This window comes from Phoenix dactylifera, chromosome 12 (assembly GCF_051530095.1).
Source record: "Phoenix dactylifera cultivar Ajwa chromosome 12, Ajwa_hap1_PhDact_Kaust_v1.1, whole genome shotgun sequence".
Classification (NCBI taxonomy): domain Eukaryota; kingdom Viridiplantae; phylum Streptophyta; class Magnoliopsida; order Arecales; family Arecaceae; genus Phoenix; species Phoenix dactylifera.
Window position 1 is genome coordinate 7,230,401 of NC_143201.1, and position 288,358 is coordinate 7,518,758.

General features: G+C 41.3%; 14 protein-coding genes, 1 long non-coding RNA gene, 6 other non-coding genes and 1 pseudogene across 31 annotated transcripts; 11 read left to right on the forward strand and 11 right to left on the reverse strand.

Moving 5' to 3' along the window:
- Window positions 1-10,845: 10,845 nt before the first annotated feature.
- Window positions 10,846-10,954, reverse strand: LOC120107991 (small nucleolar RNA R71). Its single transcript, XR_005509549.3, has one exon. It is a non-coding gene; the product is annotated as a small nucleolar RNA R71 (small nucleolar RNA).
- A 14,792-nt stretch (window positions 10,955-25,746) lies between these two features.
- Window positions 25,747-27,803, reverse strand: LOC120109077 (NAC domain-containing protein 90). The gene is made up of 3 exons (XM_039122812.3): window positions 27,370-27,803; window positions 26,772-27,067; window positions 25,747-26,691 (listed from the first exon to the last, which is right to left on the reverse strand). The coding sequence occupies exons 1-3, from the start codon at window positions 27,521-27,523 to the stop codon at window positions 26,416-26,418; spliced, it is 726 nt and encodes a 241-aa protein (XP_038978740.3). The 5' UTR covers window positions 27,524-27,803; the 3' UTR covers window positions 25,747-26,415.
- A 1,984-nt stretch (window positions 27,804-29,787) lies between these two features.
- Window positions 29,788-31,185, reverse strand: LOC103718883 (transcription factor DIVARICATA-like). Its single transcript, XM_008807883.6, has 2 exons — window positions 30,796-31,185; window positions 29,788-30,231 (listed from the first exon to the last, which is right to left on the reverse strand). The coding sequence occupies exons 1-2, from the start codon at window positions 31,149-31,151 to the stop codon at window positions 30,045-30,047; spliced, it is 543 nt and encodes a 180-aa protein (XP_008806105.4). The 5' UTR covers window positions 31,152-31,185; the 3' UTR covers window positions 29,788-30,044.
- Window positions 31,186-36,164: 4,979 nt separating this feature from the next.
- Window positions 36,165-37,406, forward strand: LOC149751522 (uncharacterized). Its single transcript, XM_089926609.1, has one exon. The coding sequence runs from the start codon at window positions 36,165-36,167 to the stop codon at window positions 37,404-37,406; it is 1,242 nt and encodes a 413-aa protein (XP_089782735.1).
- Window positions 37,407-55,711: 18,305 nt separating this feature from the next.
- Window positions 55,712-55,820, reverse strand: LOC120110729 (small nucleolar RNA R71). Its single transcript, XR_005511863.3, has one exon. It is a non-coding gene; the product is annotated as a small nucleolar RNA R71 (small nucleolar RNA).
- A 14,423-nt stretch (window positions 55,821-70,243) lies between these two features.
- Window positions 70,244-72,557, reverse strand: LOC149751523 (NAC domain-containing protein 90-like). Its single transcript, XM_089926734.1, has 3 exons — window positions 72,244-72,557; window positions 71,646-71,941; window positions 70,244-71,565 (listed from the first exon to the last, which is right to left on the reverse strand). Exons 1-3 carry the CDS (start codon window positions 72,395-72,397, stop codon window positions 71,290-71,292), a joined length of 726 nt encoding a protein of 241 aa, XP_089782860.1. The 5' UTR covers window positions 72,398-72,557; the 3' UTR covers window positions 70,244-71,289.
- A 26,316-nt stretch (window positions 72,558-98,873) lies between these two features.
- LOC103718881 (protein S40-7-like) lies at window positions 98,874-99,773 on the reverse strand. The gene has a single exon (XM_088708271.2). The coding sequence runs from the start codon at window positions 99,680-99,682 to the stop codon at window positions 98,984-98,986; it is 699 nt and encodes a 232-aa protein (XP_088564397.1). The 5' UTR covers window positions 99,683-99,773; the 3' UTR covers window positions 98,874-98,983.
- Window positions 99,774-110,781: 11,008 nt separating this feature from the next.
- SNX1 (sorting nexin 1) lies at window positions 110,782-120,493 on the forward strand. 2 transcript variants are annotated; one of them, XM_008807879.6, is made up of 11 exons: window positions 110,782-110,936; window positions 111,041-111,178; window positions 115,983-116,118; window positions 116,351-116,484; window positions 117,339-117,413; window positions 117,804-117,963; window positions 118,988-119,121; window positions 119,210-119,278; window positions 119,507-119,586; window positions 119,931-119,991; window positions 120,077-120,493. In XM_008807879.6, exons 1-11 carry the CDS (start codon window positions 110,925-110,927, stop codon window positions 120,293-120,295), a joined length of 1,218 nt encoding a protein of 405 aa, XP_008806101.1. In that variant the 5' UTR covers window positions 110,782-110,924; the 3' UTR covers window positions 120,296-120,493. The 2 variants fall into 2 exon arrangements, with proteins under 2 accessions (XP_008806101.1, XP_008806102.1); XM_008807880.6 differs by having other exon boundaries at window positions 110,826-110,936; window positions 111,044-111,178.
- A 3,343-nt stretch (window positions 120,494-123,836) lies between these two features.
- Window positions 123,837-125,508, forward strand: LOC103718878 (uncharacterized). The gene is made up of 3 exons (XM_008807878.6): window positions 123,837-124,265; window positions 124,356-124,409; window positions 125,188-125,508. Exons 1-3 carry the CDS (start codon window positions 123,894-123,896, stop codon window positions 125,419-125,421), a joined length of 660 nt encoding a protein of 219 aa, XP_008806100.5. The 5' UTR covers window positions 123,837-123,893; the 3' UTR covers window positions 125,422-125,508.
- A 14,953-nt stretch (window positions 125,509-140,461) lies between these two features.
- On the forward strand, window positions 140,462-145,202 carry LOC103718877 (ubiquitin-ribosomal protein eL40 fusion protein). The gene is made up of 5 exons (XM_008807877.6): window positions 140,462-140,633; window positions 140,783-140,869; window positions 140,969-141,071; window positions 144,146-144,212; window positions 145,004-145,202. The coding sequence occupies exons 1-5, from the start codon at window positions 140,531-140,533 to the stop codon at window positions 145,028-145,030; spliced, it is 387 nt and encodes a 128-aa protein (XP_008806099.1). The 5' UTR covers window positions 140,462-140,530; the 3' UTR covers window positions 145,031-145,202.
- LOC113463512 (small nucleolar RNA Z266) lies at window positions 142,569-142,657 on the forward strand. The gene has a single exon (XR_003387854.3). It is a non-coding gene; the product is annotated as a small nucleolar RNA Z266 (small nucleolar RNA).
- On the forward strand, window positions 142,818-142,903 carry LOC113463513 (small nucleolar RNA Z266). Its single transcript, XR_003387855.1, has one exon. It is a non-coding gene; the product is annotated as a small nucleolar RNA Z266 (small nucleolar RNA).
- On the forward strand, window positions 143,058-143,144 carry LOC113463514 (small nucleolar RNA Z266). Its single transcript, XR_003387856.1, has one exon. It is a non-coding gene; the product is annotated as a small nucleolar RNA Z266 (small nucleolar RNA).
- Window positions 145,203-148,873: 3,671 nt separating the features above from the next.
- Window positions 148,874-158,596, reverse strand: LOC103718892 (pentatricopeptide repeat-containing protein At3g26782, mitochondrial pseudogene; annotated as a pseudogene). Of its 4 annotated transcripts, none has more exons than XR_016397978.1 (3): window positions 156,298-158,596; window positions 151,936-152,339; window positions 148,874-151,261 (listed from the first exon to the last, which is right to left on the reverse strand). The product of XR_016397978.1 is annotated as a pentatricopeptide repeat-containing protein At3g26782, mitochondrial pseudogene, transcript variant X3 (transcript). The 4 variants fall into 4 exon arrangements; XR_016397979.1 differs by having other exon boundaries at window positions 148,875-151,187; XR_016397977.1 differs by having other exon boundaries at window positions 148,875-151,256.
- Window positions 158,597-158,884: 288 nt separating this feature from the next.
- LOC149751524 (uncharacterized) lies at window positions 158,885-163,575 on the forward strand. The gene is made up of 2 exons (XR_016397980.1): window positions 158,885-163,003; window positions 163,143-163,575. It is a non-coding gene; the product is annotated as an uncharacterized LOC149751524 (long non-coding RNA).
- A 5,710-nt stretch (window positions 163,576-169,285) lies between these two features.
- Window positions 169,286-171,883, forward strand: LOC103718874 (Late embryogenesis abundant (LEA) hydroxyproline-rich glycoprotein family). The gene has a single exon (XM_088708166.2). The coding sequence runs from the start codon at window positions 169,393-169,395 to the stop codon at window positions 169,942-169,944; it is 552 nt and encodes a 183-aa protein (XP_088564292.1). The 5' UTR covers window positions 169,286-169,392; the 3' UTR covers window positions 169,945-171,883.
- LOC103718875 (P-loop containing nucleoside triphosphate hydrolases superfamily protein) lies at window positions 170,022-179,796 on the reverse strand. 2 transcript variants are annotated; one of them, XM_008807875.4, is made up of 23 exons: window positions 179,624-179,796; window positions 179,308-179,437; window positions 176,578-176,736; window positions 176,084-176,433; window positions 175,863-176,001; window positions 175,606-175,703; window positions 175,342-175,498; window positions 173,982-174,051; window positions 173,831-173,907; window positions 173,310-173,363; window positions 173,128-173,208; window positions 172,913-173,024; window positions 172,752-172,838; window positions 172,463-172,638; window positions 172,183-172,344; window positions 171,988-172,095; window positions 171,728-171,886; window positions 171,563-171,646; window positions 171,272-171,477; window positions 171,085-171,186; window positions 170,892-171,001; window positions 170,614-170,765; window positions 170,022-170,452 (listed from the first exon to the last, which is right to left on the reverse strand). In XM_008807875.4, exons 1-23 carry the CDS (start codon window positions 179,680-179,682, stop codon window positions 170,264-170,266), a joined length of 3,021 nt encoding a protein of 1,006 aa, XP_008806097.4. In that variant the 5' UTR covers window positions 179,683-179,796; the 3' UTR covers window positions 170,022-170,263. The 2 variants fall into 2 exon arrangements, with proteins under 2 accessions (XP_008806097.4, XP_017701147.4); XM_017845658.4 differs by having other exon boundaries at window positions 171,563-171,886; window positions 179,624-179,794.
- Window positions 179,797-196,622: 16,826 nt separating this feature from the next.
- Window positions 196,623-201,061, forward strand: LOC103718873 (GATA zinc finger protein). The gene is made up of 3 exons (XM_008807873.6): window positions 196,623-197,576; window positions 198,861-199,029; window positions 200,386-201,061. The coding sequence occupies exons 1-3, from the start codon at window positions 196,830-196,832 to the stop codon at window positions 200,871-200,873; spliced, it is 1,404 nt and encodes a 467-aa protein (XP_008806095.1). The 5' UTR covers window positions 196,623-196,829; the 3' UTR covers window positions 200,874-201,061.
- Window positions 201,062-202,285: 1,224 nt separating this feature from the next.
- Window positions 202,286-205,258, reverse strand: LOC103718891 (hemerythrin HHE cation-binding domain protein). Its single transcript, XM_008807892.6, has 3 exons — window positions 204,319-205,258; window positions 203,750-203,904; window positions 202,286-202,620 (listed from the first exon to the last, which is right to left on the reverse strand). Exons 1-3 carry the CDS (start codon window positions 204,836-204,838, stop codon window positions 202,294-202,296), a joined length of 1,002 nt encoding a protein of 333 aa, XP_008806114.4. The 5' UTR covers window positions 204,839-205,258; the 3' UTR covers window positions 202,286-202,293.
- On the forward strand, window positions 204,010-204,081 carry TRNAP-CGG (transfer RNA proline (anticodon CGG)). The gene has a single exon. It is a non-coding gene; the product is annotated as a tRNA-Pro (tRNA).
- A 9,410-nt stretch (window positions 205,259-214,668) lies between the features above and the next one.
- On the reverse strand, window positions 214,669-231,585 carry NLP1 (nitrilase-like protein 1). 2 transcript variants are annotated; one of them, XM_008807872.6, is made up of 9 exons: window positions 231,396-231,585; window positions 217,844-217,892; window positions 216,222-216,313; window positions 215,941-216,092; window positions 215,806-215,852; window positions 215,614-215,647; window positions 215,309-215,475; window positions 215,096-215,192; window positions 214,669-214,976 (listed from the first exon to the last, which is right to left on the reverse strand). In XM_008807872.6, the coding sequence occupies exons 1-9, from the start codon at window positions 231,479-231,481 to the stop codon at window positions 214,801-214,803; spliced, it is 900 nt and encodes a 299-aa protein (XP_008806094.4). In that variant the 5' UTR covers window positions 231,482-231,585; the 3' UTR covers window positions 214,669-214,800. The 2 variants fall into 2 exon arrangements, with proteins under 2 accessions (XP_008806094.4, XP_088564332.2); XM_088708206.2 differs by lacking the exon at window positions 231,396-231,585 and adding an exon at window positions 227,436-227,684.
- A 3,221-nt stretch (window positions 231,586-234,806) lies between these two features.
- LOC103718871 (vesicle-associated membrane protein 727) lies at window positions 234,807-242,622 on the reverse strand. Of its 4 annotated transcripts, none has more exons than XR_015971863.1 (6): window positions 242,487-242,622; window positions 241,774-242,039; window positions 241,490-241,685; window positions 241,287-241,407; window positions 235,238-237,290; window positions 234,807-235,108 (listed from the first exon to the last, which is right to left on the reverse strand). XR_015971863.1 is itself a non-coding variant. In XM_088708261.1 (6 exons), exons 2-6 carry the CDS (start codon window positions 241,961-241,963, stop codon window positions 234,965-234,967), a joined length of 714 nt encoding a protein of 237 aa, XP_088564387.1. In that variant the 5' UTR covers window positions 241,964-242,039; window positions 242,487-242,622; the 3' UTR covers window positions 234,807-234,964. The 4 variants fall into 4 exon arrangements, 2 of the variants coding, with proteins under 2 accessions (XP_088564387.1, XP_088564388.1); XR_015971864.2 differs by lacking the exon at window positions 242,487-242,622 and adding an exon at window positions 242,132-242,464; XM_088708261.1 differs by having other exon boundaries at window positions 235,238-235,300.
- Between the last annotated feature and the right edge of the window lie 45,736 nt (window positions 242,623-288,358).

The following is a 288,358-nucleotide window of genomic DNA, read 5'->3' on the forward strand; positions in this document are numbered from 1 at the left end:
GCCAATGACTACAACCATACTTAACCATTGCAGCATAGGTCATACGACCATATTTAACCCTTGTGGCATAGATCTATAATTATCAGATTTCGGAATAGTGACTGTTGGGGGAAAAACCCCAAGTCATACCGTCACGGAGGCGCTCGGCCAACGGGCGCCGACCAGAAAGGCGCTCGGCCAAAGAGTGCCAACCGGAAAGGCGCTCGACCGAAGAGTGCCGACCAGCAGGGTGCTCGGCCAGAGAGCACCGACCAGAGAGAGCGCCAAGAAGAGGCGCCCAACCAAAATGACCAAGTAGGGATGCTCGGCCAGAAAGGCGCTCGACCGAAGAGTGCCGATCAGCAGGGTGCCCGGCTAGAAAACGCCGACCAGAGAAAGCGCTTGCCTAAAGAGCGCCGACCAGGAAACCAACCAAAGAGCGCAAGTAAAGACGCTCACCCAAAGGGCGCCGAGCAGAAGTACTATGAAGCAACCCCGCCACAGGGCACCCCATTGGGCGACCAGCTCGGCTCGGCACCCCTGCCGAGCCGATTGCCTTGGACCAAATGTTCAACTTCCGCCTAACCCTCTAAGCCTGAGGGACCTGACAACTCCACTACAACCTGCCGCTATCTCCAAGCCATCAAGGCATAAGATCTCCGCAGGTATTCGGCACGACCTGCCATTAATGCATGAGACCCCCTCGAGTCTCCGATACACTCAGTCATTTAATGAACACGGCTCAAGGCGATCTCCGGATCACTGAACCATCAAAGCGTATGGCTCTCCCTGACCGCCGGTTCACTCGGTAATAAATGCACTTACCATCCACGGACCCCAGGCCTACCACGGCCGGCGGTTCAACCACCCCAACAGGTCCGATCGACCGTGACAACTCTCTGGTTCCGGTCTGATTCGACCTTATTTTCCACCACGCCATTAATGGGCCAAATCGCGCCCAATTATTACAAAACAGGACAAACCTCCTGTCACCTCCCAGGTAACAAAAATCCTCCTATAAAAGGAAACCTGGAGGGGAAAAGGGGGGAGGACCAAAAAAACAGGAGAAAAACCTGAAGCTGGAGAGAATCCTCCTGGACTGGGTGGAGAGAAGTAAACAACACAGACAATTGAGGAAACGGATCCTCTGGACCTTATCCAAATATTCTCTCTGTCTTCTCCACATACTCTCTTCCCTGCTCTCTCCACATATTTGCCCCCTCTGACTTAAGCATCGGAGGGCCGGCGCCGGGGAGCCCGGCCACCGGTTTTCTTGCAGGACTTACGCCCCCCAGGAGGACGCCACCCGCCGGCACGCCATCGACCACCGCTCCTACGGCGGACTTGCACCCCTCCAGGAGGACGCCACCAGCCGGCGCACGGTCATCCACCGTCCCTGCGGCGGAGCCCCTCCTTCCCCTGGCTTCGTGACGGCCCCCGGGTCCAATTTCCAGCAACAGTTGGCGCTAGAGGAAGGGCCCGAGTTCGCTGCCATGAAGCTAAGAAGCAAAGGGGCTTCCAACGCCTCTCGACGTCCTCCACCAAGTCCAGAACGTTCCGTTCGGAACTCACCACCTCCGGCCGAGTCAGCGCCTCAAGTTCGACCGGAGCAGTTTGATGCTCTGGCGCAGCAAGTGCAGGCGTTGGCTACCGCCGTCCAAAGCTTGCAACCCAGGGGCATTCCAGCGGCACCGCCTCCTCCGGCTCCAGTTCAACCAGAGCCTCCTACAAGCGGACTTCCCCTTCGAGGTCAGGACTCCCAAGTCCGGGCCTCCCTCTGGAGAGAGCACCCAGCCAGGGGCCACGGAGGCTGGCCACAGCCTTCAGAAGCTGAGTCGGTTCCAGGGCAACCTGCGCTCGAACGAACCGCTGCAGCAATCCTCCAGAATGATGAACTCGACAAGAAGGTCGAGAAGTTGGAGCGCCAAATCCAGGCACTCCATGGAAGGAAGTCGGGGCGTGATGGTGATTTTGAGTTTACTACGAAGTCGCCCTTCTCCCCGGAGATTGAAGATGAACCGGTTCCGCTACGGTTCAAGATGCCCCAGGTGGAGCCCTACAACGGCAAGGCTGATCCCCTTGACCACCTGGAAAGTTACCGGGTCTTAATGGCCCTACAAGGAGCCTCGGAGGCCATGATGTGCAAAGCTTTTCCGGCGACACTCCGAGGGCCAGCCCGACTTTGGTTTACCGGGCTGAAGCCGAGTACTGTCTTTTCCTTCGAGCAGCTTGGCAGACAATTTGCTGGCAACTTTGCCGCCAGCCAACCCCAGCGGCGGACGTCCGACTCCCTCCTAGACATTAAACAAAAGGAGGGAGAATCCTTCAAGGAGTACTTGGACCGGTTCACCGCCGCAACATGGGAGGTCCGGGAGCTTGACCAGTCCATCGCCATGTCAGCACTGAAGACTGGAGCCCGGTCTTACAGATTCCTCTTCTCGATTGAGAAGAATTTCCCCGCGGACCTCACTGAAATGTTCGCTCGGGCGCGGAAATACGCCAAGGCGGAAGAAGCCGTGGCAGCTAGGCGGGGCGGAACCGAGCAGAACTCCAAGAAGAGACGCCGCGAGGAGCGCGGCCAGCACAGAAGCCCGTCTCCACGGCGAGCTAAGAATCCGCCCCGCCCAAAGAGTCCACCCCGGTTGAGGGGACCGCCACAGCAGAGGTCACCCCTCCGCCCGAAGTTCCCACTGCAGGCCCGTGCACCTGAAGGGAGGTATGAAAGATACACTCCCCTCAACGCTCCTCGGGCTGAAATCCTCATGGAGATTGAGAGTCGGGATCACATCCGGCTCCCACCTCCGAAGCCAGACACCAGAATCCGGCGTGATCCCTGGAAGTATTGCCGCTTTCACCGGGATCACGGACATGATACCGAGGAGTGTTACCAGCTCCGAAATGAGATCGAAGCACTCATCCGCCGAGGGGTGCTCGATCGATTCGTGCAAGGCCGGCGTGAAGAGAAGCGGCCAGCCGAAGGAGCAGCACAGCCTGAAGGCTCGAATGCCAACAGGCCCATCGCCGGCGTCATCAACACTATCCGAGGCGGGGCCTCGGCTGGAGAAGCTTCAGAGGAAGAAACCTCCTCAAAGCGCCTGCGCGCCTCTGAAGCCATCTCCTTTTCAGACGACGACCTAGAGGAAGTCGAAACTCCCCACGATGATGCCGTGGTCATCTCCATGATTATAAATAGATTCGATGTAAAACGCATCTTAGTTGATAATGGAAGCTCGGCGAACGTTTTGTACTTTGGTGCATATTGTAAAATGGGGATGACCAAAGAACAGCTGCGGAGGATGAATGCCCCGTTAGTTGGATTTACTGGGGATTCAGTGCCAGTAGAGGGCGAGATCGACCTTTTGGTCACAGCCGGGCTCGCCCCCCGCGAAAGTACTGTGGGGATGAGCTTCCTCGTGATACGCCTTCCCTCGGTCTACAATGCCATCCTCGGAAGGCCAGGCCTCAACGCCCTCCGAGCGGTGGTCTCAACTCGCCACTTGCTTATGCGATTCCCCACCAGCCAGGGAGTCGGCGAAGTTCGAGGGGACCAAATGGTGGCAAGGCGATGCTACCTGGCGACCTACGAGGCAAGACGATCAGCCGAGGTGCCTGCCTCAACAACTGACCAGCCCACAACTGAGGTTATGGAGGCACGGGTCAACCCCCAGAAAGAGCGGGTAGAGCCTGGTGAGTTACTGATCCAAGTTCCCTTACGAGAGAACTTTCCCGAGCTAACCGTGCAGGTCGGCTCCGGCCTCGACGAGCACGAGAGGGGTCGCCTCGTCAACTTCCTGCGAGACAACATGGATGTTTTCGCGTGGGCGCCTGCAGACATGCCGGGGATAGATCCCGAGATTATGGTCCACCGGCTCCAAGTAAAGCCAACCAGCAAGCCCGTGCGGCAGAAGAAGCGAGGCGCTGCCCCTGAACGACAGCAAGCAGCAGCCGAGGAGGTCAGCAAACTCCTTGAGGCCGGCTTCATCCGGGAGATAGCCTACCCGGAGTGGCTCGCCAATGTGGTCCTCGTCAAGAAAGCTAGCGGGAAGTGGCGTATGTGCGTGGACTACACCGACCTGAATAAAGCCTGCCCGAAGGACAGCTTCCCACTTCCCAGCATCGACCAGCTCGTGGACTCCACCTCGGGTCACGAGCTGCTGGCATTCATGGATGCCTTTTCCGGATACAACCAGATCCGCATGGCGCCAGAAGATGAGGAGAAGACAGCCTTCATCACCGACGGGGGAACCTACTGCTACAAGGTGATGCCATTCGGCTTAAAAAATGCCGGGGCAACTTATCAAAGACTGGTCAGCCGGATCTTCAAAGACCAAATAGGCCGAAACATGGAGGTCTACGTGGATGACATGCTGGTGAAAAGCAAGGTGGCGCAAGACCATATAGCCGACCTCAGGGAAGCATTCTCCACACTCCGAAAGTACCGGATGAAGCTTAATCCAGCAAAATGTGCATTCGGGGTCACCTCCGGCAAATTCCTCGGCTTCATCATTACACAACGAGGAATTGAGGCCAATCCAGAGAAGATTCGAGCCCTCCAAGGGATGACGCCTCCTAGGACGGTCAAGGAGGTACAGCGGCTCACGGGCCGAGTGGCAGCCCTCGGGAGATTCATCTCCCGCTCGGCCGAGCGCTGCCTTCCATTTTTTGCAGCCCTCAAGAAGCCAAAGAACTTCTTGTGGTCGGACGAGTGCCAGCAATCTTTTGAAGAGCTCAAGCGCCTACTGGCTTCCCCTCCCCTGCTCACGAAGCCTCAACGGGGTGAGCTCCTCTACTTATATCTAGCTGTCTCCCCTGTTGCAGTAAGCTCGGTCCTGGTCTGAGAGGAGGGCAAGCTCCAGAAGCCAGTATATTATATCAGCCGGGTCTTGAGGGACGCCGAGACCCGATACTCCAAGCTTGAGAAGACTGTCTATGCTTTGGTCATCTCGGCTCGGAGGCTCCGACCCTACTTCCAAGCTCATACAGTGGCTGTGCTGACCGACCAGCCGGTCAAGCAAATCCTACAGAAATCAGATCGTGTGGGTCGGATTACCAAATGGGCCATCGAGCTCGGGGAATTCGACATCAAGTACCGACCCAGACCGGCGATCAAAGCACAAGCGCTCGCGGACTTTATTGTCGAGTGCACTATACCAGATGAAGCCAAGCCCGAGCCCGAGCCCGAGCCACCTACGGAGCAGACCCCGAGTTTGACATGGACTCTGCATGTCGATGGCTCTTCAAACTCGGGGGGTAGCGGAGCAGGATTCATCCTCACCAGCCCAGAGGGGGTGGTCGCCGAGCAAGCCTTGCGCCTCGAGTTTCCCGCTTCAAATAATATAGTGGAGTATGAGGCACTTGTCGCCGGGCTCAAGCTAGCCAAAGAGCTAGGAATAAAGGACTTGAAGGCCTTCAGTGATTCTCAGCTCGTCGTCAACCAAATTGTGGGCGACTTCGAAGCCAGAGACCTGACCATGCAGAAGTATCTTCAGAAGGTACGGGATCTCGCCTCGACCTTGGAATCCTTTCATATTCAACATATTGCCAGGTCGGAGAATCTTAGGGCTGACCAGCTATCAAAGCTGGCGTCCTCTCGCATGAGCGAGCTTCCCAAAGAGGCGGTACTGGAATATCTCCAAAAGCCCAGTACAGACGAGCCCAAGCAGACCCTCTGCACCGAGTTCGAGCCAAGCTGGATGGACGAGCTCACTAGCTACCTGCAAGATGAAGTCCTCCCCACTGATGAACAAGAGGCTCGCCGAATCAAGCACCTCGCCACCCGGTACATACTGTACGAGGGAAAGCTCTATCGGAGGTCCTTCACCTCTCCCCTCCTCAGATGCCTCCGCCCAACGGAGGCTGATTACGCCATGCGCGAAGTCCACGAAGGAATCTGCGGAAACCATCTAGGAGGGCGAGCATTGGCCCACAAAATTCTGCGCCAAGGATATTATTGGCCGACACTCCAGAAGGATGCTATGGACTTCGTCCAAAGATGTGACCGGTGCCAAAGGAACGCCAATGTTCAACGCCGGCCCTCGGCTCCTTTGACTTCTATCAGCTCCCCTTGGCCTTTTGCCCAATGGGGAATTGACATTCTCGGGCCATTTCCACTGGCCACCGGACAAAGAAAGTTCCTGGTCGTCTCCATCGACTACTTCACTAAGTGGGTAGAAGCCGAGCCCCTTGTCCGGATCACCGAGCAGAAGATGCGGGATTTCGTCTGGAAGTCCATTATCTGCAGATTCGGGCTCCCCGCATCCTTATCTCTGACAACGGTCGCCAGTTCGACAACATCCATTTCAGAGAGTTCTGCTCCGAGCTTGGCATCGACCATCGCTTCACCTCGGTCGCGCACCCTCAGACGAACGGAGAAACCGAGGTAACAAATCGTACTATTTTGCAGGGTCTCAAAGCCAGGCTCGACAAATCCAAAGGGCAATGGGTCGAAGACCTATACAATGTCCTGTGGGCGTACCAGACTACGTTCCGCGTCCCCACCGGCGAGACTCCCTTCAACTTGACCTATGGGACGGAGGCCGTCATTCCACTGGAGATTGGACTTCCCTCTCCAAGAGTCGAGCACCACGATGCCAGCTCCAACTCTTCGCAGCTCAGAAACAACCTCGATCTGATCGAGAAAACAAGGGAGGTCGCCCGAGTTCGTATGGCGAGGTACCAGCAAAAGACAGCTCAGTACTACAACGCGAGGGTCAAAGTCAAATCTTTCAGACCAGGGGAGCTTGTCCTCAGAAGAGCTGAAGCCTCCCGACCAAATGAGCAAGGGAAGCTGGCCCCGAACTGGGAAGGACCATACCGAGTCACGCGCATCCGCCGACCCGGGACTTATCAGCTAGAGTCCCTAGACGGGACTCTCATTCCGCGGAGCTGGAGCTCTGAAAATCTCCGCGTGTACCATCAGTAGAACCCCAAGGGGTTCCTCATTATTCGATTTCATTCTATGGATTTCATTTCATAATTAATTTATGATTTCCGAGCTCACCGATTCTCCTGATTATCTCATGGTGTCAGGTTTATCTCTCCTTCCCTGACCACGGTCGGGATGCCCTACCACAACGGGATGCCTCGGTTACCGGGATGGCCTGAGACGTCGGGGTGCGGTCTTAGGTGACCAGACGAGCTCGGCTCGTTCTCCATCGGCTTCCACCGTCGAGCTCGACTCGTGCTCCCCGACTATGAGTTGCGGTCCTCTCTGACCAGACGAGCTCGGCTCGTTCGCCTACCCTGACCACGGTCAGGATGCCCCGAGACGTCGGGATGCCCCGATTCATCGGAATGCCCTGAGACGTCAGGATGCCCCAATATATTGGGATGCCCTGCCACAACGGGATGCCCCGATCCGTCGGGATAGCCCGAGACGTCGGGGTGCGGTCTTAGGTGACCAGACGAGCTCGGCTCGTTCTCCATCGGCTTCCACCGTCGAGCTCGGCTCGTGCTCCCCGACTATGAGTTGCGGTCCTCTCTGACCAGACGAGCCCGGCTCGTTCGCCTACTGATGAGAGCACAAAAGTGCGATCTACACGCAGCTTAAATTAATATTATTTCCAACAAATAATGATAAAAGAGCTGCATTAATTTCATATTTTTTAATTGGCACAGATCAGAGTTTAAATGCGCATTGGGTCTATAAAGATGCATCGCCGCAGGTCAATAGCTGAGCACATAGGGTCAGCCCCATTTGCATACCAGAAGGAGCATCAGCAGACCAAATCCAGTCTAATGGAACAGCAACCAAAGGAGTTAGATTCATTATCCGGGAGGATCCAACGGTCCGTGCAGCTCATAGTAGCATGCCTACCATCCCACACATCCATCTATTCTTCATCATCCCAGCTTTCAGATTAGGCGTGCTACAACTCCCTTCCACTTTTATCCTTCAATTTCCGGATTAGGAATCAACCCCTCAGCATCCCGTCTCCACCGTGTCACACATCTCCCACATCCAATTTCTCCAAAATCCTCCCAGCATTCGTGTGCAGCCTATCATCCCGCGATCATCTCCCACGCAGCCATCCGCCTCCTCCACTGATTCTTCCATGATCCTAGCTCCCGTATCCAGCGCCCTAGCCCCATCCACGGCGTCCGATCCTCTTCTCCCAAGCATCCGCCTCCTCCACAGCGGTCCACGATCACCTCCGGCATCCGTCAGCAGTCCGCGATCAGCGCCTCCCAGCCGTTCAATCCGCATCTCGGCAACCTCCCAGCAGTCCTCGATCAGCCCCGATCCCGTGAAGCGCCGCAGCAGCCAAGATCACCGCCCAGCCATCCGCCTCCTCCATCGCGTCCGTTCTAGGCACCGGATCCGGCCGAGATCAGCTCCTCCAACGCTTCAGCCTCACGGGCCCGAGATCCAGCCGTTTGCCTCTAAAGCATTGATCTCCAGCGCATTCCGAAGATCCTTGGAGGGAGAGATTATAAAAGGCTCAGATCGGAGGAAGAACGGGAGCTCTCATCGGGAAAATAGAGGAGTTGTGTGGCGGCAGAGGAAAGAAAAGAGAAGAAGGAAACAGGGTATGCCCTGTTTCCGAAAAGAAAAAAAAGAAAAAAAAAGAGGAGAGGAAGAGTTTAATGTTTTAATGGAGGGCTGATTTCCTAGGTGAAGGGTGATGGAGGAACCTTTGATGTATTGCTTTCTTTGAAGTAAATTCTAAACCTTTATTCTTACAGATTTACATTTTCAATATATCATGGATTCTTGCATAATTATTTTGTAGATGGTTCTTTAATGGTTTATGTTGATCGACATATGAACTGCTTTAATATTTGATTTATCGTTGATGTAATAGGCACGATGAATGCTTAGAAATAGAGTTCACATGACCATAAAATATATTCCATGCTTTGATCTATTCTACTTTTACATCTTTAATCAAGAACCAAAGAATTTATTTCTTGAATGCAAAATTATCAAAGGGGATTCCAGATCCCTACACCACCTTAATCTATCCAAACTTTGATTCTCTATTTACTGATTGATTTTCTATTTGCAAAATAGCATCTTAATCCACAAATTTTATTGAATCAAATAATCTGAAATTAAGCTAATAACCCAAAGATCGTTCCCTGAGGAATCGACCTCGGACTTCCGAGTTATACTACTTGTGCGATTCTCCTGCACTTGGGAGAACAGTTTTATTTTTGCACCAAGTTTTTGGCGCCGTTGCCGGGGAACGGCTGAGTTATTAGTATAAATTTAGATTTAATTTTTACTTTAGTAGTTAGTATTTTTCTTTTGAAAAAAAAAAAATTTGCATCTTTACTACTATTTTTAATTCCTTGCATAGTTTGCATCAAACTCTGATATCATATAAATTAGCTGTCTGATTTGACTCAAATTTGGTCAGCTAGTGCAAGACACATTGCTAGATAATCTGAACGGTCTGATTGACATTCTGATATTTTTAAGACCATCAGATTAATACGAAACCTTGCTGCTTTCTACTTTAAATTTTCTGCATTTATTTTTTTTTTAGAATCAAAATTTTATTGTTATCATATCTCATTAACCCTTGTTGCTAATTGAAAATTTTAAAAAAAAAAACTTTAAGAAAAGATCAAGGGTGATTATTTAATAAAAAAAAAGAGAGGGAAAACCTAAAATTTTAAATTTCAAATTTCAGAATTCAAATTTCAAATTTCAGACTTCAACTCATAAAATTTTTAAAAAAAAGAAAGAAATAATTTGCTTGATCACCTATTCAATGAAATTTAATGTCATGCCATAAAATATTTAAAAAAAAAAAATCTCTTGATTGTTGCATATAGTGTAAGGCATCAACATAAAATATTCTAAGGGCTGAACCTATTTAAAAAGATAAGGTCGGAATTTCATCACTCGTCCTTAGCCCAAAAATCATCCCAGTGCATAAATGTCCCAAGCTTAACTAAAATCAACTAGACGTTGGCCCCTAAGGACATTCGAGCTCAATAGGACGAAGACCACTGAAAGTTGCACCAATTTCGCTCTGTGGCTTAGTTGATGTCTAGGCAAGCTTTGTCCCTATAAGAGAGACAGTTCATCTGTTCGAGGCAAGTGGGTTTTAAGTGGGACCTTTGCGAACGCATCGTGACCCCTCCACTTACCTGGGAGCTTACCTGGTCAACTAGGTTCATTAGACCGGATTGGAGGCTTAGGTGTCCTCTTCAAACCAGTTAGGAGCTGTCTAGAAATTTAAGAAAAATATTAGAAATTGAGGTGTAATGTTTTGTTGCATGTTTGATTGTGAATAGGATTTTTTGCTTTAGGATGTCGTTTTAGAGTATCTTTAGTTGGTACTTATATTTATTTATTTTTTTTTTTAAAAAAAAAAAAGAGGGAAATATTTTGCATGCTAAAGTGGAATAGGGACGATACCGGTCGATTAAGTCGTACAACTTTAGATCATCCCTTAGGACATACTTCTGAAATTCCTTCGCAATATCTCACACCTTGTGAGATGGCTGATCTAAATGAAGATGCGGGAAGTCACCACAATCGAGAACGAGAACCCCATGTTATGACTCTAAGACAATACCTACAACTGGCTAGGACTAGTCAGCCTTCATGCATAATTTTTCCTGATAATGTAGGTCATTTTGACATCAAACCAGGGGTAATCCAATTGCTGCCCAAGTTTCATGGGTTAGAGTCCGAGAGTCCGTATCTTCATTTAAAGGATTTTGAAGAATTGAGCATTACATTTAAAGTGCCAAATGTCACCGAGGATGTCCTCAAGTTGACATTGTTTCCTTTCTCTCTAAAGGATAAGGCCAAAACATGGCTAAACTCTTTGCGACCTAGATCAATAAGAAATTGGCAAGATATGCAGAGAGAATTTTTAAAGAAGTTCTTCCCCACACAAAGGACCAACTTTTTAAAAAGACATATTAGCAATTTCCAACAAAAAGATAATGAAACATTTTATGAATGTTGGGAAAGATTTAAAAACCTTCTTCTCTCATGCCCTCATCACGGATTCGAAACTTGGAGAACCATTAGCTTCTTTTATGAAGGTTTATCTTCACAGTTAAAACAATTTGTAGAGACCATGTGCAATGGTAGATTTTTAGAAAAACACCCTGATGAGGCATGGGAGTATTTGGATTCCCTTGCTGAGACTGCCCAACTTTGGGATAACGGGGATAGAAACAACAAGTCTTTGCCTAAGCCTACTAGCTCTGTACAGGGAGGCCTTTACATCCTCAGAACTGAGGATGATCTTCATGCTAAAATGGCAGCCCTCACTAGGAAGGTAGAAGAAATTGAGCTTAGGAAGATTGAGCCTGTCAAGACTATAGAACTTAGAAATGAGTGTTGTGGTATCTGCGATATGTCGGGTCATACTACTACAGATTGTCCCACCATACCGGCATTCAAAGAAGTCTTGCACGATCAAGCAAATGCTATGAACTCCTACCAAAAGCCTTATAACGATCCATACTCGAATACCTATAACCCTGGTTGGAAGAATCATCCAAACTTTAGGTGGAGAAATGATCATCCTCAACAGTCACACCATTCAGCTCCTTCACCTGCACATCCTACTTTTGCATCACCACCCTCTCAAAAGCCAAATATCGAGGATACCTTGCAATCCATACAAACTTTTCTACAAGGTCAAGCTAATATCAATGCTCAAAATACTCGAAATTTTGAAGACATAAGGAACCAATTGTCAATGTTGACTACCGTCCTAAGTACCCAAGAGAAGGATAAGCTTCCAGCTCAACCCCAACCTAACCCACAAATGCACGGTAGTAATAATACGGCTCCTTCTAGTTCGCATACAGAGCATGCAAAGAGCATCATGACTTTGCGTAATGGAAAAGTCATTGATCAAACCGTCCCATTGAGACCGCAGGTCACTTCTAATTCTGATGCTCCTAAAGTTGATAAAAGGGATAAAGATGAAGTTGAGGTCCCAACTTCTACCGAGAAAGTTGAATGCCCTTTTCCTCCACCTTTTCCACAACGATTAAAGCCGTTGCAAAAGCTCGAACCTAATTCTGAAATTCTTGAGCTTTTTAAGCAAGTAAAAATCAACATACCTCTTCTTGATGCAATCAAACAAGTACCTTCATATGCCAAATTTTTGAAGGACTTGTGTACTGTCAAGCGTCGATTAAATGTTAAGAAGAAGGCATTTTTAACTGAAAATGTGAGTGCTATTTTGCAGCACAACATTCTCCCTAAATATAAAGATCCAGGTTGCCCAACCATCTCATGCATCATAGGCGACTTTAGGATAGAGCGAGCATTGTTAGATTTAGGGGCGAGTGTGAATTTGTTGCCATATTCTATATATGAGCAACTTGGTTTAGGTGAGTTGAAGCCAACCTCCGTCACTTTGCAATTAGCTGACCGGTCAGTTAAAATTCCAAGGGGGATTGTCGAGGATGTATTAGTCCAAGTAGACAAGTTCTACTTTCCTGTCGATTTTATCGTATTGGACACACATCCGGCTTCGAACTCACAGTCTCAGATTCCGGTCATTTTAGGACGTCCATTCCTTGCGACTTCTAATGCATTAATTAATTGTAGGAATGGCGTCATGAAGCTTTCTTTTGGTAACATGACCTTAGAACTGAACATTTTTAATGTGTGCAAACAACCTAATGATCCCGAAGAGAGTAAGGAGGTTGATTGGGTTGAAACTATCGCGGAGGAATATTTGTTAGCTGAAGCATTTAACGATCCATCCGGCGATAGTTTAATTGATTGGTGTTCTAATGGCACCAATAAAGATGATTTATTGGTCAAACCTAGTATGAATTTTTCGAACGCCATGATGATCAATGGGTGGAGACCAAAAGTAGAAAAATTTGAACAATTGTCGCCTCGAGAGGTGAAAATAGTACCATCCCATGAGCAAGCACCCAAGCTCGAATTGAAACCCTTACCAAAGGAACTTAAGTATACTTTTCTTGGACCCGAAGATACTTTTCCTGTAATCATCTCGTCTGGACTTGATCATACCCAAGAAAGAAAATTAATTAATGTTTTAAAGAATCATAAAGGAGCCTTAGGGTGGTCTATTGCCGATTTGAAGGAAATTAGCCCCTTAATTTGCACGCACCGGATATATTTGGAGGACAATGCCAAAACCACAAGGCAAATGCAACGAAGGTTGAATCCTACGATGAGAGATGTGGTTAAGGCAGAAGTCCTCAAGTTGCTTGATGTGGGTATTATTTACCCAATTTCCGATAGCAAGTGGGTAAGCCCTACTCAAGTTGTTCCTAAGAAGTCGGGTTTGACGGTAGTAGAAAATGAACAAGGTGAACTAGTTCCAACTCGTATCCCGACGAGTTGGCGCATGTGTGTTGACTACCGAAAGCTTAATTTGGTCACACGAAAGGATCACTTTCCTCTACCCTTCCTAGACCAAGTATTGGAGAGAGTTGCAGGACATGCTTTCTATTGTTTTCTTGATGGCTATTCGGGATATTATCAAATTGAAATTACACCAGAAGATCAAGAGAAGACTACTTTCACTTGTCCTTTTGGCACATTTGCTTTCCGACGAATGCCATTCGGGTTGTGTAATGCACCTGCAACATTCCAAAGATGCATGCTCAGCATCTTTGAAGACATGAACGAGAATTTTTTGGAAGTGTTCATGGACGATTTCTCCATTTTTGGCGACTCATTTGATGATTGCCTGTCACATTTACAAGCAGTCTTAGCTCGATGTATAGAAAAGAATTTGATACTGAATTGGGAGAAATGTCACTTCATGGTGCCAAAGGGAATTGTCCTAGGACACATTGTTTCATCGAAAGGAATGGAAGTAGATAGAGCTAAGACTGATTTAATTGCTAAGATACTTGCACCCAATACGGTTAGAGATGTTAGATCATTTTTGGGTCACGCCGGATTTTAGATTCATCAAGGACTTTAGTGTCATATCTCGACCATTATGTAACCTCCTATCCCTTGATTCACCGTTCAATTGGACTGAAACCTGTCAGGAGGCATTTGAAAAGTTGAAGTCTATGCTTAGCACTGCACCCATCGTGCGACCACCCGATTGGTCATTACCGTTTGAGATTATGTGCGACGCTAGCGACTATGCGATAGGAGCTGTCCTAGGACAACGCAAGGATAATAAGCCATATGTTATTTACTATGCAAGCAAAACCTTAAACGATGCTCAAATGAATTACACCACCACCGAGAAGGAATTGCTTGCAGTAGTATTTGCCTTAGATAAATTTCGCTCTTATATCCTTGGTGCTCCTATTGTTATCTTCACGGACCATGCGGCACTAAAATATTTGTTGGATAAGAAAGAGGCCAAACCACGCTTAATACGATGGATACTTCTACTCCAAAAATTTGACATCACTATCAAAGATAAAAAAGGAGTAGAAAATGTGGTTGCTGACCATTTATCACGATTAGTTTTTCATGATTCAGTGCCACAGTTTTCCATCAAGGACTCATTCCCTGAAGAGCAGTTGTTTGCACTTTCTAGTATACCATGGTATGCAGATATTGTAAATTTTCTTGTTACAAACCGGATGCCAGAGCATTGGGGGTCGACAGATAGAAAAATTTTCTTGCGCGAAGTAAAAAATTATTACTATGACGATCTCTATTTATTTAAATATTGCAACGATCAAATCCTTAGACGATGCATACCGGATCATGATATACAAAGCATACTTTCTTTCTGCCACACTGATGCTTGCGGTGGACACTTTGCCTCTAAGAAAACTGTTGCAAAGGTCTTGCAATGTGGTTTCTATTGGCCTACTATGTTCAAAGATGCCCACGAGTTCTGCAGGACATGTGATCCATGTCCTGCAAATGATGCCTCTTCAACCCATTACTATTATCGAAATTTTCGATTGTTGGGGCATCGATTTTATGGGCCCATTCCCACCATCTTTTGGATATGAGTACATTTTAGTCGGTGTCGAATATGTGTCCAAATGGGTAGAAGCTGTTGCTTGTAAGACCAATGATCACAAACCCGTTCTGAAGTTTTTAAAAGAAAATATTTTTTCACGATTTGGGATGCCTAAAATCATAATTAGTGACGGTGGAAAACACTTTTGTAATAAGCCTTTCGAAACCTTATTGAAAAAATATGGTGTCACCCATAGAATTGCTACCCCATATCATCCGCAAACCAGTGGCCAGGTAGAGTTAGCCAATCGAGAGATCAAGCGTATTTTAGAGAAAACGGTGAACCCATCACGAAAGGATTGGTCCTTGAAACTATCAGATGCATTATGGGCTTACCGTACTGCATACAAAACCATTCTTGGCATGTCTCCCTACCGGCTAGTCTACGAAAAAGCGTGTCATCTGCCTGTAGAAATAGAACATAAATCGTATTGGGCAATTAGAAAATTGAATTTTGATTTACAAGATGCCGGTCTAGCTAGAAAATTGCAATTAAACGAGCTTAATGAGATTCGCAGAGATGCTTATGACAATGCTAAAATTTGCAAAGAACGAATGAAGATCTTACATGATAAATCAATTTTAAAAAAATCTTTTGAACCATTGCAAAAAGTTCTTTTATATGATTCCCGCTTACATCTGTTTTCTGGTAAGTTGCGATCGAGATGGACAGGTCCTTATATTATAAAAACTGTTTTTCCACATGGGGCGGTTGAGATTGAGAATCCACGGGATGGTAAAATTTTTAAGGTAAATGGACACAGGTTAAAACCTTTTCTTGAGAATTTTGCAGATGAAGAGGACTCCTTTTCCTTGGGAGAGTCTTCTTATGACTAAATATGAAGGCAAAGGTATGTGTATATTCATTAGAATTTTTTTTTCCTAGTTTTGTAGGTCTTATTTTCTGGATATCAACAGCTCAAGGTATTCATCTTCTCTCCAATATTATTTTCTCTACTGTCTCTCATATAAATGTTTCTTGTATCTATTACATTGAGGACAATGCAATGTTTAAGTTGGGGGGAGGGTAATACTTTGCCAAAAAAAAAAAAACTTGTTTTTGCATTTGATTTATTACCAATGCATATGTATTTTCATATTGAGTTTGTGCAACTATTAAGGCAAGGAATACATGCGTACTATGACTGATTAGAGACCTATTATTAGATCCCCGCACATGTATTTAATGATTATAGGAAGGCCTCAGAAGTTCACATTTGTTTAATGCATTTTTATTAAGCCATATCTGTAAAAGAAGTACGAGTATCCTTGTCCGTACTATAAGGTTCTTGATTTGGTTTTCACATAAAGATAGAGGTTGAATACCCCGGCTAGATCATCTAAGTGCCTTATGTTCCGATCTTGGTTGACCTATAGTCACGTTGCAGTCACATTATATGGTTCAGTTTACCTTCTCTATTTTGAAAAAAAAAAATAAAAAAAAAATTAAATAAATAAATAAATGAGGAGATGACAAGTCTAACCTCGTGGCGTAGTTTGGTTCGAGTAATTAAGCCCGAGGGGTGTTTTCACCTAATGCCTTGAGCCAACTGGATCAAGAGTCATTGGCCGAAAACTCGCTACATGGACCTTGCTAGAGCCTAAGGGGGTTGGACTATTGTAATCACCATATGTGTTTTTAAAAAAAAAAAAAAAAAAAAAAAAACATGAATAGGGTTGGTCGGGCTGAACCCAGTGACATGTGGTAATGGCTGGTTTGACTCCATTGTATTGGACCTTTGTGTACTTTGGATACTTAGTTGGGATTGATAGCTCTTTCTTTACATACGAACCATTCTTGACGAATGTAGACAACATGTGATATTCTGAAAATTTGATAGATCAGGTTCTAATAAACTGTAGTAAACACTTGCGAACATGAGTAGTGCACCTAAAATTCAAGCGGTACCATGTTGTGGTGGAGGTATTAGTGCTCTAAGAAAGTCATTCTGTTTATGCATACTACACTTTAGTATTCCCCTTGCTTTGATAGTTGCTAAGCTTGAAAAAAAAAAAAAAAAAACATATATCACATGTGTATTGACTTAGATTTCATTGTATATCATTTTATGAATGATGTTTGTGGGTAACATCCCTGAAAATCCTCACGAGACAATACTCGTCCACTAGGGTAACCTAGGGGTTTAACGGCTTGTTGCACGTGCTAAGTGCAGTCGTGATGCCCTACGAAAGTGGGTACATATCTTAGTTTTATATCTTTAGCTTTAATAAAAAGTCAAAGGATTGACCAACATCTTTTGTACTCTCATGTTATCATTTGCTCATTAATTGCAAGGGACTAGCAATAAGCTAGTTGGGGGGTGTGATGAGAGCACAAAAGTGCGATCTACACGCAGCTTAAATTAATATTATTTCCAACAAATAATGATAAAAGAGCTGCATTAATTTCATATTTTTTATTTGGCACAGATCAGAGTTTAAATGCGCATTGGGTCTATAAAGATGCATCGCCGCAGGTCAATAGCTGAGCACATAGGGTCAGCCCCATTTGCATACCAGAAGGAGCATCAGCAGACCAAATCCAGTCTAATGGAACAGCAACCAAAGGAGTTAGATTCATTATCCGGGAGGATCCAACGGTCCGTGCAGCTCATAGTAGCATGCCTACCATCCCACACATCCATCTATTCTTCATCATCCCAGCTTTCAGATTAGGCGTGCTACAACTCCCTTCCACTTTTATCCTTCAATTTCCGGATTAGGAATCAACCCCTCAGCATCCCGTCTCCACCGTGTCACGCATCTCCCACATCCAATTTCTCCAAAATCCTCCCAGCATTCGTGTGCAGCCTATCATCCCACGATCATCTCCCACGCAGCCATCCGCCTCCTCCACTGATTCTTCCATGATCCTAGCTCCCGTATCCAGCGCCCTAGCCCCATCCACGGCGTCCGATCCTCTTCTCCCAAGCATCCGCCTCCTCCACAGCGGTCCACGATCACCTCCGGCATCCGTCAGCAGTCCGCGATCAGCGCCTCCCAGCCGTTCAATCCGCATCTCGGCAACCTCCCAGCAGTCCTCGATCAGCCCCGATCCCGTGAAGCGCCGCAGCAGCCAAGATCACCGCCCAACCATCCGCCTCCTCCATCGCGTCCGTTCTAGGCACCGGATCCGGCCGAGATCAGCTCCTCCAACGCTTCAGCCTCACGGGCCCGAGATCCAGCCGTTTGCCTCTAAAGCATTGATCTCCAGCGCATTCCGAAGATCCTTGGAGGGAGAGATTATAAAAGGCTCAGATCGGAGGAAGAACGGGAGCTCTCATCGGGAAAACAGAGGAGTTGTGTGGCGGCAGAGGAAAGAAAAGAGAAGAAGGAAACAGGGTATGCCCTGTTTCCGAAAAGAAAAAAAAGAAAAAAAAAGAGGAGAGGAAGAGTTTAATGTTTTAATGGAGGGCTGATTTCCTAGGTGAAGGGTGATGGAGGAACCTTTGATGTATTGCTTTCTTTGAAGTAAATTCTAAACCTTTATTCTTACAGATTTACATTTTCAATATATCATGGATTCTTGCATAATTATTTTGTAGATGGTTCTTTAATGGTTTATGTTGATCGACATATGAACTGCTTTAATATTTGATTTATCGTTGATGTAATAGGCACGATGAATGCTTAGAAATAGAGTTCACATGACCATAAAATATATTCCATGCTTTGATCTATTCTACTTTTACATCTTTAATCAAGAACCAAAGAATTTATTTCTTGAATGCAAAATTATCAAAGGGGATTCCAGATCCCTACACCACCTTAATCTATCCAAACTTTGATTCTCTATTTACTGATTGATTTTCTATTTGCAAAATAGCATCTTAATCCACAAATTTTATTGAATCAAATAATCTGAAATTAAGCTAATAACCCAAAGATCGTTCCCTGAGGAATCGACCTCGGACTTCCGAGTTATACTACTTGTGCGATTCTCCTGCACTTGGGAGAACAGTTTTATTTTTACACCACCTACCCTGACCACGGTCAGGATGCCCCGAGACGTCGGGATGCCCCGATCCGTCGGGATGCCCCGAGACGTCGGGATGCCCCGGCTAAAGGGATGCTCGAGACGTCGAGATGAGTTGCGGTCCTCTCTGACCAGACGAGCTCGGCTCGTTCTCCATCGGCTTCCACCGTCGAGCTCGGCTCGTGCTCCCTTACTATGAGTTGCGGTCCTCTCTGACCAGACGAGCTCGGCTCGTTCGCCTACCCTGACCACGGTCAAGATGACCCTGGACAGGATGCCCCGAGACGTCGGGATGCCCCGGTTACCGGGATGGCCCGAGACGTCGGGGTGCGGTCTTAGGTGACCAGACGAGCTCGGCTCGTTCTCCATCGGCTTCCACCGTCGAGCTCGGCTCGTGCTCCCCGACTATGAGTTGCGGTCCTCTCTGACCAGACGAGCTCGGCTCGTTCGCCTACCCTGACCACGGTCAAGATGACCCTGGACAGGATGCCCCGAGACGTCGGGATGCCCCGGTTACCGGGATGGCCCGAGACGTCGGGGTGCGGTCTTAGGTGACCAGACGAGCTCGGCTCGTTCTCCATCAGCTTCCACCGTCGAGCTCGGCTCGTGCTCCCCGACTATGAGTTGCGGTCCTCTCTGACCAGACGAGCTCGGCTCGTTCGCCTACCTTGACCACGGTCAGGATGCCCCGAGACGTCGGGATGCCCCGGTTACCGGGATGCCCCAATACGTTGGGACGTGGTCTTCATTGACCAAACGAGCTCGGCTCGCTCTCCACCGACTTCAACCCACGAGCTCGGCTCGTTCTCTCTGCCGACGTCCTCGAGGAACGGATCCGAGCAGAGGAGCGTCTTCGGTCGCCTCGGCGCAAGGACGCACTTGGTACCAGGTACCCATTCATTTAATGTCTTCACATTATTTTATTCTTGGACTTCTCTCTGCCGACGTCCTTGAAGAACAGACCCCGAGCAGAGGAGCGTCTTCGGTCGCCTCGGCGCAAGGACGCACTTGGTACCAGGTACCCATTTATTTAATGTCTTCACATTATTTTATCCTTGGATTTCTCTCTGCCGACGTCCTCGAGGAACGAACCCCGAGCAGAGGAGCGTCTTCGGTCGCCTCGGCGCAAGGACGCACTTGGTACCAGGTACCCATTTATTTAATGTCTTCACATTATTTTATTCTTGGACTTCTCTCTGCCGACGTCCTTGAAGAACGGACCCCGAGCAGAGGAGCGTCTTCGGTCGCCTCGGCGCAAGGACGCACTTGGTACTAGGTACCCATTTATTTAATATCTTCACATTATTTTATTCTTGGACTTCTCTCTGCCGACGTCCTTGAAGAACGGACCCCGAGCAGAGGAGCGTCTTCAGTCGCCTCGGCGCGAGGACGCACACGGTACAAGGTACCCATTTATGCTTTTACATTAATGTTTTTACATTATCTATTGCCCTCGGATCTCTGCCGACGTCCTCAAAAAATGGACTCCGAGCAGAAGAGCATTTTCAATCGCCTCGGCGAAAGAATGCTCACGACACCAAACTACTATACTATGGTGAATCCTTGTCACGAGCTGACGAGTATTCAACCCAATTGGTGGGAAAGAATCTGGTCCGCACTGGTAACTCGAGGCTCGGACCCAAAGTTCACTAACTTCGTTAAAATTTAAGTCCCAGAGGCCGCCTTAGGGCTTGGTCGAATTCTGGACTAAGCTCGGAAAGACTCTCCGAGACCAAATCCCTTTGGCATAAGCGTTGAAAGACCGAACAGCGGAGCTCGGCAAGCCGAACCTAAAATCCCTGTGGCGGGTAAAAGCTGAGGCCCTAGAGCCCACATCCTCGGAACCTAAAACGGATCCAAGCAGAGAAACTTGGACTACAATAGGCGAGTTTCCGAAAAAGATATTCATTCCAAAAAGCCCGTAGGCTAAGTACGAAAATTCGGGTTTGGCCCTTACAAGTATGGGGGGCCATCCCGACTTAAACAAAATAAAGCAAAAATTACACTAAGATTCGAGCTCGACCACTTCGGCTTCAGCAGTGCCAGGAGTGGTTGGCTCAGCAGCCGGGACCCCCTCAGTGGCCTCGGCAGCGATAGGAGTAGCCTCGGAGGCGACCTCGGTCACTTCGGGGACGGCTACGGCCGCTTCGGTCCCCGGAGTTTCTGCCTCCGCTGCCGGCCTTTCGACCCCTGCTCCCGGCTGGAGCAGGTTTACATCAAAATCCGGGAGGAGCTGCCGCAGTTGGTTGCGGAAATCCCGGAAGCCCTGGATTAGCCCATTCACGCCCTCCTCTTCTAGAAGGTCGCGAAACTCCGCCGATTCGCGGAAGAGCCTCACCGCGTTCTGAGCCTGCCCTCGAGCCTCGAGCTCCCGGGCTTCATGATAGGCGGCCTTCCGCTCAAGGTCCCTTAGCCCCCGCTCGAGCTCTAAGTGGCGGCCGCGGGCATTCTCCACCTCCTGCCCGCGGGCGGCCAGCGCCTGCTCGGCCTTGGCCAGGCGGCTTTCTGCGGCGCGCAGCTCGGACCTCGTCAATGCGTGCGCGCCCTTCTCCTCCTCAAGCTCTGCGGTCAGAGCTCGGACTCCCTCCTCGGATGCTCCGACTTTTCCTTGGAGCACCTGACGTTCGGCCTCGGCGGCTTGGTACTTCGCCTCGGCGGCTAGGTACCTCGCCTGGGCCTCGTCGTAACTGCGCTGGCACCTCCGGGCCTTCTCCCAGTATTCTTGGACTAGGTGCATCAGCATCTCCGTCTCGTGCAAACGCTATAAAAGAGACGAAAAGAAAAACGTAAGGCGCCACTAGTAAAAAATCTATACAGATTACACAGGAGGAAAATTTTACTTACCCGAACGGCGTTGCAGCGAGTAATGTCCATGAAAGCATTGTAGCTCATGGACTGCATCGCGGCCCGGTCAGCCGGGAGCAGCGCGAGCCGAAATACTTCGCGCGCTACTCGAGGATCTTCGAGGGCTGAATCGCCCTCGAACACCGACCAGGTGGGTGCAAAAGGCACCCGCTCTTCCGAGCCCGACGAACCCGGGAGGCCAGCGTCGGCTGGCCTAGGTGGAGCCAACCCCAAAGCTCCCTGACTGCTCCCTGGTTCGGAGCTAGGGGGCTGGGGTCGGACGAGCGGCCGATCTGACCGCCGCACGACTATAGCGGGCCGTGCAAGCACGGGACTCGCGGATCTCCTCCCCTGATCGGCAACTGAAGCATCCTGCCGACCAGGAACTTGCGCTAAAGGCGCCGGGCACGGGGGCGCCCCTGAGGCTCCCCTGGAGCCCGAGCCCCCGGAATCCGCGCCGTCCCCCCGACCAGCATCGGGACGCGCGGGGCGAGAAGGGCCCGCCTCGGGATATGCGGGACGAGAGGGGCCCGCCTCGGGATGCGCGGGGCGGGAAGGACCCGCCTCGGCTACTGCCGCCGCCGAGGGAGTCGAGGTTGCCGAGACCTTTTGCTTCTTCCTCGGCTCGGTGGGCTCACCCGAGAGCTCGGCTGCCCTCTTCTGGTAGCGGGCGTAGAGGACCTCGCTCTTGGTCACCATCTTGGCGATGTCTGCAAAGACGAACAAAATTAGAACATTAGAACAATTAAGGAAATGAAAGAGGCATTGCTATTATCCTTACCCTGAGGACGTGCCGAGCTCAGCCCCACGTTCACCAGAGCGTCCTCGCTAATGAGGCCGTTCAGCAAGATCCCGTCCCCAAGGCCGCGGATGGTGTCGAGGGTCTCCTACTCACGCGGAGAAAGCTGGGGGGGCCTGTTGATGGACTTAAGATGGGTAGGCCCCCACCTGGGGTCAAACCCCCAGGACCGTTCAGAGCCAAGGAAGAAGAACTTCTCCTTCCAGCCATGAATGGACGAAGGGGCACCATGGAAGAGTGGCCGACCCGCCCGAAGGGCGATGTAAAGCCACTCCCCGTCTCCCGGATTCGACTTAAAGACAAAAAGTCGCCGGAAAACGTTAACAGAGGTCGGAATCCCCTGCAGCAAACCCAGTGACAGGAAACCCATCACTGTCCTCCAAGCATTCGGAGTGAGTTGCGCCGGGACCAACCGGCATACTGTCAGCAACTCATTCACAAAGCTGTGAAGAGGAAATCGGAGGCCGGCCCAGAGTGACTCCTGGTGCACTCCGATCCGGCCTACCGGAGGATCAGTTATTCGATCCCTTCGCCTGGCGGGTTCCAAACGGAACCCCTGAAGAGGGAAAAACCACTCTTCGGTCATTTCGACCTCCAGGACGCTCATGGTGGATACGACTTCACTGGGGAGAGAACCCATTATAGGGAAAGAAAAGGATTAAAAAAGCAAAAAGGACAACCTGGGGAAGATGCCGGAGAAAAGGGACTTCGGTCTGAGGAAGACTGGAAGAATAGAAAGCTGGAAGCAGAAAATAATAGGAAGAGGACAGAGGGCCAGGGGAGAGTTTAAATAGACCTCCCCAATGGCCCGGATCAGCGAGAAAAACGCTGTATCCTGTTTAGATGACGACGCGTGTCAGTCCAAAAGACAGAACGACGCATTTAATTAGGGCTAGCGCTTCGGACGCCGAAGCGCCCCATCGGATCGTGCGGCCCCATCATGAGCCCACGACGCGAGGACGCTTCGCAAAAAGCGTCCCAATAATGAGACTTTTCGGGAAGGAAGAGACGCCGCCTATTAAAGACACCTCGAAGCGCTTGATAATTCAAAATGCGCAATAAATTAGGATTTTCGGAATCTGTAATGACCCAACTGGAGCTACTTCCCACGTTCCAGCTGGTAGCCAACTGGAACTCGGAAGTCGGGGGGTAGTGTTGGGGGAAAAACCCCAAGTCATACCGTCACGGAGGCGCTCGGCCAACGGGCGCCGGCCAGAAAGGCGCTCGGCCAAAGAGTGCCAACCGAAAAGGCGCTCGACCGAAGAGTGCCGACCAGCAGGGTGCTCGGCCAGAGAGCACCGACCAGAGAGAGCGCCAAGAAGAGGCGCCCAACCAAAATGACCAAGTAGGGATGCTCGGCCAGAAAGGCGCTCGACCGAAGAGTGCCGATCAGCAGGGTGCCCGGTTAGAGAACGCCGACCAGAGAAAGCGCTTGCCTAAAGAGCGCCGACCAGGAAACCAACCAAAGAGCGCAAATAAAGACGCTCACCCAAAGGGCGCCGAGCAGAAGTACTATGAAGCAACCCCGCCACAGGGCGCCCCATTGGGCGACCAGCTCGGCTCGGCACCCCTGCCGAGCCGATTGCCTTGGACCAAATGTTCAACTTCCGCCTAACCCTCTAAGCTTGAGGGACCTGACAACTCCACTACAACCTGCCGCTATCTCCAAGCCATCAAGGCATAAGATCTCCGCAGGTATTCGGCACGACCAGCCATTAATGCATGAGACCCCCTCGAGTCTCCGATGCACTCAGTCATTTAATGAACACGGCTCAAGGCGATCTCCGGATCACTGAACCATCAAAGCGTATGGCTCTCCCTGACCGCCGGTTCACTCGGTAATAAATGCACTTACCATCCACGGACCCCAGGCCTACCACGGCCGGCGGTTCAACCACCCCAACAGGTCCGATCGACCGTGACAACTCCCTGGTTCCGGTCTGATTCGACCTTATTTTCCACCACGCCATTAATGGGCCAAATCGCGCCCAATTATTACAAAACAGGACAAACCTCCTGTCACCTCCCAGGTAACAAAAATCCTCCTATAAAAGGAAACCTGGAGGGAAAAAGGGGAGAGGACCAAAAAACAGAAGGAAAAACCCGAAGCTGGAGAGAATCCTCCTGGACCGGGTGGAGAGAAGTAAACAACACAGACAATTGAGGAAACGGATCCTCTGGACCTTATCCAAATATTCTCTCTGTCTTCTCCACATACTCTCTTCCCTGCTCTCTCCACATATTTGCCCCCTCTGACTTAAGCATCGGAGGGCCGGCGCCGGGGAGCCCGGCCACCGATTTTCTTGCAGGACTTACGCCCCCCAGGAGGACGCCACCCGCCGGCACGCCATCGACCACCGCTCCTACGGCGGACTTGCACCCCTCCAGGAGGACGCCACCAGCCGGCGCACGGTCATCCACCGTCCCTGCGGCGGAGCCCCTCCTTCCCCTGGCTTCGTGACGGCCCCCGGGTCCAATTTCCAGCAACAGTGACCACAAGGCCGCACTAGCCCCTGCGGTTGAGGGCATGCAGCCACATTTAACCCCTATAGCGTAAGTCATGGGTCACATTTAATCCTGTGGTATAGGTCATGTAATCAAATCCCGGATCTATAATATAGTCAAGTTGAGAGCTAGATGATATATACATATGTATGTGTACACACACACACACACACATAAGCCAAACATTCTTTTCTTTCATGGTACCACTCTGAATTTTACTGCTTGATCCAATAATATAAATACAATACAATTTATACATAATGAGTGAGAAATCATGCAGTTAACTGACAATAATGCAATCATAAATCAAATTCATATAATTACAGAAATTTTGCATACAACTAAATTTGGAATCATACTAAAAATTTGCATAACATTGAATATAGAATATTTTACAAATAATTTCAATAAATACTACAAAGTGTAACATATTACTCATTTTGTAGATACCCACAATTAGGTCATCTAATCGCTTTATATACAAGGATGCTTTAGCATCTAAAACCCCCCAAAGTTGAATACATGAATTGAAAGAAGCATAATTTACATTCTTGACAAAATAACAATCAGCAAAGTTTCAACAAATTAGAGCTACGTTAACATTTGAAAATAATTTCCAAAAGTTCTCCAAAGTTTTGAAAAATCAAATTATTAAAATAACAGTCTGATACATGAATTTACTGCTGTTCTAACAGGCTACTGCTCTTGCTCTGTTCTCCTCCATAGCCTCCCCCCCCCCCCCTGGGGCTTAGCTTTAAGAGAGAGGAGAGAGAGTAAGTGAAATAGTGTGTGGCTTTATGATAAACTGTTCAAGCTCTTTGGGCCGGGGTTTCCCAAAATCCTTATAGACTTTGGTTGAGCTCTTGGGGCCCGATTTGCTCCTGCGAGTCCAAATCATAAACTGTTCAAGCCCAAGGCTTGCATGACCCCAGTTGCTCATGGCTCATTCACCCACTTGAAACGAGCTTTTGTCTCGCCACCCTGTGTGATGTACCACTTGACGAGGTGGAATTTTACTCCATGAGATCCATACAAATAGGTGAAAGCAACTTGACACTTTGAAACGCGTCATGGGTGACGATTGACTGATGACGATGAGATGAACGCGGTGCCGAATAATTCCACCATTAGTCAATAGAAGAAAACTAATCAAACCCAAGTTTGGCCTGTCGGCCATACGACTAGAGTTGCTCTAAGCATTATATATCTCTCCTCTTCAAACTTTTTTTTTCCTTCTCTTTTTCATATTCTTTTTTCCTACCCTTTCTCTCCTTATAATTAGTGATGCCAAGTTATAAGAAATCAATATCTATTTTTTGAATTAATCAATAAAAAAATAAATTAATTATGGAGGGAGAGAGAGAGAGAGAGAGAGAGAGCTTGAACTCTCTCTCTCTCTCTTCAAGCCCAATCCAACAAGTCCCAATCATTGTCCTCAATTCCGTTGGGATCATTGGTTCTTCGATGATGCATCGGGCGGCTGCAGACATCGTCTTCGCGCGAGGAGCTACCCTCAGACCTGGCTCTCTTGGCCATGAATCTTGTCTCCATGGAGGGCAACGCTTCAGGCGTTCTTCGACTCTCGCTTGCTGTAATCGCGACGGGAGGACGCCGATCGAATGCTCTGATGATCTCCGATCTTGTATAGACTCGACACAAGCTAAATTCGCCTCGTTGCTACACAATCAAACAATACAAGATCGCTATAAAAAGAAGCAGATGATAAACTAAAGGTTTCAAAGAGTCGGAATTATTACCTTTGATATTTCAGTTGACATAGTGGTGGCTGCATCTTCTTTAAATGCCCGATACTCGTTCATCTTCCATATGGTTTTGGTTCCTGTGGGAGCTCTTCCTTGGTAAAAGACCATGGTCTTCTTCACACCGATGACACGGTTGGCGGAGGAGTAGACGAGGCTAGGGGAGCCGGTGGCCTTCCAGTACCCGGAAGGTGTGGTTCGAGTCGGTCTACCCCCATGAGCTTCCCTCTCTTGCCTTGGGCAGAAGAAGAACCATTGCTCGGAGTCTCGAATGCATGGCTCTCCTGAAATCTCTGCATGCAGTGATTATTTATTGGAAGTCAGTTTATGATTCAGATATGATAATAGTGTTGGAAAGTACTTCAAAGAGCTAGAGACTTGATGTGAAGGTGAAGGAGAAAGAAATTAAGCATATACATAGATTCACAAATTATTAAAATTAAAGCAACCGACTGAAGATCAAGGTGACGAGTCGGATATAGAACTACCCAAGGATGTGAATATTTTTATTCTTGGTTTCTCTGCTAAAAGCGAATAAGGCTGAAATAGAAAAAAGAGTGAGAAGAAAATGAACTAGTACAAAATGAGTGCTTACGAGGGAGCTGCCATGGATCGAAGCAGTACACATCGGCGACGGGGATGACTCGTTCCATGTCCTCTCTCCTGCTGTTGAGCTTGTTGCGAAGGTAAAAACTCAATAATTCTTCTTCTGTTGGGTAGAAACGATAGCCTGGTGCAAGATTATTCATTTCCCTGCTTCTTTTCCTTATCTATCAACCTTTTTGGATCTTGGAAGATGTTGCTGATTGCCCCCCTCTCTCTATGGAGCTTCTATTTAGTTGTGGAAGCTTGCAAGTTGAAGGAAAGGTGTGCTTCTATATGTGTAAGTTGGTGTAAAGTGCATATATATATATATATATATATATATATATATATATAGCAAGGCTTTAGATTGGGGGGAGAGAAAAGAGCAGTGGGGTGGTGTGGGGCTGATTGAGACTGCTTCTGTGGAAATTTCCAAGAGCGTGGTGGGACTTGTGGAAAACTAGGGGAAAGGAGGACTCAGTCATTCCCCGCTCCGTTCCCTTTCACATAAAACGATTAGCTAGAAAAAAAATACTGTTCCTGGACTGGTGACCAAAGGCAAGACTCAAGCCACCAAGGTAGTAGCCTGGTGGTAAGGGGGCGATAATTCCGCCCAAGTTGCCCGGGTTCGAAACGCACGGGCGTCGATTAAATTAGGGGACCGGATGCCCCACGCTCGGCTGGCTTGTTGGCGGTTATGCTTTCCTTCTACTTGTACCAAGGTGGCACTGGGGTGACGTACCCACACGTGAGGCGGTGAACCCAGTGGGGTGAGCCCACGGGTCGGGGAAGGCACGCGAAACCTGCGACCTGTATCGAACATTCCTTAGTGGAAGGGGGGCTCAGTAATGGGGCTGCTACGCGGGTGGGCTGGTCCCTCCTCCTCCCCTCCTATTCTTTTACCAAAAAAAAAAAAAAAAAAAAGGCAAGACTCAACCCTTACCACAGATCTTGTACCCTGCTCCCCTGATCCATGCCAGAATAGGCAACATGGATGGCTGCAGCCTCAATACGAGTCAAGAATGACAAACGAAGAGAAATTTTTGCATGAGAGTTCAATCAAAATTGATGCAATCAAGGGTATAGTTGGTTGGGAAGAGTTAAGACTCTGAAATGCAAATGAAAATGAGTGACTTTTGCTCCAGCCATTTGGTTGGAGAGAGTTTCATTTCCATTCTGATTCTAAAGGAGAGTGGATATACCCCAATCCTCTAAAATCAAATTTCTTCTCTTTCCGAGTATTCAAATTACATTCCGATTTTGATTGCGGTTACGAACCAAATATGCCAGAGGATATAGCTATTTCGATTCCCACCAATTTATTTCGATTCCGATTTTCGTTGCGAACCAAACACGTGCATATATTAAATATTCTCCTAAATTAAGATATAAGGATGACAATCAAACATCTGATCAAAAAAGTCATACCCCGCACCCAGCACCCGGATCTGGCATGCGACACAGCCACACACTCCCTAAAAAAGAGTTCTAAAGAATATGTAAGGCCTACAAATATATTATAACCTCAATATCATTGAACAATAATAATCTCACTTCATACCAAACAACTAAGTTGGTCCAATTACCAAAATTTGATTATCCAATCGGTATCAGTGATGCTCTATCTAATCATTCCCTCCACCTGTGATCTCAACTTTAGCCATGTACTATACAACCTGCAATTCTGAAAAAAAACAGAAGTAATATCTGGGTGCTTGGATTGATTGGATCTAGTTAGTCTAACAAGTCAACTCAAGAGTCAGGCTGCACTATAGTATAGATACCTCAATAAAGATTGTAATTCAAACGTGCTCAGTAATTGCTGTGATGGGGGCTGACACGCCGCCTGATGACTATGGACTGGAGCCTTTCACCAGAGCCGACCAAAAGTCATTGAAAGACGCCCTTATCTAGTCCAACAATTCTAGAGAGAGACAATCCAAGTAGAGAGAGAAACAAGAGAGTGAAGAGAGAGAAAAGTAGAGAGAGAGAGAGAGGAGAGAAAGCCTTTTTCCTCTTCTCAACATAGGGGAGACTCTCCCTCCCCCTCTTCTTCTCAAACAAAGCCATGGAAGAGTCGATGGACAGTGGCCTACAACAGCCTCAGGCGGTTGGCAGCAGCGGCAGCTGCAACGGCCTAATGTCCAGCCTCCAGTATATTTAAGTATATTTTTGTTTAAGATAAGATTTTGTATTTAAGTATATTTTTGTTTAGATAAATATCGATTATAAAATTCTAAGAACTTAAAAATTTAAATTAAATATTCTAAACCAACAATATTTACATGCGCTGGAACCGATCGGCGTCTCAACTTCCATGCATGTCTCCATTCATCTCGCTGATGTGAACATGGCGAAGTAAAAATATGTCAGCATTTCATAGCAGGAACATATGGTACAGCAGTGAACAGTGACCAACCAGAAGTTAGGAGAACCCATCGCAAATATCATACCACAATAATCAAAATGTAGCACAAGAAACAGGCTTCATTGCCAAAACCAATCCATTAAGGTTCCACTAGAAGGGAATCACATGCAGAAATAAGATAAATCCTATGATACTGGATGGATGTTATTCTTTCAAGCTATATATATATATATATATATATAGCGAGAGAATATAGCTAAGCCTTAAAAATAAAAAAAAAGAGAGAATGAAAGAGATTGGCTTGCTATATGATCTTTTCAAGGATTCGTGATGTCATGGATGCTCTTTCTCTTAGACTCTTTATTGCTAGCATTAGGGCCCTGGCGGATGAAGTATTTCTGAGCATGGCTGGCCACTTGAGTTGGCGTTCTTGTTTTCACCGCCCACCTCGAAATGTTCCTCCAATCACCCCTCCCAAACTTGGCCAGCCCGTCCAAAAACAACCTGCAAGAGCCAACCAAATAAACCCAAAACATTGTACCAAAAAAAAAAAAAAAAAACCCCAAACAAAACAAATGAAATAAACCAAAGAGAAAACAAATCAGAGTCCCTGTCACAATCTCCGCAACCCAGCTCCCTCCCATGAATCCTATGGGAACGGACCATGGTCCCAATACCGCCCGGTGTTCCCAACTTCCCACCGTTTGCGGTCAAAACCGATGTAACAAATCAGTTGGCGGCGACGGTATTGCGACCGAGGACGGTTCCAATCCCGTACCACAAAATTTCTCAACCCGAAGTACGGTTCCAGTCCAGCTCCGAGAACCAGCGGATATTTCGCCGCCGCCGACGCCCGGCATGGTTGAACGTAACCCCTTCAGGAGTCGTGTTCCCCTGCATCACCTACCCCCACCCCTCCCCAGAACCGAAATTACACCCAAAAAAACGAGCACCCAGGTCAACACCCTCTCACAAACCCTCGGGGGTCGACGAATTTGGGGCCTACGTGGCACTCGTGCGGGTGCGCTAAAATTGAGAAGAAAAGTGATTGAAGTTTGGAATTCTCACCGGTGCTCCTCTTCCGTCCAGGGGATCCCCCGGCGGCGCTCCTCGCCGCGGCCCCGGCCGAAGGAGGTCTGGCGACGGCGGCCGTCGGAGGTCCCAGGGGCGTCGGAGCTCTCGCCCGCGTCGTCGTCGTCGGCGTCGGCGTCGTCCCATTGCGAGGGCGTCTCCACCTCCCCGCGCTCGATCATCTCGAGATCGTTTACCAGCAGCCGGTAGCGTTCCCACACCTCCCCCGGGCTCCTCCCGGGAACCTGCGCCGCGATCAGCAACCACCGATTCGGTGCTCCCTCCGGAATCGCCACCAGCGCCCTCTCGAATGCCTTGTCCTCCTCCCGCGTCCACCGGCGGAAGAACTCCATCACATCAAAGGCAAATCCAAATCCTCCGTTGAGAGAGAGATTTAAAGATGCGGCGTAATTAAAAAAAAGTGCAATGAACCCCCCCTCCCAACCACGTTTAACACCTTTCCCGACACGTTGGACCAGATAAGCACCACCCACGGCGGCACACGTGTCCACAATACAATCGGGCGGTTGGGAGTGTATCTAAGAGGGGATTTATTCGGATTCGGGGATTGATACATGGGCGTATTAAGTATAGACTCATAGTCTCAGCTACATTATACCTTCTCCTCTCAGCTACATTATACCTTCTCCTCTTTGTGTTTGCTTCTTGGGTGCCCCCACCCCCCGGCTATCTCAAGGTGAGTTTTGATGGTAGTGTAGCATTAGAGGGCAGGTCCGGCGGGGTTGGATTTGTCATCAGAGATCATCTTGGACGGCTGGTAGTGGCGGGTGGCCGATATACGCCTGGACTCACAGTAGTGGGAGCTGAGCTACGGGCAGCTTGGGAGGGTGTGTCCTATGCGAGGCGGGTGCTTGGCGCTAGGCGGGTGCACCTCGAGGGGGATTCCTCTATAGTGATCGACTGGATTCAGGGTGCGGACAGATATGGTGATGGACATCCTCTCATTCGGGAGACCCGCAGGATGGCCCTGGAGATGGACGACTTCGAGGCAGTACATGTGTTCCGGGAGGCGAACAGTATGGCAGACTGGGTCGCCTCTTACGTTGCACGACATTCAGGGGACTTTTGTTGGACTTCCACGGCAGGGCTCCCGCCCCCACTGTATTTTTTGCTTTCTTCTGATATGGCAAGGTGTACTCACGTTAGAGTTATATGAAATTGCCGTTTTCACCAAAAAAAAAAAAAAAAAGTCTTTGAAAGTTAAGACACTAGAACTTACACTATCAGTCCTTCGCCTTATCTTTTTTCCAGCTATTAGATGCTAGTGGCATGCTTGTGCACAAGCAAAAACCTATTAGGGGACGCCCACACCATCCATATCCTTGCAGTAGGGGATTTCCCAGCCAACAATGAGGTAAAGAGATTTTTTAGGACAAATCTTGTGTTTTCTAGAAAGTTCCAAATTTTTTTATATGGTCTAAATATCTTAGCATATAGGGATTTCTAGATATACGATACCTAATGAGTGGGACGCCGATATATATTTGGCATAAACTTGGTAAGTAATATTTTTTTTTTTACGAACCAAATGAGTTCTTAGTGATCTTTCATTTTTTGCTTCCAACTCCCTACGTGTCCTTTGCCCCTCACTTTTCTTTATCCTTCTGCTTTTTTCTCCTACCAACCCTTGCTAATGATGTTAACTGACATCTAATCCTCTACATAATATGTATATATATATGAGCCTCCTTATTGGGCTAATGTGTACCTAATAGTTTGTAGGTGCACACCTATTATCTTGTTAATATACATCTTTTGATTTATTAATGTGCACATCAATCAGAAGTAATACATAGTTTTATCTTAGTAATATGCAATAAATGACTAAGTAATACACACTAAGCTTCTTTGAGATATCATCAGTGGCAATTTAATATTGGATATCTCCTTGAGGACTCCAACAAGTTCAACTAGTTAGCAATAGCACCATCATTGCAGGATGAGGATAATGATGCTAAGATCTGGGCCGGATTTGGATGGGCTCTTAGAAAATGCAAGATGGATGGACCAATATGCCTAATTCTTAACAGAATTTTCAGTCTACTTCTATAGGAATATCTAAACAAGCCCTTAAAATCCTAGAAATACCATCCCATAGAAAAAGCAAGTGTCCAGGTGATGATTTAGCACAATACAAGGATTAAAGGCTATTCCTTATCTTTTTTTGGATGAGAAAGACCAAGACTTTTCATACATGAAAATTATGCTTTTGAGATGGTCTCATCTATAGACCATATATATTATGTGTATCTTGTAATGTCCGGGCCCAATACAGACTGGGCCCAATACTGTAGGGCCCAGTTTGAGGGTATTGGGCCAGGGTGGAGGGTTAGCAGGCCCAGAAAGAACAGGCTCCCATCTTCCCCGAGGGCTGAAAAGACAGGATCACAGATGGCCAACGGAAAGACCCCCACAGGCATGCACCACGCGAGAACCCGCCACCTCCCTCCTCCTCGGCAGCTGGGCCTTGAGCTGGCCTGAGGAGAAGGGGCAGCTGGTGGCTCCCGGAGCAGTGAGGAAGGAGAGAACGCCACCTCTCCTTTGGGGTCAAGTCATAAGCCCTGTATTTAAAACCCCTAAGATTTGCTAACCCGAATTGAATGTACCCTCCCTAAACCTCTAACCCTCTGGATCTACTGCACCAGAGAGCCAAGCCTTGGAGCTGGAGGCGGAAGGGACCCTGCAGCCCTAGGAGAGGAAGGAGGGAGTTTGCCGAGAAGGAATTACTGCCCAACTCCAGTCAACCGAATCAAGGTAAGGCTCTGTAAGTAGGTCTCTAGGCAAGGACAGGGTGGAGATACCCCTCTGTGGGGTATTCTCCCCTCTGTTTTACTAATGAAACAGAGGGGAGGAGACTGGCACAGAGAGGAGGAGACCGGCACGGGAGAGAAAAAATAGGAGGAGGGCCACGGGACGGACCCATGGACTGCGGGCCGGACCAACAGGCCGCGGGCCGGCCTGAGAAAGGCCCAAGCCCAGGCCCAACTGCCACCCGGGCCGAGCCCAACCGGACTCGGCCTGCGGGTGACAGTCGCGGCCGCCGCCGCCCTGGGCTGAGGGGCAGCCTAGGGGGGGCGCCGGGTCTGGCCGTGCCGGCGACAGACGCGGCCCCAAGGCCGTCAGCCTCAGCCCCCGCCTCTCCGCCGGCGAAGAGATGGCGGCGCGGCTCCCACACACGCACAAAAAAAAAAAAGAGAGAGAGGGATAAGTACTTACCTCGGACCACGGCCTTACCTCGCCGTGGTCGGAGCCGGTAAAGACCCCGGAGGAAATCCGGCGTCGGTCCCTCTCGGCTTTTCCCCTCTTCTCCGGCGTCACTTCGGAGAAGGGGAGAAAGGGGACCGGCCTCCCCCGCCGTTGCCCCGAGAAGGGAGCACCACTCCGGCCGGTCGGAGGGCGCTTCATCTCCCCCGGCCGCCTGCAAAAAAAAAAAAACGGGAGAAGACGGGAGGCGGAAGGGAACCGGAGGAAGGGGAAGATGGAGAGGCACGGGCGAAGAAGGGAGGGGAGGCCGAAGCCTCTGGAAGCTCCCAGAAAGGAGAAAGAAGAAAAAAAAAAAAGGGGGGGGGGGGGGGAGGGCCTTAACGGGTCTGCCAAGCGGGTCGGATCCGAGTCCGGATCCGAAATCTGTTAGGCCCAGATAATTTAAATGAGCTGGGTTAAATCCAAGTGGACCCAAATTCTAAATTGGGCTAACCTTAATTTAGGTTAAGCACAAGTTCAGTTGGATCCGCATCCAATTCAAATTAAATTAATTTACTGGACTCGGGCTGGCCTTAGACCGAACCCAAAGCTGGACCCACTCTAATTAAGCTAAGTGCAGAGGACCTAATTGGTCCCTGCAGGCCAATTAAACTGGAATATAAGCCCAGTTAAATTGGGCTAAGTCTGGACAGGCCCAAACTGCAAATTGGGTCAAATCCGAACTGGATTAAGCCTAGATAGACTTGGGTCCGAACCCAATTAAGCTGGGTTAGTTCCAACAGACCCAATTGAGTATAGATCAGGCCCAATTTAAGCCCAATTACATTGGCAGAAAGCCAAATTGGCTAGAAAAAGGGTGGACCTAACCACAAACCCGACCCAACCCTTTCATAAAAGGCCCAATTAGGCTTTGTAAACCCAAAATTTGCTTTAATTAAACCCAAAAGCTTCAAGTTGGGTGAATTGAACTGGGCTAAAATCCTTGGTTGGGATACAAACTAGTCCATAGTAAGATGAACGAAATTTATGTTAATCAGAGGATAATGTGGGCCTTGCAATGTGATTTAGGAATCAAGGACCCGTCGTCCGGACCCAAGGAATTGGAATACTACTTATAGTAAGTAACCTGTTCTAATCTTGTTATGGATCATGTCATGTTATTAATGTTTCCTAAGCATTTATTTCATGCATGATATGTTACAATGCATAAGTAACTTACATGATCTCAGAAGCTATGGCTATGTATCCAACATGATGATGCTGATATTTTAATCGTGCATGTAAGTTTATAAAGTCTTAGCTAGCCAAGAGGCATTATAATGGGCTCAAAGATGCTACTGATCGAATGCAACTGAGCTGGCCTTGCTAGTGGCCGAGAATAACTTCGCTGGCCTTGCTAGTGGCCGAGAATGACTAGCTGGCCCCGCCAGTGGCCGAATGGACTTCGCAGTAGCATCCGAGAGAATGGACCACGGCATGCCGGGGGCACGGTTTCATATGCATATATTATGAAAATTTTGTGATTTGCACTACTGCTTTGTTTAAATTGCATACATATTATGCCATGATGATTATTAGATAAACATGCATGTCAGCTTCTCAAACCCTGATTTACATGTTTAGCCTACTGGTTGATCCGGTAGGATTATGCAGGATTACTTACTGAGCCGTGTAGCTCACATCTGTTTATGCTTCGTTTTCTTTCAGATCCTCACCAGTGATCGCCATCAGATATGTTTTTATTTTGTTACAGAGCTTCGTTATTTTTGGAGAAGCTTATATGCTTTTGTACATTTGAATAGCATAGAAGTTCTGTATTTTTGGTTTCAAACTTGAAGGTTGTACTGCAAAACTTTTAATATATATATAAGTTTGAATCCTTTTGGCTACCTGTTACCCCTGTATGAGGCTGCGTGCTACTGTGGGCGATAGTCGGCAATAGCACGGCCGTGTCACGGATCCGGATCCGGGGCGTGACATCTAGTGGTATCAGAGCCTTAGGTTAAACAATAGAATAACCATAAAATGCCTGAGGAAAGGGGTAGTTAAGAATGTCACCGTCATGGAAAATATTATAATATGCTAGTCTATCATAATCTCACTTTAAAAATTTTTGACTGCTAGGCGATCATTAGAGAGGCATGGACGACGACCGGAGACCACCCTCCCCGGAGCCCAGCGAGCGGTCAGCTTCCCCGGATACTCCACAGTCTGCAGCGGGTCAGGTAGGCCTAGCCGGAGTATATCAGCTCATGGCACAAGTGCTGCAACAACAACAGATGATGCAGCTGGCCGCTATGCCATCAGCAGACTCCTGCTATGAGAGGTTCCGCCGATTGAACCCCCCGACCTTTGAGGGTGAGTCTGACCCCATGGCGGCAGAAACATGGATCCGGGAGATGGAGAAGATGTTCCGAGCCCTCCACTTTCCTGATGAGGTGACAGTCCGACTGGCGACCTCTATGCTGACAGGAAACGCTGAATACTGGTGGACGGCCATGGAGACGGCTTATGCCATTGACGGACTCACCTGGAGGGACTTTAAGAGGATGTTTTACAACCAATACTTTCCGGACTCAGTCCACCAGGCGAAGCTGAATGAATTGTTGACGCTGACCCAGACTGACCAGATGTCCGTTCTGGAGTACGCCAATAAATTTAACGAGCTGGGACGATTTTGCCCCCAGTTCATGGAGGAGGAGAGGAGCAAGGTAAACCGGTTTGAGCAAGGATTGAGGTACGGGATTCGGTCCCGAATATCCTCCCATCTGTTCTCAAGTTACAAGGATGTACTGGACCGAGCCTTGAAGGTTGAGGCTGACCTGATACGGTCCGGGAGAGAGAGGGAGGACCTGAAGAGGACTCGGTCGTCAGGAGCACCGAGTAGTGGGTCCAGGGGCAACAAGGGATCTGTACCCAAGAAGAAACCGAGCAGAAGTTGCCCCACTTGTGGCAAAAACCACAGCGGTACCTGCCTGAGGAAGACCGGGGCTTGTTATTCTTGCGGGCAGACAGGACACATCGCCCGCGACTGCCCTAGCCGAAAAAGGGATGAGCCCAGGCATACTGCACCGGAGGACCAGAGATCGAGGGGTAACCCTCGGGTTTTCGCACTGACCCATCAGGATGCCAGTGCTAGCGATCAGGTGGTGACAGGTACACTTCCAGTCAACTCAGCCCCTGCCCTCATTCTATTTGATTCTGGTTCTATGCATTCTTTCGTGTCAGTTAACTTTTCCAGACAATTACATAGCATACCTGAGAAATTAGTGGAACCATGGCATGTTGCTACACCCCTTCAAGAAACCAAAATTGTTGACACTATATATAGAGATTGCATAATTCAGATAGGGGAAAAAGAATTGGAGACAAATCTTCTATAGCTTGACATGCAAGACTTTGATATTATCTTGGGCATGGCCTGGATGTCACAGTATCCCGCCCACATTGATTGTTACCATAAAAGAGTGGTATTTCGGATACCTGGGAAGCAAGAATTCTTCTTTCAGGGTGACATACCCCTTCAAGGTGCTCCTACACTGCACTTCATTTCCGCTTTGAAAGCTGGAAAGGCTCTGAAAAAGGGGTGTATGGCTTATCTGGCCTGTGTAAAGAATGCTCAGAAAGAGACCAAACTGGAAGACATTCCAGTAGTTAGAGAATATCCGGATGTCTTTTCGGAGGAATTACCGGAATTACCCCCAGACCGAGAGATCGAATTTGCTATCGACCTCGCACCAGGAGAGGGGCCAGTTTCCAAGGCTCCTTATCGGATGGCCCCTGCTGAGTTAAAGAAATTGAAGATACAACTGCAAGAACTCCTGGACAAAAAGTTTATCCAGCCTAGTGCGTCGCCATGGGGAGCTCCTGTCCTGTTTGTGAAAAAGAAAGACGGGAGTATGCGGCTATGCATCGATTACCGGGAATTGAACAAGATAACCATAAAGAACAAATATCCCCTACCCCGGATCGATGACTTGTTCGACCAGCTGCAGGGCGCCCAAGTCTTCTCCAAGATAGATTTGCGGTCAGGTTACCATCAGTTGAAAATTAAAGCTGATGATGTGCCAAAAACGGCATTTCGAACCAGGTATGGGCACTATGAATTTCTGGTTATGCCTTTTGGACTGACCAATGCCCCGGCTGCATTTATGGACTTGATGAATAGAGTCTTTAGACAATATTTGGATCAGTTTGTGATAGTTTTATCGACGACATTCTAATCTACTCAAGGAGCAGAAAGGAGCATGAAGACCATTTGAGGATGGTGCTACAAACCCTTCGAGAGAAAAGGCTGTACGCCAAGCTGAACAAATGTGAGTTCTGGTTGGACAGTGTGGCGTTTCTCGGCCACGTGGTCTCCAAGGAAGGAGTGTCAGTGGACCCCAAGAAGATAGAAGCGGTGGTGGATTGGCCTCGTCCTACCAACGCCAAAGAAATTAGAAGCTTTTTGGGATTAGCCGGGTATTACCGACGATTTGTAGAAGGATTCTCCAAAATAGCTACTCCCTTGACCCATTTGACTAAGAAACGGGCCAAGTTTATCTGGGACGACAAGTGTGAGAGAAGCTTTCAGGAGCTCAAACAAAGGTTAGTTTCTGCCCCAATTTTAACATTGCCGTCCTTAACTGGAGAATTTACCATCTACAGTGATGCTTCCAAGAACGGGCTAGGCTGTGTGCTGATGCAAGATGGCAAGGTGGTAGCCTATGCCTCGAGACAGCTGAAACTCTATGAACAGAATTACCCGACACATGACCTGGAGCTGGCCGCGTTGGTGTTCGCCTTGAAACTTTGGAGACATTATTTGTATGGCGAACACTGTGAGGTGTACACCGACCACAAGAGCCTAAAGTATATATTCACCCAGAAGGAATTGAATATAAGACAAAGAAGGTGGTTGGAACTCCTGAAGGATTATGACTTGAGCATTAAGTACCACCCAGGGAAGCCCAACGTGGTGGCTGATGCCCTAAGCAGGAAATCAGTAGTGGGCTCCGCCGCATTACTCACCACTCAACCACAGATTCAGGGGGATCTCGATAAACTACAGGTTGAGGTGGTTACCCGAACTACAAGAAGTTTGCTGGCCATTTTGAGTATACAACCAACCTTGATCGACAGAATAAAGGTTGCCCAGCAGTCTGATGAGCGCATCTGCCAGCTCAAGGATGAAGTGGAGAAAGGGTTGCGACCCGAGCTCCAAATGCACCCAGATGGCACTCTAAGGTTTGGCCACCGACTGTGTGTACCGGCAAATATTGACCTAAAAAGGAAAATCATGGAAGAGGCCCACCAATCCCGTTTCTCTATTCACCCGGGTAGTACTAAGATGTACCGGGACCTTCGGGAACATTACTGGTGGAAGGGGATGAAGAGAGAGATAGCTGAGTTTGTGGCCCGATGTTTGACCTGTCAGCTAGTAAAAGCAGAGCACCAGAGGCCGGCAGGGTTGCTGGAACCAATAGAAATTCCTGAATGGAAGTGGGAGCACAGCACGATGGATTTTGTTACAGGACTCCCTAGAACAGTAAGGAAGAATGATGCGGTATGGGTGATAGTTGACCGTCTCACCAAGTCGGCCCACTTTCTACCATTCAGAATTGGTACTCCTTTAGACAAGCTAGCCCAATTATACATCGACGAGATTGTACGCCTGCACGGAGTACCAGTGAGCATCATTTCTGATCGTGACCCCCCGATTCGTGTCCAGATTCTGGGGAAGCTTTCAGAAGGCCATGGGTACCGGACTGAGGCTCAGTACAGCATACCACCCCCAGACTGACGGCCAGTCAGAGCGGACAATCCAAACTCTAGAAGACATGTTGAGGGCTTGCACTGTGGACCTAGGTGGAAATTGGGATAGTCATATACCACTGGTGGAATTTGCTTATAACAATAGTTACCATTCCAATATCCAGATGGCCCCATACGAAGCTCTCTATGGGAGAAAATGCCGATCCCCCTTACACTGGGATGATGTCGGGGAGCGGAAAATGCTAGGCCCCGAACTGGTCCAGCACACTAGAGACAAGGTACTACTAATTAAGCAAAGGCTTCAGGCTGCCCAGGATAGACAGAAAAGATGGGCTGACAGAGGAAGAAGGGCCTTGGAATTTTTGGAGGGGAACTTTGTATTCCTAAAAATTTCTCCATCAAAGGGTATTACCCGATTCGGAAGACACGACAAGTTAAGTCCTCGCTACATTGGCCCATTCGAGGTTCTTGCTAGAATAGGCAAGGTTGCCTACAAATTGGCCCTACCTTCAGAGCTATCAGGCGTACACAACGTCTTCCACGTCTCCTTGTTACGGAGGTACGTTCCGGATCCCAGCCATGTGTTGCCACACGAGCCTCTGCAATTGAATAAAGACTTAACCTATGAGGAAGCTCCCCTGCGCATCATAGACAGAAAAGAACAAATCCTACGAAGGCGCACCATTCCCTACGTTAAAGTTCAGTGGACCAATCACACCGAAAGGGAAGCTACTTGGGAGCTGGAGGATGAGATGCGCCAAAGTTACCCTCAACTCTTCGAGAACCAAGGTATGTTTAATTTCGGGGACGAAATTTATTTAAGGGGGAAAGGATGTAATGTCCGGGCCCAATACAGACTGGGCCCAATACTGTAGGGCCTAGTTTGAGGGTATTGGGCCAGGGTGGAGGGTTAGCAGGCCCAGAAAGAACAGGCTCCCATCTTCCCCGAGGGCTGAAAAGACAGGATCACAGATGGCCAACAGAAAGACCCCCACAGGCATGCACCACGCGAGAGCCCGCCACCTCCCTCCTCCTCGGCAGCTGGGCCTTGAGCTGGCCTGAGGAGGAGGGGCAGCTGGTGGCTCCCGGAGCAGTGAGGAAGGAGAGAACGTCACCTCTCCTTTGGGGTCAAGTCATAAGCCCTGTATTTAAAACCCCTAAGATTTGCTAATCCGAATTGAATGTACCCTCCCTAAACCTCTAACCCTCTGGATCTACTGCACCAGAGAGCCAAGCCTTGGAGCTGGAGGCGGAAGGGACCCTGCAGCCCTAGGAGAGGAAGGAGGGAGTTCGCCGAGAAGGAGATACTGCCCAACTCCAGTCAACCGAATCAAGGTAAGGCTCTGTAAGTAGGTCTTTAGGCAAGGACAGGGTGGAGATACCCCTCTGTGGGGTATTCTTCCCTCTGTTTCACTAATGAAACAGAGGGGAGGAGACTGGCACAGAGAGGAGGAGACCGGCACGGGAGAGAAAAAACAGGAGGAGGGCCGCGGGCCGGACCCACGGACTGCGGGCCGGACCTGCGGGCCGGACCAACAGGCCGCGGGCCGGCCTGAGAAAGGCCCAAGCCCAGGCCCAACTGCCACCCGGGCCGAGCCCAACCGGACTTGGCCTGCGGGTGACAGTCGCGGCCGCCGCCGCCCTGGGGCTGAGGGGCAGCCTAGGGGGGGCGCCGGGTCTGGCCGTGCCGGCGACAGACGCGGCCCCAAGGCCGCCAGCCTTAGCCCCCGCCTCTCCGCCGGCGAAGAGATGGCGGCGCGGCTCCCACACACGCACAAAAAAAAAAAAGAGAGAGAGGGATAAGTACTTACCTCGGACCACGGCCTTACCTCGCCGTGGTCGGAGCCGGTAAAGACCCCGGAGGAAATCCGGCGTCGGTCCCTCTCGGCTTTTCCCCTCTTCTTCGGCGTCACTTCGGAGAAGGGGAGAAAGGGGACCGGCCTCCCCCGCCGCTGCCCCGAGAAGGGAGCACCACTCCGGCCGGTTGGAGGGCGCTTCATCTCCCCCGGCCGCCTGCAAAAAAAAAAAAAAACGGGAGAAGACGGGAGGCGGAAGGGAACCGGAGGAAGGGGAAGATGGAGAGGCACGGGCGAAGAAGGGAGGGGAGGCCGAAGCCTCTGGAAGCTCCCAGAAAGGAGAAAGAAGAAAAAAAAAAAAGGGGGGGGGGAGGGCCTTAACGGGTCTGCCAAGCGGGTCGGATCCGAGTCCGGATCCGAAATCCGTTAGGCCCAGATAATTTAAATGAGCTGGGTTAAATCCAAGTGGACCCAAATTCTAAATTGGGCTAACCTTAATTTAGGTTAAGCACAAGTTCAGTTGGATCCGCATCCAATTCAAATTAAATTAATTTACTGGACTCGGGCTGGCCTTAGACCGAACCCAAAGCTGGACCCACTCTAATTAAGCTAAGTGCAGAGGACCTAATTGGTCCCTACAGGCCAATTAAACTAGAATATAAGCCCAGTTAAATTGGGCTAAGTCTGGACAGGCCCAAACTGCAAATTGGGTCAAATTCGAACTGGATTAAGCCTAGATAGACTTGGGTCCGAACCCAATTAAGCTGGGTTAGTTCCAACAGACCCAATTGAGTATAGATCAGGCCCAATTTAAGCCCAATTACATTGGCAGAAAGCCAAATTGGCTAGAAAAAGGGTGGACCTAACCACAAACCCGACCCAACCCTTTCATAAAAGGCCCAATTAGGCTTTGTAAACCCAAAATTTGCTTTAATTAAACCCAAAAGCTTCAAGTTGGGTGAATTGAACTGGGCTAAAATCCTTGGTTGGGATACAAACTAGTCCATAGTAAGATGAACAAAATTTATGTTAATCAGAGGATAATGTGGGCCTTGCAATGTGATTTAGGAATCAAGGACCCGTCGTCCGGACCCAAGGAATTGGAATACTACTTATAGTAAGTAACCTGTTCTAATCTTGTTATGGATCATGTCATGTTATTAATGTTTCCTAAGCATTTATTTCATGCATGATATGTTACAATGCATAAGTAACTTACATGATCTCAGAAGCTATGGCTATGTATGCAACATGATGATGCTGATATTTTAATCATGCATGTAAGTTTATAAAGTCTTAGCTAGCCAAGAGGCACTATAATGGGCTCAAAGATGCTACTGATCGAATGCAACTGAGCTGGCCTTGCTAGTGGCCGAGAATAACTTTGCTGGCCTTGCTAGTGGCCGAGAATGACTAGCTGGCCCCGCCAGTGGCCGAATGGACTTCGCAGTAGCATCCGAGAGAATGGACCACAGCATGCCGGGGGCACGGTTTCATATGCATATATTATGAAAATTTTGTGATTTGCACTACTGCTTTGTTTAAATTGCATACATATTATGCCATGATGATTATTAGATAAACATGCATGTCAGCTTCTTAAACCCTGATTTACATGTTTAGCCTACTGGTTGATCCGGTAGGATTATGCAGGATTACTTACTGAGCCGTGTAGCTCACATCTGTTTATGCTTCGTTTTCTTTCAGATCCTCACCAGTGATCACCATCAGATATGTTTTTATTTTGTTACAGAACTTCGTTATTTTTGGAGAAGCTTATATACTTTTGTACATTTGAATAGTATAGAAGTTCTGTATTTTTGGTTTCAAACTTGAAGGTTGTACTGCAAAACTTTTAATATATATATATAAGTTTGAATCCTTTTGGCTACCTGTTACCCCTGTATGAGGCTGCGTGCTACTGTGGGCGATAGTCGGCAATAGCACGGCCGTGTCACGGATCCGGATCCGGGGCGTGACATATCTGATAGATAATACACTAAATGTTTGCATATTTAACTTCAGAGAAACTTTTGCTACTTACCTCCAGACTTTGGGCATATGAAACTTAAGATTCCACTTCAAATGTTCCATATCATTCTTTGATATATTCTTTTCCACTGGTTTTTTGAAATGATAATATTCTCATTTGACGACCGTTTAGCCTTTCTTTAGACAATAATGTAGTTTATTGCGTCGTATGGCTGGAGTAGTAGATGAGTGTAGCAAGTTTGTAATTTGGCTTAATCTAAGTTTGATTTAGATGACCTTCTGATTTTCAAGATTTAGACTTAGGGCTTGTTTGGAAAAATGAAGCCAAATCTGGTGGGATTTGACAGGATTTTTCTAAACAACCTCCTAAACTTAGCTTCATGGTAGACATCCTTTAGATGATCACCTACAGCTCCAAAAAATCTCAAGTTAGTGTTAAAAAAGTTTTCGTATTAACATTCTGAGGTCTTCAAAAAGAAAGAAATTTTCTTTCACTATTGAATGATTGGTCTTTTTTGTGTAATCAAAACCAAATAATTGGTTTCTCTAAATTTTGGGAGAGTGTGGGATCATTCTTTCACAAATTGGGTGGTTCTACCTACCTTCTAATTAAACAATGATCTGGACTTAGATCCGATCCATTCGCTTAATAGCTGCAGGAAATTTTAAGATCTAAACCTATCACACTCCCGATCTCTAAATTATAATTAGAGGGTATGACAACCACCGCATAGTCACAAGGATTGGCCCTATATGTGTGCAAGGCTTTCCACCTATCACTGAATTTAACATTATTTTGTAATCATATAATTTATATGTACGTTGTGGTGATTATTAGAACAACTAAACTATTTAACAAAATATCATATATATATTCGTATACATTTCCACAAGTTATAAACAGTTTTCTTCTAAATTTACAACTCAAAACTTTTACTATTTAAGTTATTTATACATAATTCTCAAGCAAAACATTAATATACTCAACGATCAAAAGTAAGACTAGTTTAACTACAGAATTGATCTTGCTTCTATTGGTTCTCCTTAATAGTCTTTTGTCCTTGAATTTGAAAAAGATGCAAGCAAAAAATAATAAATCTCACAGCTTAAAAATCACTTTAAAGAATTAGATCAAGTTGTATTAAATAATTTAAATAATACATTTTTACACATAAAGTTCATAATATTTACTTGCAATAATATCCATAAAATAAAATATCTATTTTTATATTCAATGATACTAATTACATTCACATATTCAAATTCGGATATCAAGTTTTTATATCTATTTCAACTCTACAGCCAATGACTACAACCATACTTAACCCTTGCAGCATAGGTCATACGACCATATTTAACCCTTGTGGCATAGATCTATAATTATCAGATTTCGGAATAGTGACTGTTGGGGGAAAAACCCCAAGTCATACCGTCACGGAGGCGCTCGGCCAACGGGCGCCGGCCAGAAAGGCGCTCGGCCAAAGAGTGCCAACCGGAAAGGCGCTCGACCGAAGAGTGCCGACCAGCAGGGTGCTCGGCCAGAGAGCACCGACCAGAGAGAGCGCCAAGAAGAGGCGCCCAACCAAAATGACCAAGTAGGGATGCTCGGCCAGAAAGGCGCTCGACCGAAGAGTGCCGATCAGCAGGGTGCCCGGCTAGAAAACGCCGACCAGAGAAAGCGCTTGCCTAAAGAGCGCCGACCAGGAAACCAACCAAAGAGTGCAAGTAAAGACGCTCACCCAAAGGGCGCCGAGCAGAAGTACTATGAAGCAACCCCGCCACAGGGCGCCCCATTGGGCGACCAGCTCGGCTCGGCACCCCTGCCGAGCCGATTGCCTTGGACCAAATGTTCAACTTCCGCCTAACCCTCTAAGCCTGAGGGACCTGACAACTCCACTACAACCTGCCGCTATCTCCAAGCCATCAAGGCATAAGATCTCCGCAGGTATTCGGCACGACCTGCCATTAATGCATGAGACCCCCTCGAGTCTCCGATACACTCAGTCATTTAATGAACACGGCTCAAGGCGATCTCCGGATCACTGAACCATCAAAGCGTATGGCTCTCCCTGACCGCCGGTTCACTCGGTAATAAATGCACTTACCATCCACGGACCCCAGGCCTACCACGGCCGGCGGTTCAACCACCCCAACAGGTCCGATCGACCGTGACAACTCTCTGGTTCCGGTCTGATTCGACCTTATTTTCCACCACGCCATTAATGGGCCAAATCGCGCCCAATTATTACAAAACAGGACAAACCTCCTGTCACCTCCCAGGTAACAAAAATCCTCCTATAAAAGGAAACCTGGAGGGGAAAAGGGGGGAGGACCAAAAAAACAGGAGAAAAACCCGAAGCTGGAGAGAATCCTCCTGGACTGGGTGGAGAGAAGTAAACAACACAGACAATTGAGGAAACGGATCCTCTGGACCTTATCCAAATATTCTCTCTGTCTTCTCCACATACTCTCTTCCCTGCTCTCTCCACATATTTGCCCCCTCTGACTTAAGCATCGGAGGGCCGGCGCCGGGGAGCCCGGCCACCGGTTTTCTTGCAGGACTTACGCCCCCCAGGAGGACGCCACCCACCGGCACGCCATCGACCACCGCTCCTACGACGGACTTGCACCCCTCCAGGAGGACGCCACCAGCCGGCGCACGGTCATCCACCGTCCCTGCGGCGGAGCCCCTCCTTCCCCTGGCTTCGTGACGGCCCCCGGGTCCAATTTCCAGCAACAGTTGGCGCTAGAGGAAGGGCCCGAGTTCGCTGCCATGAAGCTAAGAAGCAAAGGGGCTTCCAACGCCTCTCGACGTCCTCCACCAAGTCCAGAACGTTCCGTTCGGAACTCACCACCTCCGGCCGAGTCAGCGCCTCAAGTTCGACCGGAGCAGTTTGATGCTCTGGCGCAGCAAGTGCAGGCGTTGGCTACCGCCGTCCAAAGCTTGCAACCCAGGGGCATTCCAGCGGCACCGCCTCCTCCGGCTCCAGTTCAACCAGAGCCTCCTACAAGCGGACTTCCCCTTCGAGGTCAGGACTCCCAAGTCCGGGCCTCCCTCTGGAGAGAGCACCCAGCCAGGGGCCACGGAGGCTGGCCACAGCCTTCAGAAGCTGAGTCGGTTCCAGGGCAACCTGCGCTCGAACGAACCGCTGCAGCAATCCTCCAGAATGATGAACTCGACAAGAAGGTCGAGAAGTTGGAGCGCCAAATCCAGGCACTCCACGGAAGGAAGTCGGGGCGTGATGGTGATTTTGAGTTTACTACGAAGTCGCCCTTCTCCCCGGAGATTGAAGATGAACCGGTTCCGCTACGGTTCAAGATGCCCCAGGTGGAGCCCTACAACGGCAAGGCTGATCCCCTTGACCACCTGGAAAGTTACCGGGTCTTAATGGCCCTACAAGGAGCCTCGGAGGCCATGATGTGCAAAGCTTTTCCGGCGACACTCCGAGGGCCAGCCCGACTTTGGTTTACCGGGCTGAAGCCGAGTACTGTCTTTTCCTTCGAGCAGCTTGGCAGACAATTTGCTGGCAACTTTGCCGCCAGCCAACCCCAGCGGCGGACGTCCGACTCCCTCCTAGACATTAAACAAAAGGAGGGAGAATCCTTCAAGGAGTACTTGGACCGGTTCACCGCCGCAACATGGGAGGTCCGGGAGCTTGACCAGTCCATCGCCATGTCAGCACTGAAGACTGGAGCCCGGTCTTACAGATTCCTCTTCTCGATTGAGAAGAATTTCCCCGCGGACCTCACTGAAATGTTCGCTCGGGCGCGGAAATACGCCAAGGCGGAAGAAGCCGTGGCAGCTAGGCGGGGCGGAACCGAGCAGAACTCCAAGAAGAGACGCCGCGAGGAGCGCGGCCAGCACAGAAGCCCGTCTCCACGGCGAGCTAAGAATCCGCCCCGCCCAAAGAGTCCACCCCGGTTGAGGGGACCGCCACAGCAGAGGTCACCCCTCCGCCCGAAGTTCCCACTGCAGGCCCGTGCACCTGAAGGGAGGTATGAAAGATACACTCCCCTCAACGCTCCTCGGGCTGAAATCCTCATGGAGATTGAGAGTCGGGATCACATCCGGCTCCCACCTCCGAAGCCAGACACCAGAATCCGGCGTGATCCCTGGAAGTATTGCCGCTTTCACCGGGATCACGGACATGATACCGAGGAGTGTTACCAGCTCCGAAATGAGATCGAAGCACTCATCCGCCGAGGGGTGCTCGATCGATTCGTGCAAGGCCGGCGTGAAGAGAAGCGGCCAGCCGAAGGAGCAGCACAGCCTGAAGGCTCGAATGCCAACAGGCCCATCGCCGGCGTCATCAACACTATCCGAGGCGGGGCCTCGGCTGGAGAAGCTTCGGAGGAAGAAACCTCCTCAAAGCGCCTGCGCGCCTCTGAAGCCATCTCCTTTTCAGACGACGACCTAGAGGAAGTCGAAACTCCCCACGATGATGCCGTGGTCATCTCCATGATTATAAATAGATTCGATGTAAAACGCATCTTAGTTGATAATGGAAGCTCGGCGAACGTTTTGTACTTTGGTGCATATTGTAAAATGGGGATGACCAAAGAACAGCTGCGGAGGATGAATGCCCCGTTAGTTGGATTTACTGGGGATTCAGTCCCAGTAGAGGGCGAGATCGACCTTTTGGTCACAGCCGGGCTCGCCCCCCGCGAAAGTACTGTGGGGATGAGCTTCCTCGTGATACGCCTTCCCTCGGTCTACAATGCCATCCTCGGAAGGCCAGGCCTCAACGCCCTCCGAGCGGTGGTCTCAACTCGCCACTTGCTTATGCGATTCCCCACCAGCCAGGGAGTCGGCGAAGTTCGAGGGGACCAAATGGTGGCAAGGCGATGCTACCTGGCGACCTACGAGGCAAGACGATCAGCCGAGGTGCCTGCCTCAACAACTGACCAGCCCACAACTGAGGTTATGGAGGCACGGGTCAACCCCCAGAAAGAGCGGGTAGAGCCTGGTGAGTTACTGATCCAAGTTCCCTTACGAGAGAACTTTCCCGAGCTAACCGTGCAGGTCGGCTCCGGCCTCGACGAGCACGAGAGGGGTCGCCTCGTCAACTTCCTGCGAGACAACATGGATGTTTTCGCATGGGCGCCTGCAGACATGCCGGGGATAGATCCCGAGATCATGGTCCACCGGCTCCAAGTAAAGCCAACCAGCAAGCCCGTGCGGCAGAAGAAGCGAGGCGCTGCCCCTGAACGACAGCAAGCAGCAGCCGAGGAGGTCAGCAAACTCCTTGAGGCCGGCTTCATCCGGGAGATAGCCTACCCGGAGTGGCTCGCCAATGTGGTCCTCGTCAAGAAAGCCAGCGGGAAGTGGCGTATGTGCGTGGACTACACCGACCTGAATAAAGCCTGCCCGAAGGACAGCTTCCCACTTCCCAGCATCGACCAGCTCGTGGACTCCACCTCGGGTCACGAGCTGCTGGCATTCATGGATGCCTTTTCCGGATACAACCAGATCCGCATGGCGCCAGAAGATGAGGAGAAGACAGCCTTCATCACCGACGGGGGAACCTACTGCTACAAGGTGATGCCATTCGGCTTAAAAAATGCCGGGGCAACTTATCAAAGACTGGTCAGCCGGATCTTCAAAGACCAAATAGGCCGAAACATGGAGGTCTACGTGGATGACATGCTGGTGAAAAGCAAGGTGGCGCAAGACCATATAGCCGACCTCAGGGAAGCATTCTCCACACTCCGAAAGTACCGGATGAAGCTTAATCCAGCAAAATGTGCATTCGGGGTCACCTCCGGCAAATTCCTCGGCTTCATCATTACACAACGAGGAATTGAGGCCAATCCAGAGAAGATTCGAGCCCTCCAAGGGATGACGCCTCCTAGGACGGTCAAGGAGGTACAGCGGCTCACGGGCCGAGTGGCAGCCCTCGGGAGATTCATCTCCCGCTCGGCCGAGCGCTGCCTTCCATTTTTTGCAGCCCTCAAGAAGCCAAAGAACTTCTTGTGGTCGGACGAGTGCCAGCAATCTTTTGAAGAGCTCAAGCGCCTACTGGCTTCCCCTCCCCTGCTCACGAAGCCTCAACGGGGTGAGCTCCTCTACTTATATCTAGCTGTCTCCCCTGTTGCAGTAAGCTCGGTCCTGGTCTGAGAGGAGGGCAAGCTCCAGAAGCCAGTATATTATATCAGCCGGGTCTTGAGGGACGCCGAGACCCGATACTCCAAGCTTGAGAAGACTGTCTATGCTTTGGTCATCTCGGCTCGGAGGCTCCGACCCTACTTCCAAGCTCATACAGTGGCTGTGCTGACCGACCAGCCGGTCAAGCAAATCCTACAGAAATCAGATCGTGCGGGTCGGATTACCAAATGGGCCATCGAGCTCGGGGAATTCGACATCAAGTACCGACCCAGACCGGCGATCAAAGCACAAGCGCTCGCGGACTTTATTGTCGAGTGCACTATACCAGATGAAGCCAAGCCCGAGCCCGAGCCCGAGCCACCCACGGAGCAGACCCCGAGTTTGACATGGACTCTGCATGTCGATGGCTCTTCAAACTCGGGGGGTAGCGGAGCAGGATTCATCCTCACCAGCCCAGAGGGGGTGGTCGCCGAGCAAGCCTTGCGCCTCGAGTTTCCCGCTTCAAATAATATAGTGGAGTATGAGGCACTTGTCGCCGGGCTCAAGCTAGCCAAAGAGCTAGGAATAAAGGACTTGAAGGCCTTCAGTGATTCTCAGCTCGTCGTCAACCAAATTGTGGGCGACTTCGAAGCCAGAGACCTGACCATGCAGAAGTATCTTCAGAAGGTACGGGATCTCGCCTCGACCTTGGAATCCTTTCATATTCAACATATTGCCAGGTCGGAGAATCTTAGGGCTGACCAGCTATCAAAGCTGGCGTCCTCTCGCATGAGCGAGCTTTCCAAAGAGGCGGTACTGGAATATCTCCAAAAGCCCAGTACAGACGAGCCCAAGCAGACCCTCTGCACCGAGTTCGAGCCAAGCTGGATGGACGAGCTCACTAGCTACCTGCAAGATGAAGTCCTCCCCACTGATGAACAAGAGGCTCGCCGAATCAAGCACCTCGCCACCCGGTACATACTGTACGAGGGAAAGCTCTATCGGAGGTCCTTCACCTCTCCCCTCCTCAGATGCCTCTGCCCAACGGAGGCTGATTACGCCATGCGCGAAGTCCACGAAGGAATCTGCGGAAACCATCTAGGAGGGCGAGCATTGGCCCACAAAATTCTGCGCCAAGGATATTATTGGCCGACACTCCAGAAGGATGCTATGGACTTCGTCCAAAGATGTGACCGGTGCCAAAGGAACGCCAATGTTCAACGCCGGCCCTCGGCTCCTTTGACTTCTATCAGCTCCCCTTGGCCTTTTGCCCAATGGGGAATTGACATTCTCGGGCCATTTTCACTGGCCACCGGACAAAGAAAGTTCCTGGTCGTCTCCATCGACTACTTCACTAAGTGGGTAGAAGCCGAGCCCCTTGCCCGGATCACCGAGCAGAAGATGCGGGATTTCGTCTGGAAGTCCATTATCTGCAGATTCGGGCTCCCCGCATCCTTATCTCTGACAACGGTCGCCAGTTCGACAACATCCATTTCAGAGAGTTCTGCTCCGAGCTTGGCATCGACCATCGCTTCACCTCGGTCGCGCACCCTCAGACGAACGGAGAAACCGAGGTAACAAATCGTACTATTTTGCAGGGTCTCAAAGCCAGGCTCGACAAATCCAAAGGGCAATGAGTCGAAGACCTATACAATGTCCTGTGGGCGTACCAGACTACGTTCCGCGTCCCCACCGGCGAGACTCCCTTCAACTTGACCTATGGGACGGAGGCCGTCATTCCACTGGAGATTGGACTTCCCTCTCCAAGAGTCGAGCACCACGATGCCAGCTCCAACTCTTCGCAGCTCAGAAACAACCTCGACCTGATCGAGAAAACAAGGGAGGTCGCCCGAGTTCGTATGGCGAGGTACCAGCAAAAGACAGCTCAGTACTACAACGCGAGGGTCAAAGTCAAATCTTTCAGACCAGGGGAGCTTGTCCTCAGAAGAGCTGAAGCCTCCCGACCAAATGAGCAAGGGAAGCTGGCCCCGAACTGGGAAGGACCATACCGAGTCACGCGCATCCGCCGACCCGGGACTTATCAGCTAGAGTCCCTAGACGGGACTCTCATTCCGCGGAGCTGGAGCTCTGAAAATCTCCGCGTGTACCATCAGTAGAACCCCAAGGGGTTCCTCATTATTCGATTTCATTCTATGGATTTCATTTCATAATTAATTTATGATTTCCGAGCTCACCGATTCTCCTGATTATCTCATGGTGTCAGGTTTATCTCTCCTTCCCTGACCACGGTCGGGATGCCCTACCACAACGGGATGCCTCGGTTACCGGGATGGCCTGAGACGTCGGGGTGCGGTCTTAGGTGACCAGACGAGTCGTTCTCCATCGGCTTCCACCGTCGAGCTCGACTCGTGCTCCCCGACTATGAGTTGCGGTCCTCTCTGACCAGACGAGCTCGGCTCGTTCGCCTACCCTGACCACGGTCAGGATGCCCCGAGAGTCGGGATGCCCCGATTCATCGGAATGCCCTGAGACGTCAGGATGCCCCAATATATTGGGATGCCCTGCCACAACGGGATGCCCCGATCCGTCGGGATGGCCCGAGACGTCGGGGTGCGGTCTTAGGTGACCAGACGAGCTCGGCTCGTTCTCCATCGGCTTCCACCGTCGAGCTCGGCTCGTGCTCCCCGACTATGAGTTGCGGTCCTCTCTGACCAGACGAGCCCGGCTCGTTCGCCTACTGATGAGAGCACAAAAGTGCGATCTACACGCAGCTTAAATTAATATTATTTCCAACAAATAATGATAAAAGAGCTGCATTAATTTCATATTTTTTATTTGGCACAGATCAGAGTTTAAATGCGCATTGGGTCTATAAAGATGCATCGCCGCAGGTCAATAGCTGAGCACATAGGGTCAGCCCCATTTGCATACCAGAAGGAGCATCAGCAGACCAAATCCAGTCTAATGGAACAGCAACCAAAGGAGTTAGATTCATTATCCGGGAGGATCCAACGGTCCGTGCAGCTCATAGTAGCATGCCTACCATCCCACACATCCATCTATTCTTCATCATCCCAGCTTTCAGATTAGGCGTGCTACAACTCCCTTCCACTTTTATCCTTCAATTTCCGGATTAGGAATCAACCCCTCAGCATCCCGTCTCCACCGTGTCACGCATCTCCCACATCCAATTTCTCCAAAATCCTCCCAGCATTCGTGTGCAGCCTATCATCCCGCGATCATCTCCCACGCAGCCATCCGCCTCCTCCACTGATTCTTCCATGATCCTAGCTCCCGTATCCAGCGCCCTAGCCCCATCCACGGCGTCCGATCCTCTTCTCCCAAGCATCCGCCTCCTCCACAGCGGTCCACGATCACCTCCGGCATCCGTCAGCAGTCCGCGATCAGCGCCTCCCAGCCGTTCAATCCGCATCTCGGCAACCTCCCAGCAGTCCTCGATCAGCCCCGATCCCGTGAAGCGCCGCAGCAGCCAAGATCACCGCCCAGCCATCCGCCTCCTCCATCGCGTCCGTTCTAGGCACCGGATTCGGCCGAGATCAGCTCCTCCAACGCTTCAGCCTCACGGGCCCGAGATCCAGCCGTTTGCCTCTAAAGCATTGATCTCCAGCGCATTCCGAAGATCCTTGGAGGGAGAGATTATAAAAGGCTCAGATCGGAGGAAGAACGGGAGCTCTCATCGGGAAAACAGAGGAGTTGTGTGGCGGCAGAGGAAAGAAAAGAGAAGAAGGAAACAGGGTATGCCCTGTTTCCGAAAAGAAAAAAAAGAAAAAAAAAGAGGAGAGGAAGAGTTTAATGTTTTAATGGAGGGCTGATTTCCTAGGTGAAGGGTGATGGAGGAACCTTTGATGTATTGCTTTCTTTGAAGTAAATTCTAAACCTTTATTCTTACAGATTTACATTTTCAATATATCATGGATTCTTGCATAATTATTTTGTAGATGGTTCTTTAATGGTTTATGTTGATCGACATATGAACTGCTTTAATATTTGATTTATCGTTGATGTAATAGGCACGATGAATGCTTAGAAATAGAGTTCACATGACCATAAAATATATTCCATGCTTTGATCTATTTTACTTTTACATCTTTAATCAAGAACCAAAGAATTTATTTCTTGAATGCAAAATTATCAAAGGGGATTCCAGATCCCTACACCACCTTAATCTATCCAAACTTTGATTCTCTATTTACTGATTGATTTTCTATTTGCAAAATAGCATCTTAATCCACAAATTTTATTGAATCAAATAATCTAAAATTAAGCTAATAACCCAAAGATCGTTCCCTGAGGAATCGACCTCGGACTTCCGAGTTATACTACTTGTGCGATTCTCCTGCACTTGGGAGAACAGTTTTATTTTTGCACCAAGTTTTTGGCGCCATTGCCGGGGAACGGCTGAGTTATTAGTATAAATTTAGATTTAATTTTTACTTTAGTAGTTAGTATTTTTCTTTTGAAAAAAAAAAAATTTGCATCTTTACTACTATTTTTAATTCCTTGCATAGTTTGCATCAAACTCTGATATCATATAAATTAGCTGTCTGATTTGACTCAAATTTGGTCAGCTAGTGCAAGACACATTGCTAGATAATCTGAACGGTCTGATTGACATTCTGACATTTTTAAGACCATCAGATTAATACGAAACCTTGCTGCTTTCTACTTTAAATTTTCTGCATTTATTTTTTTTTTAGAATCAAAATTTTATTGTTATCATATCTCATTAACCCTTGTTGCTAATTGAAAATTTTAAAAAAAAAAAACTTTAAGAAAAGATCAAGGGTGATTATTTAATAAAAAAAAAGAGAGGGAAAACCTAAAATTTTAAATTTCAAATTTCAGAATTCAAATTTCAAATTTCAGACTTCAACTCATAAAATTTTAAAAAAAAAGAAAGAAATAATTTGCTTGATCACCTATTCAATGAAATTTAATGTCATGCCATAAAATATTTAAAAAAAAAAATCTCTTGATTGTTGCATATAGTGTAAGGCATCAACATAAAATATTCTAAGGGCTGAACCTATTTAAAAAGATAAGGTCGGAATTTCATCACTCGTCCTTAGCCCAAAAATCATCCCAGTGCATAAATGTCCCAAGCTTAACTAAAATCAACTAGACGTTGGCCCCTAAGGACATTCGAGCTCAATAGGACGAAGACCACTGAAAGTTGCACCAATTTCGCTCTGTGGCTTAGTTGATGTCTAGGCAAGCTTTGTCCCTATAAGGGAGACAGTTCATCTGTTCGAGGCAAGTGGGTTTTAAGTGGGACCTTTGCGAACGCATCGTGACCCCTCCACTTACCTGGGAGCTTACCTGGTCAACTAGGTTCATTAGACCGGATTGGAGGCTTAGGTGTCCTCTTCAAACCAGTTAGGAGCTGTCTAGAAATTTAAGAAAAATATTAGAAATTGAGGTGTAATGTTTTGTTGCATGTTTGATTGTGAATAGGATTTTTTGCTTTAGGATGTCGTTTTAGAGTATCTTTAGTTGGTACTTATATTTATTTATTTTTTTAAAAAAAAAGAAAAAAAAAAGAGGGAAATATTTTGCATGCTAAAGTGGAATAGGGACGACACCGGTCGATTAAGTCGTACAACTTTAGATCATCCCTTAGGACATACTTCTGAAATTCCTTCGCAATATCTCACACCTTGTGAGATGGCTGATCTAAATGAAGATGCGGGAAGTCACCACAATCGAGAACGAGAACCCCATGTTATGACTCTAAGACAATACCTACAACCGGCTAGGACTAGTCAGCCTTCATGCATAATTTTTCCTGATAATGTAGGTCATTTTGACATCAAACCAGGGGTAATCCAATTGCTGCCCAAGTTTCATGGGTTAGAGTCCGAGAGTCCGTATCTTCATTTAAAGGATTTTGAAGAATTGAGCATTACATTTAAAGTGCCAAATGTCACCGAGGATGTCCTCAAGTTGACATTGTTTCCTTTCTCTCTAAAGGATAAGGCCAAAACATGGCTAAACTCTTTGCGACCTAGATCAATAAGAAATTGGCAAGATATGCAGAGAGAATTTTTAAAGAAGTTCTTCCCCACACAAAGGACCAACTTTTTAAAAAGACATATTAGCAATTTCCAACAAAAAGATAATGAAACATTTTATGAATGTTGGGAAAGATTTAAAAACCTTCTTCTCTCATGCCCTCATCACGGATTCGAAACTTGGAGAACCATTAGCTTCTTTTATGAAGGTTTATCTTCACAGTTAAAACAATTTGTAGAGACCATGTGCAATGGTAGATTTTTAGAAAAACACCCTGATGAGGCATGGGAGTATTTGGATTCCCTTGCTGAGACTGCCCAACTTTGGGATAACGGGGATAGAAACAACAAGTCTTTGCCTAAGCCTACTAGCTCTGTACAGGGAGGCCTTTACAACCTCAGAACTGAGGATGATCTTCATGCTAAAATGGCAGCCCTCACTAGGAAGGTAGAAGAAATTGAGCTTAGGAAGATTGAGCCTGTCAAGACTATAGAACTTAGAAATGAGTGTTGTGGTATCTGCGATATGTCGGGTCATACTACTACAGATTGTCCCACCATACCGGCATTCAAAGAAGTCTTGCACGATCAAGCAAATGCTATGAACTCCTACCAAAAGCCTTATAACGATCCATACTCGAATACCTATAACCCTGGTTGGAAGAATCATCCAAACTTTAGGTGGAGAAATGATCATCCTCAACAGTCACACCATTCAGCTCCTTCACCTGCACATCCTACTTTTGCATCACCACCCTCTCAAAAGCCAAATATCGAGGATACCTTGCAATCCATACAAACTTTTCTACAAGGTCAAGCTAATATCAATGCTCAAAATACTCGAAATTTTGAAGACATAAGGAACCAATTGTCAATGTTGACTACCGTCCTAAGTACCCAAGAGAAGGGTAAGCTTCCAGCTCAACCCCAACCTAACCCACAAATGCACGGTAGTAATAATACGGCTCCTTCTAGTTCGCATACAGAGCATGCAAAGAGCATCATGACTTTGCGTAATGGAAAAGTCATTGATCAAACCGTCCCATTGAGACCGCAGGTCACTTCTAATTCTGATGCTCCTAAAGTTGATAAAAGGGATAAAGATGAAGTTGAGGTCCCAACTTCTACCGAGAAAGTTGAATGCCCTTTTCCTCCACCTTTTCCACAACGATTAAAGCCGTTGCAAAAGCTCGAACCTAATTCTGAAATTCTTGAGCTTTTTAAGCAAGTAAAAATCAACATACCTCTTCTTGATGCAATCAAACAAGTACCTTCATATGCCAAATTTTTGAAGGACTTGTGTACTGTCAAGCGTCGATTAAATGTTAAGAAGAAGGCATTTTTAACTGAAAATGTGAGTGCTATTTTGCAGCACAACATTCTCCCTAAATATAAAGATCCAGGTTGCCCAACCATCTCATGCATCATAGGCGACTTTAGGATAGAGCGAGCATTGTTAGATTTAGGGGCGAGTGTGAATTTGTTGCCATATTCTATATATGAGCAACTTGGTTTAGGTGAGTTGAAGCCAACCTCCGTCACTTTGCAATTAGCTGACCGGTCAGTTAAAATTCCAAGGGGGATTGTCGAGGATGTATTAGTCCAAGTAGACAAGTTCTACTTTCCTGTCGATTTTATCGTATTGGACACACATCCGGCTTCGAACTCACAGTCTCAGATTCCGGTCATTTTAGGACGTCCATTCCTTGCGACTTCTAATGCATTAATTAATTGTAGGAATGGCGTCATGAAGCTTTCTTTTGGTAACATGACCTTAGAACTGAACATTTTTAATGTGTGCAAACAACCTAATGATCCCGAAGAGAGTAAGGAGATTGATTGGGTTGAAACTATCGCGGAGGAATATTTGTTAGCTGAAGCATTTAACGATCCATCCGGCGATAGTTTAATTGATTGGTGTTCTAATGGCACCAATAAAGATGATTTATTGGTCAAACCTAGTATGAATTTTTCGAACGCCATGATGATCAATGGGTGGAGACCAAAAGTAGAAAAATTTGAACAATTGTCGCCTCGAGAGGTGAAAATAGTACCATCCCATGAGCAAGCACCCAAGCTCGAATTGAAACCCTTACCAAAGGAACTTAAGTATACTTTTCTTGGACCCGAAGATACTTTTCCTGTAATCATCTCGTCTGGACTTGATCATACCCAAGAAAGAAAATTAATTAATGTTTTAAAGAATCATAAAGGAGCCTTAGGGTGGTCTATTGCCGATTTGAAGGGAATTAGCCCCTTAATTTGCACGCACCGGATATATTTGGAGGACAATGCCAAAACCACAAGGCAAATGCAACGAAGGTTGAATCCTACGATGAGAGATGTGGTTAAGGCAGAAGTCCTCAAGTTGCTTGATGTGGGTATTATTTACCCAATTTCCGATAGCAAGTGGGTAAGCCCTACTCAAGTTGTTCCTAAGAAGTCGGGTTTGACGGTAGTAGAAAATGAACAAGGTGAACTAGTTCCAACTCGTATCCCGACGAGTTGGCGCATGTGTGTTGACTACCGAAAGCTTAATTTGGTCACACGAAAGGATCACTTTCCTCTACCCTTCCTAGACCAAGTATTGGAGAGAGTTGCAGGACATGCTTTCTATTGTTTTCTTGATGGCTATTCGGGATATTATCAAATTGAAATTACACCAGAAGATCAAGAGAAGACTACCTTCACTTGTCCTTTTGGCACATTTGCTTTCCGACGAATGCCATTCGGGTTGTGTAATGCACCTGCAACATTCCAAAGATGCATGCTCAGCATCTTTGAAGACATGAACGAGAATTTTTTGGAAGTGTTCATGGACGATTTCTCCATTTTTGGCGACTCATTTGATGATTGCTTGTCACATTTACAAGCAGTCTTAGCTCGATGTATAGAAAAGAATTTGATACTGAATTGGGAGAAATGTCACTTCATGGTGCCAAAGGGAATTGTCCTAGGACACATTGTTTCATCGACAGGAATGGAAGTAGATAGAGCTAAGACTGATTTAATTGCTAAGCTACTTGCACCCAAGACGGTTAGAGATGTTAGATCATTTTTGGGTCACGCCGGATTTTAGATTCATCAAGGACTTTAGTGTCATATCTCGACCATTATGTAACCTCCTATCCCTTGATTCACCGTTCAATTGGACTGAAACCTGTCAGGAGGCATTTGAAAAGTTGAAGTCTATGCTTAGCACTGCACCCATCGTGCGACCACCCGATTGGTCATTACCGTTTGAGATTATGTGCGACGCTAGCGACTATGCGATAGGAGCTGTCCTAGGACAACGCAAGGATAATAAGCCATATGTTATTTACTATGCAAGCAAAACCTTAAACGATGCTCAAATGAATTACACCACCACCGAGAAGGAATTGCTTGCAGTAGTATTTGCCTTAGATAAATTTCGCTCTTATATCCTTGGTGCTCCTATTGTTATCTTCACGGACCATGCGGCACTAAAATATTTGTTGGATAAGAAAGAGGCCAAACCACGCTTAATACGATGGATACTTCTACTCCAAAAATTTGACATCACTATCAAAGATAAAAAAGGAGTAGAAAATGTGGTTGCTGACCATTTATCACGATTAGTTTTTCATGATTCAGTGCCACAGTTTTCCATCAAGGACTCATTCCCTGAAGAGCAGTTGTTTGCACTTTCTAGTATACCATGGTATGCAGATATTGTAAATTTTCTTGTTACAAACCGGATGCCAGAGCATTGGGGGCCGACAGATAGAAAAATTTTCTTGCGCGAAGTAAAAAATTATTACTATGACGATCTCTATTTATTTAAATATTGCAACGATCAAATCCTTAGACGATGCATACCGGATCATGATATACAAAGCATACTTTCTTTCTGCCACACTGATGCTTGCGGTGGACACTTTGCCTCTAAGAAAACTGTTGCAAAGGTCTTGCAATGTGGTTTCTATTGGCCTACTATGTTCAAAGATGCCCACGAGTTCTGCAGGACATGTGATCCATGTCAACGTATTGGAAGCCTAACTCGTAGGCAAATGATGCCTCTTCAACCCATTACTATTATCGAAATTTTCGATTGTTGGGGCATCGATTTTATGGGCCCATTCCCACCATCTTTTGGATATGAGTACATTTTAGTCGGTGTCGAATATGTGTCCAAATGGGTAGAAGCTGTTGCTTGTAAGACCAATGATCACAAACCCGTTCTGAAGTTTTTAAAAGAAAATATTTTTTCACGATTTGGGATGCCTAAAATCATAATTAGTGACGGTGGAAAACACTTTTGTAATAAGCCTTTCGAAACCTTATTGAAAAAATATGGTGTCACCCATAGAATTGCTACCCCATATCATCCGCAAACCAGTGGCCAGGTAGAGTTAGCCAATCGAGAGATCAAGCGTATTTTAGAGAAAACGGTGAACCCATCACGAAAGGATTGGTCCTTGAAACTATCAGATGCATTATGGGCTTACCGTACTGCATACAAAACCATTCTTGGCATGTCTCCCTACCGGCTAGTCTACGAAAAAGCGTGTCATCTGCCTGTAGAAATAGAACATAAATCGTATTGGGCAATTAGAAAATTGAATTTTGATTTACAAGATGCCGGTCTAGCTAGAAAATTGCAATTAAACGAGCTTAATGAGATTCGCAGAGATGCTTATGACAATGCTAAAATTTGCAAAGAACGAATGAAGATCTTACATGATAAATCAATTTTAAAAAAATCTTTTGAACCATTGCAAAAAGTTCTTTTATATGATTCCCGCTTACATCTGTTTTCTGGTAAGTTGCGATCGAGATGGACAGGTCCTTACATTATAAAAACTGTTTTTCCACATGGGGCGGTTGAGATTGAGAATCCACGGGATGGCAAAATTTTTAAGGTAAATGGACACAGGTTAAAACCTTTTCTTGAGAATTTTGCAGATGAAGAGGACTCCTTTTCCTTGGGAGAGTCTTCTTATGACTAAATATGAAGGCAAAGGTATGTGTATATTCATTAGAATTTTTTTTTCCTAGTTTTGTAGGTCTTATTTTCTGGATATCAACAGCTCAAGGTATTCATCTTCTCTCCAATATTATTTTCTCTACTGTCTCTCATATAAATGTTTCTTGTATCTATTACATTGAGGACAATGCAATGTTTAAGTTGGGGGGAGGGTAATACTTTGCCAAAAAAAAAAAAACTTGTTTTTGCATTTGATTTATTACCAATGCATATGTATTTTCATATTGAGTTTGTGCAACTATTAAGGCAAGGAATACATGCGTACTATGACTGATTAGAGACCTATTATTAGATCCCCGCACATGTATTTAATGATTATAGGAAGGCCTCAGAAGTTCACATTTGTTTAATGCATTTTTATTAAGCCATATCTGTAAAAGAAGTACGAGTATCCTTGTCCGTACTATAAGGTTCTTGATTTGGTTTTCACATAAAGATAGAGGTTGAATACCCCGGCTAGATCATCTAAGTGCCTTATGTTCCGATCTTGGTTGACCTATAGTCACGTTGCAGTCACATTATATGGTTCAGTTTACCTTCTCTATTTTGAAAAAAAAATAAAAAAAAAATTAAATAAATAAATAAATGAGGAGATGACAAGTCTAACCTCGTGGCGTAGTTTGGTTCGAGTAATTAAGCCCGAGGGGTGTTTTCACCTAATGCCTTGAGCCAACTGGATCAAGAGTCATTGGCCGAAAACTCGCTACATGGACCTTGCTAGAGCCTAAGGGGGTTGGACTATTGTAATCACCATATGTGTTTAAAAAAAAAAAAAAAAAAAAAACATGAATAGGGTTGGTCGGGCTGAACCCAGTGACATGTGGTAATGGCTGGTTTGACTCCATTGTATTGGACCTTTGTGTACTTTGGATACTTAGTTGGGATTGATAGCTCTTTCTTTACATACGAACCATTCTTGACGAATGTAGACAACATGTGATATTCTGAAAATTTGATAGATCAGGTTCTAATAAACTGTAGTAAACACTTGCGAACATGAGTAGTGCACCTAAAATTCAAGCGGTACCATGTTGTGGTGGAGGTATTAGTGCTCTAAGAAAGTCATTCTGTTTATGCATACTACACTTTAGTATTCCCCTTGCTTTGATAGTTGCTAAGCTTGAAAAAAAAAAAAAAAAAACATATATCACATGTGTATTGACTTAGATTTCATTGTATATCATTTTATGAATGATGTTTGTGGGTAACATCCCTGAAAATCCTCACGAGACAATACTCGTCCACTAGGGTAACCTAGGGGTTTAACGGCTTGTTGCACGTGCTAAGTGCAGTCGTGATGCCCTACGAAAGTGGGTACATATCTTAGTTTTATATCTTTAGCTTTAATAAAAAGTCAAAGGATTGACCAACATCTTTTGTACTCTCATGTTATCATTTGCTCATTAATTGCAAGGGACTAGCAATAAGCTAGTTGGGGGGTGTGATGAGAGCACAAAAGTGCGATCTACACGCAGCTTAAATTAATATTATTTCCAACAAATAATGATAAAAGAGCTGCATTAATTTCATATTTTTTATTTGGCACAGATCAGAGTTTAAATGCGCATTGGGTCTATAAAGATGCATCGCCGCAGGTCAATAGCTGAGCACATAGGGTCAGCCCCATTTGCATACCAGAAGGAGCATCAGCAGACCAAATCCAGTCTAATGGAACAGCAACCAAAGGAGTTAGATTCATTATCCGGGAGGATCCAACGGTCCGTGCAGCTCATAGTAGCATGCCTACCATCCCACACATCCATCTATTCTTCATCATCCCAGCTTTCAGATTAGGCGTGCTACAACTCCCTTCCACTTTTATCCTTCAATTTCCGGATTAGGAATCAACCCCTCAGCATCCCGTCTCCACCGTGTCACGCATCTCCCACATCCAATTTCTCCAAAATCCTCCCAGCATTCGTGTGCAGCCTATCATCCCGCGATCATCTCCCACGCAGCCATCCGCCTCCTCCACTGATTCTTCCATGATCCTAGCTCCCGTATCCAGCGCCCTAGCCCCATCCACGGCGTCCGATCCTCTTCTCCCAAGCATCCGCCTCCTCCACAGCGGTCCACGATCACCTCCGGCATCCGTCAGCAGTCCGCGATCAGCGCCTCCCAGCCGTTCAATCCGCATCTCGGCAACCTCCCAGCAGTCCTCGATCAGCCCCGATCCCGTGAAGCGCCGCAGCAGCCAAGATCACCGCCCAACCATCCGCCTCCTCCATCGCGTCCGTTCTAGGCACCGGATCCGGCCGAGATCAGCTCCTCCAACGCTTCAGCCTCACGGGCCCGAGATCCAGCCGTTTGCCTCTAAAGCATTGATCTCCAGCGCATTCTGAAGATCCTTGGAGTGAGAGATTATAAAAGGCTCAGATCGGAGGAAGAACGGGAGCTCTCATCGGGAAAACAGAGGAGTTGTGTGGCGGCAGAGGAAAGAAAAGAGAAGAAGGAAACAGGGTATGCCCTGTTTCCGAAAAGAAAAAAAAGAAAAAAAAAGAGGAGAGGAAGAGTTTAATGTTTTAATGGAGGGCTGATTTCCTAGGTGAAGGGTGATGGAGGAACCTTTGATGTATTGCTTTCTTTGAAGTAAATTCTAAACCTTTATTCTTACAGATTTACATTTTCAATATATCATGGATTCTTGCATAATTATTTTGTAGATGGTTCTTTAATGGTTTATGTTGATCGACATATGAACTGCTTTAATATTTGATTTATCGTTGATGTAATAGGCACGATGAATGCTTAGAAATAGAGTTCACATGACCATAAAATATATTCCATGCTTTGATCTATTCTACTTTTACATCTTTAATCAAGAACCAAAGAATTTATTTCTTGAATGCAAAATTATCAAAGGGGATTCCAGATCCCTACACCACCTTAATCTATCCAAACTTTGATTCTCTATTTACTGATTGATTTTCTATTTGCAAAATAGCATCTTAATCCACAAATTTTATTGAATCAAATAATCTGAAATTAAGCTAATAACCCAAAGATCGTTCCCTGAGGAATCGACCTCGGACTTCCGAGTTATACTACTTGTGCGATTCTCCTGCACTTGGGAGAACAGTTTTATTTTTACACCACCTACCCTGACCACGGTCAGGATGCCCCGAGACGTCGGGATGCCCCGATCCGTCGGGATGCCCCGAGACGTCGGGATGCCCCGGCTAAAGGGATGCTCGAGACGTCGAGATGAGTTGCGGTCCTCTCTGACCAGACGAGCTCGGCTCGTTCTCCATCGGCTTCCACCGTCGAGCTCGGCTCGTGCTCCCTTACTATGAGTTGCGGTCCTCTCTGACCAGACGAGCTCGGCTCGTTCGCCTACCCTGACCACGGTCAAGATGACCCTGGACAGGATGCCCCGAGACGTCGGGATGCCCCGGTTACCGGGATGGCCCGAGACGTCGGGGTGCGGTCTTAGGTGACCAGACGAGCTCGGCTCGTTCTCCATCGGCTTCCACCGTCGAGCTCGGCTCGTGCTCCCCGACTATGAGTTGCGGTCCTCTCTGACCAGACGAGCTCGGCTCGTTCGCCTACCCTGACCACGGTCAAGATGACCCTGGACAGGATGCCCCGAGACGTCGGGATGCCCCGGTTACCGGGATGGCCCGAGACGTCGGGGTGCGGTCTTAGGTGACCAGACGAGCTCGGCTCGTTCTCCATCAGCTTCCACCGTCGAGCTCGGCTCGTGCTCCCCGACTATGAGTTGCGGTCCTCTCTGACCAGACGAGCTCGGCTCGTTCGCCTACCTTGACCACGGTCAGGATGTCCCGAGACGTCGGGATGCCCCGGTTACCGGGATGCCCCAATACGTTGGGACGTGGTCTTCATTGACCAAACGAGCTCGGCTCGCTCTCCACCGACTTCAACCCACGAGCTCGGCTCGTTCTCTCTGCCGACGTCCTCGAGGAACGGATCCGAGCAGAGGAGCGTCTTCGGTCGCCTCGGCGCAAGGACGCACTTGGTACCAGGTACCCATTCATTTAATGTCTTCACATTATTTTATTCTTGGACTTCTCTCTGCCGACGTCCTTGAAGAACAGACCCCGAGCAGAGGAGCGTCTTCGGTCGCCTCGGCGCAAGGACGCACTTGGTACCAGGTACCCATTTATTTAATGTCTTCACATTATTTTATCCTTGGATTTCTCTCTGCCGACGTCCTCGAGGAACGAACCCCGAGCAGAGGAGCGTCTTCGGTCGCCTCGGCGCAAGGACGCACTTGGTACCAGGTACCCATTTATTTAATGTCTTCACATTATTTTATTCTTGGACTTCTCTCTGCCGACGTCCTTGAAGAACGGACCCCGAGCAGAGGAGCGTCTTCGGTCGCCTCGGCGCAAGGACGCACTTGGTACTAGGTACCCATTTATTTAATGTCTTCACATTATTTTATTCTTGGACTTCTCTCTGCCGACGTCCTTGAAGAACGGACCCCGAGCAGAGGAGCGTCTTCAGTCGCCTCGGCGCGAGGACGCACACGGTACAAGGTACCCATTTATGCTTTTACATTAATGTTTTTACATTATCTATTGCCCTCGGATCTCTGCCGACGTCCTCAAAAAATGGACTCCGAGCAGAAGAGCATTTTCAATCGCCTCGGCGAAAGAATGCTCACGACACCAAACTACTATACTATGGTGAATCCTTGTCACGAGCTGACGAGTATTCAACCCAATTGGTGGGAAAGAATCTGGTCCGCCCTGGTAACTCGAGGCTCGGACCCAAAGTTCACTAACTTCGTTAAAATTTAAGTCCCAGAGGCCGCCTTAGGGCTTGGTCGAATTCTGGACTAAGCTCGGAAAGACTCTCCGAGACCAAATCCCTTTGGCATAAGCGTTGAAAGACCGAGCAGCGGAGCTCGGCAAGCCGAACCTAAAAGCCCTGTGGCGGGTAAAAGCTGAGGCCCTAGAGCCCACATCCTCGGAACCTAAAACGGATCCAAGCAGAGAAACTTGGACTACAATAGGCGAGTTTCCGAAAAAGATATTCATTCCAAAAAGCCCGTAGGCTAAGTACGAAAATTCGGGTTTGGCCCTTACAAGTATGGGGGGCCATCCCGACTTAAACAAAATAAAGCAAAAATTACACTAAGATTCGAGCTCGACCACTTCGGCTTCAGCAGTGCCAGGAGTGGTTGGCTCAGCAGCCGGGACCCCCTCAGTGGCCTCGGCAGCGATAGGAGTAGCCTCGGAGGCGACCTCGGTCACTTCGGGGACGGCTACGGCCGCTTCGGTCCCCGGAGTTTCTGCCTCCGCTGCCGGCCTTTCGACCCCTGCTCCCGGCTGGAGCAGGTTTACATCAAAATCCGGGAGGAGCTGCCGCAGTTGGTTGCGGAAATCCCGGAAGCCCTGGATTAGCCCATTCACGCCCTCCTCTTCTAGAAGGTCGCGAAACTCCGCCGATTCGCGGAAGAGCCTCACCGCGTTCTGAGCCTGCCCTCGAGCCTCGAGCTCCCGGGCTTCATGATAGGCGGCCTTCCGCTCAAGGTCCCTTAGCCCCCGCTCGAGCTCTAAGTGGCGGCCGCGGGCATTCTCCACCTCCTGCCCGCGGGCGGCCAGCGCCTGCTCGGCCTTGGCCAGGCGGCTTTCTGCGGCGCGCAGCTCGGACCTCGTCAATGCGTGCGCGCCCTTCTCCTCCTCAAGCTCTGCGGTCAGAGCTCGGACTCCCTCCTCGGATGCTCCGACTTTTCCTTAGAGCACCTGACGTTCGGCCTCGGCGGCTTGGTACTTCGCCTCGGCGGCTAGGTACCTCGCCTGGGCCTCGTCGTAACTGCGCTGGCACCTCCGGGCCTTCTCCCAGTATTCTTGGACTAGGTGCATCAGCATCTCCGTCTCGTGCAAACGCTATAAAAGAGACGAAAAGAAAAACGTAAGGCGCCACTAGTAAAAAATCTATACAGATTACACAGGAGGAAAATTTTACTTACCCGAACGGCGTTGCAGCGAGTAATGTCCATGAAAGCATTGTAGCTCATGGACTGCATCGCGGCCCGGTCAGCCGGGAGCAGCGCGAGCCGAAATACTTCGCGCGCTACTCGAGGATCTTCGAGGGCTGAATCGCCCTCGAACACCGACCAGGTGGGTGCAAAAGGCACCCGCTCTTCCGAGCCCGACGAACCCGGGAGGCCAGCGTCGGCTGGCCTAGGTGGAGCCAACCCCAAAGCTCCCTGACTGCTCCCTGGTTCGGAGCTAGGGGGCTGGGGTCGGACGAGCGGCCGATCTGACCGCCGCACGACTATAGCGGGCCGTGCAAGCACGGGACCCGCGGATCTCCTCCCCTGATCGGCAACTGAAGCATCCTGCCGACCAGGAACTTGCGCTAAAGGCGCCGGGCACGGGGGCGCCCCTGAGGCTCCCCTGGAGCCCGAGCCCCCGGAATCCGCGCCGTCCCCCCGACCAGCATCGGGACGCGCGGGGCGAGAAGGGCCCGCCTCGGGATATGCGGGACGAGAGGGGCCCGCCTCGGGATGCGCGGGGCGGGAAGGACCCGCCTCGGCTACTGCCGCCGCCGAGGGAGTCGAGGTTGCCGAGACCTTTTGCTTCTTCCTCGGCTCGGTGGGCTCACCCGAGAGCTCGGCTGCCCTCTTCTGGTAGCGGGCGTAGAGGACCTCGCTCTTGGTCACCATCTTGGCGATGTCTGCAAAGACGAACAAAATTAGAACATTGGAACAATTAAGGAAATGAAAGAGGCATTGCTATTATCCTTACCCTGAGGACGTGCCGAGCTCAGCCCCACGTTCACCAGAGCGTCCTCGCTAATGAGGCCGTTCAGCAAGATCCCGTCCCCAAGGCCGCGGATGGTGTCGAGGGTCTCCTACTCACGCGGAGAAAGCTGGGGGGGCCTGTTGATGGACTTAAGATGGGTAGGCCCCCACCTGGGGTCAAACCCCCAGGACCGTTCAGAGCCAAGGAAGAAGAACTTCTCCTTCCAGCCATGAATGGACGAAGGGGCACCATGGAAGAGTGGCCGACCCGCCCGAAGGGCGATGTAAAGCCACTCCCCGTCTCCCGGATTCGACTTAAAGACAAAAAGTCGCCGGAAAACGTTAACAGAGGTCGGAATCCCCTGCAGCAAACCCAGTGCCAGGAAACCCATCACTGTCCTCCAAGCATTCGGAGTGAGTTGCGCCGGGACCAACCGGCATACTGTCAGCAACTCATTCACAAAGCTGTGAAGAGGAAATCGGAGGCCGGCCCAGAGTGACTCCTGGTGCACTCCGATCCGGCCTACCGGAGGATCAGTTATTCGATCCCTTCGCCTGGCGGGTTCCAAACGGAACCCCTGAAGAGGGAAAAACCACTCTTCGGTCATTTCGACCTCCAGGACGCTCATGGTGGATACGACTTCACTGGGGAGAGAACCCATTATAGGGAAAGAAAAGGATTAAAAAAGCAAAAAGGACAACCTGGGGAAGATGCCGGAGAAAAGGGACTTCGGTCTGAGGAAGACTGGAAGAATAGAAAGCTGGAAGCAGAAAATAATAGGAAGAGGACAGAGGGCCAGGGGAGAGTTTAAATAGACCTCCCCAATGGCCCGGATCAGCGAGAAAAACGCTGTATCCTGTTTAGATGACGACGCGTGTCAGTCCAAAAGACAGAACGACGCATTTAATTAGGGCTAGCGCTTCGGACGCCGAAGCGCCCCATCGGATCGTGCGGCCCCATCATGAGCCCACGACGCGAGGACGCTTCGCAAAAAGCGTCCCAATAATGAGACTTTTCGGGAAGGAAGAGACGCCGCCTATTAAAGACACCTCGAAGCGCTTGATAATTCAAAATGCGCAATAAATTAGGATTTTCGGAATCCGTAATGACCCAACTGGAGCTACTTCCCACGTTCCAGCTGGTAGCCAACTGGAACTCGGAAGTCGGGGGGTAGTGTTGGGGGAAAAACCCCAAGTCATACCGTCACGGAGGCGCTCGGCCAACGGGCGCCGGCCAGAAAGGCGCTCGGCCAAAGAGTGCCAACCGAAAAGGCGCTCGACCGAAGAGTGCCGACCAGCAGGGTGCTCGGCCAGAGAGCACCGACCAGAGAGAGCGCCAAGAAGAGGCGCCCAACCAAAATGACCAAGTAGGGATGCTCGGCCAGAAAGGCGCTCGACCGAAGAGTGCCGATCAGCAGGGTGCCCGGCTAGAGAACGCCGACCAGAGAAAGCGCTTGCCTAAAGAGCGCCGACCAGGAAACCAACCAAAGAGCGCAAATAAAGACGCTCACCCAAAGGGCGCCGAGCAGAAGTACTATGAAGCAACCCCGCCACAGGGCGCCCCATTGGGCGACCAGCTCGGCTCGGCACCCCTGCCGAGCCGATTGCCTTGGACCAAATGTTCAACTTCCGCCTAACCCTCTAAGCTTGAGGGACCTGACAACTCCACTACAACCTGCCGCTATCTCCAAGCCATCAAGGCATAAGATCTCCGCAGGTATTCGGCACGACCAGCCATTAATGCATGAGACCCCCTCGAGTCTCCGATGCACTCAGTCATTTAATGAACACGGCTCAAGGCAATCTCCGGATCACTGAACCATCAAAGCGTATGGCTCTCCCTGACCGCCGGTTCACTCGGTAATAAATGCACTTACCATCCACGGACCCCAGGCCTACCACGGCCGGCGGTTCAACCACCCCAACAGGTCCGATCGACCGTGACAACTCCCTGGTTCCGGTCTGATTCGACCTTATTTTCCACCACGCCATTAATGGGCCAAATCGCGCCCAATTATTACAAAACAGGACAAACCTCCTGTCACCTCCCAGGTAACAAAAATCCTCCTATAAAAGGAAACCTGGAGGGAAAAAGGGGAGAGGACCAAAAAACAGAAGGAAAAACCCGAAGCTGGAGAGAATCCTCCTGGACCGGGTGGAGAGAAGTAAACAACACAGACAATTGAGGAAACGGATCCTCTGGACCTTATCCAAATATTCTCTCTGTCTTCTCCACATACTCTCTTCCCTGCTCTCTCCACATATTTGCCCCCTCTGACTTAAGCATCGGAGGGCCGGCGCCGGGGAGCCCGGCCACCGATTTTCTTGCAGGACTTACGCCCCCCAGGAGGACGCCACCCGCCGGCACGCCATCGACCACCGCTCCTACGGCGGACTTGCACCCCTCCAGGAGGACGCCACCAGCCGGCGCACGGTCATCCACCGTCCCTGCGGCGGAGCCCCTCCTTCCCCTGGCTTCGTGACGGCCCCCGGGTCCAATTTCCAGCAACAGTGACCACAAGGCCGCACTAGCCCCTGCGGTTGAGGGCATGCAGCCACATTTAACCCCTATAGCGTAAGTCATGGGTCACATTTAATCCTGTGGTATAGGTCATGTAATCAAATCCCGGATCTATAATATAGTCAAGTTGAGAGCTAGATGATATATACATATGTATGTGTACACACACACACACATAAGCCAAACATTCTATTCTTTCATGGTACCACTCTGAATTTTACTGCTTGATCCAATAATATAAATACAATACAATTTATACATAATGAGTGAGAAATCATGCAGTTAACTGACAATAATGCAATCATAAATCAAATTCATATAATTACAGAAATTTTGCATACAACTAAATTTGGAATCATACTAAAAATTTGCATAACATTGAATATAGAATATTTTACAAATAATTTCAATAAATACTACAAAGTGTAACATATTACTCATTTTGTAGATACCCACAATTAGGTCATCTAATCGCTTTATATACAAGGATGCTTTAGCATCTAAAACCCCCCAAAGTTGAATACATGAATTGAAAGAAGCATAATTTACATTCTTGACAAAATAACAATCAGCAAAGTTTCAACAAATTAGAGCTACGTTAACATTTGAAAATAATTTCCAAAAGTTCTCCAAAGTTTTGAAAAATCAAATTATTAAAATAACAGTCTGATACATGAATTTACTGCTGTTCTAACAGGCTACTGCTCTTGCTCTGTTCTCCTCCATAGCCCCCCCCCCCCTGGGGCTTAGCTTTAAGAGAGAGGAGAGAGAGTAAGTGAAATAGTGTGTGGCTTTATGATAAACTGTTCAAGCTCTTTGGGCCGGGGTTTCCCAAAATCCTTATAGACTTTGGTTGAGCTCTTGGGGCCCGATTTGCTCCTGCGAGTCCAAATCATAAACTGTTCAAGCCCAAGGCTTGCATGACCCCAGTTGCTCATGGCTCATTCACCCACTTGAAACGAGCTTTTGTCTCGCCACCCTGTGTGATGTACCACTTGACGAGGTGGAATTTTACTCCATGAGATCCATACAAATAGGTGAAAGCAACTTGACACTTTGAAACGCGTCATGGGTGACGATTGACTGATGACGATGAGATGAACGCGGTGCCGAATAATTCCACCATTAGTCAATAGAAGAAAACTAATCAAACCCAAGTTTGGCCTGTCGGCCATACGACTAGAGTTGCTCTAAGCATTATATATCTCTCCTCTTCAAACTTTTTTTTTCCTTCTCTTTTTCATATTCTTTTTTCCTACCCTTTCTCTCCTTATAATTAGTGATGCCAAGTTATAAGAAATCAATATCTATTTTTTGAATTAATCAATAAAAAAATAAATTAATTATGGAGGGAGAGAGAGAGAGAGAGAGAGAGAGCTTGAACTCTCTCTCTCTCTCTTCAAGCCCAATCCAACAAGTCCCAATCATTGTCCTCAATTCCGTTGGGATCATTGGTTCTTCGATGATGCATCGGGCGGCTGCAGACATCGTCTTCGGGCGAGGAGCTACCCTCAGACCTGGCTCTCTTGGCCATGAATCTTGTCTCCATGGAGGGCAACGCTTCAGGCGTTCTTCGACTCTCGCTTGCTGTAATCGCGACGGGAGGACGCCGATCGAATGCTCTGATGATCTCCGATCTTGTATAGACTCGACACAAGCTAAATTCGCCTCGTTGCTACACAATCAAACAATACAAGATCGCTATAAAAAGAAGCAGATGATAAACTAAAGGTTTCAAAGAGTCGGAATTGTTACCTTTGATATTTCAGTTGACATAGTGGTGGCTGCATCTTCTTTAAATGCCCGATACTCGTTCATCTTCCATATGGTTTTGGTTCCTGTGGGAGCTCTTCCTTGGTAAAAGACCATGGTCTTCTTCACACCGATGACACGGTTGGCGGAGGAGTAGACGAGGCTAGGGGAGCCGGTGGCCTTCCAGTACCCGGAAGGTGTGGTTCGAGTCGGTCTACCCCCATGAGCTTCCCTCTCTTGCCTTGGGCAGAAGAAGAACCATTGCTCGGAGTCTCGAATGCATGGCTCTCCTGAAATCTCTGCATGCAGTGATTATTTATTGGAAGTCAGTTTATGATTCAGATATGATAATAGTGTTGGAAAGTACTTCAAAGGGCTAGAGACTTGATGTGAAGGTGAAGGAGAAAGAAATTAAGCATATACATAGATTCACAAATTATTAAAATTAAAGCAACCGACTGAAGATCAAGGTGACGAGTCGGATATAGAACTACCCAAGGATGTGAATATTTTTATTCTTGGTTTCTCTGCTAAAAGCGAATAAGGCTGAAATAGAAAAAAGAGTGAGAAGAAAATGAACTAGTACAAAATGAGTGCTTACGAGGGAGCTGCCATGGATCGAAGCAGTACACATCGGCGACGGGGATGACTCGTTCCATGTCCTCTCTCCTGCTGTTGAGCTTGTTGCGAAGGTAAAAACTCAATAATTCTTCTTCTGTTGGGTAGAAACGATAGCCTGGTGCAAGATTATTCATTTCCCTGCTTCTTTTCCTTATCTATCAACCTTTTTGGATCTTGGAAGATGTTGCTGATTGCCCCCCTCTCTCTATGGAGCTTCTATTTAGTTGTGGAAGCTTGCAAGTTGAAGGAAAGGTGTGCTTCTATATGTGTAAGTTGGTGTAAAGTGCATATATATATATATATATATATATATAGCAACGCTTTAGATTGGGGGGAGAGAAAAGAGCAGTGGGGTGGTGTGGGGCTGATTGAGACTGCTTCTGTGGAAATTTCCAAGAGCGTGGTGGGACTTGTGGAAAACTAGGGGAAAGGAGGACTCAGTCATTCCCCGCTCCGTTCCCTTTCACATAAAACGATTAGCTAGAAAAAAATACTGTTCCTGGACTGGTGACGAAAGGCAAGACTCAACCCTTACCACAGATCCTGTACCCTGCTCCCCTGATCCATGCCAGAATAGGCAACATGGATGGCTGCAGCCTCAATACAAGTCAAGAATGACAAACGAAGAGAAATTTTTGCATGAGAGTTCAATCAAAATTGATGCAATCAAGGGTATAGTTGGTTGGGAAGAGTTAAGACTATGGAATGCAAATGAAAATGAGTGACTTTTGCTCCAGCCATTTGGTTGGAGAGAGTTTCATTTCCATTCCGATTCTAAAGGAGAATGAATATACCCCAATCCTCTAAAATCAAATTTCTTCTCTTTCCGAGTATTCAAATTACATTCCGATTTTGATTGCGGTTACGAACCAAATATGCCAGAGGATATAGCCATTTCGATTCCCACCAATTTATTTCGATTCCGATTTTCGTTGCGAACCAAACACGTGCATATATTAAATATTCTCCTAAATTAAGATATAAGGATGACAATCAAACATCTGATCAAAAAAGTCATACCCCGCACCCAGCACCCGGATCTGGCATGCGACACAGCCACACACTCCCTAAAAAAGAGTTCTATATATTATAACCTCAATATCATTGAACAATAATAATCTCAATTCATACCAAACAACTAAGTTGGTCCAATTACCAAAATTTGATTATCCAATCGGTATCAGTGATGCTCTATCTAATCATTCCCTCCACCTGTGATCTCAACTTTAGCCATGTACTATACAACCTACAATTCTGAAAAAAAACAGAAGTAATATCTGGGTGCTTGGATTGATTGGATCTAGTTAGTCTAACAAGTCAACTCAAGAGTCAGGCTGCACTATAGTATAGATACCTCAATAAAGATTGATGATGATGAAATTCAAACTTGCTCAATAATTGCTATGGTGGGGGCTGGTACGCCGCCTGATGACTATAGACCAGAGACGACCAAAAGTCATTGAAAGACGCCCTTACCAGGTCCAACAATTCTAGAGAGAGACAATCCAAGTAGAGAGAGAAACAAGAGAGTGAAGAGAGAGAAAAGTAGAGAGAGAAGAGAGAAAGCCTTCTTCCTCTTCTCAACATAGGGGAGACTCTCCCTCCCCCTCTCCTTCTCAAACAAAGCTATGGAAGAGTCGATGGACAGTGGCCTACAATAGCCTCAGGCAGTCGGCAGCAACGGCAGCTGCAACAGCCTAATGTCCAGCCTTCAGTGATAACCACAGTGGCATCAACACCTACGTCGGCCAGCGGTGGACAAAAAAAGAGAAGGTAGTCGCTAGGTCAGCTCAAAATGGAAAGAGCTGGGTATTGCAGCTCACTAGCCAGCGATCAAGTCTTGGCTGTGGTAGTAGAGCTTGACCGAAGCTCTGGCAAGAACCCTGGCCTATTTCGGTGACCGTGAACGCAGGAGGAAGAGTCACCGAAATAGGGGTACCCAGTGACTTGTCGGGTTAATTCAAAGAAAAACATGGCTAGATGGCTAGAAGAAGAAGAAGAAGAAGAGAGGAGTGGCTTGGGTCTTACTCAATCCGGCGAAGATCCGTTGGCGTTTCTGGTAAGGAATCAAAAGGAAAAAATCTCAAGTTCTAGGCGAACTCGAATTGCTCTCGAGGAGTCTCCCAAGCTACCGGGATCGGAGGAGGAAGAAGACTCCCATTGGAATCTACTTGGATCATGCCACTGTGCATGGTTGACTGGGCTTCGCTACTCCGGGCTGGTCCACGAGCCCCCCCAAAAAAATTCGGAATTATTACAAAAAATCACTGTAGAATGGAAAAAATTATATAATTTAAATAAGCATCTGGTATAAAATTTTTAATCAAGACATATTAGATATAAATAAAAAATCAATCCAGCAGGTGGACCTCAATTACCACAAATCTCTATTACTGCATTGTATATAGATATAAAAGAGTTGCTTCCATTGTTCTGGCAGATGAGGCTGTAGCAGGCTTCCTCAATCCCTCTAAATCACCACAATCAAAACAAAGGAAGGGTTTTGTCCTATGTCTGTACTATACTTTGTCAGTACAGTATCCGGCACTTTCACAGTATTTGGAAGAAGAAGACAATAACTGCATCCCAGAAGTTGCGTGAGTATCTTAAAAGATTGAGGAAGCATTTCTTTTTCACTTGTCCTTTAGTTCTAAGCACCTCAGTGTTACTTTCTGGTACTTCACCATAGCACCAAAAATCATTCTCCAACACTTCACAAATTTTATTCTAATAGTTCATGAGTTTAAGTGGTTTCGAAAGTTGAATTTAGTTGCGACATATGTGACCTTCACCTTGGAAAAATTAACAAGTTAAATGCATGTAATATGTATAGTGCAACAGCCACGATTGATGTAACAAATGATCAACTAATTTGTAATCATCACATCCTTTAGATCAAAAGGTACATTAAAACCATTATAGTATTAAAAGGTACTTATTTTTACATAGGATTTCCAATACGATAGATATATAGAATGTAGAATTTCTATATTTTCTCGAAAGAATTTAGTCTCTTAATTAATTTTTTTTTTTTTGGCTGAAATAGAAGTATTATACATAACGTGCATGTACGGCTACAATTTACCCAAAGAATCTTAAATAATTAATGATCCAACAAATGTATTACTCCCAACAATTGAATCATTCTTTGCTGCTTATTTCCTTGCCCACCACCCCAAACAAAGATCAATGACATGCAAGATTCATTGACCAAAGTCCTTTCTGATGTTGAGCACTTACAGTTTTCCATCTTATGACAAGGAAAGAAGTGTTGGCTTGTTAAAGAGTCTAGTGCATGGAACTTTGTCTCTTTCCCTCAAGAACCGCGTAATCCGAAGATCTAAAGGGCCTTCTTGGCCCCCCACACACACGAATGCCAGTTCAACTTGAAGGAGCCATGCTGACAATTTCCACAAAGTACACAACATCAAACACTACAGTGTTTTTGGCTGGCAAAATCTCACCTCCAGTATTCTCCCACCTATCAGAGCGTGATGACCAGCCTTATCCTGCGTTGCAACTTGCAAAGTGGCAAAAAGTTTCTGATATATGTTTTTCACAAGGGTTGCCATGATAGCTGTACCCAATAAACCTTAGGAGGACTTGGGATCACACCTTGGAACGAGTCATGGATGATGTCGGTAGTCCTCATCGACGCGTATCCATTGACAACCGTGTCTTCCCTTCTCCCAAGTTCTACTCCCATCTTTTGAGACTCTTCTCTTGTAAAGAAATTGAGTGGGATCCAAATCGGATAAGAGAGAGATGGAGAGCGAGGGGAGACACGCGGTTCCTTCTTGAGAGCTACTGGAGCTAATTGTAGATGACGTTCAACAGTGAGTCCTGTCCGTCTTCCGATAAGCAAGACTGAACGCAAGCTGGATGTGGTAGTCTGACCCAGTCTAATTGAGTTGAGTGGAGTTTAGCCTAAAAGCAGGTCTGATGTCAGTGATTATAAATGCCTGAGATTCGAGGTTACCTTCAAAAGAGATGTTAATTATGTATTCTTTGAATGGGTCCAAAGGTTGTTGCCGATGATTTTAATTAGTTGATGGTTGGTGATGTTTTGGAATATTGCTACGCAGGAGGGGTTGATGGGCCCTCAGATTGGGGTTCGGGTTGTATCTTTCGCTGTGGAAAAGAATTATTCTCATTCTTTTGTGACGTCAATTGTTGGATTGTGTAATAACCACTTTAAGGTCTATGCAGACGTATGGTGAAAAAAGAATTTAGAGTTCTTTGAGATCTATGTAAGATGCGATTCAATGGTCGATGTTGCGAAAGAAGATCAATTATTCTTTCATACGAAAGATACATCCCGAACCACTTAGATTGTGTCCATAAGGCTATGCTAATGTGGGCACAGAGGATAAAGTTTAGGATTCGTTTGCTTGTTGCCATCATGTACATATAGGTCAATATCCATGGGTATAGCAAAGCTCAATGCCGTTTGCCTTCTGGGTACTCTGCATAAGTAGTTATCCTATCTTCAGACTTAAAGAAACAGTTATTTTTGTTTTCTTTTACAGAATTGGACTATTGTTAAATCATTCTTACCGATTTGGTCCTGAATCGATATATTGTGATGCACAAATTCCAGAGGATTTATGAACATATTATGCAGTGCACACATGTAAACTAACTAGTGCATCTATTTAAACTTCAAATGTTCAGGGAGTTCTTCATATACCAATAAGAAATACATACAAATACAATCATCCAATACTAGATTTGCCATGGTATCAAGGTGTCAGAATCCTTCGAAACTCTGGTATTTCTATTCATCTTCTGTCTTCTCTAGAATGATCCACTAATTTCCATTAAATTTACCTTCTTGGGACATCTAGCAATAATCATTACATCAAGCTACATCTTATAGATGACATTGTATAGGACAAGTAATGGTTACTCATCCATATTTATTTTTAGGACACCATATTAGAGCTTTGGGTTGAGGTAGTAGGTTATCAAGATAATTGATTTAATTAGCAAACAAAGATTGCATGATTGTATTTTACAAGAATAAACAATCGTTGAGGATTGCACTTGGATTACCTACTAGATGCAACTCTTTGCCCATCTGGTAATCCCACCTCTCCTCAATTATATCAATATAGTCATTAGCATGTTTTAAATCTATATTTCCTAGCCTTGGTAATCATTATCATATGAAAGAAGAAGCTCATCTAAGAATATGTTTCACCATCCACAACTCTAAATATTCGAGATAAGGGTGCAATTGCCTTATATACTTTCTTAGTTTATTCTATAATTGTTGGTTTGTAACTAACCTTTCCACATGATTCCCTTTTGTGCTATCATGGATATATTTACTCTCTTGCCACTCTGTACTCACGAACATCCGGCGCAAGCTTACAGTGTTCTCAATAGGTCTATGGAGCATAATATTGTGCATGGCAAAATGGGTGATTACTAGCCTCAATATCTCACCTCTGGTGTACTTCCTCAACAAAGCCAATACCTATGTGGTTATATATGAATATACTGATAGCCTAAGAAGTCTCTTCCACCTAATTCACCTAGATCCGATCAATGTCCATCAGCATTAGATCTATACAATGGATAGCACATGAGGTCCAAAAAATGTGTGGCATCTTTATAATCTATATCAGTAACTTGCACAATATGATACTACCTTATCTGATCAATCCTTGCTCTATCAAACTCAGGATGTATAAGGCATCATGCATCTTGTCACAAACATCAATTAACTTATGAGAGAATATCTTCTTATCATAATATGCCAAAAAATTGATGATACTTCACCTGCTAGACCCTGACCAACCATCACACACCAATATCACACTATAAGTGTCCCACTTACTCTTATAGGAGCTATCCATCTCTTTAGCTCTTTCTCGTTATTATTAAGTAGCTTATCATAAACATCCTTCAACCAAGAAGTATCGACATCTTGACTAGCTTTTTGGATAGAGCTGATAGCAGAATGATAGTAGGTATTGTTTGCAATATTTAGAGATTTATGGTTGTAGTAGAATCAAAAAATAGTAACTCTTCATATGTCCTTTCTCTTATTCTTGATGAGTACATGATCAATTATGTGTTGCTTTGAGTCTCTATTGAAGAAGAAATGTAAACATAAGTTATGAATGGGGGCCCTCGTTGGTATATCTCTGGATTTTTTTTTTCTTCTTGCATGTAAAGGCCCCAAATATAGATGTTATCTAGCTACTATCCTCAATAATAATGATGCCGCACAAATGCGGAAAAAGAGGAGAAGAAGGAAGAACAAGAGAGGAAGAAGGAAGAAGAGGTTCTAGAGACACAGGAAGAAGAGAAGGGGAGGAGGAGGAGGAAGAATAAGATCTGGGAGGAAAAGAAATTCTTAATCATTCATTAAACCCTAATCATGAAAATAGTTTCCTATATATAGGGCCCAAATACACAACTTGCATAAACCCCCCTTACACAGAAATAAATCCTAATGAACCCACAAATAACACAAATAAGCCCTAAAATGCAAATAAGCCCAGAAATAAAATAAACCACAAATAAACCCTAGAATGCAAATAAGCCCAAAAATAAAATAATAAAATAAATATGCAAATAAACGAGTCTGGCTCAATCCGGGGGCTCAGGATCATCTGGATGAAGGGCTCTGATGTCCCCATCAACTCCTCCCGGGTGAGAAAAACTCGACCCCGTCGAGTACAAGTTTGGCCGGCTGTCGTACTGCTCCAGAAGATCGGGGTCAATGCGCTGCAACTGTGCTTTGGAAATCCACGTCACATCAGACTTTGGTCGACCTTTCCACCGAACAAGGTAACGTTGGTAACCACCGTTCCTGCTTGAAATAACCTGCTCATCCAATATATGTTCTATTTGTTCTCTGCGTGCATGAAATTTGGGAGGTGGTGGCTCAACAGCAGGTAATAGGGCAGGGTGTCCAACATGGGCAGGTATATCAATAAAGGGGTCAGAAGGCAGGAATATTATCTTTTTGTATGGGACTAAATCTTCAATATTAAATATCGCACTAATCCCATAGTCATCAGGAAGATCCACAACATATGCATTCGAACTGGTTTTCTTTAAGATTTTGAACTGTTCTACACTACAAATTTGCAATTTCTTAAACGTTTCCGAAGAAAGTTGTTCAAACCTAATTCTTATCATGACGTAATCTCTTTCACTTAACTCATTATAACGTCTGGTTAAATCAGCAAGGGATTTATATTTTAAGTTATTAAAGTGACTGCAATTGCTGATTTCTTGATGCAATGAATGTGGATGTGATGCAATTGATTGTGCAGACTCAAAGACTCTATACTGATGAGACATGAAAAACAAGTCTATGGGTTGCCTAGGTTTGTAATCATGCACCACTTCGAATGGATTTATACCTATGGACTTATGAATCGAACTATGATATGTAAACTCAACTGTCGATAATATTAAATCCCAGGTCCTAGCGTATGCATTTGGGTTGAGCCTATGATGTGGAAGGTTGGGTAGAAATACTCCGGGAACTAGATCAATTGTATGTTGGATATCACGCATCGGAGAGAGTGCATCCGGAAGATCATCAGGGACTATAACATTAAACTCCTCTATAAGGAAAACTACTATAGAGGAATGTTCAAGATTGGATTCCACATGGGTATCTTTAGCTACAAGTGCCAATTCTGGTGACTGGCTCTCAATATCTGTCACTACCTCTTCCACAGTAGTGATGTGAAGTGGCTTGGTTGTACTTAGATTAATAATCTCCCTTTGGGAATCATTTTGAACAAAATCTAATTCTATAGGTTCATCTTCAAAGTCTTCTTCATAGTTTTCTATATTTGGTTCATAGACTTCTTCAACATATTCGACCTCTTGGCTCCTAACTTCTGGTTCAGTAATCAGGTAGGTCCTAATGGAACATTGGGATGCTATGTGGTCGAATTGTTGACACATTGAGCATTGGGTTTGGTGCCCAAGAGAATGGGGAAGGATTACATGTGGTGCAACCAAACCGATTTTAGGTTGGGCTGCAACAGGGGTTGGCTGTGTAGGAGTCCTAGAATTTTGCCTGAGCTCACGGATCTCTTGTGTGAATTCCTTGTATCCAGCCCGTATGGCAACGATCTGTTCCTTGATAGACCTCAAAATGTCGGAATTCATGGTAGCTACAGGGGTTTTAGGTTGACTGAGATAGTACTCCATATCACTACAGGTTGGCATGCAATGATGACACTAGGTGATGATGTGAAATGCAGTGTCACTAATGAAACCTTAGTAACTATAATGTAGGACCAAATTTGATGCAGGACAACCTACTAATGCAATCTATTATGATTTCAGAAATCAGCAAGTCTTCACAATAATAACTTAAAATTTAAATGTTGCTGATTTTTACTTCTGTTATTCAGAATTAAGGATTAAGATTATTCAATTTAAGAAGTTAGATTGCAATCAAGTAGTACAGTTGTTCTGATCCTAAATCAATATGATCGAAGAATGTTGAGAAGCATCCAGTTGTTAGGGTGTGCTAATTTAATATTTAGATTTTAACAAGGCAAATAGGATGGGTTTGAAAGTAGGGGTTCTATGTTCTGAATTTTGACAACAATATAAATTTTCAAGTATATGGCTATCATGCAAGAGAACTAGAACATAATTAAATGAACAAATCCAAGAAAAATGGAAACCTATCACCTGTGGCGGATGCAGTCAACCAGAATGGTGCGTTCGAGGTCTGGGGCGACTATCAGAAGCGAAGTGCAGCTGATGGGCTTGAAAAGGGAGGAGGGAGGGGGTGGTGTGTCCCCCCTGGAGAAGAAAAGGCCCGTTGAAAGGGGCTCTGCAGTGGCTCGGCCTGCTGACTTGGGCTCGTGAGAGAGAGTCGGGGCAGGCTCCTGCTGCGTGGGCCTAGGGTCGGCCTGTGTTGACTTTAGAAGGAGGGTGGGAGGCGCGTGGGATCGGCCAGATAGGAAGGGGTTTGAGGGGAAGAGGGGCGGCGGAAGGTGACAGGGGTTCGAGATGGGGACGGCCGGCGGCGGAGCAGAGGAGGCGGCAGGTAGGTGGCGGCGGTCTGGTGCAGCGGCAAACGGAGGGCAAGCCGGAGGCGGCGAGGGGCTTTGGTGGAGGGGACGGCGATGGGAGTTCGGAAGGTGGCGGCGAGGCGGAGGCAGCAGTGGGCGGCGTGCGATCGGAGAAGAAGCGGTGGGGGTGGCGAAGGCGGCCAGGCGGAGCGGCGTGGTGGAAAAAAAACTCGGACCGGCGGTTGCGAGGGCGGCAAGACGAAGGTGGCGCTGCGGTGGAACGGCGACGGCGGTCGCGGCAAGGACGGGCGGCGCTGTGGACGGCCGCGGTGACGAAGGCGGACGAACGCGGTGGCAAGGCGGCGAGGCGGGCGGCGACGGCGGACGAAGGCGGTGGCGAGGGTGCTCACGGTGAGGAAGATGAACAGGTACCTTTTCTTTTTTTTTTCCTTTTTTTTTCCTTTTTCCTTTTCTTTTTTTTTCTTTTTTTTTTTGCACGCACGTGCGGTCACGTGCGAAGCTGTTTTGGGGACCCGGGTTACCGGATTCGGGTTAACGGGTTTTGTGACTTACCCGTTAATCCTTTCTTCAACTTCCCGATGGTTTCGGGAGAGGGCTCCGATCTTCACGGCGATGGCGGTGGCCGGGGCTCTAGGATCTACGGCGATGGGCGGTGGCCGATCACGGGATCCGGCCGGTGGCGCCTTTTTGTGGCGCGATGCAGCAGCGGTGAAGCGTGGGAGTGGTGGCCGCAGGCTTGGCGGCTGGCGGGATGGGGTGGAGGTCGCGGCTGCGGCGGCGGAGCTTGCGGCGGCAAGAGGCGGCTGACCACGGCAGCCACGGGCGGCGTCAACAGGCACGGGAACCCGGGCGGCGACGTTTCTGTGGGGAAATGGCTCCTCCGACGGCGGGCTCGGGCCTTCACTGGGCAGCAGCGGCGGCGAGAACGTCCGACGGTGGCTCGGCGCTGCTGGCGGCGACTGGTGGCGGCGGTGGGCGTGGGTGTGACGACGGGTGGGGTGGACCTGGCGACGGGATCTTCCCCTGTTCCTTGTGTGAGAACCGAGAGAGGGAAGAAAGGATTTCTTTTTCTCTTTTTTTTTTTTTGGCTCTCGGTTTGGAAGAAGTAGCCGGGAGAGAGAAGCTAGACCTCAGGGCTTTGGCAGATAACCTAGGTCGTGGCTTTGGCAGCAGGGGCAAAGCCGACGGCTCTGATACCAAGTTGATGCCGCACAAATGCGGAAAAAGAGGAGAAGAAGGAAGAACAAGAGAGGAAGAAGGAAGAAGAGGTTCTAGAGACACAGGAAGAAGAGAAGGGGAGGAGGAGGAGGAAGAATAAGATCTGGGAGGAAAAGAAATTCTTAATCATTCATTAAACCCTAATCATGAAAATAGTTCCCTATATATAGGGCCCAAATACACAACTTGCATAAACCCCCCTTACACAGAAATAAATCCTAATGAACCCACAAATAACACAAATAAGCCCAGAAATAAAATAAACCACAAATAAACCCTAGAATGCAAATAAGCCCAAAAATAAAATAATAAAATAAATATGCAAATAAACGAGTCTGGCTCAATCCGGGGGCTCAGGATCATCTGGATGAAGGGCTCTGATGTCCCCATCAAATAACCTCTTGTAGCCTAGATCTACATTAGCAAACTCGAAATAGAACCTTCTCATATTATGAGCAACTTTGCCATATGCCTCACAACCTCCTCCCTCTACTATGATCATTCATATTGTCCTATATAGTAGGCTGAATCTAGGCGTCCTTCATATCATCTAAATCTGATGCTTTATGGTTTTGTAGATCTATGGAGTGATATGATGGTGACTCATCTATTCAATAATGAATCTTTGCTTGCTTCTTAGAACCTTTTTCTTGTCCTCTCTAAAGTCATGAAAGTGCTTCATCATCAACTATTGGAACTCTTATAGATATTTCTTGTATGCAATTATATCGAGAGAACCACTACTTAGATGCTGACTCAATCTTGTCATCCATGGCCCCTCCCCCAATTTGTGTCGCACCACTCACACCTCTGATGGGGCTAATATGAAATCATTACATGCTCCCAATCTAAGTTGACATTCTTATTTTTTCTTCCTTTTTGAATCTATTTCCGCAAGTTTCATGAACAAATGTCATAAACTACCTCATTCATCACCATAATTATATAAAGTGGATCTACATTTTCAAAACGTGATCAAAATTTTATATATCTTTGACAAATTAGTGATTTTTATTTAATTCACTTAATACATGTGATAATTCATAAAATTCTGTAAAACCTATGCATAGTTTACTACAAAATGTATCCCAATTACCAATACACATTGCCAAATTTTCATGAGTTTTGGTTGAATTAATAATTAATTAAGTTATTGAATACGTAAAAAATATATAATTTATATTTAATGCAAAAAATATCTACATTATTTTAAAGTATTTCTACATTTTCTGTACTGAATACAATTTTAATTTATAATTTTTCAAATATCTTTAAATGATTTTGAACAAAAAATAATATTTAATTATAAATATCAAAAATTAATTTTACCCCTAGTTTTAGAATTTATTTGAATCTAGCTTAGGTTCGGTTAGCCATAACTATGCTAAATTTAAATAAACTACTATAAGATAGCAAGTAACATGCATGCATCCAAATATGATATATTTTGAATTTTTAATATAATTTTATTTAATATTATTCTAACTAAAAATAATTATTTTGTTTTTAAATTCATACAATCAATAAAAAATCATGATTTTTTCTTCAATGCATAGATTACTCTTAGATCTATAATTTTCTTCAATATAATTTTCCATGGTTTTACTGTTTTTTTAGCCTATTTAGATATTGGGAAATGAAGAGAGGGAGAGAGGAAGAAAGAAATGAAGAGGTTGGAAGGAGATTGTACCTGATTTAGGTTGAATTTGGGCTCAAAATCATCAATTCTTTTCCTCAAGATTTGACTTGGATGGGTAATTTGGAAAAATTAAATCAGGTTAGTAAATCAAGCTACATTGGATGAACTTAGGTTAGCTTCTTTAAATTATTTGATGGGATTAGTAGAAATTTGGCTTAATCGAGGTTATAATTGATCAACTAAAGATGAAATTAGGTAGAGGGGGGAGAGAGAGAGAGAGAGAGAGAGAGAGAGAGAGAGAGAGAGAGAGAGAGAGAGAGAGAGAGAGTTGGGTAAAGAATGTCTTAGAAGAGGAGAAATTGAATCAAAATTGATAAATTAGGGGTTAAATTTGGGAAAATTGGTCAACTGATGCAACAGGGTGTGATTGAGATCAATTGAGGGTAAAAATTGCTCAATTGGAGATAGGATAAGGTGGATGTTGATCAATTTTAGTCTAAGGGAAAGAAGGGTAGTGAGATGAAGATTAACATAAACTAGGAATTTGATTTAAACTTAGGAGCATGATCCTCACCAATTTTAGGCCTAGAAGCTCAAGAATGGATGCCCAGAGGTATCTACAGAATCATGAGGGTGTGGTAAGACCTAAAGAAAAATTTAAAACATTATCAAGAAGCAAGTCTACACTATCAGATATAGAATGATAGCTCGATTGGTTGACAGTATTTTAAACAGATATATGATCAATCTGTCTAGAACTGTGCCACTGAGTTTCATAAGCAAGATATTTCTCTAGGGATCTCCATTGATGATTATGTAGAATTCATAAAGTATTTCAGAGATCTTCATGAGAGCATCCAAAAGGAACTGATGCTTTTCAAAGTTGAAAGCATTGATTAAGCCAACCTATATAAAGACCATGAGAATGGAAGAGAAAAATAGAGCAAGGAAAGGTAGGAAGGTAACAAGTCAAAGAACCTAGGTAGGCGTGCTACAAATTTGGATAGAAAAGAGAAGGGTATGAAGCAAGCTAAGAAGGTGTTAGCCTAGATGCACAAATATAATTAAATATTTCTAATATTCAAAAACAATAAATAAGAAGAATAAACTAGCAAATAACTAACTTGACAATATAATAATAAAATGAAGAAAGAGAGAGAAGATGGCCTGTGGATCGAAGCACGCTGATGCGCTGTCCCAGGAAAGTTTATGCCCCCCACGCACGGGTCTGCTGGCACAGATCTCCTAGAGATACGACGACCCAATACAGAACCACGTCTTCCCCGTCAGTGCGCCTCCAGGGAAGAAAGAAGAGCACGTTCACGCTTGCAGATAGCTCAAAAGAAACTTAGAAAAATTATGAGGAGAAGAAAAATTTTCTTTATTTCTTTTCTCCCCAATGATCCCTAGAGCCTTTTTTATCTAGACTCTTGGAATAGGGAGAAGAGAAAATTTTGATTGTACTTTGAAATGATCCCTAGAGCCCTTTATATAGGCTCAGGCACGTCAAAAGAAGAAGATTTCCCTTCCGCGGATTGATGACGTGTCTTCTTGTGCTCCTTTGATTCTTCGGCTTATTGCATCTTAGCCGTTCATGCTTCCTTCCTTCTTCGAGGGGCCTTTCCATGTTTGCTCCTGCGCTGGATACATGACACTTGTCATGGTTTGCTTTCATTAGAAATTCTTCCATGTTTGCTCCCTTGCTTGTGCACGGATGCTTGCCACTTGGCCGTTAACCAATTTTGGTTTTCAAATTTTAAATTATTTGATTTAATTCAACAATCCCCCACATAAATTAAATATTTAAAAAATTTAAAATCAAAATAAACTTTTTTTAAAAAAAAATCAAAATAAAATGCTGAGTATCTTATATTATGTAATAGGTGTAGTTACCTTTCGGTTTGAACCTTCACTTAGTGACAATTGATTACCTCTGTGGAGCCAAGGTGGACTATGCCTTGAACCTTGGTCCATGGCTCAGATTTCATCAACAGCACACATAATATAGCGTGAACATGCTCAAAGCGGGTTTGCGCTTTACGGCCATGCGCAGGTATCTCTTCATGTGTGTTATGAGGGAACAGCCCACTTCCCACAGTCGCGGCCTCACGACTACACGCATATAGGTGAATCCTGAAAAAGGGTACGAGCAAGTAGGTACCCTGCCTCATGGGTCTCGGATTCATTAAGAGTAAAAACTCAACCTAACCCTTGCTTTTTATGAGCACTGTTGCCCTAGGGATGGGAAAAATAAATAGTGCTCCTCATTAGTCACCTATCTAGCTTGTTTCTACCCATTGAACCTTTTCAGGTTGAGTTACCACCGTGGTGACTTTACTTATGGGCTTAGCCCCATCCCCCTCGACAACTCTAGAACCACTGTTCTAGACAATCCTTTGGTAAGCTGATCAGCTAGATTCCTTTCGGATCTTACAAAATTTAGTGCAATCAAGTTATTCTTTAATTTGTATCTCAATGATTTATGGCGCACTTTCAAGTGCCTATTCATTTTCACATTTGCATTTTCTTGATTGCATTTATCTATAGCAGATCTGCAGTCACAATGAATAGATATAGAAGGTAATGGTGAAGTCTCAATAGGCAAATCTATCAGTAGATCTCTAAGCCACTCGGCTTCAATGCTAGTGGTATCTAGGGCAATCATTTCAGATTCCATGGTGCTCCTAGCCACTACAGTTTGTTTGGTAGACTTCCATGATACAGCTGCACCTCCTAAAAGAAAGACAAAACCAGTGGTGGATTTGGTGTCAACTGTATCACTGATCCAGTTGGCATCACTATAGCCTTCCAGAACAGCAGGATAACCACAATAGTGTAATCCTAGAAATGTGGTACCCTTAAGGTACCTGAGAATTCTTTCTAGAGCAGTCTAATGATCATTATTAGGATTGTGAGTATATCTACTTAGTCGGTTCACAGAGTATGTAATATCAGGTCTGGTATAATTTGCAAGAAATCCTAAAGAACCAATGATCTGAGCATACAAGCTTTGATTGACTGGATCACCTAAGTTCTTCTTTAGATGAAGAGATGGATTATAGGGAGTAGATACAGGATGACAATCAGAGTAGTGAAACTTTTTAAGAATTTTCTCCACATAGTGGCTTTGGGACAAAGTTATTCCATTTTCATTCCTTATGATTTTAGTATTAAGAATTAGGTCTGCTTGTCCTAAATCTTTCATGTCAAATTTTAGAGATAAAAATTGTTTTACTTCATTAATAATTTCTAAGTCTGATCCAAAAATTAGGATATCATCTACATATAAACATAAAATTATAATTTTGTTATTCTTCTTTTTATAATATACACATTCATCTGTGTTATTAATTTTAAATCCATTAGTTAGAATTATTTTATCAAATTTAAGGTGCCATTGTTTGGGGGCTTGTTTTAGACCATAAAGAGATCTAATCAACCTACATACCTTTTTCTCTTGACCTGGGACAATGAAACCTTCGGGTTGGTTCATGTAGATCTCTTCATCTAGGTCCCCATTCAAGAAAGCAGTTTTAACATCCATTTGATGTATAACTAGCTTATGAATGGAAGCCAAGGCAACAAGAATCCTAATAGTAGTGATTCTAGCTACAGGGGCATAAACATCAAAGAAGTCAATCCCAGATTTTTGAGTAAAACCTTTGGCTACTAACCTAGCCTTATATTTGTCTACAGTTCCATCTGGCCTAAGTTTCTTCTTAAAGATCCATTTACACCCTATGGGTTTACTTCCTGGGGGTAGGTCTGCCAATTCCTAAGTATGGTTTTGGATTATAGATTGCATTTCATTATCTATTGCTTCTTTCCAGAAGGGGGCATCTAGAGATTTCAAGGCATCCTCTAAAGAAGTAGGAGAGTCTTCTATTAGGAATGTGTAATAGTCTTCTCCAAAGTTCTTTTCAACTCTAGTTCTTTTACTTCTTCTAGGTTCAGTTTCTTCTTCTTCTTCTCTAAATCTGGTTCTGCTAGAACTAGTCCCTAAGTTATTATTGGTATTTATTTGATCATTTATCCTTGTTTTAAAAGGAAATATACTTTCAAAGTAGATTGCATCTCTTGCTTCCATTATAGTGTTGTTATTAATTTCATTTATTTGAGAGTTAAACACTAAAAATCTATTAGCATTACTCTCAATTGCATATCCTATAAATATTGCATCTATTGTTTTGGGTCCAATTTTCTTTCTTTTATTTTCTGAAATTTTTACTTTAGCTAAGCACCCCCACACTTTTAAATATTTTAAGTTAGGTTTTCTATGTTTCCAGATTTCATATGGAGTTTTATCATTATGTTTGAATGGAATTCTATTCAAGATATAAGATGCAGTTACTAGTGCTTCCCCCCAAAGATTTTTTGGTGCACCTGAACTAATTAACATAGATTAACCATATCCATTAAGGTTCTATTCTTTCTCTCAGCTACTCCATTAGATTGGGGTGAATAAGGAGCTGTCACTTCATGAATTATCCCATGTTCTTCACAGAACTGGGTCAGCTCAAAAGAGGTATATTCACCTCCTCTATCAGACCTTAAGATTTTAATCTTTTTATCTAGTTGGTTTTCAGCCTCTGCTTTATAGACTTTGAATTTATTTAAGACCTCATTTTTAGCTTTGATAAGATAGAGATGACAGTATCTAGAAAGGTCATCTATGAAAGTTACAAAATATTTGTTTCCACCCATTGAGGTTCTCCCTGAATCACATACATCACTATGTATGAGTTCAAGGAGATCAGAATCTCTACTTACAGAGTGAAAGGGTTTTTTTAGGTAATTTGGCCTCTACACATATTTCACATTTATCATTATTCTTAATTTCTGATTTTGGGATTAAATTCAAGTGCATTAATCTTTTAATTGAACTATAGTTTACATGTCCCAGCCTACTATGCCAGACAACAGGAGAGTCAATATGAAGAATAATAGAATTTTCATTCATAGATGGAATAATTACATTGAGTTTAAACAATCCATCACAAAGAAAACCTTTTCCGATGAAAGAGACACCATGGGTTACAACAACTTTATTTGATTCAAAAACAATTCGGTATCCTTGCTGGACAAGCAAGGATCCACTAACTAGATTTCTACGGATGTATGGAACGTGGTGCACGCCTTGCAGAGTAAGGATCTTCCCAGAGGTAAGTGTCAGATCCACTCGTCCCACTCCAAGCACGCGCGCCACAGCATATTACCCATGGTCACAGTTCCTCTACATGAGATCTGATAAGATGAAAACCAGAAGCGATCAGAACAAACATGTATACTAGCTCCGGTATCAATCCACCAGTCAAGTGCTAATTGTGTCATGTTAACTTCAGGTATGAAGGAAACAGACCTGATAGCAGTCTCAAAGGAGTTAGCCCTAAAGGAGTTCCTATGGTTGAATGATTTCTTCTTGAAGGACTTGTTGTGGTTGGGACGGAAAAAACAATTCTGATTTTTGGATTTGGGCTTGGATTCAACATTGTTGACTTTGGGCAAAGGATTGGAGGAGTGAGATTTTTCTCTAAGGCGATGTTGTTCTTCAATACTAATAGAATTTAGGACTTGGGTTAGAGACAGATCACCTTGGGTGTGGCTCAAAGTCTTGGCAAAGTCTGACCAGGTAGAGGGAAGTTTGTCTATAATACAGGCAACTTGGAAAGACTCATCTAAGTGGGTTCCATTTGCCTGGAGTTGAAGAATCAATGTTTCATATTCATGGATTTGATCATTCATAGATTTGGAATCAACAAATTTAAACTTGCTAAAGTCAGAAGCTTTGAATCTCTTTACCCCGGCATCATCAAGTCCATATTTATTTTCTAAGGTATCCCAGAGATCTTTGGCACTCTTAGCTATATAATAAATATCATAAAGCCTATCAGAAAGGGCTCCTAGAATTCTATGAAGACAGTGGTAGTTGGTTTCTTCTGGAGTCCTAGTGGAGGATGCATCATCAGAAGGAGCAAGGTTTGGGTTGTTGCGAGTAGAAGGTCGTGAAGCAGATGGGTTAGACCCACCAATGGCGGAGATCAAGCCTAAGGTGGTGAGCCAGAACCGCATTTGATTCTGCCACCTTCTAAAGTTTTGACCATCAAATTTTTCAGGTTTAGCACTAAGATTTTCAGATGCGTGGGAAGCCATTAGTTTGTAGCTTAACACAATTTTGACACCTGTGAAAATGAGAAGATTTATGTCAAATTATTGCACTGATATTTAAATTGAACTTTAGATGTCTAATTGAAAAATCCAAAGAATAACAGCCAGATCAGCTCCAGATCGGTGGTGGAGCACTTGGCTCACTTAAGTACCAGCCTTTCTTAGGCACGTATGCCTTTTTGACAAGCTTTTCTTAGACACCGTTATTCAATAGATAATTTCACTAGATATCGTTCAATTTTATCCTAAGTGCAATATTAAGCTAGCTCCTATGAATTAACCAATTTCCGAATTTCCATTTGAATGGAATCTGGAAATTACTCCGTAAGGAGTCCAAATGGAGGTATTAATAAACCTCTTGGAGGTTAAGCAATCTAATATTTTGCTTGAAAAATTAAGTATTAAAGTAAAGCTAGCATAAATGTGTAACAGCTAAAATAGAATAATTTATAATTATGCAGCAAAATATTTAATAAATATTGCAATCTAAAATCTAGTGCTAACCGTACATAAACTTTCCTGGATTGTTAGCCTAGATGCACAAATATAATTAAATATTTCTAATATTCAAAAACAATAAATAAGAAGAATAAACTAGCAAATAACTAACTTGACAATATAATAATAAAATGAAGAAAGAGAGAGAAGATGGCCTGTGGATCGAAGCACGCTGATGCGCTGTCCCAGGAAAGTTTATGCCCCCCACGCACGGGTCTGCTGGCACAGATCTCCTAGAGATACGACGACCCAATACAGAACCACGTCTTCCCCGTCAGTGCGTCTCCAGGGAAGAAAGAAGAGCATGTTCACGCTTGCAGATAGCTCAAAAGAAACTTAGAAAAATTATGAGGAGAAGAAAAATTTTCTTTATTTCTTTTCTCCCCAATGATCCCTAGAGCCTTTTTTATCTAGACTCTTGGAATAGGGAGAAGAGAAAATTTTGATTGTACTTTGAAATAATCCCTAGAGCCCTTTATATAGGCTCAGGCACGTCAAAAGAAGAAGATTCCCCTCCCACGGATTGATGACGTGTCTTCTTGTGCTCCTTTGATTCTTCGGCTTATTGCATCTTGGCCGTTCATGCTTCCTTCCTTCTTCGAGGGGCCTTTCCATGTTTGCTCCTGCGCTGGATACATGACACTTGTCATGGTTTGCTTTCATTAGAAATTCTTCCATGTTTGCTCCCTTGCTTGTGCACGGATGCTTGCCACTTGGCTGTTAACCAATTTTGGTTTTCAAGTTTTAAATTATTTGATTTAATTCAACAGAAGGTACATAAAAATTTCTAGGATCATTCTGAGATCAGTCGTCAAATAAAAGAAAAATATTGAAAGCTTCTTTCGGAGTTGAACTAGAAAGGGAAAAAAAATTAGGAGGATGCCAGCAAGCAAGGAAAGGTAATGATCAACATCTCTGAAGTTGAAATGTTGCTTGAGCTCGAGCAAGCAAATTCCAAACTAAGCTAGGAGAGTAATCTTAATACAGCCACTGGAGAAAATATAAAGGCACAAGAAGCACTCTTTTACGTGAAGATCCAAGAAGACCAGGATATCATCTAAGCTATTATAGATGTTAGAAGCCAAAAAAACCTCATCTCTAGAAGTATGATTCAGAAACTATAGCTAGTGACTACTTTTCATCCACGTCTCTAGAAGGATTTTGAGTGGAGCATGAAGTGCTTTACCTTTAATTTTGCCATAATAAACATACACATCAATAAGGTAACATATAATTAGTTCATCTGGGTGTATGCCAAGTCATCCTTGGGATCCACTACTTATGGGACCAAGATGCACCGTCTTCTGCTCGTGATAATGGAAGTACTATTTAGTGAAGGACTAGAAAGAAATTTTGATCAATTTTGGCAAAACACAAGGAAATGTTAACCCTGTGACTGTAATGTAAGTAAAAAGGCTAGTCAATGTCTGCAAATAATCTAATTTATTAATGTTAAAGAAAGTAGATACTTTACAATAAATCGATAAATGAGAGGTTCAAGAAGCTCAGCCATAAGAAGGAGAAGCAGACACTTCCTAACTCCAATTTTAATTTTCTCTCTCTCAAAAAGAAAAATCCAATTTTAATTTAGCATGGACCACTCCAAACAAGGGGAGATCTAATCTAGGAGGATCTAGATCCATAGTAGCAAAACCTTTCGGCAGTTTTTGGTCATGGAATAAAATTTGGAGGGGTAAGAGAGAGTTTTCTGAATAAATTTGGAGGATAAGACATTTTGTGAAATAGGAAATTTGAGTGTTTGGATATATGGGTAAGTGGGGAGGTTCTTCTGCCATGATGATGTTCATGGATAAGTTAGGAAAATGATTTTTTGATATTGCTGTTACTGTTATTTGGACAGAATTGCCATTACATCAACTGCTAAAAATTGGCTGAAGTATGGAAGGCTAGGGTTGTTGAAATACCAATAAACTCGCTACCTCCCTATCTTCCCCAATCCCCATTCCAGGTCCACATGCTTTGAGTAAAGTTTTACTCGAGTTAATCATGTTTAGGGATTTTGAGATGGAATCCAACCCCCAACACAGGATGAATATAGTTTGGACATAATATATTGTTAAAAAAAGAAAATTTAATTTCCATAAAAAATTTTACAGGCATATAATTGACATGATTGCAAATATAACATATGAATAATTGATTGCATATATATAACAACAGCTCAAGACACTGAACATTAAGAATAATGTGCAATTAATATGTTATAACACATCAACACAAATTATGACCCATACATACACCAACGTGGCTCACGACACTGAGATATCTCTTTCATGTGACCGGAAATTAGCCTAAAAAAGAATGAGCTAGGTTTATGTACTTAGAACTAACACATCAAACAACTCAATTCACATTTAGCAACAGAATCCCCGAACCATTGATTCAAGACTTGAGCCATGGAAAAGAATTCTCTTTGTATTTCACACCACTCATACCTATCGAGAAAGGGAATCGCTCAGCAGACTGGATGGCTGCAGCCGCAATAGAAGGAAATATCCAGCTTTCAGTGAACAGTAGGCTTCCTGTTGAGTTTTCAAAGCTTTTATTTGATGACTTTAATGGTGTAATAAAATACAGACCTTAGTTTTGGCATGGCGCTTATGCATTGTCCCTCCAAAAGAAAAAAAAAAAAAAAACAAACTCAATTTAGAAAACTTTTGGAAGCATTATCTTGATAAACTCCAACTCATCCTCCCCTGCCCACTGGGCTAGTCATGATGCATGACTAAAATAACATTCATGCTTGATGGTTGATGACTAAACTGACCTCCATGCTGAAGAAAATGTGATTATATACATCAATATCTAGTCATGTAGGAGGCTGCATGTGCATATTGCGCTGCATACCCTCATGCAGAGCATTTGATGTCAATATCTGCTCAATGCTGCATATGCATGCAGCTCGCAGTGGTTGTGACAGCATAAGTTGAGGGAAGGTGTTCTCATAGCATAAATAGATAAATAAATAAATAAATAATGTTAAAGAAGCGGCTGCGAGATAAGTTTTTGAGAAGATTGCAAAGCAGACATGCCACCCTAAATGGAAAATTTCAGCCACCAAGCATAAAGCATTAGGACCAAGAATCTAAATATAGATATTATGAACCCACGGGTAGTTTGCAGTTAAACCTCAAAGAAGTGCAGGAGTATGAACTGCACTTCTTTTGGGAATGCCAATTAGCTCAAAGATTGATTTTGCCACGTCGAGTTCATTAGAATTTTGATACATGAAATGGCTTCATGATCCTTGCCAAGAAAATGCTATATCAAGAACAAAAATTTTGACCCAAAAAAAAATCTCCAAATAGAGATTCAGTAATTTATTGTGCTTGACATTCAAGGACGAGCAAAAGAGGCTGAATGTGTCAACCCCGGTAAGAGGCTAAGAATAATGGTGTATCAATGATGAATGAGCAAAGTTACCAGAACACTGCTCCAGGCTCACATCTGTCACAAGGTTTTCTTGCAAAGATTCTTCATGAAATATTATAGTGTTTATACTACTGGACTTCTGTGATGTATGAAAGTATTTAAAAACATAAGCTAAAAAGTACCATGAAGTTTCGCATATCTCAAAACATATGATCCACTCAATGCCCACTTTGTGGCATGTAGAAGAAGAATAAGGATATTCAATGTTTAATCTCCTTGTTTATGTATATTCTACAGCCAGATCCTTAGGGTAGATTCAATGCTTCAGCTTAGTGGCACTCAGTATTCAAGAGGATTGGTGGCGTGGTTCAGTAACATTTCTGGTATTTAGAATTTTTAACTACACCTAATGTTATCACATTAAAGCTCAACATGTAGTTAAGACGACACTATGAAAACACCCAGCAATATGTGTAGCATTCTTACTTTCAAACAAAGTGCTAATAAACAACATGAATGGCTCCAATTTTGTTCTGATGCAGGAAAATGACTTGCATACAAGAACCATGATTGATCCAATTGATTTATGAGGCATGTGTAGGGCATTGTAATTGGTGGTGTAATTGGATGTTATTTGAAGCAAACAGGCAGTAGATATCAGTCCTAGCTTCAAATTAGTGAGATAATATCAACTTTACAACAGAATACTGGATACTGAATAGCACAAAATAGGAACAAAAACACCAAGCACGATGCTCAAGGTGAAGAAAGCTTAAGGAGACAACACTTGTAATAGTACCTGAGAAGTCGGGTCCCTCTAACTCTTTTGACCCACAATCATATGATCTGAACAAGTTACTGTACAACAATTTATTTGTCAATGAAAAGAATTGGTGTCTTCCTGCACATGACTTCCAAGGTAGGAAGCTAACATAGTTATCAATTAACAATGCTCCAAAAGAAGACATAAAACCAAAGGGTTTTTACCTTGTCCCACATCAAGAAATGAAGGAGCACCAGCATGAGTATTGTGATCCAGATGTTATGCATGTCTGGCATGATCTTACAAGGCACAATCATGTTCAGGATTCCACAACAAGAATGGCCTAAAACACAATTTGGTGTGATACAGCACAACCAGTTTGTACCAATACCAGCCCTAACTAATATTTTGACAAAGTCAACTTCTATAACATGGGTTTATGGTTTTGAACCTTCGACAGGTAAAATACTATCTAGCTCTAGTTGGTCATACTAATCTGCCTCCCAATCAGTAATGCACCTTTGCAACCTTATTGGACTTCTGACAAATACGAAAAATTGAATCAGTATTATATACATATATATATATACAAAATAAACCTCAAGTAAGGTTCTACACTTTTCTGCATTATTTTATCTTTTCTTGGAGAATCCTCGTACTTTACTATCTTTTACTATATTCAATTTGATAGGTATCTTTGAATCTAGTTAATGGCATCCCTAGCCTCAAGAGAGGGCAACTTCATCAAAGCATTAAAACAATATACCTTAGGCATGCCATAAAAGATGCATGCTTTCATGATTTTTATGTGTTGCATATGAATGCCTGACTGCAGATGTGTTATGCGCATGCACTCTTCACTGTGATGATTATGCATACATTTGTGAGACTGTTTATGAGTGTAGTTCAAGTTATCTAGGTGTTTTTATGTGTCTTTATGCATGTTTGGCTTGATTGTGCAATTTTATTAACAAATATATTAACATGATGAATTCATTATATGTATATGCATGGGCGCGTGCATGTGTATTTCACCTTATTTCACCAGGACATGCAATTTGCTTTGCACTTCACAACTAGTCTTTGGGAGATCTAGGCACCTCAACACACCTTGAGCATTCAATAACTTTGTCTAGAATGAGCAGTTCAACTCTTGACAACATTCATCAAATGCAATCTTGATGATAGTGAAAAGGGGAGAGTGGAACGGCTCAAATCCTGGTTGGAGGTTAGACGAGATAATCAAGGAAGTGATAAATTAATATTTAGTAACCCTTTGCACACTGTAGAACCTGACCTCGAACAAAAAATGGCACTACATGATCCATAAATCCAACATTTATACTTGATGGGATGAGGATAGTTTGTTGAGTTTCAGTTTAGAAGAAGCAATAAAGATCTCAAATAGAGTCATAACAAGTATCTAAGAATCACCATATTCATGAATCACTGAAAATAATTACTTTAGGTTTTCTTTCCAAATATATTTAGAACAGAAATGCCAAGAATCTCAGATTAATAAAACCTATGATTTCTACTCTTCTTAATTTTCACATAAACAGAAGTTCAGTGATCCAATTTTCCTAGCTTCTAATTGTCTATTGGTTGAAGATACATCAACATTAGATGTTAGATACAACAAGGCACCTTGCTAATTATTCCCTTCGGTTTGCTCTTCATCTTGCAATAAAAAGTAGTAGTTAAACCGCCAACTAATCACACTACATCTTGGATCAAAATATTAGATTTTTAATTTCAAGAAACCATATCAGAAAGGGTGAACAGACCATATCACTGCATTCTAGAACCAGAAAAGGATTCCTAGTTTCCTACCGACTGAGAGAGGCTAGAGTATGTTAAGGTTTCCAAAATGAAAAATTCTACCATTAAGGGGTAACTTATCTTCTATTTTCATGATTAAGTGTAAACTCTTATTACTTAATATCAAGGAGCTAAGTTGGTCCTCTAACCTCTAACCTGCATCTATGATACGCAGACTTGGTATGTGTGTGGTACTCAAGTGGCTGTCCAATTATGCACACGTTTTAGCATCTAAGAATACTTCATAAAGATTTATTGCCAAATGTCAAATCAATAATGACGTCTAAGTGCTGCGTGCAAATACTTAAGTCTAAATTATAGAGTTCAGGCAACATAGCATACAGTAATGTTATTCAACTCTTTTACACTTTACTGATGTTCTTTATAAATCATATTCGCTTTGGATAAGGACTACATATCATGGAGTGGGGACGAATTCAAAATTATATAGCTAAGAAGCTAGCCTTCATGTCATATAAAGAACCTATGTAGAAGGAACCAAAACTTTGTCTTAGAACTAAGCCACTTCATGCATGAAGTCATGCTAGTGGTAAACTGAGTTTAAAAAACAAAAAGGAAAGTAAGAAATGAATGAAATAAAATTGGTCTCTAAGCCCTATCCAGATCACATCACTCTCTTGAATTATTTTCAAATGTTATTACAGGTCAGAACTTGCACAAATGGAGCATTTAAATTACCAACTCATGGAGACACTTTTGTTCATCCACCTCAACCATGGTCTGATTTCATAAAACTTGGAAGTTTGGAAACAGTTCAACAAGCTTTACTTGCAAAATGAGAACTAAAGATTCAAATCTACTACAATCTGATTTGCAGAATAGTTGTTGTTGGTCCTAATCATAATTTCCAAAGTTTCCCAGCAAACAAACAAAAAGTCTATTAAAAAAAAATCAAATGATGCCAAAAAACACCTAATCAAAACAAATATCAATACGAAGCAAACAAAATGCGGACAGAAAGTGAAGGACAATCACACATTTACTTCCATTCAAAAACCAAGCATTATCTTTTCTCATTTCCTTTCAAAAATATACATCTCATCCACAATCAAAGGATCCAAAATTTCATAGAAAACCAAGTTCTAGGTATCAATCAAGAAAACCTGTTTTCATAAAGCATTGCAGACTTGGCACAGATGAAATTTCTGATGCTAATATACCAGAGAATTTAAAGCTAAATTATCCACCCATATTACTTGACATATCTCAAGGATCTAATTTGGTCCAGTAATATGCTTTTGTGTTACATGGACTCTGGTACGTATCTGATGAACATAGATGACTACATGCCGTTTCCTTCCGATATCTATTATTTCTTCGCATAACATAAATCCTTCTCCAGGTGCCAAATCAGTAACCATATCTAAGCGCTGGGTGCAAATATTCAAGGTTTGATTAAGAGGTTCAGAAAACATCGAAAAAAAAGTTAGTTCTTTGACTATCTTTTGCAGATTTCCAAGTATTCTGTGGATCACATCCACTTTGAATAAGCAGTACAGATTAAAAGTTGGAAGTGATACAAGATTCTGTAGCTATGAGAGTAGCTTACACACTTATATAAGAGTCTAGCGGAAAGAATCAAACCAAGAACTGGTCTATAAACTGAGTCTGTTCATGAATTTAGTCATACAAGTGGTAAACTCAGCTTAAAACAATAATATAAAGTAACAAAAACAAGTATGAAATATGATTGGTTTTTAACCCCAATCCAAATCAAATCCATTCACCTAAATTTGTATCACCAAACTCTATGAGACAGGTGTTGCATAAATGAATCACTCTAGTTATCAATCTGCAGAAACATTTCGTTCACTTACCTCAACCATAGCATTTTTCACAAAAGAAGCAGGAATTCGAAAAGAACTGTACAAGCTTCTTACTCGCAAAACAACTTGAGATTTAAATCTACCACCATCTAATCTACAGAATTGTTTTTGTTGGTCTACTAAAACTCCAAAATTTTTCGTCAAACAACCCATATTTTTTTCCAAAAAAAGCTTAATTATAATACGGAGTTAGAGAATAAAATGCTAACTAAGAAAGGCAACACCCATTTATTTCCATTGAACAACCAAAAAATTCTCCTCTATTCTTTTTTCTTTCCAAAATCATAAATCCCATCCAAATCCAGAAGACCCAAAATATCATCAACACAAGAAAACAGTTCCAAGTATCAATCAAGAAAACCAGTTTTCCTCCACACAGCATTGCGAACCTGGCGCAGATCCCTCCCCTTGAGCGTCCTCCCGGCCCCTTCAAGCACCGAGAAGGTCGTCGTCGGCGAACCCCTCCTGGCTACGATCTCGTGAGGCGGAAGCAACTCATCGTCGTCCCCGTCCTCGTTGCCTCCGCCTCCCTCGAGCTCGTCGACGGCCTTCCTCAGCCTTCGGGGGACCACCGGGACATTGACCGGCGCCGACTGGTGGCGGATCTTCCCGGCCGGAACGGAGAGAGAGTACTCAGTCTTGGGCTTGGGGATCGCCGGGATCATCCGGGCGGCGGACGAAGAGGAGGCGGAGGAGGAGGAGGAGGAGGAGGAGAGCGACGGTGTCCGCTGGAGGAACGGCGGGCCCCCGGTCGCCAGGGACGGATTCTTGTCCTCCTCCGGCAGGGCAGCAAGGATGCCGAAGCTCCGGTCCAGCGGGCGGCGGAGGGCGGCTCTAGAGGAGGAGGAGGAGAGGAGGCCGTGGCTAGGATTAGGGTTAGGGTTCGCGGTGCGGGGGGTGCGGGCCGGGTCGGGGTGGTCGGAGGCGGTCCAGAAGACCTCGTCCTCATGGAGCTCGACGCCAGCGGAGCCGTTGGAGTCGGGCGGGGTGAAGAGGCCGAGAAACCGCTCGGAGCCGGGGGACCGCTGGTGGCGGAAGCTCTCCATCGGGACCGGTTGGCGTCTCCGGCGAGAGTGAGGGAGGAGTGACCGAGTGAAGTATTAAATTGGGGTTAAGCAGGGGAACGAGAGTATTCAGGGAAGAGTCCTCATAAAAACATATGCGGAATATCTAGATCTGCCGTTCGTTTCTTTAATAAAAGATCTCGACCACTGGTTTCTGCCAGCCCGACCTCAATTAGGCAGTGGGCTGGATGACGTGGCTCAGAGGGGGAAGCACTCCACCGAATCCATCCAACCGATAATAAGTTAATAACACGCGCATAATTTAGCGTGAATTCGGTGACGTGCAGTCTTGCCATATGGGCTTGATGTGATAGCTGATTGTGAGGTTACCCTCTTTAATTCGCATTTGAAGAGAGCTCGTGAATCGGTGCGAGATCTTCTCCATCAAAGCACACCATCGTGTCAATCGTAAACCACTAATGATTGAAAAATAAATCTTCTCCAATCCAAGTCACAACGGGGGAGAATCCCCAATTTTCAAACAAAATACTCAAGTGAAACATATGACTCAAAATGGCACTCTCCCTAGGTAATGTTAGAGTGACATGCAAAAATAACATAGAAAAATAACACATCTACGTGTGTCCCTGATCCGGCAGCCAAGATGTATCAATTTTCTCTGATGGAGAGACAAAAAGAAAAATCATAGCTTTTCGCACCTCATATTAACCTCCAACGACCATCAGCAATTTTATAGGAGAATCAAATAGAAACGTAGAGCTTTATGCTAAGATGTATGCATCCGTCCAGATAAGCGATAGAAGAAAAAGACCGAAGCGACCAATTAGCCTCCAAGATATCTCTAATTGCTGGAGATTATATTATATGCCGAATAAATAGAGATGACCAATGCAAACATCTTGGATATGCCAAGATTGATAAAATGTAATTATTAGTTTGACAATTGGTGCAGAACAATTATGCTGACAAACATGGATTAATGAAAGGATAAATGGCGTTGGTTATCAGAATTGTCAGAAATGGATGCCAGATGTAGATAATAACAATCAGAGTATGCAGTTATTATTATATATTATAAATAAGTGAAATTATATATTGTCAGAACTTTTTGATAATTTAGGTCAATGCATATTTATCTTATCTTAGTTTACCATTAGCTTTCTTAAATCTCTACTATTATAGCCTAGGCTACACACCTCTATCCTTATCCATCTCTTTTAAATAATGGTATGATGGTGGTGAAAGTCCTTTAATGTCATGGCATCTGGATCTATGCTACTATATATTCTTCATTCGATCACCATCTTTTTAGCAACTCGAACGTCGATGACGCGGCCGTGTAGATAGCTATTCTTTGTCATCTAACTTGTGCCAATAAATTTTCTGGTATGCTCGGCACCTTAGATGGTGCACAAAAGCAACTCCATGGCAAAAAAGTTTTGTGGCACATCTAATAGAACACAGTGTAGCTACTATGATACGGTTGAGGAAATGATGAATGCTAATTGAAGAATGTTGACTCATTTATGAGTAGATCTTCTTGAGAAAGTGGTTATGCAATTTCTGTATTATCTGGAGAAATGTAGGCACAACCTGCTGGAGATGTTTTCATGCCGAGCGACAACTGCAGTGAAGTCATTGGCAGCACGTAGTAGGGTAACTCTGAAGATAATAACAAAACAAGGGAAAAAGCTTGATTTCATTGTAAAAGATTTGAGCCCCCAAACCACAGGATGCTATTACACAGATTGTGGTCATCCCAACTGATTAGAAAATCAAAGAAGGTGAATCAACCTATCAGTCTTTGGAGCTAAATGTTGTGATCATTATACCTGATGACTTAATTTAGCTAGTCAAGGAAATGCGGCTGAAAACTATATGATGTTCTCAGTGATCTTTAGCCAAAACAAGAAAATCATATATAAAATGTGACGTCGGACCATGGTACACTCTTCAATAAGAATATCAGCCATCTCTTTATAGGTGGGTGGCAATGTGGTGGCCTTGTGGTCAAAAGGACTAGAGGGCAACCACGTCAAAGGGTGAAGCTACTCCTTGCACGGATATCGTGCACATTAAAGTTTTATATCATGGGGCATTATTATTTTAGTTACGCATAGAGATCCTACAAGATTTGGAGTCTGGTCATTCGAATGATCAAAGATCCTATGTAGATTATGGGTGGCATAGATCTAAGGCTGCAAATGGGCAGGATTGACCCATGACCCAACCTGATCCGCCCTGCTTAGACCCGACCCGATCCATTTTGGAGGACCCATAAGGCCGGGTTGGGTTCTAAAATTGGACTCGTTATATTTTTTGGGTTGGGTCTGAGTTTACTAAATTCAAACCTGACCCAATGCATTTGAAGTTTGGTTGTTAATAACTTATTGCTGTATGTTAACAATCTCAATGTGATATCATTCCGCCGCCACTTGCACCAAAGAGTCGTGAGGTATGAGCAATGAATAGATGTGCGCAACTATATCATTTTGCTTTTGTCCCTGCCCGAATTTTATCAAGAATAGAACCCATTAATACATTGCAGATTAATAGTTTAAAAAATGTACAATAAATAGGTTCAAATGTAGCTAGTTTTGGAATAGTTGCATACAATAATTGGATACGGCAGGAATGGGTTTATCTTTAAGGAACATCTTCACTTTGTTGGATAATATTGGCTTTCCAAAGAGAAAACTAGGAGAGGTGTTCTAACTCTGCCATAATAGAGTTTGATCCCTCTAAGACTACATTTATGGTGGTCCGTGGCCTGAAATTTGAGAGGAGGGCAACTAGTTGAGTTTGTTCTATTAAGCTTGGAATATCGCTAGTCTCCCGAGTTTGAACTACCAACTTTCCATGCCAACATTGTATAGTCAACGCTTGAAGAACTAGGACATACAGAACATCAGAGCTATAGGTTCTAAAAAAAAAATGATTTGGACTGTGATGATTTGTTTATTCTATTTTATTTTGTTTATTTTTCTATTTTATAATTTTTGCAGTGGCTTCCAATGTTTTGATCCAAACTGGATCTGAACCGGACCCAACCCAAATCCAAATTTTTTGGGTTGGGACTGAATTATATGTAGACCCGACCCGACCCGAATGGCCCGTTAGATCAGAAATTTTAGCAATGGATCCAACCCGACCCAAATTTTAGCAATGGATCCAACCCGACCCAACCCGATCCTCTATTGGATTGGGCCTGGTTCCAATATTAGGATCTAAACAAGAACCGTATTAGGTCAAGGTTACTTGTGACCCGGTCTGACCCGACCCATTTGCACTCCTATATGAATCTTAGTGCAACACAAAAAGCTACTGGAAGATTGAAGAAGTAATAATTCAGTCTAAAAGTAGAAAGAATAAGTATATTATATATATTATATTATAAAAGGACATTCCACTAAGTTTCGGGCAAGAGACCAATAAAAATAATAATACTCTATTTTGATCTAAAGATCTCTTATAATTTTTATAAGTCTCTCCCACTTCTTCTAGAGAGCCTAGGACATTATCTCAGAGGCAACCATCTTGTCAAAGAGATCTGAAAGTTGAGATTTGCAGGCTTTTAGTTGTTCTCGGATTGCATCCAAAACTAAATGTTTTCTTGTTGTTGTGCTCTAACACTACCTGTTCTTCTTTCAGGAGTTGTATCTCTAATTTTTAGTTGTTCTCGGATTGCATCCAAGACCAATATTTTTTTTGTTCCTGTGCTCTAACTCTGCTGATTCTTCTTTCAGGAGTGGTATCTCTATGCAAACATTGGTCAATTGTGCCCTAAGAGATACAAGTTGATCCTTCCATGTGCGTAGTTTATCTTGGACCGATGCATATGCATCTAGGGCAGGCTTAATTTCTTCTTCAAAGAAAGAAATATTGATTTCTAGCCATCAATGTGGGCGGTTATGGCATCTACTTTCTCAGTCAAGTTGGCAAATAAATAATGAATATCAAAAAGGTTAGCCAACCTATGACAAAGATCATCAGCTTGAGTTACCAAGAGGAAGGTCGAATGCTGAAGGGTTGAGATTGCATTTGCATCTGAAAGTTCAGTCATACTCTCTGGAGAAACTAGTTTATTGATCGATGTGGTGAGAATGTGTTGTAGCAACTTCTAAGCCATCCTCACTGCTGCAACATGTCAACTGATGAGTGATTGATTCTAGCATTAGTTGCTTGGGCTAATAACCTAGCTCTAGCACTAGCCATAGATTGGAAAATAGAAAGACTATTGAGACCCTGGGAGAAAGATTAAGGTCAGTAACTAAAGGAAATTAAGTAATACCTCATTGCTGGTAGTCGAAGAGCTAGATCATGGTGCTCTCGAACATATGGATAGAGATGGGGTAATAAGAGGTTCAGATTCATCAAGCTAAGGAGTGCTAGCTACATTAGTTATGAGGACCAAAGGTTGTTTCAGTACTTGAGGCTGGATGGGATGTGGAGACTAAGAAAAAGGAGTTAACTTGGTCGAGGTAGCTAGATCTCCTGAAGGTTCGACCTCTAGTAAGTCCATCGGATTAGCAACAAATTGAATAATTCTTCTTCTAAGTCTTCGACAATGTCTAACATCATAGTGGACTTAGAAAGTGTAGCCCTACTTGCCATTGTGGGGGGCGTTTGGTATGGGGTGATCGGCCCAGAATCAAGGGTGATAGGGGTGGAGATGATGAGATCACCACGTTTGGTTGCACCACGGTGATCCTACATGGCGGTGATCCTAAATCACCTCCACTCCTCAAATCACCCCCCAACCCGGTGATGGGATACCCATCCTTGAGGTCGGAAATCCAAGATCACCCCATGACAGTGATCCTAAGTTAAAAATATAGACCAAAATACCCCTCAACCATTTTTTATCTTGAGTCGTTACCTCTTCCTATCTTTGCTCCGATCTCTCTGCTCTCCTTTCCAACGAGCACAAAAGGAGTCTGAAGGCATTCGACGGCCACTTTCGATGGAGATCCGAGAAGCCTCAAAGATTCAGGCATGTACTCTCTGCTCTCCATCGCGTTCTTGTTTTTTTTTTTTGACTGAATTGATCTGTAAAAAAGAAAGAAAGCTCCCCCTTGATGGAAGAGAGATGGAGAGTTTTCTGGCCTGCAGAGGAGAAAGAGGAGGAGAGGGAGGCTCCTTGCCTGACCAAAAGGAAGCAAAGGCCCCATATAAAACGGGAACAGGAGCTGGCTACGAGTCTTCCCCCTTGATGGAAGGGAGGTGGAGAGTTTCCTGGCCTGCAGAGGGGAGGGGAGGAGGAGAGGGAATAACCTTGCCTGACCAAAAGGAAGCAAAGGCCCCCTATAAAACGGGAACAGTAGCTGGCTACAAGTCTTCCCCCTTGATGGAAAGGAGGTGCAGAGTTTCCTAGCCTGTAGAGGAGAGGGGGAGGGGGGCGGAGGAGAGGGAATAACCTTGCATGACCAAAAGGAAGCAAAGGCCCTATATAAAACGGGAATAGGAGCTGGCTACGAGTCTTCCCCCTTGATGGAAGGGAGGTGGAGAGTTTCCTGGCCTGCAGAGGGGAGGGGGGGCTCCTTGCCTGAATGTAGAGGAAGCAAAGGCCCCATATAAAACGAGAATAGGAGCTGGCTACAAGTCTTCCCCCTTGATGGAAGGGAGGTGGAGAGCTTCATGGCCTGCAGAGGGGTTGAATGTGGCTGTGCTGTGATGTTGCAGTTGCTGCTTGGGTACTCGAAGGAGGTTTAGTGGGATGAGATTTTTATTAGTTAGATGGAGTGAATTTCTCATAATGCCCTTGCCAGTAAATTTGTCCCTTTCTAGATGAATTCTTTCCTTCACCTTGACCATGAAGTGCCATGGGAAAACCTATTCCTATTCTGGTCTTGCTTGACATGGTAAAGATAAGTTCATAGATAAATTTCTTATGTGATTTTTTTTTGAGGCTTGGGCTTGTGAACCACTATCTTTATACTCTTCGAGTAAGGACCTCCATCTTTGATACTGGCCGAACTAGAGGAGTTGGAGCTATAAGAATAAGGATCGGTCAAAAATAATTATAGATGTATCACTAAATAGAGTAATTTAATTTGGTTGGAAGGGTACACATACCTTTGTCCTTAATCGAAGCTGGAATCTCACCTGCAGGTGCTTGGGACTTGCCATCAATCAATTATGAACTAAAGTACATATCAGGTTTTGAATCAAGAGAGCCTATATCCATGTGCCTCAGAATGGTGGTGGCATGCTCTTTCGAATGTTGGCTATATGAGCATCCCACAAACCTAAAAATTCTCTCATTATGCTAGGTCGAAGATCAAAGGAGATAAAGTGATAGTCTAGATACAACTTTTCATAAGGGAAGTATGATAATCCAATTTGATATGGCTCAGTAATGAGAAGCCAATCAACAAGTGAGGTGTTCAGAGAATATAGGGGCAGATAGGGGATGCTCTGGACTAGATTGAACTAGGGATTAATGCTCAGCAGAGCATTTATTGTTGACTCACGTATCAATAATTGAGCAGAACCCTGATAAAAGAATCGAAAATATTTTGAGAATAAAAGGACTGGGTCTCCAAGTGAACATATTGATGACCAAAAGGAATAGTATTTGTCTCATCAGGTATGGATGGATACAATTTTAGGAAATAGGCATATAGCCAAATTTGGAGCATCCAAAGAGGACCTCTATATCCCTAATGCTCGAGGGTAATTTTTGTAAGGTTTTGGAAAAAAATAGGTTAGCACTAAAGAACCCAAGATAATGGGATGGTCTTTAGCAAGGTTGCAGCCAACTGAATGTGTGCTTTGACCATTTAGACCGATTGAGAAAAAAAGAAGGTATATGTAGATCCAAACTAGGAAAAAAGCAACATACTCTTGGTGTGAGATTGACCCAATGTGATGGCAATAATCCTGCAATAATATTTTTTTAGAGGTAGGCCGAAATCGTCATTGGAAATATTGATAGGAGTACTATCATTAAAGGGCCCACCAATTGATCTAAGGTTGAAAAGAATACCTAAATTCGAAAGACTCAGGCTGGTCATGCCATGGTTGAAATGAAAAATGTTGGCTGAACCAAACCAAAAACATAAAACAATAAGAAGCAATGGTTGGTTGGCTCCAAAAGGAGAATGAGAAAAGGCCAAGATGTTAAAGATACCATTTTTTTCTCAAATAGATGCTTTCTGCTGGGAGACACAATCAAACCATTGATTCCAAAAGTCACACCAGAGAGGCTATGGCTGATGATGATTGGGGTTTTTCCAGATTGAGGTTTCATAAAAAAATGTTTCCTTTCGATGATGCGAAAAAATAGAAGAAATAGATGGAGGAATTCGAAATCAAAAAATAGGACCTAAAAGATAAAGGCCAGAGGGTTTTTGGATTAATACTTGAGGAGCTACTGATTGCAACATTCTGGAGTGTTCTAGTTTTTCTCACTTCTCATGGGCAAGAGTATGAAAGGAGGAAGGATCTTAGCTCATCTTGTTGCAGAGAAGAAAACTTGAGGAAGACAAAGGGAACAGGAGCTGATGGAAGTGGCAATGGAAAATGTACCCCTTAGACTCTTTGAAAAGGTTCCAGCGCCATACGACATCATGCTCTAAAAAGATTTTAATTGATTACGATGCTTTGGGAAATGGTCTACTTTAGGCGTGAGCTATCTCATTAAGCCATGTAGATAATCCTTAAAAGAGAAAGGGCACCATATCGATAGGAGTTATAATAAAAGCATAGGAATCTCAAAAAGCATGAGGTATTTCAGATTCCTAAAAGTCATAGTTATGGTAGCAGATGCAGTGTCTGATTCATCCTATTATCTATCTGATCGATGGCTAATAGGATATGGGAGGCATTATCTACACCATATTTTAACATCTAAGGACCACCGTATATATGGCAATTTTGAATAACAGTCAAATAGGGATCCTAGAGCTTTATACCAAGATGTATGCATTCACTCAGAAGGCCGATAGAAAAAATAGACCAAAGTGAATGAATTAGTCTCCAAGATATCCTTAAGTACCGAAGATTGTCGTATAGACCAAAAAGAGAGAGACGACCAATACAAGCATGTTGGATAAGCCAAGATCTATAAGATATGATTATCAGTCTGACAATTGATGCAAAGAGATAGTGATGATGAACATGAAGTAGTGGAAGGATAACTAATATTAATTATGAAAACCATCAAAAGTGGATGCCAGAAGTAGGTAGTAACCATCAAAATGGGTAATTATTATTATATAGTATAAATAAGTAGAATTGTACTCAATGAGGATCTTTTAATAATCCAAATTAATGCATCTTTATCTTATCTTAGTTTACCATTAGCTTTTCTAGGAGTACTGTTAACTTAGATCTTTACTATCGTAGCCCAGGCTATACCCCTATCCCTATCCATCTTCTTCGAATGATGGTGGGACAGTGGCAAAAATTCTTCGAAGTCAAGACATCCGGACCCATGCTACTCTCATATCCTTTTTTTTATCATCATCTTTCTGAGTGTTCAGATGGTGGTAGCATGCTCACACACACATTTACCCTTTGCGATCTGTCTTGTGCCAATAAGTTCTCTAGCATGTCCGTCATCTTAGACAGTATGCAAGACCAACTCTACAACAAACAATACCTCCATCTTAGCCTAGGCTTTTTTCGACAAACCCATACCTCCATCTTTCACTACTCCTTGCTCAGCCATCGTAACTCCCAATTTAGCCACCACCATTGATCCTTGCCTACTTTTGTCCATCTCACAATTGTTGATAGACTCCTCATACTCCTATTACTTGTACCACCTCAACCTCTGCTTAAAGAAGCAGTCGACTAGACCTTCAAGTTGGCCTATGATGATGATGCCACTTGGGTCATTGTCTAGTATGCCTCCCCAACTTTTCGCATCAATGTTTGGGTCACCAATTACAAAACCTCCATCACCTTTGCTACATTAGCCCTCTATAGCCTTCTTATTCACCTTGACAATAGACTCAAGATCACCAACGACTGTAGACTCTATCCATTGGCTTTTCAAAAAACTCGCCCTATCTCTGTCGTCCACGTCATTGATTCTAGTAGCTTCTTACTTTCCTGCACAACGATGCCTCCTAGAGCTTCTGTTAAAATAGGGATACCTTAAAAGCCATTTGCATGCAAATGTAAAAATTATTTCATGGAATTTTTTTCTCCTTATGATCACTTTCATCCATCATCATTAAAGATAGAAAAGAATCCATGAGCACTTAGCAAAATTATCTAAGTGCTTGAGATATTTACCATAGGAAGGATTAGATATAAGTGCTCAAAAAATGTTCATAACTAATGATGAGGTTAGGCATCATACTTGTAAAGCTGCTAAGTGTATGGTGACTACAAGGAGTTTCTCCTCCCCCAAGGTGGTGACCTAGTATGATGACCTAGCACTGATACTCAAGGTTGCTATCACATTGATGTCAATAGACGTAATCCACTTCAAAAATTATCATTAAAGGTTCTGGTGTGAATCGAGATATATAGCTTGCAATTGGTCCATTGACTCAAAGGACAAGACACTATGTTTTATTCTAAACAGTAAATTTGAAGAACAAGACATACTAATACCATCAGGCATAACAAATAGCTCAAAGGCTCTCAACAATAACTAAATGAATCGAGGACCTAAAAGGGATGAAGACAAAAAGAGAATTTGTTTAGATCAAGAAGAGATCACAACAAAGGAGGTGGGGTAGTGAAGGTGGTGGTGGTGGTGGTGTTGATGGTGAAGGTGCTAGTAGTGACAATGATGATTATTATGGATATGTGGGTTGCCGAAGGAGGAGATAGGAAAATCAAAGTCTCCAGAGAGGAATACAAGGGTAAGAGTTAGTTGGAGACGTTGGAGGGGGTTAGGTCGGAATACGAGATTTAGATTCTTTTTCTTTTTTTCCTCTTCAATTAAGCATGGATAAGGATACAATGGAAATTTCAAAATATTTTAAGACTCGCATTTTGGCCACTTGAGTTTCACATTCTGGTCACATAAGTCTTCTACTGGATGGATAAAAGGGCCACTTTGATATTAGAATATGATTTAGAGGTTCACTTCAAAAATTTTTAAAGATGGGAGGGTCATTGTATCACAAGGGTAACCTTCGAGGGATAAAGATAGGAATATAATTTGTTGTAGTTGATAATGTTTGTATAAAATTATATTACTATTTGACATGTGTAATGCATTTAATTAGTTTATCAAAATAGAAAATATATAGATGAACATTATTTCAGCAATCAAGATTGTTGGAAGTGAACATGCTAACTAAGAGTGAAAAAAATTGCCATGCTAAGAGTAGTTTAGCTTGCACATTGCGAAACAAACAATTTCATTACCTACAAGATCGAAATATGAAGACTTCTCTGTTGCTGCTAGAGTCTGAGGTAAAGGTTGAGGTTGGTAGGAAACCGAGGTAAAGATAAGGTCGGTTTTGCTTCGAGCTAAAATAATTTGGGTTGAAGAATGGAATGTTGGATGCTGGCAAGAGGGATGTTGGTGATGTAGCTGACCAATCTCCCAAGATGCTAAACTAACCTGAAAATAAAATCCTCTTATTGGAGTTTTTCCAGCGAAGGACCCTCCGATGCTCAAGTTAGTCGAACTCTAAAAAAATAGTGAGTTGGAGAGAGCAAGAGAGAATTTCTAGAGGTAGTAAATTAAAAAGAATAACTTACTTGAAGGTCCTCTGATCCCCCTATATAAAGATGGGGTTGGTATCTATTACCAAGATTAACGGAACATGCAAAAAATATACGATAACGGTTCACTACGGTTCACTACGACGCTCAATAACTACACGGTAACAACTTTTCACATCACGCATGATAACTGTTTTAGTCGTACAATTATGACCATCATTGAGATTGTGGCGACATTCTTGATGGGCATTAACTATCCTTAAATGATCTTCAAGGAGATACTAGGTACTTCTCTATTGCTTGACCAAACTAAAATGACACTTTGGTTAACATTAAGGGGAGAGGAATATCATTCCCAGCAGCAAGGGGAGAGGAATCCTCCTTTAAAGTTCCATCAATCAGGACCATCGGATATTGAGCTCTCTAATCAGACGTTGGATGATGGACTTCCCAACTCCTATCAAGAGCGACGTGGCAAAATCTCACGACTTTCCCGGTCCTAGAGATCCAGTGGACTAATTCGTCACGCACGGCCCAAAGCTGCTGCTTATTTTTTCGTTTTCGCGAAGTCCACCTCCCCTCCCCTCCTCCACCACCTCGCCGCTGGGAAAAGAGGAAAAAGGCCATGATCTCGCCGGTAATAACAAGAAATACCCCCTACTTCGCTCTTGCCGGCGTCTAGGATTCGAGGTCTTAACTGGAATTCGGTTTTTTTTAATTATTATTTTTTTTTTCTGGCAGCAGGGGAGTCCGCCGGGTTCTTCGTCCCAGAGCCCTAGATCTCCGTCGGCCCCGCTGTTCCTCTCCGTCACCGTCACCGACCCCGTCAAATTGGGCAATGGCGTCCAGGCCTACATCTCCTACCGGGTCATCACCAAGGTAATTCCCCAAGATTTCGATCTCTCTTGGTCGTCGTCCTCGTAGATTCGTGATCCGGGATAGGGGTTTTACGAATTTACATGAATGATTTAATAAGTTTAGGTTGAATATTTTCCTTCCATTGGAAATTCCTATTTTTTTCCTCGTGATGTTTTTGGTTATCTTTTCCGTTGAATGGTCTTTAAATCAAATCAAAAATTCAGTTTTCATCTTTTTGCTTAATTTTTGATAATCTCATTTGAGTGATAGAAATTTATTTTTCGATGAATTAGAACCTTAGGGTCATGTAGATTATAAATTTGGCATACGATGCAAAGACTAACCATGCAATTGTTTTAGAGCTGGTAATATTTTTGGTATACAAATGGCTAATATTGGTATCCGAAGCTGATTAGATGTATTTGATATCTCGATGCTCATGGTTACTGGCTCTTTTTGATGTATTGAAAACTTCAAGCCTTAAAGGCCAAATGGTTATTTGTATGGTTTGTTATTCACTTTCTTGCTTTGCAGCATGCGGAGCATTGTCTTATACCATTTAGATTGGCTTTACATTGAGTAAATTACTCACTCGATTCATTTTTCCTGTCATCGTCCCCTGCTCTTTCATCTGCATCTCGTTCAATATCTGTGAGTATAGATGTCTTCAATTTGTCTCATTAGGTCACTAGTAGGTGCTTCCAGGAGTTGAATGTACCTACAACCAGAACTGAATTGTTGTCGCGTAGAAAATTTTCATCATCTAATAAACAGTTATACCAGGCAAATTGGGAAAGCTGCAGCAGATAGGTATCCTCAGGTCTAATGTGTTCTCCTGGTTGTGAGGCTAGATTGTCACGCTTCTGAGAGCATTGTTGTTTCCTTGTTTGTATTGAGTTACAGATTACCAGTGCTTGTACTGAGTTACAGATTACCAGTCATTTTGTCTTTTCTGTGCCAACTATAGTTTTTTCTTCATTGTTATTAAGTATAACTTATTTTAGGAGATTTCTTTGGAAACATGAGTATGACTCTGTGAGTGTGTTTGGCATGATCGTTTATTTAATTTAGAAAAGGGTTTATTAATGGAGAAAGGTGGTTTTACAGCCAGCAATTCTCAGAATAATGAATATTGACTAGCAAAAGTTGTCTCAAGCTGATGTTTATTGAGAAGGAATATGATGCTTAATCTAGTCTTTTATGCTGTGACAGCTGACTTCTCAGGCTTAGTGATGTCTCAAGATTGTGGAGTGACTTTTAGAGGGGTGGTTTTCTTTTGTGGAAAATGCTTTAGGGCGCTTGGTTCGTGCATATACAAAGTTCTCTAGTCCCACGAAAGCTGGTGTGGCAAATCAGCATGCAACTAAATGTACTACTTATGCCCTTGCTACAAGTAGGAAGAAAAGTTATTTGGATCATGTCTTCGAAATGAACCTTTATCCTATTGAATGCTTAATTTTTTATGGATTCTTTTGATTCAGCTAAGTGGTTGCATATTGGATACTAGAAATGATGTCGAGATGATACAATGATAGGCATGAGAGGAGGGGGGAACAACAGAGAGTTGTAACCAAGTCCATAAATAACAATAGGATCAATATCTTGATGCTAACTAAAAAAGGTTTGATCAGTGAGATTGTGACGCTTGTTTAATGGTAATGACCATCAAATTAGTTTATCAGTGCATGAAAGTTTACTTGGAAATTGGAGTCCAAAGGAAAACCCAATATTACCATACACTTGCAAGATATAAAATTAGACGGAAATCCAATGTATGGGTTCCTATCTCACTTATAGGATGTTTGGCAACATCATGTTAGGTTTGGCAAGATCGATGGGGAAGAAAACACAAGAGAGGAGAGTGGGAGGGAGTTGGAGTGGGAGAAGGAGAGGGCAGGTGGTGTGGGCCTGATCCATGCTATATTAAAAAAAAGGGATCTTCGGACGTCTATCTTCAATCCTGTCAGGATCAAGCCATGAACCCTTGTGATCTTCCCTTCCTTTCTCCTGCTCCCTCACTCTCTCTCCGCCTATCCCGCTGAATCCAACAAGATGTTGCCAAACATGCCCTTATAAGGAAATTTATCATTTATGAGACTTGGGTTGAAACCATTCTTAGTGGCTTAGAGCAACATTGCCGGGACTAGGGTTGGATTGGATTAGACTATCAATCGGCTGGTCTTTGATGTATATTGGCGGATAATAAAATGCCGTATATATTAGGAGTATAGTTTCCACCATTATAAGCCTATAGAGAATTTCTGATGAAAACAAACACCATCTCCAGTTATTCAAAGTATTCATATACTACCTATTGTTTCAATTATTCTTGTAGGTACACAAGGATAAGGTTTTAACATATTACTGTACAAATATGGAAATAAGCGCCATATAATGGGCTTGCTAATTTTACTGCTCAGGACTTGTTAATGGCAAGTAATATTAAAAGCCATATGGTCAAATAAATGTACAGAATAAAATTCAACAAGATCTAATATGCTCGATGTTATGATCCAAAGGACTGTATAATTCATAATACAGATCCAAGTCTTATGGTCCTAATTGGTTTTGATTCAAAACTGAGATCCCAATTGTTTTAGGCCATTTTGACCTGGACCATAAAATTTGGATGTGTTGAATCATCACATTTTAATATAAATGGCTCAAGATTGACCTATCAACCCTCAAAAGCGAGAAGGATTTCTTTGTTTATCACTCTTTATTGGTTGATGCTGATCTGGCGACCATACAAATCTGGAGACCTTGGATGATATTGAATTTTGTGAAGTGATTTGGAGATATTTCAAAGGAAAGTTTGCTTTCCCTGAGATGCTTTTCTCCCATTGACTTGTATATTGATTTGAAGCAATTTCTTAAGTTTTAGCTGAGGGAATCAACTATTTTAGCTCATGTAAATTACCTTGAAGCTTCACTAGGAATCTTTTTCATCATGCCTTTTTCTTTCCTGCAATCTATATTCTTTAATTTGGCTGTTCAGATAGCATGACGAAACACCACTTACCCTATTTTGATCACTGGCCCTCTAAGAGATGTCAGATCTTTTAAAATATGAAATCAAGTAAACAAGTTTCTTAATTTCTTGTGTATATGTTTTTTCTTTAATTTCTTTTCTTGTTGTTCTTCAATTTGTTTTGGTGTTCTTCTAGTCAGTCGTTGTTTCATTGTGAAAAAAAAAATTACATAATGCTAAGGATCATCCTTGTACCTTTTGGATTTTGTGGTCTTGGGCTTTGATATTGTTCACTGTCTTGTGGTGCTTTAAAATGAGCTAAACTTGTGCATGCAAAAAAAAAAGGAAAAAAAACTACTTGTCATATCCATCAATTGCTTTATTTCTGAGATGAGATGACTTCACTAACTATTCTCAAAAGAGAGCTTTTATTTATTCTTGATTAGGTATATCACCAATTAGTTAGTTCCATTCCTCACCTATGTGCAATTACATATTTTGGAAAAACTAAAAGAAGTTTCTTTGTGTGCCTATATTCCCTCCAGATTATGATTTTATTGCTTTTATATTGTCACTAAACATATAATTTAGTTTATACCTCTGCAAATTGCTTTTCTTGTAGTTATACCCTATTGACAATGTCTGTTCAGCAATGTCGGGCTAACTACTGTTTGACTGGACTGAAACAAAATCCAGCCTGCAATAGTGCCGCTGCATTTCTCTGAGTTCGGCAATTGTGAAGTTTGCAAGGGCATTTGTGCTATTTTAGAAGGCTATTTTTAGGCCTTTTGCATCTAAGCAATCGCTTATCTAACATTTATAAACAACAACTAAGGAGTAGGGGCAAAGCTGCAAAAGCAATTTACAAAGATATACAAACAAGTCATAATTTTATGAGGTTATACATGCAAAAACATATTTCAGAGGGTATATATAATCAAATTTTCAAAATTCCAACAATAATATTCTGTTCTTGTTATATACTCTTGCCATAAAATTGTTGCCAAGATTCCCCCCCCCCCCCCCCAAAAAAAAAAAAAATATTAGTTGATTTATGATTTGTTTTTGAGTTTTTTTACTCAAACAAAATCACGGTCCCTAAGTTTTACATCTTAGATCCAAGAATGATTTCTGGACCCATGGTTTTGTTATTGTTTAATCAGAGTATCTCTTCTGGAGTTACATGAACATGAACAACAGTCTCAGATGGTGGCATGGCTTATTGCAAAACATTTTAATATTTCCCATAACTTCTGCTGTTCTAGAAACATAGGGGAAACTGGATCGTGCCTATAAGGACAGTAATTTGTATGCACTGTGCAATATAATCTACATTATGGGGCAATGATCATGAGCAGTCTCTGAGTTTTGTCTGAAACTAAGGGTTGTTGAAGTTATCTTCTTATATATTTTTTAGATATCTATTTATTATTTTGTGGCAATAGATAGCTGCCATACCTCAATTTTGACCTGAAATAAGTAGGTTCCGTATATTGGCACCTTTCTTGACTTGCACTACAGATTCTTACCTCTCTTCGCTTGCCTTTTGGTTGCAAGTTGGAAAAAAAATGGATGTAGCAGTAAGAGGCAAATAACATAAAATTCTCAGTTGCAACACTTCAAACTGCAAGATTGTGTTCTTCACTATTTTCACCTGGAAAACTGTTGATTTAACAGTTTCCTTTTATCAATGTATCAGTCTCATAAAGAGTTCTACTGCTTGCATATATGTAATAGCATTATTCAGAGGTTTTCCCTCTTTCCAATATTACCAGTCACATCTTGCACCTAAGCATAGAGCAGAACCCTTTATGCTCATTTGCCATTCTAATCTTTTCACTTGTTTATAATCAGACAAATTTACCTGAATATCAAGGGCCAGAGAAAATTGTCATTCGCCGTTACAGTGACTTTGTGTGGTTGCATGATAGGCTTGCTGAGAAGTACAAAGGGATTTTTATTCCTCCTCTTCCAGAGAAGAGTGCTGTAGGTAATACATAAAGGCCTTTTTTAAGTTATTGCTTCTCACAGGACATGATATATATGATGGACAATGCACATATATGGCTTCATTATCTATAAGCTGGGTCCTTCTGTGTGGTTTTGACTTTATGGATCATTTTATTTGCTTGTGCAGAATAAACAATTGGTTTATTTACTTATATTGTTAAAACTTCATCTTAATTACTGATTTGAAGCATTTTTTTCTACGAAATACTCAGAGAAATTCCGCTTCAGTGCCGAGTTTATTGAGATGAGACGTCAGGCATTGGACATATTCATAAATCGAATAGCTTCTCACCCTCAACTTAAGCAAAGTGAGGATTTGAGGACCTTTTTACAGGAGGACGAAGAGGTAGTATCTTTATGTGGACCCATCAATTATCTATATATTTGCATTTCTGAAGATAGGTGTTAATTAATTTATTTATTTATAAGAACATCTGACAGTCCATATTCCATTTTCATAAACATTGTGTGTTGCCTGGTGAGATCTTATCCAAGGCCATCTATAATATTAGTATGATCATATCCGATCCATTTTTTGCACTTCTGTAAATAGCTTGGATCTTCTTTTCTAGCACTCAAACCTGCTCCGTAGAGGGACATTACAAATTCACAATTACGAATTATATGTTTCCCTGTCAATATTTGCTATTTGTGACTTACTTTGAGGCTTACTTTGAAAAACACTATTTTCAAAGAGTGGATGAGGTATTGGTCTATCATTACTAACAATGCGTGGCACTGCCTGATAATACCCCCATTCAAGTGGCATGCCCCAACCTCCTGTACTTTTAAAACTCATGCATGTATCAGGTGTTGAGTCTCTCACTGCAGATTTTTGGCTGTGGGATCTGAGCGTCTGATTCATTCACCTTATATAATGCTGACTCTTTGTATATTTATCTTTTGACTCAGATCACATATGCTGCTAACATACATCTCCAGAGGGTTCTTACTCCTCTTGGTCCTTTCTGATCTAATTATATTTAGATGATCACTGTTGTTAGAAAAACATATTAAATAAATATTATATATTTTAGAATTTTCTTTGACATACATCATGTTTAATGTAACCAGATATGCCTACTTCTGCTTGCTGAAAATGCATAAGCATCATTGCTTCTTCTGATTAGTCAGGATCCCATAATTTTTGAAGAATTAACTTACCGATTTTGATTTGAGATTATCATGATACTGCTGCAGACAATGGAGAGAGCAAGGTCTCAAGAGACTGGTATTTTCAAGAAGAAGCCTACGGATTTGATGCAAATATTTAAGGTATCTTTGCTCAAGACTTACATAAGTTGAAAAGATAGTCACTTGTGTACCTGAGGTGGTTTTTGAGATAAATGTGAAAAGGCACTTCTGTTTCCACATGTAGCCTCCTTGTCAGTGTAGTCAAAAACAGTCTCATTGATGCTTTATTCCAGAAATTTATTGTAAAAGCCCTGGCCATGCAATTAAAGTTAATATGCACCATTAATTCAAAATAATGTAAGCACTGATACGACCTAAAGTATTGTTGGTATATTGTTCACTGACAATTTTCTTTGTCTCAACTGTTTCATGAAGTTGTTTTTCATACATTTTTTTCTTTAAAGAGATAATTTTAGCTATTTCTCTTGACTATGAGAGGCACATAATGACATAAATATTTGCTTACTGTAGGATGTACAGTCAATGGTTAGTGATGTTGTTCTTGGAAAGGAGAAGCCTGTGGAAGAGTCTAATCCTGAATATGAGAAACTGAAACATTATATATTTGAGCTTGAGGACCACCTAGCAGAGGCACAGAAGCAGGCTTATCGTCTAGTGAAAAGACACAGAGGTAGTAGATGTAACATTATATTTGTTATACACTATATTTTGTTTCTTTTCCCATCAATTTCTCGTTGAGTTTTGCTTCCTTTTTAAAAGAAGCTGTCCATTCAATCCTGTCCAATGGTAAATATACATCTTTTATAGTAGTTACTAGTAAAATCCCATCATGAAGTCACCCCTGGTACTGGTAAGTGTATGCTGTAATTATCATTGAAAGAATGGGTACAAGATATCGAGCACAAGGGTCAAATCACAGTGATATCGCAACATAGATAACTTGGGTGGGTTTGTTCTTTCTTCTCTCGCATATCCAGGTCATGCATGCACTATTTCAACAGCCATTCCAACCCTATTTTTCTTATTCAGCCTCTCTCTCTCTCTCTCTCTCCAGGTCATGTGCGCTTCTGGACTAAACTCATCCAGCAGCCATCTTTACTCTTTAGGCTGGCGCATCCCTCTCCCTCTCACTTATGCGCACACATACTCACACACACACACATACATGCTGAGTTTTTGTCTTATCGCTCCAGCAAACACCTTGTCTTAGTCTATACCAGATTTCTGGATTTGGGGTGAAGGAGGGAAGAGAGGTGGGGGCACATGGTGGTTGGTCATGACCAAGGATGGGGTGAGGCATCAAGGACTCCATGCACAATGGATAGTGGAGATTTTACGGGTAGTGTTCTTCTCTCTCTGTTTTTTCGATTTGCGGTGGGGGAAGGGGGGGGGGGGGGAGTGGGTTTGTGGAGGTTGGCCGATGCTCCATAGGGCAGATTAGAGCTAATAATGGAAGGTAATCAATGCTGAGCTGCTGGTTCCCCTTCTATTTTGGTTGCAATGAGTAGCAAACTCTAATATGGAAGAAGCCCTTGTGAAGTGCAACTAGTTGGACTGGGTCACAAGTAAATCAGTGGTCAGTTTAAACATATTAATTAATGCCAAAAATTTAGGGAAGACAGAAATGCTTTCTTTATTTGATTCTTTGTCAGGCTGAGCTAAACTGATTGTGATTTTGGGCATCATTTTATTAGAGCTGGGACAGTCATTGGCAGACTTTGGAAAGGCAATCAAGCTTTTGGGTGCTTGTGAAGGAGATTCTCTTGGGAAGGTGTTCTCTGATCTTGGATCGAAATCAGAGCTGTTATCAATCAAGCTACAGAAGGAGGTTGTTTTCCATAAGTTGTCTTACAGGTACCATGAGTGTCTTTTCTTGATATGTTTTATATAATGATAGAAACTGGCTTGTGATGCAGGCTCACAATCTTTTAATGAATTTTGAAGAACCTTTGAAGGACTATGTTCGTGCAGTGCAGTCTATCAAGGTTGGTTTGATTCAGTTTCTGCTAACTGGACATCTTGAAATATGATTCCTATTTGGGCATTTAAATCCTGTATTAGAACGATAACTAAAACATGTAACTTTCTGCAAAATGTTGCAAAATCTGGGGGGAAAATCCATCACTCCTGGCCTTCCGTCATTGAATGGAGGCTTTAATTGTCCTCTCTAGATCAGCATGCTTGCTAATCCTTTTGCTCATGTTTGTAAACAGGCCACTATGACAGATAGAGCCAATGCTTTCAGACAGCAATGCGAGTTGGCTGAGACAACAAAGTTAAAGGAAATTAATCTGTATGATTCAAGATTTTATTACCCATTCTTCTGCATTCTGTTTTCTACCTTAATGTCCTTAATATGGTTCATTGGGTATGCACTTGCATGACGGAACTTCCTCTTGTAAACATAAATGTCATTCCCCAAACAATGAGAGTTCATATCTCTGCCCCATAAAGAGAATACAACACACACACACACACACACACACACACACAAAGACACACACAGAGCCACAATTAATAGGCCTGTGTTGTCACAGATATGTTAATTTCCGCTTCAAACTTCTATACTTGGAAATGAATTCGATGTTTTTTCTTAAAATAAAAAGATTGTTCATCACTGTCGTTTGGTTATTGCAGTGATAAACTGATGCTTATGCGATCTGAGAAGGCTGTGGAAGCAGAAATTGAATACAAAGAGGTTAGCACATTTTTCATGCTGTTGCCCCATTATGATTGAAACATGCATCCCCTTTTGGCTGATTGTTCTTATGGGTACAATGCAGTTGAAGGCAGAGAGTGAGGAGGCAACTAGAAGATTCGAGACAATTGTCAAGTTGATGAGTGAAGAAATGATGCGGTTCCAGGAACAAAAGACTGCAGATCTGGGGCTTGCCTTCCATGAATTTGCTAGGGGGCAGGCGAAACTTGCTAATGAGATTGCAGATGCATGGCGCAGCCTTGTACCTAAGCTTGATGCTTGTTCTCCTTCCATGTGTAGTTAAATTACTCAAAACATTGTGCGTCAGGGTGGTTTTGTTTAATTGCTAGATAGGAGAGGCTTTCATTAAATTGTGAAAACTGTGGTTCGATTTTCTTGACTACTATCTGATTTATACATGGAGTCGGTTGCTTTGTAACAAATAGCAGAAATATGAGGGCTAACCATGAAGAGAAATGCCTCAGAGAGATGTTTTTTTTTATCCATCTTTTATTAATATGGATCTAAACACATTGATGCAATTACCTTTTGTGGTGGGTGGAAAGCTGAAGAGTTGAGGCCCCAAGAAGTGGAGTCTCACAATATGTGTCACGCCCCGGACCCGGATCCGTGACACGGCCGTGCTATTGCCGACTATCGCCCATAGTAGCACGCAGCCTCATACAGGGGTAACAGGTAGCCAAAAGCATTCAAACTTATATATATATATATTAAAAGTTTTGCAGTACAACCTTCAAGTTTGAAACCAAAAATACAGAACTTCTATGCTATTCAAATGTACAAAAGTATATAAGCTTCTCCAAAAATACGAAGCTCTGTAACAAAATAAAAACATATCTGGTGGCGATCATTGATGAGGATCTGAAAGAAAACGAAGCATAAACAGATGTGAGCTACACAGCTCAGTAAGTAATCCTGCATAATCCTACTGGATCAACCAGTAGGCTAAACATGTAAATCAGGGTTTGAGAAGCTGACATGCATGTTTATCTAATAATCATCATGGCATAATATGTATGCAATTTAAACAAGGTAGTAGTGCAAATCACAAAATTTTCATAATATATGCATATGAAACCGTGCCCCCGGCATGCCGTTGGTCCATTCTCTCGGATGCTACTGCGAAGTCAGACTCGACCACTGGCGGGGCCAGCTCAGTTACTATTCAGCCACTGGCGGGGCAGGCTCAGTTACTATTCAACCACTGGCGGGGCAAGCTCAGTTACTATTCAGCCACTGGCGGGGCAGGCCCAATTACTATTCAGCCACTGGCGGGGCAGGCTCAGTTACTATTCAGCCACTGGCGGGGCAAGCTCAGTTACTATTCAGCCACTGGCGGCTCAATCATTCTCAGTAGCATCTTTGAGCCCATTATAGTGCCTCTGGGCTAGCTAAGACTTTATAAACTTACATGCATGATTAAAATATCAGTATCATCATGTCGCATACATAGCCATAGCTTCTGGGATCATGCAAGTTACTTATGCATTGTAACATATCATGCATGAAATATATATTCTTAAAATAAATGCTTAGGAAACATTAATAACATGACATGATCCCTAACAGGATTAGGACAGGTTACTTACATTCTTCACTAATCATGCATACAATTCAATTTGTATAAAAAAACACTGGTTCATCTTATAAAACGTAATACAAGATCTACGATAGGATTAAGACAGATTACTTACCATAAGTTGTTGTCAATTCTTGAGTCCAGACGGCGGGTCTTTAATTCCTAGAACCATATAAGACCTGCATTATCCTCTATTTATCCTAAATTTTAGCTCAATTTAAGTAAATTTGAGTCTACCAGGCCTGATTGGGCCTCTAAGGGAAAGGTTGGGCCTGATTTGTGGTTAAGTCCACTTTTTCCTAGCCAATTTGGCCTTCTGCCAATTTAATTGGGCCTGGTCTGGGCCTGTTTTAGGGCTAATTGGGCCTGCTGGGGTCAACCTGTTATGAACATGGTTCGGACCCAGCTGAATTGAGTTTAATTGGGTTCACATTTAGCCCAATTGCTTACTTTGGGTTCATTCAGGCTTGGTCGGGTTCAGACCCAACATCAATCAGGCTTAGTCGACCCGTTTAATTCGATTGGGCTTGGATCATTGGGCTCACCCAAACCTATTTGCATTTATTTGGGCCTAACGGGTTTCGGATCCGAACTTGGATCCGACCCGCTAGGCAGCCAGCGGGGGAGACGAAGAGACAGGAGGAAGGGGAAGATGGAGAGACACGGGCGAAGAAGGGGGCCTCCTCCGCCTCCGGTTCCCTCCTGTTCCGGCCGAAGCCCCTTCCCGGCCGCCTTCCCTCCTTCGCAGTCGACCGGGGAGATGCTGCGCCCCCCGATCCATCGGCCGAAAGGGTTCTCCTCCCTCGGGCAACAACGGCGGGAGGCCGACCCCTTCTTCCCTTCTCCGAAGTGATGCCGGAGAAGAGGGGGAGGGCCGGGAGGCGAGGTCGAGGCCGGACCTCCTCCGGGGGTCTTCACCGGCTCCGACCACGACGAGGTAAGGCCGTGGTCCGAGGTAAGTTCTCTCTTTTTTTCTTTCTTTTTTTTTTTTTCTCCCGTGCCGGTCTCCTCTTCTCTGTGCCAGTCTCCTCCCCTCTGTTTCATCAGTGAAACAGAGGGGAGAATACCCCACAGAGGGGTACCTCCACTCTGTCCTTGCCTAGAGACCTACTTACAGAGCCTCACCTTGATTCGGTTGACTGGAGTTGGGCAGTATCTCCTTCTCGGCAACTCCCTCCTTCCTCTCCTAGGGCTGCAGGGTCCCTTCCGCCTCCAGCTCCAAGGCTTGGCTCTCTGGTGCAGTAGATCCAGAGGGTTAGAGGTTTAGGGAGGGTACATTCAATTCGGGGTTAGCAAATCTTAGGGGTTTTAAATACAGAGCTTATGACTTGACCCCAAAGGAGAGGTGGCGTTCTCTCCTTCCTCACTGCTCCGGGAGCCACCAGCTGCCCCTCCTCCTCAGGCCAGCTCACAGCTCATTTGCCGAGGGGGAGGAGGTGGCGGGCTCCTGTTTTGCATGCCGGTGGGGGTTTCTCCGTTGGCCATCTGGTGGTCTTGTCTTTTCAGCCCTCAGGCGGGAGATTATGGCCTATTCTTTCTGGGCCTGCTAACCCTGCATCCTGGCCCAATACCCTCAAACTGGGCCCTACAGTATTGGGCCTAGTCTGTATTGGGCCCGGACATTACAATATGTTAGGAAGCATGCATTAGCAAATTAGTTAGCGACGATTTTCGACCCAACCTAAACTGATAATTTCTTGGACCATTTCATCTAATATCAGAGATATATTCTGATATTCATTTTGGTTATCTTGGCAATCCTGATATTTTCTGAGTTTTTTCTGTAGATATTAAAACCAGGGAAATGTTGGGCAAGTATACTAATATTTTACTATTATGAGCAATGTCCGCCGCACCGGTACCGGTCGGCGTACCGGTGGCATCCCGGATCGGTCCCGTACCGGTCCCGTACCGGTTCCGTACCGCTTCTTCAACAATAAATTACTGATACCGGATTTCACGCTGATCCGGTATCGGTCTCAGGCCGGACCGGTATGTACCGGTTCTAGGCCAGACCGGATCGGTACGGCAGACCATGATTAGGAGGATAAAAATCTAATTGAACCCAACATATTATTTTAGTCATTTCGCCTTATTACCATGATATTTTGATGATGAATGGTGTGCATATTATATTTTGTGTGTGTATATTTGTTCCATTTCAGTAAAATGTATATTTGTTTTGGGAATTTCTCATGTAAAATCCCCAGGTGCGAATTGTTACCATGTAACAATTAGCTGAAGCTCACAACCCAAGTCATTCCCACCTTATCCATTCCCACCTTATATGTGAGGCTAAAGCATGCACGTAGCAAAAGCCTATCCAAGCCATATATCACTGAAATCACAACGGTTACTCTTCTCCACAATACGCACCATGGCAGCTGCACGGCAGCTCCTACACCTCCACTCTGCATGCTGCTGCCACAGATCACAACAACAATCCTCCATTTTTTCGCGAAGTCGGAGCTCCACCGGTGCTTTTTCTCTCAGTAAGACTGGACCAACGAGACTGGTTTGGCGAGCTTCCTTGCGCACTGCCCCTCCGAAGGCCTTGCCGGTGACGGATGGCACGGGCCAGGCCGCCGATGATGATGATGATGGAGTTTCTTTGGGGACCATGAAGCTGCCTCCAAACACCGATATTGCCCGGTTTGAGACCCTACTCTTTCAGGTACTGCATTCAGTTTTCGTTCAGCTAATGAGAGGTTCATATGCAGAGAATTAAGCTAAGCCTTTTGTGATGATGTATTTTTTGTGACAGTGGGCTAATAGTCTGTGCCAAGGAGCCAATCTACCACTTCCAGTCCCTCTCAAGGTTAGCCTTCATTTCATTATAAACCAAAAATTCTCCTTTCCACCTTCTCGTTGGAAATTTTGGCAAGGCCAATTGTAGGTTTCCTACCTGAACTAGCATCAGGTTAACAGATATTAAAAATTATGGACCTGCTTGGTATTGTTTTTGTTTTCAAAAATCCATATAGAAAATTAAACTAGAGTTTATAATATCTTTATAAAGCCCTTTGATTTTTAAAAATTATTGGTAAAACTTTTAGAGCTTTGGCGGAAAAGATTTATTGCATTAAGAAAGAAAAAATAGAAGCAAGAAAAGAGGGAAGTTCTATGCAAATGCTATCTCCGACATCAATCCCCACAGTGGTATCTCCCACAACGATACCAAAGAAAACTTAAAAATCTTTGCTTGTTTTATTAAAACTATTGTGATTTTGTATATTCGGTTGTTGCGGCTTTTGATTGGGGTTTTACGACCCGATGGTCCTACCCTTCTACTTTGCAACTAGAGGTTCTAGGTTTACTCTACAATAAATTAAAACTGTTTCTTGCATTATTTTGACTTGTCATCCATATTACATTTGATGACTAAAGTAAAAAACAATGATCCAGTTAATCCTTTTATGTTTCACAAATAGATACTGGATTATTTTTCAAGCAAAAAAAAAAAAAAGAAACTGAATTAGGATTGCATTACCTATGATATTGTTTATTTATTGATTGATATATGATACTGATCCATTAAATCCCTTTAGGCACAAGGGTAATCACACATTAATAATAATAAAAAGCTGTCTCACCAGGTGGACAAAGTGGAAGGAGGAGCCAGATTGGGATTCATAAATGTTGATGATGGAAAGACCGAAGTTTGCGTGTACATAGACTGCCTGGTTTTTCCAGCAACAGATGACTCCGGTCCACTCTTTCGAGCCAGCAGGAATGGGCCAATGAAAGATCGAGCACCTCCAGGGGAGCAAAGAATCATGAGAAGCCTTCTCCAAGCCCTCCAAAAATCAGTTCAGATTGCAAGTATTTAAGAATATGAAGGTCTCCCCCTTGGAAAATTGTTCTCCCTCTACAATGTTGAAGATTTATATGTATATATTTTACTTGTTGTTTCTTGATGGGTAATTTGTTCAAGTTACATTTGTACCTGATTTATTAGCAAGGATCTTCCAAACTATTGCATACACAAGTTTGGTGGCATTTATAGACACCAAAAGGAAAAAGGCAGCTAGGGGCAGGGATTCAAAATTCAGAAGAACTGTGGGGGTAATCATTTAAATTCAGAAAAATCTCAAATATTTGGAAGTCAGGCTTTTTTTTTTTTCTTTTTTTTAGTACAACGGCAGATCACATCCGGTGGGTATAAATGCGGTCAACAAAATCAAAAAATAAAAGACTACAAAGTGGCTCTGGTGCAGACATGTGGTCCACCCAGATAAAACCCTTCGAGTGATGAGCAGCAAAAGAGGCAACTCAATCAGCAGCATAGTTTGCCTCCCGATAAACATGTGTAGCCACAAACCTTTTTTTTAAAAAAAAAAGAGTAAACCTAGTGATGTGTAATTGTTTATGCACAATCAGGCAATAATAAGTAATAAAAATAAATAATAGTAAAAATAAAGCCACTAACAAAAATAGAGACCACTATATGTTAACAACAATTCTCAAATAAATCATGAAATAATTTGTGAATGGATAGTGAAATTAATAAATCAGTGAATAAAGGAGGAAGGAGAATAAATTGAGTATCCAATGATAGTTTGGAAGTTATCCAGGCAGCGAAAATAAACCAAGAGCTAACAAATAATAATGAGATTTGGACCACCTAAATCCATATTTGATTTATCAGGAACTGATCTATTTCTTTCTTCTTTTTCCTTTTTTTGTTTTGTGAAGATCTACTTAAATTCATACCCACAACCCACATACAAACCACCGAGAAAGATCAAGATAAATCCAAGTTGAAAGGTCAGGCTAACAAGCAGTTTCTCAAGATAAATAAATCGATCCTTTCGATGTCATGTAGGATTTTGAATCCAATGCAAATTTGTTGAACTTTGAGCTACTCTCAATATGTCTCAGTAGAAAAATCATGATGCAGATATGGATTGAGATAATTAATTTGTTGTCATAAGTCGGGAAGAAGAAAAGAATAAACAACGTATAGAACATGAGCACTATGCATGCATAATAATGTACGTAACAAGGAACGAAATGGACAATTGTGACCTCAATATCTATCCTGCATTTATCGTAAATATACTCTATCCCTCGACTTTTACACTTCTCTTCATCTTTTATAAGAGAAGAGAGTATCACTAGGATGAGTGCATTTAATTAGGGGTATATGTTTATGTGAATACCTTATAAACAGTAGGTTAAGGTCTGATATCAATGTGCCATGAACATCTTATCCATATTCTGATTTACAATACTAAACATGTATTTGGATTGTTTAGATAGAGAAAAAGATTCCACATCATTCCCCGAAAACAAAAAGAAGAAGAAGAGGAAGAAGCAGCAAGTAACAATTAGTTGATTATCTATTTCCTCTAATATTCTTTCATTTTTGTTTTCTTTTCAAATTCTCATTGTGTATACTATGATTTTTTAATTTTTTATCTTTCAAAATTGCCAGTGATCAGTACTCATGCAAAATAACCTGTCATTCAATAGTTGATTTCAACCAAAAACATTCTGTTAGTTTTAAGAATAGAAATTATCCTGTTTTCTTTGTTTGGAGGTGCACTACTTTGTCAACTTCATTTGCATGCGATTTTTCTGTTTTTAACTTCTCTTTACGACAGGAAAATTCCAAAAGGGTGTTGGAAGCCCCTCCTCAAAAAGATGAACTCCAGACTTGCTACATAAAAAGAAAAACTTCTCTCCTGGGAAAGAAGATTAACACTTGTTAATGCAGTCCTTCATACTTGATGTCCATCTATAAGCTACCGAATTGAAATGGGTTGTATGTTAACAAGATTGATCAGATGAGACGGATATTTCTATGGGTAGGGAAAGAGAGCACTTTCGCTGTCTTCGAACTCCGACCGCGATTGTCGATCCAAGGAAGAGGGAGCTCTTGGCATTAGATATATCAAGGATATGAATTGCACCCTTTTAGCAAAATGGATTTGGGAACTCAAAGCCAGGTCTGAAGCATCTTGATGTAAATTATTCAGAAGCTCCTATTACTCCAGAAGAAAGCTTGGCATAAGAGTTAGAAGAAGCTTGGTTTCCCACTCCCCCATTTGAAGAGACAAATAAAAGGAACAGTCTGCCTTTTGGAATTGCACAAGATTCTCCCCTAGGAATGGAATCAATATTTAGATTTTGGGAAGATGCATGGCTTGGAATATCAGCTCTCAGTTTTTCCTTCCCCTCTTTCTCCCTTTTCTCTCTTTCCTTCTTTCCCCTTTCTTCCTCTCTATCCTCTCTCCTCTCTTCTTCCCCTATTTTCCCTTCTTTTCTTTCCTTGTTCTACTCTTCCCTCTTTCTATCCTTCTATCCTTTTCTACAGGGCAAGGATTAGTTTGAATGATGAAAATTGTTTTAGTTTGCATATGATGTTTCCTAAGAGATTGAGAAAAAAAAAACATGATGAGTCACGCATCAAAATGATGCAGTGCAATTGGATTCAACTCCATACATATGATAGACGAGATGGGCTGAATCTTTTTCTTTTTAATCAAACATAACAAGAGAAAATAAAAGAGAGAGCTTTGAGGACCCGTGCGGGCGTATATTTAGTCCCATATTGATTATTTGCTAGGTGGATCATGTGTACTTATACAGAATTAAGGAACTCAAATAATATCTTCTAGCTGGCCTTTTTGGGTGAGGTCTTGGGTTATTACAAGAACCACATCATCACAACTAATCTGCTACCCGAATCTAAAGAATTTAACAAGAGTAGTTTCTATGAACTCATTTGTCTCATGCAAGGCTAAAGAACTCTCCACCAAAACAAAACATGAGCCTCAAGTGTTCCATCAACTAGAACAAGGATCCGACCATTCTTTGAAAAAACTAACAACCAATTCCATTCACTGAATCCCTTGGAGGAACTGGAAGCAGCAAATTATCATGTTTAGATCCTTTCCTTACTCTAATTAAATCACCTAGTGAATATACTTTGAAGTTTCCTTCCTTGTCTTCTATCTACCTTCACAACTAAGCTACTTTGTGCAAAACTTACCTTGTTCATCTTTCCTACTTGCCATGAACCTCTCCTTAGACATGATAGAATACTTGGTATAAAATGCATCATGGTTTTTTATTTTCTGTTGTTGAAATGTAGTTTTAACAATATTAATTTACAGATTTTTCTAATACTGTAATCGATGATTTTTTTTTGTGTAGAGTGGAGTGCTTCCAACAGCTTACCCTTATTTGTTGTTTAAGTATATTACAACCTAAGGGTGCCCCACTGGTTATTGATAAGAAAAAAATCCCACCTCATAAGGAAGACCAGCTGCAATAAGGAAATAATCCCACCTCATAAGGAAGACTAGCTGTACAACGACTCAATACCTAAAATCTCTCATAAGATTTAGTCAATCACTCTCTATATGGGAGACTTCCCAACAGCTCTATTCTTCCCTATTTTTGATCCATCAATCTCTCTCCAATTCCATGTATAGAATATTAGTGTGATATTGTCTATTTAAGCCAATCAAATGAATGCTCATCTCATTAAGACAGAAAGCAATTCAAATATTGTTCGTATGCAATGTTCTTTATAGTATCAGAGCTGTACGGCTCACGCCCCTCTCCTTTTTGAAAAGATCCATACTCTAGCTTCTGCAAACACCTTTCTTCTCTCTTGATTCAACTATGGCCACCATCATAGTGAACGTGGCCAACTTTGTAACGTTGCACTTTAAGCATGACAACTATCCGCTCTGGCGCGAGTAGATACCGAGCTTGGCCGAGAGCCATGACCTCCTTCAGTACCTCACCGGTGAAGTAGCAAAACCATCCCAGTTTCTTCCAGAAGCCGCTAGTTCGACTACTGCATCCAAATCAGTGAATCCAGCATTCACTACCTGGAAAAAACACAATGTCCTCCTTCGTGAATGGATTATTGGCATGCTTACAGAAGAAGCAATTGGCCTCGTAATTGGCCTTGAAACATCCGCTCAAGTCTGGCTTTCCTTAAAGGATGCTTATGTGCAGACTTCACAGAAACGTGACTTCCATCCGAGTGTCATAAAGAAGGAAGACTCTACTTCCCTCAATGACTATCTCAGACACTTCAAAAGCATTTGTGACAGTCTAGCTGCCATCAGAAAACTTGTGCCTGATCGAAACAAGGCATTCTCGTTGCTGAATGGTTTGGGTGATAAATATGACAACTTTGTCACATCAATGCTGAAGCCTCCAACTCCTTCGTTTCCTGAGCTTGTTCCACTTCTCCAAGGCTACGAGACTCGGTTGTTCTCTCGGCATCGTGATGCTGCTACCCCGTTGCTTTTCTTGGCCAGAAAAATAAAAATAACAATGGCAAGGGCAGAGGGAAAAACACAAACTTCAACTTACAAAGTAAAGGTTTTCCTTAGCATAATCAGAAATCCAAATCTAATCCTACTGCAGGTCAATCATCATGTGACAATAAGCAAATCTGTGAGAAAAAGAGTAATGTCCAATGCCAACTCTGTGATCGTATGAGCCATGATGTATGGGATTGCTGGTTCCGCTTCAATTGCGACTTCATGCAAAAAGATGTCAGTGAAGCTCTCTCTGTCATAACGCTAGAAACAGATGTTGAAGAATACGACTGAACAACGGATACTAGTGCGTCCACTCACATGACCTCCAATGAAGCTATGCTTACTAATCTAAAACCATACACGGGTAATGACAATATTATGGTTGGCAATGGTACATTGTTACATATCACACATACTGGCACTGCCACTCTAGGTAAGGGTAAGACATGTTTGCACTTAAATGAAGTTCTTTTAATCTCCGACTTGGAATGCAATTTGCTCTCTGTTGGTAGACTTACATCCAATAATTTTGTCGCTTGTGAATTCACTCGTGTGGGCTTTTGTATCAAGGACAAGTCCACCAACCAAATAATAATGCAAGGAACTAGAAGGGGCAACCTCTACTCTATCGGTGCCAATCACAAAGCCTTCTTTTCCAACCGTTTTCAATCAGCAAATAAGGACTAGTGGCATGCACGCTTGGGCCACCCACATGATCGGGTCTTTCATAATTTAAAGTGTCTTGGACTTATCTCTATTTTTGGTACCTCCATGAAAGCTTTGTGTGAGAGCTGCCAGTTAGGAAAAATGAACCGATTACCCTTTTTACCCGTTCTGGACAAGGCACTTGGTTTATTTGAAAAATTTTATGTTGATCTTTGGGGCCTTGCGCTCATGAATTCTGTTAATGGGTTCAAATTTGATGTTTCAATGGTTGATGACTTTAGTCGGTATATTTGGCTTGTGCCTCTTAGACACAAGTCTAAGTTCTGCGATGTCTTCACTATCTTTCATAAATATGTTGCCACGCAATTTGACAAAAAAATCAAAATCCTTCAAACGGATGGAGGTGAGTTTGTTAATGCTTCACTAACGAAATTCTTACAGGATGAAGGCATCAAGGATCAGATCTCTTGTCCACATACATCCCAACAAAATGGGGTCGTGGAGCACCGACATCGCAATATTCGTGAACTTGAGATAACTATATTATTCCATGCAGGCATGCCTAAGCAATTTTGGGTTGAAGCTTTCCAAACTGTAGTCTATTTAATAAATCGACTTCCTTCTCCGACACTTGATAATCAATCTTCATTTTATCGCTTACATAGTACATACCCTGATTATCATACTTTGCGTGTATTTGGTTCAAAATATTATCCTTTAGTTTGGGATAATACTTCAAACAAATTTGACTAGAAGTTGTTGCCCTGTGTGTTCATGGGTTACAGTGAAAAACATGAAGGTTATAAGTGTTTCTATCCTCCTACGCGTTGCACTTATATTTCACGACATGTTGCGTTTGATGAAGGTATCTTTCCCTTCAAATATCTAGGATTGCTACATGTTGTCTGTGTGCCTCTAGTAATCTCGGATTATCGTTGCTGGCTCTCTCCCTTGGGCTCAGATAAATCATCTATCACGCCTATTAACTATTGCACTAATTTGCCTAACCCCTCGCAGATTCTCCCATGGTGCATGCTGAGTACTCGAAGTCAGACGCAATGCCATTTGATTGTCCAGCACCTTCAGCTACTTATGCTCTCACTGAGCAGCCTATGACTACTCGATCTAAATTGGGCATCCGCAAGCCCAATCCCAGGTATGCCAATCTTCACCTGGTCTCAGATCTTCCACAACCTAATCCATTAAATTCGCATTACGTCATGAAGGGTGGAAACAAATCATGTTTGATGAGCTTCGTGCACTTCAAAAAAACAAGACATGGACTTTGGTTCTAAAAGCACCCTCCATGCATGTAATCGGAAATAAGTGGGTTTTTAAACCCAAATTAAATTCAGATAGTTCTCTGGAATGTTTGAAGTATAGGTTGGTTGCTAAGAAATTTTACCAAGTTGATGGCGTTGATTTCTCAGAAACTTTCTCTCGTCATTAAACCTGGAACCATTAGGATTGTTCTTACGATTGCACTATTTAAGAACTAGCCTATTCGTCAATTAGACATTAAAAATGCTTTTTTACATGGCAATTTGACTAAATCTATTTTCATGGTTCAACCACCTGGATTTGTCAATCTCCAGTTTCCTAATCATGTTTGCAAACTCTCTAAAGCCCTCTATGGCCTCAAACAGGCTTCAAGGGCATGGTTTGACAAATTTAGCAATTTTTTGCTCGCTCATGGCTTCTTTTGTAGCCGATAGGACCCCTCCTTATTTATTTGTCACCAACACAATGCAACCCTTGTTTTACTACTTTATATTGACGACATCATATTCACTAGTTCCAACATTTTCTTACTTAATCATTATATTGCTCTTCTCAATTTCGAGTTTGAAATGAAGGACCTTGGTCCCTTACAATATTTCTTGGGGATCCAAGTGACCCCTGTTACTAATGGTCTTCTTCTGTCCCAAGCTAAATATGCTATGAAAATTCTACAGCGAGCTAACATGGCAAATTGCAAGTCTACAGTCACTCCTATGCATCCAAAGGACAAACCAAATAGAGATGAACCTCTCCTCAAAGATCCCTCCATTTACCACGGTATTGTTGGAGCATTGTAATATCTCACTGTCACGAGATCGGACATCACTTTTAGAGTGAATTTTGCATCTTAATACATTATTTCTTAGGGATCCAAGTGACCCCTGTTACTAATGGTCTTCTTTTGTCTCAAGCTAAATATGCTATGGAAATCCTACAGCGAGCTAACATGGCAGATTGGAAGCCAACAGTCACTTCTATGCATCCAAAGGACAAACCAAATGGGGATGAATCTCTCCTCAAAGATCCCTCCATGTACCGCAGCATTGTGAGGGCATTGTAATATCTCACTGTCACAAGACCGGACATCGCTTTTAGTGTGAATTTTGTATCACAATTCATGCAACAGCCTTCGGAGGCTCATCTACGCCTTGTCAAGCGCATCTTGCATTATGTCTATGGCACAATTCATCATTGGCTCATTCTTCAACAGACCACTTCTCTCAACCTTTATGCCTTCTCCGACGCTGAATGAGCAGGGTGTAAGGAAATATGGCGGTCCACCACCAGTTATTGTACCTTTTTTGGGCCAAACTGCATTACTTAATGTGCCAAGAAATAAGCAACAGTTTCTCGCTCCAACACTACAGCAAAATACCGTGCCCTTGCTCATACAGTTGCAGAACTTACTTGGCTCACATACATTCTCCAAGAACTCCATATTTCCCTACGACACCCACCGATGATTTTTTTGTGCAATCTAAGTGCCTTGTACATGACTGTCAACCCAGTTTTTTATGGACATAGCAAACACATTGCTATAGATTACCACTATGTTTGCGAACAGATTGCTATGGGTCGATTGCGAACTCGGCATGTCCCTTCCAACTAGCAAGTTGCGGATCTATTCACAAAACCCTTGTCTCGGGCTCCTCCCCAGCGGCTTCTCATCACCTCCACAACCAGCTTAGTTTGAGGGGGTATGATAAGAAAAGAATCCCACCTCATAAGAAAGACTAGCTGCAATAAGGAAAGAATCCTACCTCATAAGGAACACCAGCTGCAAGATAAGGAAGACTAGCTGCAACGACTCAATACCTAAAATCTCTCACAAGACTTAGTCAGTCACTCTCTATATGGGAAACTTCTCAACGGCTCTATTCTTTTCTGTTTTAGATCCATCAATCTCTCTCTAATTCCATGTACAGAATATTACAACGTATAATATTGTCTATTTAAGCCAATCAAATGAATGCTCATCTCATCAAGAGAGAAAGCACTTCAAATATTGTTTGTCTGCAACATTCTTTAGTTATTGGTTCTTTCATGGATTAATTGATAAGTTGAAGCAATTGATGGATTTGAAGTCTAGCCAGGTTGTGGTGCTCAATGAAATGGGATACAATGCATCCAATAGAAGAATTGTATTAGATATAGAAACAAAAAAGATACGCACCAATCCTCATCTCCCTAGAAAAATTCAACCACTTGAAAATCTTACAAAGAGACTACGAGGAATTCTTTTCATGTCAAGGTATCGGAGTACTTCAGTCCACCTCCTAGGAGGACACAATGCAGCATCAAATCCTTCACAAGGCGTTTGCAACACCAAAGGTCGAGTTTTTGACCCAAATTTGATCAAGTTGCAGTGCATGAAGGCCTCTACATATGTGATGCTTCTCTAATTCCATGTTTAGTTGGTATAAAATCCACGTCTTACTATTTCTATAGCTGCAGAGCATGTTAGCCGGCATTTAATGCAAGATGTCCTAAAATTCAAAGCCACAACTCAGCAAGATCAACTTATGGGGATTGACTTAAAAGCCTACAATCACAAACAAGGCATAGAGTATGTTGACAAAATTGTTGATTCAAAACCAACCATGAGGACTACCGAGAAGGTCATGATTAAAAAAAACATGAGAGGCTTTATAGGGGGAATGCCCTGCACAGTTCATTTAGTGATGAAAATGGATTCAGATAAAGATTCTGATGAAAAACCTTTGGCTAATGGAGAGCCGCATCAACTTCTCAAAGGAAGGGTTGGAGGGTATGCCATCTCCCCAACTGTGAACAAGGATAAACTCTACATTGTTGATGGGAAAGAAGATATGTGCAGGATAGATCATAGAACACTATACATGCAATCCATGTATTATTGATTATTCCTCACCTCAAATTGTGGTTCAAGTCAATGGCAAAAGAGTTACATTACTTACCTTGCGAATGCAATCTAACTAATATATCCAATTAATCTTGAAAATTCTTCTTAGAGCCTAATATTCCAAAATTATACTTTTCATTAGAATTTCATCAAATTAATTTAAAAATAAAAATTCTAAATTCTAACATCCTCACAGGGCTGACCAAGTAGGAGTGCCAGATATCTCAGTCGGTCCGATCAAGTGAAATTCATCGAATCCTGCTTAGACTAGGGCATAGATGATTCAACAAAGATCGGAGTGATCAAATCTAGTGTTTGGCGGGCACCAGGGTAGGGGCTGACATGCCATCCGACGATCCTAGATCAGGACCTTTCACCGGGATTGACCCAAAATCACGAAGAGAAGTATCTTACTGGTCTATCATCTCTAAAGAGAGTAGAAAGAAAGTCTAAATAGAGAGAAAAACTTCATAGAGAGGCTCTCGGTCCGGGTCCAATCAAAGGTCTGAGTTTGGTTGTCAATAGCAACCTAGATCAATCGACATATCTGGCCATGAATCAAGAGATAGAAACTTTATAAAGAGAGAAAAAGTGGGGAAGAGAGAGAAAGGAGAGAGGAAGAGAGAACATGATCTCTTTCTCTAGCCAAGGGAAGAAGAAAGGAGAGGCAGAGGGTCGATGCGGTGGTGCCTTGAGTCAAGAGACTCACAGCCGCCCACTGTGGGTAGCGCCCGACGGCAGCCGACAGCAACAAGCAGTGACGACTAGTGGCATCAGATCAAAAATAGGAGTTCCAACCCTCTTAAATCGTAGAACCGAAGCATCTCGGCGACCAAAACTCTAGTGGCCATAAGCCACTGCGGGGAGCGGGAGGGACAAGTGCGGATGACGAAACAAGCTAGAATCAAGACGAAAAACGATCGATCCACCAAAATAGGAGAAATAGGACATCATCCTTTTCTACCAAAAATTCGGCAATCACTGACCTAATCGGGGCTCTCGACGACCCCAAAAAAAGGAGAGAAAGAGTAGCTCAAGGGAGGCTGGGTCCTTACCTAGTTTCCGACGACGGTTGGCCATGGCAATGGCATTGACACAATCGACGGCTGCAGAAGAAATCGAAGAGGAATCCGCGATGACTGGGTTCTCCGGTGAAGTGGAAGAGGGATGATGGGGGAGCTCTAAATAGAGCTCGGTTGCAACCAAAATTCACCCAAAGTCGGATTCCATCCGACCAACTTGGGGAGGAAGAAGACTCCATCGGGAGTCCTCTTCTTCCCAAGTACATGCTGATTTTTTTTTTTGGGGCCAACTCCTTTGAGCTAATTACTCTGGGCCGGTCAAATGAATTGGGCCCAGATACTGGGTATCACATTAACATACTAGAAAAAAATAAAACCTACAAGTGAATTCGTGAATAGCCTCAGCTTAAGAAAATCTTTAGCACTGCCTCACCACATTAGATAGAAAATTTTCCAATATGTTCCACCATAGATACTCCATCATCACTGAAAACCAAGTGAATTCAGGCACTTTATATCCTTTGGAAAACTCATAGACTTGGGCATACGATTCTAGAAATGGCTTTCTATAAATTGGCCTATTAACTGGTCGATACAGGAAGTCGAGTTGCTCTCTAACCAAATCTGCCAACTGGGCTAAATTTGATGGTGATTGATTTCGATCGTCCTAATTTTGGTGCATTATGCATTGATGTGGGGGTGCGTATATTTACAGCTAAAACAAAAGATTCCAATATATTACAAAAGGGTCGACATCAGTTACATTAAAATTCTTTTTCTATATTTAAGAAACAAGCGTGGAACCAGATAGGTACATCCCTTGAGGCAGTACATTATCAATCAGTGGATACCCCAATTGGCCCTAAATATTGATAGCTGAGTTTGATAGAGGTATCAAACTTATCGCTAGACTTGCTTGCTACAATAGATAACTAGATCCACCAACATTAGCATACGGTACTGCGTTATCCACCGAAGCACATTACCCCTCCAGGACTAACATTAATTGAAGGGTTGGGTAAAACTCCTTGCCCCATAGCATTCGTAACTGCATCTATTCCATATGATGGGTTTGATTCCTTCCAACACTAACCACAACTTCAACCGCAAGCTTACTTCCATTCCCGTACTAGCCAATAAGATCTCTACTGGTAGTTACGCTCGGCTTATACCTCATTGAGGTAGTTGCTTACAACAGGACCTTGCAGCCTAATAGGAACATCGATATTCTATATGTAGGAGTCCATCCTAATGATTCTCCCACATAATACTCGGCCTTTCTTTTATCATACAACATAAGTTTTTGCAAGTGAGGCCATCCTAAATTTTTTATGATTCCATATTGCAAGTCTTGGACAGGTGACCGACGTGTAAATTGGGGAGTGCCTTCAAAAATCTGCAAATGTAGGGATGTGTTGCAAGACATCTGTTAAGATCAATTCTTAACTAAAATGGCAATCAACCTATCAATTTGCTTGGATATTTGCATAGAAAAATTCTCCCATTGACTAACTAACGGTCTTAGAACCGTTGCAAATTGGCTTATCAATGCTTCCAAGAGATCCTTCTGACTTTCGTCCAAATAATATTTGAACTATGTGATGGTGTCGCACATCTACCCCACTACCCATCAGAATGATCCTATAATTGGAAGCTGGCCTTCGTGCCGGCCAAAATTATGTTTGGGAAATACCCCTCATTGGGTTTCACTACTAAAAGCACAAGGTTGCCATGATGGTGGGGAATTTTCCATCCATACCATCCTAAAAACCTATTGCTCCTCCGTAATAAAGGAATCTTCAATAGGATTTTCTGGTTGCAACATAATGGAAGCTTGAATATCAGTCTTCTTCTTTAGCGGTATTCTGCGTAGTGTCCCATCAAGTATGCCAAAAACTTGTTTCTCTTAATTTCAAGCCAAAACTGGGATACCAAGCAAATGACAAAGTGAGGAGCTTTGCGCAACGTGCCCCTGGCCTATGACCGAAACTTGAAGAAGATGAGATCGGATTTGAATGCCTTGAAAATTCAAGGACTATCAAGGATAACAGAATGCTTCCTACAACTATTGTAAATCTACTATAAAAACTAAAGCAAAGTAAAGAAGATAACATAAAAGAGATTTCATTATTTTGGAAAAGGGTCTCCTGTTCTAGTTATAAACTTTCTTTCATACCCTCCCATCTTCTTATATAGTTACATGTAGTGGTTAGTTATTCCCTTCTAACTGTTTACATTTTCAAAATTGAGATAAGTGGATCTCTCCCACCTAGAACTGGCATTGAACCTTGATAATATCCAATCTATTTGTTGGGTGCACTCATCATATGATTAACTTGATTCAGTTGGCCCACTGGCCCATATATGTGTGTAGATATATGGTGCAAACAACTCTTTAATAGAAAGAAAAATATGTGGCTCTTTTTCATTAGGCTCTGCAATCCCTCGAGTGATTTATTTCTCTTGGAAACCATCGCCCCATTGTTTTCTCAAAATCAATTTCAATGGTAGTGTCTAGAATAGAGGTATTTATGGTGGTTGGGGTTTTATTAATAGAAATTCCACAGGTGTTCTCATTGCTGTAGGTGCTGCAGGGTTTTGATACTACAGTTCCTATGGCTAAACTTCATATAACATGGAAAGGTTTGACACATGCTATCAAAACTTTGGAAGCCTCGCAAATTATCTTGGAGGGAAATTTTTTGACAGTTATTAGGTGGTTATCAGCCTCCACACCTCCAGATATTCAGTCTCATCCTTTAGTGCAGGACTATTAGCAAATGATTACTTCTCTTCATTCTTTTGAGATGACTCATGTCCATCAAGAAGTAAATAGTGTGGCTTATTGGGTTGTAGTTTATGTGGCTAATCATACTGACTATTTGGGCTATTGTTTGCTCTAATTTTTGGGTCGTAGTCCGTGTCCCATCCTGAACTGTGACATTTGGTCTGACTTGCTGCACTCTTTTACTTGAAATCGAGGTTCTAAACCCAAATCCATGAGATCTTTCTTTCCAATCTTTTATAAATATTCTGAGTGTGATGATCAATGCTACTTTACCCTACCATAGGCTCTCATTGTTCACACTTGAACTAGGACCATATTATGGAACTCTACAATGGCTCCTTCCCAGCTCTTAAATCTCTTATATGCTGATTATAATGGTTGTATCTATTCAAGAAATAGACAATGTATTCCATTTTTTTTAAAAAAAGTGCGGTTGAAAATTTAAACCAATTGCACCATGCCCTGTATAGGCCTAACCATGATCTCATGCCAATCCATGGTAGTTGTGGATAAGAGTTGACATTAATATAGCCAACTGAGTCATTGATAACTCTCCAAGTGCACCTTGTCATAGCATATTTAAGCGAGAGATGTTGGATCTTGATTGGTGGTCACACCCTAGCAAGATAAGGTGTGACATGTGGAGCGTAGCCCTAGTGGCATCCTACAACAACTATTAAAAAGAGGAACAAAAATCCTCTAGTGCATGTACCAAAGAAGATCATATGGGGCAGTGTTCCTTTTTTGCCATGCATCCTATCGCATCCATGTTAAAGTAGAAACCGAAGAGTTAAAGCAGGACGAGACTCCTTCTACTAACAAAGTCCGTCCATCTCGTGACTTAAAATAAAGAAATATGTGAAGTGTCGTCCATGAGGCTATCTACCGGCATCCTTCTCTTCTTCCTCTTCAAGCCATCCTTCCTTCTCCTTTCATCTGTGATACTTTTCTTCTCCCCCTCGAATCCGTATCTCCTTCTCCAAAATACAATCCCTTTCTCCCCATAGCCATGGATTGTGTTCACCAGTATATATATAGACCTCTATGCAAATTAATACATAGTTCAGAACATCATGTTTGCTAATACATAATACATACCCAAGTAATATACATTGGGATTTTTGATACATTATTTAAGCTTCTTTGATATATACCTAGTAGCGATCCAATATAAACCTCCAGACATGAATTCCAAAATATTTTGTTCACTAGTACATAGACATGTCCAGGTGATACATACTCGATGGATTTTGATCTATATATTGTAAGCTTTTCGGGTACATACCTAACACCAATCCAATATATCTTCAAGCAAACTAATATACAATTTTCAGAATATTATATTTACCAATATACAATATATATATGTGTCTAAGTGATACACACTCAGTAGTTTTTGATACATACTTTAAGCTTCCTTAATACATCCCAACAACAACCCAACTTATACCTCTAGGCAAATTGATACAATAGTTTTCAAAACATACACAATCCATGGCCATATGATATACACTTAGGATGGATGCCTTCAAGACTAAGATTCAAAGGAACTCCGGGAAGAGGAGGAAGGCATCATGGACGAGTGGAGAGGGAAGGATGACTTGATGAGGAAGAAGAGAGAGATATAGGTGGAGCCTCATACCACTTATTGAGTAACCAAACAAGCTTGGTGTGCATCCCAAATAAACCTGATGTGTCCAAAGTTGGCAGATTGATAATTCTAAACCAATTTTCATCAAGACCTGTTGTTGCTAGGCCCATAACTTAACCCCAGTGGGTTTGTTTGGGTTGTGTTTTGGGCCTCATTCGGTTTATGGTGTGGTCCCTCGACCGGGCGGTCTAGACCGGGAAGCTCAAAGAGCTAAACAGGGGCAATCTCGTCATTACATCGCCACAAAATGAAACCCTAGATTGGCGAAGTGGACTACGCCTATAAAACTGAACCGCCGTGGCTCTCATTCCTGGGTTTAGAAGTGAAGAGGCTCGAGGGCGCGAGGGGTCTCTGGAACGATGCAGATCTTTGTGAAAACCCTAACGGGGAAGACCATAACTCTCGAGGTCGAGAGTAGTGATACCATCGACAACGTCAAGGCCAAGATCCAAGACAAGGAAGGTCTCTTTCTCCTCCTCCCTCCCTCCCCCTTTGCTTCGTTCCAGTTCATTTTTTACGAATTTTGTCTTATTTTCTGGAAATTTTAACGATTCTGTTTGATCTTCAAATTTTTAATTTATTTTTTAATGATCGTTTTGTCCAAATGTTAGGCATTCCGCCGGACCAGCAGCGTCTGATCTTCGCCGGGAAACAGCTTGAGGATGGACGAACCCTCGCCGACTACAACATCCAGAAAGGTTTTAATTTTTTGTCCCCAATTTCTCTCTCGTATGTGCTGGTTCCAGATCTGTAGGGTTTTCTCTCTGACGAGTATTTTGGCTGATTTGGTGATGTAGAGTCGACGCTGCATCTGGTGCTGAGGCTAAGGGGAGGGATCATAGAGCCCTCTCTCATGGCTCTGGCCAGGAAGTACAACCAGGACAAAATGATCTGCCGAAAGTATGCCATCTTAATCTCTCTCTCTCTCTCTCACCCCTCTTTCTGGACCAAAGTTTTCACCTTTGAACTTATTTTTGTTTTGGCCAGCTAAAATGAAGTGTTTGCCATGTTTTTATATGTCTATATTGAATTCTTTCGTTTTCTATACTAAAAAAGATCTATGGATTTGTTGGCATGTTTGTTAGCATATGATGTTCCTTGTTGAAAAGAAAAAGTCGAACGTGCTATTGGAACTATGGGATATAGCCTGCATGCTTTACATGTGCTGTGAAGGTCACCATAGGTCCGAATATCTAGGCTTGCCTAAACTTTGTCACCTGCTTTGGGTTTAATGGCAGTTGATTTTCACGGGCGAAACATGCGGCCAGTTTGTACATTAAACCCAGGAGGATCCAAATATGATTGAAATGTTTTGTGACTGTTTTGATGCTTATAAAACTTAGTATCAAGCCTTTTAAATGTATAGTTACTGTTATTTATGGACTTTTGCTTTCTCAATATTGTTGTATATTTGTTGCTTCAAGCTGTTTTATGTTATATATTTGGGATCATTCATGTTACTACTCTAGTTATGTAAATGAAACACTGCTTCTTGTTGTCCTCAATTAAAATGTTAGTTGTCTGAGACTTTGAATGCAAAATTTGGTCAGATAATGCATATTAAGGTAGTGAAATCAAATTTGAAACTTGAATGTCCTGTTATTGGTACATTTACCTTTATTTGGCTGCCATTCATCTCACTAGTCATACTTTCTTCTTTTTCTACAGGTTTGCCAATGGATTTCAGTTTTGCTACTTATTTTTTTTTATGCTCGGATAAAATTTTCAGTCTGCTTTTCTTTCTCATAATTTCGTTTAGTTTTCTGCTCTTCTCTAGAAGAATGTATATTATGAGCAGGGTATGGTATTTTTGATTTTCTACCAGGTCTCCCATGGGGACCTGGCAAGTATGGTGGATCCACAGTGTCTTGGCTCTGGCCTTTATTTTGTCAGTGCACAGGATTATATGTGGTGGTGATACCAGCATTAGTGCATTTATGATAGCATGATGGTGATTCTGATTGTTTGCTTTTAGGCAATTTAGCGTGGCCCTTAAGATCGCCTTCCTTTATGTATGCCATGTGGAAGCGTTTCGAGTCATAGCCACGCAACATTGATGCCCAGGTTCCAAAGAGTCCTTGTTTGGTACCTTTCTCTTTTCATTTTGTTTGGGAGGTTTCAATTTGACATTTGGGGTTTACCCTTAAAGTAAAACCCAAAGATGAGCTTGTAGCTTTCTGCTGCCCATCTTTGGTGTTTTTATTTGGTAACCTGCTGGTCAGTTTATTTATTGGATCTCCCATTAGATGGAATGGAGAAATATTTTCATTTTTTGTGTTTCCATTGTTTCAATGAACATCTTTATTCTGGTTAGTTCTATTTTAAGTGCTTTGAAATCTTCTGATGCATTCATGGATAACCAACATGCCCTTTTGGCAACCATTAATACAAGGAAATATTTGGCAGGGATGATGAATCAATTAGATGTGCGAAGTTTTCTTATGAGCTGAACTTTTGAGGCTTATTGATATTCTGACCTGTCAATTCTATAACATCTGTACGTTTTGTTGACGAATATTTTTAGCTTATGATTCAAGTGCCCTAAACATTATTTCATTTCTAATTATTAAATAATTGATTCTACATAGTCTAATCCATCAAAAGGACAATTTATGTATCTTGTAACAGTCAAGCACATAAGAAAATATATGGCAGGTGTGGTATCAATTAGATGTGTGAAGTGTACTTATGAACTCAATTTAGAGGCTAATTGATATTCTGACCTGCTAATTGTATGTCAATGCAGACTGATTGTATAATAATTTAAATTGCAATATTTTGAATTATGAACATCTGATTATGCCAGAGCTCTCTACCATCCAGTTGATTTCACTTTTTTTAAATGATAATCAATCTATTTTTCAGCAACCAAATATGTAAGATAACTTGTGGCAGGAGTGATGAATCAATTAGATGTGCGAAGTTCTCTTGTGAGCTTAATTATGATGCTTATTGATATTCTGACTGCCAATCACACATCAGAAGTAGATTTTTAAACTCAATTAGGTTTATGTTGTTAAAGTTGTAGATTCACTAGTTCATTTTGGCCTTTTCTGCAATTGCTGATTGGGTAGTGCCTAAGTGGCTTAGCTGCAATGTTTGTCAATTTGCAAAGGATTTGTCAAGTTCTGGCTACCTTTATTAGGAATAGTTTGCAGATGCATGTTATAATGATGTATGTCAGGAGTATACATAGACCTTGAAATTATGTATTGTACAAACCCCTTTCTACAGTTATATATGAGATGAAACAACTGATCTCTATCCCTATTTGCAGACCTGGTTATTTTGGTCTTTGCTAATCAGATCTCAAAATTTATTTCGAGTGCTTGACACCGGCCAATCCAACCCTAAAGGGATATACTTTTTAGATGTGTTTTGTGCATCCACTCATCCAGTGTGGTAGATTTCAAATGTTGCTTTCTCAACATTATAATTTGGTGGTCTTCCCCAAACGAATACTCAATTTATTTTTGTCGTCATTTAATCTTTTATTGTTTTTGAAAGACATTTTGGATTAATTGCTCTGGTTTAAATTGTAGCAATGATGAACAAGTTATTCTTCTTCTATCTTATTAGAGTCAACTCCGGCATGCATTTCTATCCAGGATCACAATCTTTGTTAAGCCAACTCAATTGTTTCTTGACCATTTTCATAGGGCTACCTTCATTTTGCACTAGACACATAAATCTCACTTTATGTTGTTGCCCGAATTCTTGATCAAGGAAATGTAATCCAGCTAAAACAATTTCTTGAACTCTTTATCATGCTTCTTCCCATTCTTGGCCTGCTGCAACCTATGCTTCCCAGTAATCTGACCTACTTCACCTATATTTATGAACAGGAGAACATGAATTTTTGAACCCAATTTTCTTATTTGTGCTTTCCTGTTATTAATCTTCAGAGACATGTCAAAAATAGAAAAATAAAATTCACTTAAATAAGCTGAATCTGACATTTTCTAATTGTGTAGGTGCTATGCAAGGTTGCATCCAAGGGCTGTGAACTGCCGGAAGAAGAAGTGTGGCCACAGCAACCAGGTAACCTCCTCGCTGTTCTTTTATCCTGCAATATATCGAAGTTGATTTCATGTATGAACTGGATGGCTCTGTTCCTGTTTTGGTTGTCAGTTAGTATTAATGTAGATAATATTTCATTTTAATCTTGGGCCCTCAATTTAATGTCTGTAGTCAACATTATTTCTGTAGCATGCATCTGCTTTGGTTCTGCTGGCAAATACGATAGGTTTTATTGGAAATCATGTTATCTGTTTTTTCATAGAGGTTTTGTGAGCTGTCAAAATTTTCAAAATAGTATTTATAAAAACCATCCAAGGAAGCATTTCGGGAATTTGCCTGTTCTGTTTGTTTGTTTTTGCTCTGCAAATTAGTAAAATACCAGAGATTGACATTAAAGATAGCATTTGCACAAAACTTAAGCAATTTCTTGCTTTTATTTTCACTCTTTTTCAAAAGCACTAAATTCTGACTACCTAAAAATTTAAATATTTTTACAAACGATTTCAGAAAAACAAAAGGGTTTTGTCAAATGTTGCTCCGTCTAGTTAATTTTTCTTGATATAGCTTTTGGAACAAAAATAGAAAACAAGAGCAATACTGAAGAGGCCCTCATTTCTTTTGGGTTTTGTCAAATGTTGCTCCGTCTAGTTAATTTTTCTTGATATAGCTTTTGAAAACAAAAAATAGAAAACAAGAGCAATACTGAAGAGGCCCTCATTTGTTTTGGTTTTTGTTTTAATCTGTTTTTCTTAAACCTGACAAACATAACAGCCCTTTGAATCAGTCTTACAATGAATTTTACTCTTTTGCAGCTGAGGCCTAAGAAGAAGATCAAGTAAATGCTTGCGTGGAAGAAGTTTATTTTGTCCTGGAAAATCAGACCATTTTACAGATTAGCTTGGAATCTAGGCTTCTCTTTTCCTAGTTATATCCATGTTAGACTACCTCGAGCTTGTGTTTTGAACTATTCGGTTGTTTAACTGATAAAAATAAAAATTTGAATTTCAAGTAGCCTTTTGCTTTATTTTACTTTTAGTGATCGTTATTTCAGAATGCTTAATCAACAATATGAACTGGTATGCCTGAAAGAAAGTGAAAGCAATTCACCTTCCTTGTCGACTGGTTGTTAATGGACGTTTCAGACATCAGTGGTGCCTTTTGCTACTGTTTTCCAGAGAATATTCCTGTCTGAAGCTCCTTCTAAAACTCTTTGTTCGGAAGTTGGATATGTAAATTCCAAGTCTCGGTACATGCAATGCGCGTGTAGCGAAAACAAAAAAAAAAAAAATTGTAGAACAAAAACAATAAAATCAACATAAAGTATTATATATATAATCTTAAATTTTGTTTAAGTGAATGTGCAAACAATAAAATGAAAGGATAAATTGAAAATGAAAAATTAAATAAAAATGATAACAAATTAAAATAAAATAAAAATGATATCATTTTTGTAGCATGGAACAAAAATAAGATGAATAATATTTAAGTAGTAGCCAAAAACTTATCATGAGGGTATATAATGAAATAAATTTGTTTCTCTATTCTTTTGAAATGGGATGGAGAGGAAGTGAAGTTTATGATCAGACTGGATTACTTTATGGGCATGCCATGGAATTAAAAAGAAAGACTTGAGGATTTTTAGCTACTGGAATGTTATCTATACTATTGAAGATTAAAAGCTAATTAAAAAGAATTGAAAGATTGAAAGTTAATGAATCAAAAATAAAAGGATTAAAGATAAAACCAAGTTGAGAATTTCATAAGAGTATTCAACCAAAAGGGTTTCTTTTCTGTTCCACAACTTCATGTTCCTCTGCTAGCCATTTGAGTAATGCCTTTTCCTCTATTTCGCCATGTGTTCGGTAAATCATCGCGACTACTCTTGTTTTCTCCGTCGCTTACTTGCTTTAATTTCAAATTTTATATTGTTCCTCCAATTCTTCTGTGAACCATATTTTGGTTTACACCTGTTGGTATTCATTTTCCTTTTTTTTTTTTTTTTTTTTTTTTTTTTGCTTTGGCAGGTTCATCATACAATGCATGTACGAAACACCCAATAAAATCAAAAAATACAAACTCACGGAGCCTCGTGGCAGCTTCCTCTCCCCTGGCCACAGTGTACCCTGAGTGGTGAGCCGTGTAGGCAGCCATATAGTCGGCCGTCCTGTTGGCCTTTTTAAATACATGCCTGGCTTGGAAGGCCACCCCATCCTTTGTCATTATTTCTATATCCCAGGTCAAGGGGTGGTCTATGCTCTCGCCCCTCGGATCCTTTTGAATCCACCTGATCATTGTAATCGAATCGCCCTCCAAGATAACCGAACTAGTCTGCAGCACCCGCCTTGTATGTTGAAGACTCGCCTAGGCAGCCTGCAGCTCCGCCCGAGAACTGACATGTCGAACACCTGGCAGCCGCCTGCTGCCACTACCCTAGAGTACGGATCCTGTATAACAAAGCCCGCACGTCCTTATGCACTTCCATCCAATACCGACCCGTCAAAATTGATCTTAAAAAAGCTTGAGGGTGGGGGCTTCCAGGTGAAGAACACCGTCTGAGGGTCTGCCTGAGTAGAGAGGGAATTCTAGGTGTCCCGTACTATCAAAAATCCATCTGAAAAGGGGGTGGGGCTGATCTTCGTCGCTTGCACTCGAGCATACTCCGCAACAAACGTCGGTGACATCCTGCGCTCTTCAAACGTACGAACGTTTCTTGCTAGCCAAATTTGATGCGCCGTGCAAGTTGCTCAATGGCCTTCTGACGTGTTAGCGGACTGCCCAACTACTGTCGTATCACCTATAGGAACTACAGCCTCTGACTCCAGGCCTCCTGCGGAATCCCTGCCGACTGCCATGTCAACCTCGCCTAAGTGCACTGGAATAGCACGTGGTCCACTGTCTCGTCAGCATCGCACGTCCCGCACTCAGTGGGAATTCCTAAGCCATGCCTGCTCAGCATTGTTCTCGTCGAAAGGCGGTCCCATGTCACCTTCCATAAGAAAAGTGCTGCCTTCGGGTGAAGCTCGGACCTCCAGATTCAAGTGTAGTCCGGCTCTGGCTCGTGCTCCTGCTGGATAACTTGGGAGAGGTCTCTCAATCCGATACTGGTTCTGCTCGAGGTGCCCCAAGCCTGGACATTTGGCCCCGCACATTCCAGTACCGAGAAAGACCGGACCCTCTCAACAAAGTGTATCCCAAACAGCTGTCGTAGCTTGTCTCATCTCACTTTGCCCCTCCTGGTGCTAAGAGGTGGCACACCAGCAGCCCCTCAGCTGCCTTAACATCAACCGTGGCCGGCCAGCTTCTTAGGCGAAGGGTATCCAACCACGGGTCACCGGTCACATCGATGCTCCGCTCATCACCTATCAGCCACCTGGCTTGCAATATAATGGGATGTACATTGATTAGTCCTATCACACATTGTTTTCATGTATTCTCGACCTATGCAATCAGTTTCTTGTAGCTTAGTCCTATCTTTTGTAATTTCTCCATTTAATCTACGTTTTTAGACGACATCCCTTTGGTGAATACACCATGATCAAGGTTTCTCAGTCTGTCCTTGCAAGCATACCTTATCCTTTACTAGGATGTCTTGGTACTCGACTTTTTTTTCTTGGGTGAATCAACTCACTTCTAATGATAATGTGTGATAGCTATGTTGAAAACAATTTGCGATGTGTCATGCACTATTTTTACGACACATCTTCGAATTTTAATCTTCGGTCAAGAGGGTAATCAGATGTATATGACACCACATCTTTGATTCCAATTTTTGTTTGATTGATTTCTTTGCCTGCTTGGTTCTCATTAACCTGCACAGTCAAATCGTCTTCTATACCATGAATGGCCATCACTTGGTGCTACGTGTTCACATCCTCACGGGCCATTCTAAGTAATATGAATGGTGCACACAGCCCAAAAGATTTATAAGGATTCTTTTCCTTTAAGCCTTGGTATGGTGCACCTTACTCTTCTATGAAGATTATCTTAACTTTTTTATCACCATCTTCTGCAAAGAAAACCCTAGTTACGAGTTTTCTTTCGATCTCCTTGCTTAAATCTTCCCTTGCTTGTCATCTCAATCACCATGAACTTTGAATCGACCGTTGTCTGATCCATGCTCACCAAGTTGAGAAGAAGAAAGAGCAATTAGCAAGCTCCGATCTTCTTGACTCTGTAAATCCACATTTATTAATTCATGACTCCTCTGGTCTCCTTATCTTAGGCTCCATTTTCGAGCATGGTGTCCTTCCTTATTTTTCCTCTATTTTTCTTCTTCATCATGAACAAACATTTCTTCTTATTTTTTTTTTGGTACAACGGCGGGTCACATCCAACGAATGTGAATGCAAGCAACAAAATCAGAAAGCAAAATGCTACATAGCAAATCTGGCACCGGCCCATGATCTGTCCAAATGAAGCCTCCGGAGTGGTGAGCCGCAAAGGACGCCACCTAATCTGCAGCACCGTTCGCCTTCCGGTAAATGTATAGCCTGATGGGATGCGCGCTGTCTCAATAGTCTATGAACGTTATCAGAGGCCCAACTTTAGGACTTCAATCTGGAAGCATCCCAATCCTCATCGATCTTGGCCTGCTAAAACAGCCTATGGAATCATTGGCTTGACCATGTTACGAACTAAGGTTGGTTTGGGATCAAAACAGACTATCTAGCATTATTTCCTTCTTTAGGTTTTTCCTCCAATTGAGAACCTGTCTCTTCTCTTGACTGCCTTTTGTTTCTGGTCACCTTCGACCAATACACCTGAATCATGGAATATCCACCCCCAACCTTCTAGAGTTAGAGATTCTCTTGGACCTCAGCCCTAATTTCTTCCTACATGCTTCCTAACTCACCCTTGGTCTTGATGTAAAAACTCTAGAAAGATCTGTTGAAGTCATATTAACAGCCATCTTAGGAAATAAATCTCCATCTACCAATATCACATCCTTGTCTTTTTCTAGGAACTTTAGCCTGCCATTCATAATAACCCTCTGAATTGCATTTTGAAGCATGACAAAGTTATTTGTGCTATGACTCACTCCATTGTGCATTTACAATCCTTGTTATCTTTTCATACTTCGGGAGGAGGGTTCTCATGTCCTTCAAGTAGCTTAATCTATTTATCTTAGCAAATGATCAAAAATTTAATTTCGCTTTCTTCTTGGCATTACCTTTAGGACTGATGGTTGAACCTGTATATTCAATTTGCATAAGGCTTTAGAAATATAAGGCTTGCCTATCAAAATTTCAGCCATGCCAACCTCGGCCTCATCCTGATGCATAATCACATGGTCAAATTCAGTCTCCACAACTAAGATATCATAATTTAGAAACCCTTCTCTGCTCATCTTTTCTCAAATTGCTTCATAAGTTAATCACCTGCATGGTTAGCTGGACTAGCTCGAAAAACTTTTGTCCTACAAACTTCTTTCTTAATCTAAGGTTGAGGCCATTTTATGCAATTTTAATATATTCTGCGTCTCTAAGCAGAGCATAACATCTATTTCTAGCTCACTTAAAACTTGTCATATATTTTTGACTGATTCGCTAGGTTATTATGTCAATCTAGCTAAATCGACCATGGATACTTTGTACTCAGTTCTATAAAATTATGTATAAAACCGGCACTCTAAATCTTGCAAAGTATGAATAGAATTAGGAAATAAATTAACACAAAAAACTGACCGGGTCGGCAAATTTGCGAAGAGCCTAAGCTTAAGAATATCGTTATTTCTGGCTTCTCCACACTGGAATGAATGTTTTCCTATATATTCAATAGTGGATATCCCATCATCTCCAAAGAATCTCAAAAATTCCGGAGACTTATGCTCTCGAGGAAAATCATATGCTTGAAACCATAAGGCATCCTATAAATTAGCCTTGTTACTGGCCGGTAAGTGAAGCCTAGTTGATCCCTGATCAACTCCATCAATTGCACCAAATTTTGTTGAATTAGACCATGATCAGAAATATTTTGATTCAAGAGAGGTTATAGAACAAGCCATTAAATATTTGGCTGATACAATGGAATCCAATATAAATTATAACCCTCATTCTCTGCTTGCAATTGCCTCTCGGCCTAAAGATTTGGTAGACGAACTCAAGCTTGAGGATACCGCATCCATTGAGGCATTTCCCCCACAAGCTGTGTGTTCTGAGGAAAATCTAACCTGTGGAACAAAAGATTGCCCTCCAATGCTGATACCAGGAACTATTCCAACCGAAGAAACTATTGCCCCCAAGATATGCTCCCCACATCTACCTGACCTCTCATATCGAACCCGGATGCATGTAGGTACTTAACAAGCTTGCTTGATCCCATTTGTAGGTAAAGCCTTCATCATATCACTTGAGCTTCTAGAGATTGAATCTTTCTAAGATCTTCACACCCCTATATTGTAAGTTAAGAGTGTGCTGACCTATTAGTCATTAGGGAACTGATATTAGGTAGTTCGATAACTGGAGAGCTGGTCAATGGAAATTGTGACAAGCAGTGCAGATCCACCAACACTATGGCTAACCTCTCCATTTGCTTAGCTATCTCAATCGAAGACGTATCTTGTTGGCTAATGAATGCCTCGCTACCATAGCAATCTAGCTCATCAATACCTCCGAAAAGTTGTTCATTCAAGTGGAATTTAGATTGTATAATCGCATCACACGGTTGTCCTGCTATCCACTGTAAAATCCCCAAATGTGGAGTCCAGCCTTCAAAACCATAGTCCTTCGATGGGCTTGAATTGAGTTGTGCCTCACAGATGGTGGTGGTCTGAACCTGCCATGCTTGTGGACTATGTTCCAGTAGCTCTGCTTATGGCGCCTGCTGCTCCTCAGGAGCACTATGGGCAAAATTTTGGAATTGAATGGTTGCATATCAATTCTTTTCTTGGGCATAGATATGCCAAAAACTTGTTTCCCCCTTTTCTAAAATGGAATGGAGAGGAAGCAAAGTCTATGATCAGATCAAATAACTGTGCAGACATGCCAGCGGTTGTCACTGGATCAAAAAAGATAAATGGATTCAAATGTCTTGATCTTCGAGAACTTTTAGCTATCAGAATGCTACCTGTGCTATCAAAGATTAGAAGCTAGTTAAAGAAAAATAAAAAGATGAAAGATAAAACCGAGTTGATAATTTCATGTTCAACATACTGCAACTAGTTATATATGTTTCACTGTACAATGCTACAAAATGCTATGAAATCCATCCTTCTGGTAACGTGTATGACTCTCAAATCGAACTCCCATAGTTACCGGAACAAGTTACCTTCTATACCTCTCATCAAACTCATGCTTTGTTTGTTATTGATAATAAGGAAAATGAGATCCCAATGCATGTGTAGCTAGTGTTGATACAATTCTGCTATTCTGAACAAATAGCAAATTAGAATCCACCAAAGGGGAAATCACTACTTTACAGTGTTAATTGATCGTAACATTTCTGATTCTTGATATTAAGACTTTCTATAACCATGACCTGGTACACATTACAACCTTGCAATTTTTGGACACAAGCAATAAAACAAAAAGATTATCCGAAAATTCATGAATCAATCAAGAAGACATATAAGATAATGCTGACAGAAAACATTGAAAGAATGCTCTCCGCCAACATAAACATACGGCGACATTTTCATAGAAATTGCGGCATAGCAGCTAATCAAAGGACTTCCTATTTGTGATAGATAATTATGGAAACCATATATGAGATTCAGTTTAGGCCATTGGTGCAAGACCAGCCTTACCTAAATCTTCTGACTTGTGGCAGCATCAATCTTGAAGGATTTTACGAGGAAGGAATGGCTAATGCCAGGTCCTGACTGCTGCAGTACTGGACATGAACAAGTTCCTTGACAAACACAACCATGTTCCCAGGTTGGAGTGTCTTGAGTATAGAGCTTGTATGTAGTGTCAACAAATCCAACTTCTAGGTAACCGCCTGCAAGGAATAGGAGCTCAGCAGAATAAGAATGAGTATGAGGTGGATTGCCCCTGCCCGTCGAGATCTGGGAATTCTGCCTCGGTAGCTTTTAAGACTCTGAAGGCCTTTGGTGGTTCTGAAGTGATCAGTGTTCGCATTCCAGTGAAAGTGAAGAAGCTGCCTTCGACGATGGTGGGATGGTAAAATCTGAGGTAATGTCAGGATCACCTGCAAGTGCCACATAAGACATGTCCAAGGTAAGCAGTAGGAAGAACCAAGGCATTGTTGAGAACATTCAGAGCTATGGTTCTGAACTTCGAAAACTTGTGAGGAGCTTAGCATAACCCATGTATTTCTATATGTTTGGGTGGATTGTAAGCCTTGACCATGATATGGCCATGTTGTTGATATGGTGGCAAGCTGAAGGAAATGTCTAGGGCAATTTGTTCTTTATCCTTTGGCCTCTTGTCAAGTTATGACAAAAGAAGGGACCCTTCTGCTGAAACTACCAATTGAACTCCAATGAGGGGGAAAAAATAGTTATAAATTAAACAATTAGGAAATGGCACGCCTCTAATCTTTGATTATGACATTATCTGAATAGATCACCATGGAAGATGTCCGTGTCTCGAAGTCCAGAGGCCATCAGTAGGTCCCAGTTTAACCAACAAAGAAATGACAGAAACAAGGGAAAATTTGTGGTTGAAGTTCAACTTAACCAATACTTTCAAAAGGATCCCTGGAAGAAACATTTCAGGACCTGCTTTATCAGGATGACAGGAAAGGTCTATTCAAATTCTTAGCTCAAACCTTGGAATCCAAGAAAGATGGTGACTGATAATATCAAGAAAGCCGAGCACTGTCTGGCAGCTCCTTCTCCCATTTATCTTAGCCTTTTAAAGTGGTAATGAGATGAATGAGATGTCAGGGTACAGATGATATAGTTTTTGAATGAATGCTAAGCTTTTGACATTATGCAGGAAACAGAAAAATTCTCAATCCTCATGGAGCAATATTAATTATTATAGAAAGTAAATGCACATAAAATTCCTATAACATGCCTCCTGAGCTTAATCTTCCGTGTCTTTATGGCAGTTTTGTTCTCTTTGGATGGATGGAGACTGAAACAGAAGTGGCACACTGACTCACTGCAGATCTTATTTCTGATTCCAGTGAAGCAAGTTAGAGATATCAAGTCCAAAGTGAGTTAATGAACTGAAAATTAGCCATTTCAGCAAGACTTAATTAACAATCTAGATTCCTGATCGGGTTCTTATATCCTTGTTTTGGACAATCCTACATCAACCATCTTTCACACTCCTTACTATGTTCAGCTTTTTTCAAAATTCACTAGGAGATAGAAGAAAGGTATTACTTATTGCATAACATTGATCTATTTTTCACATAACTTAGTTTCTATCTGGATTTTTGTAGGTTATCTATGATATATTACAAGAAAAAAGGATTTCAATTATTTTTTAGTTCATTATCCAAATAATCCCTATAACCCTCAAAATCAAGCAAACAACATCCCTTTTCTAGGCTATATGTAGTCTTGGTACCACAAAATCAAGAAATCCTCTGTCAATTGATGCTGAGATTTTTTTTTTCCAGAGCAACTTTGAGAAGAGAGGGTTGCTAGCTTATTCAAGCAAACAACATCCCTTTTAAATTCGACAAACAAGAATTTCCAGTATGTATAGGGAAGAATGTAAAGTCTGCCTTGCAAAAGTGCTCTAAACTCTCAGACACAATTAATATAGAAACATATTAGAGCTTTTAACATGCATCTTCGAGCTTTTTCTTCATTGTCAACTACTATTTTGGAGTAATGCTGGTGCCACAAAAATTTGCAGAATTTGGAAGTGCTCTTAGCATTCGATAGCCATAGAAATTATCCTCTTAAAAATTAAACAATTGTTATTGGTGGAAGTAGTTGCAAGTTGTATAGGAAAATAATGATACTTTGGTTTCTATAAACAAAACTAATATGCATAAGACTAACTAGTTGCAGAAATAGCAATCTTTGGGCCTTGACTTCTGCAATACTGGTAGTGAACAATTAATTCCCTTGGGGTATACAAACATGTCCCCTGGTTTGAGACTCTGAGAATATAGCTTGTTCTGGTGTCCACAAACCTCACTTCAAGAAAACCATCGACGAGGAATAGGAGCTCAGCAGCACAGGGATGAGTGTGAGGGGGATTGACAGTGCCAACAGGATACATCAGTATGAAATTACAGACTTCTGGGAATTCTGCTAGGGCAGCTCTGAAGACAGTGAGGCTTTCGGTGGTTCCAAATTGATCACTCTGCACATGCCGGTGAATGGAAGCTGCCATCAACAGCAGTGGAGTTTGGTGGGAGGACAAAATCTGAGGTGAAGTCAGGATTACCTGCACGGGCTACATGAGATGGGGCCAAGGCAAGTAGGAAGAACAAGACATGATTAAGGACATTCAGGAAATGACTGCACATTAAATTGTTAGTAATATTATTCCTACACTAATTTTTTCTCCATCTCCGTTGATGCTTATGCTGTCCTTGGATTAATAGACAAAACCTAAATGGCACATCTAATTTGCAAGTCTTCTGATTGCACTGGAGAAGGTTGCTGTTGGGGATATGACTGCAACTTGACGGCTAGCTCATAAACACCATGAAAATCTTAGCTAAACTTACATCACTTGGTCCTTACATCCTTCTGAAGGATTATCACATCTCCTCCATCTTTGATGTTCCTTGTGGTCAGCTTTATTTCATATTCATGAGGCGATTGAGATGATTAAGGGCGTGATCCACCAACTTTACATACTATTAATATGTTTTTCTTACGACATGCATGGTTTTGTTCATATGTTCAACTGTATTAAACTACATCTATGTTTTGTACATGGCCCAGATAAAGGAGGAGGGTTGCAATAGGTTGAAGCTCAACAAAAAACTATAGTCATATCATATGAACAAGAATCATGGTTTTGTTTATATCTAGGTATTTTTCTTTTACAAAAAAGATGTTGGGGATGTAACTCGGGGTTTGAACCTTAGACCTCTCCCTAGTAGAGAGGAATAGCAACCAGCTGAACTATGATTGTGCAGCATATGCAGGAGTTTATTAGCTTCTTTTCTACTATATATGCACATTAGAAGGAAGTTATGCTTTCTGGAATGTACAGATTAATCCTTATAACCTGCACTTAACCAGCAAATCATATCTCATCTATATGGGATCACCCACATTGATCAAAGTATGACAAGGCAAGTCTAGTAAACTTTTTAAAACTGGCTGAATTCTAACAATAAATTCCTATGAATTGGCAGCAGATACTTGGCCAAATTACTTGTTCAAGTTGTTTTGATCACCCTACCCGAGATGAATCCTGAAATATAATGGATGAAAGCATCTTTCCATTATGATCCTATGCAACTCCAACAAGCAAGGAGCCTGTGATGATACTACAATGGTGACTTGGAGTAAGTTTATGCAAATGATTAGCAAACCTTAAAGAGTCCAAATGCATGAATAGATTGTATAAGGATAGGAACAAATGTAAGATTGTTATTTGGTAAGCAATGAGTCCAATGATAAGCCAGATACTCTAACTGAAAATTACAGCAAGACAGAACGTGTCTATCCTTAATATCTTTTCTGATCAAACAAACATCTTTATTATGTTGCCAGAACTGTAATTCTTGAAGGTGTTGATAGCATAGTTAAACACAAGTTTTGGCCATTATATGCTTTCCAGGCAATTTTTTGTTTCTGGGCAGCAGTCCTAGTCAAATTTAACAAACTAATGAGAAAAAGGTCATACAAACAATAGCCAATGAAATTCACAAGTCAGTTTCATTTTAGCCAAGAACTCATGACTTAATAAACAATAGGCTAAGCCCTTTGTCATCTTGACAATCAGAAGTTTTGATGCTCGAAAAAGAAGAAAAAAAATCCATATCTTATAAGCTCCACCAGATGGAGAAAGAGTGGCATCCCCAAAGTATATATGTAGCATTAGTAACGATTTTTATTACTAGCCAAACAAAATATCATATTATACCTTTTTTGAGCCATAATCATGATTTAGAAGTCTTTATAAATGTATATTTGCCCAATGGCATTAATAATATCTATTTTAAATTATGAAAATATGCTAAATTATAATACAACATGGTAGGAGACTGGAGTTACCTCATTGCAAATTCAGTTTATCACCAATAGTCCCCACAAGAACAGCACCCTTCTTTAAAGTGGTGAAATCGGTTTGCATCTCGAACAATGATCTCCCTCTGTACAATAGCCGATACCAGCTTAGTAAATGTGTGGCAGTCCCCACAGACTCTAAGGTTCTTAGCTATCCTGATTGTTGTTCCATCAGCTGTTGCAATGAGACCAAACGCAATCGCCAGCTTTTCACTGTGAGTGTATAAGAACTCTGCTTTAAGTTCCTCGTCCACGTCATGCAGCACAAAATTTGTATCAGGAACGTAACCAGCCAACTCCAACTTCTCTCTCAGGACCTTCAACATTTCATAGATCTCCTTTGATTGAGGATGGCTCTTGTCACCCACTCTAAACTGATAAGCCGTGTTATCAATCTCAATCCATGTCCAACCAGGAGTCTTCTTCAATCTCCTGCTGGACATCAAATCCCTTACCTTGGCCACATCTTCCCACCTACCCGCATTGGCATATATATTAGAAAGCAAAATGTAGTAGCCAGAATTTCGTGGACCAAGTTCGAGAAGGCTTTTGGCAGCCTTCTCTGCCAGCCCTACATTCCCATGGATCCTACAAGCACCTAACAATGCACCCCAAAAGCCCTCATCTTTCTCTAAATTCATTCTGTTTGACAATTCCAGTGCCTCATCAAGTTTTCCTGCTCGGCCAAGAAGATCCACCATGCAAGTGTAGTGCTTCAAATCCGGTTCAATCGAATAGTCTCTCTTCATTGAATGGAAAAACTGCCGACCTTCATTAACCAAACCAGCATGACTACAAGCAGATAGGATGGAAACAAAGGTAATTCGGTTTGGTCGAATCCCACTCTCCAACATCTGAGGGAACAACTCCAAAGCTGCTCTACCATGCCCATGAATCCCATAAGCCGATATCATAGAGCTCCAAGTAATGACATTCTTTTCCTTCATCCGATCAAAGATCTCCCTGGCAGCATCCATGCTGCCACATCTGGCATACATATCGATCATTGCTGTCCCCAAAATCACATCAAATGAGAAATTTCTCCTTGATATGTAATCATGGACCATCTTAGCCTTATGCATGGCCCCTAGCTTCGCACAAGCAAAAGCAACGGTCACCATCGTGACCTTATCAGGAACAATTCCTTCTTCCATCATTTTGTCAAACAAAACCAGAGACTCATCAGGGTTCCCACACTCGGCATACCCGGAAATCATGACCGTCCAACTCACCATGTCCCTCTTCGACATCTTATCAAACACCTTGCGAGCATCCTCAACAAGCCCACATCTGGCATACATGTCGACTAATGCTGCCGACACAAAGAGATCCGAGTGAAGCCCAGCCTTGTAAACAAGATGGTGGATCTCCGTACCCAATTGGACTGACATTGTATCTCTACACACTCTTAATGCAAAAGGCAGAGTGTAGTTATCAACCCGAGAGCCAGAACGAATGTACTCTCTAAAAATTCTCAAAGAATTCTCGTAATCTTCAATCTTTGCAAACCCACCGACCATCACACTCCAAGACACATTGTCCCGCTCTTTCATCCGGCAAAAGAGAGCATGGGCATCAGCCAACGCCCTGTACTGCGCATAGATATATACCAGCTTGTTGGCGACGCCGAGGTTTTCGATCATTGAGGTGGTGATAGCCAAGGCATGAACCTGCTTGACCTGGGTTGGGTTCCAGCATTGCACCAGGGCCGCGACAAAGGATCTGGGATCAAGGGAGATGGGGAAGAAGCGGGTCTCCGGGACTCGAGTTTCGAGATTTGAAACGATCCTTTGTGGCTGTGAAATGGACTCTATAACCACGGGTGCCACCGCTGCCACGGCCGAGGAAGAAGAAAAGAAGAGATTTTTGGCTTCATGGGGATGGAGGGAGAGACGTAAACATTTAAATTTGAGCATGGGATTACTAGCCGTTAGGAAGGGAAGAGAGGCTCGCACCATATCCCACAGGGATTTATGTAGGGGCACCGCGGTGAGGTTAGCTTGGATTACCGCGGTGGACCACGGCTACCTTAAAAGCAATGGAGAATCTGACACGTCTGTGAGCGCACTCCCGCTGCCTTTATCCGAGGTTAAGTGAGAGAGGAGGAGAGGGAAATGGGTTTGGTTTAGCTTTGGTGGATGTAGAGATGGGAAATAGGTGGAGAAAACTTGCTCTCCTTTTGCTCCTTGCTCTGTTTCTTCTTCTTCTAGTGGTGCAGTCGATTGGCGCCAATGATTCAGGTAAGTTTTTCTATCTGTTCCTTCTGTTTTGATGCTGTTTTCTGGTGCTTGAGTTTTTTGTTGCTTCCGCTTTTATTTTTTTCCTTTTTCTTTTTTTTGGTGGGGTGGGGTGGGGTGGTGGTGGTTATGAGAACTTGGTTTTGAGCTGTTATTGGTTCTGATAGATGATCAGTTTGTTTATGGATTTCCGTTTGTATGTTAAAAGTATGCATGTGAATTTAGATTATGAATAAGGATTGAAGAAACTGCAATGAAAGGGATTCCAAAGATAATTGGGCGAGATATGAGAAAAGGAATCTAAAAATATGGAAAGGTGTATTTTTTGCCCTTTCAGATATGTTCAGGATATAGCTTTATAGTCTGTGTTAATAAGTAAAAACAATCTACTAGCTTGGGCCCATCTCTGAAGTGCAATTGAGAAATAAAAGGTGAGGAATGAGTTATTTCCAAATTAATTGTTATGAGATCATGATTAATTTTATTTGATGGTAATGATGATAATTGTTTTCTTGCCTTCATGGTTCAAGCTTTTACTACGAGAATGTCTAGTTTCATGCCAGTTTGAGTTGTCTATATTTTGGGTGGTTGAACTACTAAAAGGACAGGCTCCCACCATTGCGGGATCTAGAGAGGTTAAAATGTACGCAGCCTTATCCTGTGTAGAAAGGTTGCTTCCATGTTTTAAATCCATAATACCTAGCTCATAGTGGAGCAACCTTGCCATTATACCAGGAGCCACCTGTTGCGCTACTAAACTACTTTGTCTGTAATTGTAATTTTTTTTATTAAATGAGAATTTTGGACTTTTTTTATCCATCGGCCTTTGTTATCTACCAAATATGGAGAAGAATGAGAAAAACGGTATCCCAATAGTGACACTAATGTGAAGCTTTGAACAAATTATTTTTTCCATACATTTCAAAATTTTGTTTTTAGTTGAATGATTTGGACTGAATCTCTAGTCTAGACAGTTTGAGGAGCTTTTAAATAAAAAATTTGTAACCTAAAAAAAAATAGGAGCATCTAATAGATGGAAATGTTAGGCATGAAAGATGCATCTTCTTTAAGATAACAAAGGTTGTTGCAATAAGATATCATATATTCTTGGGTAGTTGCTCGTCAATAGATGCTCGAAGTCCTATGAACAATATGAATCGGGCTGGTGCCTAAGATGTGTGCATGATCCTGCAACCAGAGAAAATAAATTGGCAACTATTTTGAGGATTTGGGAAGCAAACATGCAAAATCATCTAACTATTGGATTCTTCAGCTTTAGCACAATCATAATAACATGTGCTCAAGCTCAGCTCATAACTCACCTGAATGGGCTAACTTTTAAGCCAAACTCAAGCTTATATCTCTTGCAGTTGGATCAATTATAAGATAAGCCCTAAAATACAGGTTCGACTCAACTAATTTTTAATTAAGTTTGAATGAGCCAGTTCTTGAGCCGAGCATGAGCTTTTCATGAGTGGTTAAATTTCATTAGTAACCCTACCCTATGAAACATGCAGAATACAACTTTTGTGGAAAGATGAATTTTAAAATCTATGATTATTGAAATTCAATATTTCCATGTCTCAGTCTTACATGTACTCTTATTTTGCTCTAGTTTGGTCTCTTTTGCTTTCAAGCTTGAGCATACTCTCAGTCCCTCATCCGCCTGACTAGTTGCTCATAAAACTTTGGTGATGCATGCAAGCTTCTCTTCTCCTCACTCATTTATTTCTTCAGTATGCGCAGGTCAAGCGAAGTTACCCAAAATCATTGTCTATGCAAATAAAAATTTCTAAACAAAGTATGAGGAAAACATGATTCAGGCCTGTTGTAACGGCCAAAACTTAATATAGTGATGCCTATATCCTTGAAAGCACTTCTGAGGATTGAGTTTCCTCTAGAGGGTTTTATGCCCCTTGAACATCGAAACATTAACTGACTTGTATTGTGGTATAATTGATCATGGCAGCTGTATTTTAATGATGACCTGGCTTCGAAAAATTAAATACAAAAGACAATTATTTGTCACTTTCTGTTTTCTTATTCTATTATTTTCCAATCTTATTTTGCAGATTTATGGATCAATTTTTTTCTAAAGATTTCACTCATCTACTTTTGTTTTTTATATGGAAAGTCTGTTCGTCAAAACATGATATTGTGAAGGTAGATTTATTATGAGAATCTGAGAGAAGCATATTCATTTTTGGCTCGTTGTTAGGCATTGGTCACATATTATACTAAGATAGCTGGACAAATGACATAAAGCATGAGTTCTTATATAATTCGATAAGATACTCTTTATCTAAGTAGTTGCCTTGTATGTCACCTATATGATTTCAGGCTGGCCTCAAAAGAACCTTAGGACCCTAAAACAGCTACCGTTCTATAAAATCCTTTTTAGAAGTTGTTAAATATCTTCTAGCCAACCAAAATAATGATTTCTAATTAAATTCAATACATCGGATGTGATTCCAATGCCATGAGTGTTATCCAGTGTTGCATGGTTATGAGCACAAGATTGGGAGTGTGTGATTTAGCAATAGGAATAAAACTAGATATGAGTACATGAGAAAATTAATATTCATAAATTGATATTTACATTATCATTCAATGTTGTAAATGTATTATTAAGGTGTTCTATTTTCTGTATAAAATTGACAAAGTGCTTTTTATTTGTTGAGTGCTGACATATGAGTGTGATTGTTCATAATGTTACCCTTGATTTGAAACATTCCATTAACTGGGGCTTTTCTTGACACATATGTCAAAAGGTTTATGCTGGTAAGTTAGTGATATTTCCACAGATCTTAAGTAGTGGTTAGATGAATATTAGGGTTCCAAAACTACCAATATATAAAACCTGCAAACAAGTTAGGAAGTACTTAGGGTGTCCGACACACATCCAACTCACAGACGCATGGTGACAGTGATTCTTCGGGCTGGACACAAAAGTCGATGCGCCACTAGTTTTATAAAAGTGACCAACTTCTTCAACACTTTCTCATTGGAAAGGATTTCACCTGCTGGAGAAGGTGGCAATAAATGGTTCAACATTTTTGGTTGTCTCAAATTTGTATTTAGGCCCTTCTTGGTCGGTGACTTTATGTTCAGTTATTAACTTCTTCAGAAAGAGGTGACTTTGCTAGCAAGGCTCGCAAACTCTTCTATAATTATTTGGTTTTGGAGTCTTGAAAAATCCTTGTGAACAGGGAGGTGCTGTCATGTGAGATATTTAGGTTCTTTGGTGATTCTTAGTTAATGTCGGCACCGACCTTATCCGGAGGATTTTCTTAAAAGGCTTTCTCCTGTAACATCTATGTAAGCACTTATAATCCTTTTTCTGTTGAGTTCAGTGTGTCCACCTGTGAAGATTGTCAACTATTGCTGGCAAGTCCTTGTCATGAGAATATGAACAAACGATATTGCTCACAAGTTTTCCTGATAAAATTTTTATGATGCGCTTTGAAAAGTGGCGCATCATGCCAACTTTATAGAATTAGTAGCTTATATTTGAGTAATCCTGAGCACATTGTTGGGAGCTTTTGCTCAGTGGCCTAGTAGCCTCACACTGACAAAGAAATCTGGGACATATTCTGAAAGCAGTGTTTTTAAGTATTCTGAAGGAAAAGAATAGATTCTAGTCCTTTACGGTTTCTATGTTGCTTGTGAATAGTTCGCTTCCTATCATGATAAAAGCAACTTCTTTTTAGCAAACACATTAGATGTCCAAAATGTTTAAACAACAGAAAATAAAATTACTGATAATTTCAGAAAAAAGAAAATGAGGGTAGTGAGACATTATAGAAATATGAAGCCTAATCCCCTGATTCTAAGGTTGGACACATCAAACCTACTTGCAACAGAAATACTTTAGTAACTCAGGTGCAGCTCAAAAAATCACTCAGCTGGTGTTTGTGTTCTCATGCTCCCTTTGTATTTGCATTGTGAACGGTGCCTCATATTGAAGCAAAGTGAATGGTGGAAGACAGTTGAATGACTTTCTTGAGTGATTTTTCTGAGTTACCATAGCACTGCTCTCCTTGCAATTATTTCTTATTGAATGGTACACATATAAGGATGGATCCTCCAACTTATAAATTTCCTTACAGTTCATTTCCCCTTACCACTATCAAAGTTATCTTTAATCATGCCTATGTCTTTTGAGACCTTTGACTTGATTGAAATTGCTTCACTTGATCTGCTGTTAGTGGCACTTCATAAATAGATCTTCAAAAAATGTATTTTCCCCCCTACATCTGATTGCCAATGGTATAACCATTTTATTTTTCTTTTCTGTGTTCATAAAATGGTGGTCTTATCAATGAGAATGCATTAGTGGTGGTTCAAGCCATGAAAAAAATGGCTCTTTTCCTGGACTCTTGGCTGATAGTAATCCTTTTGAGGAGGAACAGTTACATCCAATCTTTAGTTACTTCCTCGATGAGCTTTTGTTTGCAGTAAGGACTAATCTGGTGGCTTGTAAAATTGCTCATGACTTAATATTGCATACCTTGAGACTTTGTTATTCTGTAGATACCAGCAAATACATTAATGTCATTGATTTTGTCATCTTACGTACTTTAATTGCTCCTCCAGCTCGCATGCAGGAAACAGCAGGAGAAAACAAAACGACCGCCACCAGACGGTCAACTGGTGGCGGTTCGCATGGAGGGCATGGGGGTTCATCTGGTAATGGTGGTGATGGAGCCTCAGATGGCACTTCCAACACACCTGATGGAAGGGTAATCCCAGTGATTGGAGGGGGTCTGGCTGCTCCAAGGAATGGAGCTGCCGCTGGCCACCGGAGGCATAATGCAGCGAGCAGCACCCACAGCTGCTGCCTTCCCATTGTGCTCACTTCTACTGCACTTGGAGTCGTCTTTCTGGCTTTGTAAAGAGATATGCAAAGACACCTAAATATATACAAGATGCTCTGTATGCTGTCAACGTAATTTTAGAAATCATGTAACAATTTGTATAACTTATAATATTTTTCTTTATTAATATAATCCTATATCAACTTATATTATTTTTTTTAGCATGATCTTGTTAAAGTGATTTTAGAGATTACATAACAACCTGAATCACCCATAATATTTTTTTTTGTTAGTGCGATCCTACATCAGCTCATATTATTTTTCTTATATAATATCTGTACACAAATATATACAGCCCGTGAGATGTACTGTATGTGATGGAACAAAGAAATAAAATTACTTTTCTCTCTCTTTCTCTTTCTTATTTTTTTCTTCTTCTGCAAATATTTTAACATGGTATCAAAGCCACCGATAATCTTTTAATAGCTGCCGCTATCTATTCTGCCTTTACTATGTCGTCGTTGCCATGTCTAGAAGCTTTAATTGGAGACTCCTATTGTTGATCTATCGATCTCTATTTTATGGTAAATCAACACCCAAAGATCCACTATATTCTAGTGGATCCACAGAGTCTCTGTTTCCCTGCAAATCATCTATTTCCTAGTGAATCAATATTTGAAGATCTCATATTCCTTAGTACATCTGTATATCCTCTATTTTTAGTAGCTTAATACCCGAAAATTCTTTATTTGCTAATGGATCCGTAGTTTCTCTCTATCGCTTTTCTTTTTAGCTTCAGATCTTCGGTCATCTATCCTCATCATTGCTTAGTCCCTTTTTTTCCATCTCCGATTTTATTTGCTACCTCCGGCTCCTTCATCATCCAGTTCGAGGTCTCTTGCTTCTCTTTCATTGTGCCTCTGTCTATGAGGATCGTCAACCTTCAGTTGTCTTCTTTCTGAGCTCTGTCCTTACTGCAATTGTCATCTTCTATGTGTCTTCTCGCTGCCACATCATCAGATAAGTCAATCAGCTACATCGTCAAACACGTCATTCAAACACATCTACAAACACACCAGTTTGCTATGTTAGTCATGTCAATGGATGCATTAGTCTACTGCATCAGTTAGCTACGTCAGCATTGCTGTGAGACCCTGGAACTGGCCCGATCAACTTGACCGGCCCAGTCCCAAGTTTCGACCTCATATGCGGCGGCGAGATGGAAGGATCCATCCCGAAGGAGAAGGAGACTCTGATTTAGGGCTTCTTCTCCTCCTTTGTGGTATCAGGGAGAGCCGCCACACCCAAGAAGAGGGAGGTGGGGTTCTTCTTCGTGTTGCCGCCTAAGAGAGAGGGAGAGAGAGAGTCGTTAAAGCCATAGGGGGTGGTCCTTTTTCCTCCATTGCCGTCGGAGAGGAAGAAAGCCGCCGGACCTTCATCAGGGCTGAGGTAAGGCCTTCTCCTCCTCCTCTTTTGGTGATTAGCCATAGTGCATGGTGGTTTTGAGCTAGCCGATCGCTGAAATTGGGTCAAAAAAAAGGGTGTTCTATTCGACCCGGAAGCTCTTGCCACCAGCCTTGTTCGCCGCCGCCAACTGCCGGGGGTGGTCGGGCTTGCTCTGCCACCTCCTGCCGCTGTCAGGGCCGGCCACCGTGGCCGCCCTTGGGCTCGACCGAGGAGAGAAGAAGAAAAAGAAGGGGGGTCACGGGCCCCTATTTCGCCAAAGGAGAAGAGAGGAGTCAGGAGAGGAAGGAAAAAAGGAAAAAGAAAAGAAGAAGGAAAAAGAAAAAGAAAAGAGAATAAAAATTAAAAAATAAAAATAAATAAATAGATAAATAGAGGGGGTGGTTTATGGGTACGAATCCGAACTCGGGGTGCTATGCACTTCTACAGAGTCAGCCATGGGAGAATATTAAAATTTAAGTTTTTGTATACATATATTGTGATGAATTTTAAAAGAAGAATATGAGTTTTGGATATTAGGTTCTGCGAGGGATTTGCGGAATTAATTGGATTTGTTGTGCATCGAGTTCGTAAAGTAAGTGATGTAACCTCTTTACTAGATTTATCGACAAACTATATATGTTTTACGAATCGAATTATTCGTGATTACGAATTTGATGCATGGGTTATATGTATATTTTTAGAATATTGTATGACTCTAATTGGACGTATTTGCTTCTGATTTGGATTGTGTTTGATTGCTCTGACATTGTACCTTTCGGTTTGGAACACTGAACATAATGTGAGAAAAGATAATAACTTGAAATAAATTCAGACTCGCAGTCAGGCTATGTTGAGGATCCTGCCAATGGGGGCTAATACATTGGTATCGCAAGAAGACTAGTCGGTGATATGACCCTGCCACAGGGAACATGTGGTCTTAGTTCCTCGCTGTTGAGTTGAAGCTGATAAATTGAAAGAAATTAAGATTTAAACGATATTTGGTTTTGACACTGTATGTTTTCATAACTGAAATATGAAATAGAGAACTAATTAAACTTCAACCTAGCTATGTTGAGGACCCCGCCAATGGGGGCAGATACGTTGGTAATCGACTATTCTGAAGGACTCACCGCAAGAAGATTAGTCGGTGATGATGACCCTGCCACAGGAAACATATGGTCATAGTTCAGGATCGACAAGATAAATTGAATATGTGAAAGAATCTCAAAACCGTGAAAAGAATCTTAAGAATTTAAGAAATATTTGACTTGTACCTTGGAACTGCATATATGTTTATTTTCTACATATTATTGCTGATTCATCTAGCTAGAGTATTCATTACTTACTGGGTTGTTTAGCTCATTATACAATTTTTTGTTGTTTTACAGATTTCGAAAACTAGTCTATTGGGGTTCCAAAATAGGAGAGCGACTAGAAGGATTGTGGTGCAAGCTATCTTAGATTAGGGTTATTTAAGTTGAACTGTTATCTTGGATATTCATTATGATTGTTGGACATTGCAAGGTTTTGTTATTTTAAGAACTAAGTGTTGCATGCTGAAAAATTATTGTTCCGCTGCATATTTAGAACTGTGAGACTTTATGACTTGAGTTAGTCAATGGAATAAGATTGCATTTATTTAGTTGAATTATTTTCGGATTTATATAATTGAGATGTTGGTTAAGATGCCTTGTATGCTCGTAGGGAGAGTTTCCTATGGGTGTGCGGCGGTTGGCGCGACCTCCGGCTCACGATTTCGGGCCGGGGGCGTGACAATTGTCAAACACATCAGTGCGCTGCGTTAGCTTCCTAAAAGCCGCATCAGTTTCTAAGTAGCTATATCAGCTTCTGTTCTGCCATATCAAATTCTATATTGTCACATCAGCTTGACACATCAGTTTGCGATATCGGCTTTTAAGATGTTATGTTAACCCCTAATCTGCTACATCAGCTTTCAAGCTGCTATAGCAGCTCGTGTTTCGCCACATTAGACTCTATGCTGTAACATTAGCTCTTGATCTACTACCACATCAGCTTTTGAACTCCTATATCAGCTCCTAGTCTATCACGTCAGCTTCTAAGCTGCTACTTCAGCTTTTGATCTAGTACAACAATTTTTGGATATTCGTGATCTAGTTTTCAAACTCAACTTAGCACCTACAGTACCATCTTGACTTTGAAAAGGGATGTTAACATAATTTTACGGATCATGTAACAACTTACATCGCCCATAATATTTTTTCTATTAGCGTGATCCTATATTAGCCAATATTTTTTTTTTTGTTAGCAAGATCTTATTACAGTAATTTTAGAGATCATGTAACAATCTGTATTGTCTATAATATTTTTCTTTGTTAGCATGGTCCTATATCAGCCTATATTATTGTTCTTATATAAAGTTTATATGCAAGTATGTATTACTCCCGAGATGTACCAAATGTGATAGGATAAAGAAATAAAATTATCTGCCTTTTTCTCTTTTCTCTTTTCCTGCAAATATTTTAACAGTTTGGTATATTGAGTCTGGCCAGTTGACAATGATTATGAGATATCTGCTCTTGGTAAAAACATGGGTTGCTACCTCTTTGTTTTTGAACCACAGCTAGTGATCAGTTGAGCGTGCTTGTTCATTTGACATTGTACATGAGTAATTTGGTTTCTCTATTCCAGTACTCTGTTTTGGTTACAGATTAGTACTTCCATTATTATCTTTATTCATATTTAGTCGTCTATAATGAATGTTCTTCATATTTATCGAGTAGTTGATTCAGTTAGCTGGGCAATGTAATGAAAAAAGTTGCATAGGAGAAGCATCCATGACTGCATTAACAGGACATGATATGATATAATTTGTGGAATTAAAGAAGATGGTCTAAGCTTCTGTGTATTTCACTCCGGATTTTACCTGTCAATTTTTTAGATAGAATTGTCCTTAGTTTTTTTTTTCAAAAAGAAAAATCAGTTTATCTTTTTTGAAACTAATTGATAATAAAAGTCTGACTACTCGGCAAACAGGATAGCATGTTAGCTTTAGTATCTATTTTCTTTCTTTTAATTGCTTGATTCAAACATCTCTTGAATCGAAGACTGACTTTTATAGATTATGTAATACTTAAAATTTTATATTTTTAGTTTGATAGAATTGTTTAATTAAAAATCTTCTAACTTGGACGCTTCTTTCTCGCTACTCTGCAAGGGCTGTAGAAAGGGAAGCTCCAAATGGTGAATGACCCGGCCACGAGCAGCCCCTGTGCATCGGTTCATCCCAAGATCATCCATCCTTTTATTTTTTTCTTTTTTTTTTGATAAAAGCAGTATTTTATATCACTCTAACATGCGTACAACCTGCCAAATTAGAAAAAAAATAAACAGTACAGAGGAGTGGATATCTCTGATGCTCCTTTCTTCAAGTCTATCCGAACACTCTAAACGAGTTCTAGGCCTTTTTAGCCATTTACATGCTCCGTTCTTTATGTTTATTCCTGCATTTTTGAATTTTATATCTTAATTTTTAAAAACCTAAAACCAAAAATTGTAGTGATGATACCAAATAGGACTCAAATGAAAACTTCAAAGCCCCACTTTGCCTTTTTTTTTTGGTAAAATGGATGAATAAATCATTTAAAATGAGTATAAATAATTCATAAAAATTAGAAAATAAAATATTTAAAAAAGTTTTAGAAGAAACAAAGAAAAATTCTATAATGTAAATTCAGTATGCTTAGCTATATAGCTCACCTTCTAATATACAAGAAATTCTTAAATATGATAATCCCATGATCCATCATCCTATGATCGCAATTGATGACCCGACCCATCAACCTGACCTGTGACAATCTGCTTTAAGCATGTTTGAATTTGACAATTGACATAAATGGATCAACCTGCCTCGACTTGTTTATTAAATGAGTTGGATTCAAATTTAGATCTTTAATCCATTCAACTCATTTTGACCTGTTTAATAATTAATTAGATTGCAACATAACCCAACCCATTTAACCTATTTAAAATCTGTTTAAGCTATTTAAAATATACTTAATCTATTTCTGACCTATTTAATCAAATCCGTTTAACCTGTTTCATCTTTTTAAATTTATTTAACTCATTTAATTTGTTTATGCTGATTTTATCTGTTTAAAAAATAAGTTATGTAGATTCGCATCGTATTAATTACCTACCGACCTATTTATTTAATAAATAGATCCGATACAGTTTTAAAATTTTGATCAATTTAATAAATAAATTGAATTCGAATTAATAAATTTTTAATTCGATGCATGTCCGATTTAATTCATATCGATCCGATCTGATTCGGTTGTCGCCCATTATTAATAATGTCACTACCATCTCGCATCCCGCTTTGCATTCCATGCGCCTCCGATAATGGAGCGCTCTTGAACCACTCCATGTGAATGGCGGCGGTTCGCCCAACTACTTCGGTCGCCCTTGAGACGACGACCTCATTGTCGTCTTGATCACGTGGATCCCACGTGCCTAATGCTCTAGTACAGCAGCAAACCAGCCGACGACAGTAAATCGACAGTGTCCAAGAACCGGAAAAAAAATCCGTACGGAGAGAAATAATGAGCAACCGGCGGCGGTGGAGCTGGAGCTCCGCCCTGATCGGCGCGGCTTCCGCCACGGCGGCGGCCACCATCATTTGGGGTCGGCCGAGGGACCCCACCTTCCACCTCATCTCCATCACCCTCTCCTCCTTCCACCTCAACCTTCCCCTCCTCGACATCGATCTCAACCTCACCGTCCACGTCACCAACCCCAACGTCGTCCCGGTCCGCTACTCCGCCGCCACCGTCTCCATCTTCTACGCCGGCTCCCGCCTCGGCTCCGCCCAGCTCAACGCCGGCTCTCAGCCCCCCATGTCCTGCCAGCTCCTCCGCCTCCCCGCCCGCCTCGAAGCCCTCGAGCTCGCCCACCATGCTCCGGCCCTCCTCGCCGACGCCGCCCGCCGCGAGATCGCCCTCGACGCCTCTGTCGACATTGCCGGCACCGCCCAGGTCCTCTGGTGGGCGCACCGCTTCAGCGTCCAGGCCAACAGCCACGTCCTCGTCGACCCCATCTTCCTCGAGGTCATCGACCAGGAAAACCACTCCGAGACCCACCTCTACCTTGGCTAATTGTAGCCATGGAAAATTTGGAAGCACCTCTCTCGTTATTGTTAAGAATCAATGCCCTTTCTGATGCAAATAGTAACTGTTTGACAAAATGCTTGCGGTCACACAAATATTGCACTCTTTTGCTTTGTTTTCTCTTTCTTCCATACATCACAATAGTACAAATGGATAGAATGGGGAGCTAAGTTAGCTCCCTCCCTGGCTTTAAATTTATACCAGCAGATGATAAAATTACAGTACATGAAATGAGGGAAGGAACTCCAAAGAAATAGAGGGAGAAAAACCCAACTTCCATGATGCTTTGAGGTCGAATAGGTATCAATCAGTTGAGCTGGACGAGTGGAGAGCGTGGTATGAGAGACGGTTTGGGCTCCTTGGACTCGTATGGATGGTTCTCCCGGAACTCTTCAAGGAGGGCTTCTATGGGCATGGCTCGAAGAGATTCGATTGTTCCCCTGCTTGGTATATCTGGTTCCGACCTTGTTGGGGTTTCTCCCGTTGGTTCATAGTCCTGTAAGGATGGGTCATTTCATGTTATGGTATAGTAAATTAAGAGCACTGTCGGCCATCCATCCTAGCCTGTATGTGAGCGGCATTTTACTTGAAATAAAACTAGTGACTAATCAATCTGAGAGAGAGAGAGAGAGCCAGTTTATTTTGTTGGATCCTAACCATGTAGGTGTTTTGGAATGTGTCCTCCGCATGGCTATTAATCTCTGTTGCCTGGCTTGATTGTTCCTCTTGCAGTTTATGCAGGGTTGCTGAGTGAGCTTCGACTGCTGCCATCACTCCAGCGGCTGAGTTGCGCTCATGATCAATCACAGCTGAAACAAATTAATTCAAGATATGTCAAAAACTTTAAAAATTTACAAGTTACTTTTCTTCATATTGCTTTCTTGTGTTACAGAGCATCAAAGGGGGCAGATAAAAAGATGAGCCAATCAACTCACTATCAAAATGCTGAAGAACATCTTTGCTATTTTTCGCTACATCCTCTTCTGCTGCCATTCTTGCTGAAGCAACCTCAGCATCATGCTGATCATTGCTCTCAATGGCACTCCTGCAATGAAGTTATGCAACCATGGGTTTGATGCAAGAAAATGGAAAGAGAAAACAAGATGAATGAGAAACCACAGGACTTACCTTACAAGTGCTTCAATTTCAGCAACGTGTTTGCTGCTCATCTCACTAACAGATGCATGTGTCTTCTTCCACTGTTGAGAAGTAGCATCAACAGAGTTTACACTGAGGCATAAAGAATGCAGTGAGGAAAATGATAAGATGGATCCATGAAAGTAAGAGAGGAACAAAGAAGAGAACTAGAATATACCACTGTTGGAGCATGAGTTCCATGCGACAATGTTTTGCTGCTGAAAAGTTAGAACCGTCCTCTGAATCTTGCTCTGCCTGCTTGGAATATTCTTCCCACTTCCTCTTAGCATCAGTTGTGACGATGTCCATTGATGATGCATGGTTATCCATAATTGCTTTGCTATCTCGAGCAGCATCTCCCAGTCCAGTGAGCCTCACTTCCACCTGCAAGTCAAATCATCTTATAATTTAACTGGAAACAACCAGAAAAAAAAAAGCCCAGATAAGATGATAGAAAATCAGGACAGACCAGTTCTTTCTGCCGGCGCATGTGACTGGACACTAAATTGGTTATGCCTGCTAAAAGTTTCTCTTCTTCTGATCTAGATTGTTCCTGCTTACAGTGTTCAATGATTAGATGCTCTATGAAGACAAATTTGCAGTACTGGATAATAACATGTTGCAAGCAGTGTACCTCATATGCCTTTTGGAAATCAGCAATGCTCTTCACCTGAGCCTCATGTACCAAAGTTGAGTCATTCTGAAATTCTTTTGTTCCCTTCCCTATCTTTTCAAGCAGCTCAAGAATAAAATTGGACATCTCCTTTGTCCGATCCAAATTAACTTGAAATTTCTGCGCAAGTTTAACATCAGCAAAGTCCAATGAACCTCTGAATTAGGTTCTCATTATATTCATGAAATAATAGACTCTGAAAAAAAAATTATATAACAAACCTCACGAAGTTCACGGGTGAAATTTGCAATCTCTCCTCGGTGAATTGACAATATGCTTTGCAGATCACTAAAAATCAGATCTGCTTCGCTTTGCCCCAAGGCAAGTAACTGATGCAAAAGAAAGCAGCCTTTTTGTGGTGAAAGAGGAAGTCTTATGATGTGAATTCAGAAATCCAGATAAATATAGCTACTCACCTGATCAAGAGAGCAGGTATTGGCAGAAATCATGGATGACATCTCTTCTAAGCTGGCATTGCTGCTTGCCTTATGCAAACGCACTACATTTTGTAGTGCTTCCATATGGGAAGTATACAAAGCTCTTGAAGCTGACACTTTCCTTTTCAGCTCTGATACTGCCTGAATGCAGAATATCAATAGGGAAATAGGAAGGTAAAGAAATCATAACAGTGGAAATATTTGAAGATCAAGAAAGTGACTTTTGAAGGTTAGGAAACCTCTTTATCATCATAGGTACCTTGTCATGGAAATCAAGGCTAGATTGACATAGTTTCTCAACAGACTGAAGGTGTTCATTTTGCCGATCCAAGGATGCAACAACAGTATTACAAAGTGTTCCAACCCTTGTTGCAAGATCAGCCCGAAAATTGTTCACAATAGATCTGTTGGCAGTATTCAGTTTGTCTTCTCTAGCTGTGGCATCATGTTTAAACATGAGAACATAGTAACCTTAAATGTTAGGGAATAACAAATAGGATCGGCAACATAGTGTGCAAGTAGAGCAGTGTATGAGAAGCAAAACATACCTATTTTAGAAAACAATGAAGCATTATCACGTAGAGATTTTTCCAAGTCGGATCTCAGAACACAGGCTTGATGTGCCAAAGCATTTTCTGTTTCACGCATTGCAAAGATTAAGAAGTTGTTATAGTCTTTGAAACATTAAACATTTATTAATTATACAGACCTGCTTTCCTCTGCTCTGATATAACAAAATCTTTCTCCTTCAGAGTATACTGAGCTTGCTTCAGATCTTCTCTGGCAGCAGCCAATAACTTGCTAGTGTGCTCCAAACTTTTCTGCATATTAAAAGAGCTTAAGACAGATATATGACAAAAAAAAAAAAGAAACACAGAGAATCTTGAAAAAAAAAGGACTTTGGAAGACTCCAACTCAAATTACCTCGGTGGCATCAAGCTTTTTGCTCAGGTCATCAGACTGTTGAAGTTGAGTATTATACCTTTCTTGTAGATCCTCAATTTGCTTTTGATGAAATGCAGAAAGACAAATACCGATTCAGAAACTGAAAAGCTTAAATAGGACAATTTATAAATCAAGGACATGCAAAAAAAAAATGTTCTGACCTTTTGATTGTTTTCGAGCAAGACCCCCATTTGTTCAATTTGTTCTGCCATTGCCTTTAAGTAACAAAACACAGAGACTCAGTCAACATTATAAATAATATTGCAAGTTTTGTTGCAGAATATAAATGTTACAGGAATGTGTAGACTTTAGATAGTGAGATGGAAACATCAGGACAATCCACATATCCTTCATGGGACACCATAGTGGGGGTTTCAGAAGTAGGTTTGCAGACAATTATGAAAAACTGAAGCTAAAGCCATAAATGAATTGTGGTGACACTGACTATAGGATGACTCATAAAGCCAATCCCAAAAAGGTGGGTTGAGGCTTTCAAGGTTGCATACACCCTAAAAGGACCTGATGATGTACACGATACTAGTGGTAGCTTATTTTTTTATGTTAAAATATCATTGACATATTATGAGAGACTTTTTCATGTTTCATGGAACTGACATTTAATATGGCAGCATATTTTTGGGGGAGAGAGAGAGAGAGATGGACAGCATAGTTAGCCCAATACCTTCCGTTCGCTCTCTTCTTGATGGTAGCGTTCTTTTGGTATGTAAACTCCAACTTTCTCACGAGCAGCATACACCTCTGAAAAAGAAAAGCTTTTAGTCCATTTAATAATGCTGCAGTATACAATTGACCGCCAATAGATGGCTACTTACCTGCTTTTAGACGCTCAATTTCTCCATAGAGATCTTTGATTAATGTACATTTCATCATTTTTTGGTTTACCTGCAATTATTAAAAACAACAGAAATTAAGATGAGTAACTCGTAACTAACAAAGTCATATGAGGATGATTTACAAGCCTTGTCCCAATTATTTGGATCACGAGGACTAATGGTAATTGTGAAATGAGCATAAATAACATGGTGGCACTATCCTTCTCTCAAAAGAAAATATCAGCATTATCAGAATATATTGCAAACCATCATCAGCAGAGCTCTTTCAAATGCACAGCTAATGATTCTGTAAGCATTTAGTAGTTCAAATAAGTTCAGCAGAGCTCTTTCAAATGCACAGCTAATGATTCTGTAGGCATTTAGTAGTTCAAATAAGTAGTACATTTGGATCATGATTCAGTCAGCCCTGACTCAGACCACATATTTTGTTACAATCTATGAATTATCAAATTGGCACTAGATTAGTTTCCTCAAGTACAATGAAGAGAGCGACATAGAGAGAGCTAAAGACAAAAACCATTTGTTGATATGTTATTCTAACGAATGATTACAGGCATTGAGTAGTTGAAAGAACTAGAACATTTTGAATCTTTGATCCTAAGTCTGTCGGCCTGGTTCAGAGGTCATATATTCTGCTACAATCTAGGATCATTTGATTGATGTTAGACTAGTTTACTTAAGTACACAGATATCAAGAAAGCTAAAGACAAAAACATCTATTGATACTTTATTCTTAAAAGACTTATTTTTTCATGGCATGATATTTAAGATCTTATTTCACTTTCATAGATATTACATAGAAGATGCAAAGGTTAAGATGTTCTGGTGATGTCAACATAGTGGAACTGGATCAGCTGATCCAGTTTTGGAAAAACTGGAGACTTTACTACCAAACAAGACAGACCATTTTTTTTCTAAACCCATGATAATGTCAGATTACTGCAGTTTTAAAAGTGATGAAGCAACATAAACTTCATGTAAGTCGTATTCACACCTACATAAAACAAGAGTGGAATCCACAGTTTCCAACCTTCAAATGTGCCTTACATTTTTCCATCTAGAGAATTGCTTACAAAGTCTCATGAATCATGCCTTGTAAATCACTGGGATAACAAGTTCCAAAATCATCTCTAAATAGCTTCTGAAACTGAAAAACACCTTCTCGATGATATATATGTGCAAGGTTGAATGGTATAAATGTCTAAAGTACATGCCAAGTTAGCACAGGATGAAAGAAACAGATGTGCACCTAAAGAATGGAACTAACTGATCTTTTCTTGATATATACCAAAATAAATTACATTATCTGAACAAACAAAAATGGGGAAGAAGAATGCACCTCAGGTCTGTTCTTTATATTCTTCGCCCTATGAGCATAGTCTAGTGTACTAAGGGTTTCCTCAAGACAGTGTACAGATGGTGATACAGTAGCTATTATGCATGTCTTAGTTCTTCCACCCAGTGAATCACGAAGTAACCGTGTCAGCTTGCTGTCCCTGCATGTCCAAGAAATAAACTTTTAAAACAAGTGGCTGGAAGAGTATCAAGATGAGCAGCTAGAGATGATCAAAGTATGATAAGTGTCATATTTCAAAGTTTAAACCTGTAGGGAACATGTCCTAGATGTTCCACAAGAGCAGTAATGACACGGCCCAGAGTAAGTAAGCTTTTGTTTATCTCTCCAGCTTCTCTTGCGCGACCCTTCAAAAAAAAAAGAAGCTCAGAAAGGTAGAGATTTACGAACAGGTTCCAAATTATCAATCATAGAACTAAATCAGATAGATAATAGTGCACTATATTACTTAAAATAAGCTAACAAAAAAGTGTCAGTAGAATAAAATTCTGACTATAATGCACTACCTCCCTGGCACCTGAACGAGAAATATTCTCTGACCCAGCAAGGTCAACCAAATTTAGTTTCCCACATTTGATCAGCTCTTCACCTTCTGGAGTTGCCTCTTTGATGTGAATGGTAATAGAAAATAGAGAATGTGACCGACTGAAATTATGAAATAAAAAAGTATTAAAATAAGCAGAAGCAATTACATAGCACATTTCATGAAGACAATTGCAAGTATCACCTGGATTGTTTGTTTAATAAAGTCTCTGCAGTACGGCGTTTTGCAGACCCCCTTTCTAGAAGTGAAAATATTTCATCTGCACTTGTTACTATTTCTTCCTCTAGGCCTCTCACCAACACACCTCCTTTACCATCCTCCATGAGAGGTAATGGCTTTTTCTGCTTGTCCTCCACAGAAATTTTGGACAACTCTTCTGGAGCAAGCAAATCGGTGATTTCCTCATTATACAGCTCTAGGAAAGTAACCTTAACACTGTATTCAGCATTTTGACTTTCTAACGTGTCAAAAATCTGTTTGACAGCTCTTGGTATGACACCCGCATCTGCAGGTAACTGGCCTTTAGGCCCACTCTGCAAGGATGGTTTCCACAAAAGAATAAAAGCCATTCTTATGGTAGCATATATTTGTAAAGTGCAATGAGTTTCTGGAAGAACCCCATTGGAAAATGATAGCAGGCAACAAAAAACTTTTCTAATCTAAAGTCCAAAACCTACCTTAGCTCTTTTGCATTCACCTTCCATTGTGTAAGTTTTCCCTGTGCCAGTTTGACCATAAGCGAATATAGTACAGTTGAAACCCTCTAAGACCTCATTTACAATTGGAATCACTGCTTGGTCATAAAGAACTTTCTGCTTAGCTGAGGGACCAAAGACCTGTGAAAATAGATATTTGTAACCAACATGAGATGTCTGAATTTATATGAAATACAAATTAGTTATGGAAGCACAGAATATTCATGTCAAACATGGAGGGGAATGCTATAGTCAGAATACATGCTGCTTCAATAAAAGGTCATACTAAACACACTGCAAGGAGCCAGACAGATGTTTTCATTTTTTCCTTCTACTGAAAAAACTGGGGACCATTCATCCATACCAAAATATCATACAGTTAGCACATCAGCACAGGTCAAAATAGCATGTAGAACCATCAATAAATCCACAACACACCATCGAGAATCCAAGCCTGTGAGTCAGCCTGGAGTAGCCAGCCAATTAGCAACATATGGTCAGTAATAACCAGGGTTGCAGACACCTGTAGTGGCTTTAAGGTCAAAAAATCATTCGAACTACCAATACTCTTGAGCTTGGCCAACTAGTCTGTGTTGCCTGTTGGAGTGTGACAAAATTCAGCTCCATTAGAAGGTGCAGATCCTTATCTTGACAAGCAAAGAATGACCACCAATACAGATAAAGACTAACCAATACAAAGAGTAGTTTAATGTGTTTCTGGAGATTTAGTCCTGCAAATAGGCACTGCTATCTTTCACAGTCTCAACCAGTAGCTTCCACTTCTGCATCAACCAACTAGTTGCGAGAAAAGTTCTTAGTACTCAATTCAAGCTAGCTACTATATGATCATTTCCAACAAACATAGAAGGCCTGAGCTGCAGAGTACAAAGGCACTCATGAAATAGCACTTACTGACTTGCCTATATATAGGCTTGAAAATGACAAACAGTCATGACTAGTTTCTGACACATGCTCTGCATGTGCAATCCAGTGCAAGTGTTTGGTGGGTAGACAAAATGCAAGAGAAAGGAAGGTAAACAGAGTAGGCCAAACACCAAACTCAAGGTAGAAAGTAGGGGGGAGCATATGGAGTCGGTTTCTTAAAGAACTGCAAATTATACACAATATAGTTCACATTATGACTAGCTTACCACATCAACCAATTGCTCATGTAACGTCACGTCACATGGGTGTTTGTGTCGATAATATAGGGTTGTGCATCTGCAATTCAATGTAAGCCAACAAAATTTGGCAACTGACTGGAGTATGTGATAATGTGATAGACATCGACCTAGTTTGGAGACCCAAATAAAATCTGAAATTGATGGGGCAATCATCAAGCACACAAAAGATGCGAGTTTTAGAGCAGTTCCCATTAGAAAATGCTCATTTCTTATTAGGAGTATCAAAGAATATTACTTGTGTCTTTATCACATTGCACAGTACTGCCTCTGGTGATATGTTTAGAAGCATACTAAACTAAATCTTCCCCAAACAGAATCAAGTTTCAATATTTAACAACGAACATAAACTTAGCAATATCATCCTTATTCTCATTTAAATACATCCCATTCCTGACTAAAATCATTTCATCAAAGGAACTATTATGTTAATGAGTTCTTGATTATCTCTAACCACTAAATAGTTGGAGACGTTCATCTCAGCATTATATTTAAACTGATAGTTTCAAAGGAATTATTATAATATAAACTTACAGATCAATGTTAAGGATAAAGTTTTGGTCACTAGACAGTAGCAGGGGTTTTATGGAAAGATGTACTCATGGGCCATGGCATGAGATAATATCAATTTACAACGTCATCAAACTCAACCAGCAAGAAGAAATGTTTAAATCATTTCAAAGAAAGAACAGGTACACTAACAAAGCATGAGTCCTGAAAATGCTACCAAAATGTCTGCATTAAGAACCTAATTAAGTCAAATATTATAATACCAATTAAATAACAAACAAACACTAAAACTAGTGCAAAGTAACAAAGGAAAGGCAAGGACAAACTAGTGAACTTAAGCCACAATTTCACAGGCATATATGTAGCACCAACTGAAAGCATCTTACCTGTTAATCATGAATCGCTCTCGTATCTGCCTCTCTATCAAATTATTGCTTTTATAAAAAAAACTAAATCGATCAAATCATTTTCATATATCATACTCCTTCAACATTATATTACCAATAAACAACCAGTAATTCTTTTGGCTCCCCATCATGCATAAAAATTGAAAAAAAAAATGGACGAAATGCCTGAATTGAATCAACAATGAGGTATCCCAACTTTTTCTTTATGCCATTAGTCACAAGATTTCTTATGTCAGGAAAAGCAACAGATGTGAAGCTGATACAAACTGCCATCCACACTGAATATAAATAACATCAGTAAATGAAAAGGACAATAAAAAACTTCCCACTGAATTGTATTGCCAAAATTTCAATTTTTTATCATAAGGGGACAGAAAAGCTACTGTGGTGATGGCTTGATTTCAAAAATGCCAGTGCAGCTTAAACTAATTCAATCAATTTAATAGTCAATATCTATAAAAAAAAGCTCAACGAAATTTTCATGGTATATGTCCCCACCAAATTGCTTCCAGATAACAAGAAGCAATAACCAAAAAAAAAAAAACATGATACAGAATAGAAATTAGCAAGTCGTAATGCAGCAAAAAAAAACCCTAGAAATGAGTAGCAGATACCTTGTCGAACGTAAAAACCCTATCAATTTGCTTCCCTGCGATAGTCTGCGTGACGGCAACCTCTCTCTGGTATTCATTGCAGGTCACGACCTGCGGCGCGTTATTCCTCAGCTCGTCATCGTTGAATGGCCTGCGAAAAAATAAGCAATCAGTCACCAGAAGTAAGAAGTCACAATCAAACAACATCAACACTATCTCGAACCGAGTCTGTATCTCTCAAAAATTACGGCATAGATCTATCCCTAGATCGGGGAAAGGGAAAAACCCTAACCCTAATAGAATAGATCAGAATAAAAATTCCTTTTTTCCTTGGTACCTGCAGCGCAAGAGGACCTGAACGTTTACGGCCTTATCTTTCTCGTGGCGAGATCCCATCGCAGAAGAGAAGAGAGAGCGCTGCTGAGACCTCGAAGCTCCTTTAATGGCGACGAAAGGAGACAAAGCTCTCTCTCTCTCTCTATCTCTCTCTCTCAATTCTATTTCGTTTTATTTTTATAGAGGGAGAGCGGGATCGGGAGGGTATTTGAAATTTGGAGCGCCGCCTCGTGAAACTAGAATGTGTATCGGCCGTCTGATTTTTGGTTCAGAAAAACGGACGGTTCAGATGGTGGGGAGAATAGTTCGCCTGTTTGACTACATTGGCCTTAACTTGTAGTTGGATTTACTTAATCATCCTACATTCGATTAGCGCGGATCCGGTGCCGACCACCGATCGGCGAATGTCACCGTTGGATGAATTCCAGGCGGTGATCTCAAGGCAAAGCCCGGTTTTGGGTCACAAGACTCGCTCAATCGACTATTGCAATCTGAAAGGTGATATAAAATTAGCAATTGAGTGAGATGAAAAGGATTGTGTTGGCCCTGGTTAAGAAAAATCCAACACCAGACCAATCATCATTGGTTCTCAATTTTTGAAGTTAGAATTTAATCAATTAATGTCAGAATCAAGCCAACGCAATGCAACTGATATCAAATTGGCTTGTGTCTCTTCTTAAATTATCATATAATAATAAGAATAAATATATTAGTAAAGAATTTATTTGTTTTAATTTAAAAAATTAATTTAAAATAGATATATAAATTATTAGGCAGCCGGTTCAAATATGGGCACTCTCATTCCTCCACAACCATGAAAAATAATTTTATATCCATGTTCTCTACAATTATAAAACGTTTTTATAATTTTATTAGACAACTAAATCGAGTATGTACCCTTTCATCTTTCTATAATCATTGCAATCATTTTTATATCTTTTCTCTCTATAATCAGGATTCATTTCCGTATTTATGTTCTCTTTAATCATGAGATTATTTATTGTTGACTTCTATTATCTTACATACCTTATAGTTATTTTTAAGATCATTGAATTTGTATTTCTTGCCATCCCAGAAATTATAGAATTTAATTCTATGAAATTATATATATTTAAGAAAATGTAATTGAAAAGAATAAATCATTCTTTCTAACCAATTTTCTCATGGTATTAGAGCGAGACATCTAACATTCTATCTCCTCTTCATTGCAATCTATTGCACTCCTTGCATCCTATCACAATAAGCATATCGAAAGAAGTTGCCTCAAACAAATCCAATAGCATCAACAATGATGATTGTATGATATTTGACTTGAACTCTCATTATTATTTGCATTATTACTCTGGTAGTCTACATACTATACTAACTCCACAAGTTCTTATTATTGATAACCATAGTAATTGGTGGCTTGAGGTTATTATTGTCCTTAGAGCAAAAGAATAAATTTTGTGGTTGCTTCTATCTCTAAACTAATTGCACACAATCCTACTACTAAGGCAAGGAAGGATGCAACCATATTGTTTTGTCTAAGTTATTGAATATTATTAATATAGATTTTGTTGATAGTGTTGCTTATGTTGAGACTACTCAAGAGTTATCCTGACCACTTGTTAAACCTACATAAAGAATAGCATTTGGTCAGTTGCATATGGCCAAGTATAGTGATTTAACATGGAAGCCCTGTGAAGGAGTGGCCATGATGTCAAAGTATGAGAAGACGAGGAGGGAACTGGAACCCTCCGCCCACTCCGCCTCACACCTTTGGCCAACGACCATTTTCACTCTCAAACTAAAATTCCTCTATTGTTCAGAGCAAACACAATATGGCTTGGGTGACAAAGAGAACACGACCTTCCTTTCACTATTCCATCTAGAAAAGCCAAACATGGATCTTGGACCTCCATTCATCACACTATTGAAACTGAAGCGCTTTCTAAAGTTTCCTGGTCCAAACCACTCGGTAGATGGACCCGATCTCATCTTGGGAAAACAAAAGCTTTCTCCAAGGAATAAGAGGCCTATCATTGAGAGTGCTCCCAACCCTTCATGCAATCATCCCTTCAGGGAGCATCAGCCACGTTCATATGCTGAAATGGTTAAGAAAACCTATTCTAATTGCCATGCCACTTTGATATCTCAACGGCAATCAGTGATGAGAGGTAAGAGCCCCCTCACTCCTCATACCTTCCTATCCCAGCACCCCAACTCTTCTCATTCTCATGCAATAAAAGCCCCCTCCTCCCTTCCAAGAGTTTTTAAAAGAGGTGTACGCTTTTGATGTGAAGACTTGGATCACCTCAAAAAGACATGCTGGAATCCATTCAGATGCTTCAGTTGTCTCTATTTCAGTCACTCCTTTAAATCCTGCAGATATCCTAAACTGAAGTCCCAACACAATTCTGCTAGAACCCGCCCTAACTCTTTCGAAACTCATTACCCAATTCCTATTTCTATCTCCCCACAGCTATCTAAGAACCTCCTAAACCTAGCCAATCTTCCCCCGAACCACTACTACAGTTTCCAGCCCTCTATCCTGCAAACCCTCTAATGGCATCTACTTCATCGACAATACCCCATTATTGCAATGCATATTTGCCTTTCACATCAAAGATGGAAAACATCTCCTTATACCTTAATAGGGTGGCACTTGTAGAAGCTTTTGGTAAACCCATTAAGGTCAACGATATGGCGATCACCCTTACTAACAAAGCCAAGGTGGCCAACTCATAGACAATTGTCCAAAGAGAACTAGTTCTTCATTTCTTGCCTGCCAATGAAGTTGTCCAAAAGTTCGTGGCTGTGGGTCATATTAGGGGTGATGGGTTCTTCTCAGTAATGAATCATTAGGACCAGTTCAAGGAGGAAGTTTCCCATAAACTCAAATAGAAAGTTAGTGGCAGCCTCGTAAACCTCCCTCTTATTTGCTGGAATGCTGAAGGGAACTCCCCATAAACTAAAATAAGAAGTTAGCGCCAGCCTCGTAAACCTCCCTCTTATTTGCTGGAATGCTGAAGCTATAGCTAATGTTATCTCAAGTTTTGATGTCCCTTTTCGAGCTAGTAGATCTAGTTTACGGTGGAAAGACTCAACCAGTTTCAATCTCCACTTTTATTGTGAAGACCTTACTGGAATTCTTAATTTGGTCGATATAACAATCGCGCCTTATACATACAATATGAAAAATCTTTGTTAACTTCTCTAAACTCCATGTTCAATCGAATGACCTATCTTCATCACACGATGACCAAGGCAACATAGGGGATAGCGACCGGAAATTTTGGTTTGGCCCTAGTAGCCAAAATCCTCCGTCAAGCCAATTGTGACAACATCTTCCTTTGGAAAGTAGTTCTTTGGAAAGAAGAAATTCAAGGAATGGCGAAAGCTCTCACCAATGACAGTCGGAGATGCCTACCTTCCACCTTACCAACAAGCTTGATTTTCTCTCCTTACCTAAATTGATATCTACCATGGAGTTGTACCACATCCTAGCAAGCTTTTTCCTATCGCTGCTTCTCCTAGCCTTATGATACCACAAAACCTAAACCCTAATGGCCTTTTAGGTTTCAGCTCCAACACATCTGCTTCAAATCCTTGTTTGAATTCAAATTCAACACTATCCTTATCCATCTTTGGTAGGGTGCCTTAGACTGTAGGCCAATTTTAGTCTCCCAATAGGACCCTAAGTCACCCCCATACCCTTTTAATTGGACCTTTGCCTTGAACATCGGTCACCCCTTATTCGAAAAGCCAAACTCCATCAGAGCTAGCATATGATCTCCCACGTGCATCAGAACTCCATCGACCACCCCTTATATTTATGTTCTTTAGGATATCTTGTTAATTGATCATGATTTGGGCTTATTTTCATTTAATGATAGTGAATATGGATGGAGATGAATGAGTTGATTCTTTTCAACTAGAGAATAATATTGAAGACAAGACTAACGAAAGTAATATTGAGCTTGATGCACTTGTTCTAACTAGTATAGTAGTATGTGTTGATTATTTTCTCAGATATATTTATAAGGAGCCCTGTAGAGATTCTTCATACATGTGGGTTATGGATATTTTGCATGGTTTTGGTAATAGATGCTATGAGGAATTTCGAAGGGAGACACATGGGTTTCAAAATCTTTGCAGTCTATTCAAAGATAGGTATGGTTTGACAAGTATTGAAGAAATGAGCATTGAAGAAATAATGGCTATTTTTTGCTAACCTTGGTTCATGGAGTTAGTACTAAATTTGTTCAAGAACGACTTCAATATTTTGGGAAGACTATTAGCAAATAATTTTATAGAGTTCTTTGAGCATCTGAAAAATTTGCATTTGACATGATAAGGCCACCACCATATTATAATGATATCATCCATGAATACACTTGACAAAGACAATAATTTTACCTATATTATAGACTTGAGTTATTTTTTTTATATTCATTAGCATCTCTACATATCATAATGCACAGGACTACATTGGCGCTATTGACGGGACACATGTTCGTGTGGTAGCTCCTATGGATAAGTAAATTCCATATATAGGGAGGAATCTTATTACACAGAATATTATGGCAGTATGTGGGTTTGATATGTGTTTTACATTTGTCTGAGTTGGGAGGGAATGCATCGCTCATTAAACACATATTCATTGAGGCTTTACGAACACCAGACTTAAATTTCCCAACACTTAAGAGGTGGTGAGCATAACAAATAATTCTATTACAAACTTCATTATTGGAATGAATAATTCTCCTATTTGACATAATATTATTTCTACCTTGGTCGATAAATATTATGTTGTTGATGTGGAGAATCCAAACATGAAAGGGTACTTGGCACCTTACAAAGGAGAAAGTTCTCATGTTCCTTAATTTCAAAATGGTAGTCAACCAATATGAGATCCAAATGATGTATTCAACCAAGCTCACGTGTCTCTTCAAAATATTATAGAGTGTGTATTTGGATTTTGAAAAAATAGATAGACTATAATTAGGCAAATGTATGCATATCGGCCAGATGATCAAACAAGAATTGTTGCTGCTAGCATGGCAATCCATAACTATATTGGAAGAATGCAAAGCATGATGAGGAGTTTGATAAAGCGGATAATGATGATGACTATATGCCATTAGTTGTGAGCGATCTTGGCCATGAGAATTTTATACAAGAGCCCCTACCAAACATTGTGGCACAAGATGATAGCATTATGGCTTAAATACATGATAGAATGCGTGAAATGTTAATGTATAGATAGGTATTGAAGTATTTTAGTGTAACCTTCTTTTGATGGAACATTCTTAATTGATAATTATTTATTATTATTTTTCCACTTTTCACATTAGCTATATGTAAAACAACAGTGTTATAAGATTGTTATTAAATTTATTTACATCATGGTACTCAACTGTCTTATATCTAAATAATTTTAGAACCACTTTAAGCATTTGTCCTTTTTGATCATTTTGTCATTCAAAATTAGATTTTGGATTTGCCAACCTAGAACATATTAGTTGATAAGTTGAGTTTATTTATTTTTAAATGATGGAATACTTGGAATCTTTCATTGGCTTTAGAACCTACATAGAGCATATTTTTTATCTAATTATTGTTTAGAATTTGCTGACCAATTTGATGTTTTAAGTAATATTGTTGGGCTGGTAATACCATGGATCTAGTCCTACAAGGTCTACTTACGTTGGATTTGTTGTGACATGGGCTTGACCCATGAGAGTTTCCTCACTTATGTGAGATGGCTCATATCATGATATATCCTACCATTATAGTTAGAGAGCCAAGGGATTTTTCAAGAGACATTCTTGAAGAATAAAGAGCTATTCCTAATATTTGATATGGAATAAAGAAGGGTTCAATAGAATATAGGACCCTTTACTCCATTAGTTCCACTTTAACTTGCTAAACACTAAAAAAAATAATCAATTTATTTGGAAAGTAAATTGGGCATTGGAAAGTTTCAGCTACTGTTCAACATAATGCATTCATGTAGGGTGGTGTACTATATTCCAAAGTAAAGTGGCTTAGGAACAAATTAACCAATTTACTCTATATTAACTTATTCCATAAATAAGCATTTGCATAAACTTTATAAATCTTGGTGTTCTTGTGTTGGCTCTTGATGATGCTTGATGCTATGTTTTTAGATCATTTTTGTGTGCTCCTATGTTATTCTTGCATATTTTTTGGTGAAAATATCTCTTAGGAAGATTATAAACCATTCCTATCCCATTTTTCTAAATTACCATCCATCTTTCAACTGTGCTTTTGAAGGTGTTTTTTTTTTTTTGGAAAGAAAGTGAGAGAAACCCACTTGCGGTTTAACTAATCAAGTTCACATCTTGTGCATGAAGTTGTGTAAAGCATTTTCACAGTCGCTCATGTTCATAATTGTTGTTATGCGCTTGTTTTTACTGCAACAGTTTATTGTACATATTTTTGCCTACCATCATGCAATTCATGCAATTTGGTTTTGTAGTTTTGTTTCCATCATAGGTGGTGTTTAGGACACTGACAAACCCTCTTTTGGATATTTGTTTGGAACATGATTATAGATTCCTTGTTGTAATTGTGGGTTCAAGTTGTCTGTGAGTTGGGTGTATGGGCCAAGTTTTCTAATTGAATCATGTTGGTTGCATTAGTTATGTTCCTAACAAGATGTAGGATATTTGTAATTTAGTTGCTTACTTGGATACATGTTGGTTTTTGGATTTTTTTGGAATGGAGGTTTATCGCATGAAAATTGTGTTGATATTTTAATTTATATTTGTGAAAATTAATTGCTATGATGTTAACCATAACCTGTTTATTTATTTGAAAATATTGGTCATGTTGTTCTTGTTGTTGGTGAGAGCATATATTCAAGCTATAAGGTATGAATAGAAAGATTGGTTCAAGTCCTTATATGGCCCTAATTGTTGAACTAGTTTGAATCTAAACTATGCTAAAACAACTGGATTAAGCTTATATTTGAATTGGATTAAGTTTAAAGATGCATTAGACTAGATCTGATAAGTGGACCAAGCTCAAAGCAAAATAAGCTTAAAATTGACTTGAATTTGGACTAGGATTACTAGAAGAGAGATAGAGTGTTAAATTTTAGTGTTTCACCATAATAAGTTAATAATTAATATTTATTAGTTAATAACATGATTAGGTAATAATCTTTTTTGTATTATTTATTTTTCATTACCAAACATGCCATGTGAGTGTACATATTATTTTATTGTGTATAATATTAATACCTTATTGATTAGTCTTCAAGTTGGAAGATAATTATCTCATATCAATAATTTAAGCTATTGAATATAATCTGCTATCTCCCAATTACTTACATTTTATAGACTATATGATTCCGATATCTCTAGCCTATGTGTAAGTTGTCAAAAGGAGGCATAATTTTAACTATCCATTTTGATCATACCATATAGAGATTTGGGTCTCCAAATTACATAATTTTTTTCTGTAAGTAGTTTGAAGGTAATGTCTCATAGTTAATGGCTTAGATCATCGGTGTCCAATACTCATCTTCCACTTTCACTTCAACAATCTTATTTGAAATTCAGTCAATTGTACCTAGTTCACCTCATATCTGTATGTGTTTATATTTGTGTGTGTGTGTGTATATATATATATAGGTGTATGTGTGTATGATATGTATGTATGTGTATGTGTGTGTGTGTGTGTGTGTTTATTTCTAAGTTGAGTGTATTAAACTTGTTTAGGTAGCTGATTTGTGTTGGCTTTAACCTCAACCTTAACCTAAGCTACTTTTGAGTCAAGTTGGGATTTTTGAATCAAAACCAAAGCCAAGCTCATTAAACTTGCTCTAATATTGCCCCAATGAAGAAGCTGTCTGCTCAAGCTCGTGTTGAGTCTGTTAAGGAATGGTCCCACTGATAATTGTGCCAACTATAATAGTTTCTTGATTTAGGATGCATTCCTCCTGTCGGGGCTTGGGATCATGTGCACGGAGAGACAGGCGGTCCCAAGGAGAGAGTTGTATTAGGGCAACAAATCTAGTGGGCCCATCCATTTACAAGCTAAACTTTTGGGTCAGGATTTTAATGCTGTCCAACCAAGATTGAGCCGCACTCTCCTCCTTCTCATCATCTTTGTTTTTAAAGATTTTTCGCATACATATCCTCCTAAATATTAAAATTTGTATACATATCCTTTCAAAATTGATATTTGTATGTTTGCTCTTATAAAATACTTGTTATGTATGTATACCCTTTATTTTTCTTTTTTTCTTGCATATATGCCCATACCATCCAACGCCGTTAAAAAAATTAGCAGTTTAAAATTAAAAATAACTGAAATACCCTTAATGGGTAGATATGCAAAATAAAACATTTGATAAGATAACACTTTGCGAGAGTATTCATACAATTTCACATATTTAGGACGGTTGACATGTAAAAAAAAAATCTAATTTTATTTTTTTCTATTTTAACATGTTTTAACACCTAGATCTGTCTAGTGCCTTCTCCTCAATATTTTTCGTAAAAATATTGTTTAAGAAAAAAATTAATTTGACAATTAGATAACAAAAAGAGCTATGAAAGTTCTTTCACTAATCATGAGATTATTCTATTTTATTCTTCTTCATTTATAACAACCACTATATTTTATTTCATTGAAACATAGCTTATAATATTTATTATTATAGATGCATATATGAGGGTGAGGATGATAGTGTTATTTTGATGATTAACAAGCAATTCTCTAGAGTATGCTATAAGTTAAAATTGATACTTCATTTATGAGTTCATTGCTCTCAGTACATTTGCTTAATTGGAAATATATATATGGTCTTGTTCATTTGGATGAAACTAACCTTGAGAATGCAGCAAAGTGTGGATTGAGTCGACCCATAGGTTGATTGGGTCGACCCCGGCACATCGAGGAATCATCTGGCACACTCCTGCAAAAACAGCACAAATGAACAGTGAGTTGGGTCGACCCAAGGTAAGCAAGAGTCGACCCAACCTCCAAAGAACCTCAAAATGCAAAGGAAGAATGCTCTCTGGATTTACTGAGAGGGTCGACCCAAGAAGAAGTTGAATCGACCCAAGTAAACCTTGAGTCGACCCAAAGAAAGGTTGAGTCGACCCAAGTGAAGAAAGGCTGAAATTCAAGGCTCTGAATTTTCTGAAGCTGACCTTGGGTCGACCCAAAGAAAGGTTGGGTCGACCCAAGGCAACAGAAGGCTGAATTTCAAGTTTCTGTGTTTTCTGAGAGGGTCGACCCAAGAAATGGTTGAGTCGACCCAAGTAAAGGTTGGGTCGACCCAAGGACAGGTTGAGCCGACCCAAACACGGGCTGAACATAACGGCTAGTTGTGCAGAAATGCTTTTTGGACTCCCAACGGCTATAAACGGCTAGTTTCTTCAATCCAACGGTCAGAAAGGACTATTTGGAGGTTGGAGAAGTATTTAAGAGGGAGTATTCATCAGAGGAAGCAAGCTTTTAGAAAAATACATTAAGTGCATTCAAGAGAAAACCCTAGCAAGGCAAGCTTCATCCAAGTGCTTCATTCAAGAATCAAAGAAAGGGATTGAGCAGATTCAAAGAGGCATCAAGAGCTCCATCCTCCCTTGAAGAGTGAAGCATCCTTGACAAAGAAGAGCAAAGCCACTTCAAAGCGATAAATACTTTCTAACTCTTCTTTGTAGTTTATATTATTTCATATGCTCATTTAGGAGTTTGAATCTTTTCTTTTCATTTGTTAAACACTTTGTAAAGGTTCGTTGGTAAGCCCGCAAAACCAACAAAGGTTTTTGGTGAACCCGGAAAACCAAAGTGCAAAGGTTCGTTGGTGAGCCCGCAAAACCAACAAAGGTTTTTGGTGAACCCGGAAAACCAAAGTGCAAAGGTTCGTTGGTGAGCCCGCAAAACCAACAAAGGTTTTTGGTGAACCCGGAAAACCAAAGTGTAAAGGTTCGTTGGTGAGCCCGCAAAACCAACAAAGGTTTTTGGTGAACCCGGAAAACCAAAGTGTATAGGTTCGTTGGTGAGCCCGTAAAACCAACAAAGGTTTTTGGATTGTGAGCCCGGAAAACAATCCAACTGTAATCCGCGAGATTATAGTGAATTCCCAAGAGGTCGCTTGGGGAGTGGACGTAGGTGCTAAGGAGAGCACCGAACCACTATATATTGTTGTGTTTGTGTTGTGCATGTGCTTACATTTATTCTTGCATTATCTTCCATCTTTGTTCTAGTTTAACTCATTCAAATAATTTAAGAAAGCATCCACCGCACTTAATTAAGAAAACTTTTAAAACACCAGAATTTAAAAGAAACCAATTCACCCCCTCCCCCTCTTGGCTTGTCACCTTGGGCAACAGAGGGCATATATTAAAATATAAAAAATGATTAGAATCTCTTAAAGACACAAGATATATTGCAATGATTAAGCTTTCTTGCTACTACTAAGTATAGTGGTTCGGTGCCAACTGCACCTACGTACACTCCCCAAGCTCTCTTGGGAATTCCACTATAATCTCTCTGATTACAATGTAGTTGTTTTACGAGTTCACAACCCAACTCGTTGTTTTTTCGGAATCACAACGAATCCAAGTTGGTTTTCACAGGCTCACCAACCAAAACCTATACCGATTGTTTTTCGGGTTCATAATCAACCCAGCTGGTTTTTCCAAAGGCTCACCAATCAAAACCTTTACACTGTTTATTTTTCGGGCTCACAAACAACCCAGTTGGTTTTTTCTGAAGGCACACCAACCAAAACCTTTTCCCTTGTTGAATCTCCCTGATTCAACAGCTTCCAATTTAGGTTTGGAAGTACCTTTACAAGTGCAGAAATTGAAAGAATTAAAGTATAAAAGATTATTGCTCAATAAATAAAAATGTAACTGAATAAGGAGAGCAATAGAACGTTGTTGGTGATCTGAATGCTGTCATGGATGCTTCACCAACTTCCAGAGCTGTAGACTTGATGTTGAATGCTTGCAATAAAACTCTTAAGGCTTTCACTTGATTGCTCACTCCTATGCTCTAGTTTTTGGGGCTCTTTTATGATTTGGACATTGGGTGGTGGAGCTCTCATCAATCTGAGGTAGTTCCCTTGTATTTATATCCTTTAAGGTGGTAGGAACTTGATTTTATCTATTAGAGATAAAATAGAGCTGTTGGAGATGAAAAACTAGCCGCTGGAGTCGTGAAAAACTAGTTGTTATGCCTTCCAGCAGATTTAGAGTCGGCTCTTGTAGGCTTGGAGTCGACTCGGCTGAAACAGAAGTCGACTCGAGCTTGTTGGGAGTCGACTCAAGCTCGGGCTCTTTAAAACTAGGTTTCTATCCTTTCCTGCGGGAGTCGGCTCACGTTTTGTAGGAGTCGACTCGAGTTCGGGCTCTTCAAACTTGTGTCTCTGTCTTTTTCTACGGGAGTCAGCTCGTGTTTTGTTGGAGTCGACTCAAGCTCTGTGCCATGAGACTCCAAAGTGCCAAAGTCGACTCTAAACTTCTAGGAGTCGACTCGAGGACTGTTCTTTTGAATTTTTCTTAGAATTGCTCCTCCAACTTGAATCCTTTGAACTTGTAACTTGGCCTAATGAAGTGGAGCTTTCTTGAGAACTTTTGACCCCTGCTTGTATTCTTCCTACTTGCTATTCTCCTAACAAAATATCTTTCTTCTTGCAACACAAACATTAGTAATTATACTTCAAGATTTTGTGATCATCAAAATAAATTTTTGGATTAACAGTAGAAGAATAACATTAATCATCCTCAAGCAAAATTATTGAAGAACAACCTACGCGACCATATAGTAGAAAGCCGCTCCTTACATTATGTACCTTCAGTCAATTTTTTAAAGCTTTAATTTTCTAGGAGAAGAAAATATCTAGTGTATGGGGCCCATCTTATCACAATAATTTGAAATCATCCATCAGTCTGCACATGAAAAATTTTCAAAATCTAAAAAATAAAATGTTGTAAATCTCATACACTAAAAGATAAATGTTGCTAATCTCTCACAATACTTTTCTTTAAATAATTTATAAAACTAAAAGCAGAACCTAACCATCTTCATATAAAAAAGATACAATGAAGGACTATCTATGGTAGAGAATGAAGTCGAGAAAATAGTTTTGATTCTAGACGGAGAAGTGAAAGAAGGGGTCGAGAGAAATCGAAAAATTTCTCAAAGAAGGTAGAGATATTAGTTTCGAGTAAGACCTATTTACCTGTTATCCACTTCAAAAATAAAAAAATACTTTTATAATTTTAATTAATTTTAATTTAAATAAATATGATTTTGGCTAATTACGTTAACTGAATCGCTATATCAAAGGTATTCATACAAAAATAGTATTTTATGAGAGCAAGTACGTAAATATCAATTTGGAGGGCATTCATGCAAATTCTAATATTTAGAAGGATATTATACAAAAATGTAAGATTTTTTTTGCATATATACTCTCCTAGATATATAAGTATGAATATCCTTCAAAATTGCTATTTGTATGTATATTTTTATAAACATTTTTTTTGTTGACATGTTTATCTGATATTTTCATCATTCCAATTTTAAACTGCTAACTTCTTAACAGTATTAGATGGCATGGATACATGTGCAAAAAAAACAAAAAAGAAGGATATACATACAAAACAAGTATTTGATGAGGATATATATAAAAATATTAATTTTGGAAAAAAATATTTATGTAAATTTTAATATTTAAAAAGATATGCATAAAAAAATTATTTTTAGTCTATATAAATGTACTGCTTTTCTTTGGAAATGGGTTCCCAGGCACATTTATGGGAGCCCCTCTCCTCACTCCCTTTCCCATGTGGTGGTTGGCCAGCATCTCGGGGGGCCCCAACTCCCAAGGTAGCTCGCGGTCAGCCAAGAGAGCCTCCCTAGATGGGTCTCTGCGAGGGAAGTGAAGGGAGGAGGGCCGTCCCAAGCCTTCTCCATTCCCTCAATAATGAAGCTATGGGATGACGAGCACTCTCGACAATAGAAGAATGAAAGCTGGAACTGAAATTTTTTTTGCCAAACAATGGACAAAGAGTAGGTGCGAGATAAGCATCAAATTGTCCGGAAGGCCAAACCAACCAAATTGAAGGAGAAAAAATAAATAGCACATGATGGAGGAAAAAGTGGATCATTCAACACATATGGTTAAAGCATCCGAATCCGACAATAAGCTTGGTCTCGACGTGATCTCGGTAAGTATGGTCTCGGCTAAGCAAAGCTCGATTGACCTCGAGGCCAAGGAAGACCTAGTCAGAAGCTGAGATCGACCCCGACTCCACCGACAGTCAAGCCGGTTCCTAAATCGAAGCGTCTGCATAAAGAAGGGGTCACCAAATCCTTCATATTTGGGATCAAATCCCGCAGTCTCCGCCATAACAGCTGTCAAAATTTGAATTCTTGCAATCTCAACCGACTGCCAACTAGCCTGAAATTCCGTGCCATCTAAGGTCTGCCGAAGACAGCCGTTCACCACCGCCTGCGGCAGAAGCTCCTCCTCCTGGTTCGCAATCACCCCCGGGTCTGATTTCCAGCAATAATAGCACAAGTTCACAATAATAACCAATAACCGTTTGAATGATGATAGTTATTTGACCAACTGTAGCAATTATTATGTAATGCTTTACCCATTTTCTTCAAATAAAATAATATTTTATTTGTTAAGTGCTTTGAACAAATGGTGTCATTTCTTTTTCTGCAATATTGTGTTGTAATGACATAATGGTCATTAATTTATTTTGAAATAAACCCAATAATGGGTTGAAATGGTCCAACTCGATCAAACAGCGAATAACCATGATAGATGGGTATAACTACAACTAGAAACTTGGACTAGAAGTGTAACACCTAGCCCAATCGGACAAATAAAGAGCTAAGCCTGATTCACTTGACCGACTCAAATATAAAAATTTATTAGACAAAATCCGACTTTAGGGCGGCTTGGATTCCGATGCCCTTTCAGCTCCATTTAGAGCCCTTCCAGCCTCCCTTCCACCTCATTGATGAAACGAGGCCCATAATCGGAGTTAACCGCCAGATTTTTTCTTGGTCTTCTCCCTAAATGTCGACTGTCACCAGTATTGTGGCCATGGCCAAATACCGCCGGAAGCCAGGTAAAAATCCGACATCTCTTGATTGACCCTCCTTTCCCTCTTCCATAGTCCTTGGAACTCGAATTTTGGCCAATAATCTTTGGATTTCAGCTAAGAAGGGTGATGCCCTATTTTCCCTATTTTCGAAAGTCCAACCCTTCTTTTTTGCAAGATGTTTTTCATTGTCATTGCCAGATACCGTGGTTTCACAATTAAAGTGTCGAAGCCTTATTTTGGTTATTTTTTTGCGGTTGTTTTCATCGCCGTTGATTGCCGGTTGCAAGACCTACAACTATACCATTATGGCCAACACCATTGTCGGCCACAACAACTGCTGGCCGTGAGGTTTTTTCGTTTTAGAAAGGGATGGGCGTGAGCTACTATGTTCTACAAAGAAGCCAAGAAAAAAAAAAGAAAAAGAGATGGAGAGGGTTCCATTTCTCTCTCCTCTTCTTCTCTTTTTTCTCCCTTCTCCACTTTCTCTCTCTTATTTCTTTCTCTACATAGATATTCTCTCTCTCTAAGATTGTCGGATCCTGCAAAGGGCTTTTCTCAATCATTTTGGATTGATCCCATCTAAGACTGCCGGACAGTGTGCCGATCCCCACCTTAGTTCTTGTCGAATACCATTAGATTTAGGATTTTATTTAAAGTTGTTGTAAGACTTTAGAATATTGTTGATACTATGATGCATTTAATCTTAATTTAGTTATTTAGAATAAAAAATTGAATGTTATTATTTAAATTTTATTTCACTGCTTATTTATGATATTATGATGAGCTGTCTTGCATGCTTATAAAAAGAATTTTCTATAAGTATGGAAGGAAGAGAAAGAGGATCAATTAATGTCAAACCAAAATTTTCAGAAAACATTTTTCCATTGCAGCCACCCTGCAAGACATGTTACTCATTTCTATACGGGCCAAACTACCCCATGTGATGCCTTTCAATTGAAAAAAGACAAAAAAAAAAAAAAAAAAAAAAAGTCAAACCTCAACATGGCTAGGTTGATCAATGGGACGAACCACTTGGGTCTGAATTTATTGCATGACATTAGAGCGCCATTCCTTCTAGCTAAATTCGTTTGCTCCAATTCTGTTCCCATTTATGAATCTTCATGGGACTTCGCATGGCTACCATACCTAATGAATAATTCTATGTGGATGTCACCAGCTGATACTGATAAAGTGCTTATTCTGGTTTCGATTAATTAAGCCAGAAGTGAACAAAGCATTAAAAAAATTGCCCACCATAAGCAAAATATGCTCTCAAAACATTCACATTTGAATCATCTTGTAGAACTCTTGTATCCTTCAAATCCAGTGAAGCTACTCGTAATTTTTACTGTCTCAAAGAAGAATCTAAGATTCACCATGGTAGATTTAGAGCATGGAGAATCCACATAAATGTTGGCATTCACAGATGATACATCAGCATGATATGCTTGAATATTGGATCGGAGGAAGGTCATATGATTTCACTCTCTTCTTGGCAACATATGGCCCCCTCATGAACATCTAACTACACAAACAATGAACTAGATGGACCAAGTACTTGCATTTACCTGAAAGGGATTGGTCGTAGAGGAGTCTTGGGATTAGGCGCAAGGATGGGCCAAACATCCGTGCACCACGGGCATTTATAAATTCACGTGCTCCTACAGTGCCCAATTGGGAAGAGAAAGGACGGAAGGTGTATGTTATTATGTGAGGAGAGGGAGAAGGGGGAGAAAAGAGAGAGAAACAGGAGGTGTTTTTTATTATGTGCAGGACAGAACGAGGAAGAAAAAAAAGAAAATAAAAAGAAAATAACAATGGAAAAAAAAGTAATTTAATATTTTTAAATTTTACATCTTAATAATGCAAATTTATATTCTCAAGTATATAATGATAGGTTTATATAGATTCCTAATAAAAGTCCGCGTAGAAATAGAATACTAGAGTTCTCATAAAATTTTAGCCCTAAAATCCTCATAAAAAATAAAAATTTAATTAAAATTCTATAAATTTAAATATAATAAGTTTTTTTTTTAATTTTTATATTTGTGCCTAACTAAACTATGCCAAGATGTTTTATAGGATGGTCCTCTGTCAATATGTATGTATGTACGTATGTTGTATGCATATGTGTATGTATATGGACTTTACTTTTTTTTTTTGGAGAACACCCAAAATCAATTGTGAGATACTCAGATTAAAGATTCAATTGCTGTTCATGATTTATACTACTAAAACTGCTTATAAGTCAAAAATTACTTATTTTGATGGTCACTAATCTATGTGTCAAGTGAGTACAAAATGACGATTAAAATAATGTGGGATCATGTTTTGCTATGATAGAAGCATTAAAATTAATTGATCTTCAATCTATATTTTTTAATATATATTAATCATGATTAATAGGATGGATTTTTAATTTAGATACTTTAGCATATATTTTGGCATACTAGCATAACAAAAATCATACATCGATGTATTAGTTGGAGACTATAAGATATGTGATATTTATTTTCTAAATATTTTTATCGATATAGATCGTGCATATATATATATATATATATATATATATATATATATATATATATATATATCTCTATGTATGTATGTATGTATAATTCAAATTTTTAATATACCTTTCAGATTAAACTTCATCTTTGGCCATGTATTTACACCAACTCCAATTGAAATGGGAACCCTGTCCTAAATTCTTAAGATAAATTGCATCATTTGGATTTGGTTCTGAACACAAGCTATTTAACAAAAACTTCAATGATCCATGATTGAATGGGACCACAAATTGATGCATCACAATTGTCATTGCTTCCATCATTAATTTTGTACCATGCAAAGATGATACGATTGATCAATAATATTAATATACTAGCAATCATCATATAGTTTTCATGTACCGACAGTTACCACGTACTCTGTGAATAATTCAACAACATCATCCATGAGCGAAGGAAAATCCCGGCATCCGCAAAGAGACGTTTCGACTCCATTCTCTTACAATATATATAGAAAACAAAAGGAAGCCAAACCAAGCATCAAACACCACCTCTCCCTCCCTCCTTCCTCCACTCCATCTCTTCCTCACAATCAACGATGGATTCCCAAACCCTCGGCGGCGATTTATCGAAGGGCCGGCCTGTCGGCGGCACCGAGTTCAGCTGGTGCCAGGCCGTCCCGGGCGGCACCGGCATCACCGTTCTCGCCATCTTCCTTTCCCGCCCCGTCTCCCTCCCCGCCCTCCAATCCGCTCTCCAGTCCCTCCAAACCTCCCACCCCATCCTCTCCGCCGTCCTCGCCGCCGCCGACACCCCCCAACCCCTCCTCTCCATCCCCTCCTCCCCTCCTCCACTCCGCCTCCGCCGCCTCCCAGCCGCCGACCTGATCGCCGCCCTCCCCTCCGCCTCCCATCTGCACTCCCTCCTCGAGCACGAGCTGAACCAGAACCCCTGGTCCGACCCGGCCGACGAAACCGGGGTCTTCTTCGCCACCCTCTACGAGCTGCCCGAACCGGGCCGGTCGGTCCTCGCGCTCCGGTTCCATACCGCGGTCTGCGACCGGACCGCGGGTGTGGCGGTCTTGAAGGAACTCTTGGACCGGCTGGGGGGAGATTCTGGGAATAGTGGAAAGGGGAAAGAGGAAGGGATCATTCTGGGAATAGAGGATTTGATTCCAAAAAAGGACGCGTGGAAGCCGTTCTGGGCGCGGGGGAGGGACCTGGTCGGGTACTCGATGAACGGTCTGAGGGCGTCGACGCTTCGGTTCGATGACGCCGGTTCGGACCGGGCTTCGCGCGTGGTGAGGCTGGTGTTGAGCCTGGAGGAGACCCAGGGACTCCTCACGGTAAGCGATGGCTTCATGTTACTTAATCTGTGGTGTCCGGATTCAATTATGGCCGTTTGATCTTTGGTACGGAAAAAAACGATGACAGGGACCATCAATGAAACGTGAGCCTCAGAAAACTTATCTATCCCCTCCCCTTGCCTTAATGATGTTTCTTTAGAAACGCAAAGGCATGGAAGTCTGGCCGAATATCCCAGCCAGAGGGGAGAGTATCAAACCCAAGCCCAATGTTTTCTTTGTATCAAAACAAGAAATTTTATTGTTAGCTACATTAAACATTATTTGTTTAAGTAATTTTATTATTATTATTTTTTGAAACAAGGTGTCTGAGTTGGGAATTTTGGAGAAAATATCCACATTCTTTTTGCAAAATCAATTCAGTATCATAATAACATACTCTCCCACACTCAAATGAATGCCTGCATTTAATTGATGGATGAATATTATTGTAGCTAGTGCACAAATTTTGGTAGTACATTGATGTAAATAAGGTACACCAATGCACAAGTAAAATGTTATTAAAATTAGTTTGAGGATAGGAGTTATAGTAAAATCTAAAAGAGATTGTTTTTGTTAAATTAAGAAAAATTTGACTTATTTTTTTGCAAAAATCAAATGAATTGCATTTTCTTAGAAGTTTTCTTGGGAATTACACTAGCATATCTATAAGACACGGCCTCAAAAAATTATTATCTAGAAAGTGAGGCCAGTTTAAATATTTCTAGTGTTTACTGCTGCAAATATTTTTAGGTGATTGGACAAGGCTTATTAGGAAATAAAGATCACCCTGAAATTAAAAAAAATCTGTTTTAGGGAAGTTGGAAATTAAAAAAAATCATAAATTTGAACCTATTATATATTTCTTGTATCAAGATTTCATAGCATATTCTCTCAAAAATAAAAAAAAAGATTTTATAACATCATAAATTTGAACTTAGCAGCCTATTTTGTAGATTTTTCTGTTTCAATCATTCATTTCCAGAATTCTTCCAAAATATTGACAAAGTTTTTTCAAGGAACCAAAGGATACATCTAGCTATGACATAGAAATAAAATACATATGAAAGGTTAGTCAATATTGTTAATAGCAATGCTAAAATAACAATAAGCATCATAAATAACTATAAAGTCAGGATTAGCATCCTGAAATTTTTGTTTATATAGGGTTGACCACCAAGAGCAATGCCCATGGCCTTTTGTTTGTAATGGTTATTACTAATTTAGCACTTCTCTACTTTAAATGCTTCATTGTTTAGACAGAAACATTTCATGTTTTGAAATCAGGCATGCAAGGCAAGAGAAGTCAAGCTCTGTGCTGCTATGTCAGCTGCAGCACTAGTTGCTGCACATTCTTCTCAGCATTTCGAAAGCAATCAGCAGAGGTCTTACATGGTTGCAACCCTCATCGATAGCCGAAAGTATCTGAAACCCGTTCTACATGATAACAATATTGGTAAGCCCTTACAAAACCATATCTCATTGATTTTGGAGATATAGATTAGATAATAAAGCTAAGAGCAGTGCTACAGTAACACCAACATTTCAGACATTGGAGTTACACACAGAATCTGTGGCTGTCTGATGGATCTGTTCTTTGATATTCTACATAGTGGGGCAATTGGGAAGTTTTACATGCCAGTTGTGTAACTTCTTTTTTTTTTTGGTGTAACATTGCTGTTTTACTGTAACATTTTACTCAATCTAACAACTATACAAATGGATGTCAAGGTAGACTATATTAGCTCCCTGATTATGGTGTTCCCAAAAAAAGTGGGTAAATAATTTCACTGATAGACAATAATATCATCTGTTAACTATGATAAAGTCAGGTACCCAAGCCCTTTGAAAAGCTGTACCACATTTCTTTTGGGGCTAAAAGATGAGATAGTAAACTAATTAAATATACGAAGTGATATCAGGGTAAACAACAATTAATTTCATGAATATTTTTTTTATTGGAAAAGTTGGTCATTGAATTCAAGAAATCTCAAATTTCACTTGAAGCACAGAAGTGAATCTCTGGTGTCGGATAAAAAAATTTAGTAGGAGTGGTACTATATTTACTAAGAACTGGCCTTCCACACCCTAAGCCTGATTCCAAACCCATGCAAAAAATAAGAGATGGTGATTGTGTTCTGTGTATCTCACATTTTATGCTGTTGTTGTTTGCTGTCTCTTCTTCTCCTTCTTCTTCATCTTCTTCTCCTTTTTTTACCTTGAAATTTAAAATAAATAAAATAACTGAAGTGTCCCTAGTCACAACATTGTTAGATAACTTAAAAGCTATCAAAAAACATCAATTATGCTAGTTCAACAGGGAAGTCAGAGATCAACTCCATATCCATTCCCTCTTGTTTGCTTTCGTCCACCAATTCGTCTGCAACCCCATTCCATTCATAGTACATATGATGGTCTTCTATTAAGCAAAAGAAACATGTATTCTATGATCAGCTGTATGATTCAAGGTATTCACTTAGCCTGTCTAAGTATAGAGATAAGGGTGAGGGAGTTGCTGATCCAGCATTTTTTGATGAAAGCTCATATGTAGTACTTTCCCTTAAATTACCAACTAGTCAACTTCAAAGTTTTTATCTTAATAGAAAGAGGGATTTATGTATCAACTCTTTATCTTTTATGATTGCATTAGTGTCTTTTCTTTGTGTAAATAGAGGAGCTTTAGGAGGAATACATGTTAGTTAACAAGATAAGAATGCATTATAACGAGACCTGAAATGGCTCCAGGGGATTTCAGAGATGAGAATGTTTTTAGCAGTAAAACCCCCTAAATTACACCCTCTCATTCTGGCAGGATTTTACCATTCCGGCATTATTAATTCTTATGCCGTCCATGGAGGAGAAGATCTATGGGAGTTGGCCAATAGATGCCAAAGTGCCTACTCCAATGCCATGAAGAACAAGAAGCACCTGACCGACATTGGCGAGCTCAACTTCCTCATGTGCAAGGCCATCCAGAACCCCCACCTCACTCCTGCCTCATCACTTCGCACTGCACTCATCTCGGTCTTCGACGAGCCTGTGATATCTGAATCGTCCGAGCTGCAGCAGTATCTTGGAGTGGAGGACTATGTTGGATGCTCTTCAGTCCATGGGGTTGGCCCGTCGATCGCCTTTTTTGACACAATCCGAGATGGCCAACTGGATTGTGCTTGTGTCTACCCTTCTCCTCTCCATTCAAATAAGCAAATTCAGGAACTAGTGGAACACATGAAGGGAATTCTAATAGAAGGGAGTCATGTAAAAGTGGAAGAACTGAAGCATCCTCAGAGAGAGCAGTAAGTATGATGCATGTTTTATATATAATGATGCAATAAAATCTTTTTCTACAGACTAGGCTTCTGTGACAAACAAGTTATTGCGATCTAAAACCTGCAGCTAGAAAATTTACCAAGTCTGTAACACTTTCGCTTCAAGATATTCTCTGGATTAATTGGCTCATTTCAGGGGGAGACAAATTTAGTATCTCATCACAACAAAGTATTCAGTATGCGCACTACGGTCTCAGACTGTTGGCATCGTTGAGCAGTCCAATTCTTTCTTTCTGCAACTCCAAAAGTCTCTTCAATATGATTCAATAGAACAACTCAAATTTTTTTTGTTTTGCCTGTGGTTCTTATGACTTGGTCACCACTCAATGACATTAAAATTAGGCAGTATTAGGATGCAAAACTGATCAAGAACAGGGTTCGCAGTATGATAGATTACTTTGCGTGATCACAGGAAGATAGCATATGGTATGATCAAGATATTAGTTGGTCTTCATTGGGCAGCCAAGAAGATGACATGCAGTGGCCTGTAAACTATCATCGGTCATATAAAATTATGCTGTCAATTAATATAAGCTACCACTGTCATTGAGGTAAGAACAAAAAATGTAATGCTACAAGGTTGTGACAACAACTATTTAATAGTCCTTGTGATTCAAATTGGCCACCTTTCGCCGATGAAGTACACATCAGAGAATATGGCCATTCCGATTCTGATTCCGGTCGCGAACCAAACACACCCTTGGATCCATGCTAGGTATGCGTAGAGGATTCTAAATCAAAGAAATAATATATGTACTTGGGATTTGGGTGTGGAGATGGCTCACTCGACCCCATCCCAACCTATTAACACTACTGGTTGTATATAGAAGCATAACTCGTCAATAAGCACCTTCCTTTGATCTCAAACAAACCAATATTCAAGCTAGCCTGTAACTTTTGCAAGGGTTACAAGCTCATGCTAATGAGAGGTTCTATGACACTTGCTGGACTTCGAATATTGTGATCATTCTACAGAAAGGGTCCCAAAAATCTAGTGCATTACAACAACTATTAGATCAAGTATAGGGTTCACAAATATCAAACAATAGTTGTAGAAAGAAGTGTAGTTCAGCTGAGCTTGAGCTTGAGCTTGAGAACCAAGTTCAAGTTCAGCTCAGCTAATCTCAAACCAACTTGATGAGCTCATCCTTTGGGGCAAACTTGAGCTGAACTAAAGCAGTTCAAATCAATTGACAGTCCTAGCTATATGCGTGAGACAGATAATTGCTTTTGACTGAAGATTACCAATTAGAAGTGTCCAAAGGTATATGTACAGACCAGATAGTAAGAGACAAGATTTGCTGCAATCTCTGACCTTTTTTCAAACAATAGAAATCTTTGGAATTATATGCATGAAAAGAACTTCCAAGGCACTAAAACAAATGAAACAATCACAGAGATTTGAGGGGTATATTACAAATGGACGGTGGATGTGTGCCATCTATTAGGGTGGTCAGCGATTTGAGCATCGCGACCACTCGTTGCTGATCGCAGGTGCACAGGCAGACCAGGTCTACATACTGCATGGCTTCATGAGGGAGAAGCCCAGCCATGAAGAAGGGGAAGAGGTGGGAGTGAGTACTCTCCATCAACAACATCACTTGTTCTGCAAAAGAGGACGAGGTATCATTCTCTTCTCCAATTCGGGTTCTTTCCGCAGCCTCTAGAAGTGGTAAGAGCTCCTTCTCTTCCTCTTTGAAGTGTTCCTTGCAATGTTCCTGGCCATAAACCCAATTGTTGTTACTTAGAAAAGATCACCAATAACAAATAATATGGGCTCGTATTAAGATTTTCTCTTTTTAATTTCTTTAAATTGGTAAATATATATTTATATTTGAGTGCACTCCTTTTTTTCCATGTCCTGGAGATACCAAACCAGGAGGGTGCATCCACTATAATAGTTAGCTTGTGGCTCTAGAGGTGCTCTGACCTTATGCAGTTGTACCCAAGTGGAAGGCTGGAACTTACAATCTTATACTTCGTCCCAAGTGTTACAGAAATGATTCAGGACACCATCAAATGAAATAAGTTTAGACAACTTGAAATTTGAAGAAGAAAGAGATCTTAGATTCCTTCCTTATTTGCCTATGATTCTATGCAAAAGTTTATAAAATATTTGCCCCCCTTTTTTTTGTTATCCCCCAAATTAATCATCTTTGCCTGTTTATTGCATTCATACTTAAAGTAAACATAGAAGAAGAATTATCAACATAGGATTTCTAGATGTTGCTTTAATTGCCACCTTGGTTTGACTGTCATTCAGTGCCAGTTGCCTGTTGAGTAAAAGTTTTTTATTCCAAAGTCCTCAATGCTTGTGGCAATCTAATCATTAGCCTCTCTCCCTTATTTGAGAGTGTACAATAAAAGATACAAGTGCATGCAAAAAATCTCACCAAGACCAGAAATTAAATGAGGCATGGCCAGCCCCAAAATCAGCAAGCTAATGAATAAAGCTACAAAAAAATAAGGGGTGAGAAATCTATTTTGCCTAAACACTTCTCATTCATGACTGAAAGTTCCTATCAGCTAACTGCCCAAAGTTAGTATTATGTGGCAACTTTCTATAACCCATCAGAATTCGCATGTCAAAAAGGAAAATTATTCTATGACAAAAGATTCCAACAAGTGTTTTCCCACCCATGTAAGCAAAGTTGGTGGAAGGTTCTTAGTGTAATAATAGCTACCTCCAAATTCCTACAAGTCAGGAAGGAATCAATCATTTCACCTTTCACCTTTCGCCTTTTTTTTGTTCTTTGGCCAAAAAAAAAAAAACAAAACAAAGCCATCAAGATATCTTAGATGCTACTCAAAGAAGCTGTTCTGTTATGATTAGGAGGAAAGAATTACTTGCAAGGTCTTGAAGCGAAGGGAGAGATTGAGCAATGCCTCCTGATAGCACGGCGCTCCTGCATCCATCGCCACCAGAGATTTGATATCCTCGTTTATCCCGTTCATTATGGGCAGGTCCCTCGCGTGCTCCTCGTTCGCCACTTTACACACCCCTAATTACCAATAAACACGAAACTAATCATAACTTGGTCACCAAATCGCCCCTAATTTACGAAACTAATCATAACTTCGTCACCAAATCGCACCTAATTTAGACTGGGCGTTTGGTCTAGTGGTATGATTCTCGCTTCGGGTGCGAGAGGTCGCGAGTTCGATTCTCGCAACGCCCCCTTTTTTAAAACTAAATAATCAAAATTTAAAATTTATTTTTTTGTAAAAATTTATTTTTTTAGCGAAAATTTAATTTTTTAACGAAAATTTAATTTTTTAACGAAAATTTAATTTTTTAGTGAAAATTTATTTTTTTAGTGAAAATTTATTTTTTAGTGAAAATTTATTTTTTTTAGTGAAATTTTATTTTTTTAGTGAAAAATTGGACGGTGGGGATAGGGAGGGTTCCGGTATACCTCTATCGGCGGCCGCCTCAAGGGCGGGGAAGAGGAGGCGCTCCTCCATCTGCGCGTGCTCCAGCATCACCTCCACCAGTTGTCCGTAACTCCGGCCCACCTTCCTTGCCTCCATCCTCCCCCCGCCTCTTCCGCCGGCGACCAGCTCCGCCGCCCACCGCACCATCACCTCCACGTGCCGCTCCACGCTCCGGTGCTGCAAAGCCGTCACCAGCGCCGCCTTCCCGGCTGCTGTTCCCCTCTCCACCGCCACCACCGGCGGCCGCGGGAACTTCGAATCGATATACCTCAGAAGCGAATCCGCGGGCCCCTCCACCGCCTCGCCGCCGCACCTGAGGAACACCGGCCCGTCGGTGGGGAAGAACTGGACGGCGACCGATTTGTAGAGGAGCGCGACGCGGATCCGCCACGCGATCGGACACGATTCCTTCCCGTAGAGCCGCACGATCGGGCCGGGCTTCGCCGCCGCCGCCGCCGGCGATCGGGTCCCATTCTTCGGTTTCGGAGAGCAGTTCCCCATGGGCTCTCGGCGAATGATCGAGAAACTTCCAGAAGAAACCGGAGACCAAAAGGAGAAGAGAATTCGAACGGCGTTCCTCTCTCTGTCTCTCTCTCGTCCCTCCGACTTCTTTGGCTACTAAAAGAGGAGGGGAGAGATGAATTGATGGCGCCGCGGGCGCAGGAGATGGAGCCGTTCCCGTTCGCTTGGTTTTATGCGGTCGGGATCATGGACTCACGGGTTTCCCGCCATCGTGTATATGGTTGATCAGACCGTCTGATGGAATATTAACGGAGATTACATTGGGGGTTCACTGGATCGGATCGGCGAGTTACGAGATTTTACCCTTTTTTAAAGTTATCCCTCGAGTCTTTATTGCTGAGACAAATTTGGTGACAAAAGATTAGTGTACTAGCCGTTGAAATTATAAAGATTCGCTGTTACCAGTATATCCATAGCACCCTCGCATGGATCCAATTCAAGCTTTCGATAATCTTATAGGATCAAAAGGGAACATAATTTTAGTCAAACAAAATTTGCATTCTACGTTGACCATGATCTACACCAAAAAATTATATAAAAACTTTGATTTCTAACCAAATCATCAACTAGATGCCAAAATATATGGCTTTAATGATATGATATTAGATTTTACTATAATATAATCATTAAAATTTAATGATTTTAAATTAATCAACAGTTAAGGATATATATATATATATATATATCCATATATAGATCAAAATATTTAAAGTAAATTTTTTATTTATGTACTTTATCATGTAGTTTACAGTAATAATACAATTGATATCGTTTATTTTTGTACTATCTTGATGTATAAATTATAGAATATTAAAATATATAAATTTTAATTTTTGTGTATTTTTTGTAATATAGATTATGTTTAAAGGATTGGATCTTCAATTTAAATAGAAGAATGTGGAGAGGATTAACTAGTTCTTTTTCTCAAGCTTGTATTTTTTTTTCTACGATCTTTTTTTAACTCTCATCCACAACCATATCAATACCCAATTTCTAATTAGCAGTTAGATCTCAATTCCGTCTAAATCAAAATCATACATAAATAGAAACTTTCAAACCTAGTTATTCACTTATCGGGGTTAACAATTTTCTAGATATAACTTTAGTAATTACTGGCAAATAGGCATATCTATTTGCATGTTTGATAAAATAATGATAATTAAAACAAGTTAACATTAGTATATTTTTATTTTAATTATTAATTAAAATGAGCACATAAATGATAAACATAAAGATCATTTAAAAATGTAAAATCATATGAAGAATAAAACAAGTTCAAATAAAATAAAGATCATAACCCAAAATAAAAAGATTAAGGGGAATAAGGAAACATAGTAAGGAGAGTAAGAAATGGATCACTTATAAAAATATAAAAATAATAAAATAAACTTCAATAAAAAACCATAAAATAAAGCTAAAAGTAAAAAAAGTAAAATATAAATATCAAAAATATAATTTTATAAATAATATAAAATAAAAATAAAATAAAATAAGTCTAAACTAAAGATACAAAACATATGTGTAAAAATAATATCAAATAACATAAAAAATAGGAAAACTAATTTGAAAAATATATCAAATGATATAAAAAAGAAGATTGAAGGATATATATTATACATAAACTAAAATGAATAAAAATAAAAACTAGAAAGTAAATATAAGAATAAAAATAAAGATATAAACGAATTTCAGAAAACTAAAAACAAAATCAAAATATTAAAGCAATAGAAAATACATATGAAACATAAAAATCTCAATTAATTATAAAAATAAAAATAAATGAATAATAAAGAAAAATATTAAACTAAAAATATAAAATAAAATAGGGGGCGGGGGAGATAGCGAGGTAAGTGGAGGCGGAAAGGGCCTGAGAGGGAGACAAAGCGAGCACAACAGGGAGGATGGGGTGTCAGGTGAGAAGAGCAATGGAGGTGGTGAGCTGTAAATCTTTAACATTAAATGATATATCCTAGTAGTTTGAGATAAAGTTCATTATGAAATAAAATTATTTTGTTAATTGGTACTTAGAGGTATTTAAAGTTTTAACTTTAAGGGATTATGGGATACTAATATTTTTTAAATTTTAAATTGATTTCAGTCAAGTGGCTATACATAGAGTCCAACTCTTTTGGGATAAGATGTTTAGATGAGAGATAAAAGGTGCAATGGTTTATATATCTAACTTTACTAATTGTACTTAAGGTTGTAAATAGATTGGATAAACCCGATTCGACCCGCTTTAAAGGATTCGTGGGATTGGGTTGGGTTTAAAAATTAGACCCATTCTATTTTTTGGATCAGATCTGGATTTACTAAATTATAACTCGATCCGATCCGATCAGATCCATTCAATTTTTAGAGCAATTTTAGATTTTCTACCCTACTATCCGATCCGATCCGATTCGATCCGAATTGGTGAACTATTAGGGCCTGGAAGGGTGCTTAAAATTGTTGGAATTAATGGAGCAAAGCAAGATAAGCAGCCTCATGCCTTCGTGTCACAACATCGGTCTTACCCATATTCGTGTTGATCTTGCACTTAAATCGGCCTCAAACGGATTTTCACAACATCAGACACCTATAGCTTTCCTCTGCTGTCATCCTGTCTTCATCAGTAGTTATTCTCATCCAACTGTGCGTGGGAAAAAGGCCATCTCGTTCACCCAACAAGCCACGAGAGGAGCATGCTTAGCTCTCTTGGGTCACATCATAACTTATCTCTATGGCTGCATCTGATACTTGATTGCAATAATGGTGTTTCCCTTTAAGTTAATATTGAATGGGAAAAAGGATATGTGCAAAGCAGAGCCTGTGATTAATTACAGAGACTTCATGCATAAGATCTGCTTTTACCAAGCTGGAGATTGTTTACAGAGGAGATTGGTTAGCTTCCCGTTCGTTTTAGCTCAACATGAGCTTGATTTCAAATTGTCATGATGTATGTAATTGGATATTGCATGATATTACATGCCGCTGTTTTATGATTGCAATATGGATAGATTTGCAGTAAGTTGCAAAAGAAGGGAAAAAAAAAAAAAACTGGAAATTGATACTTTGGCAGCATATAACTTTGGATAAACTTTGTTTGATTTTCTTTCTTTAAATAAAATTTGGTTTATTTGGATTCAACTGCATCGAGTCCAAGCAGATGACATGCATAGCTTAACCAATTTTACACGGTCTTAAATTAGTTCGTAATGGTATCAATAGCATAGGTATTTTTACTTGTATAGTCCTGCATAACCTACCTTCGGTAGATTTCACTCATTGCAAAAGAAACCAAGTACAATAAATGACGAGTACAAGAATCCAACCCAATCCTAATTGGATCGATTCAGACCCAATTTTTTTGGGTTGGAAGGGGGTTATATATGGACCCGATTCATCTGACCCAAATGACCTGTCAAGTTAGAAATTTTAGATGTGGATCTGACTTGATCCGACTCAATCTTCTATTGTATTGGGTCTGAGTCCAACATGAGGACCTGAATAAGAATCCGAGTTGGGTCGGGATCACTTATGGCCTAGTCTGACCCGACCCATTTGCTCCCCTAATTATACTTTTGGTGAATATTCGTAAAGTGTGGAACTAAGAATAGATCAGAGAAATGGTAGATATAAATCTAAAATATCACCCCCGTCACTCATTCAATAGTATTATGACATATTATTTTTGAATAAATGGTTGAAAGAGAACAAAGTATTAGTTTTTAATAAGAGGTTCAAAGAGAACAAAACAAGTACATAATAAGATAAATATAGGTTAAAATCATGTGTTGAATTGAATCTAAAATGCTTGAGTTCAAACTCAAATCTGACTGTTAATAGAGTTTAGATTCCAAATTTGGGGCTCACTTGTTTTGATGGATCCAAACCCAAATCCGAACTCAATTTGTCCTTTACTACCAATTTTGGACGTCTATATAGCATGGATCAGACCGAGGCTGATCTATTAATGGCCATACTCATAAGCATTGTTTAGGTTTGTTTCAGATCCATCTTCTACACACCGAGAATCTTATCTCTGAGCGACTTTTGAATCTCCCAATTTGTTATCTACGGATGATAGGTCAAAGAGGGAACTAGTTTTTCAGTTTGTGATGGATCAAAATCATAGCCTGTGCACCCACTTATCTTTTATATATTGCACCAATCACTAGCTATCATACAGGGAAATGTTAACAAATGCCTTAGGGGGCATTTATTTAGATGATTGCTCTATCACTAATGATGTATTGGTTATTGAACTCCAGTGAAATGTTAACCCACCCATGTATTAGAGTCATTCCTTTCGTATCACCATACTAGTAGTTAAGATTTATTGTAGTCAAATATAGATGGTAGATATAAAGCTATCAATATTAGAGAATAAAGTTAATAATTTATATTAGAAAATAAAATTTTCTTAGAAAAATTAGATTGCTCAATCTTTTATAACAAGTTGACCTCCATTCAAATATGAGTACATTGTTTAAGATAATAAAGTAATCTTCTTAATGAATTTTAGTTGCCATTCATTAACAACACACATATGTAAGTCCGGAGAGGGAGCATGCATCAATGCTCTTCAAGACACCTAATCTCATATTCTTTAACCATAGTGTGGCTTTGTGTGTTCATGAATATTGATACATAGAGATACCTAATTAAAAACTTATTATCTGAACAAATTTACAAGAGAAAATGAGTTTGTGTTGGTTGGAGTTCGATAAAGATATAATTGTGGTCCTATCCAAAAGAAAAAAAATATTTTCATGATGTAATTTGCATTCTAAAATGCCTAATAGGCATTTAAAGAAAATTGTCTATAGGCTTCTTTTAGATCTTGACATTTCAAGTCTCACTGGTCCAGAATCATTTTTTGACGGCGTGCACATGCCTGGGCATCCCCTTGAAAGTTCTTAGGTCTAAAATTAATAAGAGATCAGGTGCCTAAACCAAGCTCCTTATTGGTTTTGATGAATCTTCATCCAACTAACCTAAACCCGTCTCTCCCATGGTGCCATGCTCTAATTCTGCTTCAATTTGGTTGCTAGCTCACTTCACTTTTAGCTGATCAATTGCATACCTAATTGGACCCAATTAAACCCAATTGTATCGATTAATTGGTTTACATAATTCTAACCTCGAATTTTCACTCCCTATCTAATTCACCTTATCTCACTTCATTTAAGATTTCTAACCTAATTCTAATATTAGTTGACCAATTTTAAGCTTAATTGAGCAATTTCACAAACTCTACTAATTCATCTTGAATCGGTTATCCCGATTCACTTGGTTCAGCTTGATTTACTAACATGCTCCAATTTTTCTCTAATTCACCTTCCTTTCCATCTTCCTTCCATCCCAATTAGTGATTCATAGGTCTAGTTCATGCTCAATTTGTTTGGATTCCTATACATGACCATCAATTAAATCCAACTTGGTTATTTTGAACCAAATTTAAGATTTTCTAGAGCCATGTCAAATAAACTCAGATCGGGCTCAAATTTGAACCCTAACCACCTCTTAGTCTAGGTCTCCCAAATGTAATTTGATAATTTTTAGATATTTCTATCTCTTAATTAACATCATCCAAAAAAATCTGAAAAAACACCTTAAATCCTCAAAATATGGAAAAAGAGTGAGAATAGACAATATATCTGAAAGTTTGGGTTCCAACTCACCCTCCAAAGGGAAAGAGTTTCCAGCGAATTTAGGAGAGAGCATCAAGCCATCCAAGTTTCAAAATTAAAACACTTGTTCCATGGCTTGCTCAATAAGCAAATCAATGGATGCTGCTAGGCAAAATCTCAACCCTTTTTAAAATTTAACACTTCAAATTTCAATCATTGATTCCCCCACAATCTCTATAAGTAGACCCTAATAGAAGAGAATTAGAGTACTTCTAATCCCTTTCACGCTTTCGATCCCTTCCCCATTCCATTGGGTCCCTGTAGCTCTAGATTTCCTAAGTTTTAGGTTCTCCACCTCCCCCTTCTTCTTCCCCAATTCTTCTAGATCTAGATCCATCCAATCCAAGGAGCACCACTTCTACCCTAGATGCACGAAAGTCAAGAGCTAAGAGGAGCACAAGATAGGGGAGATCTCCTTTAGGGAGCTAAGAGGAGCTAAGAGTGTGCCTATCATGCCAAGACACTATTGGAGAAATTTTTTTTTTCATATTCTTCACCTTTCTTTTTTCCTTAAGTCTTTCTAATTATGATGATAGCATCCAATTCCTACTTTGATTCAATAAAATTTTCTCTTTTATGTTGAAATAGCTTATCTTTGCTAATTTTTGTTATTTTATCTAGTAGGTTGTAGATTTCTTTTTTTTTTCTTCGAAATTAGGCATCTAGATGGGAAGATAAGGTACAAGAATTTTTGATCCATCACCTTAGAGGTCCCTACGTATTATATCTACTATAAATCAAAGTAAATGGCACTTGGCAGAGGGACTAGAATTTTCAAGCTTTTAGGGCACAACTACCATGAACCTATTGTAGAGGCACAAGACACAAATATTTTAGTCACTTACATTGGATGAGCACGGGCCCAAGTCTTTTGTAATAAGGCTAAAGGGGGTGCCTTGTTCATGAAACCTTGCCCAAGACTTTTGTTCTATTTGATACCTCTCATCCGACCACTCTTTCATTCGGTTTTATGGTCCTCTCTATATAGGTGGCCACAAGTGGGGCTAAACAAGGAACTTTGATTCATTAGAGTAGTTTAGGCCTAGATCTGAAATCAAGAATCAGCCTGATCTAAACCCGAATCTTGAAGCTTAGTCAAGAATCCAAGTAGGCCTAGGCTTTAATCAAACAAATAGATCATAATCAATTCACAATTGCAAATCTTTATTTCATACTGAAGAAAATATGAGAGATGCCACTAGCTGAAACCCTCCTATCGTCCTACCTCCCGTTCTCTATGCTCTCTCTAGATTCGTCATTCTCTCCGTCTTTCTATCATGCTAGAAGGAAACCATCAGCTGCTCTAAGATTTTGTCTCTAACTAATGTTTATGGTCTAGTAATATGTCTTTCTTCTGATGTAAGCAAAAAATCCCAGACTTCACATATGTCTAAACTTGAGACCAAACAGAAATCATGAAGGCTTCAAACGCATAGATGAGATTGTTAGAAAATAATTATCCAAAGCCCAAAAGGATATCATGGCCACGACGAAAGCTATACTTGAACAAGCATGAAAGCCAATATCCTAAGATCCATGCCAAGATCTATTGGTGGAATAGGACAAGTTTGAGAATACAATGTGTCTTTTGACTCACAAATGTTCAATGAACATGAATTTTATAGATTAAATTAATTCATAGCAAAAATAGTAACTTTCATGCGCATCTATCCAAAAAAAAGCTTCATCATCATCAGCATGGTCAGAATTTTTATATAAAACCACTTAGGTCATATCCAGTATCGAGCAACCTTCTACTGTATCTTTGAGTTACCCAAAATGAAGGTCGAATGAGGGAGATATGGATGATTTATTAGGGGGATGTCAGTGCTGCTGAACTTCCAAATATTTGTGGAAATAGCATTACACCTCATGATAGTTTAAGGATGAATTTTTTATTTATTTTTATCCAAATTTCAATATTTATTTTTCTAAAAAACTCTTGTTAGGTAAACTAGAAAAAGTACTATTTTTTGATATTATATCTTTATTTTCTTTTAGGCAAATCGTACATGCTCATATATTTATATACTGAATGTGCATGCAATCTTTTATTTATAGACATAGGTACATGTGCATACTTATGCATAATTCAATATATAAATGTACACGAATTAATGGAATCAGAATAAGTACTTTTTTATAAAAGTAGTGTTTTCGAGTTAATCTAATAAATATAGAACAATCTGGAATGTTACAAACTGGCGAGCGATCCAAGCGCAGCAAAAAAAGGATCCTCGCTCGCCAAAGATTCTTTTTTCCTCTCTGCAAATGGTGATTCCATAGCATTTGAGTTCATCAAGTGAAGAACAGAGATCCTTTCTCGATGAAGGTCTTCTTATTTTATTCCTCTGGGAAAGACGTGGTTCATGAGCCATTGACTCGACCATCAAATCGAAATAAAGCACTTTCTTGAGTTCTTTTACCTATCTATTGTATTGTGGGGAGCAGCATCCGAGCTATGGGATCGCTGGCTTAAGAAAGATCATAGATTGGGGACATCTGATTGAGATAGATCGTCATCTCCCGGCGAACCTCTAAGTAAGAGACAAGCTGGAATCCTCGGTGCTGAAGTTCGATCTAAGTAACTTAGCCATAAGAGTCTTCTATACAATGAAAGCATGTCTCGGGATTCGATCCTTGTGCCAAATCAAGTTCCATCACGGAACAGACGGGTGATGAGTCCTAATCAGCCACACCCTAGGTGGAACACTAAACTATACCTCTTACCTATCCTAATGGGCGAGGGTAGTTAACCAGCTCTAATTTCACCCATGAATCATGATAAGAATTCTGTATGTATGAATATGGATATAGGAAAGAAAGAATAAATGCTTCGCCAAAGAGTGTACGACATTGCCATGATTAAAAAAAAAAAAGAGTAAGAAGGAACCCCCCTTCTCATATAAAACTAGAGGAAAAGACCTTGTTTGCTTAAATATTAAAAAAATATGGTGAACTTGTTAACAAATACATGTATAATATGAGGATCATATGAGGATTTTAACTATATTTCCATATTTATTAGTTACCAATATTCATTAACATTAGTAAAGAAAACTTATCCTCCTAGTACATACTATAATTAACATATACAAAATCTCAAACTCTCCTAATTATGACTCCCCAGCAAGCAAATAAGATTCCAACATGGAGCTCAACCTTTCCGTACCAAAGTTACCACAAATACCGAAACGAATCAAGTCATGAAGCATAATTCCTACGCCTTTTAACAGCCATGTGATTAAACGAGGACTTAGCAGGGGACTTGGACGAGGTGGCACACAGGCAGTTGGAAGTACGTAATGGCCATGAAAAGCCAGATGATATGGATTTCTCAATCTAGTTTCTTCTTATCATTTCATAAAAAGTATATATATATATTGGTTCTTCCAGGTTTCTTTCACGTCTAGGAGACCATTGCACTGGAATCTAAGACAAGGTGTTTTCTTATGAACATTCATGTTGTTTCTGAATTTTCATGCTTATAGAAGTTCTCTTTCCATAAACTGAGAAAAATCAGCCGCCTGAATTTGGTGACATGGCTTTGTTATTGTTATCATTATATTGTTATTATTTTATTTTTGATGGCTCTATGCTGCAGCATTTGAACCGACTGATTTGATGGATTAAGGTGTTTGTTTCTTGATTTCATAGAGCATATAGTTTGAGTTTCATGAATGCACACTTGACATAAAGCTTTGGGGGCCTAAAAAGGGGAAAACAAATCAATAGCCAAAATCAAAGCACAAAAGTTTGAACCAAATTCAACAAATAAAAAACTGGTTTGCCAGCTCTCTTAGCTTATAGTAAGCTATCTAAAGTTTAACCTACATGCCAAAACTAACAGACAACATTTGTGTTATTTTCGTTTTTGATGTCTCTTAACTTGGTTCAAGGAAGGAGATGCGGCATACCATACAGAGAAGGCTGCAAGCAAGGTGACTGCTGTCCTAGAAAGACAGATGAGTTATTTGACAGAAAATAAAGCTGATGCTCAGGCCAGAACTTTGTAGGCAGTGATTATATTGTACGCAGAAAGGCCATTATATCAATTATAACAGAAACTGAAATAGATCCAAAGTCGTCAAATATTTTCATCAATTCTGCAAAATTATTTCTAGAGGCAAGGAATTTAGCGGTACAAAATTAAGTTTATTATATAGTTTTGCATCATCTTGAATACTTTTTTAACATCATGTCAACACATTTATTCTGGAGAGAAAAGCTAAATTCTCAACCTCAGTGCCATGTAACACATCAACATCACAGAGAAGGTTTGCTGCCATCTAATGTCAAGAGTACCTTGTATAGGTCTGGTCGCCGATCACGAAATACCCCCCAACTGTATCTCTGCGTCTTGATTTTTTCCAGGTCAAACTCCGCAATCAGCATATCTTCATCTTTATCATTTGCAAGCGCCATTATTTCTCCACTTGGTCCTTTTTCAAGGATAATCAGTATTAACAACAGATCATTACATGATACATTGCTCATTTGCAATTTACAAGCATCAAAATGAGAAAAGCATGCTCCTATACTTGTAGTGGGGACAAAATACCTGCTATGAAAGAATTGCCATAGAATGTGATCACACTCTCACCATGTTCTGTTTTGATCGTCTCCTTTCCAACCCGGTTGGAAGCTACAAGAGGAACCTGCAAACTCACAAATTCATCATGCCCAGAGATTGCAAAGCAAAAATGCCGTATGAAGCAGCACACCAGCCAAACTTCCAAGAAAGGTTTAAACTAGAGTTGTAATCAAGTATTACCAAATTAGCTCCAGCATGTCCTTGCATTACTCGCTTCCAATGTTCGCGCGAGTCAAGCCCTTTATCTTGCGGTTCAGATCCAATGGCAGTAGGATACAACAATATTTCTGCACCTTGAAGAGCCATAGCTCGTGCGGCTTCTGGAAACCACTGATCCCAACAAATTGCTGCCAACAAAAGGAAGCAATGGCCTCAGATAACTCTTTTCTTGGGATTAAAGTAAGTAGTAGTAATGCAATATGTGTTTTCTTATTTGATTGACAACTCAATATTAATTTATGCTTTTTTAAATGCAACTCACTCACCAACCCCAATTTTGGCAAATTTAGTTGTGAAAACCTGCCTTTCAATGACACCAAGGGAAGACATTAGTTGAAAAGTAGATAGATGATTTATGGCTTAAAACATGATACACACAAAATACTTTCGCATTTGGTATGAACGAGACTAGAATCTATTGAGGAAAAAAGGAAAAGAAATGATGAAAGATACACCACCTTGAAACCAGTGTCACCTGGATTGAAATAGAATTTTTCTTGGTAACCTGAATAGCAGAAGTAATAATTGCTCATTAGCTGAAACAAGAATAGTATGTAAGTAGTCTAGCAGCAGATAATTCTGATATATCATGCCTGGTCCATCTGGAATATGTGATTTCCTATATAATCCAAGATCCATCCCATCTGCATCAATGATGGCTATTGAATTATAATGAGCATTGTTTGCTTCCTCAAAGAAACTCACTGGTATCACAACGCCTAACTCCTTTGCAAGTTTTTGCATCCTGCAAAATGTGAAATGAAATTATCTTATGTTAGGATACTTGATGGAGTGATAATTTACCGTTGATTTTGTTCTTTTGATATGCATACTGATTGCAAAGGAATTTTTGCAGATAAAGTTTAATTTTTACCTCAAAATTGTAGGATGCCCTTTATAAGGTTTAGCGCGCTGAAAAAAATCTGCCCTTTGAGCTTGGCAGAAATAGTACCCTTCAAATAGTTCCTAAGACACATCAAGAAGTCCTTATAAAGATAGTTAGAGAATCACCAAGTCCTTTCCAACTAGTGAACTTCTAAATAGATCAAGAGGCAAAATAGTTACATCAACTATCATTACTCGTTCAGAAATATCAATAATCATGTCGATGTATGGCCATGTAATCACTGCTTAATTTTTTTTGGTTTGTTCCCTGAGTAGTATGAATGATTTGAGAAATAAGCCTGTGCAAGTAAATCCAGATGAACTCATCTAACAAGGTGAAGATTCGGCCCTCTGATTGATTCAGGCAGCAGAGAGATGGACTCGCTTAATTACAATTTCAAATAGATTTTTCTTTGAGGTATACCAACCTTCCTGAATTGAAGTCAGAAACATACGAGAATCTTGCATGGTATCGCCTTCAGCTTACTTGAATGATATGATCATACTTATAGAAGCAACCACAAGATCAACTCTTCTTATTTTTTGTTTGCTGTGCGTGTGTTGGGGGGAGGAGGGGGCAGTGACTGCTTTCAATCAAGGCCAGACAAAAGCAACAGATGTAAAGAATATTCCCAAAGTGGATGGCCATGAAGTAAATCTAGTGACATATAGGGAGGCACTACATCTAGCAAGTCAAAATAAAGTAGCTTTTGTCCTTACAAATTAGGTTTTGGGTACGGGCATTAGAAATTAGTTAGCATTGCCTTCATTCTAAAATGAAAAAAGTGATAAGAGTGTGCCCATCTACAAAGAACAGATAACTTGAATTTGCATGCTGGGACCAAATCAGATACCAATACTTATGGGATACTTCTAGGACACCATCTAATGCTTATGTTAAGTATCCTATTTTTCAAAACTAAAACAATGCTTCAGATACTTCTCGGATACAATTGAGATACTTCTTTGGTACCTCTCAAGAATTAGGCGAAGGGCTTCGCTTCGTTTCTTTCCTTTTTAATGAATGCTAACCTTTTAATAATGAATGGTTAGTTTTCGAGATTGTGATGTTCATATTATAGTATGGAGTATGGATTGGGGTCTACGGACTTGAATGATGATTAAATCAGGAGGTTATGGAAGCGAATGCTATCGTACAGAGCATGAACTCTGTTATTTCAATAGCCCATCATGCTTCATGGATGTTTTTTCAAATGTACATATGCATGTATGTAGATATGTGTGTATATGTATGTATTTATGGATATATTTATTGACATAGCTTAGCCATATAGTATCTTATTTTCTCTAGATTTACTAGATCAGCATGTCCTTATCAAGCTATATCTATATTCTATAGTTGTACCTTTGCTTCATGGGCTCCAATCATAACACAAATTTATACATACCAATTTTGGAAAAGCAATATATAACAGAAATTTTTCTCAGATGCATGAATAATAATATGATAAACCCTTAAATAATAATTACTATACTGCATATAATCGATGTGAAAACAATTTGATATAGAAGATGTAATAAGATAGGTGTCAGGTCTGATTGTCAATCATTTTCTTTATCAAAATAAACTCTCCGTTTCTGATTTTTTACCTGAATCAGAATAATGTTTGCCCCTTTCTTATGAGCAGCTCTAATCAGCCTGCATAAAATATGTGTCAAAGCAGCTTATGTTATATCAAATACATAACTCAAATGCTGAAAAACTCTCGAAGAGAAGCTATAAGTCATAGCTCATATCCAGCAAATCTTAAGATAACCTCTACATTGATGGCAAATCTAAAATTGAAAGCAAAATTCACACTATATTTGTTTGGGCATCCCCAAAGACATGGTTAATATGATATATCTTTATTATATAAATTGTTGAGAAACAAGAAATCAGAGAGGTCAGTTACCCTAGGTCTGACCCCATGTTGTATTTATATTAATAACAAAATAATATAATGTCATAACTACCCTTGATACATATACTTAATTACCCTTAACACTCCCCCTTAAGCTAGAGCATATATATCATATGTGCCCAGCTTGTACAAATATAACTCACCCAAAGGTTTAGTAAATAAATCTGCTAACTGGTCAACTAATCTCACAAACTCTGTACGAATCACATTCTGTAAGAGCGAACGAAATGACAATCAATATGAATAGTTGCATGATTATTACACATCATATTCATAGGATGTGATTGTTTAAAACACAGTTCTTCCAACATGTGCTTCAACCAAATCAACTCACATGCAGTGTGGGCCATGCCTAGATATTCAGACTCTGCACTGATTTTGCAACAACATTTTGCTTCTTACTCTTCTAAGATGCCAAATTACCACCAACAAAGACAGTACCCAATTGTGGCCTTCTATCAGATGGAGATCCAGACCAATCTGCATCAGTATAACCTTCAATCTGAGTATGTGATTCTTATATAAAAAACCCTGGCTTGGGACACCCCTAAGATATCTCAAAATACATATTACAGCACCCCAGAGACTAGTCCTTGGAGTGTCCAAAAACTGATTCACCACACTAACTGCAAAAGAAATATCTAGTCCGGTGATAGTTAGATAATTTAGTTTCCCAACCAATCTCCTATATCATCATGGATCAGTTAATAACTGATGGGGACATCAGAGCCGTTCGTTCAGACGATCGAGCCATCAGAGCCGCTCGCTCGCGCCCGCACCAGGGGATGACATCATTATGGCTACAAGAGGATCCTGAGCCACCAGATTGAGTCAGGCCCAGATCGGGTCCATTCGAGTCAGCGTCATGTTTCTTTTATTGTCTTATTAGTTGCTTTTATTTGAGTCGATTTGGTTGTGTTTCTGTTATTTTGGAGTCGATTTGGTTGTTGAATCAAGTGATTGGATCAATTGATCAATGTAAGACCTAATTATAAAGGTCCAATTTTGGGTGTGATCAATTGGTTTAATGGTCTAATGTTTGTAAGATTTAATTTGGTATCTAATCAATTAATTGACTTAGTCAATTAATTGAAGGATCCAAGTTTCGTTAGTTGTTAATTGTTTAACTTGGTCAATTCATGATGTAAGGCCTATATAAGAGCCACCTACTCATGAATTAGGGCAACTGATGATTGAATAAAAAACCCTAGCCTCCTTCTTCCTCTTCTTCCTGCGTCTCTATAACCTCTTCTTCCTCCTTCTTTCCTTCTTCCTCTTTTCCTCTTTTCCCCTGCAGTGGTCCGCCATCAGCTTGGTATCAGAGCAGCTCGGCTTTGGCCCTGCTGCCAAAGCCACGATCTAGTTTTTGTTCTCTCTCTCTCCCTCCCTCTCTGTTTTCACCAGGAAAAAGGAGAAAAACCCTTCATCTGTTTCCAAAGGAGAAGACCCAGTTCGTTCCCTCCCGTCTGTGCCAGCACCCCACCAGCACTGAGCCTTTCTCTCCCACGCTCCCCTTCATTAGTTCCTCATCAGAGCCACCGTCGCCATCCCTCCCACGCTCCCCATCATCAGTTCCTCATCAATGCCACTGTCGCCATCTATTCGTCGGAGCCACTCCTTACCACCCATCACACGCTTGACCACCTTCACCCCGATCGCTGCCAACAACGCTCGAAGAGAAGCCGCCTGTGACGCGTCGCCGAAAGCCGCCACCAGCCGGAACCGTGACCGGCCGCCGCCCACAACCGCCCTGTGAGAACCCGGACGTCCTTCACTCGTGCTAGGAAGAGGCTGCCCACCGCCGTGATCGGCCGCCGCCTATCGCCCCCGACCACATAGCCAAGGCTGCGATCTCCGTCGCCGCCCCCCTTCGGCCGATCCGCAGCGGCCGCCCGTCCCTCGCCCCGCAGCCGCCGCCGTGCAGTCCACGGCGTTCCTCCGAGGCTGTCGGTGGGTGAAGAAGACCGGATTAACGGGTAAGGGCTAAACCCATTAACCCATAATCCGGTAGCTCAGATTCACCACAAAAAAAAGGAGCGCACGTGACGGACTGGTAGCAGGTTATCAGAGCGGGTCGCGCTCGATAATCCAAATCCAACCCGAACCGAGTTAAACAAAAAAGGAAAAAAAAACTTGGTTCATCTTCTACCTTCCGTGGCCTCCTCTCCGCCGTTGCTCGCCGCCTTTGAAGCGCCGCCGTTGCTCCCTCCGGCCTCGCTGCCCCCGCCGCCTTCACCACTCCTCTTCTTCCTCACCGGTCCGCCATGTCGCCCGGCCGCGTGCCACCACCGAGCGCCGCCTCGCCATTCTTTCCTTTGCGACCGCCTTGCTGTCACCTTTGCCATCCTTGGCCGCTCCCGTCCCACCGCCCGAAGATCTCCATTGCCCGAGCCGCCGGTGCCCGAGCTCCATCAGCTCCGCCCGTGCCCTCTTCCCTCTCTCCGGCCGTGCTACCCCACTACTCGAGCCGTCGCCGCCTGCAGCGCACCCCGCCGTCGCCGCCTGCAGCGCACCCCGCCCTCGCTAACCACCTCCTACTTTCCCTCGTTCACCGCCCTGCACCCCTGGTTCACCGGCCGATGCCCCCCTCCCCTCTTCGTGAACCCATCGTTTTCATCCCTTAAGGGGTTCAGCCCTGAACCCTCTCCATCTTTCCTCCCTTCACCTTCCCCTAAAACCCAAACCCCCTTCACACTCCACCATTCCTTTTCATAATAGGACACACCCGAGCCAACACACACCAACCCCGATAAGCCATCCCCCCTTCCCCTTTCTTTATTCTACGGCCCAAACCCTAGCAGGCCACACCCCTCCACTTTTTCAGGCCCATCATGCCCTTCACCGGCCCCTCCTCCCTTTAATCAACAAGCCCAGTCATCAGGCCCACCAAGCCACAGCAATTAAGCCCCAACAAATTGCTGAAGTCAGGACCATTTCTACAAAGAACTGCCAAATTGCTGTGATCGGATCCAAGTTGAAGCCAATTGAAGCCACTTGAAGGGTCCATTAGCTGCAATTGCGCCCTTGATCGCCGCCACAGCCCACGAGCAAATGGTTCTGGTTGACTGCTCCACGACAGGTGATAGGTTTCTACTTTTCTTGGGATTGTTCATTTAATTATGTTTTAAGTTTTCTTGCATGATAGCCGTATTCTTGAAACTTATTTTTGCTGTCAAAATTTAGAACATAGAACCTCTACTTTCAAACCCATCCTATCAACCATCAAATTTTGATATTAAATTAGCACACCCTAGCAAGAGGATGTTTCACAATGTTCATCGATCAATTTTCTTTAGGATCGGAACAACTATAATACTTGATTGCAACCTAATTTCTTAACTTGATTAATCTCATACCCTAACCTGAAATAACCAAAGTTAAAATCAGCAACATTTAAATTTTAAGTTACTTTGTGAAAGCTTGCTGATCTCTGAAATTATAGTACGTTGCATTGATAGGTTGTCCTGCATCATATTTATTAGAATTTCATTATTGACATTGCATCTCACATCATTATACATTGTGTTATCATTGCATATCAACCCGTAGCGATAAGGAGTACCAAGCCGGTAGACCTAAAGTTCTCTTAGCTACTATGGATTCCGAACTTCTGAAATTCCTCAAAGACCAGTTCGCTGCCATACGAGTTGAAAGGAAAGAAATCAGACAAGAGGTCCCTGAGTTCATACGAAACTTTAGAACCCCTAAACTGCCAACCCCCATTGCAGCCCAGCCTGAAATCGGTTTGGCCGCACCACCTATGGCCCTTCCCCATACCCCTAGGAACCAAACCCAATATTTTAGATGTCAACAATTCGGCCACATAGCGTCCCAATGTTCCACTAAGACCTACCTGATTACTGAACTAGAAGCTGGAAACCAAGAGGCCGAATATGTCGAAGAAGTCTATAAACCAAATATAAAATATTATGTAGAAGACTTTGAAGACGAATCCATCGGATTAGAATTTGTCCAGAATGATTTCCAAAGAAAAACTATTGACCTAAGTACAACTAAACCACTTCATATCACTACTTTGAAAGAGATAGTGAAAGATATCTAGAGCCAGTCACCTATGTTGGCACTTGTGGCTAAAGATATCAATGTGGAGTTCAACCTTGAGCATCCCCTGTAGTAGTTTTCTTTCTAGAGGAGTTTCATTCTGTAGTCCATGATGATCTTCCGAATGCACTTCCTCCGATGTGTGATATCTAACACGCAATTGATTTAGTTTCCGGAGCATCTCTGCCTAATTTTTTACATTATAGGCTCAACCCGAATGAACATGTTAGGACCCGTGATTTAATGTTACCGATAGTTGAGTTTGCATATGATAGTTCAGTCAATAAATCCATAGACATGAGTCCATTTACAATGGTGCATGATTACAAACTTAGGCAGCCCATAGATCTGATCCCCATGTCTCATCAGTATAGAGTGTCTGAGTTTGCACAGTCATTCGCATCGCACCCACATTCATTGCATCAAGAAATCAGCAAATACATTCACTTTAATAACTTAAAATATAAATCTCTTACTGATTTACACAGACGCTATAAAGAGCTAAGTGAATGAGGTTATGTCATGATAAGAATTAGGCTTGAACGACTTTCTTCAGGAAGTTCAAGAAATTGCAAGCTCGTAGTGCGGAACCGTTCCAAGTTCTATGAAAAATTAGTTCGAATGCTTATGTTGTGAATCTTCCTAAGGACTATGGGATTAGTGCGACATTTAGTATCAAAGATTTAGTCCCCTATAAAAATACAGCAATTATTCCTTCCAACCTCTTTGTTAACACGCCTTCCCTCGATGATTACCCTAACCCATTACCTGCTGTTGAACCGCCACCTCCAAAATTTCATGCTGTTAAGAATATGCTTCACGACTGCAAATTCACGTGTTAAGTTTTCTAAATTTAGTTTCTGATCAATAATAGATGTTTGTTTTCAGTCAATAAGTCCTAGTCTGTAGGATATTGTTAGCGCATCACAAGTCATGGTTTGTTACCGTAAATCTTGTGATCCACTCTTTTCAGTTTTACTTTTGCACTATAAATGTAATACACTGGTGGTGAATAAAAGAACCCCTTTGCTGCATCATATCAGTTTTTTCGTTTACTTTTTCTATTCCTTTTCTAATTTCAGATTTCACATACCTTTGTTTCTCTGTCTTTTCCTTCTCAAAAAACAACAATTTGGTATTAGAGCAATTATTTCTTACGGGACCTGTGAGCAACCATGGAAGTTGAAACAAGTTTCTCCAATTTCTCTCAAGCTGCTCCTCTAGTTTTCGACGGAGAAAACTTCCAGCTCTGGGCTGTTAGAATGGAAACTTATCTGGAGGCTTTAGATCTATGGGAAGCTGTCGAAGAAGATTACGAAGTCGCTCCGCTGCCGAACAACCTGACGGTCGCTCAGATCAAAAGCCACAAAGAGAAAAATATGAAGCCTCAATAACCACCTTGGAAAATACTAAAGATCTGTCCAAGATTACCTTGGCAGAACTGTTGAATGCTTTGCAGGCTCAAGAGCAACGGAGGCTTATGAGACAAGATTCTACTGTTGAAGGAGCCTTGTCAGTTAAACACCAGCATGTCCAGAGAAACAATAAAAAGAAGAAACAAGTCTCAAGTTCTGGGAACAGTTCAAGCAACCACACTCAAAGCAAAGGTGGAAGCTCAAAGGGAAACTACCCTCCTTGCAAACACTGTGGTAAAATGGGTCATCCTCCATTCAAGTGTTGGAAAGGCCCGATGCAAAGTGTAGCAAATGCAATCAGCTTGGACATGAAGCTGTGATTTGCAAAAGCAAATTTCAGAAAAAGGAAGAAGATGCTCAAGTAGCTGATCAAGAAGAAGAAGATCAGATGTTTGTGGCCACTTGTTTCTCTACAAAGGTCTCCTCAGAATGTTGGTTAATTGACAGTGGTTGTACAAACCACATAACGTTTGACAGAACTCTTTTTAAGGAGTTAAAGCCTACCGCAATGACGAAAGTTAGGATAGGAAATGGTGGTTATATTGCAGCAAAAGGAAGAGGAACCATTGCAATAACAACCAGCTCGGGTACAAAAACAATTTCAGATGTTCTTTATGTACCTGATATTGATCAAAAATTGCTGAGTGTTGGCCAGTTAATAGAAAAAGGATTTAAGGTGTCCTTTGAAAACTTGTATTGTCGTATCTATGATGCCGCTGGAAAGGAGATCTTGCATGTTAAAATGAGAGGTAAAAGCTTCTCATTTGATCCAATGGAGGAGGAGCACATAGCTTATTTCACCAATATCAACATCACCGAAGTCTGGCACAAAAGGCTTGGGCATTGTCATCTTCAACGAATGCTAAAGATGAAGAAAGATGAAGTGATAAGAGGTTTACCAGCTCTGGTTGATCACTTGCCAAATTGTCATGCTTGTCAATTTGGAAAACAAAGTAGGAAACCATTTCCTAAATCATCCTGGAGAGCATCACAGAAGCTGCAACTAGTTCATACAGATGTGGGAGGACCTCAAAAAACACCATCACTTCAAGGTAGCCGGTATTACATTCTTTTCATTGATGATTTTACAAGAATGTGTTGGATTTTTTTCCTAAAGTTCAAGTCTGAAGTGGCTGGAGTATTCTGGAAGTTCAAGAAGATGGTGGAAAATCAAAGTTGCTGCAAAATTCAGATTTTAAGGTTCTGATAATGGAAAGGAGTACACCTCAGCAGAATTTAATTTGTTTTGCGATGAAGCTGGCATTGAACATCAGCTCACTGCTCCTTACACTCCACAGCAAAATGGAGTTAGTGAAAGAAAGAATAGATATGTCATAGAGATGGCCAGATGCATGCTACATGAGAAGGATTTGCCAAAAAGTTTCTGGGCAGAGGCAGCCAACACAGCAGCATTTTTGCAAAATCGGCTTCCAAGTATAGCCGTTGAAGACAAAACTCCATTTGAAGCTTGGTATGGGTATATACCTTCATTAAGCTTTCTTAAAGTATTTGGTTGTTTGTGTTTTGTCCATATTCCACAGGTCAAGAGGGACAAACTTGACAAAAAAGCAATTCCAGGCATCTTTGTGGGCTATAGCACCGTTTCTAAAGCCTACAAAGTATATCACCCTCAAACAGAAAAAATGGTGATTACTAGAGATGTTCACTTCAATGAGGATGAGCAATGGAACTGGGAAAATTCGCAAGGAACAAGCAGACCTTCACAAGAATTTATAAGCAATTCTCTTGAAGAGGAGACAACGGAGCAGTGGCAAAATGAATTGGAAGATGATCCTCCAGTTAGAGGAACAAGACCACTTTCAGACATTTATCAAAGATGTAATGTGGCATTATGCGAACCTGCTGGCCATGAAGAAGCACTTATAGATCCAAAGTGGAAGAAAGCTATGGAGGAGGAGATGTCAATGATTCACAAGAATAAAACTTGGGAATTAGTCCACAAACCAGAAGGCAGAAAAATCATTGGAGTAAAATGGGTGTACCGAACAAAGCTAAATGCTGATAACTCCATCAACAAACACAAAGCAAGGATTGTTGTTAAGGGGCATGCTCAATTTTTGGTGTTGATTATTCTGAAACTTTTGCTCCAGTTGCTAGATTAGACACAATCAGATTGTTGTTAGCTTTAGCAGCACAAAAGGGCTGAAAAGTGTTTCAGCTATATGTCAAATCAGCTTTTCTAAATGGTGTTTTGCAAGAAGAAATATATGTGGAGCAGCCAGAAGGATTTGTGGTGCAAGGTGAAGAGGATAAGGTCTATTTGCTTAAAAAGGCCCTTTATGGCTTAAAGCAAGCCCCAAAAGCCTGGTACAGCAGGAGAGATGAACATTTGCTAAGCTTAGGCTTCACAAGAAGCTTATCTGAAGCTACTCTTTATGTTAAACAAAAGGGTAGTTATGTTCTCATTGTGTCCCTTTATGTTGATGACCTTTTGGTAACAGGAGATAATGTACAAATGGTTGAAAAGTTTAAACAAGAGATGATGCAGGTCTTTGAGATGACAGACCTTGGCCTTATGACTTACTTTCTTGGTATGGAGGTCCAACAAAGCCAAAATGAAGTATTTATCTGTCAGAAGAAGTATGCAAAGGAAATTTTGAAGAAATTTCAGATGGAGGAGTGCAAAGCAACAAACACGCCAATGGGTCAAAAAGAGAAGCTGAGCAAAGAAGATGGTGCTGATAAAGTTGATGAAGGCTATTATAGAAGCTTGATTAGTTGCTTAATGTATCTTACAGCAACAAGACCTGATATTTTATTTGTTGTAAGTCTCTTATCTCGATTTATGCATTGGGCTAGTGAAGTGCATTTAAAAGCAGCAAAAAGAGTATTAAGGTTTATCAAGGGTACTATTGATTGTGGTGTTAAGTTTCAGAAGTGTCAAAACTTCAAGATGTGTGGATTTTCAGATAGTGATTGGGCTGGTTCTGTAGATGACATGAAAAGTACTTCAGGATACTGTTTCAGCCTAGGCTCAGGTATTTTCTCATGGTGTTCAAAGAAACAAGAGATTGTAGCATAGTCCACTGCAGAGGCAGAGTTTATTGCAGTAAGTGCAGCAGCAAACCAAGCTTTATGGCTGAAGAAAATACTAACTGATCCACACATGGAGCAAAATGATAGTACTCAGATTTTTGTTGATAATCAAGCAGCAACTGCAATTTCTCGAAATCCAGTATTTCATAGGAAAACGAAACACTTCAACATCAAGCTTTACTTCTTAAGGGAGGTGCAGCAATCTGGAGAAGTAAATTTAGTTTACTGCAAGTCTGAAGATCGGCTGGCAGATTTGTTCACACAGCCAATTCCAGTTTGCAAGTTTGAGTTACTAAGGAAGAGAATTGGAATTTGCGGTGCCTAAAGCAAGGAGGAGTGTTAAGAATATGCTTCACGACTGCAAATCCACGTGTTAAGTTTTCTAAATTTAGTTTCTGGTCAATAACAGATGTTTGTTTTTAGTCAATAAGTCCTAGTCTCTAGGATATTGTTAGCGCATCACAAGTCATGGTTTTGTTACCGTAAATCTTGTGATCCACTCTTTTCAGTTTTACTTTTGCACTATAAATGTAATGCACTGGTGGTGAATAAAAGAACCCCTTTGCTGCATCGTATCAGTTTTTTCATTTACTTTTTCTATTCCTTTTCTAATTTCAGATTTCACATACCTTTGTTTCTCTATCTTTTCCTTCTCAAAAAACAACACATGCACATAGAGAATAAATAGAACATATATTAGATGAGCAGGTTATGTCAATCAGAAAAGGCAGTTACCAACGTTACCTTGTTCGGTGGAAAGGCTGACCAAAGTCTGACGTGACGTGAATTTTCAGAGCCGAGTTACAGCGCATTGACCCTGCTTTTCTAGAGCAGTATGACAGCCGGCCAGATCTACACTTGACGGGGTCGAATTTTTTTACTTGGAAGGAGTTGATGGGGACATCAGAGCCGTTCGTTTAGACGATCGAGCTATCAGAGCCGCTCGCCCGCGCCCGCACCAGGGGATGACATTATTATGGCTACAAGAGGATCCTGAGCCACCGGATTGAGTCAGGCCTAGATCGGGTCCATTTGAGTCAGCGTCATATTTCTTTTATTGCCTTATTAGTTGCTTTTGTTTGAGTCGATTTGGTTTTGTTTCTGTTATTTTGGAGTCAATTTGGATGTTGAGTCAAGTGATTGGATCAATTGATCAATGTAAAACCTAATTATAAAGGTCCAATTTTGGGTGTGATCAATTGGTTTAATGGTCTAATGTTAGTAAGATTTAATTTGGTATGTAAGGGTTCAAGTTTGGTTAGTTGTTAATTGTTTGACTTAGTCAGTTCATAATGTAAGGCCTATATAAGGGCCACCCCACTCATGAATTAGAGCAATTGATGATTGAATAAAAAATCCTAGCCTCCTCCTCCTTCTCTTCTTTCTCCTCCTCTTCTCTTCTTCCTGCATCTCTATAACCTCTTCTTTCTCCTTTCCTTCTTCTTCCACTTTCCCTCTTTCCCCCTGCAGTGGTCTGCCATCAATAACTCACCCTAGCTTCCTACAAGTTTAGTGTTTGGATCCATAGGAACAACATCTATTGGCTTGGAGCCTAACATCACTATTTCAGAAAGCAGATCAAGAGTATACTTTCTTTGAGACAAATAGATACCAAGGCTAGATCTAGCAACCTCAATACCCAAAAAATACTTCAATTGGCCAAGAACCTCTGTTTGAAATTTACTTTGTAGAAATAGTTTCAACTCTGCAATCCTTGTACTATCATCCCCCATAATCACAATGCAATCCACATACACAATCAAGAGTCTTCTACCTGCTCCCGTATAATGGTAAATTACAGAATGATCAACTCTACACCTTCGAAGTCCAAATTCAATAACCACATCATTGAATCTACCAAACCATACTTTGGAGATTGTTTTAAGCCATACAGAGATTTTTTTCAAGCGATATACTAATCCAAATTCCCCTTGAACAACAAACCTGGGAGGTTGCTCCATATAAACATCTTCCTGGAGATCACCATGTAAGAAGACATTCTTGACATCTAATTGATGTAAGGGCCAGCAAAAAGTAGCAACAAGAGAAATAAATAGATAAATAGAAGAAATTTTTACTACAGGAGAGAGTTTCTGAATAATCAAGGCCATAAATCTGGCTATAGCTTTTTGCCACTAGACGGGCTTTCAACCTATCAATAATACCATCAAGATGAACTTTCACAGCAAACATCCAGCAACAACCAACAGTAGATTTACCAGGAGGAAGAGACACAAATTTTCAAGTATCATTCTGTTGTAAGGCACTCATTTACTCTTCCATTGCAGCTTTCCAACCAGAATGAGACAATGCCTTTGAAATAGACATAGGAAGAGAGAGATGATAAAAAAGCAACAAATGCGTAGTATGAGGGAGACAAGTGACCATATGTGACAAAGTTAAACATAGGGTAGGTAGTATAGGTACGTTTACCCTTTCAAGCCGCGATAGGAAGATCGAGCTCTAAAGTGGTATTGGGAGGTTGAACCGGATCTGATGACAATGAGGTAACCAGAGAAGTGGTGGAATCTAGGAGACTGGTATCTATCGTCTTCTGTCGGCGAGTATACGCCTGCAAAGAAGGATCAGGTGCCTAGGGATTCAAGGAACTAGAAGATATTGGGGACTCAAAGCAGACAGGAGGCACAGGAAGGGGAAAGGATTCATCAATATTATGTTGAGAGTAAGACATAGGATAATAAGGAGTTCAATCAAAGAAAGTGACATCAGTGGAGACAAAGAAACGAATTAGCGACAGACTATAGCACAAATATCCTTTCCGAGGAAACTTTTGTTATGTTATATTCCACCCATGCAATGCTTTTGATTACACTAGCTGCCAAATAGTTCACCTAATCACATCATACAAAAAAAATTATAGTTTACATTTATAACCAGTGAAGGATTACCCATGTACATCTTTTCCAAGGAAAGTATCATGTATCTCTCTATGAAGTGTATATAGGATACAAAAACCAGCAGAAACCCTATCAGGATTGTTACATATTCTATAAGTAGTTTAATTGCTTTTGCTGGTCATAGCATTCCCGAACCCTCAAACAATCTAACACCATCTATTTTTTTCCACAAGCTTTCACTTGTTGATTTGCATAGTAACATTATTCTATGAATCATTTAAAAAAGTTCTTGAACTGAATAATGTTTTGCCTAACTAAATGGTTCAAAAAATTATTGTAGCATAAATGAAAAATTTAAAACCATCCATTCTTCATGAAGTTAACAATTTATTCTCACATTATTACAACTTACTAAGAAATATACATTGATTTCAGATTAATAAACTTAGCTATTGTTGTTTTATTCCACCCTTTCCCATGCTTTCTTTTGCATGATTAAATGTATACAATTATATAATGTTTATTTCTCTATCTCGTTAACTTATTTCTGATTTCTAATAATTGCAATTCTTTCTGAAGATTTGATGAATTCTCTGTAAGTATTTGCAAACCTGAATCTGAATCTGTTCCCCTAGCCAAGCTTGTTACTACATTGATTACTGGAAGCACCAAACCAATCCAGCAAAGTAGAAAAACATGGACCACAGATGATTATCAGCAAAGTTTCAAATCATAGTATCAAAAAATTGACTGGATCAAGAAGTAGGCATATCAAGCAAAAGAGTAGGGGGTGGTTAATTAATGGGCAACAGCTATTTTCCCATAAGAGGAGAACCTGAGATCCCGTATACCTTGAAATCAATTAAGAGAAGTTGTTGAGAGAAAGAAGTAGAGAATAGATGAGTAGCAATAACAGTAAGCAATTCCCAACTTCAATTCCTCAAATCTTCTGGTATGCTCAAGATCCTAGATAGGTGAGAATTATGGTTAACCACTACCTTAAGCCCAGATTATCAAATCCTCCGCAACATGTTCACTATTGATACCATTGCCTGCCGGCCCATATTTTCTTCTTTGCAAAATGTTATCTTTCTGTAATTGTGGTGGTGATAGAAGTGATAACCAGGGTCCCCAAGTGAGCAGCAACAAGGTCTTTCTTGGGTCCAAAATTACTGGAGACAGTAGTTCCTCTCATGCTGATGCACCACGACCACACTAAACAGCTCCGGTACAACACTAAGGTTCAAAGGATCTCCAGCCACTCAGACTCCTAAAACCCACAGTCACTCCAAATTTTCTCCAGCAATGTGCCTACTAGAGAATGCATTTTTCAGGTAGCTTCCTCTCCAAGGTGTTTTCTCCATGCTAGTAACGCCTGCTACTAGAAAATACTTCTAAAATGTGGTTTTGGATTGAATCCATTGATTGTGCTGATGGAGAATTACCATGAATGTAACTCCCATTCCTTGTTCTTTTGTACCTAGCTCCAACATAAGACCGTACATATTGCCATGCTCTTGCGACTATCACGACAACTGATGGGGAAAAGAGATTTCACATACTAAACTCATCATTCATAGTTCATCCCATCCAAGAAAAACAGATGTTCGCATGCATGCATCTCGAATTAAAGCACAAGAAGAAACGTTAATTTCAAAACAAAGAGAGAGAACTAAAAATAAGATCCATCGGCTTCGACTTTGGGGACTGGATTCTACCATAATTCTCGCCAATCTAAGAGATAGCAGAGGTTAGTTGGAGCTGGGAAACGGAGGAGTTCTTGCCATATAATAATTTCTCAACAAATCAAATCCAGCATCTAATAAGTAAGATTTGACCGACATACCTTTCGGCGGTGGCGACGTTGTCGGAAACGGAGTCGGAACAAGCGAACTGGAGGGCGGCGACCACTACTTTCCTCCTCCCTTCCATCTCTCTCACTCTCTCTTCGCTTCTCTTTCCTCTCTTCCCGACCCCCCCACCCCCCGAACGATAAAGTGCTCCCAGGCGGTGTTCCTGGAGGACTGTGAGATTCGTGCAATGAGCGATGATCGGTTGTGGACGGAGCTCGAAGGCCCCTGGATGAGACGGACACGGCGGACTTACGGCTGTACCCCTATTTTGCTTTGCCTCGTACCGGCGGCGATATGTTGAACCTGATCCCAAAATTCCGAAACCGAATCCAAAAAATTATTTTTTTTCCATAAATACCTTTTAAATATCAAATTTTACATAAATATCTTTCTAAAATTAATATTTATATATATACCCTCTTAAAATATTTATTTTGCTATTTTATTTTTTTTAATCCTCATTTTTGCATATATATACTCACACTATCTAATGCGTTAAAAAATTAGTAGTTTTAAATTAAAATGATTAAAATATCTTTAATTGCTAGATATGCAAAAAGAAATATTTAATCACGGAAAGAAGACGGATTGCGAGCAGAATGGGGACAAAAAAATAATTTTAAAATTTTATTTTATTTTTAATTAATATAAATATGGTTTTCATTAACGAGAAGAATCGTTATATTAGAGGCATCTGTGCAAGAATAGTATTTTATGAGAATATAGAAATAAATATAAATTTTAAAAAATATTAATATAAATTTAAATTTTTAGAAGAATATTCATAAAGAAATCTAAAAATAAATTATTAATTTTTTAATAGAAATGCTTTTAAAGATCCCTGGCCGGGCTCATGAAAAATTTCTCAGCTCATAATTGCTGATTTAGTGGGCAGGATTTGGGTTTAGATTGACTCCTTTAGAATTATCTGCACGCAAATATATGAAAGTTGACCCAACATGCCTATATACGTACAAAAAAAAAAAAAAATCTGTTATGCTCATCTTCCTTTACCTTATACATGCATCATGCATATAAGTTTATATGTACATAGGTCCTCTTTTAGAAATGAGTATGGGATTGTAAGTTTGATTTAAGTTTATGTTTGTACATAGGTCCTCTTTTAGAAATCGGCATTAAGGGTTTTAATCCTCATCTCCTGGCCAATGATGATCCAAAATCTTGATTCATCTCAACCAAGATGGAAGGCTGGAAAAGCTAGAAAGAAACAAGATATTTTATGATTGCTGCTTATATTTAGTAATCAAACTATCAAATATAGCAGTTTGAAATTAATTGCTGTTTAAAACATTGATAAAAAAATATTTGATAATTTGAAATCATTCAAAATTGTTATAAAAATGGAAAACTTGACTACTATTTGCTGTCTTATTAGTCATTAATTCGTTATCATATATCTCAATTTGTGACAATTAACATAATTAAATCCAAGAATCTAAATACATTTTGTTCGACAATAATCCTACCAAATACGAATAGATATTTTAGTCAAAAGCCATTCTTAAGTTACATCACATTAATTTATACATAACTATACTTTTTTCATATAGCGAACATTTAATGAGAGTAATTGACAAATAGCCATGATCATCAAGGTTACCATCATCTATTTACTTGAAGGCATATTGTTTGATTTAGTTGATTACTTGATCCCATCACGTATGAGCCACAATAAACTTTAATATAGATGCACATCTTAAGGAATAGGCTTGAAATTTAATTAGATTACATATTCTATTCTACATTTTTCTTTAAAGGATAAAAAGAATAAAAGGAAGGGGGGGGGGGGGGGGGGGGGGGGGGGGGGCTAGTTATCATTCTCCATTCAAAAAGGATAAATTTTAAAAAAAAAGACCTGAAAAGGAAAAGTATAATAAGTGAGAATTAAGTACATAAAATTGAATAGGGATCTTAGATAGGGGTGGAAATTAAAGTTAACCCATCAGGTACCCATCTTGGCCCGATCTTAGTGGAGAGTTTTATCCAACTCGTTTATAATTGGTGTTGTGCTAAAACCCACAATAAATTTGAGATGGGTGTGGATAATAATGAGGCTCACTTCGAAGCCGACTTGATATAATATAGTACTAATTCATAAAGTACTTTTTCACTTAATCACTTTACCTTTTCTATACGGACCAACTATCAAGTCACTTGTCTACTCGACACACTCGTCTGTCCCTCCTTTCGCCCTAGTCATAGTGTTGCACCAAGTTTTTTTCCTTCCACCTTCATCCCCTACCTTTAGCCATCATCAGCGCTCTACCTCGAGATAGGTAGAGGGTGGGTAATGGATTCAAGGTTTCAAATTGCAGAGTGGGTACGGAAATTGACCTACTTGACCCAAACCTAAGTTGTTGCCGTCCCTAGTTTTGGATGCATGCAATTGTAATCATTTTCCTTTATTTATTTATTTATTTTTTTTGAGGGCAACTATAATGATGAAATTGCTCTCCAATGTTAATTACGTGCAATAATAACGTTCTTTCTTATTTCGTTTTTATATAACAGTTAGGGGTTCTAATCTCACCATACTCTACACCAACGACCCTCCTAACCCCCCTCTCTCTTGGCCCTTCCCACCCAACCCTAGCTTCTCCAAATCCGCTCCCATCCGGCCCGAAATCCATAGCAGTACCATGCGAAGTGAAAACCGATTGCCTAATATTCGTATTCATAATAATAACATTATAATAAAAAATAGTTACAGACACAAGCCTGGACGCACACCAACACACAGACACACAGGCACACATGCACAGATTATTAGAAGTTCTTATATATTTTTTACAACCATTTTCCCAAAGGAAATACATTTACTTTAAATTTATTTGTGTTATACGTAACATTTATAATTGAAGAATATTGAAGCAGCATAAAACATCGCTACTCTATAATTTCATAAACTTAGATACATATTTTGCAATGACATTCACCCAAACATTTAGATAAAAGCCAATAATATTAGGCTTAATAAGTGCCAATCATGAAGTACACAGCCAACAGCCTTAAGTAGGAAAGTAAAAGATCAGAACAAACAAGAAGAAGAAAATAACTACATATCACGGGCTATTTTATATCCATCTTTTTAACAGATCAGGCGTAGATTTGAAAAACAGGACGAAACAAGTTTGGATAGCGTTAGATGTGTCTGAACTCAACATTTCTACCTTAAGAAACACCTGATTCCATGTCTGTAAACTTCCATCAGCAACTCTGACAGGTTCCCAGATCTACACATCTTGAAGGCTTAAACCATTTTTAATATACAGTGATCAAGTTCTGTCAATCTAGATATCAAAATAACACCAGAAAATCAGCTTCGATGCATCAATCATCATGAAAATTTTTAATGTCAATATTCTTTTCACCTTGCAGAAAAATGCAATAAACCAAGATATTTCAATATACTCTTCAAGCTAAGTGTGGGTTATTAACATATCAACGAAAGCCAAACACCAGCAATATGCACAGGGCACTAGTCATTACATAGAAAAAGAGGCGAAAAATAAACAGAAACAGGAATCTCATCTTTGTCCCATCAACACTTGAACCCTCTACAGGCCATCAACCAGACTATGACTATGAGTGCCATTACAGCACCAGCTACCATCAGCTTGAATCGGAGATTCTGGAGCCACATCTTCCGTCGGAGTTGCCTGCCGTGTCTCTGAAAGCTGTCAGCCTGAAAAAAGAGACCAACAATTTTGATGCTTTGAAAACATTCCATTCTGTTTTCACATTTCATGCCATATATAGTGCTACAGTACTTTTTAATCAAATTAATATTGAAACTCCGTAAATAGGAGAATACCTGAAATTGCAAACTTTCAGTCTTGTCCACCAAAAGTTCAATCTTCTCTCCCCGATCAAGAACCTACGTCGATGCAAAACTAAAATGAGTATCATCTCCCCATAACTAAGTTCAGGGTTGTTAACCAGTATAATATCCTCATAACCAAGTTTGCAGCTGCTAATTTGTGTTTTTCGAATTCTTCGGACCATTAAGTTGATATTCATTTCAAAGTCAAACATTCCAACTGACATCATGCTCATAGAATGAGGACACAAAATGAAATAGCTTTCTCTTGCATCTTTATCGAAATATGTGTTACTCTTTTTTTTTAAGTACTTCATTTTGTAACTCAAGCTTTTAACTATCCACCATGGATGGTACAGGCTTAGTAAAGTAAATCAAAAGATCCTTCCAATGTTTGGTTGCTGCGAAAGTGAGAGAACTGCAGTAGATGGCACTGGAATCTGCTGATATAGGCTATTTCGCCAACACATTTCTCCAATTTAATTTCCTTCCCCACATACTAACAAGAAGAAAAATGGCCTTAATGTTTCCATGTACAAGAAGTCTGTTTGAATTCTTTGATTTAATTGTATAGACATTAAAAGGCAGGTATTGCAGTTTATAATTTTCAACTGAGCCATTTATCATAGAATCTGGGGAAAGAAGGGGTATACACACACACACACACATACATACATACATAAATACATATATACTTCTAATAACAAAAATCTGACTAGCACAAGCACATCAGAACCAGACCTCAATGTTCACACCTAAATGCATGGACAGCCTAATTCTCCAAAGCAATATGCTCAAGATTAGTAGTCATCTTCTTATACATAATAACTTTTCTATAAAGTAAAACAATTGCAAAAGATTTTGCTAATAAAAAAAAAAATTAAGTTTGACAAACGATTCTAGCTGAAAGAAGCTTTCCCTATATCAGTTATAATGTCCTGTTTATGTGCATCTGTATGACTCGAAGGAGTGGGAAGATGTACATGAATCTGAGTGAAATACTAAAATTTAAAGAATCCTGATGTATATCAAATTTGTTCATGGAAAGTTATGATTTTCTAGCAAGAATGTAGATAATTATTAAGTTATTGGGGAAAAAGGAGAAATTTTACGAGTGAATGACAAACAAAAAGTATCATATCTTCTAATACTTATCAAGTGTGTGATGAAAAGGAATTTAGAAAGCGAACATGTTTTCGGACTATATATGCTTATACTCTAGCTTTGAAAACGTATTTCCATTGAAGATTTGATACCTGAGTGTTCCATCACAAACAAGTGGAGTTACCATAGAGGCATAATAATTTAGTAATAGAGGTTACATACTGGATAGGAGGACGGATGACTACATACATCATTTCAATCCGTGGAATGAAAAACACCAAATAGTTGCGAATTCAACTTCACACTAGTTTTCTGTCTCCAGAATAAGGTGACTGATCATCTGTTTAATTTTATCTACGGAGGTACTAAACTTTGCTTTAGGACATACATGTAAATTCGTGCGTTATGATAACCATAGAAAGCAAGCAATCGCAGAAGATCAAAAGGCTAAAAGTCACGTCAATGTGGACAGTCCTGTAAACCTCTTCACTACATCTGGTGCCTGTGATGTTTGCCAAGATACTGTCTAGTGATTTCATGGTAATGAAACTCTTAATTTTAGGTGCCAAGGGCATTGGATTGAGTATCTTAAAAGTAGATCCAATGAAAAAGATCAAGTTAGGGGCTAATCCTTCTAATGCATTCTCAGTCTGCCTCAAACCATGCTGCACTATGCACCTCCCTAAAAGGGAGGTTCCTCTCAACGTCAACAACACAAGTTGCCTGAGTAAATTTTTCTCTCTTCACAATTCTTTGCAATGCTGCCATCTTAAGTTGAGCAACACCAACATAATGATCAAACATCCAGTCTGTTCCATCACTTATCAATGACAGCCACTATGCACGTCTCTACACATTGCAGCTTCAAGCCCTTGAACATTTCTGTTTCTCTCTTGCTAGTCTTAGGAGAAATACTGGTACGTTTCCCAATATATTTTTGTTTCTGCACATAATTTCATCAGTTATTTAGAAATCCCATCATTAACTATGATTTTCTTGACTACTATTTCTCGTAGCTTACTAGGAATTGAATTCCAAATGTGTTTAACAATTAACATATGAGCAATATCATCTCAACATATAACAATTTTTCCTAAATAGAATAATATGAAATAACATAGAGAACAACTTTTAGACTGAGACATAGAGCACAGCTTTCATAAATATTTTTCATTTTTTATTTTACAAAAAAACACCAATATGTTTTACAAGGTAAAATTTAAACATTCTGACGATTTATTTTGACCCCCCAGGAAACAATCCTGACTCCATCCCTGGAAAAAATCATCCCTATTGAGTTGGTCACTGGAAGTCTTAGATGATTGGAGAAAAATTTGGCAACAGCCACCTCAAGAAAGAAAGAAAAAAAACAAAACAAAACAAAGAAAAAAAAAGGGATCTCAACTGAAAAGGACAGTTTAATAGTCTTGTTTCTAAGAGCCAACCTAGTAGAAGCAAATAAAGATGCCCTGTAGACAATCTCCTCAAATATGTATTAATGCTCATATGCAAGCTAGTTTAATTTGAACTTGAAAATTCTATAGCTTTGAACCAGGACTTCTTGTGATTCATCATCAATAAGACTTATGCTACAAAGTTACGGACCAAGGGGAGAAAATTAATGACTAATACCCTTCCGATCAGTGTTACTTGGACAATTAAAATGGGTGCTGAGTGCTCATGCTCCTTGGTGTCAAACATTGCAACCTCCAAAAATCCCAAGATGAGGGTACATCATGTGTATATGTAGCATGATTGACTTGTTAAAAACACTTTCAGCTCCTAATGTACTTGTTCATGGTCATAGATACAAATTCTCACACTACTCTTGCATATGAATGGCACAAAAACAATCATGGGCACCAACACATTCTGATTGTTTAGGGGAATAAATGAAGACCCAAAACTACAAATATACAATACGTTGCATTATGATGCACTTTAGGCATACTTTAGTAAAATTGATACATATCATCAGAAGGACAATTACAACACCAAGTTCATAGTTATGTTTCATATGGCCTTACCAGTTTATAACATACGTTCACAAAATGCCTTCTTAAATTAATCATTTCAAATGGTCAAGGTTTTGCTAAAGATGGGTAAGTTCCTAGGTATAGAAATCGTCAAAAATGAATGTAGCTTATTATACTCATAGTGACGAGCTTATGGTGATCAAATTACAAAAGCACTTGAAGTGATTTTTCTTTAATTAGGAGACAGGAATATAATTTGAGCACCATATTGGTAAGAATCATCACAGATGACAGTTTTGAAAAGTATGGAGAGGTAATAAAAAAATTAATTAGAGTGGACAAAAGAGTGATTCATGGCATGTAGTATGAGGTAGATATTGTCGACGATGCTGTAAGATGAATGGGGGCAAAGGTCACCATATTGGCAAAAATCATCACAGATGACAGTTTTGAAAAGTATGGAGAGGTAATAAAAAATTAATACTTGAACAAATTATAGTATAAGGGTGATACCTTTGTTTTTTTTTTTTTGATACCTAAGGATGATACCTTTCTTCATTCTTAACAAATTACTATATATATATATATATGTATATGTATACGTATGAATGTATATTGAATTCTTTTACCTTGGTGGGCTACTAATTGTGTGATAAGCAAGGTGTGGGAATGTTGTACCCTTTTCAAGAGATTAGCTACCTATGTAACTAGTAGTTCATCATCAGGTGAGACAGGTTTGAAGGTTGATGCAATTTCTGTAGTATGGAGAGACAATGGAATCAATACTTCAACAAATTATAGTATAAAGATGATATCTTTTCTTCCTCAACTCTTCCTTATTGATTTGAATTATGATGCCTTGGTCAGCTTGCCGGCATGATAGAAAAAGTTGTTTAATGCCATAGCCTTTCCAAGAGGTTAACCAAGCCCTGATTTACTGTAACAAGTGGTTTATGGTTAATATGCTGTTCAAGTCGTTAGGTAGCCAATTCTTATTAAGCCCGATTGTAGCTTTCTCCGTTTTGGAGAGACTCATTTTTATCAGAAGAAACTTTAGAGTTAAAATTCAACATAAGATCCAAGCCTACGTCTAGATGATCATTTTATGCTAATCTTTAACTGAAGAAAAAGAGTGCTTCAGATGGTGCCAAATTTACCTCTTTATGACTAGTTATCATTATTATGGAATTATGTACTTGACAATGAAAGTTCTCGGACTCTTTTGATGGTGTTGAGAACTCTCAATCACCAGAGCCAGCATGCCATATCAAAATTGTGGAGTAAAACAGACATTCACCTAGTAGAGGATAAAGTGTAAGACAAAAAATGCATGAAAGTTCAAAGCAAGGAATGTCGTACCGGCCCGTACCGGCCGGTACGGGCCGGTACATACCGGTCCGGTCCCTGACCGGTACCGGACACAGATGAAAACCGGTATTTTCCGGTTTTCTTCTGTGAACCGGCCGGTACGGAGACCGTACCGGCCGGTACCGGCCTCGTACCGGCCGATACCGGCCGGTTCGCACCGGTACGGTGTTTTTTTTTGGGGGGGGGGAACCACAGCGCCTCGCTGTGGTTTTTAAAACCACCGCGTGGCGCGTGGTTTCAAAAACCACGCGCCACGCGTGGTTTCAAGGAAGAAGTGGCCCACGGGCTACTTCTTTCAAAAACAAAAAAAAAAGCCGTTTTTTTTTTTTTTGGGAACCACAGCGCCACGCGCTGTGGTTTTTAAACCACCGCGTGGCGCGTGGTTTTAAAAACCACGCGCCCGCGCGTGGTTTTAAGAAAGAAGTAGCCGTGGGCCACTTCTTTCAAATAAAAAAAAACCAGGGTTTTTTTTTTTTGGGAACCACAGCGCCACGCGCTGTGGTTTTTAAACCACCGCGTGGCGCGTGGTTTTAAAAACCACGCGCCCGCCGTGGTTTTAAGGAAGAAAGCTGTGGCCGAGGCCACAGCTTTTTTTTTTTTTTTTTGATGGGAAAGAAAGTGGTCCGGACCGGTACGGTACCGGTCCGGCCGGCCACCGGTACGCCGATCCGGACCGGTACGGCGGACCTTGGTTCAAAGGGTTTGGAAGATAGTCAGGAATAATATTATTCATTTTGTCAATGGAATCATTTCCATGGTTTCAATGCCTAAATTTTTGGGGAGAAATAATTACCTCAAGTATTCTTTCCCCTTCTTTGACACTTTTGTTCTTTTAATCATCTAGTTAAAGAATATAAATAAGGATGCTGACACACTTCTTAAATATCTTTCTTTTTATTCCATCCCTTTGACAAGATCTATCACCAACTTCTGTTAATTAATACAACAAAAAATGATGCTATCAAATTCCTTTCACTGCTTCAACCTCTCCAATGAAATCTGATGTCTAACCCTCAACTTCCTGTGGCATTGCTGTAGCTAAACTAGATGAAACTACATTGTTAATACCCAAAAAGTTCTATGAGATCCTAAGTTAGAAAGTGCTCCAGTTTTTCAGGTGTTTTTCCTCAATGCGGTACACTGAGACACACACAAACACAAAAATAGGGGAGGGCGCAGGGAAGAGAGAGAGAGAGAGAGAGAGAGAGAGAGAGAGAGAGAGAGAGAGAGAAGCAGACTCACGTAACAAATACAAAATATGGGCCTTCTAAACACAACTATCATCAAATATTAAATAATAGCATCCTTCCTAAACAAAAGAAAATCTAAGTGATCTTTTGTCCAGAGATTTAAGTGATCTAAGTGATCTTTTGTCTCAGTGTAATTAAATAACATATATATAATTGAGTTCAATGCCGTAATTTTTAAAGGTTCATAACATCCAAGCAGTGTACCATCCAGGTTGTCATAATGGATAATGCTTTTTGCAAAATAATGGTCATAGTTCTCACTTAGCTAGAAAAATATACTTATCTTTATATTATCTTTCAAGCATTCTATAAGTTATGAGCAGAAAGGGCGATAAAACTTCACACCTTCTCAATATTGTCCATCATTATTCCTTTAACCTCTGTTATCTGAGATTTCAGCTTGGATAGCTTGGCCATTTCTTCTGGATGATTTACACAATACTGCATATGCTCCTTCAGCCTTGGACTGTTACAATTAATAGACAATTTAATACAATTCATAATTGCAAGCATGGTTTTGGCAATTTTAAGTGCAGTCTAATACATACCCAAACTCCCGATCAAGACTGTAAGCAACACTGAACCTATCTTCCAACAGATCATCATCCTCATCATCAGCGAGCGTGTGGAAGCCTCCATCATTAATGTCCGATCCATAACGCTGCATGAAATCATCCTTAACTCGCTCTAGAAAAACAAATGGTACACTCCTCCCAATTGATTCATCAGTCACAACAAGGAAAACTACACAGGAAAAAAAACCCAGCTATTTAAAGACAGACTATGGCCAAAACAAGAAAAGAAAAGATGAGAATCTACAAGAAAACCATACCAAACCCTTTATCAACAAGGAAGTTGAACATATGCCCATCGCATGAATAAGTGTACTTGTTGCTATTTGGTGTCAGCTTCTGTAAGCACTGGATCGCAATAGTATTAAAATTCCCAGAAAAGGAAGTGTGCTCAGCAAGCACAACAGTGCCTTTCGCAACAAAACTATATATCAGTGGTTGCTTGCTCATGTCTCTGGAGTAAAAAAATTCTCCAATACACCAGTACCAGCCAATATATGAATATATCCAGCAATCGTTGACCACTCTGTACACATAAAGAGAGAACAGAGTAAAGGTCTTTAATTCCGCAACAACTTTAGAACACCAAAAAACAGAGGATAGCTGCGAATTTCTAACCTACTTGGGAAAAGATTTGAACCAAGGACTTCTTTCTTGAGAATATTTAATAGAAAATGAAACAAGATGAAATATTTATCTTTTTTTGTTTCATAATCGGAGTCTAGAACAGAAGTACCAAGAAGAATTTCAGATCAAGAATCGGAGGAAGTGTATTCGAATAAACCAAGTTAAATTTGAGCAAAATTGGAGAAAATTCCATGTGATCGATACTCAGATTGCGCAAGGACTGTCTGTCCAGGTGGGGGAAATCAGACGAAAATTCTCCCAGAAAAAAAAAAGAAAAATCCTCGAATCCAAACCGGTTTCGGAGATTAAAAAAAAAAAAAAGGCGAGATATGGAGAGAGATCGAACCTCCAAAACCCTAATTTCGCTTGCTTCGAGTCGAAGGTCTCGCTCTCGCCATCTATCTCCGTGTACTTTGAGATGTCCTTCTCGGAGAGAGTTGGGTTTCGATCAAGCGGATAATAAGTACCCGCTTCTGCTTCCGCTTACTGAATTGAGCTCAACTTTTTACTGTAACTAGAATGTAACCCGCGCTGAGCGGCGGGTTTAACTTTATCTTGGATACTTTATCAACATATATTTTTTTATAATAAAAAATATTATTTTTTAAGTAAATGAATTTATATTAGTCTTAATGTTCAGTAAGTTGACCGTTTAAACCCAAAAAAAAGAAGAAAAAAATTAAATAAAAATATTATTCAATTTTGAACGTCCAGCAATAAAAATATGATTAAAAATTATAAAAAATAGAAAGGAAATATTTAAAGTTAAATTACCTTCTATAATGATAATACGGAGTTATATTAAATAATTTTTTTAAAAAATAAAAATAGTAATATTTAAAGTATGTTATCGGTTTGTGTTTGGTGAATCTTTTAGAAAGAATTGCTTCTGGAAAAGTTCATAATGAGTCTATTTTCTGGAGTTGAAATAACAAATTTTTCCTGCAACTTAAGGCGAGGAAGGTCTGGATCTAGAACTTTCATTTAGATCAGTATATTGAGATTCACTTTCTGAAAAATTATTTATGACCTTAAAATTATAAATGTTGTTATTAAAACTCTTGAGGCCTAAACATAATTTGGAAGATGTAGGTGCCATCAAGAATCTTTTTAACAATAGCTAGAAGAGTAAATCTATTGCATTTTGCATCCAGCGCAATGCCGGGACACTAATTAATTGCTGAACTAATTTTTCAAATATTATAATGATTGCTGCACTAGTTTTATTCTCAATGATTCGCTTAATTTATACCTTCAAAGATAGATATACAACAATTATTTTTGTTTAACTAAAATAACAATGTATCCGTTTTCAGTAAATAAAGTATAATACCAAATATTTACAGCAACTTTACCATGGAGTTTGGAAGCTGATCATTTTTACTACATTAGTTGCACCCAAAATGTATTACCAGAAATCTTTACCATAGCCTTGCAACTATAATATGCTTTATACCACAAACCACATGAGGTGTTGATTAATTTTAAAGTTGCCTTACACGTTAATTTCACCCCCTAAAAAAAATTATTTTAAGATTTTTTAATGCAAAAGCCAAATCACTGCAAGCCCTACCATCCTCCACTGCATCTCCACACGTGACGGTGCCATGTCTCTCAAGCACTCCTCGATTTCTGTACTCTCTTTGACGGTAGTGATGAGAAGGGTTGATTGTTGGGTTGTGGAGCCTGATCCATTCCCTTTTCCTAGACCCCTATGTGCACTATGGTGGTGGAGGATCAAGGAAAGACAAGCCGGAAAGAGTTTCGAGAAGATTCAGAGTTGAATCAGCAAAGAAAGAAACCTTCAGCAAGGTCCGGAGTCGACTCCAGCAGACTTGGAGTCGACTCTGGCACGCAGGTAGTCTTGGCACAGTTTTTGGAGTCGACTCCAGCAGACCTGGAGTCGACTCCCCAGTGTTGGAGTCGACTCGAGAACTCTAGGAGTCGACTCCCACAGGCAGACAGAGAGGCATTTTTCTGTGGACTGTTGCCGAGTCGACTCGCAGAATTGCGGGAGTCGACTCGAGCACGGTTTTCACGCGAGGCTGAGTTATGAACCGGGTCCAAGCCAAGGTTTTTTGAGCCCTAATCAAAGTAAGAGATTGGGAGGTATATATAGACTTCTTGAGGGACACGAGAGGTGTGGTTGCAACCTAGAGAAACCCTAGAACTCATCAACGAGAGGTTCAAAAAGTAGATCCTTTGTGTGCATCAGGAAGACGACGTGTTGCTCGTCTTGAGAGAGATTGTTTGCTGTGAGAAAGAGAGTTTGTTTCTCTTCTCTTGAATCTCTGTAACTTTCTTTGATCATATAGTGAAATATTGATCTGTGCAGCTGTGGACGTAGGAGCAAGAGACTCCGAACCACATAAACTTGAGTGTCTTGTGCGTTTTGCTATTGTTTTTTGCCGTGTTATTCTTTCTCCTACTATCCTTTATATTCCGCATTCGTAGGGTTGATCCCTAACAACTGGTATCAGAGCAATCTGGTTCGAAGAAAAAAAAAGTGGAAGCAATGGCGGCTGAAGAAGGCAAGGTCAATATTGACAGATTTGACGGCAAAGACTTTGGTTTCTGAAAGATGCAGATCGAAGATTATTTATATCAGAAGAAACTTCATCTACCTCTTGAAGGTATGAAACCGACAGATATGTCACAGGCCGACTGGGATTTAATTGATCGTCAGGCTTTGGGAGTTGTTCGCTTAACGTTGGCTCGAAATGTTGCATTCAACGTTTTGGAAGAAAAGACAACAGTAGGTTTGCTGAAAGCACTGTTGAATATGTATGAAAAACCCTCGGCCTCTAACAATGTGTACCTAATGCGCCGTTTATTCAATCTGAAGATGAGTGAAGGTTCCTCAGTTACGGATCACATCAATGAGTTCAATCTGATTACGAGCTAGTTGAGTTCGGTGGAAATCAGCTTTGAGGATGAAGTTCGTGCTCTAATTCTCCTATCCTCCTTGCCAGAAAGTTGGGGTGCAACGGTGACAGCTGTAAGCAGTTCCTGCGGCTCAAACAAACTGAAGTTTGAGGAGGTCCGAAATCTGATACTCAGTGAAGATATCAGAAGGAGGGAGTCTGGTGTGAAATCTGGTTCGATTCTGAACACATCTGAAGGCAGAGGAAGAACTGTGCAACGTAGTGAAAATCGTGGCAGATCGAAGTCTAAGAGGAGGAGCAAGTCTAGATCGAAAGGCGATGGCTGCTGGCATTGTGGCAAGATGGGCCACACGAGGAAGAATTGTTGGCTCAGAAAGAAGAATCCAAGTAAGGGGCAGAATGAGGAGTCCGTGAATGCAACCACAGATGAAGCCAACGATGCTTTGATTCTCAGCGTGGACAGTCCTATGGAATCGTGGATACTAGACTCTGGAGCTTCGTTTCATTCTACCTCACGGAAGGAGTGTATGCTGAATTACACTGCAGGAGACTTCGGAAAGGTTTATCTCGCTGATGATGAGCCTTTAGATATTGTGGGGAAAGGTGAAGTTCATATCAGGATGCTGAATCAGTCAGTGTGGAAACTGAAGAATGTGAGGCATGTCCCAGGCTTGAAGAGAAACTTGATTTCTGTTGGGCAGCTTGACAGCGAAGGGTATGTTACTACCTTCGTAGGTGGTTCATGGAAAATTACCAAAGGAGCTATGGTGATAGCACGTGGGAACAAGTTGGGAACTCTCTACATGACCAATGACACCAAGGATACGGTGGCATTAGCAGAAAGAGGTGCAGGTAGTTGTCTTTGGCATCGCAAACTCGGACATATGAGTGAGAAAGGTATGAAGATGATGGTGAAAAAGAACAAGCTAGCAGATCTGAAAACTGTTGATGTAGGTCTCTGTGAAGACTGCATATTTGGGAAGCAGAAAAGAGTTAGTTTCTCAAAGAGTGGAAGAACACCGAAGACAGAAAAGCTAGAGCTTGTACACATAGATGTGTGGGGGCCTTCACCGGTTGCATCTCTTGGAGGCTCACACTATTATGTCACGTTCATCGACGACTCTACCAGAAAGGTTTGGATTTATTTCATGAAGCACAAATCAGAGGTATTTGTCACCTTTAAGAAGTGGAAAAGTCTAGTGGAGAATGAATCTGGTGTAAAGATAAAACGACTAAGGTCTGATAATGGCGGTGAGTATGACAGTAGCGAGTTCAAGAAATTCTGCGCAGAGAATGGAATCCAAATGGAGAAGACAATACCGAGCACATTGCAGCAAAATGGGGTGGCTGAGCGAATGAACAGAACCCTGAATGAGAGAGCCAATAGTATGAGGATCCATGCTGGTTTGCCCAAGATGTTTTGGGCTGAGGCAGTCAACACCGCAGCGTATCTGATAAACAGAGGCCTGTCGGTTTCCCTAGATTGCAAATTGCCTGAAGAAGAGTGGATAGGAAAAATAGTAAATTTGTCACACTTGAGGGTCTTTGGGTGTGTCTCCTTTTTGCACATCAATGCAGAGAAAAGGGACAAGCTAGATGCAAAGTCCAGAAAATGTTTCTTCATTGGATACGGTACAGATGATTTTGGTTACAAGTTCTGGGATGCGCAGAACCAGAAGGTCATCAGAAGCAAGGATGTGATATTCAATGAGCGAGTTCTCTATAAGGACAAGAATACTTCAGATCTTGAGAATATAGGGGAGCAAAGCAAGGAAAAACAGCAAGTTGAGTTGCAAGAGATTACAGAAGAAGACGTTGCCAAAAGAGTTCAGAGAAATCCTGAAAATTCAGAAACTGTTGTGGCACAACCTCAACCAAGTATACCGCAGCTGAGAAGATCTACAAGAATCTCCAGACAACCGGATAGATATTCATCCTCTTTACATTATCTGCTATTGACAGATGAAGGTGAACCCGAGTGTTATGAAGAAGCCATGGAAAGCAAAGATTCGGTGAAGTGGGAGTTAGCCATGAAGGACGAGATGAAGTCCTTGGATAGAAATCAAACTTGGGAGCTCAGTTCACTACCAGAAGACAAAAAGGCTTTACAGAACAAGTGGGTCTACAAAGTTAAAGAGGAACATGATGGCAGCAAGAGGTACAAAGCAAGGTTGGTTGTGAAAGGCTTCCAACAGAAGGAAGGTATCGACTACACTGAGATTTTCTCTCCGGTAGTCAAATATTCAACAATCAGAGTGATTCTGAGTATTGTGGCAGCAGAAAATCTGTATTTGGAGCAGTTGGATGTTACAACTGCATTTCTCCATGGAGAGATTGATGAAGACATCAACATGCAGCAACCTATCGGCTTTGCAGTCCCTAGCAAGGAGAACCTTGTATGCAAACTGAAGAGAAGTTTGTATGGTTTGAAACAGGCCTCGAGGTTGTGGTACAAAAAGTTCGATGGATTCATGATCAACAATGGTTTTGCAAGATGTCAAGAAGATCATTGCTGTTATCATAAGGTACTTGATGGCAGTTTTATTATCTTACTATTGTATGTTGACGACATGTTGATAGCCGGACCGAACCTACAAGAGATTGAAAGATGGAAGAAAGAGCTATCAAGGAAGTTTGCAATGAAAGACATGGGTGCAGCAAAACAGATGCTTGGGCTAAGGATTGAAAGGGATAAGGTGGCTGGAACACTGAAGCTTTCTCAAGCTAACTACATTGATAAGGTGCTGAATAGATTCAATATGACAGATGCAGATTCTGTGAAGACACCTTTGGCAAGCCACTTCAAACTTTCAAAAGAGCAATCACCCAAGGATGATGAGGAGCTGAAGAAGATGTCAAGGGTACCATATGCTTCAGCTGTAGGCAGCTTGATGTATGCTATGATATGCACGAGACCCGACATTGCACATGCAGTGGGAGCTGTGAGCAGATACATGGCCAATCCGGGTAGACAACATTGGGAGGCTGTCAAGTGGATCCTAAGATATTTGAAAGGTACCAGAAATGTAGGCTTGTGTTATAGAAAAGGCAGTCAAACACTACAAGGTTTTGTGGATGCAGACCTAGGAGGTGATACTGACACTAGAAGAAGCACCACAGGGTATGTTTATACCGTAGGCGGGACAGCAGTGAGTTGGTTCTCACAACTGCAAGAGATCGTTGCTCTTTCGACAACTGAGGCAGAATATGTTGCCATTACAGAAGCCAGCAAGGAGATGATTTGGCTACAAAACTTTCTGAAAGAGCTGGGCAGAGAACAGAACTGTAGTGTACTATTCTGTGACAGTCAGAGTGCTATTCACTTAGCTAAGAACCCAATGTTTCATGCGAGAACGAAGCACATACAGCTGAGATATCACTTCATCAGAAAGTTGCTAGAAAATGGCAGTTTGTTACTTGAGAAGATTCAAGGAGTAAAGAATTCAGCTGATATGTTGACTAAGACAGTCACTACAGAGAAATTGAGGCGATGCATGGCCTCAATTGGCCTCCAAAGATAGTTGAATAAAGGTGCCGCACAAAGAATACATATCAAGATATGGAAGTTTGTATATTTTTAAGATAGATGCACGACTGGATGTATCAGTCTCCAAGTGGGAGAGTTGTTGGGTTGTGGAGCCTGATCTATTCCCTTTTCCTAGACCCCTATGTGCACTATGGTGGTGGAGGATCAAGGGAAGACAAGCCGGAAAGAATTTCGAGAAGATTCAGAGTTGAATCAGCAAAGAAAGAAACCTTCAGCAAGGTCCGGAGTTGACTCCAGCAGACTTGGAGTCGACTCTGGCACGCAGGTAGTCTTGGCACAGTTTTTGGAGTCGACTCCAGCAGACCTGGAGTCGACTCCCCAGTGTTGGAGTCGACTCGAGAACTCTAGGAGTCGACTCCCACAGGCAGACAGAGAGGCATTTTTCTGTGGACTGTTGCCGAGTCGACTCGCAGAATTGCGGGAGTCAACTCGAGCACTGTTTTCACGCGAGGCTGAGTTATGAACCGGGTCCAAGCCAAGATTTTTTGAGCCCTAATCAAAGTAAGAGATTGGGAGGTATATATAGACTTCTTGAGGGACACGAGAGGTGTGGTTGCAACCTAGAGAAACCCTAGAACTCATCAACGAGAGGTTCAAAAAGTAGATCCTTTGTGTGCATCAGGAAGACGACGTGTTGCTCGTCTTGAGAGAGATTGTTTGCTGTGAGAAAGAGAGTTTGTTTCTCTTCTCTTGAATCTCTGTAACTTCCTTTGATCATATAGTGAAATATTGATCTGTGCGGCTGTGGACGTAGGAGCAAGAGACTCCGAACCACATAAACTTGAGTGTCTTGTGCGTTTTGCTATTATTTTTTGCCGTGTTATTCTTTCTTCTACTATCCTTTATATTCCGCATTCGTAGGGTTAATCCCTAACATTGATGGCATTGGAATTTATAAGGTTGAAGGGAGCGGTAGGGAATGGAAAGAAATAATGGAATCCAAATGTGGAAATCAATATGAACGGAAAGAGATGATAATTTAGTCATCAGCGGTCAATATTAAGTTATTGATTTTCTTTTTGGAAATCGATAGGAACGGAAAGAGATGATAATTTAGTCATCAGCGATCAATATTAAGTTATTGATTTTCTTTTTGGAAATCAATAGGAACGGAAAGAGACGATAATTCCTTTTCTGTTGGAATTTATCTTCAGGTCAGCGATAATTTTGCATGCATGATTGAATAGGAAAGGCTAATCACGTACAAGGAATAAGCCTCCTTCCCCAAATAGAATTACTATTGCTCATGAGCGCATAAAACTTGCTCCGAGTTAAATGCTCCGTTAAAAAAACCTGAAAAGCCTTGAAAATCATGAAACTTTCATTCTTAATCATGAAATATCTATTCCAAGGATTTAATGAATGGGATCCATAAAGCTGGACTCCATAAGATTGAACAAAAAAAAAAAATAAAGAAAAACCATAGCGCTTTCTTCATACATGCTTCTGTTTCAATCTTCTAAGAAAGAAAAATCAAATGAACAACAATTTCCCCGATATCTGTGGCATATGTTTCAGTTTATAGTTCATATTCTTGGACTTTGAAGGATCCAAAATTGCATCCTTTAATTTTATCCGAAATAAAATGATCCATATCCAAGCACATCTCGTTGTAGGCACGAAGATGGCAAGATATCACTTGAGCATCACAGCCGTATCATCTCAGTTATAATAACATTTCTATCTACGTTTTGGGCTCTTTCCAATAATTTCTTGGAAGTGATGTTTGTGAAGTACTACACTTGCTAGCAGCAAAAATGTTTGCTCTTTCCAACATTTACATGGAATTACGACATGACAAAGGGATACTAGTGAATATTGTTTATTTGGTTATAAATGGGAAGTCTCCATTTTCCAAAAGGGATACTAATTTACTTGAAGTTGTCATCATTTTGATATATCTAGTCCCTTCAATATACAAACACATAAAACTATAAAATATTTTCTCATTTTTTTGCATACCTATTACAGGTTTCGTTATGTTTAATTGATTTCGAAAAAAGAAAGCTATATAATTATTTCACGAGATTATGAAAAGGATTTTTCGTAAATGCCCCTTGGCTAGGGATTATTCGTAAATGGATCTAAAAACTAAAATTCTTGAACAATGTTGCGTCTTCCCACTTGTTTACATCCCTCTAGATGCCGGACACTTACAAACTTGAATAATAAACCACCTGATTGTTGAATTATTCTAGACATGGTGTTTGCCCATGACCATATAAAACTGATGTCATGACACTTTTTGGTTAATTCACTATCGCCAATTGCTAGATAAATCACAGTTATTAGCTAAATCTGAAAGATGGTTTACAATTTCTGCCAACATCACTCCACCAATGATATAAGAAAATACAACGTGCACATAGTTTTAAAGAATTTATCATCATGCCATCATCTTTTATCTCTAATACGTAAAAAAATATTCAATAACAATATGTATGGACAGCTAACATAACTCTAGTGTTTTTAATTTTTAGTGAACCAAGCATTCCCTTAATCACCATCTCATCTTGGCCGCTGTTTTCTTCCATATGTTGGTAGTTGGTACTTGGATGAGGAGAATTCTACTAACTTAAAAGGATCCTTTTTCATGGAACAAAGAGGAATCCAAGGAAATATTTCTTACCACTGTTAGTTGTACTGATATCCAGAAAGATCAATAAAATAGCTTTTGCAAATAACAACATCAAATAATATGTAGGGGAAAAGCAAAAAGAGAGAGAGAGAGAGAGAGAGAGAGAGAGAGAGAGAGAGAGAGACGATAGGAGCCTTTTCCATGGGAATAACCACTAAAACCAAGTTTTTTTATTCATAACATGAAACGAAATACCAAACATGTTGCGAACAAGAAGCTAAATCAGCCTTTTGAAGAAAAGCATGAAAGAAAATAATTGAAAAAGTCCCAATAGAGATAGAATTTAGATTGACTTTTTCAACTTTATTCTCTTCAATTTTTTGCTACCGGTGGGTCAACACGACAACGGGTAATCGGATTGCAGCCACGGTGATAAGGGTTTGATGGTGTCGATAGAGTTCTCTTGGATTGGAATACACCAAGCATGCGCCGTGGTTCGACAAAAGCCTCATTGGACCCGCCTTTCACGATCTCCTCCTGCGCTGCTTCCACGAAATAATAGTTGTTGAGCAGCAAAAGCCAAATCACTGCAAGTCCTACCATCCTCCATTGCATCTCCACTCGCGCCATGTCTCTCAAGCACTCCTCGATTTCCGTACTCTCTTTGATGGTAGTGATGAGAAGGGTTGATGGCGTTGGAATTTATAAGGTTGAAGGGAGCGGTAGGGAATGGAAAGAAATAATGGATTCCAAATGTGGAAATCAACATGAACGGAAAGAGACGATAATTTAGTCATTAGCGAACAATATTAAGTTATTGATTTTCTTTTTGGAAATCAATAGGAACGGAAAGAGACGATAATTCCTTTTCTGTTCGAATTTATCTTCAGGTCAGCGATAATTTTGCATTCATGATTGAATAGAAAAGGCTAATCACGTACAAGGAATAAGCCACCTTGCCCAAATTGTCACGCCCCGAACCCATCATCCGGGTCCGGTACGTGACCGGCCGCATGAGCCCTAGAGTAGTACCCTAAAGATCATGCAAGGCTTAAGATAAACAAAAATTCCAAATAATCCATAATTAATGTATTTAAACCAAACCAAATAAAATGTACTGAATGATTACATAAATTCAAATGTCCATGAGCAAAAGATCAATTAACTTCTATCTATCTAGCAGTCTGACTCCAGATCGAGCTCACTTCTTGTCCTACCCGACAGATTCTACGAATCCAGTGCCTCTGAAAAAAAATGGAAGTGTAGTATGAGCTTTTCCAGCCCAGTAAGAATTTCAACAGCCACACACAGTAATAATAATAAAATAATCAAAGCATCAAATAAATGTCATTTCATCATTTCAAAGGCTCAACAAATAACAAGTATATATACTCATTTCATATACACAAATTCATTTTCCACATTATGTGATCCATTCCCGTATTACTCTGATTCCCAAATTTTAGAATTTATCACTTCTGGCTTTGGACAAACCAAGTTCATATCCCAGTCCAAGACTGCACAAATCCCATGCATAAACTCGTGGCAGCTATCCCACGCGTAAGCCCGTGGAGGCTATCCTACGCATAAGCTCGTAAAGGCTATCCCACGCGTAAGCCCATGGAGGCTATCCTACGCATAAGCTCGTAGAGGCTATCCCACGCGTAAACCCGTGGAGGCTATCCCACGCATCAGCTTGTGGCAGCTATCCTACGCATCAGCTCGTAGAGGCATCTCATGACAACTTGTCATTGAGAAGGTTAGTCCAACCCATTCTATATGTCTAGTTTTACATGTTTAATCAAATTCCAATCACATCACATATTTTCTTAAATTCTCAAAAATATGTTAATTCTTTCCAGTTTAATTATTTCAATATTTTCATAACGAAATGCACATCTCATATGTGTCATACAAGCTCATAAAATTAATATCAACATACTGATAAATTATAACCAACGATAAATTCCATACATGCATAAATAGAGGTGCTTAGTTGTAGGGATTCTTACAGAAATTGTAGACTGACACAAACACGGATCCGAATCACAACCTACGCGTTGGGGTGCTGAGTCCCCTGATCAAAATCTCCTGGCTCCGCTGACACTTTTCCTACAACATCAGTTATAAATCACAAACTAAATTATTTAATATTTAAATATTCTAAATCATAATTCACATCTACTATGGGGTCCATCACCAGGTCTCCAAACATCTCAATCCCTCCAGATCTAGGACAGTCAGGGTGGCCCGACCCCCCACCTTGTACCATCGGCCCATGTCGTCGCCAGCCATGGCCGCCGCCATGCCGGTGACGGTGGCCGGTCTCGGTGAAAAGACCAAAAGGAGGATGAACCCTTCTCTCTTCACGGATGGGAGTACATCTCCCCTTCCCCATTTCTTGGTCCAAGGGCAACAGCCACCACCTTCCCAACCTTCGGCCACCACCCCCCCGACCCTCAGCCACCACTGGCCAAACCATCGCCGGCCGCCACTGTTGCAGTCGCCGGTGATGGTGGCCGGCCAAGGGAGGGAGAGAAGAAGAGGTCTTTTCCTCTTCTTCTCCCAAGAACCCGATGGACTCTCCCCCCCTCCTCCATCACCAACAGAAGGCCACCATGATGGTGGCTTGGTTCCCCCCCCCCCACCCGACGGCAGCCACGGTGGCCCACGCCGCCGTCGTCGTCGTCGCCGGTGGCCAACCGACGGAGGAAAGAGGAGGAGAGGACAGGATCACGAGGAGGAAGGCCTCGGATCCGCCATCCCCTATCTCCAACCAAACCTGTAATCCATCACCAATCTCCGTACAAACCCGATCAACCCCCAATGCCATGGATCCCGGCCAACCGGCAGCCGGCGGCGGCAAAAATCCGAAAGAGAGAGGCCGAAACAGGGATACCCTGTTTCGGGCTCTTCTTCGACGATTCACCGGCCAAAATCCCCTCCAACGCCACCCAAAATCTAGAACATGAAGTATAAGGAAGGGAGCCCCACTTACATTCTCACATTCTCCCTTCCTAAAAAAAATTTCGTCCGCAAAATTAACGTACCTGGAATACCAAAGAGTTGAGGGTGTTTGGCTTTTATTTCTTGCTCGAGCTCCCAAGTGGCCTCTCTTTCTGAGTGGTTGCTCCATTGCACCTTTACATAAGGAATGGTCCGACGTCGCAACACTTGATCCTTTCTATCCACAATCCGTACGGGATACTCTTCATAAGTCAGATCCTCATGCAGACTTATAGGCTCAAAATCTACCACATGGTTCGGGTTCGGAATATATTTTCTCAGCATTAAAACATGGAATACATTATGTACACATGATAAAGCTGGTAGTAGAGCCAAACGATATGCCACTTCTCCAACTCTGTTCAGGATCTCGAATGGACCGACATACCTAGGGCTCAATTTGCCACGAATCCCGAACCTCATCACACCTTTAGTAGGAGATACTTTCAAGAAAACATGATCACCAATCTGAAACTCCAGTTCTCTTCTCCTATTGTCAGCATAACTCTTTTGTCTACTCTGAGCTATAAGGAGCCGTTCTCTGATCATCTGTATCTTATCCACAGTTTGTTGTTCTATCTCTGGACCCAATACTTTTTTTTCTCCCACATCATCCCAACAAATTGGGGATCGGCATTTCCTGCCATACAATGCCTCAAAAGGAGCCATCTGAATACTGGCCTGATAACTATTGTTGTAGGCAAACTCAACCAGCGACAAATGACTATCCCAAGCACCACCCAAATCCATGACACAAGCCCTTAACATATCCTCCAAGAACTAAATAGTGCGCTCCGACTGTCCATCAGTTTGTGGATGAAAAGCTGTACTGAAGTCCAGTCTTGTACCAAGAGCTTTATAAAGGCTCTTCCAAAACTGTGACACAAATCTAGTATCTCTGTCGGACATAATTGAAACTGGAATCCCGTGCAGCCTCACAATTTGCTCTATGTACAAACTTGCCAATTTCTCTAGAGGAAAGCCAACTCTAAAAGGCAAGAAATGTGCTGACTTGGTCAGTCGGTCAACAATCACCCAAATTGCATCATTACCCCGAGGGGTCTTAGGCAAGGCAGTCACAAAATTCATGGTGATATGCTCCCACTTCCACTGAGGAATAAGAAGAGACTGTAATGGCCCAGTAGACCTCTGATGCTCAGCTTTCACTTGCTAACACACTAAGCACTGTGCAACATATTGAGCTATATCTCGCTTCATGTCACTCCACCAAAAATTTTCTTTCAAGTTCCGGTACATTTTAGCACCTCCTGGGTGCACTGCATAAGCTAAGTTATGGGCCTCATCAAGAATCTCTTTCTTCATTTCTGGTACTTTTGGCACACATATCCTGTTCCCAAATCTTAAAGAGCCATCTTCATGCACTCGAAATTCTGATTGCACACCTGACTCTATTGTTTCTCAGATTTTCTGTAACTCTGGATCCTCTCTCTGAGACATCTTGATCTTTTCAATCAGAGTAAGCTGCACTGTGAGGGTAGCCAAATGTACCTTAGGATCATGCAGCCGTATCTCAATCCCTGATCTCTCCAAATCTAATAAAATATGCTTATGTGTAGTGATTAATGCTGCCAGCCCACTTGAGGATTTTCTGCTCAAAGCATCAGCCACTACATTTGCTTTCCCTAGATGGTAACTAATAGTCAGGTCATAATCCTTCAGTAGTTCTAGCCATCTTCTTTGCCTCAAATTTAACTCTTTCTATGTGAAGATATACTTCAAACTCTTATGGTCTGTAAAAACCTCATAGTGTTCTCCATACAAGAAATGTCTCCATATCTTCAAAGCAAAAACTACCGCTGCTAACTCCAAATCATGTGTAGGGTAATTTTGTTCATATCACTTTAACTGTCTAAAGGCATAAGCTATCACCTTTTCATTCTGCATCAGAACACATCCAAGTCCTTTACGAGATGCATCACTGTAGATGGTGAAGCCTTCTGTTCAAGATGGAATAGCTAGCACTGGGGCTGTCACCAGACGCTTTTTCAGCTCTTGGAAACTCTGTTCATAGTTATCTGTCCATTCAAAATTCACTTGCTTCTGAGTCAAGCGACTTAGAGGCATGGCAATACGGGAGAATCCCTCAACAAATCTTCTGTAATATCCAGCCAATCCTAGGAAGCTGCGCACTTCAGTTACATTGGTAGGTCTACTCCATCCAACTACTGCCTCCACTTTCATTGGATCAATAGAGACACCTTCCTTGGAGATTACATGCCTAAGAAAAGAAATACTATCCAACCAGAACTCACACTTTGATAGCTTAGTATACAACTTCTTTTCTCTAAGAATTTGCAATACTACCCTTAGATGTTCTTCATGTTCCTGTGAGCTCTTTGAATACACCAAAATATCATCAATGAACACCACTACAAACTGATCCAGATAAGGTTTAAATATCCGATTCATAAGATCCATGAAGGCAGCCGGTGCATTTGTCAAACCAAAAGGCATGACCAAAAATTTATAATGCCCGTATCTGGTCCTGAAAGCTGTCTTGGGTACATCCTCTGCCTTTATTTTCAATCGGTGATAACCAGAACGAAGATCAATCTTCGAGAAAACCTGAGCCCCTTGCAGTTGATCAAACAAGTCATCAATTCTTGGTAGTGGGTATTTATTCCATACTGTTACCCTGTTTAGTTCCCGGTAGTCTATACAGAGCCGGAGACTACCGTCTTTTTTTTTCACAAATAATACAGGAGCGCCCCAAGGAGAAACACTAGGCCTGATAAAACCCTTATCCACTAACTTCTGTAGTTGTTCCTTCAGCTCTTTCAATTCAGTTGGAGCCATTCGATATGGAGCTTTTGAAATTGGACCAGTGCCAGAAATCAAGTCGATGGAGAATTCAATCTCCCTATCAGGGGGTAATTCTGGCAATTCATCTGGAAACACATCTGGAAATTCTGCCACCACAGGGATATCCTCTAACTTGGGCTCCTCTTTCTGGATATCTAACACAGCAGCTAAGAATCCTTCACAACCTTTTGCGAGAAGCTTCTTAGCCTGTAGAGCCGAGATTAACTTCATTTGATGAGGTGACTTGCTACCCACTAAACCAAACATTGGCTGACCCGGGATCTGAAACTTGATCGTTTTCTCAAAACAATCAACAGTAGCATGGTATGCTGCCAACCAGTCCATACCAAGGATCAAATTAAAATCATTTATCTCCAAGACCAGCAAGTCTGCATTCATTTCCCTATCCTCAATGCCCAAAATACAGTTCTTGCAAATTGAATTAACTAATATAACATCTCCACTTGGCGTTGAGACATAGAGATCAAATTCTAATGGCACAGGTGATATTTCGGTATTCTTTCTAACAAAATTGGCCGATATGAATGAGTGGGTAGCACCAGAGTCAAATAAAACATTCACATCATTAGACAATAACCTAATCATTCCTGTCACCACTGAATTAGAAGCCCTGGCATCCTGCTCTGTGAGTGCATAGACCCGCCCCTGGGTCCTAGGCCTCTACTGCCATCCCTCTTGCTGCTATCCTTCCTGAGGTGCTCGGTTTACAGGAACTCTTTGAGAGGACTGTGGTGCCTGTCGCCTCTGCGGTTCTTTCCCATTAGGACACACAATAGCCTTATGCCCTTCTTGTCCGCAAGAAAAGCATGTCCCTCCAACCCAAGTGCAATCTCGCTTGAGATGAGGTCCTCCACATCTGTAGAATCTAATGGCACCTCGGGCTTGACCTCTGTCTCTAGTGACAACTTGATTCGGTCTCTGATCCTTCGACTTTAAGGGTCTACTATTTTGGCTCGGAGAATCAATGGGTCGAAACCTTTTTTTCATATTCTTTTCTCTGGCAGCTTGGGCATTGTCAAGCCCTTTTTCTATCACCAGGGCTTTGTTAACCACATCTTTATAATTAGACAGTTCAAAAGCAGCGACTTGTTGTTGAATTCGTCCCCTGAGTCCATTTTCAAATTTTCTTGCTCGGTCACCATCCTCTAATATCAAGGTCGAAGCATATCGGGACATCTCTTCAAACTTTGCTGCATACAGGGCAACTGTCATATCACCCTGCTCCAGTCGGTCAAACTCTCTATATTTCTGGAATCGGATACCCTAGAAAAAATACTTCTCATGAAAAACCTTTTTAAATTCTTTCCAAATGAAGGGGGCATCATCCGGACCAAGCTTCTCTTTCTCCATCTCCTACTAGTCAGCTGCCTCATCCTATAACATGAAGGTGGCAAAAAGGACTTTCTCTTCATCAGGGCATCTCAAGGTTTGAAAAACTTTCTCTATCTATTTCAGCTAGCTCTCAGCCTCCATCAGATCAGCCGTACCTTTAAATGCTGGAGGTGCATATCTCTGAAAATCCAACAGACTGACTCGGTGCTCCGACTAGGCTGTAGTACCTTGAAACTGTTGTTGTTGCTGCTGCTGTTGTTGATACATTGCCTGCTGTTGCTGCAACTGCTGCTGCAAGAACTGTTGTTGTACCTCTACCATCCTCATCATGTCTGCCCTGGCAGCAGCTTGCTGTTGCACCATAATTTGCATCAACTGTGAAGCACTTATCGTCTCTTCAAGCTGAATACTTGGTCCTTCGGATGTCCCAATCTCCGGAGCTCCCATCTCTGGAGTACTGCCAGTAGGGTCAATAGTGTGCTCCTGCTGTGGCACACCCCGAGTCGGCATGGATGAGGTACCTTCATGCTGTCCAGAGGGTGCCCAAGCCGTGGAGCCATCCGCAAATCGGGTCGGCCTTCTGGCACGCCCCCGACCACGCCCTCACGCCATATCAACCTACACAATTTTTCCAGCATCAAGATTATCAGATTGAGAAAATTTTGCATCCTTCAAATGCTAATCACACCATTTTAATATCTTACGTGTTTAGTGATTTTCCCCACTCAGGCTTACTCGAGTCTAAACCCTAGAAGTCCTAAACCTTAAGCTCTGATACCAAATCTGTCACACCCCGAACCCATCACCCGGGTTCGGTACGTGACCGGCTGCATGAGCCCTAGAGCAGTGCCCTAAAGATCATGCATGGCCTAAGATAAACAAAAATTCCAAATAGTCCATAATTAATGTATTTAAACCAAACCAAATAAAATGTACTGAATGATTACATAAATTCAAATGTCCATGAGCAAAAGATCAATTAACTTCTATCTATCTAGCAGTCTGACTCCAGATCGAGCTCACTTCTTGTCCTACCCGACAGATTCTACGAATCCAGTGCCTCTGAAAAAAAATGTAAGTGTAGTATGAGCTTTTCCAGCCCAGTAAGAATTCCAACAGCCACACACAGTAATAATAATAAAATAATCAAAGCATCAAATAAATGTCATTTCATCATTTCAAAGGCTCAACAAAGAACAAGTATATATACTTATTTCATATACGCAAATTCCTTTTTCACATTACGTGATCCATTCCCGTATTACTCTGATTTCCAAGTTTTAGAATTTATCACTTCTGGCTTTGGACTAACCAAGTTCATGTCCCAGTCCAAGACTGCACAAATCCCATGTATAAGCTTGTGGCAGCTATCCCACACGTAAACCAGTGGAGGCTATCCTATGCATAAGCTCGTAGAGGCTATCCCACGCGTAAGCCCGTGGAGGCTATTCTACGCATAAGCTCGTAGAGGCTATCCCACGTGTAAGCCCGTGGAGGCTATCCCACACATCAGCTCGTGGCAGCTATTCTACGCATAAGCTCGTAGAGGCTATCTCATGACAAGGTTAGTCCAACCCATTCTACATGTCTAGTTTTACATGTTTAATCAAATTCCAATCACATCACATATTTTCTTAAATTCTCAAAAATATGTTAATTCTTTCCAATTTAATTATTTCAATATTTTCATAACAAAATGCACATCTCATATGTGTCATACAAGCTCATAAAATTAAAATCAACATACTAATAAATTATAACCAACGATAAATTCCATACATGCATAAATAGAGGTGCTCAGTTGTAGGGATTCTTACAGAAATTGTAGACTGACACAAACACGGATCCGAATCACAACCTACGCGCTAGGGTGTTGAGTCCTCTGATCAAAACGTCCTGGCTCCGCTGACTCTTCTCCTACAACATCAGTTATAAATCACAAACTAAATTATTTAATATTTAAATATTCTAAATCATAATTCACATCTACTATGGGGTCCATCATCAGGTCTCCAAACATCTCAATCCCTCCAGATCTAGGGCAGTCAGGGTGGCCCGACCCCCCACCTTATACCACCGGCCCATGTCATCGCCAGCCATGGCCGCCGCCATGCCGACGACGGTGGCCAGTCTCGGTAAAAAGACCAAAAGGAGGATGAACCCTTCTCTCTTCACAGATGGGAGTACATCTCCCCTTCCCCATTTCTTGGTCCAAGGGCAACAGCCACCACCTTCCCAACCTTCGGCCACCACCCCCCCGACCCTCAGCCACCACTGGCCAAACCATCGCCGGCCGCCACTGTTGCAGTCGCCGGCGATGGTGGCCGGCCAAGAGAGGGAGAGAAGAAGAGGTCTTTTCCTCTTCTTCTCCCAAGAACCCGATGGACTCTCCCCCCCTCCTCCATCACCAACAGAAGGCCACCGTGATGGTGGCTCGGTCCCCCCCCCCACCCAACGGCAGCCACGGTGGCCCACGCCGCCATCGTCGTCGTCGCCGGTGGCCAACCGACGAGGGAAAGAGGAGGAGAGGACGGGATCACGAGGAAGAAGGCCTCGGATCCGCCATCCCCTATCTCCAACCAAACCTGTAATCCATCACCAATCTCCATACAAACCCGATCAACCCCCAATGCCATGGATCCCGGCCAACCGGCGGCCGGCGGTGGCAAAAATCCGGAAGAGAGAGGCAGAAACAGGGATACCCTGTTTCGGGCTCTTCTCCGACGATTCACGGGCCAAAATCTCCTCCAACGCCACCCAAAATCCAGAACATGAAGCATAAGGAAGGAAGCCCTACTTACCTCGGTCCGACGGCGTGCTCCGACGACCTTTCCGGCGAGGAATCGGCGGAGAAATTGTGAGCAACTCGGATTAAAAAAAATTCTCTCTTGTGGAGGGTCTTCACCGAAGGAAAGAGGAAGGCTTCCCCGCAGCCGGCCGGATCTCGGAACCCTCTCCGGCGCTCGGTCCTCTCCGGCGATCAACCCCCCCCCCCCCCCCGAACGCCGCCGCCGCCCCTTCACCCCTCACCCCTCTTCTTCCACTATCGTGCCTAGGGCACGATCGTAATAAGGGGGATGGGCCTGGTCTTTTCAAGCCGGCCACCCTTTCTTCTTCTTTTTTTTTTTTTTTTGGTTCTCACACAAATAGACTTACTATTGCTCATGAGCGCATAAAACTTCCTTCGAGTTAAATGCTCCGTTAAAAAAAAATCTGAAAAGCCTTGAAAATCATGAAAATTTTCATTCTTAGTCATGAAATATCTGTTCCAAGGATTTAATGAATAGGATCCATAAAGCTGGACTCCATAAGATTGAACAAAAGAAAATAAGGAAAAACAATGGCGCTTTCTTCGTACATGCTTCTGTTTCAGTCTTCTAAGAGAGCAAAATCAAATGAACAACAATTTTCACGATCTCTATGGCATATGTTTCAGTTTACAGTTCATATTCTCGGACTTTGAAGGATCCGAAATTACATCCTTTCATTTTATTCGAAATAAAATGATCCATATCCAAGCACATCTCTTTGTAGGCATGAAGATGGCAAGATATCACTTGAGCATCATAGCCTTATCATCTCAGTTATAGTAACATTTCTATCTATCCTCTGCAATACATCATATTGCTGTTACTTTAACTTCTTGTGCTCGAAAATAGAGTGATAGGAACATAAAGGATGTGCACCAAAACAGAGTGAAGTCATTAAACTACCCTGGTTTGCTCTTTGCTGCATTTTAATGGATAAGAAGGAAAATGATGCAGGAATTTGGCATTTGGTAGAAGGAAGCTTTAAAGCAAAGGCTGAGAAAGGTTCTCACTAAAGGAACTTAGAAATTCCTTCAAGTCGAAATTTTCCATGTTATGCATAAACGAATTCTCCATGATGATGTAAAGCAACTTGATAATACTCTCTCTCTTTCCTTCTGTTGAGTTGTTTAGAAGGCGCTTTCTACTCTATGGTACCCTGGAGCTAAGGGTTAGACAGAGGCCCTCTGACTGTGTTACTCTTTCCAACTTATACCATTCATCTTCAAATATTTTAGTGGCAACGGAATGGATTATTAAAATGATACATAGGAATTCAATTTGAATGATCAATTTATCATAGAAATTTTAAATATTTCAAATTGATTTTATGCTCTATCTATCTCAATAAACCCAACTTATAAAATCACATTGCAGGCAGCAAAGGCAAAAGTTGGAAAGATATGTTGAAGAAAATGCTGGCCTTGCACCTAAAATTGTAGCTATGTCTATGTCGGTTTCCCTAGTCATGGCCATGTTCCTATCAACAATAAGCACAAAATTTTCCTCTAAGAAAAATTATAATCATGTTCAAGAGGTCTTCGAAGCACATCAAGGAGTCCTAAATCTGTGGAGACAATAGAGATACATCAACTATAAGAAGAATAAAGAAGAAAGAAATAAAGAAGAACATGATGATAACTCAACAAGAGGAAGAGATACATCTCCTGGAATAGAGAATACAATAGGTGGTAGTTTGTTACCAGAACCCAAAGAGGTGTTGATCCATAAGGCCAGGGTTTTCTTAGATTGAAGCAAAGGAACTTGCTTCCCAAATCAAACGTTAGATCAATAATGTGGTATAGGCGAATATTTATAGGAATAAACCAAGGATTTACACTCTCCTACCAAGATTTAGAAGTGGGTTAGATCAATTGATGGTGCCAACTGCCAAAGACTACCCATCACAGTTGCTCGTCCCCAAAAGTGGATGCGACATGTGGCACCTCCAAGGTGTCTCATGATCATTGCCGGTTGCAATCCCTGGATGGAACTAAGAAGTCGATGACCTTCGGAACCCTCGCTGCACGAAGAGGAAAGAGGGACGAAACTTGAAATGAGAGAAGTTTGAGGCATGGGGGGTGAGGTCGAAGGAAAAGGGCAGAATGATACTGAATCGGGTTATCAAGCCTAACTGCATCGGCCATCCAGATTAGAAGGTATGGATTATAGACCTTATTATATGGATATCCTGATCTGAATCAAGGAAAACTAGGTTAATCAAAATCCGTATCCATATCGGGAAGTGAATATACTGACTATCTAGATTCGCGTCTGGATTCGATTGGACGAAGTTAGGCATGGGCCCCTTGACTTCTAGCTATGTGCTGTGATCGACTATGTTACTCTTTCCAATTTATTCCATTCACCTTCAAATATTTCAATGACAATGGAATGGATTATTAAAATGATATAGAGGAATTAAATTTGAATGATCAATTCATTATAACAGTTTCAATTATTTAAATTTTCATTATGCTCTATCTATCTCAGAAAACCCCAACTTATAAGACCACATTATAAGTATCGCAAGTGAAAGTTGAGAGGATATGTTGAAGATAATGCTGGCATTGCACCTAAAATTTTAGTTGTGTTTGTGTTGGTTTCCTTAGTCATCCCCATTTTCGTATTGGAGCCAACTTCAGGTCTAGGTTTATTAGCCAGTCCATGTAAATTACTGAGACTAATGATGTTATTTATAAAAAAAATATATAAATATTACATTTAAAATATTAAATTGTTAATATATTATCAATAAAATAAAATAATATTCAAAATATATATACTCAACTACGTTCGCGAGTCTTCGAGTCGAGTATTTTGCTACTCGAGCTCGACTTGGAAAACTATTTGAGCTACTCGAGCTACACTTGAGATTGGCAATATTCGAGTCAAGTCGAGCCTAAAGCCGAGTCGAGCTCGCATTGCTCGTGAGTTGCTCAGCTCATTTACACCCCTAAGTGCAATTTGATCCAATGTTCTTTTCTTTCATTGGTATCGCAGCCAATGTCACTGGAGTTTGTACCTTGGTTCGCTGTTGCTGACGGAGTTTCAAATCCTATTTCTATTCAAGAATGAAGCCTTATGGTCCCTCTAACAGACTGATCTGCTTTCTTCTATTGCTAAGATTAGCAAAGAAAGGAATCAACAATCATTATCGTTATAGCATTGATGGAAAAAGAAAGTTATCATTTCATCCTTCATCTTTTCTTCGTTATGTTCTAGCCTAAGACCTTTCCACTTTCTCAATTAGTTTGGAAAAGTTGTAGACCTGCTCTATTGTCCCAAAGAATAGCTTGAGGCTATCTTTCCCTAATATAGCTTCAAGCTTGGCAAAAATAGGCCTTCAATCAAAGGCCATGTCAGAGCACAAACCTAATTTACCTTCAGCATAACAACAGTCACATATTCTTGTGCACCGGTGCTAGCTTTAAACAACAATATCTTCATTATTTAACTCCAATTAATAATCTATCTGTAATTGCACACTCTATACATTTGAGAATATTCAGAGATAAAAATATATTCAAGTCTATAACAACACATAGAATACAATGAGCAGCAAAATAGTGTTGTTGGTTAATTTTTTAGTATTGATTTAGTTGGTGTTCTTAATCTAAGCTAATTCCTTTTCTCTATGAAACTATCTAATAGAATAATTATGAATGAACTGACTGAAAAGTTAAACTCTTCTAATTTTGGCATATGGGAATGGAGGAAAAGAATTCATCTAGCTGACCCCAACTGGTTTGGGATTATGGTTTTGTTTAGCTGAGTTGAGTTGGAACATAAAATAGAACATAAGCTTACTGAGGATAAACTACTACGTGCTGTGAATACCAAGAAAAGGAAGTGGAAAACAATTGAAGATGAGAATAAGAAATTCAAAAAGTTTGAAGAAGATTTCTTAATTGTGATGTTATCTTTTTTAATGCATTCAATATAATGTGATTAGAGTTTTTCAAGAGTATGAAACAATTAACTGTTGGTAGCAATATATAGAAAATATGACACCCACTCTGATACACATGGTCAACTTCTTAATAGTTGTAACTCAAACTAAAAGGGGATAATGATGTGGAACATGTTGATTAGCTGCTTTTGATGGTCAAAGTTCTTGCAGTAGCTAGAAATGCAATTTCTGAGAAAATACAATTCTCAACCATATTAAATCGTTTGCTCTGTCTTTGAAAATGGCCCCTATAGTTTTAAGGTCGAATGCCAGGAGGTTGAGCCTTGGCGTAATGATAAGGTTGCTCTATTATGTTTTGAAGGTCATTGATTCAAAACATGGAGGCAGCCTTTCCGCTTGGGGTATGTTAGTGTACATCTAACCTTCCCTAGATCCTACAATGGCTGGAGGCTCATGCACTAGACTGCCCCTTATTTATCTCAAAGATTGAAAACCAAATATTTAAATTTTATATATTTACCTTTTTAATTGAACTTTGAGCAAGAATACATGAACATAGACAAGAATAATGAGCAAATGGTTGTCGAAGTAGGCTTGAAAAAATGGTAATAAGAATAATAACACTGAAGTCTAGGGGGGGTCAATAAAAAATGAGGGCGTTCTAAGTATAGGGTTAAGAAGCCATCTTTCAAAATACTCAACTAAATTAATCAAAGAGATATTTCTTTGTATGTGCAAACAATTTGAAAGAAAATTGCCAGCAGTCAAAATGAGAATAGACAAGAAAAGAATAAGTAGTGGTAGAAGGAATTTACTGATAAAATTTTCGAGTGCCTTTGACTCTGCGGTGAGTTAGAACGGCTGCTACCGAACTCCGTGGGGAGTTAGAAAAATTCCATAGGGGAAATTGGTGACTCATTTCTCCCTCCCTGAACGGTTCTTGATGGAACCCCCAGGAAGCATAGCTCGCAGGAAATCTTGAGCCTGGATATGGATCTTCAGAGACATAAAAGAACAAAGTGAGACAATGGGAATAATAACTATCGTTCCAAATATGAGGCGACAACTTTATGTTCGGGTTTTGAGAAAACCAAAGAAAAGTCTTCCTTCAGAGTTAGAGATTATTTAGATCCACTTGCTTTGTCGAATCTTCTGGGAGAGCTTGGATGATGGAATATATGGAAGTGTAACCAAAGAGTATGAAACTCTCCATGCTCGGAGGATGCAGTTCATCAAATTCTTGTCCACATTATGGCCATCACTTGCAAATTCCTATCCAAATCTATAATCCAGCTCTCATCATGGGATAAATACTTGGTCAGACCTATCAACCGGAGGGAATCAGAATTCAGATCGACGTGTTGATAGTTCAATATCTTCAGAATTGATTTGGAGGCTGACTTCATTGATGATGCAGCCAATACATCCATGAGAATGTCTGCAGAAAAAAAACACGAGTCCAGTGTTCAGAATAATTTATATTGGGGTGATTCTGATTTAATGATGCATAGGAAAATTCCAGATGTTGCAAATGGCCCTTCAGATTCTTGCCCAAAATACCAAGAAGGGAAAGACAACACATCTGTCATAATTCTTGATTCAGATGATGAAGATGCAATCCATAAAACAGGAAGTCAACATGCTTCCCATTCTGGAAGGAAATCTTCTGATTCACAAACAAAGATAGGAACTCGAATTGAGAGCCTCCAAAGACAAGCCATGATAACGCAAGAAAGTCATTCAAACCAAATAATTCCCTCTGACAATGGAAGTAATAAGTTAGATGGTAGTGTTGCATTTAGAGCAAACTGGTGACCATCTTTTCAATATCAAAAAGTTGTCCTACAGAAAGTTCCTGAGAAGCAGCGATTTCAGGATATTGTGAACCAAGACTATGCAGAGAAGAGACGTGAAAGACAAGGTGGAAAAGCCCTTGATTATGAAATGACTATGGAGATAATAATAAAAAAAAAAACTAATGTAAACCCCACGCTTGTTTCATCTGCGGCTGTGCAAGAGCATTCATCGATCATGGGAATCTACCAAAAAGATGAGGCAGAAAACTTAGGAAATGACGAGCATCAGCTAGATGATCTTTGGAAAGAAATGTCATTAGCTATGCAGTGGTCAAAGAGTCAAAAAAGATGCGCCAGCTGCTGTACAAGAAGAAGAAGAAGAATGCAAGCACTTCTTCGTACTTAAGGATGATCTAGCGAGTTATTCTGTCACGCCCCCGGCCTGAGATCGCGAGCCAGAAGTCCGCACCAACTGCCGCATACCCGTAGAAAACTCTCTCTATGAGCATGCAAGGCTTCTTAACCAAATATCTCAATTATATAATCGAAAATAATTCAATTAAATAAATGCAATCTTATTCTATGGACTAATTCAAGTCATAAAATCTCACAGTTCTAAATACGCAGTGGAACAATAATTTACCAACATGCAAAACTTAGTTCTTAAAATAACAAAACCTTGCAATACCTAACAATCATAATAAATGTCCAAGATAATAGTTCAACTTCAATAACCCTAATCTAAGATAGCTTGCGCCACAATCCTTCTAGTCGCTCTCCCATTTTGTAAAACTCTGGATCGAGCTAATTCTTCGGATCTGTAAAAACAGTAAGAAATCGTATAATGAGCTAGATAGCCTAGTAAGTAATAAATACCTTAAGTAGATAATTTATATAATAACATAAAATATAAATACAAATTACGATGAAATGGCATAAGGACATAACCAATTACTTTTCAAACACAAATCCATTAGAATCCGTATTTTTCAAATATCCATATACATAATCATAAATCTGATTCGAAACAAATCGTATTCAATTCAACAGCCTTTAACTATGACCACACTTATACCCTATGGCTAGGCCAGAAATAGAACCGCACTTATACCCTGTGGAGTGGGCCAGAATACTATACTTATACCATGTGGTAGGGCCAGAATTGCCAATACATCACCCCCAATTGGCAGAGTCCAGAACATAGTCAGGCTGAGAGTTCTAAATCTGATGCACATCAAAATTCTTTTTGTAACATAATAGATATATCATAATTCGATCTAAATATGCATATACAATGTAAGAATAGTAAATATAACAATAGTCCAAAAAATATTATTCCAATTCATATATCTATTTTTCATTCAAATCATCATCTCGTAAAATTCATAAATCACATATAAATTCATTAACAATTTATTTGATGAAAAATTAATATTATATAAATAAAGAGTTTAGAAAAGACAGTTCATTACTTATATTGAACGCGATCCACAATAAATCCAATTAATCTCACAAATCCCTCGCAGAACCTAATATCCAAAAATCATATTTTTCTTTTAAAATTTATCATAATATATATATATAAAAAAACTTAAATCTTAACATTCTCCTAGGGTCAACCCTGTAGAAGTGTCTAGCACCCCGAGTTCGAGTTCATGCCCAAAAACAACCCCCCTCCCTTTTTTTTCTTTTCTTTTCTTTTTCTTCTTCCCTTTTCCTCTTCTCCCGACTCCTCTCTTCTTTGGCGGAACAGGGGACCCGTACCCCCGCTTCCTTCCTTCTTGGTCGGACTCAGGGGTGGCCGTGGTGGCCAGCGCCGTCGGTGGCAAGGGGTGGCGAAGCAAGTGCGCCCACCTCCGGCGGCTGGCGGCGATGCACAAGGCTAGCAGCAAGAGATCTCAGGCCAAAATAGAGCTCCCCCTTTTTGGATCCAATTTCCGACGATTGGCCGGCTCAAAACTACAATAAATCTTGGCTAAACATCACGAAAGAAAGAGAGGAAAGTTAGGAGCCCTTACCTCAGCCCCGACGGTTCCGATGGCTTTCTTTCTCTCCAGCGACAATGGAAGGAGAAGACCATCTAGAAAAGAAAACCGGCTTCAACGGCTCCCTCTCTCTCTCTCGGGCGGATGCACATTGGGGTATGTTGGCTCTTCTTCATATGGCCTCACAAGGGGAGGAAGAAGCCCTAAAAAACACCAGGGGAGCCGGCTTCTTCGGGATGGCGAAAACTTGGGGCTGGGCCGATCAAGTGGATTGGGCCCAGTTCCAGGGTCTCACATCCTTCCCCCCTTAAAAGAAATTTCGTCCACAAAATATTCGTACATGCAGTTCAAGAGTAGAGAATACTTCTTCTAAATCAAATCATGACACTCTTCAAATCAAAGTCGTCTTGTCTGACCAAAGAAATTCATTTAGGGATTAAAGTAAGCATTGAGGAGTTGAAACATCCGTTTTGATATGACAGTCAAAGAGTTTGCTTTATCAAAAATGTGGATGAACCTTGTGTGTATAAGAAGACAAGTGGGAGTGCTATTGTCTTCTTAGTTTTGTATGTAGATGATATACTTATCATTGGAAATGATATTCCAATATTACAATCGGTCAAGACCTGACTATCAAAAAGTTTTTCTATGAAAGACTTGGGTGAAGCATCCTATATACTTAGAATAAATATCTATAGGGATAGATCTAAAAGGATGCTAGGCTTGTCCCAGTCTAGGTACATAGATCTTGTGCTGAAAAGGTTCAGTATGGATGAGAGTAAAAGAGGTTACTTACCCATAGGTCATGGCTCTCTCTAAGAAGATGTCTCCTAAGACACCTGAAGAGAGGAATAGAATAAATTCTATTCCTTATGCTTCGACAGTAGGATCAATAATATATGCTATGCTATGTACCAGGCCTGATATTGCTTATGCTTTAGGCATAGCAAGCAGATTTTAGGCTGATCCAAAAGAGGATCATTGGAAAGCAATAAAAAACATTCTTAAGTACTTGAGAAGGACTAAAGATATTTTTCTAGTATATGGAGGATCTGAGTTGAAACTAGAAGGATATTCTGATTCTAGTTTTCAGTCAGATCTAGATGATAGCAAGTCCATTTCAAGGTATGTCTTTACCCTGTATGGTGGTACAGTGAGTTGGAAAAGTTTCAAGCAGCAGACTGTAGCTGACTCAGTTACTGAGGTAGAATACATATTTGTAAGTGAAGCTGCTAAGGAAGCTATCTGGATGAAGAAGATTATCACTGAATTGGGTGTTGTTCCTGAGATTGCAAATTCAGTGCCAGTTTATTGTGATAACACTAGAGCTGTTACTCAAGCAAAGAAACCAAGGTCTCATCACAAATTCAAGCACATTCTAAGACACTTCCACCTCGTTCGAAAGATTGTCGAAAGACAAGATATAATCATTGAACGAGTAGATACAAAGAACAACTTAGCAGACCCATTTACTAAAGCACTACCTCAGCAGCAGTTTGATTGCTATCTCGATTGGATGGGTTAAAGATTAAGGACGATTGGCTTTAGTGCAAGTGGAAGATTGAAAAAAGAATGCCCTACAAGCCAATCGCAATCTGTATTGCAATAAAATTTTTTTTGATTTTTCATCTCATGTACATGACATTTTATTATAAATAAAAAAGGCATTATGTTTCATCATATGCTGCATCTTATATTTATGATGAAGTTTTAGGGCTATGATGAGATCATGCAAGTGAGACTTAAAATCCTAAAATCCCAATCTAAAATATTTCCAATTGTTGGTATATTGAGTCGGGGATCAATGTTACCAGAAAGACTGGCACATCCTTTGTATGCTTAATGGAGAGGATGATTGATCTCACAATCACTTGTGTGGAGACACTAATACAAGAATGTGTGTGCTCATTAGAGAATTGACATGTCAAGAGAATATCTTATGGAGTCTTATTTACATGTCAAAAGATGATTTTCTTAGTGGAAGTTATGCGACTGATCCTTTGACCTGAGACCACCATGGTATCTTGTGCACATGAATCCATATTTTGGTTCATACTCATTTATGAATAAAGTCGTGTACGGGATCTTCTGAATATGGTGGATTGTGTATGAATGTTGTGAGTAGGTCAATAAGGAATCAATCAATTCTAGTAAGAGAAGATCCCATCCTATTTACTCTAATCATATGATAATTCCAGGAGTCTTTGATCAAAGCAGAATGAAAATTAGAAATAGTTTCTAATGTTTCATTATTTAAATTATTATTAGAATATTGAGTGAGACATGAATATGTAATTGAGTTTGACATAGATCCATATTCATATACATATTCGAGATGCAGCTTGATTGAAGGATTAAATTGCATAGTAACCTGCCACTGAAGGATATATTTGGTATTTCCACCAAATTTCATATCTTTCGGATAGACATGATACATTGCTAGACGTCAATCTTGTCTTGTAGATTTGATCGAATTAAAGAATTTAATTTGATCACTAATTAGAAAGGGTTCTAATTGTTAAGCTTAGATTTGCACAGTTTGGACCTAAATCGATTAGAAGAGTTCTAATCAAATCAGATCAACTTGCACCCGGACCTACAGCTGGCTAGATATGGAACCCAATGGATCACATACAAGAAAACTGATTAAAGATCTAATTAGATTAGATCATGTTTGTAGAATGAACATGCTAGCATGTGTTGCAAGCTCCTAAATTATATTAGATTCGAATTTGATTCTTGATTTGGCTTGATCTAATTAAATTGGCCTTTTGGTTAGATTATATCTTACTTTGGGTTAACCAAGAGTTGGCACCTAATTGGCTTGGTTTGAACCCAATTGGATTGGGTTTGATGGCGCCATGAATGGATAAGGATGAAGAATCCATTTGGATAAACTAATCTTATCCATTTAACTTCCTCCTCTTATCCTCACGCCCAAGATAAATGAGGCGCCATCTTTTATGGCCTTTGGATCATCATCAACCATCGGATGAAGGGATAAGGATGGCTCCACTTGATGAGAAACCACCTCCTTATTTTTCATGCGTGAGAGGATATGGGCGTGCGCGGCATGTGGGGTTATGAGGCGCCTCTTGCTTCACTCTTGAAGAGGCACCTCTTCCTTCATGAAGCATGAAACTCATCACGACAAGTGCACCCCCTCGCCAACTATAAATAGTTGGCATTTTGGGGTTCTATAGAATCATTCCAATCCCTTCTTTCTTACATCTCTCTCCAAGGTTGTTCTAAATAAGACAAAAGGTCTTCTTTAGGATAAAAGGCTTAGGCCCTGTTTGGGGGAGCTGTTGGCAGTAGAGCTTTTAGAAGTAGAGCTGTTAGAAGTAGAGCTGTTGGATGTAGAGCTTTTATAAAAAGATGTTTGTTGTTTGGTAACTACATTTCTAAAGTGCTGTGGCACTTTAACATATGTTTGGTAAACAAACTGAGAAAGTACTTTTGTATGACAAAATGACCATAAAGGACATTACATAGTATTATACAACATAGAATAATAAAATATAATATGTATTAATACATAAATATATGATATAGTATAATATTATGGTAATTTAATATAATATTATTATTGTGGAGTGATTGATTAAAACCCCATTTGATTTTGATGAGCTCAAAGTATTTGAGTATATCTTGTGATTACTAATGAATTCAATTGAGTGTTTCAGTGAAAATTCTGTCCAAGTGTCTCTAGATTTGGTTCATAGTATTTTGGATAAGGTAAGAAGTCTGCTGAACCAAAGTCTGAGACTCGAGTCGACTCCCGAGTATCACGAGTCGACTCCAAGCGTATCAAGTTCACTGGCACGAGCTCGAGTTGACTCCAGATCAGTACGAGTCGACTCCGACTGAGAACAGACAGAAGGACAGAAAGATTCAACTCAGAAACTGTCAACGAGTCGACTCCCGAAGTGCGCGAGTCGACTCCAATGTTCAACGAGTCGACTCCAGGGTAGTAAGAGTCGACTCCAAGAGAAACACAAAGAAAAGTCAGAGAGCAATTTTCGGGTCTGAGATTCGAGTCGACTCCAGTGGAACGCGAGTCGACTCCGATGGTTGGCAGGTCGACTCCAAAGAAGGTAAGAGTCGACTCTCAAAGAAACACAAGAAAAAAGTCAGAGAACGATTTTCGGACTCTGAGATTCGAGTCGACTCCCGTAGTACGCGAGTCGACTCCGAGACTGAGCGACCATCAACAGACAGAAGACCATGTTACTGCCTCTGAGATTCGAGTCGACTCACAGACAGCTCGAGTCGACTCCGAGACAAGCTTCACGTCAAAAGGCAGAAGACCAACTTTCGGAAACTGAGAGCCGAGTCGACTCCAAGGAAGTTCGAGTCGACTCCAAGACTGGATGAGCCAAAAGACAGAGAATCGGGAGTTCGGGCTCTGAGATTCGAGTCAACTCCCAGGACAGTCGAGTCGACTCGAGTGGACAAAATTCAAAATTGGATCCACGGACTTCAGTGGATGAGCCGACTCCAAAATTGCCAGGTCAGCTCCAGAAGTTGGCGAGTCGACTCCAGGTCAAGACGAGTCGACTCCCAGTCAAGACGGCAACTTTAATTCAAATTTGGAACAGTTGCCGAGTCGACTCCGGAAAAGCGTGAGTCGACTCCTGCTACAGCCGAGTCGACTCCTGATCGCGCGAGTCGACTCCAACCCACCAACGGTCATATTGTCAGGCTGCGCAGAGTGTGCAGAACGGCCAGAAAAAGCAGAGTAACGGCTAGTTTCCGTGGGGGTTGGCTTAAATAGCCACAGAGGACTGTAGCAAGGGAGAGAACAGATATTCCACTCCAAGCATTCAAGTTCAAGCTCTCCAAGTGCTCTTAAACGAAAAAGGGAAGATCTGCATTTACTGCTCCAACAACTTCTTCCCAACAATCAAAGCTTCCTCCTCCTGCATTCAAGTCGACCACTCTTTCAAGAGGAGACCGGAGTTCCAGAAGCCATACCTCTTCACCAGCTTAAAAGCGTTTGAGGGCTTCTAACTCCTTTACGATTATATTGTTTTAAATCTGCTTTTTGAGAAGCTATTTTCTGTTTTCTTCTATCTCTTGTATTTACTTGATTCAATCGGGGGATTGAATCAAGGGGTTTAAGGTTGGTTGGTGAGCCAAGTTAAAACCAACGTGTGTAAGGGTTTGATTGTGAGCCCGGGAAAACAATCGGGGTTGGTTCTAGTCGGTGAGCCTGGGAAAACCGACCGAGTTCGTTGTGAGCTCGTAAAACAACAAGTTTGGTTGTGAGCTTGCAAAACAACCGGCTGTAATCCAAGGGGGTTATAGTGAAATTCCCAAGTGAGACTTGGGGAGTGGACGTAGGAGCAAGGGTTAGCTCCGAACCACTATAAAACTTTGTGTTTGTAGTGCATTGTCTCTCATCTTCTTCCCCGCACATTACTCACAGCACTAGGCTTTAATTAAATAACTTGCTATAGTTTTTAATTAATCATCCACAAAGTTTTAATTAGCCAAATTATTTTAAAAACCCAATTCACCCCCCCTCTTGGGTTGTCTATCTGGGCAACAAGTGGTATCAGAGCCAAAAACTCTTCCACTCAAGAGTTAAAAGATCAAAATGACAACCTCATTTGGATCTTCTCACATTGAGGGTCAGTCCACCCAAAGACCCCCTTTCTTCAATGGATCTGACTACTCATACTGGAAGGCTAGGATGAGAATATTCATCCAAGCCCAAGACTATGAGATGTGGTCCATTGTAGTAAATGGGCCATACATCCCATCCATTTACGTAGATGGTGTTAAGGTACCTAAACTAGAAATGGACTGGGATGAACATGACATGAGGAAGGCACAATTAAACTCTAAAGCAATGAATGTCTTCTATTGTGCCTTAGACCGTAATGAATTCAATAGGATTTCAACTTGTAATTCAGCAAAAGAAATTTGGGACAGACTTGAAGTGACCCATGAGGGCACGAATCAAGTCAAGGAATCCAAAATAAACATCTTGGTTCATAAATATGAACTATTTAAAATGGATTCAAATGAAACAATCACATCCATGTTCACTAGGTTTACTGATATTGTCAATGGTCTAAAAAGCCTTGGCAAGAACTATACTAACAGTGAGCTTGTCAGGAAAATCCTTCGGTGTCTACCGAGATCGTGGGAAGCTAAAGTGACAGCAATCCAAAAAGCCAAGGACTTGAACAAGCTACCACTTGAGGAGCTTCTTGGATCCCTCATGACGCACGAGCTCACCATGAAACAACACAACGAGGAAGAGTCCTCCCATAAGAAAAAGGTAATAGCCCTTAAATCTACTTCTTCTAACAAGGACTTGTCTTGCAGCAGCAGCAGTGAAGAAGAAGAAGATGAGGAAGATGGTGGTGAGGCTCTTCTTGTGCGCAAGTTCAAGAAATTCATCAACCACAAGAAGTCCTATCATCAAAGGAGAGGCCCCTCAAATTCCTACCGCAAAGACAAAGGTAAGGAAAGGGAAAATGAGGGGATTGGTTGTTACGAGTGCAAGAAGCCGGGTCACATAAGAGCGGAGTGCCCCTTACTGAAGAAGGGGAGTAAGTACAAGAAGAAAAAGGCACTTGTCACTACCCTATCGGACTCCGACTCATCATCCTCCTCATCAGATGATGAACAAGAAGAGAAGGCCAATTTCTGTTTCATGGCCAACGAAAACGAGGTAACTTCCGACACGCATCCTGATTTTTCTTTTGATGAACTTTATGATGCATTTAATGAATTAATGGTAGAATATAAGGCTATAAATCTTAAGAATAAAGAACTGAAAATAACTAATCAATCATACCTACATAAATACGATAAATTAGTTAAGGATAAGGATTTAATCACCAAAGAAAATATAGAACTTAAAACAAGCAACCAACTTTTAACTCAAAAGACCAACACCTTAACTAAAGAAAATGAAAAACTAACTAAGGAATTTTCAGAACTTAAAAAATATAAACAAACCTTAGATAAGGATCTTACTAAAGAACTTAATGATCTAAAAGCCGAAAATCAGAAACTAACTAAAGAACTTAACAAATACAAACCCTTAGTTGAAAGATTTACCTATAGTTCTGAAAAATTAAACATGATACTAAATAGTCAACGTGCAGTGTTTAATAAAGCCGGTTTAGGATATAAACCAAGGAATAAGCAAAAACTTCTTAGTAACTTCTTTGTTAAAGCTGGGGAAACAAAAACTAAGAAAATAACCTGCTTTTGTTATGGTACAGTAGGCCATAAAGCAAATGTATGTAATTTTAGGAAAAGTAAAACTAAAAGAAAAATTAAAAGGGTATGGGTTCCAAAAGGAACCAACTTGACTAACCATGAAGGACCCAAGAAAACTTGGGTACCTAAGATGACATGATTTGCTTGTGTAGGAGTGTCTTGCAGCCAAGGTCAACAAAAATTGCTGGTATTTGGATAGTGGCTGCTCAAGACACATGACGGGTGATAAAGACCAATTTTTCACCCTTGAAGCTAAGAAGGGAGGTGCTGTGACGTTTGGAGACAACAACCAAGGTCACATCATTGGTATTGGTAAAGTTCAAATCACCCCTTCTACTTTTATAGATAATGTTAGATATGTTGATGGTCTTAAGCATAACTTGTTAAGCATCAGTCAATTATGTGATAAAGGATATGATGTTATGTTTAAACCATCACTATGTATTATAACAAATCCTAATGATAATAGCTTAGTTTTTAAAGGGATTAGACGTGGAAATGTATATGTTGTAGACCTAGAAGATCTTGCAAAACATAACCAATGTCTAGTTGTAAATGAAACTAAAGATAATGATGCTAGTTGGTTATGGCACCGTAAGTTAGGTCATGCAAGCATGGACACAATAACTAAATTAGTTAAAAGAGACTCCGTGATAGGTTTGCCAAAATTAAAATTTGAAAAGAACAAAATATATGAAGCATGTCAATTTGGCAAACAATCTAGGAACTCTTTTAAATCCATAAAATGTGTCTCTACCTCTAGGCCTCTAGAATTATTACACATGGACCTATTTGGTCCAACTAGAACAACAAGCCTAGGTGGAAATAAATATGGTCTAGTCATAGTAGATGATTACTCTAGGTACACATGGGTCATGTTTCTAGCACATAAGGACCAAGCATTTTCAATGTTTAAAAAGTTCCATAAGGAAGTAACAAATGCTAGAGAGTCTTCAGTCATAGCCATTAGAAGTGACCATGGTACCGAATTCGAAAATCAATTATTTGATGAATTTTGTAGTAAAAAGGGGATAACCCATAATTTTTCTGCACCTAGGACACCACAACAAAATGGAGTTGTGGAAAGGAAGAATAGAACTCTAGAGGAAATGGCTAGAACGATGTTATGTGAAAGTAACCTCCCTAAGTACTTTTGGGGAGAAGCCATTAATACTTCTTGCCATATATTAAATAGAGTTTTATTAAGACCCATTATAAAGAAAACACCTTATGAACTGTGGAAAAACAGAAAACCAAAAGTTAACTATTTTCATATTTTTGGATGTAGGTGTTTTGTACATAATAATGGGAAAGATAATCTAGGGAAATTTGATCCTAAATCTGATGAAGGAATATTCCTAGGTTATTCTACAACTAGTAAAGCCTATAGAATCTTTAATAAAAGAACCCTAGTTATAGAAGAATCTATACATGTTGTTTTTGATGACTCTAGTGACATCTCATCTAGTAAGAAGGTTAATTTTGATGATGATACTGAAATACTTGAAGAAAAGATAGATGAGATGGGATTACAAGATGATAATCAAAAGTTGATTGAAGGAGAATCGTCAAACCAAGAGCCTATAGTGGATCATGGGCTAGCTAAAGCTTGGAGGTATGCTCACGGGCATCCTAAGGAACTAATTCTAGATGATCCATCACAACCGGTTAGGACTAGAGCATCCCTTAGGAATTTGAATAATCATCTAGCTTTTGTTTCACACTTTGAGCCCAAACATATAGAAGAAGCCGAAAATGATGTAAATTGGATAAATGCAATGCAAGAAGAACTAAATCAATTTACTAGAAACAAGGTTTGGGATCTAGTGGAGAGACCTTCTGAATATCCAATTATAGGTACTAAATGGATATATAAAAATAAGCTAGATGAAAATGGAATTGTTATAAGGAATAAGGCTAGACTAGTAGCAAAGGGTTATAATCAAGAAGAAGGCATAGATTTTGATGAAACCTTTGCTCCCGTAGCTAGACTTGAGGCAATTAGACTTCTATTAGCATATGCATGCTCTAAGGACTTCAAACTATATCAAATGGATGTAAAGAGTGCTTTTCTAAATGGGTTTATTAATGAGAAGGTGTATGTAGAACAACCTCCTGGTTTTGAAAATCATCAATACCCTAATCATGTGTATAAACTGAACAAAGCACTTTATGGACTAAAACAAGCACCTAGAGCATGGTATGAGAGACTTAGTAAATTCCTATTAGAACATGAATTCTCTAGGAGAAATGTAGATACAACATTATTTCTGAAAAAGAAAAATAAGGATATGTTATTAGTACAGATTTATGTTGATGATATCATTTTCGGTGCTACTAACAATCGCCTCTGCGAGGAATTTGCTGATTTGATGCAGAGTGAGTTTGAGATGAGCATGATGGGAGAGCTGAACTACTTCCTCGGGCTTCAAATCAAACAATCTGAAGGAGGCATCTTCATCAATCAAGCAAAATATATCAAGGAGATGCTCAAGAAGTTTGATATGGAGGAAAACAAGTCAATCAGCACCCCCATGAGCTCATCATGTAAGTTAGACCAAGATGAATCAGGTAAATCTGTAAATCAAAAACTTTATAGAGGTATGATAGGTTCTTTACTGTATCTTACTGCAAGTAGGTCTGATATTATGTTTAGTGTGTGCATGTGTGCTAGATATCAGGCTAATCCTAAAGAATCACACCTAGCTGCAGTTAAGAGAATCTTTAAATACTTAATTGGAACTAAGAACATAGGGCTGTGGTACTCTAAAGAATCTAGCCTAAACTTAATAGGGTACACAGATTCAGACTTCGCTGGATGTAAGCTTGATAGAAAAAGTACCAGCGGGTCCTGTCAATTTCTAGGAGAAAACCTAATCTCATGGTTTAGCAAGAAACAAAACTCGGTTGCATTATCTACTGCAGAAGCTGAATATGTTGCAGCCGGAAGTTGTTGTGCTCAAATCTTATGGATTAAACAACAATTAGAAGATTATGGCATTAAACAAGATAAAATTCCCATTAATTGTGATAACACAAGTGCCATAAATCTCACTAAAAATCCAATTCAACACTCAAGAACTAAACACATTGAGATAAGACATCAGTTCATAAGAGATCATGTATTGAATGGTGATGTGTCACTCCAATTTGTGTGTACTGATAATCAATTAGCAGACATTTTTACAAAACCCCTAAGTGAAGAGAGGTTTAGTGTGCTTAGAAGGGGATTAGGAGTGATTGATCCATCCTAGTGGGGTTTTTCACTAGATTAATTGATTTTGATGATTAGAATGAGGTTAAAATAGAGTTTCTATGCAGTGATCATCAAATCAGTCCTTAATTAGGTGATTTTCCCTCTTTTGGCACGATTATGGCATGGTTTTTAGGTGCGTGCCAAGGTTAGAGACGACTCGAGTAAGTTTCAGAGCCGGCTCCTAAGGGGGAGTCGACTCGCGCATTTGCGGGAGTCGACTCGCAAAGTTGGCAGCTGAGGGGGAGTCGACTCGCACACTGTCGGGAGTCGACTCGCGCATATTCTGGAGTCGACTCGAGGTCGAGTCGACTCGCGACTCAGGGGAGTCGACTCGCAGTCGGGATCCGACTTTTTAACCCTAGGTTTGTCGTTTCGCAAACACTTTTTCTCAAGCCGCCACTGTTCACAAAGCCCTAGAGCCGACTCCTAGGTCATCCCCGATCGTCTCCAAGCCCTTTTTCCGTCGATTTTTCGCCGGACATTGAGTTTCCGTCCGTTCCTAGGTCATTTCCGGTCCATCCCGAGCTTCCTCTGTCGGTCCTTCACCGTCCTCTAGGTATTTTTCTTCCCGTTTAGGTCAAGATGCCTCGTAAGACCGTCGTTAGGAAGAGGTCCCGTCCCGAGGCCGGTCCCGAGCGGCGCTCCAAGGCGCGACACGATCCCGCGAGGCAACCACCTCCGGATCGTTCCCCGCCTAGGGTGGTTCTCGTTAGGCCGTTGGCCGGGAAGGCCGTCACCTCCGGGAGGTTTGTCGATTTCGACTATCTCTCCCGGGAGGGGTTCACCATAGGCGATAGGCTTAGAGCCCAGGGCCTAGAGTACTTCCTCACCTTGGACCTTCCCACCTATCCTGGCCTAGTTCAAGAGTTTTACAGTACCGTCCATCGGGGAGATGGAGGTATCGAGGGCACGGTAGTAGGTGTCCCGTTGCGTGTCACAGAGGACCTCATTGCCCATATCCTTCACCTTCCATTAGTAGGGGTGGCTCCCGCACACCCTGAGGATAGAGTTGCGGCCCTTACGGTCGTCTTAGGGCATCCACCTCAGTCCCCCCTAGATGAGGTATCTGCTAGCTCACTTCCTGTTGAAGTGAGAATCCTTTTGAGCATTCTGTCCAGGTCCATCTTCCCTAAGACAGGGAGATTTGATTTTGTGAATGAGAGGGACTTAGCTATTATGTCTTATATCCTTCAGGACACCCCGATCAACTTCCCAAAGCTCATTTATAGGTATATGTGTGAGCCCCTAGATAGACCTAGGCTGTCACTCCCATACGGGATGTTATTCACTCTTCTTTTTAGGCAGTACGAGATTCCCATTCCTGAGAGGGAACCCTCTCGTGCCTTGCGATGGACTGATCGCTTATGTACGGGGACTATGCACAGGATGGGGTTTCGGAAGAGAGAAGGGATCTGGGTTAGGAAGTCCACTCTCACTGCTCAGACCACCAGACCATCACCCAGTCCTGAGCCAGATTCAGACTACCCAGACCTTCCAGACCATCCAGACCTCCCATCCACTCCTCCTGCTCCTACCACCTCTGCCGGACCTTCCTCCTCAGTTCCACCATCTATGGAGGTCCGTATTGATACAGAGCAGCTCCGGGAGTTGCGGCAGGAGATCGTCCGAGATCTGAGGGATGAGCTGCTTCGGGAGCTCCGAGGTGCGGTGCCTGCCCCCACTCCTGCACCCGTATCTTCTCAGTTGGTCCCTTCCTTGACAGCCGTGACTGACATGACGGCTCATGTACGGGAAGAGATCTACAATGTCCGGAGTTTGGTCCAGGCCCAGTTCCACAGCATGAGTGAGGTCACGAGCTCCACTCGACAGATGCGAGAGGAGATAGGTCGTGACATGCACACCACCACCGAGGGGGCCGAGCGCTTGGCGAATGTACTCATCGACAAGCTGGACGCACTTCAGACATCGGTGACTGGGCTTCAGGCGTCGGTGACAGAGCTCTCCACTACACATAGCAGAGCCACCACGTCTATTCTCACGCAGCTCGGACATGTGACAGATGCAGTCACCCTCCTCATGGAGCAGAGCCGATTGAGAGGAGGAGCACCATCCTCGAGAGGAGGTGCCACATCCTCCAGAGGAGGAGATGCATCCTCGAGAGGGGGAGCTTCATCCTCGAGGAGGACATAGATGTGTTTGAGTTGTGTTTTGTCTTGCTTTGCTTTACTTATTGTATTCTCACATGTATTCACATTCATATCAATACAATGAGTAGACATTTTATCTTCAATTATGTGCTTTGCTTTATGATTGATTGTGTGTGATTACCTCCTTTTTGGTATGATGACAAAAAGGGAGAGAAATATGTATAAAATGTGTAAAAGGGGAGAAATATGAGGGGAGAAATATGAAAAAATATGTAAAAGAAATCAATGGAAATAAATAAAAAGATAAACTCTTAAAAACACACTCAAATTTGTTCTAAGTGGATTCGGTACCTCGAGGCTCATTATCTCTCTTTTGGGGCTCCTAATGGAGTAATCTCCAGAATCTATTCAAGGGATATTCGGAGATTAGCTGAATCCTACTCAAGAACAAATTGACAGATTTTCCCTCTAAAAAGATAAAATTCAGTTCAAAAACTTCAAAGCATTAAAAGGAAATTCAGAGAATCAAAACATAGTTGAATGCATATGTTGAGGGGGAGAATCTGAATTTTAATCAAGCTAAATCATTAATGACATATAAGCCAAACAATTGATTGCATAATATGAAGGCTTATATAATTCCAAATGAAAGGGGGAGCTTTAACTCCGAAATTTAATGTTTCACTCCTTTCAAACTTGGATAAATTAAATTATCAGACATTTGAATTCATTTATGAATTTTACTTCATTGTTTTATGAGCAATTCATTTTACATATACTCAAAGTTTTGTCATCATCAAAAAGGGGGAGATTGTGGAGTGATTGATTAAAACCCTATTTGATTTTGATGAGCTCAAAGCATTTGAGTATATCTTGTGATTACTAATGAATTCAATTGAGTGTTTCAGTGAAAATCCTGTCCAAGTGTCTCTAGATTTGGTTCATAGTATTTTGGATAAGGTAAGAAGTCAGCTGAACCAAAGTCTGAGACTCGAGTCGACTCCCGAGTATCACGAGTCGACTCCAAGCGTATCAAGTTCACTGGCACGAGCTCGAGTCGACTCCAGATCAGTACGAGTCGACTCCGACTGAGAACAGACAGAAGGACAGAAAGATTCAACTCAGAAACTGTCAACGAGTCGACTCCCGAAGTGCGCGAGTCGACTCCAATGTTCAACGAGTCGACTCCAGGGTAGTAAGAGTCGACTCCAAGAGAAACACAAAGAAAAGTCAGAGAGCAGTTTTCGGGTCTGAGATTCGAGTCGACTCCAGTGGAACGCGAGTCGACTCCGATGGTTGGCAGGTCGACTCCAAAGAAGGTAAGAGTCGACTCTCAAAGGAACACAAGGAAAAAGTCAGAGAACGATTTTCGGACTCTGAGATTCGAGTCGACTCCCGCAGTACGCGAGTCGACTCCGAGACTGAGCGACCATCAACAGACAGAAGACCATGTTACTGCCTCTGAGATTCGAGTCGACTCACAGACAGCTCGAGTCGACTCCGAGACAAGCTTCACGTCAAAAGGCAGAAGACCAACTTTCGGAAACTGAGAGCCGAGTCGACTCCAAGGAAGTTCGAGTCGACTCCAAGACTGGATGAGCCAAAAGACAGAGAATCGGGAGTTCGGGCTCTGAGATTCGAGTCGACTCCCAGGACAGTCGAGTCGACTCGAGTGGACAAAATTCAAAATTGGATCTACGGACTTCAGTGGATGAGCCGACTCCAAAATTGCCAGGACAGCTCCAGAAGTTGGCGAGTCGACTCCAGGTCAAGACGAGTCGACTCCCAGTCAAGACGGCAACTTTAATTCAAATTTGGAACAGTTGCCGAGTCGACTCCGGAAAAGCGTGAGTCGACTCCTGCTACAGCCGAGTCGACTCCTGATCGCGCGAGTCGACTCCAACCCACCAACGGTCATATTGTCAGGCTGCGCAGAGTGTGCAGAATGGCCAGAAAAAGCAGAGTAACGGCTAGTTTCCGTGGGGGTTGGCTTAAATAGCCACAGAGGACTGTAGCAAGGGAGAGAACAGATATTCCACTCCAAGCATTCAAGTTTTCAAGCTCTCCAAGTGCTCTTAAACGAAAAAGGGAAGATCTGCATTTACTGCTCCAACAACTTCTTCCCAACAATCAAAGCTTCCTCCTCCTGCATTCAAGTCGACCACTCTTTCAAGAGGAGACCGGAGTTCCAGAAGCCATACCTCTTCACCAGCTTAAAAGCGTTTGAGGGCTTCTAACTCCTTTACGATTATATTGTTTTAAATCTGCTTTTTGAGAAGCTATTTTTTGTTTTCTTCTATCTCTTGTATTTACTTGATTCAATCGGGGGATTGAATCAAGGGGTTTAAGGTTGGTTGGTGAGCCAAGTTAAAACCAACGTGTGTAAGGGTTTGATTGTGAGCCCGGGAAAACAATCGGGGTTGATTCTAGTCGGTGAGCCTGGGAAAACCGACCGAGTTCGTTGTGAGCTCGTAAAACAACAAGTTTGGTTGTGAGCTTGCAAAACAACCGGCTGTAATCCAAGGGGGTTATAGTGAAATTCCCAAGTGAGACTTGGGGAGTGGACGTAGGAGCAAGGGTTAGCTCCGAACCACTATAAATCTTTGTGTTTGTAGTGCATTGTCTCTCATCTTCTTCCCCGCACATTACTCACAGCACTAGGCTTTAATTAAATAACTTGCTATAGTTTTTAATTAATCATCCACAAAGTTTTAATTAGCCAAATTATTTTAAAAACCCAATTCACCCCCCCCTCTTGGGTTGTCTATCTGGGCAACAATTATAATATAGTACTATAACATTGTATACTATAGGATAATAATTTAATATAATATTAAATTATTTAACATAACATAATAATGTATTATGACATAATGTAATATAATATTATATTTATAGTATAACACAATAATAAAGATATAAACTATCATAATTATGAGCATAAATTAATTTTTCATAATATAACATAATATTAAATTATTTAACATAATATATTAATATATTATGATATAATGTAATATAATATTATATTTATAGTATAATACAATAATAAATGTATAAAATATTATAATTATTAGCATAAATTAATTTCTCATTATATAATATAATATTAAATTATTTAGCATAACATATTAATATATTATGATATAATTGGTAGTATGCGTGCAGAGGGCTAAGCATGAATTTCAGAAAATTTTTATGCGGAAAGAACGGGTTAAACATTTTAACCCATAATATGCTTGATATTTTAGATATTTTAACTCTGGTACCAGCCGAAGACAATCTTCAAATGCACATCACATGTGGCACGGGCTCAGTCCCAATACATAGGGTGACACCCGCACGTGCCTATCAAAGCACTCATCATATGAGCTCCCGGGTGGAGAGCCACGCTTCGTCACACGATCACGCGTGAGAGTTTCCGAGAATCGGATAGTCTCCACTAATCCTTTGCTTTGACACCAAATATCACAAAGCCCTCAGATCTTGGGGATTGTGTGATTCGAATAAATATGCATAAATCACAACTTCTTGTGATTTGAAGATTGAGATCATATCTCAACCGTAAAAGAGATCAGGTCTCTTACCTTTAGAAGGGGGTTCCTTCAAGAATGCTTCGCAACCGCACAAGCGTCCGGCCTCGATGACTCGTCCACGCGAAGCTCCGGAATGATCAACTTTCCGGAGAGTGCTAGCTCGCAGGGAGGCAGAAGGTTGGCTGAAATGGAGAAGGAAGAAGATGGACCTTCACAGCTCAAGAACTCCTTCTTGGGCTTTCACCTTCAGAGCTACTCTCTCCTCTCACTCTCTTTCTCTGGTGCTCTTGATCCTTTTTTTTTGTGTAGAGAAGAAGGAAGAGGGGTGGCCTATTTATAGGCCAAGAAGAAGGTGAGGTGTCCCTATGAGGTGTCCTGTGAGGTGTCCTGCCAGGACACATGTCACACATGCAAGAAAAAGATGTGTCCTGCTCCGCCACGTGTCACGCATGCAAAGGGGCAAAGTGGCCTGGAGGGCGATGTCATGCATGACCTCATGAGGCAGATGAGGTCATGGATGACATCAGGAGGAGTGTGAGGTGTCCAGGCCCGCCACATGTCACACATGCAAGCAAAAGAGGTGTCCTGCTTCGCCACATATCACGCATGCAAGCAAAAGAGGTGTTCTGCTCCGCCACGTGTCACTCATGCAAAAGGATGACGTGGCCTGGAGGACGATCGGGATGTGGGTCCCACATACAGTATGTGTATGTGGGTCCCACATAGGCAAGATGTGGGTCCCACATAGGCAGGACGTGGGTCCCACATACAGTATGTGGGTCCCACATGGGCAAGAAGTTCAAGTCCAATTTGACTCAAGCCAAATCTAATTTGGTTGGGAGCAAATTGAGTCTAATCAGTGATCCAATCACCAATTAACTTTTCCAAGCAACAATTGCTTAGGGCAATCAATCAATCACATTGACTATTTTACCTCTAGACGATTCTCAATCGTCAATCAGCTATTTGATCAATCCAGAAACTTCTAAGCGTGTGACCTCACAGGTTCGAGCCTAAGCCGATAGTACAAGAACACTTCCTGCACTAATCGAAGTAACCATCTAGCAATGGGACCCGACGACCGGATAGGCCGAATAGATGCAAAGCAACATTCTAGAACCTACGGACCATGGTTACCGCATAATTCATCCTCTTGACTAGAAAATGCCCAGGGTGGGTTCAGAGTCTGTCTACCCTGAAACGATCCATCCGGAAATATGTTTCAATTCAATAAGTCAAGTGATAGAGATTTGACTTTTTCTGGCCAGGGTACTACTTAATTGAAAACACAAGGCATTCACCCTTATTCCTAAGGGAGGTCAATCCCATCTTGATTTGCAACTGACTACCACAAGTACTTGACTGGACCCAGAAACCTTCCGTCGCTGTATTAGAAATCCAGGTAGTCCGGCACCAAAGTACAGTGAGTTGCTTGCAAGCCACCGGTTGCAATCTTAGGTCTAAAGGATACATATACCCATATCCACTCGGAACAACTCTTGACAAGAGAGAGTCCGTCAATTGGTCACGTTCAGTGAACGTACACTACCATTCACCTGTATACCATACTAGTATCTCTATACTCTTTGGTTTGGAAGACAACCAACAAATATGATACACAATGACCTACGCCCGATAATACTATCGTCCTATTAATAGTATATCATACGATCATGAACTTTTAAGGACCTGTGTGACAAAATCATATTTCATTACACAAAGCAGTCCTAAGGACTTCATCACATCGGAGTTTGTGAAGATGTTCTGGTGATGAATAAATACCATGTTATTTATAATTGATTCAAATACATTTACAATCAACAATTGATTGGATTTAGGACATAATTCCCAACAACTCCCACTTGACCTAAAGCCAATCAGTACAGTATCGTATACCCATCTTCAAGTAATGATGGTCAAACTCCTTTACACTAAGGGCCTTAGTGAAGGGGTCGGCTAAGTTATCCTTCACGTCAATCTTTTGAAGATCAACATCACCTCGTTCTACTATCTCACGAACAAGGTGATACCGGCGCAGAATGTGCTTGGTGCGTTGGTGTGCCTTTGGTTCTTTAACTTGAGCGATGGCCCCGGTGCTATCACAGTATAGTGGGACTGGTCCTTCAGCGGAGGGTGCAACTCCGAGCTCAGCAATGAACTTTCGTAACCAGACAGCTTCTTTGGCGGCATCAGATGCAGCAATGTATTCAGCCTCGCATACAGAGTCTGCCACGGTATGCTGCTTGGAACTTTTCCAGCACACGACCCCACCTAACAGGGTAAACACATAACCAGACACAGACTTGCTATCATCTCGGTCTGATTGAAAACTTGAATCGGTATAACCGACAAGTCTCAACTCAGTATCTCCATAAACAAGCCACTTATCCTTAGTATTTCTCAAATACTTGAGGATAGTCTTTACAACTTTCCAGTGGCTCTCTCCTGGGTCAGATTGGTACCTACTCACTACTCCTAGTGAATACGCCACATCTGGTCTAGTACATGTCATAGCATACATAATAGATCCCACAGCAGAGGCATATGGAATTCTACTCATACGCTCTCTTTCTTGGAGAGTTGTCGGGCAATCTCCTTTAGAAAGAGTGATTCCATGACCTATCGGAAGATAGCCTTTCTTGGAATTTTTCATGCTGAATCGTTTCAGCACAGTATTTATGTACGTGGACTGAGATAACCCAAGCAACCTTTTAGACCTATCCCTATAGATCTTCATCCCTAGGATGTAGGATGCATCTCCCAGATCTTTCATGGAGAACTGTGATGACAGCCAGATCTTTATTCCCCGTAGTGCAGGAATGTCATTCCCTATTAAAAGAATATCATCCACATACAGTACAAGAAACATCACTACTGAACTATTTACCCACTTATATATGCAAGGTTCCTCTCCGTTCCTAACGAAGCCATACGTCTTGATCACCGTATCAATGCGTATGTTCCAATTTCGAGAAGCCTGCTTCAGTTCGTATAAGGACTTCTGAAGCTTGCATACCTTAGATTTATCTGCAGAAATAAAACCTTCAGGCTGTATCATATACACCTGCTCCTCTAAATCTCCATTCAGAAAAGCGGTTTTAACATCCATCTGCCAAATCTCTAAGTCCAGATGTGCAGCTATCGCAAGCATGATCCGAATGGATTTCAGCATTGCCACAGGAGAAAACGTCTCGTCATAGTCTATGCCATAACGTTGGCGAAATCCCTTGGCAACCAGACGGGTTTTGTAGGTTTCCACATTTCCGTCTGCGCCTCTCTTCCTCTTGAAAATCCATTTACACCCAATGGGTTTGATTCCTTCAGGTGGGTCAACCAATGTCCATACATCATTGACCTCAATGGACTCCAATTCAGATTTC

Bases quoted from the DNA above. Each gene is read 5' to 3' on its own strand.
- NLP1 (XM_008807872.6), bottom strand. From the start codon at position 231,481: ATGGAAGGGAGGAGGAAAGTAGTGGTCGCCGCCCTCCAGTTCGCTTGT. The intron at 216,314-217,843 runs GTAAAAAATCAG...GATGTGTCTTAG, and splicing joins CAAACATTATTCTGATTCAG to GAACTATTTGAAGGGTACTA. The intron at 215,476-215,613 runs GTGAGTGAGTTG...TTTTGTTGGCAG, and splicing joins ATTTGCCAAAATTGGGGTTG to CAATTTGTTGGGATCAGTGG.
- LOC103718871 (XM_088708261.1), bottom strand. From the start codon at position 241,963: ATGAGCAAGCAACCACTGATATATAGTTTTGTTGCGAAAGGCACTGTT. The intron at 241,408-241,489 runs GTATGTATTAGA...TAATTGTAACAG, and splicing joins AGTCTTGATCGGGAGTTTGG to TCCAAGGCTGAAGGAGCATA. The intron at 235,301-241,286 runs GTGTGAAGTTTT...GCATCGACGTAG, and splicing joins TGATGGACAATATTGAGAAG to GTTCTTGATCGGGGAGAGAA.
- LOC149751523 (XM_089926734.1), bottom strand. From the start codon at position 72,397: ATGAATAATCTTGCACCAGGCTATCGTTTCTACCCAACAGAAGAAGAA. The intron at 71,942-72,243 runs GTAAGCACTCAT...CACTGCATGCAG, and splicing joins CGATCCATGGCAGCTCCCTC to AGATTTCAGGAGAGCCATGC. The intron at 71,566-71,645 runs GTAACAATTCCG...TTGATTGTGTAG, and splicing joins TGTCAACTGAAATATCAAAG to CAACGAGGCGAATTTAGCTT.
- LOC103718873 (XM_008807873.6), top strand. From the start codon at position 196,830: ATGGATTCCCAAACCCTCGGCGGCGATTTATCGAAGGGCCGGCCTGTC. The intron at 197,577-198,860 runs GTAAGCGATGGC...TTTTGAAATCAG, and splicing joins AGACCCAGGGACTCCTCACG to GCATGCAAGGCAAGAGAAGT. The intron at 199,030-200,385 runs GTAAGCCCTTAC...TCATTCTGGCAG, and splicing joins TCTACATGATAACAATATTG to GATTTTACCATTCCGGCATT.
- LOC103718877 (XM_008807877.6), top strand. From the start codon at position 140,531: ATGCAGATCTTTGTGAAAACCCTAACGGGGAAGACCATAACTCTCGAG. The intron at 140,870-140,968 runs GTTTTAATTTTT...TTGGTGATGTAG, and splicing joins CGACTACAACATCCAGAAAG to AGTCGACGCTGCATCTGGTG. The intron at 141,072-144,145 runs GTATGCCATCTT...CTAATTGTGTAG, and splicing joins GACAAAATGATCTGCCGAAA to GTGCTATGCAAGGTTGCATC.
- LOC103718891 (XM_008807892.6), bottom strand. From the start codon at position 204,838: ATGGGGAACTGCTCTCCGAAACCGAAGAATGGGACCCGATCGCCGGCG. The intron at 203,905-204,318 runs GTATACCGGAAC...ATTGGTAATTAG, and splicing joins TGAGGCGGCCGCCGATAGAG to GGGTGTGTAAAGTGGCGAAC. The intron at 202,621-203,749 runs GTAATTCTTTCC...GTTTATGGCCAG, and splicing joins TTCGCTTCAAGACCTTGCAA to GAACATTGCAAGGAACACTT.
- LOC103718878 (XM_008807878.6), top strand. From the start codon at position 123,894: ATGCACGTAGCAAAAGCCTATCCAAGCCATATATCACTGAAATCACAA. The intron at 124,266-124,355 runs GTACTGCATTCA...TTTTTGTGACAG, and splicing joins TTGAGACCCTACTCTTTCAG to TGGGCTAATAGTCTGTGCCA. The intron at 124,410-125,187 runs GTTAGCCTTCAT...CTGTCTCACCAG, and splicing joins CACTTCCAGTCCCTCTCAAG to GTGGACAAAGTGGAAGGAGG.
- LOC149751522 (XM_089926609.1), top strand. From the start codon at position 36,165: ATGGACGACGACCGGAGACCACCCTCCCCGGAGCCCAGCGAGCGGTCA.
- LOC120109077 (XM_039122812.3), bottom strand. From the start codon at position 27,523: ATGAATAATCTTGCACCAGGCTATCGTTTCTACCCAACAGAAGAAGAA. The intron at 27,068-27,369 runs GTAAGCACTCAT...CACTGCATGCAG, and splicing joins CGATCCATGGCAGCTCCCTC to AGATTTCAGGAGAGCCATGC. The intron at 26,692-26,771 runs GTAATAATTCCG...TTGATTGTGTAG, and splicing joins TGTCAACTGAAATATCAAAG to CAACGAGGCGAATTTAGCTT.
- LOC103718874 (XM_088708166.2), top strand. From the start codon at position 169,393: ATGAGCAACCGGCGGCGGTGGAGCTGGAGCTCCGCCCTGATCGGCGCG.
- LOC103718875 (XM_017845658.4), bottom strand. From the start codon at position 179,682: ATGGGATCTCGCCACGAGAAAGATAAGGCCGTAAACGTTCAGGTCCTC. The intron at 176,434-176,577 runs GTAGGTTTTGGA...CCATCCTTGCAG, and splicing joins GTGAATGCAAAAGAGCTAAG to AGTGGGCCTAAAGGCCAGTT. The intron at 171,887-171,987 runs GTTTGTTATATA...AAACTTGCGCAG, and splicing joins TCACCCGTGAACTTCGTGAG to AAATTTCAAGTTAATTTGGA.
- SNX1 (XM_008807879.6), top strand. The intron at 116,119-116,350 runs GTAATACATAAA...CGAAATACTCAG, and splicing joins TCCAGAGAAGAGTGCTGTAG to AGAAATTCCGCTTCAGTGCC. The intron at 119,992-120,076 runs GTTAGCACATTT...GGTACAATGCAG, and splicing joins CAGAAATTGAATACAAAGAG to TTGAAGGCAGAGAGTGAGGA.
- LOC103718883 (XM_008807883.6), bottom strand. From the start codon at position 31,151: ATGGAGTTCTTCCGCCGGTGGACGCGGGAGGAGGACAAGGCATTCGAG. The intron at 30,232-30,795 runs GTGAGAATTCCA...TGGCTCTTGCAG, and splicing joins TGGACGGAAGAGGAGCACCG to GTTGTTTTTGGACGGGCTGG.
- LOC103718881 (XM_088708271.2), bottom strand. From the start codon at position 99,682: ATGGAGAGCTTCCGCCACCAGCGGTCCCCCGGCTCCGAGCGGTTTCTC.